Source organism: Elgaria multicarinata, chromosome 2 (assembly GCF_023053635.1).
Source record: "Elgaria multicarinata webbii isolate HBS135686 ecotype San Diego chromosome 2, rElgMul1.1.pri, whole genome shotgun sequence".
Classification (NCBI taxonomy): Eukaryota; Metazoa; Chordata; class Lepidosauria; order Squamata; family Anguidae; genus Elgaria; species Elgaria multicarinata.
The window spans coordinates 107,329,995-107,536,126 of record NC_086172.1 but is presented as its reverse complement, the minus strand read 5'-3'; the positions used below and the strand labels follow the sequence as shown (position 1 = coordinate 107,536,126).

The window sequence follows — 206,132 nt, the reverse complement described above, 5'->3', positions numbered from 1 at the left end:
CTGCCTAGATGTGGAGTGGTAGTTTGTTAAATAAATAAATACATTTCATTACATACATACATAAATTGAAAGGAATTGAAAGTAAATAGAGGCCAATAAGTCACTTTTCCAGACCTTTCTGCCAGTTTATGGCAGTATGTGCAAAAAAAGGCCACCCCTGCCCTCAGGTTTAGTAGTGGCTCCTTTTATTATGTTGACTTGGGATGATGGGAGTTGTAGTTCAAGACCAATCAGAGGGCACCAGGTTGTAAGAGGCTGTTCTAGACAGGATGAGCTGCTGTTGCTCACAAACCTTAGGGATGGCACAGTGTCAACCTGTTACCTGTGTCTGAACAAAAAAATCCCTGCATATTCTGGTTGTGTTCTTTCTTTGTTCTCTCTGGCATCAGCTTCAGTTGCAGAGTAGGAAAAAATCAGCTAATGCCAGAGAGAACAAGGAAGGAGCACAGCCAGAGCAAGGATTGTGTTGTTCCTATGGCAAACTGTAGTACTTGAAAACCAGTGAGAGACTTCACTACCATGAGATTGAATAGGGGTGCCTCTTTCCTTGCCTAGAATATGGACCAGAGAGAACAGGAAGAGAGATTACTAGGAGTAGCTGCCCTTAGTATCTTTGGGAAACAGCAGATACTACTTTAATATGACAGATTATACAAGCATAAGAAAAAAACCAAATCAATAATAGAGTGTCCTGAAAATTTTCAGATAGAATAGTACTGGACATATGTAGATTTTGATTCATTTTTAATATTCTCAAACACCTTTTTAAAATGTATGCCATTTCCCCAGGATTCCAGGAATATAAGAAATGATCTCCATAAATTGCATAATGTGTCCATTTCTTTAAATACATGCTAATGAAATTCAGTCAAAGACATGCAAGACCGCTAGGTGAAGTTGATGCACTTTAGAAGACATTGAATCAATATTACACAAATTAAAGTAATCATCCCCCAATTAGAGAAAGAGATTAAGTACATTGTGCTTAATGAGAACTGCAAATCCAATTTATAGCAAAACAGTGAAATTTTACATGGTTCTGTGACTGTCCTTTTAATAAGCCATTTCTAGACCAGATTCTCTCTATGTAAATTACACATCCTTTGATCTAACTCTGCTTACAGCTAAAGTTCGTAATACTGTAGGATGTCCATAATCAAGATTTTTCACATTGTCATTTCCTGGTTCCATTTTAGTCCCAAACCTCATCATTTTGTGCTGGATGATCCCTCATCCCACAAACCTGGCTTCCTGACCTGGAAAAGCAAGATCACAGGTCTCTATTCATATCTCCTTGTTACCTGCTGCCTGCCATTGTCTTCACTGCTCAATCCCAGCAGTTCATTCCCTCAAGGCTGCCTGTCACTGGCATAATTTCTTGTCCTACTTCATTCATGGTCAACAATGGGGACCACCTTGCCTCAAGCCTTTGAAAGAGAAGTTGGGGGGCAAGGGAGAGAGACATCTCACTGTTCCTCCATGGCATTTGAATTCCCCTACCATAAGAGGAGAGCTGGGAGAAGAAGATGGTCTTATGCGGTGCTTTTCCTGGAGCTGCTTTTTCACTTTCATTTGCAAAGGTCCCTGAACTTCAAGAAGCTCTTATTAGACTCTCTTCCCCAGCACATGTCCGTTGGATGCTCTGCAATTCTGCCCTTGATGTGTTTGCTGGACATCGCTAATTGCTGCTGGATCAACTGTGGAGCTGTTTTTGCTACTTCCTCACATGAATGCCTGTGTGTGTATACGAGAGTGTAGGGAAAGGAAGCATAAGCAGAGGAGGAAGTAGAAGTAGAAGTGGTAGGACAAAGCAAAAGTCCTTGAACCATATTTTGTTGCTACTTTAAACTTGGTTCAGTGAATACAATTCAAGGAAGCAGTTCCTTGCTCATGTCTCTTGCAGGATCACACATCTTTTCAAAGTCAAGTAAGCATCCTGGCTTGGACCCATATTTAATTATCTACAACTGAGATGGCAGAAATGGACTCCTCTGCACCCACCCTGCAGTAGCCCCTCCAGCCCCCTTAAAATGCTGCATAGGAGGTTGGGGGGGGGAACCCTATTGAAGGGGGTTAACTGTGCTGTGGTAGGAAGGGGTGGAATCCCTGAAAATTGGGTGCAGGCATCTTTCATGAGTGGAGCCCTTCTGTTCATGGAAGGTAGACCCTGGATCCAATCTCCTGTGTTTTGGGGGTCTTTTTAAAAAAAAAAACAACAGGTATTTTGACTGATTACATTGTATTATTGTTTGCAAATGATTCATGTTCTGCTTGCTTTGTGTTGTCTTATTAGTCCTTGCTGTGGGCTAAGTCCCTCTGAGAATGTACAGAGTTCCTTGACTTCAACCAAAGAAAAGACATTTTTCAAAGAAGTGCCTAAAAGCAAAGAACCCCTGATAGGGATGCTAGAGAAACCCATGACAGATTGAAAGAATTCAGCTTTCTATGAATCCAACCTGCAGATTCTGCAGTGGACTGGCTTTTTCCAAATCACATAGATTTGCACAAATGTGCACTTGTGCTAGTGAAGATTAGTGCAAATGGAATGAAATTCTTATATATACATCCCTAAAAAAATATCAATCTGATTCCATCAATGAATGGACAACAAAATGAAAGACAATCGGCAAAGACAGATGGAATGGATTTAAAACAAAAATCAGTACACTCCTATTCCCTGACCATTGGCCATCCTGGCTGGGGATGCTGGAAACTGTAGTCCACACCATTTGGGGGGCAGTGGGGAAGCTGCATGAGCCGATGTTGATGAATCCCTCTGCTACTCCGGGCTGCACTGTGAAGGGAGAATGCATTGGAAGGGAAGTCTGTAAACATGAGCTATTTTTATTCAGTTCTGCTGGAAAAGAATTAAGATTACACCCCCATTAGGGGAACATTAACAAGAAAGGTATATGAACAGGAGATAGCTCTCTGCTATGTTTCCACAGTTTTATGCCTTTATCAGTGTCCCTTGAATAAACATTTTATTTGATATTGGCCCATTAAGAAAAGATCAATAAACACTGTAGTGCTTTACCAAGACAGTGTTGGTTTCAAGTGTTGCTATCCGCATTGCAGGCTCCCTATGTATGACACAACTAGGAAGCCTGGATAAAAGGACAATAAGCAGGCAGCCTGGTATTCCTATACTGTGTAAATTTTCCAGTATGATAAAAGTAATAGGCAGATATTTGTTTACAGTAGGAAAAAAGGTTGGATTTTTATATATTTTTAAAATAATTCTACTTAATAAAACTCTGATTTTGTGTTCAGTTCATCTGCATATTGTACTCACGGGGACAATTTCATTCAAAATTGGGGGCCCAGTATCCCACAACCACCTGGCTTTGATTCAATTTGTTTGGTTTTCAAGACTGAAGAAATTGTTTGTTTGTTTGTTCACATGAACTCCAAAAAATGGAGACTGGGGGGTATGAAATAGAACTGACACCCTGTGTTTTGTCTGTTCACCCTGAGGAAGGACCCAAGGGTTTAAAAATGCATTTGTGTTTTTTAATAAACAACATCCTTTGTTCTACCCCTTTGTCTTTTGCTTTTTTGGCATCCATGTTTATTTATACATACATATCCTGGTCCCCCTGGCAAAAAAAAAAAAAAAAAGGAAAAAAAGAAAAAGAAAGAAATGAAATGAAAAGAAAGAGAGTTTCTCCAGGTGACTTACAAAATACAAAGCAACAATCTAAATCAATAAAACATATTTATGACAAGCTGAAGGAGCATCAGAAAGAAAAGGGCTATTTGTCTTCACATAATTACAGAATATTGTTGATTGTGTCCACTAAGATAGGGTACTTAACCATTTCCCCTTGGGCAGGACCTCAGGCAGCAGGAGAGCAGGGAGTGTTCGAGCAAAGACCACTGTTATTGGGCTATCACCAAGTTCCACACTTCAACTGGTGTCCCACTGCTGACCCTGGGGCTGCCTGCCTGTCTTCCTCCTTGCTGTTACCACCTGGGGCCCTCTCCAAACACACAAGCAGTGAGAGGACTGGAGGGAGGGAGCAGGAATGCCACTTTTGGCTCCTTGGAAAAAATGGTAGGATATAAACATTTCAAATAAATAAATATGTGCATCATATAAGTTTGGCCCACTCCTTGCCTCCTTGCCAGGCTTTCCTCACAATGAATAGGGAAACACAAAATAACTATCCAGGAAACAGATATATGATTTTTGAAATCCGCAATGGAAGCAGCTCAGAGATATTTTTCCCCTAGCCCTATAATGGCAAAGTGGTCCAAAGTTTTGTAGAAACAGATCCATTAAGTGCACAAAGCTGGATCCAGGTTTATTTATTTATTTTATTTTATTTTATTTATTACATTTTTATACCGCCCAATAGCCGAAGCTCTCTGGGCGGTTCACAAAAATTAAAACCATCATAAAACAACCAACAAGTTAAAAAACACAAATACAAAATACAATATAAAAAGCACAACCTGGATAAAACCACGCAGCAAAATTGATATAAGGTTAAAATACAGAGTTAAAACAGTATAATTTAAGTTAAAAATTAAGTGTTAAAATACTGAGTGAATAAAAAGGTCTTCAGCTGGCGACGAAAGGAGTACAGTGTAGGCGCCAGGCGGACCTCTCTGGGGAGCTCATTCCACAACCGGGGTGCCACAGTTTAATCATACTTAGGGTGACTATATGGAAAGGAGGACAGGGCTCCTGTATCTTTAACAGTTGTGTAGAATGACCAGAGACAAAAGAGGGCAGGGCTCCTGCAGCTTTAACTGTTGTGATGAAGAGGGGATTTCACCAGGTGCTGCATGCATACAAATGACACCTGCTGAAAATCTCCTTTCAATACAACTGTTAACGATACAGGAGCCCTATCCGCCTTTCCATGTGGTCACCCTAGAAGACACAATCCTATGTGTGTTTAGATGGGAAAAAAGTCCTACAACTCCCAGCACGTATGGCTGGGTGGGTAACGCTGGGACTTGTAAGACTTTTTTCTTTTTAAACATGCAAAATAATGTTCCCTTAGAATAGATCAATTGAAATTAATGGGACCTAGATTAGTCATAACTAAGCCACATCTCAATGATTTCAAGGGGTCTACTCTAAGTGTGACTAAACCTGGATGCAACCCACAATGCTTAGAAACCAAGTAGCTTAACGAAGAGCTGAGGGAGATACATAATGCATCTCTGGGTGATTCTCAGAAGGCAGAACTACATGTTACACATGACCCAGGAATGCTACCAAAAAGGAAACTGCCTCATCAACTTCCCTTCCATAGTGTGAAATAAGACCCAATTCCTCATTACACTATCACATATGTTTCCTAGAGCCCTCAGTTTACATCAAAGGCAAAGAAGAAGGCTATCTGTGGCTACTAGCCCTGATGGTTGTGTGCTATCTCCAGTATTCGAGGCAGTAAGCCTGTGTGCACCAGTTGCTGGGGGACATGGGTGGGAGGGTGCTGTTGCACCATGTCCTGCTTGTTCATCCCTGGCCAATGGCTAGTTGGCCACTGTGTGAACAGAGTGCTGGACTAGACAGACCCTTGGTCTGATCCAGCATGGCACTTTTTATGTTCTTTATGTTTATGTTAAGAAGACTGCAGATACAAAATTTTTCATGGCATCATGCATAGCCCCAAAGGAAATTATCCTCAACACGGTCTAGCTCCTTCCTATCTCTCCTCTCTCATCTCACACTATTGCCCCGCTCGTGCTCTTCGCTCCTCTGATGCCATGTTTCTCGCCTGCCCAAGGGCCTCTACTTCCCTTGCTCGGCTTCGTCCATTTTCGTCTGCTGCCCCTTACGCCTGGAACGCTCTTCCAGAACATTTGAGAACTACAAGTTCAACCACAGCTTTTAAAGCTCAACTAAAAACTTTTCTTTTTCCTAAAGCTTTTAAAACTTGATGTTGTGCAGACTTCTACTGTTAGTTTCTACTGTTAATTTTTCCCTACCCTGTGCCTGCTTACCCTACCCTGTACCTGTTTGCATTCTCTTCCCCTCCTTATTGTTTTACTATGATTTTATTAGATTGTAAGCCTATGCGGCAGGGTCTTGCTATTTACTGTTTTACTCTGTACAGCACCATGTACATTGATGGTGCTATATAAATAAATAAATAATAATAATAATAATAATAATAATAATAACAAACCATAAGGCAATAGGATTTTAGAAGGCACCATATCCTGCATGATATTGGAGATATGCCATTAGAGGTGGCCAGTTTTCTGTCAAATTAACGTACTAAAGAGGGAGTAATATTTGATCCAGTCATCAGTTTGACTGTACAGGTAGATAATGGTAATGCAGCTGAATTTTAAAATAAAAAGGAATACCCAGCTTGTTTATACCTTTTAATGTCACCAGGAAGCTGTCTGGTACTGTGTACTTTCCATCACTGTGCAATATCTTTTCTTAGTGACACATTTTTGTTGCTGTCCATTCATGAGTAAAACAGCAGATTATTATGCGACGTGGACAATTTCACCTGCAAACATTGCATCTTAATTAAAGGCTCCTTCCAAACAAAACAGTCAGCCTTGGAGTTGCTCAGATATTCCGCCTAGAGATGGACAAATCTGTTGATTTCAGTTTCTCTCCATTACTGTTTGTTTCCGTTTTAAAAAATGTTCTCATGAACATTCATATGCATTTTTGTGGACATCTCACCTAATAAATGGATTTATGTGCACACATTATTTTCATGAATATATTCTTTTTTTATTCAGCCTATTCATAATCCCCAAATATGTGCATTTTTTGTGGTCATTTTTCCATTGCTGAACTTTATTGCAAGCTGCATAGAAGTGTGAATTTCAAATGATAATTGAGTTTTGCTTCATGTATTGGTTCAAAAGAGAGAAATTAAGTAAATCCATATTAAAATAAAAACTGATTGAATTTCTCCTCCCTCCCACTTCCTCCTTCAGCAAATTCCCCACTTAGGAAAACAAATGAGCATGCTGATTTTATACATGCTGATGGTACTGTGATGCACCACAGTAAGGTGCATTCATGGACAATATGGAAAGGGGGGAAATAACCCCTAGTTTAATCTAGTTCTTGTGAAATTCACGGCAGCGATATTCTGTGCATTTCTATGTGCAGGAGAATCTGCGGCTGAGAAACCACCATTTCCTAAAACCTGATGCTTTGTGCTATCCAGGATAGCAAATATGTGTGGATGTTTTTCCTTCTTTCTCACATTTCTTTTTTTCAATCTTTCCCATTGACACCAATGGGAGGGGAAATCTCAACTCTAGCTCCAGGGCTAGCATAGTTATGCTCCCTGGTTGGGATCATGCCAGGGAAAAGGTGCAGCATTGGATCCTATGGATCCCAGGCCTTCTCTGATCCATCACTTTTCCTGGTATTCTCCTCCTCAACTGGTAAAACATCACCCCCAATGCATCTATGCCAGCAGAGCTTTGGACCTTTAGACCTAAAAGGAGACTGAAGGAGTATACATGTACCTCCTCCCTTCCATTTTATTTTCATAACAACCCTGTGAGTTATGTTAGGCTGAGAGTCTAACTGGCCCAAAGTCACCTAGTGAGCTTTCAACACTGATCTCCCATGTTCCAGCCCAACACATTAACCACTACACCACACTGACTCTCTATATTAAAGGTATCTGTTATCTTACATCCTAAAAGAGATTGTGAAGTCAAAGATGAGATTCTACGGGTGCTTCCAGATGAGATGATGATGTTGATGCAATCAATCCACCTGATTTATGGAATTTCATGGGGCATGGGTGTGGTCCAGACATCAACATCTTCCATTTGTATGCCTCCCTTGTTTTCCCATAGAAAATCTATTAAGGATGGGAAGACAACTTTTGCGGCCTTCTGCTTGGCAACACCCTAAAAGATTCTTGACTGCTGCAATGTAAGAGAAGCAACCCAGCCTATAAGCACTTAAAAGAAAAACCTGAATATGCAACTGGTTTCTTGTTTTAAAAGACTGTCTTTTTCTCTCCATTTTCTTTCCCTGTCTTATTTTGCATTAATCAAGCAGCAGCTGAAGAAATCTAGAGGAAAAACCAGAATTTGGAATTAGTGCTACCTTTTGGGAAACCAAAACAGCTCCAGATTTGCACACAGCATAATCAAACACTCCCCCTCCCTCTCTCCCGCATGCTCCTCACCAGGCACGGAGCCTTAATTGCGGCAACATTACTTGCACATCTGTCATTTCAGGATGTTGGCCAATCCTCCTGGTAAATGAATAATTTATGCTACAAACAGCAGCATCAAAACAGCATATTCCATGTAAGGAATATGGAACATACATCTGGCCAGGTAAGAATATTTTGGGGATGCTTTTGCCAGACTAGATTAAACGTAGATTTGGTGTTTTCAGTTATTATAGTAACGGAGAATTTGGGGATTAAAATCTATTTTAACTGTGTTTGACAGAATTTCTAGTTCAAGAGAAGGCAACTGGACACACTTTGGCTGCAATCCTATAACCTCTTTCCTGGGACTAGGGTTAAACCCCATTGAACTTAATGAGACTTACTTTTGAGTAAACATATTTGGGATTGCCCTGTTTATCATTTTAGCACTCTTTTCCATGGTATGGATTTATATTACTTATTTCAAAGTCTAGATCTCCTTGATCTTCCAGATCACCCCAGACCATATTATTACATTTAAGGTTGGCTGGTTTACATTTGCTTTATTATTATTATTATTATTATTATTATTATTATTATTATTATTATTAATTTATTTATTTATTTGTAAAGCACCATCAATGTACATGGTGCTGTACAGAGTAAAACAGTAAATAGCGAGACCCTGCCGCATAGGCTTACATTCTAATAAAACCATGATAAAACAATAAGGAGGGGAAGAGAAAGCAAACAGGCACAGGGTAGGGTAAACAGGCACTGGGTAGGGTAAAACTATCAGTATAAAGTCAGAACAAAATCATCATTTCATTTTTCTCCTCTTGATTACTCTAGTCTTGACTGCTTGTTGAATGTGTAAAACAACTCCACTGAAAAATTATTAAGTTTGAGTTGGATAATATGAAAGTTTGATGAGTGAAAATTCTTTCGCACATGCAAATCAGCACTTGACGCAACAGTCAACAGCTGAACATGAATGTTTGAACCAGCACTTACATATATGAAACTATTAAGATTTTGTTTAAATCTGGACTTCAGTGTTAGCTGCCAACTAACTAACTAAATCTCAAAAAAGTAGTATTTTTTCTGACAGTTTTGGATCATTCATTTGAGTAAAACTAGAGCCACATTTCCTATTTTTATCTTGGACAGAAAGCGGAAACAGACTTTTGTGGAAGTACTGACACCCTACTGGACACCATCCAAAAGACGCTGATCCCTGGGACATTTCTTTTCATCCTGGTCATGGGGCTGTTCCTGAACTTTCCCATCATCTGGATCCTTACTTTCCGTATGAAGCACTGGAACAGGAGCACTGTTTTCCTCTGCAACTTGGTGTTTGCTGATATAGCATGGATCTTAACCCTTCCCTTCCTGATCTACTACCATTTAAATGAGCTACAATGGACATTTGGAGAGAACTTTTGCAAGACAATACGGACTGCCTATCACCTGTGCTATTACTGTAGCATCTACTTTGTCACCTGCCTGAGTGTGGACCGATACTTGGCCATTGTCCATCCGCTCAGGTCCCTATGGGTATTAAACAAACAGCATGCCCTGTTGATTTCTTGTTGCATTTGGACCGTGACCGGATTGGTTAGCCTACCCGTTGCGTATGTCGCCAGCACCCAGATGTGCTCAAGCAACAAAACTATTTGCTCCCTCTATATATTCTCCAGATCTACCTATATAACCCTTCCTTTCTCTGTGAGCTGCTCCATTGCAGGATGCTTGCTGCCTTTCATGGCTATTTGTTACTGCTATTGCAGCAGTGTCAGGAAACTCCGAGACATTGGCCTCCAGCGCTTTCAGAAAAGAGTGAACCTTACCAAGCTCATGTACTCCACTTTGTTCAGTTTTGCTCTTCTGTACTTCCCTTACCACCTCTCAAGGAACACCTGCATCTTCTTAAGAGCTCTGTGGCCTGCTGCAACCCAGTCTATCCAGCATGCTGACACACTGTTCCTTGTAGAGATGGCTATCTGCAGCCTGAATACCTGTATCAACCCTATTTTCTGTTTCTTGGCTGGGGGAGACTTCCGAGAGGAGGTGTGCAAATTAATGTCCTCTTTTTGTATCTTCAAACGCTGGAGGAATCAACAGCAATTGGTATGTGTTTATCCCCTATAAACCATCTCCAAGCCAAGGTCCTCCATGATAGAAATGTTCACTGGTGGCAATTAGGGTTGACAAAGCCTAACAATTTTGGCTTCACTTACTTTCTCATTTTTCCAGTCTTAAGTTCACTTCATCCCAAAGTTCAAGATCCATTTTCATTTTCAGTTTGCATTGAAATTTGTATAAATTTTTGTGTGTGATCATTTCTCCTCATACATGCATTTTTGTATGCAAGTTTGCCTCACATACATTTTCGCAAGCAATTTTACTAATACAATGCTTTTTCATGAATATAGGGATTATCTGTGCATTTCCCTAATTACGTATGTTTGTATGCTTTTATTATTATTATTAGTAGTATTAATATTGTTAGAGTACTCCATTGCAAAATTCAGAGAAGTGAAAATTTGGAAAGATAAATGAGTTTTGGTTTGCATATTGTTTCAAAAGTGTGAAATTAAAATGTGAATCAAATGTGTTTCTCTCCCATCCCTACTTGCAATGAAATTAGACCAAAAAATGAGACAAGACTATGTGTTGCATGGAGTGCGTGTTTGATAGCCAGTAATTAAAGTGGTAACAAAAATGCAGAAGTCTATCAATCTGTATGAGCCATCACCAAAAAAACCAAGAATATCCAATGTAAATTGAAAATCCAGTCAGTTCGAAGGGTTCTCTATTGCAGTATAAGTATCATGAAGCATTTATTATTCAAAACTGTTGTCATGGTTGTTGTTTTAATTACAGTGTTTGAGTGATCATTGTACTAATGAACAACTGAAATTTCCACAAATCTCCATGTTTGCTCAGGTGATAGGAGATGAAAAAGCCACATGTGCAAAGGAATGTGTGTGTTTGTGCTTGCCATTGAAATGAATGGAAAGTCTATTTGTGAGGCGCTGGAGAAGAATGGTGGCAATGTCTGAATTTCATGTCTCATTTTCCTTTAAATTCTCCTTTAAAGTTAGGTCTATAAAATTCATGGACTTGGATCCAGAATAGTTCCAGATGGTTTCCAAAGGACTCAGGAGATTTCCAGTAGGGGTGTGCACGGACCCCCCGCTCCGCTTCACTTCCAGATCCGCGATTTTCAGATCGGGCCACTTCGCCCCGCCCCAGCTCCACCCATGTCCGCTCCGCTCCGCTCGGAGCTCCGGATCTGGATCGGAGCTCCGTTTCCCCCCCCATAGGCTTGCATTGAAAGCTAAAAAAGTAAACAACTTTTTTTCTGTTCAAGTTAGAAACCTCACGTTTGGCACCATGACACCTCATGGGGGTATACACATGCACGCCAAGTTTCAAGGGAATCCTATCATCCCCTGATTTTTGGGGAATTTTTGAAAACCGGGCACCCCATTCACACCCCTTTCCATAGCTCTGTCAATTTGCACGCTAAAAATCTCAAACTCGCCACCATGAGAGCTTATCCAGGGACACACATGCACACCCAGACTCAAGGCAGTCCCATCATCCCCTGATTTTTGGCGCGGCTCTAACCTCTAACGCACCACCCATAACCCTAATTCACACCCCTTTCGATAGCTCCGTCAATTTGCACATTAGAAACCTCAAACTTGGCACCATGATAGCTTATCCACATGTCCACATGGACGCCAAGTTTCAAGGCAATCCCATTATCCCCTGATTTTTGGGGAATTTTTGAAAATCGGGCACCCCATTCAGACCCCTTTCCATAGCTCCGTCAATTTGCATGTTAGAAACCTCAAACTCAGCACCATGATAGCTTATCCATGTGTCCACATGGAAGCCCAGACTCAAGGCAATCCCATCATCCCCTGATTTTTGGCACGGCTTAACTCACCCCAAATTGTCCCATTCTACAACTACGTCAATTTGCATGCTAGAAACCTCAAACTCGGCACCATGATAGCTTATCCATGTGTCCACATGGACGCCAAGTTTCAAGGCAATCCCATCATCCCCTGATTTTTGGGGAATTTATAAAATCGGGCACCCCATTCACACCCCTTTCCATAGCTCTGTCATTTTGCATGTTAGAAACCTCAAACTTGGCACCATGAAAGCTAATCCATGTGTCTAATCCTACTGTATGTAGGGAAATGGGACAAGAAGTGTGTGTATGCTTTGCCCAAACAGGATTTGAAATGCTCAATCAGTGGCTGTTGCACTTCACAAACATTGCACTGCACACACAGCATGCTCACACAGTCACACATAGAGTCCAAGTAACAGAGAGAAGAAATAGAGAATATTTTTTTTTTTTTTTGGTATTTTTTTGTATTTTTTGGTATATAGAAGGAAGGAAGATGAAACACAGTCAGGCTTTAAGAGAGGGGGGGGGGGACAACCAACCAAACAAACAAACAAACACACACTCCAAAGTTTAAAAATAAAGTTTATATTAAATCAAAGTAAGGGAAAAACACAGAGCAAACTAAGCTAAAAGTCAGAAAGAAGCAAACAAACACACACACACGCGCGCCAAGCTAAATCCTAATCTATCTCCAAAGTCCAAACACAGCAGCAGCACCTATAACTAACTCCTATCTCCACGAACGCCAACCCACAAAGAGACACAAAGCAGAAAGCTCTGAGGGTGCCTCTGCCTTAGTCCCCCCCTCCAACGCTGGGATTGGAGGACGCTTCATGAGGTGATCAATTCTCATCACGATTGGGAGTTGAATGTGCCTGTCATCGCTTCAAAACAAAAAATAAAAAAAACCCCAAACCGCCGGTTTACCGCGCTGTCCCTGTTTGTTGACCCGATTTTTAAAAAATTCTAGCACGCGAACCAAAGGACACAGAAAGTTGAGAGTAGTCTCAAAATAACCCCCATCCACGACTGTCTAAGCACAAGAATTTTCAGAACGATAGCTTAAAAAACAACCCAGTTATCCCCGATTCTTTTCAGCAATGCAATCCTATGGGCGAAAACCACCGTTTGACCCGCGCTGTCCGTTTGTTGACCCGATTTTTAAAAAAATATAGCACGCGACCCGCACGATGCAGAGAGGTGAGAATAGTCTCAAAATGACCCCCATCCACGACTGTCTAAGCACAAGAATTTTCAGAACGATAGCTTCAAAAACAACCCAGTTATCTATGGGCGAAATGTTTCAAGATGGCGATCGGAGCGCTCCGCGGAAAGAGAAGCGCTCCGAAAATGGGTGCTTCTCTTCGCCTTGCTTCTAGGGGTCCGTGGTCCGCTTCTACTCCGCCTCTGAGCAAGGCGGAGCAGGCCAATTCGCTCCTGCTTCTGCGCTTCTAATAGGAGCGGAGCACATGCCTAATTTCCAGCTGATAGGGCTGGTGTTCCTGTCGAAACCCTGGTTGAAATGTGGAATGCAGAAATGACCTGGATGGTTGATGTGATTGCTCCTGAGTGCCCTCTCCTGAGTAGAGCTTGTACAGCTCCATGGTATACCCCAGAGCTAAGAGCAATGAAACAAATTAGGAGATGGCTTGAGTGCATACAATCAAATACTGGTAAGTGCCTATGGTAAGGTATATTCAGGGGCAGTGAGGGCAGTAAAAAAATCCAAAACCTTGCTGCCAATATCAAATATCAATCTGCTGCCAAGCAGAGTTTTCCGGGGGCTATTACATGCTGGCCCCAAGGACATTGTAGAACCATTTGAGGCCTGCTGTAATATATTTGCCAGGACTTAGACTCCAATGTTATAGCAGGTGACTCAAGCAAGGTATCCCGAGCACAGCCTTGTCTTGTTTCCTTGAATGAGTTTCAGTTGATAAAGTGTGAGGACCTTGACAAGGTGCTTGAACACATTTGTGCAATCACCTCCATATTGGATCCTTACCCTCTTGGCTAATAAAAGCTAGCAGGGATGGAACAGCCAGGGAAATGATTAATGCCATGCTGTGAAAGGGAGTGGTCCCAGGCCATCTAAAAGAAGTGGTAGTGAGACCACTCCTGAAGAAATCTTCTACGGACTTAGAAAATCTTAATAATTATAGGCCAGTGGCAAATGTTCCATTCCTGGGCAAGGTCCTTGGGTGGGTGGTTGCGGGCCAGCTTCAGACACTCTTGGATGAGACCGATTATCTGGATCCAGTTCAGTTGAGTTTCAGGCCTGGTTTTGGCATCAAAACAGTCTTGGTAACCCTGTATGATGACCTATGTTGGGAGAAAGACAGGAGGAGTGTGACTCTGTTGATTCTCCTTGATCTCCCAGCAGCTTTTGATAACATCAACCATGGTATCCTGGAACGATTGTTTGAGTTAGTGGTTCTGCTCCGACTTGGCGGGTTGGTTCCAGAAGGTGGTGCTTGGGAACATTGCTTGGCTCTGTGGATTCTCCAGTATGTGGTTCTGCAGGGTTGAATCTTGTCCCCCAAGCTGTTCAACACCTATGTGAAACCATAGAGTGTGGTCCATCAGGAGTTTTGGAGTGTGTTGTCATCAGTATGCTGTTGGCACACAGCTCTACTTCTCCTTTTCATCTTCATCAGGTGAGGCTGTGGATGAGCTGAACCAGTGCCTGGCTGCAACAATGGATTGGATGAGGGCTAATAAACTGAAACTCAATCCAGACAAGACTGAGATGCTGTTAGTGGGTGGTTCTTCTGACCGGATGGAGGGTGTTCAATCTGTTCTAGATGGGGTTGCACTCCCCTTGAAGGAGCAAGTTCATAGCTTGGGGGTTCTCCTAGAACCATTTCTGTCACTTGAGGCTCTGTTGGTCTTGGTGGTGTGGAGTGCCTTCTACCTAGGGCTATGCTCCGCTTCACTTCAGAGAAGCAATAGCGGAATGGCCTGATTCGCCTCTGACAAAGGTGGAGACAAATCGGGTCAGGGGGTCTGTGGATCGAGGCGAAGTGGTTCGCCTCGATCCGGAGCTCTGGATGCAGGTAAGTGGGGGGGAGGGGGACTCACATGGTGGTGGCGCCACCACTGTCCGTGGTTCAGTCCGTGTGGTGATGGAGCCAAGTAAGGGGGGGAGGGGGGCTTACCTGGCTCCACTGCTGCCACCGTCCATGCAGTAATGGTGGAGCCAGGTAAGGGGGCAGGGGGAGGGGAGCTTACCCACCTTCATCGCAGGCTTCAACTGAGCCTCAGTTGAAGCCCATGACAGAGATGGGTAAGGGGGTGGGGGGGGGAGTTTCGCTTATCTGGCTCTGCTGCCGCCACAGTCCATGCGGCGGTGGCGGAGCCGGATAAGAGGGCAGGGGGGATGGGGCTTACCTGCCTCTGTCATGGGCTTCAACTGAGGGCCAGGCAGGTAAGGGGGTGGGGGGGGAGTTTCACTTACCTGGCTCCTTCCAGCTTCAACCGGGGCCTCAATTGAAGCCCATGACAGAAGCAGGTAAGGGGGCACGGGAGGGGTTGGCTTACCTGGCGACGCCGTCCATACGGCGACAGCGGCAGAGCCGAATCTTGCTCCATGGAGTGGAGCGGGGGATGGGCGGATCAACCTGAAGTGGTTCCGGATCAGGCCATGAAGCGGTTCGGCGGGAGTCCGTGCACAGCCCTACTTCTACCTACTTTGGTTGGTGGCCCAGCTATGCTCTTATCTGGACAGGGATAACTTGGCTTCAGTTGTCTATGCTATGGTAACCTCCAAGTTAGATTACTGCAATGCACTCTATGTGGGGCTGCCTTTGAAGATGGTTCAGAAGCTTGAGCAAAATGTGGCAGCCAGATTAATAACAAGGATCAGGAGGTTCGGACGTATAAGACTAACTCTGACCACTTGCATTGTCTGCCTGTATGTTTCTGAGCCCGATTCAAGGTGCTGGTTTTAACCTATAAAACTTTACATGGCTTGGGACGACAATACCTGATGGATAAACCTACCCATACACTATGTTCAACATCTAAGATCCTTCTCTGGGTGCCTACTCCGAGGGAAGCTCTGAGGACAGCAACAAGGGAGAGGGCCTTCTCACTGGTGACCCCCCCCAATTATGGAATGATCTCCCAGACAAGGCCCACCTGGCGTCAACTTTGTTATCTTGTCAGTAGGCATGTGCTCCGCTCCGATTAGAAGCATAGAAGCAGGAGCGAATTGGCCTGCTCTGCCTTGCCCAGAGGCGGAGTAGAAGCGGACCGCGGACCCCTAGAAGCAAGGCGAAGAGAAGCGCCCATTTTCGGAGCGCTTCTCTTTCCGCGGACCGATCCGATCGCCATTTTGAAACATTTCGCCCACATTGCGGAAAAGAAAAGGGGATAACTGTGTTGTTTTTGAAGCTATCTTTCTGAAACTTCTTGTGCTTATAGAGTCATGGCTGAGGGTCATTTTGAGCCTACTCTCAGCTCTCTGTGTGGTGCGGTTCGCTTGCTAGAATTTTTTAAAAAACCGGCGGGAAAAATACCTTTTCCGAAGGGCTGAGGGGCAGAGTCAACTCCCGGTCATGATCACATGATCCCAAAGATGGAGGAGGGGATAGGCAAAATGAGTAACTTGGGATTCTGGGAACTTCTCTTTCTTAGTCTGAACGGACTTTTCCCAGTGTTTTTTTTAAAACAGTAGACCCACCAAATGCACAAACACAACCTGAAATCATATACTAAGCCAATAACAAGAGAGCACTGCTACCCACCCTAACTTTGGGGAACAACTGAAAAGATGTGGTGCAAGGGGATGAGCTCCCCTAAGGCATGCCATGTGGACGTGCCCTCACTCTCTCCTGTACTTGGAGGGCTATCAGAGCCCTCCAAAGAGTTACCTGGTGGAGCAATGCCTTTCATGAGTTGAACTGAGAGCGTTGCTTCTTAAAAGACTGGTCACTAGGACCAGTCAAATTGGCAGATGCTTCCCCCTCCCCTGGGCATGTCCTCCTCTTACTGGTAAAAGACAGATATAGCCTTTTTTTAAAAGTTCTTCTTGTTGTTTATTCAGCAACACTGCTGCTTTTAATTCCACCCCTCCTTCGTTTATTTATTTATTTATTTATTCCATTTTATATGCATTACTGGCTTATCCTTGGCTCACTTCCTTGTTGTTGTTTATTCGTTCAGTCGTTTCCAACTCTTCGTGACTTCATGGACCAGCCCACGCCAGAGCTTTCTGTTGCCCATTGCCACCCCTAGCTCCCCCAAGGTCAAGTCTGTCACCTCCAGAATATCATCCATCCTTCTTGCCCTTGGTCGGCCCCTCTTCCTTTTGCCTTCCACTTTCCCTAGCATCAGCCTCTTCTCCAGGGTATCCTGTCTTCTCATTATGTGGCCAAAGTACTTCAGTTTTGCCTTTAATACCATTCCCTCAAGTGAGCAGTCTGGCTTTATTTCCTGGAGTATGGACTGGTTGGATCTTCTTGCAGTCCAAGGCACTCTCAGAATTTTCCTTCAGCACCACAGTTCAAAAGCATCTATCTTCCTTCGCTCAGCTTTCCTTATGGTCCAGCTCTCGCAGCCATAGGTTACTACAGGGAATACCATTGCTTTAACTATGCGGACCTTTGTTGTCAGTGTGGTGTCTCTGCTCTTAACTATTTTATCGAGATTTGTCTTTGCTCTCCTCCCAAGAAGTAAACGTCTTCTGGCTGCAGTCAGCGTCTGCAGTAATCTTTGCACCCAGAAATACCAAGTCTGTCACTGCCTCCAAGTTTTCTCCCTCTATTTGCCAGTTATCAATCAAGCTGGTTGCCATAATCTTGGTTTTTTTGAGGTTTAACTGCAACCCGGCTTTTGTCTGCTGCCTGCCTGCCTTCCCTCCCTCCTCCCCTGCCCGCCTCGCAGGGATGGTTTGTGTTTGGCTTTGACTCAGGGGAGAAGTCCTTCCTGCGCTCACTTGGAGTTTTGGAAGTTCCAAATCCATTTTTCAAGTGTGGAAGAAGATTCATATTAGGTTGATGATCTCTACTCCCCAATTCATGGCATCTTGGGATTTCCTTTGAAATGGCCCCATTGAGCTGTCTGCAGGTTTAAGCCCCGCCAAAAATCAGGGGATGATGGGATTGCCTTGTACCTTGGCATGATTGTGGGTCTAGATGGCATCTGTGAGTGTGCCCACTTCCCTTTTTTTATCTCTCCAAATGTCAGAGAACAGTCCACGTCTGCAAATGGGGTGCCCGATTTTCATAAATTCCCCAAAAATCAGGAGATGATGTGACTGCCTTGAGTCTTGGCGTGTGTGTGTATCCCTGGTGGTGAGTTTGAGGTTTCTAACATGCAAATTGACGGAGCTATCGAAAGGGGTGTGAATGGGGTGTTGGATTTTCATAAATTCCCCAAAAATCAGGGGATGATGGGACTGCCTTGAGTCTTGGCATGTGTGTGTATCCCTGGATAAGCTGTCATGGTGGCAAGTTTGAGGTTTCTAACATGCAAATTGACGGAGCTATCGAAAGGGGTGTGAATGGGGTGTTGGATTTTCATAAATTCCCCAAAAATCAGGGGATGATGGGACTGCCTTGAGTCTTGCCATGCGTGTGTATCCCTGGATAAGCTGTCATGGTGGCAAGTTTGAGGTTTCTAAAGTGCAAATTGACGGAGCTATCGAAAGGGGTGTGAATGGGGTGTTGGATTTTCATATATTCCCCAAAAATCAGGGGATGATGCGACTGCCTTGAGTCTTGGCATGCATGTGTATCCCTGGATAAGCTGTCATGGTGGTGAGTTTGAGGTTTCTAACTTGCAAATTGACTGAGCTATGGAAAGGGGTGTGAATGGGGTGCCCAATTTTCAAAAATTCCCCAAAAATCAGGGGATGATGGGATTGCCTTGAAACTTGGCATGCGTGTGGACACGTGGATAAGCTTTCATGGTGCCAAGTTTGAGGTTTCTAACGTGCAAATTGATGGAGCTATCCCAAGGGGTCTGAATGGGGTGCCCGATTTTCATAAATTCCCCCAAAATCAGGGGATGATGGGACTGCCTTGAGTCTTGGCGTGCATGTGTATACATCCATGAGGTGTCATTGTGCCAAACTTGAGGTTTCTAACTTTAATAGAAAAAAGTTGTATACTTTTTTAGCTTAATGCAAGCCTATGGGGGGGTGGAAACGGAGCTCCTATCCGGATCTGGAGCTCCGCAGCGGAGCGGAGCGGACATAGGCAGAGCGGGGGCGGAGCGTAGCGGCCCGATCCACAAATCGCGAATCTGGAAGAGAAGCGGAGCGGGGGTCCGTGCACACCCTTACTTGTCAGCACCAGGTCAAGACTTTTCTCTTCTCCCAGGCATTTAACAGCATATGTTGAGTTTTAATTGTCCCCAGATCTATCTTTGGCTGAGAGCTCAAAGGTTTTTTTAAATGGATAATCTTTGTATGTTATCTGTTTTTATGGTTTTAAATTTTGTATATTGATTTTTAATGGTTAATGTTTTAATCTTTTGTAAACTGCCCAGAGAGCTCCTGCTATGGAATGGTATAATAATAATAATAATAATAATAATAATAATAATAATAATAATAATAATAATAATAATAATAATAATATGACTCAAATCAATAGAATGCAATGTGTCATTGGTTGACAGTTGGCTGGCCACTGTGTGAAAACAGTGCTGGACTAGATAGACCCTTGATCTGATCCAGCATGGCTCTTATGTTCTTAATGGGTTTATTCTAAATATGACTAATTCTGGATCCAACCCCAGGTGTCGTAAGGTGAGATGCAATACATTATGAAGAGAACACATCTATTTTGGCATAATGTTTCATAATGAGTAGTACAATCTATTTTATGCCACCTCCTTATACTGAGCAGAAGGAGCAGTCTCACTTTTTCAGCATATGATATGGATGTTAATCATCCACATATTGCCATAAGTCTGAAATAATCCTCCTGAGGTCAGTGAAAATGCATACTGTGAAATGGTAATCAAAAGTGGTTTTTAAAAAATGCAAGGGAATGTTTCCTGCCGTTCAAGCCCCTATTTGGCAATGACAGCCCATTCATTGAGGAGAGCTTGTCACATTTGGCAGGCGGGGAAATGAATGAATTACTCATGTCAGGTAGGGCATCATTTCAGACTTCAGAGCGAAGAGGCTAAGAGACTTCAATGCAGGGGCAGGAAGAGAGCCAAATTCTCAGCAAGGTTTGAACTGGCTCTTGGAAATATTCAAGATGGAATTGCGAAAAAGTACGATCTATTGTAAGTGGATTTGTTTTGATTGCCATTTTTTTACACCTCTTGATATAATTTAGAATATAACTGCCACAAATCATATAGCCACCCTTCTCTCTCTCTCTCTCTCTCTCTCTCTCTCTCTCTCTCAATGGTACGCTTGAGAAATGACAAGATGTAGTCTAAAATATTATGGGATACCTTTTGACTTTCTTTAATGGTATCCTCTTGAGTCTTCCCCCAATCTCTAATAATCTCTAATCTCTAATAATCTCTAATAATCTCTAATTCTAATATCCTAATTGTTAGGAATAATCACATGTGATCTGAGAGAAGGGGAAAGAGAGGTGGGGGTGAGGAAGGAGTTTTAGCTGGTGTTAGCAAGCATCCTCATTGCCTGTATGCCTGAGCGTGCTTTCAGACATGCAACTTTGGCACTTGAAGGGATCTTTTAACATTGAGCACTGAGCATCCCAAAACTATGCACCTTAAGAAGAAGTTTAGAGATTGAAAACACCATGGCTTAACTCAGGAGTAATTAACTGAAAAGAATTAAAGACACACATTCGAGACATCAGATCATAGCAATAGGGGGTTTAAAGGATCACTATTCTTTTGTACAAAATTCCAGTTCTAATGATTAAGACAGACACATTGAAAGCAATGGTTTGGTGTAACTGACTAGCAGAGGGGAGGAGAAGAAGTTTTGGTGGTGGAGAGATGGGGAGTGGAATTCAGGACTGGCAGGGGAAGGAAATAGAGGCTGGTACTAGAGTTAGTGAACAGAGAAAGAGGCTGCTAGTAAGTTGCCTATCCCTGCAGAAAGATGTCGGGAAGGCTGACTGGGTGATGACAGAAGAGAAGAGAGGGGGAACCTGGTAAGATAGTAGACTTGTTCGGGGGTGGGGAAAGTTGATAAGAGGTTGGTTACCTCTCCATATCTGCACAGTCAGGGGTGCGATGAAGTTAGAGGCAATAGGGTGTCCCTTAGGGGAAGAAAAGGAGAGAGAAAGAAGAGGGAATTCCACAAAATTCCTAGTGAGAAAAAAATATTAGGCTTCTCTTGGTTCAAAGAGACAACCGCCCCCCCCCGTTTTGGGGGCTATCTAGGAGCTGGTTATATGCCCCCCCCCAAATTAGTTTAATCTTTAAAATTTAAACAGTGGCCATAATCCTTAAACAATGGCTTATTGAAATGCTATTTGGAAATCAAACTTTGGGCTCAGACAAACATGTAACCATTAACACCCGATGAATGGATTTCCTGGTAATTTCCTGGATTACATTTTGGAGACTTTATGTAAATTGAAGGTAGGATTAAAGGAGGGTAGGAGGTCAAGGAGTCAAATCCGAAGTCATGGTCATGGCAGAGGATGCGGGTGGGGATTAATGGCTTTGTATCACGTACACCATTCTGCTTTGAGTGTCAGGCCTGGCCCTTAGAATGGCAGATTTCTCCTATGCTTTGTCAAGTCGGAATGAAACCTACCTTTTTATGTCAAAATTAGCAGAATATTGGCTTGTCTGGCAACACTGGGGATAATTTGAATGGAGGGAACAGACTGTTTGGGGGCATTGTAAGAGAATTTTGGAGGAGGGGGGTTAGAGCAAAGGCAGGGGGTTTAGAGGAAAGCGGATGGAGAGACATAAAGAGCATACTAGGAAAAAGGGAGGGAAAGGGAATAATTGGAGCATGCAACGATTTACCTCTCCCTATCTGCTGACTTGTGAAGCTCTGTTAAGCTTCTTCTGGGGAAAAGAAGGGGAAACCAAATGGAAGAAAGAAGGCCTGGTTGCTCTTCCAAGCGGCAAGTATGGAGGGTCCCTCCTGGATGGGAAGATTCTATTGTCGTCTAAATCAGCTCCCTGTGAGTAGCCACGCCTGTTGACGAATGAAACACTCCCGCGGTGTTTTGAAAGAAACTGTACTTTAGGAATAAGTAGCTTTCCATCCTTGGGCAGGATAGCTCAGTTCAGCCATGTGGTTAGCAACCCATGAGGCAGAGAACAACAAGTAGAAGGAAGTAGAGGGGGGAGGCAGGAAAGGGAGAAAAACAAATATCCCAGCAATCCCCTCCCACCTTGTTCCGGTACACATTAACTCTTTTGCTCCAGGTTCAGTGACCTGTAACCCGAGTTCTGCTAACAGATTCTTCTCCCCGCCCCCCTCTGTAAAATCCTTGGATTTGGGCTATTCTTTTTATCCTTCCTCTCAAGGTTTAGTAATTGAAATAAACTAAACTAGTTCTTTCTTCGAGGTTGCTCATTGGTTGTTGGAAATGGATTTTTAGATGCCAGACATTAAGGGAAGAAAGAAGACAATGGGCTCTTCTTTCTTTCATGATACTAGGGGGTGTGGGGAGTTAATTGGTAGTATTGCATAAATATCTCTGGTTATCACAGGTCCAGGTGAGCAAGATAGCCAGAGGGATTTTGGTGACTGGGTTTTCAGGGTCTCACAGATTTAAAAAGATGTTGAATTCTCTTCCCCCACCCCACCCCTTCCATTTGGCTGAAACAAGAAGGCTAGAAATCCATGCAAAACATTTCATGGTGGGACTTCTGTGGTTATAAACCTGAGGCAAGATCAGAATTTTGCATGTGGCTGGCCGGAAAGTTGTTTGCAAGAAGTCTACAGCTTCTCTTTATTTATTTATTTTTATTTATTACATTTGTATACCGCCCCACAGCCGAAGCTCTCTGGGCGGTTCTACTCTTGATACATGCACTAGCTTCCTGTTGACCTAGCGGTCATTCCCACTGAGCTTCTCTAAGCAAGAAATTTATTGCACATCCATGGATGTTTGTGCATCCATTACATGATGTTGTTGATGTCCAAGATGTCTCCTGCACTATCCCCTGGAAATCACACTTTTAAAACATCAACAACAGTGATACTATGGTATTATATGGGGAATCATGGTATTTCCCAGTGTGTCAACTGGCTTTGTGCTATAATTTTGCCACTAGATAGCACTATCTCATTAAACTCAATGGAGCCTTTCCAAGAAGGGATGTTTTCAATTCAAAATCATGTGTTGACATGTAAAGGACTGCATTGTCATGGTAGGAAATCAAAAGTCCTGGTAAGGCTGCGGGACTTCCCCCTTTTGTAGAGAATACTACCCCAGACCTTTTAACAATACCTTTCATGTGTAGCATTGCCATAACAAACCTTTTCCCATCACCTGCATAAGGGAAAGGTAAAATCTAAACTTGCACTGGGATGGATTAAAAATACCACTCTTTCCCTAAAGAGGAGGAAGCAATCTTCGGATAACGTGGTTGATTTATAAGAAAGGGAAGGAGGAGCCGGGCTAAAGTAATACAACTAGAACAGGTGAATAATCATATTAGATCCCCTAGGATGTAATGCTTGGCAGCAGTTATGAAGGCAACTATATGTAATTTTTTCACATGCATTGGCAATGTGACCAAAAAAGTGTAGATGACAATTAATATTGTGGTCTTAAATAATATGCAAGGATAAAATAGATCACATTTCTGTGCACATGTAGATGGAAGCAGAACAAACAAGCGGATCTGATGGGTGACAACTTTAATCTAAGTGATTGCCCCGGGAACTAAATTCCAAGAAACATCAACTGTCTTCCTTCAAGCATCCCAGATCCTTGATACGGAAAAAGATCAAAAGACAGAAACCACTTGCTTCCCCACTCATTTCTTCTATTACAAAATCCTGATAAAACTCATCTCATAACAAAATGTTTAGATTACATATACACATTGTGTTTGGTGCTCAACTTACCCCATCATTCAATCCCACCACTCCACATTGGACACAGAAGTAAATGGTCACATAGTGAATGGGGCTAGCAATTACCTGACACCCTGATTTCTTGTGCTCTTATATAAGGCATTGGTGTGCTCATTATAGAGCAATGGCTTTTCTGCACCCAAATTTAACAATGTGCTGTTCAAGCATTTTCTGTAGGGATAGAAGAGAAATACTCCAGGTAGCTATATAACAAAGCAGCAGACAGAACCATTGTATCACCCAGGCTCTGTCCAAGGTCTATAAACATCATTTCTTGTTACTTTATATCTTGTGGAGAAGAAAGAATATTGGCTCATTTCTGTTACTTCAAATTTATGAATTTCTTTCTCCAGAGAAAAATGTGTGCTGGCACTGACCCAACAAGAAACAAAAAGGGTGTGTGTTGTGGGGGAGACCTTTTCCACAACACAGGGGAAAGATGAAAAAGAAAACTTCTGCTTGATCTGACATTCCCAGAGCAATCCTATGTCTACTCAGAAATAAATCCTATTGCGTTCAATGATGCTTATTCCCAAACAGGCATGCATAAGATTGTACCCTAAGGCTAAGAACAAATGGGAGAAAGAAGAAATGCTTTTATGAATAATGATCAATGCTGACCCCTTATAATCAGATACATTTTTTCATATACATTCCAGAATTGTTTTAAGCTTGAGTGATTTCTCTGAGATTTGCAAACAAGAAATCAAAAGGTGACGTATGTAGGAAGTGGTAGTGTATGCAGGGAGTCCTGAATGTAAGCAACATCATTTTTCTCCCTTAAATACTTCTCTAATTTTAGATTGCATCATGCAGTAATCATTTGCTGGCTGGCTTAGAACAATTTTTATCTTTTACCTGTTGTTCAGGATTTGATGTTTGTTGTCATTGTTCTTATTGTTGTAAAAACTATAATCATAATGATTAATTCAAACAACCCAACTCAAACAGCATAACTGAAATTTGAGGGAGGTCTGGAATAAGAATCTGACCACTGGAAGCATCTAGCAAGGGAGGCCAACATGTATCTTGTCAGCTTATCTGGTGAAGCTCCCTCACCACTGAAGAATCCTATGCATATTTAGACAGAATGTTTAGATGACATGCTGGGAGTTATAGGGATTTTTCTTTCTAAACATGCATTTGCCCCAAGTAACTTATCCTTGCCTACTTCTTTCTCTCCTATCTACAAGCTGACACCAAGTGCTAATTCACATGTACATGGTCCAACACTAGATCAGTTCTCCAATACTTCCTGAATTCCAGCTGAATGGATGAACAGCCTCCATTGAAAGGTATGACTAAGGTCAAATAGGAGAAAGGGTTCCACTCTTAAAGGTGGCCAATTTTTTTTCAAAATAAGTAAATAACAGCCAAGAAAAGGGTTTGCCCAACAGGGCCAATAGACGGAGAAACTAAGTTTTCCCCATCAATTTATCTTCATCTTTTATTGTCAGTGTCAATGTGCAAACCATCTTCCTGTTATTGGGAAGAGGATCAGCTTAAACCATTCTGTTCATCAGACACCAATGGAAAAGAGCAGCCTTGGTTGGGACCCTAGAAATATATATTGCTCCCAAAAAGCTATTGACAAATAATGACCACCAGACAAAGCCTCTTGAATCCCCTAGCCTTTATGAGCTCTGTCTCAATCGAGCACTACAAAGGAGTGAGTAAAACCAGAGAGATCATTGGGTCACTATTCTTTGGGATATGATCATATCCACCCAAAAAGCCATTTTCCTGGTGGACCAAATAAGAAGCATATGTGGCTGAGCCCACTAGACAGGTAGTTCCCACGACCATGAATTCTCCATGAATCTCCTTTCCTGACAGGCTGTGCCCTGCCTACATAGTGTTGCAACCTCCCATTTTTATTTTTATTGTTTTTACTGCTCCTCTTTTTTTTTTTTTTTTTTTTTTTAAAGAGCAGCCTGACATGGCTATATTAGGCAGATCCACCCTTGCTATCTCTGTCCCAGGGTGGGCTGGGCTGGGCTGGGCTGAAGGGCATCACATGCTAAATTTCTGCATATTGGGCTACTGTTAGATGTGCAAGAGCATGGCCAGTGGCAACTCTAAAACATGGAGTTTAGCCAGCCTCACCTAGGGGGAAAGTCTTTCCCAGCCCTTGTCTTTCCCATTCACCCAAACTTGTGCAGTGCAATCTTATACATGTCTACTTGGACCTAATTCCTACTACATTCAATGGTTTTTACTCCCTGTGTAGTGGACTGCAGCTGTAATTATTTCCAGCATTTATTCTTAAACTTGTAGAAATACCCTCATTCCGAAAGCACAAAAACAAGGGGCTGTGGAGCAAGTGGAATATATAAGCATAGCTTCATAGCAGATGAAATCCATATTCTTGCTAGGAATGGGGTTTCTTGCCTCATTGATCCTGCCATCAGAATCTGTCATGGATGTGAAGGTGTTCAGCTGGAAAGTGATGCCACCCATAGGACAAACTGCAGTGGTTTCCATCTCTTCATTGTTGTATCATTCTGCAGTAACTCTGAGGCTTCCTTGGGAACTGCGTTCCTGTTGGTTGCTTTTCAGGCAGATTTGTCAGTTTCCAACCAATAGCTGAAAGCTGTGGCAGCAATATCATAATTAGCAGCCATCGCATCACGACCTGATACAAAACTCTTGCTGCAGTAGAGACTTCTAAGGTGCCTCTCCCCACAAACCTGTTGGTGACTCTGTCAAAAGACACCATAGTATGTAAAAACACAGCCACTTTATTAAGCTACTGTGGACTTTTCAATTACATTGCTAGTGGGTTTTAACTGACTATGCCCTGTGGCTTTTTACAGCAGTTGGGCATAGGTGAAGTTTAAATAGATGAAGCTTGGTGTGGATTCACCTATTTAATTTCTCCATGTTAGGCAGCTGTAAAGCAGCATGTACACTGAGGTTATAGTACATCATCATCATCATCATCATCATCATCATCATCATCATCACAAGATATTGTTTACATTTACCAGGACTATAATGTATAATCAGTTAATCAACTAGATTAATCTGATAAATTCTTTTAATTGCTTAAAAGGGTGCTCTCAATGAATGATGCAGCAGATTTTAATATTTTAATTCTTAATATAAGTATGCACTACCACAAAAACTGCAGATGACATACACCATTTAGAAAAGATATTCCCCCTTTCCTGACACTTATTTCTCTAACTCATGTAATTTAAGAATTTATATCCCATTTTTTCCCAGGTACTTAGCCTCCATAATGTGGTTTACAGTATAACTAACTAATACTACATTTTGAAACAATGTCATAAACAATAATCATATGAACACATCAAATGTACATTAAATTTAGGATTCAGAAGATAATACATCTTCTATAACGTTGTTTATTGTGATGTGCTCATGTATTATCTAAAAACAAAGCATTTTCCCTTTAGAAGTTGTTATATTAATACATACATGAATGCAGATTAATAAATTCAAAGTATTCAATAAATAATTATAGATAGCCCTAAAATATAAATAAAGGATATGGCTAAGTTGAACAGAATTATGTACTATTCTTTTCAATGTCCAGATTGTGTGTGTGTGTGTGTGTGTGTGTGTGTACACATGCATGCACAAACGTGTGTATGTTTGAAATGGTACATTCAGAAACAATGAAATAATATGAAACAAGAGAACATTTAAAGCTAAAGAAATTTGTAGATGAATAAAGTCTAACAAAATCATATATGTAAAAGCCATAATGCATAATAGATAATGAGATATCTATTTTACATTGATGTAATTATATGTGGCATTTTACATAGTCATGGGATAAATATTGTGAATGGTCAAACTCAGTATCATAATAGTAAATTAATGGAAACGTGATCAAACATCATTGTCCTTCCACTAGGGGGCACCCTTAGTAAAATGTTTTAATCACAGGAACAACAATATATTGAGAACATAGCAACAGGGGCACATTTTTATTGAGTAATTATATTTCTTGATACCATGTTTTTGTTATGAACAAAATGTTCAACACCCAAATTCAGAATACTCATATTTGTATGTATATTCCTGCTTTTCATAAAGCTGCAATATAAATTCCATCAGAATAAATTAGAAAATAGTGTTTTTGAACAATATAAAATGTAAGTGTAAAATTATAAGACCTTCTCAAATCTTTTTACTCTTTTGTCCTCATCGCCTTCAGTCTCTCCAGGTTAACAGTCATCACTGCCTTTCTACCTAAAATAAATTGTACTATATTTTGAGTACTACCGGAAGCCAAATGTGACTATGACAGTTTGGGCATGCTGTGTATGAATATAAAGGATACAGAAACTAATCAATTATAAGTATTATGGAAACACACATATACCAAAGGGTAGTATAAGAGTTGTTCATATTGAATAAACTTTACAGGTTACCCCCAACATCATATGCGTGGATGTCTATTCCTTCCCTGCCCCCACCCCCAAATCTATTCCATAGGTCCCCACAACATTTTGGAGTAGATATGGGGGGGCAGTAGGGGGAATGGGAATCCATTTCACCAGAAGTGTCCATTTTGCTTGTGAATGAATGCCATTGGATATGACCCTGCATAATATTATGTTCATATGATAAATATCCCATCATATTTCCTAATTATATCAATAGGTAGAAAAGAAATAATCTAAGGTGTAGGTCCATTCCTTTTTGCATCACAGTTTTCACTAAAACTCAGGAGATCTGCTGCTTTGTTTGCCTATATGACCAATTTAACTGCTTTAAAGGGCATCTTTTCTAGGCAGGAAGTGTTCAATTAATTTTGCTATACTGCAGCAAACGCTGCTGAGATGCGCTGTGGTGCTTGCACTGCGCAACTGGGTCAGTCTATGCGTCAGGAAAGGGAGTCAGACACGGGAATCCGAAAGTTAATTGTCAGCGTCTGGTAAGCCCCCCGTTTTCTTTGAGAAGTACACTGCTCTCTGGAAAACCTGGAGCTGGAAAGACCTTGACTGGGCTCTTTGGTTTCCATGGCATCCAGTCTTCATTGACTCATTGTAATGAGTCCGCCCAATTCCCTAGAACATTGATGAGGAAGAAAAGCTTCCAATAGCGCTCTCCCTGGTGCTGAAAACAACCCGGAGCCCGCTGCTTTCATAAGACGCTGTCTATGGTGCTGAATCTCTCCAGAAGGCGCGGGAGCGAAGGAAAGGTGGACAAGAGCTGCCAACTCGCGCATCGTTTGACCTCCAAGTCTACTTGAGATTACTCTTTCCAGCAGTGTAGCAAGTGACTGATGTGTTGCACAAAAGTACTGAGATCCTAGCGCTGTCCCTGTCCAGAGTTTGTAGCACAATGATCAGGGATTCATCCAAAGTGATGTCAATTGAGCACTGGGAACGTTTGGTATGCATCCTCTTTTGAAATCTACTGTATTCGACGACTCTCTACCTTTACGTATTTCAAACGTAGGAAAATAATCATCATTAAACCAGGATTTTGTTTACACGCTGGGCTTTCAATTAAGGTGTTTCTCTTTTTCAAACGATCCATGGCTCCTCCTGCACCTTTTGCTAGTGGATGCTGCACTTCCAAGAAGACCTTCTAGTTGAGTCCCACAACTTCTGCTCTGTTAAGAAATCCGTGGGCTGCAGGTAGACACTCAGTCATTTCCTCTTGCTGGCACTGGGACTGGCTCTTTCTTTCCTCTTCACTCACAGTCACACATACACACGTACTCAGAATTAGTCTTCGTCTCTCCCTCTCTCTTCTCTCCCTCTCACATACTCTCGCACTGCACAAGCACACACACACACACACACACACCTCTGTATCTGGATGCACACCAATAGCCATTTTATGGAGGAAAGTTAAACATGGAACCAATATGAATCAGCATCACTGTTTGTAACAGTGCCCTAATCAACCGAGTGGACGCCAGTTAAAACCTTTACAGGAATGGAATCCGTAAAGCAAAAGGTTTTGACTCCTGGCAAGGAGGGGCTGAAAAATTTTGCTGGAAAATCGCTTGGTCAACTCTACAGGTAAGGAATGGAATTTTGGGTGGGCAAGAATTTTTATTGCAAATAATGTGAGGCTTCCTAAGCTGAGGCTCCTGACTTCACTTCTAATCACAAGATAATTTCATATATAGATTTGGCTGAATTAGAAGCTATGTGTAATTTTCTTTGTGCTCTTTGGATTTTGCTAACCAGGGATGTAGCTTCAACAGGGTGGTACAAAAACGTGTGTTGTTTCGTTTTAAAATTGGTTGGATCTTTGATTTAAACATTTAACACCCTTTTCCTAAACAGAGCTGTTCCTAAGTAGGTGCAATCGGTTTCAGTGGCATTTGCTTCCAAAGGTGTTCCCGGAACCACAGCCTTCAAAATCATGCCAGTGTTTGGTGATTTATTCTTTCATTCAGTCCTGTGTAGTTGGAGTTGAACATTAGATCAATGAAGTAAAAGTCTTCTTGTATTCGAAAAATAACTTGTTCAAATTTTATTTTCAGTTTCCTATGCATTCATAGGAAAGTCTTTTTCCATCCTCCCTCACCCACCCCCGCCCCCACCAGACACGATTTTCGATTTGGATTCCCCATCCCTCCTGTGTATTCGTCCTTCTCACGAAGAAAAACATGGAGAGGCATAAATAATTGATAATCCAATGTCTTCTCTCTGGCTATCTAGAACACGCACGGAGAAGAGAGACTTAAAGGAAAGAGACATTAAATTCAACTTGTGTCCTCTAGTTGAAAGACCACTTTATCGGTAGACAAAAATACACCACAAAGGGGAAAGTCTGAAAAATAACGCTGCAAAAACGTTTGAATTCATTTGAAGAGGATGCCGGAGGAATGTGATAACACTGCAGTCTTCCCTTTGAATTAAGCAAAACCCCAAATGAAAGTCTTTGGTAGTTATTTAGTTTTAAAACATCGTTTTAATGCTAACATCAACGAGGACGAAAACAACAATGAGGACAACCTTCCCCTGTGCTCGGAGTAGTAGGTTAACACCTGCACAGGAAGGTCACCCTTTGGCTTTTAATGAGTAAAGCTACTATTGCAGCAGTCTTAGCTCACTGAAAATATTAGGGTGCTTCAACGTTTTTATAATGAGTACAAAACGAGTTTTGTAGTGATTCATAATCCAAAAGGCATTTATAATCCAAAATGCAGTGATTTCTGTAGTTAGGGATGGATCTTATTCCCCCTCCTCTGCTCAAAAACAAGCAAACCCACCCACTCCCAACAAAAACCTAGCCCACATATTTACCATCATGCCTATCAATGTAAATGTTGCCTTCAATCGGATGCTTGGGCTGGGATGACATCTAATAAAAGCAAAATCTTGATTTCTACTACAATCGAGCATTACCGCTGTCTTCTCCAAGAACTTAAAAAATCTGTTTTCAACCATAACATGGTATGAACTTTACATTCCTTTAAAAAAGAGAAAAAGGAAGAAAGAAGTGTAGCATTAACATGTCAAATTTACACTGGGAATTCTTAATTTCACATTCGGTATAGAAAGTCGTTGATGGAAAAACAAGCATTATTCCCTCCCCTTAATTTTGCACTGGAGTTATCCCTTTAGCGATTAGGATGCCTTCCTTTGCTTTGCTTCCTAAATAAGCAGAATTAAGTAGTGGGAAAGCTTTTCTGCATCGTTTAAAACAGGCAAAGTAAACATCAAATATTGTCTATTATCTTTGATATTGCCAGGATGAAATTGGAAGTGGTTATTCAGTGTTTTGTTCTTGAAGTGAAGGGCGGATATGATCACTAGTGAAAAATGAATTGCGATCTCCATATTCGGTAGCAAAGGAATCTGGGAATTAGGATGCTGTTAGTTAGCTAAACTGGCACAAGATCTAACACAGCGTCCCATGATGGAGAGAAAAAGGGTACCTTTGCACATGATCCTGATCCTGAACAATCACTCAGTCCTGTTCCTGGATGAATCAGGATATCTTTATTGTCATTTGTCCCAGGAGTTAAGGTCACTAGTTCAAAAAGACGGGGAAATTCCTAGCAATGGGAGCTCTGGTAAACAAACCACAGGGGGAAGGGGGGGGGGGAGAGAAGAAATAAAGAAATGATTCAATCGAAGTTCCAACAGAATTATTATTATTATTATTATTATTATTATTATTATTATTATTATTATTATTATTATTATATTTTAAGGGGAACCTTTACCATGAAAGGACCAGCGAAAATGAATGGGGACACACAACTGAAGCACATCATTTGAACGCTAGAAATAGTAGTGCATTTTGATCAATAAGAGTTCAATCTGCTATGTAAATACGGGAAACCAACCGTTGAGTGTCACTTCAAACCCATCCATGCTTTCCTTAATATTAAACAGGCAAGACTAGTCGAAAGGGAGCTTCTTATCGGTGTATAAACATTTGCGTATTCCTGTCCGCTCGTTTGATTGTTAACATGAAGAGAACGGAGTCCATTTAAACTGCAATCCTATACACGCTTACCCGGCAGTAAGCCCCATTGAACCATTTTCAAGTAGACATGGATAGAATTGCGCTGCCCACTGTTCTTCAGGGCGTTTAAAACATCTAAGTACTCGAAACGCAAGGCATTGGCTTATAAACGTATTTGCCGAGATAGCTACGTGTAGCTGAAATGCAGGACAGGTTTATTTCACTGGAAACCTGGGAGACAGCCATTTTGAGTTCTGGAATGAATCCAGACACCTGCCATAGTTGAAAATAGATCGTCTTCCCCTTTCTCAGCAAGCCTCGCTGGGATTCACGGGCTTGCACACTTCCCTCTGGTGTTTGTCATGTAATTATAAGACACTTAAAGCCTTCCTTAAATTAAAGCCAAGGGTTTTGGGGGGTTGTTGTTTTTAAAATAGCTTCCAATATCTATTCAACTTGGAGCTAGCCAATATGGCGTCTCTGCAGCCGAAGAGCTACGTGATGCATAGCATCTTCTGTGCTTTTTAATATATCCATAAAGGATGGGAGATATACTTTGGGGGGGCATCTCCTGGAATTACTCTGTGAAACCCATGCAGGGGTTCATTTTAAGACAGGGGGCAGTGCCTGGACTCTGGCATGTCTAAATCACACCATTGAGAATTTAGGGTGGGGGGTGACTGTGGTCATCAGTGGGGAATGCATTCTGTACATGTTCAGATCCTCCCTGTCCTTTATTCATTTACATATTCCAGTAAGTCTTAAACCTGAAAATGTAGTTCAGGGCAGATGCCTGGTTCAGATTAAGCCCTGAACACAAACACAGACACAAACTCACACCTCAGAAAGGGGATTTGCAATAAACCCGCAGGCTGTAGCTGCATCAGTGGCTCTTTTCCTCGGAGCCCCTAGACTTAAATCTCCTCTTTTGGTTGGGCAGAGTCCTCGAGAGGAAACAGAAAACCGGCGACAACATCGAATTGACAGAGGATGGGAAGCCCTTGGAGGTCTCCGAGAAGAAAGCGCCCTTGTGCGACTGCACCTGCTTTGGGCTACCCCGGAGATACATCATTGCCATCATGAGTGGACTGGGCTTCTGCATCTCTTTCGGGATCCGCTGTAACCTGGGAGTAGCCATCGTGGACATGGTCAATAATAGCACGATCCACCGAGGAGGGAAAGTCATCAAAGAGGTGAGCGAGACCAGGGCAGAATCCCCCTCCTCCCCTTCAGTGCAGGAGCGCGCCAGCAATGACATCCAAACGCCCTTCATGCGCCCAGACAGCCATTTTAGGAAGCACAGTCTAGATATTGCGAGAATATTGTCGTCTCAGTCCCAGACTGGGAGAAAGGGGGCCAGCCTGCAGCTTGAATCAGAACAGAATGGAAATCATCACAGGGCAGAGAGGAAACACATTTTGTTGTTCTTGTTGCTGCTCTCCTTTCTTTTTCTTTGTCGCTCCTCTACCCCGTTTTCCCTGCCTTTCTTTTCCTTCCTTCGAATTTCCCATTTTTTAAATTTAAATTTTTTTCCCCCTCTGTTAACATATAGTGTACATGCCTTTGGCCCGGAAAAATGCATTTATTTATTTTCTTTATTTATTTATTGTTTTTGAATCCCAGCCTCCTTCCAAGGAGCTCAGGATAACATGGTTTCATCCCCCCCCCCCATGTTATCTTCACAACCACCCTGTAAGGTAGGTTAGGCTGAGAGCGAGTGACTGGCCCCAAGTCTACCTGGGGATTTCAACCTAAGTCCTCCAAATCCTAAGCAAAAGATGTACCCCCTCCTCCATCCCCAACATTCAGGCTAAGCCACATATTTCTATTTCAGAAGACAATGTTCCCATCAAATTAATGGGACTTAGATCCCACCCTCAACTCATTGACTTTGAAGTACCTTCCATTGATTTGAATTGAACTTCCATTCAAGTAGGTGTGGTGAGCAGGACTGCAACCTCAATCGATTTCAATCTAAGAGAGCCATTCCATTGTTTGTGAGTGAGGCTGAAAGCAATTCAAGACACACGCAGGCAGGCACACACACACACACACACACACACACACACACACACACACACACACCAGGAACTCCTTCTACGTTTTCTACCTTTGCCTCTTGAGTTCAGATCCAGAAGCAGTCCCAGGCACAAAACCAGAACCCAGCTGTTACGTGATGTTTGTGGTATCTAGTGCTTGCCAAACTCGACAAGGAACAGGACATAGAGGTTGTCTCTGTCCAACTGTTGTTTTAGGTCCTTACACGTACTTATTATTGATACATTATTGTTATAACACTAAAGCACCAAAACACCAGAAAAGGATGTGAAAACTGTGTTTGGAAAAACTGGAATGAAGGAGATATACAGGTGTTTTATTTATTTATTTATATTTATTTATTTATTTATTTCATTTATATACCGCCCCAGAGCCGAAGCTCTCTGTATACCTACATCGTCAATTTTCAAAAACCTAGTGGTGTGGTGGGGAAAGCACCTTACTTGGGAATACGAGGAAAGCCAGGTAAATGTATACCGAGGTGTCCCTAAGAGTGTGGTAGGAGAGATAAATCAGGGAGGAGAAGTAGCCAGGATAAATGTACATCATTGAAATATGCAGTCTCAGGTACCGGTTTGAAAAAGAAATAATTCCAATAGTGAGAAGAAGAAACATATTAAGATACTTATGCTGAGTGTAACAGAAACATTATCACTGAGGATGTAAAATAATCCACAAATTAACCCCTATCCCTCTAAACAACAACAACTCTTCATTCACTCATTCATTAATTCCAAGAGACATTCAGACTCAGCCGAGGAAGCAAGTGGCAAAGAACCTTATGTCTACCATGAAAGACATTGTGGGATGGACCTGGTCTACAGAACCTTTTGGGGATTATTTTTGGCCTAAACCAGGGGATTTTCCAAAAGATTGGTTACTCTTTGGGGGATCCTTCTTTAAACTGAAGGTGACAAGAAAGTTGATGGGGTGGTTTTTGGCAGCCTAGACGAGATTGGGGGTAACATAATGATTCCCCCCTCCCCTCCTAGGCTACTCCGGATTCATGAATCCGGAATACAGAATCTTTGCAAAGAGGAACAGCAATAATAATAGCAACCAAGAATATAGAGAGAGGAGATTGGTGTAAAACGCCATAACAGTAAAGCAACAAGGAGGGTCTGGGTCCACTGTGGATACAAAGTAAAATGTATAAGAAAGATAGAAAGCCCAACAACAGAAATACTCTATTGTTAGGCTTTCTATCTTTCACACACAACGTTCACAGAGTCCCTGACAACTTGACCCCCAACTTGCTCACTGTTTCTGCTGCAAGCTGTATCCATTCAAAAAAGAAGAAGAAAAGAACAGTTAATGGGATAATTGTTGGATTCAGTAGTTTCAAGTGAAAACACATCCATAGGTCGTGGATGACAAGGGGCAATTTACAGGTAATTTCCTGGGACTTCCGCCTAGCAGCGACCCTCCCTTTAGGAATGCTTCGCTCCCGCCTGCTTTGACAAACCGTCTTCCCTCTTTTCCTTCTCTTTGCTTGGTGGCTTTGGAAGAAAGCGAAGTTTAACTGGGACCCCGAAACAGTTGGATTGATCCACGGCTCTTTTTTCTGGGGGTATATAGTCACGCAGATCCCCGGGGGATATATTTCATCCAGGCTGGCAGCGAACAGGTAATGGAAACCTAATCTCTCTTCTCCACGTGCGGTTTGTAAGTAAACACAAGGGCAAGATGTCCACCTCTCCGCGCCGCGTTTTGGCGACGACTCGCGTTTCTAGACAGTGCGCCGAAGAGACAGACGGAACAAGAGAGGAGGCAGAGCCGCCCGGCGGACCTGTTGGCTCTGGGTTTCTTTCCCTGCTGTCGATCACAGCACGTTTGGAAAGAAACGGACTTGCTTCTTTGGGAAACTCAGAGGAGCAACACGGCAGAGCGCTCAGAAGAGGGCTGACCGAAACCCCCCTACAGAGTCAATGGATTCGGCTGCGAGGCAGAGCGAGCTCTCCGTCAGTGCCGGGGGCGGTCAGGTGCGCGCACCCGCACACAGGCCAGGATACTTTGGCTTGGCAAAGACAAGCAACGGAGAGAGGGCGCCGCGGAACGCTGCTGCCCCCGAATCCAAGTCCTACGACTCCCAGCATTCCCCAGCCAGCACATAAGGGGAATTCGCTGGCATTGGAAGGAAAGGCAGGCACCTCAGACCACTTCAGCTCTCGCCAATACCGGACCTTTCCCACCCCGTCCAGTGAAGGCTGAGGGCTTCCATGGCACTGGAGCTGTGAATCCACTCTGGGTTGAAGCCAGAACCAACCAGGCCTCTAAAGGAGCTATACAAGATGCTGAACCAAAGTGCCAAATCGGGTTCAGCACCTTGGGCAGCTCCTTTATCGTTCTGACTGAAACCCACAGCGGATTCCCAGCCGCACTGACATCCGAGCTGCCATCATCCAGTGATCCCAATCCAAAGGTTTTGCTGCATGCCTCCAAGAGAATTAGAGCGGCCAGAAGCAAAAGAGAACTGGGTTCGCCCACCGTTAATGGCTCTAGAGAATCTCAGTGTATCATGCAACCTACACCTGCTGAAATGTCTTAAATGGTGAAGGAGCCATGTCCTCTTTTGCATCTGTCCTCTCGTAAGACCGGAGTAAAATCTGCCTTTTCAAGTGCCTCTTCCTGGCACCCCGACCCTATGCATGTTTCCTCAGAACGAAGTCCCATTTACTTCAATGGAATCTACTTTCGAGGAAGCTTGTATAGGATTGCAGGCTCAACACATTGCTTCGGACTTCCCTTCCCTCTGAAATCACTCGTCTTGATTTTATTCTTCAAAGGACCCCATTTCGTTATTATTTCAGTTTTTCTGTATCATTCTACATATAGCTCCCAACACACCAAAGGCGTCTCACAACAGTGAGAGTAAAAATGAAGTTAAACCCCACCCACCCTTCACAGCCCAGTTTAGACTCAGTATTTTGATCGCAGAAGTAATAAAAAACGCAACATTGCCTTTGAGTCAAATGTTCCAACTTAACAAAATTGAAATTCGTAGTGCTGAAGAGTCCTACGTTATTATTATTATTATTATTATTATTATTATTATTATTATTATTTATTGTAGCAAGTTTACTATTGTATGTACCGCATGGACCAAATCCACACGTTTTGTGTTTGTGTGTTTCGTTGCTGTTACTGTTTTAACAACAAAAAGAAAAATACGAATCTTCTTACAATTCTGACATGATGATGACGATTGTTGCTATTGCCAAATCTTTTTGTATTATCGTTGTTGTTGTTTTTATTATTAGTATTATTATTCAGATATTATGATCTTATTCATATATGAAAGCCCTGATTTTTAAGAATAGCTCTAAACTTTGCATATCGCTGGTGTGCGTGAATCGGTGCCCCTGGAATGTATTTCTTCCTGTGCTTGTTTGCTTGACCGTTCGAAACCGGGTTCCTCTGCTCTGTTGGTTTTTTTCTTCACACTGGAGGCTTATAGTACAGAAAATCCACTCTTTTGCAGATGTTACCCCTGTAAGATTTTTTTTTTAATTGTTGGTGCAGAGACGAGTACTTCCATTAATTATCTCCCCCTCCGCCTTTCCCCCCCCCAAAGAACCCAACAAAACAGAGAGTCCCCATGTCTCTCCGATTAAAAGCAGTTATTATTAATGGACACACGAATGGACGTGAATGAGGCTCCCTCTGCATGAAAAGCCGGAGGAAGGGAAAGTAGCTTCTGAGAGCTTTGCACAATGAAAGGGAAGTGCAGATGGCGCAGGGTCTTAAGGCTCCGTTACTATGGTGTCTGGCAAGGAGGTTGCAGGCACCCAGGGGGCGAGTCTACCTGTTAATTAGATCCTCGGAGTATTCCGGGCGCAGGAGGCATTAGTGGCATCCTCGGCGGTAGCGTCGCCGCCTCCTCTTCGTGGGAAGGAAAGGGGGAAAGGTCCTAGTGCCGCTCTTGAGCGCAGCCCTCGGCTCGGTGCCAGCGGACGCGCGCGGCCCCGGAGTGGGGTGGGGGCGCGCTCCGAGCGGCTCCGCCTAGACGGCTCTGCAAGGGACTGGATGTTCTGAAGAACCACGTCTCCTCTCCTCCTCGCGTAGGCCTGCGGTGCGGTCCCCGGGAGAGTCCGGGGCGCTCCATTAAAGAGGAACCCGACCAATCCAGCAAATGTAGAGACGCGCTTAGGCGAGAGCGCTTCGTCCTCCTGCACTCGTCCCCCACGCCGAGGATTTGCCTTTTTGTTGTCCTTAAAGCTCTGGTTCAGAAATGCTTGGGCGCCGTGCTAAAACAACACGCGCACGCGTGCACACGCCAGGATCCCCACAGTTGTTAATGCAGGAAGAGCTATTCAACACACACACACACAAACACACACACACACACACACCTCAAGGACCGGTACGAACCTCAGTTCCTCATACTAGGCTTGAGTCCGTTCAATGGGTAGATAGGTGAGGGGAAATGGAAACCTCTGAAGGCATTTCTTGCCCCGGTCAGCCAAGACCTATTCTATTCTATTCTATTCTATTCTATTCTATTCTATTCTATTCTGCGGTATAGAAATGTTACAGATCAAATCTAATCAATCAGTCTCCCAGATGTTAACTGGTCTGTAGCTTAATTGAAAGGAAACGAAGCTTTTATTCGCGGAAGTCTGTCCTCAGTTCGCCCCCGTCCCCCGTGGAAACTCAACCACAGTCCTTCCAGTTACCCAGAATGTTTATTGGTACATATGGAGAAAGGGGTAATCCATCAAATAGACTGGCTTTTCAAGAGAAAGGGGGAGAATTAGGATTTATTTAAACTCCTTTTTAGGCCGCGTTTAAGAGCAGAAGTCTCTCAAGGCGGCGTACAAGTGTTTGTTTTTAAACAAAAGTATGCAAATAGGAGTGTGAGTAAAGTACTGCAGTAGGGGAGAAAGTGGGCTGTTTATTTTCCTTGGACATCAATGCACTTTTCTCTAGTTGCAGCTAAATCAGTGTCGTACTCTAGACCAGACAGCATCGTCTTGTTCAGGAACTGGGCTACTTTTATTTATTGATTTAGTACATTTCTAATCTGCCCAATAACAAATGTTCTCTGTGTGGATTGCAAATATTTTCAGCCCACTTACCTGGGATACTGAGTAGATACGTGTAGGATCGGAGTCTGATGGTCCTTGTTAACAGCGTAAGACTGCAGCTTCAGTCACGCTCAAGTCAATGTGAGTAATCCCACCTGAGCCCCAATTCTCCGATTTAACTGGGCTGGGGATTTCAATGCCTTTACTTCGTTTGAATTAAACCTCGCCTGCCCATCAAGGAAGTGGTGCTCGAGTTGGCTTAATCACAGTGGTGCAAAAGGATAGTTGTGGTGGGTAGTGGTGGCGGTGGGTGGAAGAAGAGTGACACAACCAACCTAGAATAGAGAAGGATAGACAGCTGCAGGGCGGAAACGGAGAAAATGCAGCTCACAATGATAACGTTTCCTGAGCAAATACGACAAGATAAACCTCTGTCGCTCCTAACATAAGCCAGTGTGGTGTAGTAACTAAAGTGTCAGACTGGGAGTCGGGAGATCCGGGTTCTAGTCCCCACCTGGCCAGGGAAGCTCACTGGGTGACTTTGGGCCAGTCACACACTCTCAGCGCAACCCACCTCACAGGGATGTTGTTATGAGGATAAAGATGAGGATTATGTATGCCGTCTTGGGTTCCTTGGAGGAAAAAGGCAGGATATAAATGCAATAATAAAATAAATAAGGGCTATTCTGTGAGCAAATAACATTCTCTTTTCCGTTCTAAATCGATGCAAGGTGTTTACTATGGGGTGTAACTTGTCTTGCATTCTACCTACGCACGAGGGGGGAAATTGGCTAGCTGTATCTCTGAGATGACTGCAACCCTTGGATGAATGAATGAATAACCTTAACATTTTAATTTCCAATGTGCTCACTCCTCTTGGTGAAGGGACTGAGGTTTTTGTAGCTGGTTCATGTTAAACCCTGCTCTTAGGTCTAGAACAGTACAGTCCTATATATATCTACCCAGAAGTAAGCTCCACTGAGTTCAGTGGCACTTAAGTGTGTATCCGAAAGGAGCTGAAGTGGCTTTCAAATAAGGTAACCCAACTCCCTCCTTCTATAGGCGAGAATATATTCGGTTTTTGAATGGCCGATACAGACTTAGGGGCAGGAGAGTTGAGGGTGGGGGCTAGCTTGCCCTTCCAGGCCCACTAGACGGACTCCACCCGCCAGTGTCATCCAGATGACAGCTGGGAAAGGTCGTTTACTGCTGTGAGCCCAAAGAGAAATTCATTTTGCTGCCCCCTCTCGGAAGCAGTTGGAGCGAAGAGAACTGGAAAACTCTCCCATTCTATTTTATTTTAGCGCCTTTGCGATCCTGAGCTCAATGGCAGAACGCGCCCTCTGTATGCATTAGCTCTCAGGATCAAAATCGGCCATTTCCAGCCAAAAGAATCCAGTAGTAGTAAGACTACTAGTAGTAATATGTGCTAGTAGTAGCACTGGAGTCTTTTGATTGTAGCAGATGACAGCCTCTCTGTTCCGTATTAATGAATGGAACGGACTAAAATTGGGAGAATACTGGAGCTTTCCCCAACCTGGCATCCTCAAGAGGTCTTGGACAACAACCCCCATCATCCCCAGCCAGCAGGATTGCTATGCTGGCTGGGGGAGCGTGATCGGAGGTGCAGTCAAAGGCATCTGGAGGGTGCCAGGTTGGGCCAAGGCGACCCTTGAGACAACGGAGTTTGGAGGGACGGGGGTTATTCTATTTCCTCCTTAAGCTTCCCCCGCCCCGTACAAACGAATGGATACTTTCTCTCCATCCCCTCATATAGAGAAGGGACAAGAGGTTTGCGACAGGAAAATGGAGCAGCGTGACCGGGGTGGGGGGACTACCTTCCTAATTTTGGTGGAGGAGCTGGCCAAAGAGTGGATTGGAAACTCTCGTTTTTACACTGAAAGTACATCTAGAACAAGGGTAGGCCACCCGGTGCCCTCCAGATATTTTGAACTACAACTCCCATAATCCTTGATCATTGGTTGTGCTGGCTGGGGCTTATGGGAGCTGTAGTCCCCCAAAATCTGGAGGGCACCAACTTGCTTACTCTGTTCTAATTTTTCAACAAGCCCAGAACGGTGGAGCTGAGCGACCCCTTTCGCTTGCGTTTTATGCTCCGCAGTACTTGTAGGGTGGACCCAAGTACAGTTTAACCTGGCCTAAGAAGAGTGAGTGAATCGAAGCAGGGAGACGCTGTAGTTGGGGAGACTGGGAGAGGGCAGCGGGATTCCAGGCTGCAGTGGCTGATTGGCGTATACATGGCTATTTGGTTGTGGCAAGGACGCTTGTAAGGGCTCGTTTGTCAGTGAACCTCAGCTATCGAGGTTTAACTAAGCTCTAATTGCAGCCATTTTCCTATAAAGCCATGCATTTACGCAACACAAAAGGGGAAAGAAAGGCCCAGTTAACACACAATCAGGTGCCCGCCAGAGACCTCTCCTTACAAGCCCATTAAGTCTTGGGTTAAACAGAAAATAATGATTACGTTTTTACGGAATCAAGATCTTATTAGTTGAACCTTTAAAGGCGCCTACGACGTAACGTCGTCAATCTTCACCGGTGCTTCTCCCTCGCCCACCCCACCGGCTTTATCTGCCAAGAGAAAATCCAGCCAGTTGAGCCTGGTTTCTCTCTCTCCTGTCTATTTTTAAGCCCTGCAATCAACGGAAAGTGTATTTGTTCTGTCTGTTCATAAGGAGCAGGGTGGAATAGTGTTAGCAGCACCATCAATCTATCCATCCATCAAGGATTTCAGCATTTATTTATTGTGGGGTTTTTTTTAATCAATTGAATGGATACATCAACTGATCAGATTGGTATCAGGTGATATTCTTAGCATTTTAAAATTCTATATAATAGGTGAATTTTTAAAAAAGTGAGAAAAATAATCAGAAATCCATGATACATATCTAAAATATTCTATAAATAAGCAAAGCAAGAAATACACATACATTGTCTGTGCCCTATTGTCAACAATGGACACTTTTATCACAAGGGTCAACTCCAATTAAAACCTGATTAAAAATCCCAACATTAGTAAGAGATTAATTAATACATCAATTACACCAATTTAAATCAATGACACCATTAATGAGCTGTTGCCACAAACATAATCGTGCTCTCATGACTCAGATTTAGTGAAAGTATGTACATTTGCAGTGATTTTAAGAAGAAAAAGACAATACTTGTATATGTGGATTTGTTATAGATAGCAGACCAGATGGCTGAACTAAAATAAGTGTGCATGGTAATGGGCCTGTTCAGACAACATGCTAAACCATGGTTAGACTGCTAACCCTTTTACAGCAAATGGTTAATGAACACGTTTAAACCATGCTTATGTAGCCACCATGGTTAGGAATGGTTCACAAGACACACTAAGCCATAATGTTTAGCTCAAGATACTCAATCACTGTGGCTTAGTGTGTCATCTGAACAGGGTCAGTAGCAATGTAGTAAACCCAGATTATGCTTTTAAATATTGACAATAACATAGTGATTGTTTAATTTTATATTAATGTTAATACACCTCTTATCCAAAACTCATTACTTGAATCAAGTTACACTGATTATGTCAGTGGCCTTTATTTTGACATAAGTACCCCTTGCTGACATGTTTGCCCCCATTTAATTCAAAGGAGAGATTATACTGACATGCACAAATGAATGTCTGTGGGAAGCTTTTGTGGGAGGAAGAGCGGGGATCCACTGCAGGCAGTAATTCACTGCATTGGAACTTGTGACAAGAGGTTATTAGTGCCATCTGTGAATGTTGGCAGAAAGTGAATAATAGGCTCAAGTTACAGGAAGCCAGATTCCACTTGGACATCAGGAAAAACTGCCTGGCTGTTAGAGCAGTATGACAATGGAACCCCATTACTTAGGGAGGTTGTGGGCTCTCCCACACTAGAGGTATTCAAGAGGCAGCTGGACAACCATCTGCCAGGTATGCTTTGATGATGATTCCTGCATTGAGCAGGGGGTTGGACGCGATGGCCTTATAGGCCCCTTCCAACTCTACTAGTCTAGGATTCTATGAAACCATTATCATACAGAATGTGTACTCATATACATGCAAGTTTTATATTCAAAGATAATGGAAAATACAAAGCTCAGCTGAAGCATCATTTGTGAAATTGTAGGTCATGGCAACGAACCCCACCCCCACCCCAGTGAAACTGGATCATGCACAACTCCAGTTTAAGACACACTGCTACATGTAAGATTTATTAATTTTGGTACAATATTGTAATTTTGTGATTCCAAGCATTTGGAACAGCTTGCATGGGGGCGGGGAGGCATTTATTTCTTTTACCTAATATTTGGGTTAATTTGTAAACTTTAACATTCAGCTTTACTGGACTGTGGCTTGAAATGCACAATAGGCAATGAAAATCATAGCTCTTTCCTAGTTCAACATTTTTACATTCCTATATGATTAATAGCTATTATTATTATTATTATTATTATTATTATTATTATTATTACTATTATTATTATTTATAAAGCACCATCAATGTTCATGGTGCTGTACAGAATAAAACAAAACAAGACAATCTGCCATATGCTTACAATCTAAAATCACAGTAACAGACAGGGCAGGGAGGGGAAAAACCAATTGGACTAGGGGGCATTAAAACTAAAATATAGACTAGTATGAAATTATAGACATTGTGTGGGTGGTGAAAAATTGCAGATACATTTTGTATTTCTTACACAACAGTGCTAAGGGTTTTTTATACACAAGGCATTTACTTTCCCCTTGCTTTTCCCCATTCATGGTTGATTATGAGTGCTTTAGACAATGTCGTGGCCCTTAAGTTTTGCCTCTGTTTTTACACAGCACTTTCAGTGAGCCTATTTAGAGCAGGAAAATGCAATATAATATGTGGAAGTGAAAGAAAATATTTTTCAACTTGTTTAATTGTGCTATTCGGCTATATTATTGTGCCACCTAGAGGTTATGTGGTGGAAAAGTAGGAAAGGAAACACTTCTTGTATGGTGCTTGGATTTCAATCCTGCGCTGAAACCGAAAGCAGATAGAGCAAATTAACAGCTGATTAATAGCCTTGTGTACCAGAGATGGGCACAACAGTGGGGGTGAATTTGTCTATCCAAATTCAAGGCACATGCTTCTGCAGCCTTCCTGACCTGCTCGAGATGTATTCCGAACTGAATAGATTGTGGAAGGACTTCTTAGCTTGTGAATGGTCTCTCCAGTCTGCTGGGCCTTGCTGGGCTTTTTGCTTTGCTCAACATAGCCATTTCCATTTACTGTGATTGTTCCACAGCCGTAGTTTCCTGTGTAGCACAATTTTGATTGCACGCCATATGGACAAATGTAATCAGAGGCATTGTCCAGGCTTTGGCCTTTACATTATGAAATGGGCCCTCTCTCTGATCCATACCCCACCCTTTCAGCTATTGGGCGGTACAGAAATGCAATAAATAAATAAATAAATAAAAATAAATAAATAAATAAATAAATAAATAAATAAGTCAGGCCTCTGGTTATCTAGCTCAGTATGGGCAGCAGCTCTTCAGAGGTTTCAGGCACGATCCTTTCCTAGCCCTACCTGGAGATGTTGAAGATTGAATCCAGGTCCATTTGCATGCAAAGCATTTGCTCTGCCATTAAACTACCAGGAGGGATGGATTCATTATGGGCACATTCTGAAACCTTTTCAGACATTTCTAGGACGGTTACAAAATGAGGCAGAGCTAGAGATGTGAAGGCTGGTGGGAGTGGGAGGGAACAGTGGGGGGTGATATGCCCCCTTCCCCAAATTAGATTTCCCCTCAGGGACTTTTTTATACTATGTGGGGGGGGGAGAGATGTTTGTTTGTTTATTTTAAAGTATCACTTTCCCCCATTTCCTTTCCTGGATCTCTAGGCAGGACCCACTGCATAAGCTTACAAGCCCCTCCCCACATACACACACCACAATTCCATGGCAGATTGTTCATCGACAGTATCCACGGGAACTTAGGATACTGTTTTATAATAGGTCAGACCACTGGTCTCTCTAGCCCTGTATTGTTGACACTGACTGGGAGTGGTTTTCCAGGTTTGCAGGCAGGATTCCTTCCTAGCCCTACCAGGAGATGCCTGGGATTGAACCTAACCCTAACCCTAATCTAACCTTCTGCACTCAGTGTTCTACCACTAGGCCACAAACCCTCCCCAGATCAAGTTCAAAATCTGTAATAATTCTGGTTGGAATTCACAATAATTCTAAAATGCATTAAATATGTTTACTTGAGAATAAGTTCCATAACGTTAAGGAAGTAGGCTTCTCTTCCATTACATCAGGAAGCTTATTTCCAAGTATATCTGCCCCAGATTGGAGTGCCTGAGTTACTGACGTCTGTAAGGGAGGAAGCTTCCAAGGATCCAATGCCCTGCCGAGCTGCTGCTAGCAAGGTGGGAGGAGTGACAGAGGCAACTTTCACCTCTCTGTCCTCCTTTTCTTTCCTTTTCTCTCTCTAGGTAGGCCCAGTAGAAGCTGGTGGCTCCAATGTCAGTGGGACTGTGAATCTGCTCTAGTTTCAAGTCAGAACCAGCCAGAACACTAAGGATCTCTCCAAGGTGCTGAAGCTAGTTGGGGAGGGTGGGAGGTTTCAGCACTTTGGAAAGCTCCTTTTGGACTTATGGCTGGTTTTGACTGAAACCCAGAGCAGATTCACAGCCCCACTGACATTGGAGCTGCCATCCTCCACTCAGGTTTCTGAGTCTGTGTAGTGAGGGCTGGGCTGGGGCTGAAGAGGCCATAGATAACATCACATCCTAGCCTCTTCCCTGCCCTCCTGTCTCTACTCCCCTCCCCACTCACCAAAACTCCCCCTTCCGGACCTGTTTGAGGTCTTTGGAGGCCACTTTTGCAAGCTGGGGAAGCAGCCGGCATGATTCTGTCTTCTGTGGCTATAAGGGGTTTTGGTGAAGGGTTGCATTCCAGAGTCCCACTTCTGAAATCATAGCAGTGTCTACAGAGGGAGGATTCTACAGAAACCTATAGTACCTGGGATGCTCTCTCTGGACCCTAAAATTGCTGTCCCCATGTCCGTAACGGTTCCAATATCATTTTAATTCAACAGACATACAATATATTATCTGACACACAGTAGCGACTTTGCATCGGAGGAAAGGATTCTATGTGAACAAAGCGGCACACCTGACTTTTGCTGATCTCTCCTACCCACTGCAGCTAAGTGACTTCTCTGCACCTAGAAATCAGAAGACCAGAACATGATCATTGTTGCAGAAGATATGGCTTTTGAACAGCATGCACAAAACAACATCTCTCTGTGGAATATCTAAAAATGGAATAAGGTTTCCTTTGCATATGTATTCTAGAGAGGCATCTGTTCTCCCACAAGGTGCAACAAGATCTGCCATTGGAACAGCTTAATTATGACATCACTATGAATGCACTAAGCGCAGAAAATAGGAACAAAGGGTTGTTCACAAGGGTGCAATTTAGGACAGTCACTTCTTTCAGGGACAATCTCAATGAAAAATTAGAAGCCTGGGATGAACTTTCCATTGATCAACCACTAACAAATTCATAGCACAAGGCTTGATTGCACTTCAATGGCTTTTCTTGGCATTTGATTGCATCATATAAACATAAGTTTATGTCTTTGGTCTCAAGGATACAAATTCTGGAAATATTGTGGGACTTAACCTTGTTTAATAATCTCATTTCCTAGATAAATTAAATTTGGGAGACCTCAGCAGCCTCTCTTCAATTGTTTGATATAGAAATTAGGGGTGTGCACGGACCCCCCGCTCCGCTTCACTTGCAGATCCGCCATTTTCCGGATCGGGCCGCTCCGCCCCGCCCCCGCTCTGCCCACTTCCGCTCCGCTCCGCCCGGAGCTCCGGATCCGGATCCGGAGCTCCGTTTCCCCCCCCCCATAGGCTTGCATTGAAAGCTAAAAAATTATACAACTTTTTTTCTGTTCAAGTTAGAAACCTCATGTTTGGCACCATGACACCTCATGGGGATATACACACGCATGCCAAGTTTCAAAGCAATCCCATCATCCCCTGATTTTTGGCGAATTTTTGAAAATCGGGCACCCCACACACAACATCCCTGCGAGGTGGGCAGGGGAGGAGGGAGGGAAGGCAGGCAGGCATGCAGCTGGCATTTCTGGGGGCATAAGGAAGTGAGCCAAGGATAAGCCAGTAATGCATATAAAATGGAATAAATCAATAAATAAACAAAGGAGGGGTGGAATTAAAAGCAGCAGTGTTGCTCAATAAACAGCAAGAAGAATTTTTTTAAAAAGGCTATATCTGTCTTTTACCAGCAATAGGGGGACGTGCCCGGGGGAGGGGGAAGTAGCTGCCAGTTCAAGACAGCCACCGACAGCTCTGAGAAGAAGTAAAACGCTCACTTCAACTCATAACAGGCATTGCTCCACCACTGAGAAGTAAACGCTCACTTCAACTCATAATAGGCATCGCTCCACCACTGAGAAGTAAACGCTCACTTCGACTCATGATAGGCATTGCTCCACCGTTTTACTCTCTTTGGAAGGCTCTAATGGCCTTCCAGTGCAGGAGAGAGTGGGGGCACGTCCACGATGAGATGCCCTAGGGGAGCTCATCCCCTTGCACCACATCGATTCAGTTGTTCACCAAGGTTAGGGTGGGGAGCAGTGCTGTGTTTCTATCTCTTATTCTTGGCTTAGTATATGATTTCAGGTTGTGTTTGTGCATTTGGTAGGGCTACTGTTTTAAAAAACACTGGGAAAAGCCCGTTCAGATGAAGAAAGAGAAGTTTCCCAGAATCCCAAGTTACCCGTTTTGCCTATCCCCTCCTCTAACTTTGGGATCATGTGATCATGACCGGGAGCTGACTCTGCCCCTCAGCCCTTTGAAAAAGGTATTTTCCCCGCCGATTTTTAAAAAACTTCTAGCGCGCGACCCGGACAACGCAGAAAGTTGAGAGTAGTCTCAAAATGACCCGCATCCACGACTCTCTGTGCACAAGAATTTTCAGAACGATAGCTTAAAAACCAACCCAGTTATGCCCGAGTCTTTCCCTCAATGCAATCCTATGGGCGAAAAGCCGAAAACGCCGTTTGAGCCGCGCGGTTGACCCGATTTTCACAAAAATATAGCACGCGACCCAGACAATGCAGAGAGGTGAGAGTGGTCTCAAAATGACCCCCATCCACGACTCTCTGAGCACAAGAAGTTCTAGAACGATAGCTTCAAAAAGAACGTAGTTATGCGCGATTATTTGCCGCAATGCAATCCTATGGTGAAATGTTTTCAAGATGGCGACCGGAGTGCTCCGCCTGAACTAGGAGCTCCGAAAAATGGCCGCTTCTCTTCGCCTTGCTTCTAGGGGGTCCGCGGTCCGCTCCTACTCCGCCTCTGGGTAAGGCGGAGCAGGCCAATCCGCTACTGCTTCTACGCTCCTAATCGGAGCGGATCACACCCCTAATAGAAATCCTAAGCAGGAAGTGCGGAACTATGCAGGGATACTGGCTATGGTGATGAGGGGAGATTTGTGTTCCAATAACCCAGAAAATATGACTACCTTCAAAAACACATCAAGTCCACTCAGTTTTCATGGCAAGACACCCACCCCAGGTATCCAAATTGTTTTTGATACAGATCAACACAGCAGTATCAAGTGGACTTAGAATCATAGAATCATAGAATAGCAGAGTTGGAAGGGGCCTACAAGGCCATCGAGTCCAAACCCCTCCTCAATGCAGGAATCCACCCTAAAGCATCCCTGACAGATGGTTGTCCAGCTGCTTCTTAAAGGCCTCTAGTGTGGGAGAGGCCACAACCTCACCAGGCAACTAATTCCATTGTCGTACTGCTCTAACGGTCAGGAAGTTTTTCCTGATGTCCAGCTGGAATCTGGCTTCCTTTAACTTGAGCCCGTTATTCCGTGTCCTGCACTCTGGGAGGATCGAGAAGAGATCCTGGCCCTCCTCTGTGTGACAACCTTTTAAGTATTTGAAGAGTGCTATCATGTCTCCCCTCAATCTTCTCTTCTCCAGGCTAAACATGCCCAGTTCTTTCAGTCTCTCTTCATAGTGCTTTGTTTCCAGACCCCTGATCATCCTGGTTGCCCTCCTCTGAACACGCTCCAGCTTGTCTGCATCCTTCTTGAATTGTGGAGCCCAGAACTGGATGCAATACTCTTCCAGGGTATTAGCTATCCCACCCAATTTGGTGTCGTCTGCAAATTTGATAAGCGTTCCCTGCACCTCCTTGTCCAAATCATTAATAAAAATGTTGAAGAGCACTGGGCCCAGGACTGAGCCCTGCGGTACCCCACTCGTTGCCTCTCCCCAGTTTGAGAAGGTTCCATTGATAAGTACTCTTTGAGTCCGATTCTGTAGCCAACTGTGAATCCACCTAATAGTTGTTCCATCTAGCCCACTTTTAGCTAGTTTGTTAATCAGAATATCATGGGGCACTTTGTCAAAAGCTTTGCTGAAGTCAAGATATATGACCTCCACAGCATTCCCACAGTCCACAAGGGAGGTTACTCGATCAAAAAATGAGATCAATTTAGTCTGACAGGCTTTATTCCTGACAAATTCATGTTGGCTTCTAGTGATCACCGCATTGATTTCAAGGTGTTTACAGATTGAGTTCTTTATAATCTGCTCCAGAATTTTCCCAGGGATGGATGTCAGACTGACTGGTCTGTAGTTCCCAGGTTCCTCCTTTTTGCCCTTTTTGAAGATAGGGACAATGTTAGCCCTCCTCCAGTCATCCGGCACCTCACCCGTCTTCCATGACTATTAAGCATCACCTCTCATCCAGGAAAGGGTGAATAAAGGCCTGCCCTTCTTTTATTCATTGTATTTGTATCTCAACCTTCCAATATTATACATGAGGTTGTCCTCACAGGAAGCCCATGAAATAGGATAGGCTGAGCGAGTGAATTTTCCAAGAGTCCCCACCCAGAGTTTTGAGGCCAAATCGTATCTGAACCAAAATTTCCACAGTCCAAGACAAAGTCTAACACTTTATCCATGCACCAGGTAAATTTGCACCTCTCTGGGATGCACAGGCTTGGTGTCCCACACCTACTCAGCAGATGATGATTATGATGAGTGTGCTTGTAGTCTTCTACCACCCCTGAAAGTCTCTGGATAGGAGGCATAGGGTTGGCATGTTATAATAAAAATATTATGGGTTGGATCCAGAGTTGCCCTTCTAAGAATGGAAGCACTCCTTCTGTTCATAGAATAAAGATCTTGTGTTGTCTCCTGCTGGAGATGGAGGGAAGGAAGAGGACAGAGCCTTTTGGCTAATTCCCCCTTCCCCCTGCAGCCTCCTATGCCACTTCCTACACTGTTCTGAAGGATTCGCCATCCCTCTGGAGCAGCTCTTCAGAGTGCAGGAAAAACTGGTGGAAATTCCTCTGGGGGAGTGAGCAGATGTCCACTCACAGGAACTCTGAATCCAGCCCTAGGACTGTAACTTTGATAAATATATTCAAAAACAAACAAACAAACTAACAACAAAAAACCCAAAGTCAGCAGTGCCGTATTTGAAGAAGCATTCCTGTTATGTCTCATGTAGGAGTACATTCTTCTTCTAAGTACTTTCTGCACCATTTAATTTATTAAATTTATTAAATGAATCAGAAATGAATTTATCTAGGAGTTATACAAAACATACATGGCCCGATCTACACCAAGCAGGATAACACTTTGAAAATGGTTTGAAAACTGTATATGGAGTGTGTCTTGGGCCCCAACAGGTATCACTACTGTTATAAACCATTTTAAAGCAGTAGTGTAGATCCTGCCCATGAACCTCATGCATCATCTAAAAACGAAGCATGCTTCCCCCCTTCAGAACCATTGTTATTTATGAAAATTAAGGCACAATCCTATGCATGTTTAGACAGAGAAAAGGCCTACAACTCTGAGCATGCCCCAGCTACATTGGCTGGGACATGCTGGGAGATGTAGGCCTTTTCTCTGTCTAAACATGCACAGGATTCCACCTTTAATCAATTCTTCTATAAAGAAAACTCACAGTGTACTCCAGGAGTGGGCCATGCTAGAGCCACAGATGGCCCGCAGCATAATTTTTGTGAACTGCCCAGAGAGCTCCGGCTATTGGGCGGTATAGAAATGTAATTAATAAATAAATAATAAATAAATAATACATGCACCCCTTGGCCTAATTTTAAAAGCCCTGTCCATGTGACCAGTTCAAACCTCTGTCCCTTCCCTGGCAGAGCTCTGGCTGGGAAGGAAGAGAGAAAGAGAAGGGGAAAGAGAAGCAGAAAGAGAAAAATAGTGATCCAGCCACTCTTGGCTCTGCTGGCTGTGGCCCCACCCACCACTTACAAACAATCCCCACCACCTGTTCACCCAACAGTTTTATTTATTTATTGCATTTTTATACCGCCCAATAGCCGAAGCTCTCTGGGCGGTTCACAAAAATTAGATTACCCATGTTTGATTGCAACCCACAACAGAATAAAGGTTGCCTGCCCCTATGGATTTCTACTCACACATATTTTATTTAAGGGTTTTTATGCCGCCATTCAGCCAAAAAAGGCTCTCACGGCGGCTTACAAAAGTATTTCTTGACAGTATTGACAGACTTACTCCCAATAGCTATGGCTAGCTGGGGTGATGGAAGTTCATTCATTGATTTCATTCATTGATTTCATTTCTATACTATCCAATAGCCGAAGCTCTCTGGATGGTTTACAAAGATTAATACCTTAGAAATACATTATAAAATATGTTACGTACAAACATATAAACAGACAGTCAACACAGAGACACACATATATCTAAAACAATTGTAATCAATCACTGATAAAAAAAATCCAGGACCTGATTAAAACCTCATCACATGCTGCTAAATGCCTGAGAGCAGAGAAAGGTCTTAACCACTACATTAGAGTTAATAATGTTGGTGCCAGGTGGGCCTTAGGTGATGAACATAGTGTCCAGGTAGATTCATGGCAGGAGAGGCGCTCCATCAGGTATTGCAGTCCTGAACAATGTAAGATTTTATAGGTCAAAACCACCACATTGAATCAGGCTCAAAAACATACAGGCAGTCAATGCAAGTGGGTCAGGATCAGTGTTGTATGTTCAAACCTTCTGGTCCCTTTCATCCACCTGGCTGCCACATTTTTCATGAGCTGCAGCTTCAAAGGCAGGCCCATAAAAACCACACTGCAGTAATCTAACTTGGAGGTTAGCAGAACACAGACAACTGAAGCCAAGTTATCCCTGTCCAAATAAGGACATAGCTGGGCCACCAACCAAAATTGGTAGAAGGCATTCCATGTCACTGATACCACCTGAGCCTCAAGTGAGAAAGATTGCTCCAAGAGAACTCCCAAACTACAAACCTGCTCCTTCAGGGAGAGTACTTGATTGAGTTTCAGTTTATTAGCCTTCATCCAATCCATTGTCACAGGCATCTAGTTGTAGCACAGCCCTTCTGGAGGACACTAGTTTTGGGAAGGTTGGTGTATAGGATCATAGAATCATAGAATCATAGAATAGCAGAGTTGGAAGGGGCCTACAAGGCCATCGAGTCCAACCCCCTGCTCAATGCAGGAATCCACCCTAAAGCATCCCTGACAGATGGTTGTCCAGCTGCCTCTTGAATGCCTCTAGTGTGGGAGAGCCCACAACCTCCCTAGGTAGCTGATTCCACCGTCGCACTGCTCTAACAGTCAGGAAGTTTTTCCTGATGTCCAGGATGGCAGACTAATTGATTACGGTTTCCTGTAATCATCACTGGATAATATCTACTTTTGTGAAATGATCATTGCCTACGAAAGGTAGGTACCATTGTTGAAGGAATAGAGTACAGGCAACATTTTTGTTCTGAGTTGTATGCAGAACATATTGATCAGATCTTTGCAAATAACTGTAGGAAAATCCACATGTAGGCTCATTAGTATTGCATTAGTATTATGTTTCTGCATTACTTAATCAGGTCAGACCTTAAAAACAAGATAAAACTGAGTGCTAATAGCAATTTAAGGCATCATACATCTCATTTGTCTGCTTTTAAGGTGCAGGCTCGAATGTCACTACTGTGGTTTCTCCTGCTAGAGTGCATAATGTTTAAGGAGGCCATGGCTTTGCATTCTATTATGTGAGTTGATGGCTCTCTATGAAGTTCCAACATTCTACTAAATCTCAATTTTAAAGTCATAATTGGGCTGGCTGATATGAATTTACCTTGGTTTGAAATCTAAAACATTTCCTTTTACATCATCATGGTGTTACACAGGAGTTTTACTTCCATTTTTCAGCCATCGCTCCCCACATCTATCTGCCTTTCATAGCAAAGGTGAGGGCCATGTGGAAAGCAGCGGATGGGGTGGGTGGGAGTTGATCTGATAGTGGTGTCCATTTCACTGGCAGAAGGACACTTTTGGCTACAACCTTTCTTTAAGAGAGGGCTGGCCCTACCATAAAGCAGTAGGAAGAGGATGCAGGAGGCAGTGGAGGATAGGAAGAGTGGTGCTCTCCCCATTCAGAGTGTCTGCTGCTGCTGCTTGGTCCTGCTGCCTGCCTGCATGGCCAGCTATGTAATTAGTGCCAGAACCAAGAAGCAGCAGTCATCCCCCCACTCCCCCCACCTCACTGCACCCTCCCACCTCACTGCTTGCTGCGTGCTGCTTTGCTGGCCAGCTGGCTTTCTGACTTCGGGAGCTGTGCTGTGCCTGCATGAGGTTGGGCAATCACGAGAAGTCCCAGAAGTTCAGGGATCTCTTGTGATACATTGTCAGATGCGTAGGCACTGTACAGCTTCTGGGAGTTGCATACATAGGGACTCCAGGCCTGATCTTGGCCATGGAAATGAGGCTGAAAATAGCTTCTTCATAGTGACTGATGCCCTTCTACTATAATGATTGGATGTACTCATCACATGGATTGGAGAGTCTGCAAATCCCTTCTCTACGTTGCTGGTGGTGATGGTCCCAAATTCATGTGGTAGAAAACAGCAAGGGGAAAACATTCACTGTAAGGAAGCTATTTTGGCCAGAATCTTATTGGCAATATTATATGTATTCTATTGCTTCACCTGCTACCCTGAAACTGGGGCTAGGTTGACATTGTAAAGTCCCATGCATATAGACTGGGCTGCTACCAGAGTCTTCAAGCTAATTTTACAGCTTTTTCCAAAGTGTGATGACTGGTAATGATGTGTAAATTTAATCCACAATAAGAAGAAAAAATAATATATAATCGGTATCCCTACACCCACTTAATCTCAGGAAGATTTTAAAGCCACTATTTCTGAAATGTGTTCAGAATAGTGTTTTGCTTTACTGCTAGGACAAGAGAGTTCCATAAATGTGGAGCATCGATCTCAGTGTGTCATTTTGATGTTCAAACTTGATGCTCAGATGGCATTATTCACAGGACCATCTTGTTTGATTCCACAGATTGGAGTGGTCCACAGAGAACCTTCAGACAATCTTGTTCTGCTCAATTCTTTACTGCAAGGTGACTGTAAAAGCAACTGCACAAAACTAAGTAGTTGTCTGAAAATTTTAAAAAAAACCCCACATAAACCAGATTCTCTATGGGAAGCCAGATTCTGTATTTCACAAAGTGATCATAGCCACATAGTAAACAAGTGTCCTTGAGTTATTTCCCCTTGGGCTTAGATTTGTGTCAGTAGAATTCAAGGGAACTTAATTTTTATTTTTCCAGTCTAGTGGTTGATAATGAGCCCTATTAAATCTCTGTTAAAATAGAGTAGTCATATGTGTGTAGGCTGATAATTGGAAGCAAAGACTCCTCAGTCACATTGGAATAATGAAGAGTGTAAATTGTTATTCTAGTACTACTGCTGCTTACTACTACTACAGCTACTACTACTATAGGTAGTATCAGCTCTTGTTTTTTTACAGCATTGTAAAATTCATTAAAAAGACTCTGTGTAACTTCAGGGGATTGCTTGAACTTACTGTAGATGCACATACTGCTTAATTAAGGTATTTTATGTCCTACTCTGCTAAAAAAATATTGCATTCACAGTAGGTAACATTTTTTAAAAATAAATACAGCTTCTAAAATATGGCAGTAGTAAAACCAACAAACATAATAGTGGGCTTAGAGTGTTGGCTAGGTCTGGGTAGATCTAACTGCAAATCCCCACTCAACCATAAAGCTCACAGGGTGACCTTCAGGCAGTCATTATCTCTCATCCTGAACAACCTTACAATAGGGAGAGGGAACAAGCCATGCCACCTCGAATTCCTTGGAGAAAAGGTGGGATAAAATGGAAAAGCAATATAAAGTTTAAAAGATAATTAAAATGCAAGAAATAACAATAGGTGGGATTCAAGTTCATCCTCCACAAATGGAAAGATTCTCTTGCTGGTGGAGGGAGCAGAGATCCAGCAGAGCCTTCTGCTGGAGTTAGGGGGCAGGGTGATTCCTCATTCCTGCTACAGCTCCTACCACCTTACACACTGTTCCAGAGGGTCCCTCAACCCTCCATAGCAGATATGAGGAACATAGGGAGCTGCAGAGGGAAGTGGAATCCATGAAACTCACTTCCCCTTCTGCATATGGGATCATCCAGTTCATGGAGTTCCATTCCATACAACTCTGGCTCTATAGCATGTTATTAAACTTACTGGGTTGGATCCATAGATACCTTCTCAGTGGATACTACCATTGGCAGAAGAGGGAGAGGCATTTTTTTGCCCATTCTTCTTTCCTCCTACAGTCTCCTGAAAAGCTGCTCCAAGAGAGCGCTGGACCTACCAAACAGAGTGGAAGAGGGTGGTGAGGGCAACAGGAAGGAGGGAATCTGCAAAAACTGCCTTCCCTTCATTCCTCCAGTGGCAACCTCCACCAGACTGTGTTCCCTTCTGCAAACAGAAAGAGCCTTTCCATTCGCAGAACGGCAACTCTGGATTCAACTGATTGCTAATTGTTATTGTGACCATTTTAAACCAGCTCCTACATACTTGTTCCAATTCCAGTATAATTTTATCAGCAGCCAAGAAATTCTATACTAATCTTATTTCTTTGATAGAAAAGCTCACTCGATGGACTCTTCGCCCTCACTCACTCGGGGTTTTCTACAGCTGGGATTCCCTGCACAGTGTCTGGTGTTTTTTCTTGTTTTCCTATAGCCTGGGGCCCACTGTCCTCCTTTTTACCCCTCTTGTTTTTTTGTTGATGTTTATTTGTTCTTGCAACAGCAGCAGTTGTGTAGTAAGGAGACACTGACAAGGACAAGTCCATGGTTGTTGCTGAAACAATGCGGCCCCCACTTTGTCCCTGCAAATGGCATCAGCCTTTACAAAGCACACTAGACTTTAATGGTAAAGTCTCTTCCCCAATGACATTGAGACATTGAGATTTTAGAATGAGTTTGTCAGCATGCGATACCCTTTACATTGTCTTTCTTGTGATGAAGTGGTGGTATTCATAAAGCTGTTGTCGCTGAACTGGTTTCTTTTTCTGGTTTGATATGTGTTGACTGGAGAAGCTGAATCTGAAAACACAGGAAGCGCTTTTTGTATGTGGGAAAACAATGGGGCAAGAGTAAATGACTTGCATACACTTTGACATATGCATATTTATGTGTGAGGAAGAGAAGAACTATAGCTAGAGTTTTGTTAATTAATTGTCTATCATTAGATTTTTAACCTAGGAAAATATGACACCTTGAGTGAATTAGTTTCATTACACACTTTCAGCATTACAGATATCTCATTTGATCAGGTGCACTCATGTAGCCATTGCAATGTTTATGCCTCATTCAAATAGACGTTCTCAGAACATTCTTGATTTTATACAAATGTAATAATAATATTCCTATTTTGGCCTTCCAGAATGAAAATCATACATATTCTGACATTTTAAAATGTTTAAATAGCTCTTGTTACTATAGATTATGCAGTAAGACTTGGGGTTGTATGTAAGTGTCTTTTGGCCAATGGAACAGATACCACCAGAGGATCAAATTCCCCCTTCTATTGCATCTTCCACATTCCTCCCAGGTAAAAGGAAGAACTGGTTTGTGTGTGTGTGTGTGTATGTGTGTGTGTGTGTGTGTGTGTGTGTGTGTGTGTGTGTGTGTGTATATATATATATATATATATATATATATATATATATATATATATACAATTTCTCCAAAATTCAGTTTTGTCAAATCAAGCCTAGACTTTCTGGGTGGGATACAGAGTTAGTCATAATTAGGATAGGCATGTTGAAATCAATAGAATGTAGGTAAGCCATTATGAAGTTAAGGCCTATTGATTTCAGTGGGTCAAGGTTATGAATGAATCCAAACCCATTTTTGTTATGTTTTGTTTTGCGCAATTATTTGTTTTAGAAATGCATACTTGTGAGAGTAATTGAAGACCCATGAAACACAGCCAGAGTGGACAAGAGGATTCTATATAACTACTGTAGGTAATCACTGCACACTACCAGGGGCACAAAGCTCTAGCAAAGGAACACAGATCACATATATAAAAATGTGTAATATGGCATTACATTACCTTGTCCCTGTATCTAGAGAACCAGGAACACATAAGTCTAGAACTTGGCTATAGAAAAGTTGCTAATGAGTCAGTTTGCAAAGGGAAAACTTTGCACAAATAATGAACACCCAACAGTCAAGGAGATAAAAATAAAGAAAAGAAACAAAGCACAGATGAACACTTGTCTTCTCAGAACCCTTACAGGTACCCTCAGGACTCTAGACACTGACACTCCCCAGGAACTCCACTGCTGCAACTACAAGGACAAAGCAATCCACAAAGGTAAGCCCTCCCTCTCCAGGTAGGAGAAGAGATAGATATGTAGAACACTCAATTATCCATGGCCATAGAATTCCTCCCTCTTGAATTAGGCCAAAATTCATAACCCATTTTTCTTGCAGGATAAGGGCCAGGATACATGTTACTGACCAACCTGAAGCCGCAGGGAGAATTCCAGTGCAACTCTCTCCTTTGCATGGGTGAGTTGCTGACCACATTATTTCCCCTTCATGCCCACCCATCCAATGACTCCCCAAACATAGACTGTCAACGGGAGAATGGGAACCAACATTCAACATTCACTCAACATTCTCTAATGAGCACCCAATCCCCAGAACTATTGGTTGCAGCTGCTACCCATTATATATTGTGATCCGCATGTTTCTCTTGTCTCTCTACAGACAACCAAGCAGCCATTTGATGCTCATAGAGGCAAGGATGTTTACCGCTCCCAGTGTCATGCATGCCAAAAGTGAGGCATAGAGCAACAGCAGTGACCAGAGGAAAGCCACCTCTTCCTCTACCGAGTTATCTTTTTGTTCTAGTGTGGTTCCTGTGGTTTCCAGAATGCACTACAGACAGTAACGTAACAGACGCAGTGTTGCCCAGCAGTGATATGCAGTGATGGGGGCTGCTGCTCTTCTTACTTTGTTGTGTCTGATACCACTTTTGTCTGCAGGGACAAAAACAAACACAATTTCTATTGTGCTATTCAATAAACACTGCTGACTGTTTCAGGTGTGTCTTTGTTCTTGTGATGCTTAGCAGTAAGGGGACCACAACCAACCTTTTTTTTTTTTTTTTGCTCACATCAGCTTTCTCCATGATGGGGTGCACACACTAGAATAGTGGGGCATCTCTCTCACAACATGCCACCAGGAGTAAGACTCCACATCTTAACCCTGGCTTTGCCACTGGAACAGTAGAAAGGAGGAGAGGGAGCTCTTAACAGTTCATTGTCTTCCTGGGCCCCCTCAGTTTCTGCTGGTGTGGTGCCCAAGTCAGCAAATGGCTATATAAAGTGGAGACTGGGAGGAGGGCTGGATAAGAAGGGCCAGATCTACACCTTGTGTCAAATCATTATGATTCCATCATGGTAACGTTATATCTCTTTTGCACATTTATGCCTCTTAGGTCACACAATGATATTTGTTGCAGTGTATGGAATGTGTAATATGCCCCAACAAATATCAGTGCACTTCAACACTGCTATAAAGCAATAGTGTAGATCTAGACAAGGTTAGTGGAAGAATAATCATCACATACTGGCAGTTAGCCAAATGAAGAGGAGCATGGCTGGATGGGATGAAGGGGACTGGGAAAAATGAAATGCATCTGGAGCTATAGGTCCATATGACCGCCACGCTTTTTAATACATTAATGTTTCTATTATCCACAAGTAGAGCATTAGAAAATACTTCTCAAAAACTACATGCATTATAAAGTGTAAATGGTAGGAGACTCAAGTCATCATATTGTACTGTTTCTACCAAATATTATGCCAACTTATAAAAAATTATTAATTTCTTATCTTTCCTTTTTCCATCTAAACTTATTGTGGATATTATTTAACAATCCATGGAAGGCAGGCCTTGCTTTTTGAAGCATACCTGTGCCTCTCTCCAAAGTCGGAATCAAGCTCGCATCTTGTTTCCCACGGCATTGCTCCTTGATCCAGCATTCTTGCTAGATATTCATTTACGAAGAGCACCTTTTTCCAGTATCAACTGGCCAGCTATGACCATTCTTGACAACGGTAGGCCTTTGTCACAGTCATTCATGCTCAAATTACCTCCTATGATAGACTACTATCATATACTCTGCATGGGGCAGTCCTGGAAAAGTGTCTGGAAACTGCCGTTGCTACAAAATACAGCCACTAGGTTGCACTGGAAGCTGAACATTTTGACATGTTATACCTACTTTAGTTAAATTGCACTGGCTGCTAGGTTGATTCCAGGTTCAGTTCAAGGTACGGAAGTCATGACAGGGACAGGGGGATTTTTTTTCATTTGGTTCATTGTTTTGTATGTGCTCAAATCCCCAAATTTCAGGACTGATCAGAGATAAGACAGTTCCCTGCTCCTCCACATTGCTGCATCAAGTCTTTAAAAAGCCTGGGCTGGAGCTTTTCTACATGTATCATGTGCTTGCGATTCCTCACCCACGTTAGTTTGCAGATGCTTTCAATGCCGTCCTCTTCCTCCTCCAGGGTGTTTTCAAAGCATTTTTCATGGGGTTTTTATTTGATTTAGGAAAGTCTGATAAATTGAAATGCTAGACTTGTCCTTGGGGGAGCTAGGGGTGGCGACAGCTGACAGAAAGCTCTGGCGTGGGCTGGTCCATGAAGTCACAAAGAGTTGGAAGCAACTGAACGAATAAACAACAACAACAACTTTAGTTGCACAATTCCACTATACCACAGTGCCACTGAGACATTATGTAGTGGAATGCATAGAAAAAGTGTGGATGTGTGTGTGGGGGGGGGGGAACCAAGAAAAAAAAAATATGTAGAGGGATCTGATCTTAATCCCCAAAAGAATCCAGAAGCAGAAGCCATGTAAAGTGGTGGGTTAAAAGCCCCATCTAGAAAAGCCATCCGTGTCAATGGAGGCATTAAAAAAGTTTAGGGTGCAATCCTATGCATATTTACACGGGGGGAGGGGATCCTACAAATCCCACAGTTCACAGCATTCCCCAGCCAGCACAGTTTGCTGGGGAATGGTGGGAGTTGCAGGAGTTTTTTTCTGCCTAATTGTGCACAGGATTGCACCTTTAATCACAGCGAGGGTGGTATTTGGGTGGGGTGGGGGTGCTGGGAAGGGAAAAGCTAGCCCTTCCTGCCCCAACATCGTGCCCCCTCCACAAAAATTGTCCCTCTGCATTAAGACTATATATTTTTTAAAAAAGCTTAATTGCAGCAGGAAGGGGGCAGCTTCAGGGCGAGTCACTCAATCCATATTTGGAGTCAATCAATCCACATTTGTGATTTTTTTATGTATATATATATTGCAATCTCAGAGGCACGTGAGAATGGAAGGCAGCTTATTTATTTATTTATTACATTTTTATACCGCCCAATAGCTGAAGCTCTCTGGGCGGTTCACAAAAATTAAAACCATGAGGAACATAATAAAACCACCAACGATGCTTACGCTGCCCCTGTCTTGCGTGTGCTGGTGTGAAGTGTAGCCCCCAGCTTGGCTTCATGCTGAAGCCCGAAATGAGGACATTTGGCTTGGAGTGTCGTCCCTGGCACAAGCCTGTGCTGCTTTGTTTTCTGTGCCAAGCAGCCAGTACAGTAGAAGCCACATGGAAAGGTCCTGGTCTCCCACCACCCCAGCGTGCCTTTTTACATCAGCTTCCCCCACAGAGGGGGCTAATAGAACGCCAAGTGAGTTCCCTCTGCCATATGGCTTGAGAGTCTTCCATTTTTCTGTCACAGGTGATGAAGTCATTTTCACAACTTAATGATGCACTAAGGGAGTGGGGTAGGGGAGGAGGGGGCTGGGGGGATTTGTTTGACAGACGTGGGCTCAGATGTGCAGCAAAAATTAATAATGTATTCAGGCCTTTATTAGATTAGAGGTGGTGGCACAGAGTCAGCTTATCCATATTAATCCTTCACTAAAGGTTTAAAATAGGATTTAGCCAGGGAAACACACACAGATGCCTCCACCCACATGTCACATAGAGAAGAATATATATTTTAAAAATGAATGGAAATAGCTTGTTTCATCACAGGTTTAATATAACAAGGGAAACTGCTAGTCCAATGCATCTGCCAGCATTCAGATACTGCATTATTTAACAGGCTACATACAGACATTCTAAAAAATAATAATATGGAGCTCAAAAATATGGAGTCGTTTAAAATTCTAGTTAAAAGTTCTTTCTGGATCAGGACTCTTGGTTTTATTGATGTTTTATTTATTCAGGGGTTTATCTGCCTCCCTTCTAGTGTGAACACACTGGTTATTTTATTTATTTGTTTTGATTTGTTATGATTTTTTTTAAAAAAAAAACGCACATAAAATATCATTAATCAACCACTAAAAGAGAAAGGGAAAGCACTTGACACTAAACCACAAAATATTCCATCTGTATTTCACGGATTGCCAGGTGTCTGTCATTCCATCGTCCACTTATTTACAGAATTGGAATCTTTTTTAGGGATGCATGAGCGTTTTGTTCCACTTGTGAAAATATGCACTTGTGCTAATGCACATCAGCCCAAGTGCAGAATTATACAAATCTCCCCCTCCCAAATTAAATAATAATAATAATAATAATAATAATAATAATAATAATAAAAACCTCTGCAAGTCCACAGAATCTGCGCCACTCAGAAAAAGCCCATTCGTTGCAGAATCCACAGGTTGGATACATAGAAATCCAAATTCATTTGAACTAGTTGTGGATTTCTCCAACATATTTATTTCCTTCAGCAGGACCCTTTGCTGGATCAAAGGCACTTCCCTGATTATAAGGAGCCATTCTAACCAAGCTTATGAATTCTGATGAGACTGGCAGAACTGAAGTCGATCAAACAATCCATGTAGGATTAATCTGGAAGAATAGAGGCTTGGAACTCCAAACATGCAGGATCTAATCTTTCTTTCTTTCTTTCTTTCTTTCTTTCTTTCTTTCTTTCTTTCTTTCTTTAAAATATTTATATACTTCTTATTATATAACACATTCAAAGCAGTTTACAACAGTATTAAAACTGCCAATGGAGCAATTCCTAACAAAGGCGAAAAGTGGAATGAGGAGTAAAACACTCTAAAAGCAGAAAAAATCCTATAAAACTGCAGGAAGTGAGTGATAAGGCATCATGAAAAGCAATAAGTGTGTGTGTGTGTCTGCGTGTGCATGTGTATGTGTGCACCTGCAGTACTTCACTTGCTGGTATCTTGTTTGTCTTCACAACAGTCCTGTGGGGTAAATTGCAGTTGTTTCCATTTTACAGATGGAAATAGAAGGGAGAGAAATGGAACTTGGCCAAATCGTACAGCTGAACAGGAACTTGTATATCTAGGGCTCTAATTCTAAGCACCCTTTCCTGTGAGTAAGCCCTATAGGCCACAAATATAGTAAGCATGCAAAGGTTGCATTGTAAGCCTCTCAAGATCCCATTCCATAGTTGAGATGGAATGTTCCATAGGTGAACATCAGGATGTGGTTAAGATAGAAGGGATCTTACAGGGCCCAAAGACTCAAGTTTTCTGCTCCTGGAAGTTCTTCTGAGCCTATTACTTTAGAAGGTGTCAGTAGATCAACTGCAGAGACAAAGCATTCCTAGAAAGGAGGATGGTAGAGGTGTCTGTAGTTTGCCCTCCAAATGCTTTGGTCTATACTTCCCATAGTCCCTGGTGGGTGTGCTGGCTGGGGTTTATGAAAGTTGAAGTCCAAAACATTAGGAGGGCACTCAATTGCCTAACCTTGAAAGGGCTATTCAGATGATACAAATATTTTCCTCTTACTATTCCAATGCCAGTAGTATTTTACATTGTTCTTCCATAATGGAAAAAGAGGTGATCTTGCTGTAGGGAGTTGGAAATTCCATTTTTATTTAACTAATAGCCCAATTTAAGATGTGATATACTGAAGAGAAGATAATCTGATTCTTAAAGTACAATTTAGTGAAGCAATTGCTCCATCTGCTGACAGATAATCACACAATGTTTTAATGTCCTTAATGATATTGGCTTATCTCAGGTGAATTTTATATGTCACAGAGCTACTTCTTTTTTTCACCACCACCACTCCAGCTCCTCCACTAAGGCTGCATTCCTATGCACATTTTCCTGGGAATAAACCCCATTGAAGGCAGTAGGACTTATTTCAGAGTAGACATTAATAGGACTGTGGAGTTATTTTGATACGGAAACATCCAGACATTTGTTTAAGAGTCGTGTTGCATTTTAAGGAGAATCCACTGTGTTAGTACAATGTTTGCAAATGTAAACGTGGTGATAGACAAATCTTTTTATTTTGCTTTCTCCCATACTTGAATTGTTTTAAATCTCAGGTTCTTTTTGTCCCATTTATGAAGGAAACTATAAATTTTAGCTCATTCTTATCCAAATATGAACGGAATGAAATTTTCAGCCATCTGCACCAGCCTAATTCAACAAGTACAGCTATTCCCAGCATGGGGAGGACCATGTTGTTCCTGCCTGACAGATAGCTGTTAAAGATGCAGAACCTGTCAGAAAGAAAGAGGTGGCAACCCTAGAGATGCTAAATTTTTGGAAATTTTGAAGCCAGGGGGTGGGGGGATGACAGTTCCCCCCCCCATTTTTTTGGAGGAGGGAATGGAAAATTTTGGAAAAATTGAAATTATGCAATATTAGCACTTTTTATCTATTATTGCATTTATATCCCCCTTTTTTACTCTTAAAGAACCCAAAGCGGCATATACAATCCTCCTCCTCTCCATTTTATCCTCACAACAGCCCTGTGAGGGAGGTTGAGCTGAGTCTGTCACTGGCCCAAAGTCACCCAGTGGGTTTCCATGGCCGAGTGAGGACTAGAACCTGAATCTCCTGACTCCCAGTCCAACACTTTAGCCACTACACCACACTGGCTCTTTTTATAGATTGAAAGTCACTTTGTTACTTTAGGAACATAAAATATAATTATGTCCAATTATGCACAAAATTATTACATTTGGTATATTAAAAGTACAGTGTATTCAAACAATTATTACAAATTTAATTTACTTTTTATTTTTCATTTTTTTAAAAAATCATAACAAATGGAGCTACAAGCTCCTGAACCGTTAGGAACCTCTGGTTTTGCCAGTTTATGAGGAGCAGGCAAAAAAAGAAAAAGAAAAAAAGAAAGAAAAGTAATACGACAACAACTGAAGAAACCACCAACATTAGTAACAAAGAAAATTATTTATGTCTCTGCTAGTCCTCCACAGTGTCAAGCAGATATAAAGCACCCATTCCCATAAAAAGAACTGAGAAAAAAAGGGGTCGACCAAGGTTCAATGAATATGCATGAAATTTAATCAGACTCATTTTCTGAGCTATAGCTTATCACTATCAGTTTCAATCTCTGTTTCAATGGTGGTGCCCCCTAGAGGCAGAAATGCATCTTGCTTTTGCATTTGAGAGTTGTAGTCTCAGTTTGCAACCTAGGACTTGCTTGTCCTTGGTGCACAGAAATTGTAATAATCTGATACTGTACATAGTCTTTAGAAATCATTTGGAGAAGTAAATATCTGAACAAGTTCTCTTAAACATTTTATTCATCTTGCTAAAATAAAACATCCCATAATCCATTTTTCTTTATTTTTTCCCAAAATTTTTTTTTGAGAGAGATGATGACAACCAAAAAAGGCTTCAGAAAAAAATGGGGAGAAAAGATTTTTTTCTAAATTTTTCCAGTTTTTTTTCCTGGCCTTCACATCTCTAGGCAACCGTCATTCAGCACCACAACATGGTTGAATTCACAGGGATTCAAGACTTAAGAGAGATTCTTAAGACTTTTAAGAGCAAAGCACTCAAAGCCCTGCGCCTGGATAGAGGAATCTGTCAGTTTTACTTTCTTCCATATTCAAATTGTTTTAATCTCAGGGTTTTCCCCATCCTGTTTATAAAGACATTTGCAATTTTTGCTACGTTTGTATCAAGACACAGAGAGAATAAGAGAGTGCAAAACTAATTTCTTACCCATCCCTATTTTTTAAAAAAATCATGCCCTACCTCCTCCTGGCCACACATGCTAGCAATTTAGGCCAGCATATCAGTGCAAATGTTTAGAAACTGGTACCAATGGACATGAAAAGGTTATTTTGGAAGCTGGGCCTTCATGTAGCAGACCTTCAGATGAGAGGTCAACACCTAGCATCTGTAGTTAAGTTTTATTTTAGCTCCATGTAGTTTGGCCATTGTATTTGCCCTTAGTTTGATGTGAACTATTCCTATATCATTTCAAGAAGCTGGATGGAAACCTTTGTATGCTGTAGAACAGTGGTTCAAAGAAAGCAGATGGAATGCTAGGATGTACCATTCAAGGGTCAGAAAAGGATAGATAATGATCAAATGCTTCTTCAGTGAAATACTTTCATTTCTGCTCTGCTTAATTCAGAGAGAAAATGACACCAGACACTGAAAGGTCCAGAGAAGGGCAGTGAAAATCAAGCAGTGGCATCCATACAAGGCACAATAAAAAAGATTAGCAACTCTTTCTTCTCTGATGGGAGCTTGAAGCATGCTGTTTCCCCAAAATGAGAAGCACAGGCACGGCCAGTTTCAGGTTTTGGAGGGCCCTTGGCAAGACACCTCAATGCCCCCCTCCCTCAATGAATCTGCCTTCTCATTTGCATTCTCCCCAGCTGCTGCTCCTGCTCCTCCTCTTCCTCATCATTGCTACCACCTGCTTGCTTGCCATGCAGAGAGCCAATGAGCAAGCAGGTTGTGGCATCAACTGCTCTGCCATCATGCAACCGTCATTGTCTGGAGTACGGAGTGAGTTAGAGAATGAGAGAGATGCCCTTTCTACACCAGCCATTTTTCCAGAGATCATCCTGGGATCATCCCTGTGTGTCCAAATGATGCACAGGGGATCCTGGGATCAAAGAGGGGTGATCCCTCCATTTCTCTGGGATAACTGAGACCTCAGTTATCCCAGTTTTATTTATATTTATTTTGTTATTTATTTATTATTTATTTATTACACTTATATACCGCTCCCATAGCCAGGGCTCTCTGGGCGGTTTACAGAAATTCTAAAATTGTGATAAAAACAAGTATACAAAATTTAAAATTCTAAAACACAGAACATACACACATAAAGCATTAAAAACTGTTAAAAAACTAAACATGTGGGTGATTAAGATGCAGTCCCAGGATGATCCTGAAGACCGCGGGCGGTGTGGGCACCCATCCCGGCTTCTTCCCTCTTCCCCATGAGTAGCGGGGGTTATCAGAACGAAGGAGCCAAGATGGGGGGAGTCCAGTGCCCTCGACGTGAAGTGGGGAGCGGGGTCAGGGCTTTTTGTTTTTGTTTTCTTACCTTTTAAGAAAAGGTAAGAAAACAAAAGAGCGCTCCAGCTCTGGCCCTTTAAAAAAAATGGTGGCCGTAATGCCCATGATGTTGCGCGGCCCGTTTAGACTGAGGGCAATGATCCAGGAAGCAGGTAAGTCTGGGATTGCCCCCTCTCCCTCCCTCTACACCTGTAGGTGTAGAAAGGGCGAAAGAGAGAGAGAGAGAGAGAGAGAGAGAGAGAGGGAGGGAGAGTGTGTTGGGTGAGCAAGGAGTATACAATGATAAAGAGGAGGAACAGATCTGTCAGTTGTCCCCCTGCCGGGTTGTGGGCTCTTGGCCATTGCCCAACCAAGCCAACCCTTGACACCTGTCCTGAGCACAAAGAATATGAAAAAATATGTTATTATAGGCTGTCTGCCATGTTTAACACAGTGGTTTACCAACAGTGCTCAGGGGATCCCTAGGGTTCCTTAGATATTTATTAGGGATTTCTCAGTGAGAAGGTCAGCAATGGTAGAAAACCAAAGCATCCCCAAAACAACAACCATTAGTTGTCTGCCACATGCAGCCATGGGTGAATATTGAATACGTTCTAAGCTGTACTGCTGGAGATAATGCCTAGCTGGCTTGACCACCAGCTTCTTATTCACACTGAAGACACTCCCTAGAATGTGCTCTCCAGAACGTTTCATCATGCACAGAAGACCTATGGCAGATGTGTCTGAGTTCTTCAGCAGGAAGTTTTAAAAACCACAGGTTTAACATCCTGGTGCCAGTAGAGCCTGGTGGCTCCAATTTTGGTGGGTCTGTGCATCTGAACCTATTTTGGGGATAAGGTTCAGCACCTTGGATAGTTCCTTTAGAGATCTGCCTGAAACCTAGAATGGATTCACACTCTCCACTGAAATCAGAGCCACCAGCCTCCACTGGCTGGTGCCTTCTAATTTATTCATTATTTGATATACCTATCAAACAGAAATGAACATTGTTAAAGGTCAAAAGTGCTGATGAAAGACATGTATAAAACTGCACTCTTGAATAGACCTGTATGGGATTGCAATGCAAATGTACTGGAGTGAGTGGATTAAAAATAAAAGACCAGGAAATGAGCCACTCATTCTTTTCCTATAGTTCATCATCCAGGAAATACAATCTATATGTTAAAGTAAACACTGAATTCAGGCCAGTACAGTTAACCCAGGGAGGAAAAAATTACAGGAAACTTGTGAGGAAAAGCTGTCAAACATAGGTATATGCACTCTGTCACACACACACAGGCATTCTCTCTCTCAAGAGAGAGAGAGAAAGAGAGATTGTTTATATAGAAAGAGGTTTGATGGGATGTATTAATAGTACAAGAGTGAGGCGGAGGCCCATCTCAGTGGAGCATCCTCCATGGACCAAGTGACCTTTTCCTGCACAGCTGCCTTAAACCATTTGTCTGTCTTTTCAAACAAAACCAATCCTATTTTCAGCTCAAGTTTTTCTCTCTCCTTGCGTGTATAAACAGATGCATAGAAAGCATTGGAAGTGTGCTCTACTCATTGTAATATGCCTATATTTCCTGCCTTGTCCTGAATGAATTCAAAACAAACCACATTTTTGTCTCAAGGTCACAACGACTGTTTGGTTGGTGTTCACCGTTATACTACTGTTTCCAGTTAAAGGCAACACATTTTCCTTATTTCATTTGTACTTAACAGCAGCTGGGAAAGTAGATGAAACTGTTCAAGGTCATATAGGAAGCTCATGGTAGGAAATTGATGTTAGATTCAGCCAAAGTAGTGCACAAGGCACACAACTACTATAGTATAAATATTAAAGTCAAAGACAGGGTGAACAGTTATAACAAACAGAAGGTTTTATAACAAGAACAAAAATTCAACATTATTGTAACAAAAACAATCTTTAACAGATAGCATAAAAGTTATAGACAATTGCAATGTTGTATGATTGTAATAATAATCAGTAGTATTGAGACATGGATAGGTCTCTTCAATATTTCAAAACCTAATGAACATACAATATAATGTAGTTACAACAGGAATCTACAGTGTAAAGTCACAAATTAGTCTCTTCAGTGTTTATGGACCTTTTTAACAGGCTACTGGTTTAAAAATGCCTGTTTTCGTGAGTTGCTTCATCAGAGACACAACATCTATAGGGCTAATGCCATGGGGGGAAAGGGGGTGCACTCAAACCTCCATTCCATGTGTAATCTCTTGAAAACCTGGCCAAATGCCTCAAACAGATTCTTAATGAGCAGCTGATGTATCAACTACTGCCTTCTCTATTTATACACAAGGAAATTAATGTTAGACATACAGCTTTCTGTTTCAAAATCAACTTTGTTCACAGGTCTTCCTTTGGGACAAATTTTGATGGTACTTTTCCTCTACCCATTTCTTTAAAAATATGTTCATACATGCCTTTTAACTACACAATGAATGCAACATCAATTCATTTCTTGCATGTTTGAATCCAATGTTAGACGTCAAACACGTTAGACAAAGCTTTTATATTACCAGCCATCACTGCCAACACAATACACCTTAGTTGGGTCAGTTCTCATGTTCAGCTACAAATGTTCAAGTGATAATTCATGTTGAGTGAAGATATATTGAGAAATTAAATACCATGGCAGTGGATGGTATTGTTATGACTGTTGAGTGACCATCCTTTGTTAAACAGAGGGCTTTGTAACAGACCAGGATAGTTGGCTGATATTTCATCAATGGGTTCTAGGGGTTAATAGACATTTTCCTGAATAAGCATTTTGTAGGTACAGTCACTCATATTCATGCCGACTTGGATGTCATTGTTTTGATATAGTCTGAGATGGACAGGGTTAGTGCACCATCTCATCATGTTATGGTTACCTTTAGGCTTGTGCAACCTGAGTATTTGGGCAGACTGCTTAGGGATTGAAGCCTACTACTTATTCTTTAGATCCTTGTCCAACCTGGATTGGGAAATCTGCCAGGGTTGGGCTGGGTACCTGGACCTTCAAGGTGGTCGATGCCTCTGTGAGGCGTGGTAAGGTGCCCACAGCTTTGAAAGAAGGAATGGTGAGTCCCTATGGTTTCAGATAATTGCCATCCTCTGCCAAATTTGTCATACTTGGACAAGATGCTGGAGCATGTGGTGCGGTGGCCTCACAACTCCAAGCAGCGTTGGATGATACTGATTATTTAGATGCATTCCAATCAGGTTTCAGCTTTTCTGTCCCTGGTTATGGGAGAGAAACAGTGCTGGTTGCCCTGGTTGATGGAATGTCAGGGAATGGATTGGGGGAGTGCAATCTTATTGGTCCTTCTGGACCCCTGGATAGAGCTTGGAAGGCATGGTTTTAAAGTGGTCCCAGTCCTTTCTTGAGGAACGATCTTAGTAGGTGGCACCAAGGGACTTTTTTTGCAACCCATGGCCATTAGCCTGTGGTGTGCAGCAAGGTTCCATTCTGTCCCCCATGCATTTTGACATTTCCATGAAACTGCTGGGGGAAGTCATCAGCAGGTTTGGACTGAAGTCTCATCAGTATGTGGATGATACTCAGTTCCAACACTGATTTTCATCTATACATCTCAGAGAGGCTACTGGAAGCTGTTTTGAGGTTGATGAGGTTAAACTAGCTGCAACTTAATTCAGACAAGACAGAGGTACTGTGGGTTGGGAAACCAATTACTCTGGATGGTGGTTTACAACTGGTCTTAGATAAGAACACACTCCCCCTAAAAGACCAAATGAATAGTTCTATCCAGAAGTGTTTTTACCCAGTTAAGCTGGTATACCAGCCATGGCCATATCTGAAGAGGGTGGAACTTGCCATGGATTAGTGATATCCAGCTGGACTACTGCATTATATGTGGGGATGCCTTTGAAGTTGGTCCAACAATTTTAGCTGGTACAGAATGTGGCTGCCAAACTGTTGGTGCAGTTGAGGCAATTTGTTCATATAATGCCTATCCTGTGCTTGCTGGACTGGCTACCAGTGTGTTTCTGAACCCAATTTAAAGTGCTGCTTTTGACCTTAAAATCTTTAAATGGTTTGGGACCAAACTACTTGAAGGACCGTTTTCACCAATATCACCCAGGCCATACTCCACATGAGGGCCTTTTCCACAGTGACCCCACAACTCTGGTATAAGTTGCCATCAGGGGCTCTACCAGGCCCCAAATGTCTTGAAAACTTACTTCTTTACTCTGGCCTTCCCTTGATCATGTGTTATCAGACTGGGTTGTAGCTGCAGTTATCTCTTTTATATTATGCTGATATACATATATGCTGTTTTTGTTTTTATTTTCCTGTTTCAATATTGTTTTTACATTTTCTATTGCCATATTGGTTTATATGTTTATTGTTGTATGCCACCGTAAAGGGCTCTTGCTCTGAAAGGCAACCAAGAAATAGTTTAAATAAATAAATCTGTTGCTTTGTTTTAGGAGTCTGATGGCTTCCAATAGTCTGTGCTTGAATATTTGTAAGGCTGCAATCCTAAACCCACTTACTAAGGAGTAAGCCCCACTGAACACAGTGGAACTCTTCTGAGTAGGCATGTATAAGGTTGCACTGAAATTAAAGTAAAAATTGCAATGGCACCAGAAGTCATTGGTGTGCTCTCTTGTCCAAAGGTGCTCTGTACAGCACCATGTACATTGATGGTGCTATATATATAAATAAATAATAATAATAATAAACCCTGCCACATTGTCCCTGAATGTATTTTCCCACAATGTGGATTCTGCAACAGTTTTCCTGGTGAAGAAATGTGTTTTCATATAGAGATGTGTGCAGAATTGTTTTAAAATAACTTTCTGTAACCCACATGGGCAACCTAGTACCCTCCAGATGTCTTGGATTACAACTCCTATAATCCCTGATCATTGACCATGCTGGCTAGGGATGATGGAACATGTAGTCCAAAATATCTGGAAGGCACAGGGTAGTGTACCCTGAAATCACAATTATCCCCTTAAAATAGACATCTTAGCAAGTATCGAACCTATTACATGAATGCAGAGTTTTATATTTAAGTCCTATTGCAGAGGACTTAGATATAAAACTACAAATCTTTGAGGGGGGGCCCTATTTTTGAGAACTTTCTCTCTCTATGATAGGGTGACCATATGAAAAGGAGGACAGGGCTCCTGTATCTTTAACAGTAATGTAGAAAAGGGAATTTCAGCAGGTGTCAATTGAAGAGGGTGAAATTCCCTTTTCATCACAACAGTTAAAGCTACACTAGCTATAGGAGAGTGACCAGATACAAAAGAGGGCAGGGCTCCTGCAGCTTTAACTGTTGTGATGAAGAAGGAATTTCACCCTCTTCAATTGACACCTGCTGAAATTCCCTTTTCTACATTACTGTTAAAGATACAGGAGCCCTGTCCTCCTTTTCATATGGTCACCCTACTCTATGAGAAACGGGCATTGTTTTTTCTGCCTCTTTCACAGGGAGGAGGGGAAATATTCTCCTTGGGGAGGTGGACAGGGTTTCCACATACCTTTTTTAAGTGTAGCTGGTTGCTGAGGGCCCTTCTTCCTATTTTTTTTTTTTAGTTTTCCAAAAAACAGCAACACCCCCCTTCCTCAAGCATTTGGATGAACCCAGCATTTCTAAGTTTATACCTATTGGAGACCATGTGGCCTCTCCCTCTCCAATAGGCATCTAATAAGCAATCCTGGGCTCCTGAAAATGTGGTGATGTTTTAAAATAAAATAAATAAAAAGAAAGAAAAAAGTCCCCTCAACAACTGGCTACATTTAAAAAGGTATGTGGAAAACCTTTTTTGGAGAAAAATTCTCCAAAATTCTCACTTCTCCCAACCTCTTTCACCTGAGTTTTCATTCCCCCACCCCCACCCACCCCCGCCGCCCCATGAAATGCCAAAAACAAATTGCCAAAATTTTTGGCACAGCACTACTTTGTACACTGTACACACGTGTGTGTTAGAATTCAGGCATAATTTTAAACAGTACCATATCCATGACCTTTTTCTCTTACAGGGTATTTGGTGCAGCTATACTCTTGACGTCCACACTCAATATGCTAATACCATCTGCAGCTCGAGTGCATTATGGATGTGTCATCTTCGTTAGAATCTTGCAAGGTCTTGTTGAGGTATGGAGAAGAAATGCAAACTTTTTAACATGATCAATGTATTCCCTTGACATTACATATTTTCTCTGTTCCAACATGTACTTTGCTGCTGCCCTTATTCCTCATGAATGAATTGCAAAATCTGCCTGGAGGAACACTCACCAGGGGTGCATGTGAATGTACCTGAGGAAATTCATTCTGAATCTAGGGAAGGCCTGGTCAGAAAACAAGATAATGCCAGGATAGGATGGCGAGAAAATACTTGCTATTCTCCCTTGGGAGAGGTACAAAGAAAGTGGCAGTAAAGCAGGAATGGGCAACTTGTAGGCCAAAACATCTGGAGGGCTGCAGGTTGTCTGCCCTTGCGATAAAGGAACAGCCTCACAAGGTTAGTCTTTAAAATAAGCCCATTTAGTTAAATGACAGGCAGCTGCTGATGGATGTTCCCAGTGCAAGGCAAGAAGTCTGCAGACAACCTAAAAAGACACATTTGCACCCACATCTATCTCCACTAGAAGCAGGACACACTAACACCCCCCATCCGAGATACAGATAGATAGATAGATAGATAGATAGATAGATAGATAGATAGATAGATAGATAGATAGATAGGGGATGTCAGAGAAATCGGCATTCCAATTCCACAGATGTCCAGACCAGTTTTTCTATTTGTTGATGGGAGGAATTTCCACAAATTCACACTTGTGCTGATGCATATTAGTGAAAGTGCACACTAGCACTTCTTGCACTGATGTGCATTAAAGTTAATGCATGCTTGTGCTAATGTCCACATGTGCAAGTGGAATAAAATTTGCAGTCCCAATTTTTTGCCATAATGGGAGGGAGGTGCTGCCATCTACTTCCCTGTCACTTTGGGACCCCAGAATGTGTGTGTGTGTGTGTGTGTGTGTGTGTGTGTGTGTTTTACAATGAATATCCAAAAATGTGCTGTCAAAGTTTACATGTGTTTGCTGACAATCCTAAATGAACAAAGTTTTTGTGAATGTTCATAAACTCAGAGATACATTGGTGAATGTTGATCATCATGTGAAATTTGATTGTTAGCATCCACCCTTCAAAAAGTGAATGATCAATATTGGTATGTGAATGTCGATGGTCACTAGATTTTAGGAATTCACTGCAACAATCATTCATGAAGAGATTATGACTGATGGAAAGGACACTGTGTAAAGTACACTTAACAAAAATAAAATAAAGTTCCCAGTGAACTTCATGTATCAATGTGGCATTGTAGTATGCCTGCTCAAAAGAATGTCATGCAAAAGAACCTTCTTTACTCCAGAATGCTTTTTTTAACAATTAACAGTGCAATCCTATACATGTCTACTCAGAAGTAAGTCCTACTGAGTTCAATGGGACTTGCTCCCAGGTAAGTATGTATAGGACAACAGCCTGCAATACATACATGTTGTTTGTTACATGTAACTAATGCTGTTATTATTACAGCTGAACTGAAACTAGTCACAGTTTTTGTGGTTAATGAAAATCTGTCCAACTCAGCTTTGTTGATGTTTGGCACTCTTGGCCCAACCATTTGCCTATCCCTTTAAATCACTTAAATCACAATTGCTTTTACTTTCTTTCAGTGGTATCATCATCACTTAGTCAATATGATGTCACTCAGTTCACTCCATAATCTTTGACTACGACTGATCGTTCATGTGACTAATTAGGGAAGGAGAAAAGAAAGCACAAGGCCAAGTGAAAAATGGTGCTAAAGCAGCCATTGCAAAGGGAAGCCATGGAGGGGATAGAATTCTGCTCCACCAATACAAATAAATACAAATAAATAAAGTGATATCACTTTCCTGCCTTGGTGCATGACATAACTTACAAACGTCCCCAAATTTTATGCACTCAGATTCATTCCATGTAGCTGATTACTCCTGATGCAATTTCATTTTATATTAGCTGTAGCAGATATAAACTGAATAACCTACTCCACAGGGTGTAACCTATCCAGCCTGCCATGGAATATGGAGCAAATGGGCACCTCCTTTAGAGAGAAGTAGACTAGCAACTACGTCTTTCTGTGGTAAGTGACATCTTAATATTTTGAATGCTTTCTGTTTGCCCTTTCCTAGCATTTTCTGTTCTTTTTCTCTTCCAATTCATCACCAATGTTCACACCTATTAATTGCAGTGGGATTTGCTTCCACAGAAGAGAGTTTACAATAGCAGTCTCACACCTCCCAATCTGTGAACAAAACTTTGGAACTTAAGAACTTCTCCCTGATATTAGAGGTCTGATTCAGAGAAGTACATTTGGATTTATTTGTCAGACTGCATTAAATACTGAAGTGGTGAAACAATAATTTAAGTATTTCTCCAGTATCCAAATACCAATTTACAGCTGCAAAGGAAATGGTGTTTTTAAGACATTTAAACTTTGGCACTAAATCAAGAGTGGAGCATTCAGATGGCCATTTTAATACATCTAATATATTCCAAACTGACAAAATAATCCAAATGGAACCAAAGAAGTCTCCTAAATATTTGTGCAAGTTTGTTGCATTATTTGATGGGTTTCTTCTTGAGTTGGGGAATGACATTATGTGACCTGATCATGTGGTAATATCAACCAATTATTCATTTATTTTATTTATTTAGAATATTTATATACCGCTCCCCATTGAAAAATTTCGGAGCGGTGTACAAGGTAAAATGAAAATAAAAACAGAATAAATCAGTTAAAACAAAATTTAAAAAGAAGCAAAAACAACAACAACAACAACACAGAAATTGTTTAATTAATAAATTAATTAAACACAATTAAGAATGGTGATATCATTCAGAGAGTCTCCAGAAAACATCAATGAAAAGTTTTTGTCAGTAACCTCCAAAAGTATAAATGCCTTCATACATTGAAGTGGTACTCACTGAACATTTGACAGAAACTGACTTCTTACGAAGTTCAGGCCTGATACCACCTAATTAAGACTTTCTATTTTATTAATAGTTATCTTCTCTTCCAGGTTCCTATGCAGGTGCAGTCATTGCAATGCCATTGGCTGGGATTTTAGTGCAATATACTGGATGGTCATCTGTGTTCTATGTGTATGGTATGATATACTCTGTTCACCTTACATCATGGCATTATATCTGTAGCCTTATTAGACATTTAGAAACTGTTTTTATTCATAAAAAAGTATTATTATTATTATTATTATTATTATTATTATTATTATTATTATTATTAATAATAATAAATCCTGGAAGATTTCTATGAGATGATTAAAACACAGCACAAGAGTGTTCTGGATAGAATATTGGATCTGGACTGGGGAAACCTGGATTTAACCCCCTTCCCCGTGAAGCTCACTGGGTAATGTTGGCTCAGTCTGTCCCTTTATCTTACTTACCCCACAAGAGTTCTTGCAAGGATAAATGAGGGGAAGTTAGGAGCCATAAATTCAGTCCAGCGTTCCTTGGAGAGGAAGCTTAAGGTAAACATGATAGATAGATGGATGGATGGATGGATGTCATTCCACTGTGAGTAGAACAAGGAGGGAGGCAATTATTGGCAAGCTCTCTTGTCCTGCAGACTCTGGTGCCGCCATCAGTGAACTGACACCAATTGGATACAACCCAAAGGGCCTGTTCAGACAGCACACTAAACCATGGTTAAGCTGCTAACCCTTTTGCAGCAAACGGTTACTGAGCGTGTTTAAATCGTGGTTATGTAGCCACCATGGTTAGGAATGGTTCACCCCATTCCATAATACTTAGCTCAAAATGCTTAACCACCATGGCTTAGTGTGTCGTCTGAACAGGGTCAGAATAAATAAGTAAGTAAATAAATAAAAAATAAATAAAACAAAATCAGTGTTACAATTATCGCTAAGGGTGATTCCAGATGAGCCTTTTATGGAGCTGTTGCCTTACCACATTCACGGAAGTTTATAGGAGGTCCAGATGGTGCTGTCTTCTACTTGTGGTGTACACATTTCTTTTTGCATATTTTCCTTTAATGCAGAAAATCCTTTAAGGAGAAATAAATAGAAAAACTGCTCCATGTCTTCTCTTTGCTAGTGCTAGGGGCCCTCTGGCTAGCAGTATCCTAAGACTATATATACTGTAGAGTAGGAAATGGTCTCTGTCTACAATGAATAATCATAATGCTGCCAAGATGGATTCCTTTAACATTCTATCGTGTGATTTTATTTCTTTCCTTTGTAAAGTAAGACACGTAGCTACCCTACACAAAGGTAATTCAAGATCATAATCAGACATAGTCTCTAGTTCCTTAATACAGGGGAAACACCATCAGTATAGAGGTGACCAAATATTTTAGTGGAGATATAATCTATGCCAGTGGTCAGGCCCGAGACCCACCTCAGACTCCCAACCTGCAACATGGGACTCACTTTCACAGTTTTCTCCATGCTCAACATGGTGCCAACAGCTTTGCCCCAACCCATCTGGACTAATCTCACAATCCACTTGGGTCACAACCCACCAGTTGAAGACCACTGATCTATGTAATAATGTATTTGAGTCCTTTGAAAAAGCTCAGTGTATGTAAAGCTCAATATTCCATTCTCCTGTGAAAAGGAAATAGTTCTGAATTCAGGGGCATGAGGGCTATTTTCTCTGTGAATATGAAAGAGCATTGCTTAAGGAACACAGAGCTGTGCAACCCCAGAATGTGGTTTGCAGCTTCTTTGATCTTGTACTGCATGTTGAAAGTAGGAGGCGAACAGCGCTGAGGGATTTTGAGGGAAATAATATTCCAAATGGGTTTTAAGCAGAAGAGAACTAGGTCACATGAAGACGCATTATAATTTCCGGAACAGCAGAATTGTTCAGGCTGCTAAATTAGACCTAAATGAGGACTGTGACACAGTCACATTGTGCTTACCTTAGTGTAAAACAGGACAAGCTGAAGCCCATGAACTAGCTCCCTAGCCAGAGTAGATCTTTATTGAAATGAATTTAATTACAGCGGGCAGTTTAGAGAGGTCTCAGTAACTGGATGTGCAAAATGAGACCTTTTTGAAATGTCCTTTTGATGTTTTCAGTGGAGTGGAGTTTCAATATATAACATTGGCGGCTTCATCTTTTTTTCTTTTTCCACCTGACAGATTTCCTGTACTTTTAATGGTTATATGCAGGCAGAAATTCAGCAAGGGTGGCATTTCCTGCATGTCGATGCAGTGATGGGAATGCTGCAGTGGAATTTTTACCTGTTTTACAGCTGTTAGAAGCAGAGAAGCCCTACCAGAGGGGCATGGGGTGGGTGCAGAATGGGATTGCCCCTTAGGAATATATAAGTGCCTCCATCCCTAAGTAATGAAACCTGAGATGAGTCTAGACATGCAGGATTCACACTGAGCAAGTGGGAAGTAATGAAGCTCACTCTATTTCAGCTATAAAGGAACTAAGTCCCCCACCAGACCAATAATTCCAACCACAGAACACTTCATGCAGATGTTAGGAGAAAGAAAATGAGTTATATTTCCACCACTCATCCACTGCCTGGCCACAAGACTCAACTCCCTCCTACTCAACTATAAGGATGGAAGCTAGAGGCAGATGGGAGGAGACAAGACAGGTCAAGTTGGAGTGCACCCCATCATCCTTTGCACCATCACAGAGGACTGTGGCGCACATTCATACTTTGTGCAGGGCAACCGCCAGGCTGGCCTGGAAGGTGTACGTGACTCTCTGGTGCAGTGCTTTTAGTCTAGCTGGTGCCACTAGTTCCTTGTGCAAAATTAGTTTGTGCCCTGGAGTCCTCTGAAATGGGACAGTCTTGCTCAGGAGAATGGCACTAAGGAGGCTGAAAGCATAAGAATGTTGGACTGGGGACAACCAAGTTCTAGTCTCTATTTTGTCATGAAGCTCACTGGATGGCATTGGGCCAGTCACAGACTCGAAGTCTAATCCCTCTCACAGGATTATTAGGATAAAATGGATAAAGTGAAGAGGAGGAGGCCCTGGAAGTGTTCTTTGCAGGAGGAAAAAAGGCAGGATATCAATGTAATAAATAAATAAAGCATATCAAGTGTCCCAAAAATAGATGCAGGTTTTTTTGTAGGGCTGTGCACTACCTCAGGCTGAAGCCCCAAATCTAAGTCAAGGTGGGCCATTTCGGCCTGCTCGGCCTGAATATGAGGCAGTACCGGGTTGGCCCAGGGCACCCCAAGGTGATGTGGATTAGTACCAAAGCCCTCGGGGTACCTTGGGCTGGTTTGGGGCAATGAACAGTTGCTTCCCCCACCTGCCCATGTGGGAAAGCTGCTGTAAGGCCAGCTGTGGGTCCCTTGGACTCATCAGATTCACCATCTACTTCCTCTTCCTCTGTGGTTTGCTTATTTATTTATTTATTACATTTTTATACCGCCCAATAGCCGAAGCTCTCTGGGCGGTTCACAAAAGTTAAAACCATAATAAAACAACCAACATGTTAAAAGCACAATTACAAAATACAGTATAAAAATACAGTAGGAAGCCCACTTTGCCTCAGGAAGCAACAAAACTACACTGAAATAGCTGATTATTCTTGGACTTTGGTCTTTCTCCAAAACCTATGCACACCCCTAATTGATAGCATTATCCTCTATGAATTTGTCTTCACCTTTTAAAGCCATCCAATTTGGCAGCCATCATTACATCTTGTGGTAGCAAATTCCATAGATTAACTATGAGTTGTGTGAAGAAGTCCTTCCTTTTGCCTGACCTGAATCTCCCACCACTCAATTTCATGGGATGACCTAGTGTTATGGGAGAGGAAGACAAATGTCTCCCAAGTATAGAAAAACTGCCTGCACACCATACATAATTTCATAAACATCTATTGTGTTCTTTCATGCTTTGTTTTCTGTAATAAAAAAGGGGGGGAGCCCCTTCATAAGGGAGTTAATTCAGCCCCTTGATCATTTCAGTTGCCCCTTTCTGCATGTTTTCCAGCTCTACAAAATCCTTTTTTCTGGTGCAGTGACTAGAAATGTACACTGTCTAAGGAAAGAGGTCCATATAAGAACATACGTAGATGGCATTTTGGACAGAGCAGTCAATATGCTTCATAGTTCTATTTTCAGTTCTTTTAAAAGTACTGATTAAAAAGGTTTTTCTTTATGCATTGTAAATCATAGTTAACAACAGAAAAAAATATCTACGATCGTCACACTGTACTAATTTACACTGCTCATTTTGCTTACCACCTGCTGCACAGCAGAGACTAAAACTCAGCAGAGACTAATGTTGCCTGGCTATTGTCAGTGAGACAAGATGTTAAGTGCACCTGTTCCTGCCTTGCCGTGTAACCTTCAAATTAGCACAAAACCTGCAAATTAACACCAAAGTCTGTGACGCTGTCAGACAGAGTGCCATGGTTCTGATGTGAGGAGATGAATATTTTTAGTACAGTGAAATCTCTTGAGGTTGTGACAATATTTAATTTATAGTAAGGGTGTGCTTCAGATTGGGCCAAATCCTGAACCAAATCAGGCTGATTCGACAGATTTGGGAGATGTTTGTATCAAGGTGGGGCTCCTCCGAAGAGGACCGAATCTGAACCTGAACACTCCTGAAGATTCAGGATTTGGAGGGACACACAGACAGGGTATTTCCAAAACTTGATACATTTCTCCTAAAGCTCTCCATATAAGGAAAACACGGAGGTGGGGAGAGAGTGGACAGAGAAAAGTGGGTTGTAGCATTGTGACTGGAAGCTCTAGCTTCTAATCACTGTATCTCCAGTCCCAGTGCATTGGGGAAGGGATGAAGTAGTAATATATCACAAGACTGATCCAGTTTTCAGTGCTAATTCTCTCTCCCAGGAGCAGGAACATTAAAAGAGTTTTGTGGAGTCTGTGGAGCCTACAAAAGTGTGGCATTGGCTGCTTGCTTGGAAAACATGGATGTTGAAGTCCTGCCTCTGCCACTGTGTATGCTCCATATCTGTCATCTACCCCTATCTCCTTGCACTTTCAGTGACTAGAGTATAAAAATGTCTTAAACTATTTTTCATTCTTCAAGACACCTTAGCCCATGCACCTATCCTTCTGAAAAGTTGCAGGCTTCCTGCCTAGGGACACCACTATGGCACATGACATTTTCAGATAAATTGCCCCCAAACCATGGAGGGAGTAGGGGAATCTTAATACTCCTCTTCCACACAAAAATGTTGCACCTATCCTTCTGATTGTTCCTGTTTCTTAACTAGAGCCATGGTATATGTCATTTTCATAACATCCCCCCCCCAAAAAAAGGGGCTGAGGACATAGAGGCTGAGGACATCAGTAGCAACTGTTCTTGCACACAAAAATCCTGACTCTATTAATCTGAAACTTGAACTACTATCCCTGCAAATTCCATCCATTTCTGCCAATGACAGTTCCTCGCTCTCTCTCTCTCTATTTTAAAGGGGTGTATTACCCCCACCGCAGCACCTATTCATCTGAAATTTGGCAGGCTTAAACTGGGCCAAGCCAATTCAGGCTGTTTTCAAAATTGCTGAAATGAGGTTTGAACTGGACTTTGTGGTTGGTGCATTCCCTTAGTTTGTGACGAAAATGAAGGCATAGTGTTTCAATGTATTTCAGATCATGCATTTCTGTTCAATGTGCAGTGACCCTTCCCCCACGCCACTGTGGGCCATCTCACACAGGACAAGAAGCATATTTGTAGCCCAGACCTGGTACTGGATGGAGTTGCCCATGGTATAGAACAATTCCTTCATGGAGTAGGAAGGGGAGGGGATACACATTGCAGTTTGCACAAGTAAAGCAGACATTTTTCAAAGAAGCCTAAGATGTCCACCCTTATGTAGAGGCATCAGCTTACTCAGCAGGGCTGCCACATGGTCCCAGAAGGGCTCTGGTACCTCTGGCCTCTGCATGCCCCTATGGGCAGCCACAAAGGACTAGGAAGCATGTTCTGAAGAACAGATTCTTCAAAGAGAACTTTATGATGTTCACAATCTTATAGACCGAGGTGGGCAACCTGTCCTCCACCCTACCCCCACCCCGATGTTTTGGCTTACAACTCTCAAGAGCCCTAGCCAACAGAGCCAACAGTGAGGAATGATGTTGGCCAAAACATCTGGAGGACCAGAAATTGCTCGCCCATTACAGACAATCACAACTAGTTTGTATGGACAATACAATTCTTTTAAGAGTGACTGTATAAGACAGGGGTGGGCAATACTCCAAATGTTGTGGGACTGCAGCTCCTATCATCCATCACCATTAGCTATGCTGACTAGGGCTGATGGGAGTTGTACTCCAACATCTGGAGGGCAACGAGTTACCTACCCTTACTATAAGACAAGCAACATAAAATGCCACATAACAAAGAGCTGCATTTTTTGCTTCTCCTGTGATATCTTTAAGAATGTTTCATTTGAAGTCCATCTTACCTTTATATATTCAACAGGAAGTTTTGGCATTTTCTGGTACATGTTTTGGCTTTTGGTCTCCTATGAGAGCCCTGCAACACATCCCACCATTACAGACGAAGAACGCAGATACATAGAAGAGAGCATTGGAGAGAGTGCCAATCTCTTAGGAGCAATGGAAGTAAGGACTCTACTACTGTGTGTATTTCTATCCTGACATCCACAGAAATGAGATTATAGCATGGCCAGGGGCTGAACTGAAAATGAATGTTGGACCTACCAAACACCGAAGCACATCTTAGGCTATGTAACTTCTTAATTCATTTTGGTCTTGAAAGCTTTTTCTTTCTTTTCTCTCTCTCTCTCTCTCTCTCTGTGTGTGTGTGTGTGTGTGTATGAATCCCAAGCAGCTCAGTGAACAACAGGAAGGCCAGTGTGGTAATGTCATATCATAAAACCATAAAACTCATTCCTTTAAAAAATGCTGGATGTGGTTTTATGATCACAACTTGTATAAGTAAAATAGAAAAGACATGGGGATTTTTTTGAACTTCTTTTCACAATGTGTCATAAGTATTTGTACATCACTTGTACATTTCTGTTGCCAATCCCTGGACTTTCAAATACTTCAGCACTTCCGTGTGGCTTTACATCTGCAAGGAGAACAACACCAGTGTGTGCCTAGACAGAACCCAAAGCCTGAGATGGCATACGTAATAAATAAAAGTGCAGGAAAACCAAAGAAATGCTGCTTTCTTTGTTTCAGAAATACAAGACTCCATGGAGAAAGTTTTTTACTTCTATGCCAGTCTATGCAATAATAGTTGCAAACTTCTGTAGAAGTTGGACATTTTACCTGCTGCTTATTAGTCAGCCTGCTTACTTTGAAGAGGTGTTTGGATTTGAAATAAGCAAGGTATGTACAGTATATTATTTTAAAACAACTGGAACTAGCCAATTGTATAGCTTTATGTGGGAGGTGGGGTAATTTTTTTAAGCAACTGGAATGGAGGATGCAATTCTTTTAATGACTGTATAAGACGGGGTGGCCAACTCTCCGGGGGGGATCTACACTATTGCTTTTAAAGCGCTTTAAAGCACTTTGAAAACATTTTGAAACCTGTATATGCAGTGTGTCCTGGGCCCCAACAGTTGTCAAAACTGTTATAAAGCGCTTTAAAGCGCTTTAAAGCAGTAGTGAAGATCCCCCACAGATGTTGTGAAATGGCAGCTCCTTTACATGGGAAGTCCCTGGGACTGCCTTAAAAATTATTCTGGGCTGGTAGCATAAGGGTGGATCTAGCCACCCTCTTCATTTCTCACAATGTCCCTCACCTAATGTTGCTCTAGGGCCTTGTGGGAAATGTAAGGGTTGGTTGGAGCCAACTGCTTAGTGCCGCTCAGAATGCCTCCACTGCAGTCAGATAAGCCTGCCTGGGCCGACTAACAGAGAACAGGGCTCACCATAGGACACTTTGCCCAGGACCTCCTCAAGCCTGGAGCTGGCCCTGCATGTGCATACACCACTGAATGAACTGTGCCTAAATCCAGCTGATGGCACACCGCCACTGATACACCTTTGGTGTGGTTTGTGGTGGCCACGCAGAATACCTAGGGAGGTTGTGGGCTCTCCCACACTAGAGGCATTCAAGAGGCAGCTGGACAACCATCAGTCAGGGATGCTTTAGGGTGGATTCCTGCATTGAGCAGGGGGGTGGACCCGATGGCCTTATAGGCCCCTTCCAACTCTACTATTCTATGATTTTATGGGGCAATGCATGCACATAATTGGTTAAGCATAACGGCACTGATGGAGGCAGAAGTTAGCACTCACTAGGATTGATGCTGAAGTTCCCACATGATGAAATCCTTCTGTTAACTGATCTTCAGGTGCTCTGTTATGATACATGAAGTGGCCAAATGAGATCTTATCCAAAGTGGACCACTTAGTTCAGTGGGAGCGAGATTCAGAACTGGTGAATCCTCATTCTAATCTATATTTGGTCTAGAAAGCTCAAAACGGGGCTGGCCCAAGATGTTTTCCTGCCTGAGGCAAAGGACAAAGTCGTGCCTCTTCCCATTCATAGAATCATAGAATCATAGAATAGCAGAGTTGGAAGGGGCCTACAAGGCCATCGAGTCCAACCCCCTGCTCAATGCCACATACAGAAACTGACCAGACTGGCAATTGAATTTTACTTCAACATTGGCAGTGAGCGAGCATTTTCCACTTTAACTGAGGACAGCAGGCTAGCTTAAGGATGCAGGCCAGGCCATACGGCACAAACAGTTCTGTCTTCCACGATCTTGCTAATGCTCCAATCCCCTGCCTTCACCACTTCTACCACCTGAGGCAGCTGCCTTACTGTGCCTAATGGTAGGGCCAGCCCTAGCTCAAAGTAGCTGTTATGTGCTGTGTATTCCCCATCAAGAAGATGTTTAAAGATGGAAATAAATGTTATAGTATTATGTGTTATTGTCAAATTTATTGTTAGGAATCATGAAACCAAATTCCTAACTTTTCACACTGGTGACATTCTTTAGGGCTTTTCTATAAGAGGCTTTTAGCCTGCACCTTTACCGAGGCTTCTGCTTCCAAATTCTTTGCGAGATTAAGATTGGCTCCTTTACACGTGTTTTTCCCCTGAGATTTTTCTTTCTCTGCCTTTCTATATGTTTCATTACAAAAACCACTAGATGGCTCTATGCTATAGCAGATTTGTGCCAATACACAACAGTCTCATTCTGCCATTTCTAATTGATTCCACGCTTTCCTCAAAAAAAAAAAAAAAAAAGGCCTGGCAAATGGTTGCATAGAGTGGGAGAGGTCCTGGAGGATGACAACATTGTGTAAAGGCCCACAAAATACCATGAGCACACAATAAAAGCCTCATGTAGAAAATCTCTGTTAATTTGCTCTCTCTGTAAAAGTTTTCTTGAGCTTCCAGACAACCATTAAATTGTTCATCTGCTCTTCATTCACCCCCTCCCCATGCCTCTATACACATACATCAAATGCTCAGTCAATACATTTGATTAGAACTCCATTTCTTATCCTAATCTTAGGTGGGAATGTTATCCGCTGTGCCACATTTAGTGATGACTATTATTGTGCCTATTGGGGGGCAAATTGCAGACTTTCTAAGAAGCAGGCAAATTCTTTCAACTACTACTGTCAGGAAAATAATGAACTGTGGAGGTAAGCCATTACTTTTTATTAAAGGGCTTTGAGCACACTACCTAGTGTAAAACACCCAGGTAACAACAGATTCACACAGTCAGGTAGACACCTGATGCTGATTTTACTATGATAGATGTCATTACAGAACGAAAGTGGTTCCCCTTGGCTTATTCTTATACTCACCCAGCTGTCAGCCCTGTGTGGCAGAACATTCTCTTATGCACACTTCAAGCACATGGCAGTGGAGGTTGGGAGGGGGTAAAGGACGATTGCACAAATTTGGCCTATCTGCATATGGCAGAATGTGGAGCCTTCTTGTCACACAACAGTCTCATTGTATGGTGGAACATAGGCCTCTGCTCCTGACACCATGCCAACAGGATTGATGGTTGGTCAACTGTATGAACTAGCTTTGAGCTCAGTTATTCTCCAGAGTAAGATTGAAGGTTCTATTCTCACGGATTTATGCATCTTTCATTAATATTGGGGGAAAATATATCCCATACCACCACTGTCCTTGTTGGAGGTCTTTGTTTTGTTGCACCGTGTCCTGCTTGTGGGTCCCTGGTCAACAGCTGGTTGGGCACTGTGTGAACAGAGTACTGGACTAGATGGACCCTTGGTCTGATCCAGCAGGGCTCTTATATTCTTATGAGCAAATCATAGCACTTAGGTTCCAGAAGTACTCTTTGACATTGCTAATGCATCACCCTGGAGAAGACTGTCCCCATTCACAATTCAGGTGACTAATTTTAACTTTTAAAGCCCCACACATGAAATTGGAGAGCATCCTCTTCCAGGTAAACCTTTCTGTTTACTCAGATAATCATCTGAAGCCCTACAACAAAAGACTATAAACTGGTTTGCACAACACAATAGCCCACTGTGGGTTAATTTACCTCCAAGTTCCATCCATCATACCATGCACCTGTGGGTGCCATTTTGGCACAGTGTTCATGGTTGCCCCACTTGCCATGGCTTGTTGTGTCATGCAGTAGGGTTTGACAACCCTCAAACAGCCCTAACACAAGCCATGCAAAGATGGCATCTGCCACAGTCCCGGCAGGTGAATTAAGCAACAGTGGGCTGTTGTGAATCAGGTCAATATCTTCTGTGGTTTGTTTGGCAGCTACACAGATTTAGAGTCTGTCTATGGTGGTGTCCATTCTGCGGAATACCCTGTCTAAGAAGACTGGTTAGCTCCCTTCAAATATAACAACATTGGCATGTGATCGAACCCTTCCATGTGAACACTCTTTTTAAATTACTAAAGTGATGGGGGAAGACAACACACTGCTGTGATAAATATATTTTGTCATTAATATGGGATTAGATTTGGATTCTGCCTTCCATACGACGAAGGGACCTTCCATGAGAGGAAGGGCTCTGCTCACAGAACATCCTTCCATGTTATATCTCCCCCATATCACAGCTCACCCCATTCAGCAGGGTCTCCTGCCTCCATGAAAAGCATTTTCTGGGGACTCCTATGGGAAGTCCATTTCTGCTGACATAGGCCTTAGCTAGACCTAAGGTTTATCCCGGGATTGTCCCGGGGTCATTCCTGTTCATGTAAATGACACACAGGGGATCCCGGGAGCAGGCAGGAACGACCCCGGGATGATCCCAGGATAAACCTTAGGTCTAGCTAAGGCCATAGTTAACCCAGCTGAAATTGGGATTCAACCATGATGTTTATTTTATATATTGTAGTTGTTTTTCCATCCCTTGACTGAGTAAACTATACTAATAATTTGTTGAAAGGCATGATATTGATTTCCAAATAAATCATAGAAAGAAAATGTGTTTGGCCCAATGGCAGTGGAAGGGGTGATAAATGGCACATGTTACCAGTTCCTGGGATTGGCATCTTTGTCAAACATTGTTCCATATTAATAGATCCTAAAATATACAAACTCTAAAGTTATATATTTCATCATTGCCTTTGTTAATATTATGGACACTGTAGTTTAAAATTATCTATCATCTATCTATCCATCTATCCTTTTCTTATAGTTTTAATAGACAGCCAGGGACAACAAATAGTGTAAATATTCTTTTAAAATTTTCCCCAAGGTTTTGGAATGGAAGCAACTCTTCTCTTGGTGGTTGGATATTCTCATAGTAGAGGTGTGGCCATTTCCTTTTTAGTGCTTGCTGTGGGATTCAGTGGATTTGCTATATCTGGTAAGTTAACTTTTTTTTTCAATAGATGGCATCCAATTAAGTTCTCTCACTGACAGAACTGCACAACCATAAACTATGTTCCAGAGGATTGGGGTACCCTCTAAAGCAGATTGGGTGGGGTGGAGGTTGCAGGAGGAAGCAGGGGAGAAAGATCTGTTATGTGAGAGGACTTGCATATAAACAAAAACAGGATTTAGATTAAGCATAGGATTGCAAGGTTTTCTGTGAATACAGTAAATGTATCAAATAATCAGTCAAATAAATAAAAAAAACTCAATTGGTGCAGTGTTTTCTCTACTGACCAGTTTACAAGCATGCTTTTATGTTACAGGATTCAATGTTAACCACTTAGATATTGCCCCAAGGTATGCCAGTATCTTAATGGGGATTTCAAATGGCGTTGGTACATTGTCTGGAATGGTGTGTCCTATAATAGTTGGAGCAATGACAAAGAACAAGGTAAGTTTCATTACAATGCAGTTTCCAAAATAATTATTGATAACTGCTTGAAAAAATTAGGAAATAATTAACCATCTCTTAAAACTTCATTGTCATTTAGTTGCACCAGTCTACAGAGTAGGCTCACATAATATGACATTTCCATGCCAAAAGTCAATTCATAGTGGCTTCCCCAACTCACAACGATAATATGAATCTATCCTGGGAAAAGAAGTGGGGATAAGTGGAACATGCATTGGCTATCACCTTTCAAAACATGACTTAAAGTCTTAGCATAATCTGCATTTTCCTTAACCTGAATGTTCATCTTGCTTTATCTCCCTTGGCCAGCCTTCCTCAATTTCATGTCATCCAGATGTTTTGGACTATGTCTTTATCATCCCTGACCATTGGCCATGCTTGGTGAGACTGAAGGGAGTTGTTCAAATCATCTGGACAGCACTCTCTTTGGGAAGGCTACTCTTGAATGTGAGAGCTTCCTTCAGAAAGTTCCAATAGTAGAAATAACAGTGGTTATTACTCTTTAGACTATTTTTGTTCTGTCTAAGGAGAATTGTGTGAAGTGTGAAGATATGCTTTACATGCAAAAGTTCCCAGATTAAATTCTTGGCATTTCTGGTTAAAAAGATATCCAGGCCAAAACAGACATTGCCTTAAATCTGTATCTAGCAGCTATGTCTTTTTTCATTTTTACTCTAGAGTCCCTATCCAACTTGAGCTCCCTGTACATACATTAGAGTAAGGGCTTCGTTAGACCTGCCGGGATAAGCCGGCAGGGAGGCGGGGCCAAGGTGCGCTAACGTTAGCACACGCCGCCTCAGCTTCCAGACGCCGGACGCGCAGGGACGACGCAAGCCCTGCAGCGTCCGCCATTTTTTTTTAGTTTAAAGGGGCCACGTGCGGCCCGAAGACTCCGGAGAAGGTAAGGTTTTTTTTTAGTTAACCCCCCCATCCGTCCCCCCTCGCCATCTCCTGTTCGTCGCCCCCTGCCCTCCCTTGCCATCTCCTGTTCGTCGCCCCCCGCCCTCCCTCGCCATCTCCTGTTCATCGCCCTCTGTCCCCCCTCGCCATCTCCTGTTCGTCACTCCCGCCCTCCCTTGCCATCTCCTGTTCGTCGCCCTCTGCCATCCCCTCTCCTGCCGGTCCAGCCTTCCCTCCCCCATCTCCCCCCCCAGATCACCACCCCCTGGCACGATGGGCACAGCGCTCGTATGAGCGCTGTGCCAGGTCCGTGGCTTTTTGCGGCTACTTGCGAGTAAGCGAGTAGCTGCAAAAAGCCAAGAACCTTCCTAGATGTTTCTCAGCCCCGGCCTGAGGCCGGGGCTGTGAAAAAGGCGCGCCATAAGCAACTTCACTTATGGCGCGTTAGAGGAGGCCTCAGTGCGGCCTGGTGCCGGATTCCCCTGTGCATCATCTGGACGCACAGCAGGGAAACCGGCCCACAAAGTGCGCTAAGGCCTCGTCTAGCAAGGCCCTGAGAATGAAAAAAGGACATAGTCGCAAGATGCAGTTATAAAGAAATGTTTGCTTTGACCCTCAAGTGTTAGCCTCAAAAAGACCTCTAGCTTGAGATCCAGGAGAGACACTTGATCTCACTCAAGTATAAGGTCTGTTCATGAGCTGCATGCAGAGCAGAAGGCAATATGTCTGCTCCTCATGCCAAGCATGGGAATCCCCTAACTGCTGCGGCAAGTGGAGCCAATCCACAGAATCTATAATGACCAACCATAAGCCAAGTTCCCGTCTTTAACGGGGAGTGATGAATTGTTGGGGTGAGCAGGCCAGCAGCGAAGTGAGGAAGGCTGGTAAAGAGCAGCTGCACAGCCCCAACAGCATGCATCATCTCCTTCCCAGCTGGGGACTGCTGAGCCAATCAACGCGATGATGGGGTGGAGCCAAAGAGGCAGACCCAGCAGAGTGAGAACTCTCCTTTGTTCTGCCTCCAGTTCAGCTTGAGGGTCCCAAAGGCAAACTCTTTATCAAAGCCTTTAAATGCAACATTCTCAATGGTTACACATAGTTTTAACTATTTTTAATTGTTTTTATTGCTTATAAAAAAATTCTACTCATTTTAATTTGTTAATGATTTAATACATTTTTAGCTGTATATATTATTTATCTTTATGTTGTTCTGGTTTTATCTGTACCCCACCCTGTGATATAGGGGGGGATACAAATGTTTTAATAAATAAATAAATAAATAAATAAATAATAAAACCTCCCATGCAGCTTCAGGATTGTAGTTGCTGACTTCCTCACCCACCCACTCCCAGTAGTAAGACATCTTGTAGTGGCAGAAGCAGTCGCCAGTTAATGGGACTGGGAAGGAATTTTACCATCACACCAATTGGCAACGACTGTGCAAGGTTTGTTTGTTTTTTGCCTTGCCATAATTCCTATAAAGAATAATTTAAGTTCTGAAGAGAGCCTGTCCACCCCACCCCCTGCCATTTTGATAATGCAGTCTTCTCTGCCATAGACACGCGAGGAGTGGCAGTATGTCTTCCTTATTGCGGCTTTGGTCCATTATGGGGGAGTCATATTCTACGGCATATTCGCTTCGGGGGAGAAACAACCATGGGCAGACCCAGAACAGACGAGCGAAGAGAAATGTGGCTTCATTCATGAAGATGAACTCGATGAAGAAACAGGAGACATTACTCAGAATTATGTAAATTATGGTACCACTAAATCATACGGTGCTACAACCCAGGTCAATGGTGGCTGGCCAAATGGGTGGGAGAAGAAAGAAGAATTTGTACAAGAAGAAGCACAAAACTCATATAGCTATAAGGACGGAGAAGACTATTCATAACAGGCCTATATTGGATATATTTTGTAGTGTTCGTGATTTATTCATTGTGGCTGTTTGCACCCACACAAAAATGTGATATAAACCATGTAAACACATATCAGACAAAGAAGGTCTTCTTGTAAAATGAAAAACAAAAAACAAAAAAAACCACATTCAAGTGCAATCTGTATGAGTTTGTGACATCTCATCACTTCCATTTGAATGTTTCCATTCTATAGAGTTTTAAGGGTTATCTGGTCAAAATTACAAAGGAAACTAGGTACTTGCAGTATAAATGAGCAGAATGCTCATTACTATGGATTAAAGCACAACCAACCAAGTTGGACATCAACTATTTGTAGAAGCCAAAACTACTTGATTGTTTAAAAATGCACTTACATATTTGTTACACTGTATTGAAAGAGATCATAATATTGATTGTGTAGAGTTATCCACCTGTTTACTTGGTACAATGTAAGAAATGTCCCTTTGGTTGAAGACAAGAATTACTTAGAGAATAAGGCTTCTGTTTTAGATTACCCTAAAGCCCCAATCCAGTTCCCTTTCCAGAGAGTTGAATCAGGACTTTCTAGAATAATCTAAGATACAATGTACATTTATTATGATTATATGCTGCAGACTACTCTGTGATAAAGGAATTAATTGGTTGTTTTCACTGAATGTTTAGGCACAAATATTTTATTTCTATTAATTGCAGATACATACAGTTACTGTATGTGTTGCATTTTGCCTTACATGTACCAACCAGTATAGAGTCACATTTAATCCGACATTCCATGCAGAATGTTAAAGAATTTAAGCAAGACAAAGGAGTATTGGGCATATTCATTGTCTGTAGTAAATTACTGGCCACAAGTCTCATTAGAAGGAAAGCATCACCCAAACAAATCCAAAGAAAAATGTACCGCAGACAAGTAGCCCTAGAAGAAAAACGGATGTATTTCTTTTGAAGACTGTTTTGAAGTAAATGCAAGAAAGGGGAAAGAAATTAGCTATTTGTTTAATCCTGGATAGTTTTTCATATTTTCAGATGCTGTGCCACAATTATATAAATAAAGTCATAGTTTATTGAAGATGCTGTATAATTATAGAAAATAGAACTATTTTAAAGATTTCTGAATTTTAAAAATAATAATGTATTTGTCTTTCAAATAGAATTATAATGGACACTGAATATGAGCAACAATCTTCATGGTGAGCCCGAAGTGGCATTTAACTGGGGTTGGGTTTAGGAAGAGTGTATTTTACCATGCTCAAGTGCAATTCAGATCCATCGAGATAAGGAAGGGTTGCCATTGGCTCCAGTGGGCTGCAGGTCTTTGCCTTGACTGAGAGTCCCCATACAATGCAGGAGCTGTAATTTGTACACAGAACTTCCATACGTGCAAGCTTCCATTTACTACAATGGAAGCTCAATCCAGAGAATGCCCCTCTGTGTGTGTGTGTGTACCTGCCATCCCTGTCGGAGTGAATAGGGAAACCTGAGAAAGTAGGAGCTCTGTGGGAGCTCCATGAACATGGAGCTCTTGATCAAGGCCTTGTGGGTTTTTTTAAGCGTTATTCAACAAGAATTGTAATGCTAGTGTACCAAGCAATAAGTGCCATGCACTGTTAAGTGCATGCTCTTTTAATCTCTTTGTTCAGCTTGTTGTAGATCCTTGAAACAGTTGGGATAATAAATTCCAATAAGCAAAACAGACAAGACCAATCAACAATGAACTTCATATAATACCAGACCACTTAATGCTCTACAAATATCCATTTCCCAACTCCAACGAAACAACTATCATTGTATGTTTAAAAGCCATTCTGGGGTTTTTGATCTGCTCCTTGTATCGTGCTAGTATTTTAAGGCCCTGCTACTGCAATATACAACTCGAGGATTGTTGTTTTTCTTCTTCTTTTCTTATTATACAACAATAAAATTAAGTGAACCATACTTTGATCTGGAGGGGGGGAAATCAATGATATATTTTGCTTTGTGCCTCAAAGTGATGTAAAATGTGGCCATAGCTTTTGCTGTGAAAAGATGTGGACTGTGTCACTTTTGTTGCTGCGAAAAAGTGTTAATAAATGCTCTATTTATCCTTTTATACATAAGGAAAACATTTTTGTGGTTTCTTCTGGTGTGATTTATGGACCACCTCTCTGCAATAATTATTCACTGTCTCTGTGGCAGCTCAGATGTGTTGAAGGCTGCCAGATTATATCTCTGTGGCCACAGCTACAAAACCCTTCATTAAAAGCTGTAGGGTAGGAAAGTGCTTGTGCTTCTCAAGCAAGCCCTGCACACAAACAACTAGAAATAGTGCAATGGTCAGGACCATTTTAATGCAAACATACAGTTTGCATTAAAACTGCATACAGTTGCATAACCTAGGATGCAATCCTATGCATGTTTAGACAGAAAAAAGTCCTGCAACACGCAGCATTCCCCAGCCAGCACTTCTTCCAAATTTGTATTATCCCCAAATTTTGAAATGGAGTTCTCCAATCAAAATATATATACAAAAATGCATAGATGAGGGGAAAGTTCATATACAAATGCATATATTAGTGAAAACAGCATTCAAAACTCCATTGGATTAAGAGGAATTTGTGGGGAAATGAATAGAAATTTTATGTGAACTTTTTAAAAAAATGTTCAAAGTTTAGGAGCTGTCAAACCTGCTCTGGCAGGACAAAGCAAGGAATTTATTAAGCCCTATGCTTTTACCGGAAAGCTTCATTTGGCTTGCTAGGTCACAAGTCATACAAGCCTATTTTAAGGATTTCAGAAGCCACCCTTTGTGGCTTATAGGTGTTATCCCTTGTGGTACCACAAATTGTCATAAGTATTAAACCTGGAGGACTGGCTAGTTTTGTAGTTAGGACTTAAGGAAGCCAAAAATACACACGGTGGCTTCAGTCCAGTAGACTGTGAACACAGAAGTTGGGGTTGCATGCAAATAGACTTGTAAAATCAGCTGCAAATATCTACTGTTTGACGTGTAGATATTTATTGTGGCGGAAGCTCAATAAATCTTGCTTTCACACATGTATGACCTATACCTGGTTTGAGATTAGTGGTTTGATAACTTCCTACAGCAGCCTTCCCAAACCCTTCAGATGTCTTAGATTACAATTCCCATCACCCCATCACCAATGGCCGTGCTGGCAGGGAGTGATAGGAATTGTAGTCCAACAATCTGCAGGGCACCAATTTCAGGAAGACTGTTGTATAGGTTTTTTCTTTCTTTGGGGAACTGGTTTCAGCTCCTGGTCATACCATAGAAAGAACACATGAGCAAGACAATATCTATATACCTTTAGACATCTATATTAATGAACTTGCCTTTTTAAAGATAATATATGTGATGGAATATATTATCTTACCTACGTACCCTTTTAAAAACTTTGATGGCTGGCTCTATGGAATTCCCAAAGTGTTTCATAAAGTTCTCAAATCCACCTCACAGTAAGAATGCTGTCTCAAAACTTGAACTGCTGCTACCAAAATAAATCCTCAGTGTCTTTATAGAAACTCAGTAGCTTACTTTCTGTGGTGCAGGCATGTGATTGACACCACTATTAGAGACAACAGGATGAAGAAATTAAGATGTTTATTAAGGGAATAATTTACACAAGGAAATAAAGTGTCTCTTTTGAAATTATATTTTTGAATTTGTTTAAATGAACTTAGGTTAAATATGCTTAGTTTCAGTTCCTAATACATCAGAGAATCTTGCATCTCTAAATAAGTTCTCAATAGCTTTTTCTTCAGGCCATAAACTCCAGCCCAACCAATCCCTCACAACCAGGAATAGATGCTGTACAGCAGTCTCCTTTTGACTCCAGCTTTTTCTTGCTGGTTCTGATTTCTAGGACTATTCTGTTCCGGGGACAACTTACTGAAGTTCCCTCTGGTCAGAACTCGGAATGAATCCTACTGGTGCTGGGCCTTCTGGAAGCTTCTTACCTCAGCAACAGCTCCAGTCTCCAGATCTTCTCTCAGCATGTCCACACACACACATACCACACGCACACCCTGGCTGGAGAGCTTGCTCCTTTCTCAGCTCTGAGCTCTGCCCCCCTTCAGCTCCACTAGCTCCATTGAAAAGCAAGTGTTCAAGGTGATATTGGATAGTACTATAAGGCGGTTCTGCTTGAGGTGCATTATCTGCAATGGCCTATGCATATTCTGAAGTCATTATTTGATGCTGCAGTGATGCATGTACAAACCAGGCCAAGGTCTGTAATAACGTCCAAGTATGTGTTTCTACAGTGTGTGTGTGTGTGTGTGTGTGAGAGAGAGAGAGAGAGAGAGAGAAATCATCATTACTGAAACCTAGCAATGGCTACTAGTCATGATGACTACATTCAGCCTCCAGGTTTCAGAAACAATATGCCTCTCAGTACCAGTGCCAGAGAGGGTAATTCACTTCATGTCCTGCTTGTGGGCTCTGCAGTTGACATCCAGATGACCTCTGCAATAGTATTATGTCTTTCATCTCATACAGCAGGACTCTTCTTATGTACCTAAGCAATGACAGAATTAAAGATTGATAGTCAGAACTTGGTTTAGTGCTGTGGAGATTTCTTACAGATGCAGTATACGATTTACTAATGAACCCAGCAGTGTGTGTGTGTGTGTGTGTGTGGTTTTTCTTCTGCATGTTCAAATGTTTGGGATCATGAATTGTACAAATATAGTAAATTCCAAGGGGAAAATCTTTTTATGAGATAAAAAAATATATCCTCAAAGGTAAAGACTGAATAACAGTCACAAAAGAATATCTCTGTATCAGAATGAAATTCTCTTTCAGTTGGAAATAAAGAATGGGAACAAATGCTGGATATGGAATAAATGTCACAGACCAAAGCTGTGTATTTGAAAGATCAAATCAACATATCAAGTCACTGTCACAGAGAGATAAAAAGCAGATTTATTCCTATTGGGTTAGCCCTGGAGCAATTTGAAAATCAGATTTTATATATAATCTATTTAATAACCAGTAAATAAACAATGTTGTTTACTTCAAGTCAGGATATAAAAATAAGTTAAAATCACATATTAAAACTGCATTGACATATATTTCATTATAGCTGAGTACATGGTCCTGTCCAAAGCATTTTAGAATTTTGTTGAGACTATAATTATACTAAGGCCATGAACTAATGTGGTACATGCATATCATCATTGACTACTGACTTTTTTGGTTTTGTTTCCTTCTTCCCCTGTTGCAGAACTACTAAATTGAGGGTTGTCTCCAATGTTAGCCCCACTTAGAATAGACACATTGAAATGAATGGGACTTAAATATAACCCATTGGAGAAATCGTTACTGAAATCTAGCAATGGCTACTAGTCATGATGACCCATTGGATATAACCCTAATAGTTAAACTTCCATTGGCATGAAAAGCTTCTTGTCTGTGGACTACAACTTGACCACTGTGGAGAGGAATTGAGAATCATAATACAGTGTTCCGTTGTACAACCTCTACTTGCTCCAGTACCATCCCTCAGGGAATGGTGCATTTGGAGACACATGTGCTATGTGTGAGACATGTAGCCTTTTGCCAGTTTGCATGGATCAAAATGATTCAGTGAAGCCTTAAGCTTCCGAAAGAGGACTGCAACATGCATAGGATCAACATGGAACAGCCAGACAGGTTGAAGCTTTCATCTTGGCTATGTTTTATACAAGATGATCACAGGGATTACTCTATGGCCTTAGCTAGACCTACCTCATAGTCCGCAATGGAGGAGAAAAGATCTTGCGTTGTGATTAACGCGACATCCCTCCTCCGTTTACATGTGATGTACGATGACCTCAGGAGGAGAGGCATCTCGGCCGCCATTTTTTAAAATTTTTAAAGACACAGGAGCACACAAACACTTGTGCACTAAAGGTAGGTGTTTTTTAAAAAAATTTAAGTACTTTTCCCGTTCTCCCCACCCTACCCTTCGATGAGCGCAGCTCCCAGCTCCACGTGAGGAATCACGTGGAGCCGGGTCAAACTTCGGCAATGGGTCACATGTTCTGCAAGACCATGGAAAAAGCGGGCCCAAAGGGGAGGGTGAGATCCCAGGGCAAGGGAGGGTCCCAGGATGTCCCAGGAGGGTCATGTGAACGCATAGGGACGATCCCGGGGTTAGCCCCGGGATTTCAACCAGTCTAGCTAAGGCCTATGACAGTGAAAGTGTGTGCTGTGTGAAAATGAGCCCTTGGTGCCATTTATTTCTCATTTTTAACTTTCCCGTTTGAGCTTTCCACTATACCATTGTTTAATTGAAGTACTGGAAATCTAGAAATGCTTTCATTTCTACTTGTATCTATTTCTATTTGTTTCTTTTTGTATCTACCCTGATCAAATCTTCCATGGCTCTCAGGTATGATCTTAAGAATGTAAAAAGAGCCATGCTAAATCAGAAGGCCTACCTAGTCCAACATTCTGTTCCTCACAGTAACCAAACAGATGTCCATGGAAAGCCCACAAGCAGGCCATGAGCACAACAGATCTCTCCTGCTTGTGTTCTCCAAGAACTGTTATTCAGAGGTGCCTTTGATACTGGAGATAGTATCTACCCATCATGATTAGTTGACTGTGACAGCTTATTCTCCATGAAGTTGTCTAATCCTCTTTTAAAGCAATCCAGGTTGATGGCCATCACTACATCTTGTAGCAGTGAATTCCACAGTTCAACTATGTGCTGTGTGAAGAAGTACTTCTTTTTATCTGTGCTGAATCTCCCACCACTTAGGGCTCATCTACACCAAGCAGGATATTCCACTATAAAAGTGGTATATAAAAGGCAGGAGCCACACTACTGCTTTATAGCAGCATTGAAGTGCACTGACAACTGTTGGGGCCCATTGAGACATACCACATACTGCTTTCATGCTGCTATATGCTGCTTGGTGTGGCTCCTGCCTTTTATATACCACTTTCATAGTGGAATATCCTGCTTGGTGTAGATGAGCCCAGAGTTTCATTGGGTAACCTCAGTTTCTAGTACTATGAGAGAGAGAGAGAGAGAGAGAGAGAGAGAGAGAGAGAGAGAGAGAGAGAGAGATATGCTGTGATCATCATTCTTTGATGTTCAGAAACCAAGCATTGTTGCTGGTTTTGAAGTTCCCACTGGAGATACCAGTCAATCCTTCTATGTAATGCAACACAACACCAGATACCTCTCACTTTTCTGAGCCAGTCCACCATTTCAGTGTTCCTTGTCTCTACAAACCTGATGACAGGATACTTTATTCCATCCAGTTCTTCACAACGAACTGACTCAGACCAGCATTGGCTGTTCTGTCCACATAATTGGCTTCCTGCAGTGAGTACTACAGTGAACGTTTTGTATTGTTATATATGTTCTTTCTTTTTGTTGCCTTTATTTTACCATGTTTTCAAAATAAAATTCAAAAGAATATATGAAAAGCCATGCTGGATCCGACCAAAGGCCTACCTAATCCAGCATTGTGTTCCCACAGTGGCCAACCAGATGCCTATGGGAAGCCCATGAGCAGGAGGCAAGCACAAAGCACCCTCCCACTCAAGTTCCCCAGCAACTGATACTGGAGGTAGTGTACAGCCATCATGACTAGTAGCCACTGCTTTCCTTATCCTCCATGCCAATATTTATGAAGATGTGTTCAGATGACAGTTCTGCCTCGCTGTACCCTATGCACATAGTGACAGCAAGTGGGGTGGTTCACTAGATTGAAAACTTCCAGAAGTTGTGGCATGGTAGTAGAGGAAGGGAGGATATCTCACCATCATAACCTCTCCCATCATACACTCAAGCTTCGAAATCCACAGGTGCGACTATCAACACAGCACACGATTTCCACCTCCACTGGTAAATCCCAGCACCAAAATTAAGGGTGGGATTTCTTCTCCCCATCCATTGACATCATGTGCCTTTCAGCTGTTTGGCCTAGCAAACTATTTCACCAGCCACCACTACATACACTGCTACAGTTTCATCTCATGCTGTTCTCTTGTGCTAATGCAAGCACAAACACAATCCACCAATGCTTGGGTTTGAGGAGCATCTTCTCATTCCCACCACCACCTGCAACTGCCCTCCCATAGTGAGGCAAGCTGAACAAGGAGTAGGGCATCAGTGTCTACCGTGTTTAATAAATAAATGAATACAAATAATGTCCTTTATGACTGAGTATTCAATAAATGTTCATCTTTTTAAAAAACAAACGAACCAACAAACCTGGGTGCACACCCTAATGAAATGTGCTGTGCTCATAAAGCAGCTTATGAATCAATGTGGTGTGTCTACTAAAAATAAATGTTCCAAGGTGAAAGGACGGTGAGTTCAAAGGTCCTTGTTTTTGGATGCAAGATTTATTTATTTATTTATTTACAACATTTTTATCCCACTTTTTAGCCAAAAAGGCTCAAAAGGAGGCTCACAAAGATAGGAAATAAGACACAGTCTTACAATCAAAAAATCACAACACACAAGGAGAGGGGATTTGGAGGGGGATGCCTCTATGCTTTGAAAGCCCCGAGGTGGGTGTGCGGTGATGCTGCATTAGTTATAGGATGCAGCAGTCACCTTGCAGCCATCACGGGGCTTTCCTGCAAAGCCGTGAATTAGAAAAGTCAGGGACTTTCCCCCAACTTTTTTGCTGGAGTGAGGCGAGTATGGTGCATCCGCTGTATAACCTCACTCAGGCATCATGGTGGAGGTGTTCCTGGGTGGATGGCAACACCTTATTGGTTGCCGTCCACTCAGGCAGAGAGCAGGGGGTGGGCCCAGCAAGCTGAATGGTTGCTGGAAACCCTGTGCCTTCCCTCTGCATTGGGATTAGCTGCTGCCACCCCGCAGCAGCGAAAGTGTGGGGTTTCCTTAAACCCGGTGGCTACCCAGCACCATCAAGATAGGGAGGAGGGAAAGAAGCAAGTTCAGATGTTGGATGCTTTCTTGCAAAATTCAAAAGGTTAATTTTGACTTTAATCAATATTGGAAATTGCCGTAGCCAGGGCATAAGCAAAATAAATTTGGTGTGGTGCTTTTCTTCAATATAAATCCAGTCAAGAAACAACACTTTCCACCTTAAAACCCAGTCTTATTTATGCTTAGTACTGCTGAAGTTTAGAGGAACTTACTCCTAATTAATCCCACATAAGAGGTAACCACAGCTCCATCTTCTAGCTGGTACATTACTTAATAGAATGAAATCTGCATTGAATCTTGATCCCAACCCAAAAATGTCTTATGAGGTTTTATTTATTAGTTGAATCCCCACCCACAAACGAACAGCCAAGTGAGTAGGCTATTACTCTAAAGCTGCTACGATTAAGCAAAGAGGTCTTTGCCTGATATTTGGGGAACACTGATCTCCTCCCGTTTCCAGAGCAGCATCCTTGGAATAGAGCTGAACTCATAAAAATTAAAGAATCATCCTGTTTACCACTCAAGCTTCATTGGTAAGCTTCCTATCTGACCTTGTACTGAATCAATACCCCAGCACGTCCAATTGAGTAATCATTTTCAGCGATTGATCACATCCCACAGAGATGGAAATTAAAATGTAAAATGAAGAGTTACTTCTTTTCAATCAATTCTTGTAACAAGGCAATGTGAGGTGTGTGTTTTTAGTTTTCAATATTCTGCCGTTTAGAGAAGTGAAAATACAAAGTCAAAGATAACAGCTTAAAATGTGTTTGTTTGCCTAGGCAGTGTATTTGCTCATAAAAATGTTGAATGTAGCTTTCTTCTGTCAATCAGATTCTGTGTCTTCCACCTAATTTAATTATGTCGTTCTTTATTTAGAACAAAATCCTTTGAGCCTTATATTAGTCATTTCTTCTTCAAAGAGCATTGAAGAGATATAAGACAATGCTCTTGAAGATCTACATTATTATTATTATTATTATTAATATTATTATTATTGACTTAAACTGAATAAGTTGCAGAAATGCAAGATAGGCATAAAATTAGACACACTGATACGTAAGTCCAGTGTTCATTAGTCTATGATCCAGTGCAGTAAGTCCCCTTATCAACAGGAATCCATGCACCAGAAATGAAGCCTGGCACACAGGTTCCAGGACTGATGCTCTGGTATGGCTTGGTTTAAGTGAAATCCTGAGTATTTGGCAGCCGTAGCTCAGTAGAGCACATGCTTCACATGTCGGAGGTTCCACGTTCAGTCCCTGGCATCTCCTGATAGAACTAGAAAAGCCCTAAAGAGCCATGGCCAGTATGTGTAGGCCAGGGGTAGACAAACGTTTGGAGCCTGTGAGCACATTTGACCCTTTGAGAAACTGTCTTGGGTACCAATACAAAATGGACACCATGCTGATGAAAGCATTGGTCAACAGTAGGGTGACCGTATGAAAAGGAGGACGGGGCTCCTGTATCTTTAACAGTTGTATTGAAAAGGGAATTTCAGCAGGTGTTATTTGTATGCATTCAGCACCTGTTGAAATACCCTCTTCATCACAACAGTTAAAGCTGCAGGAACTATACTAGAGTGACCAGATACAAAGGAGGGCAGGGCTCCTGCACCTTTAACTGTTACAACGAAGAGGGGATTTCACCAGGAGCTGCATGCATACAAATGACTCCTGCTGAAATTCCCTTTTCTATACAACTGTTATTCAGGAGCCCTGTCCTCCTTTCCATATGGTCACCCTAGTCAGCAGCCACCAGCATCTTCATTTCTTAAGAATGCCTCTGAGCCCCATCTGTGTCCCAGAGGCAGGAATGGGAAAAGGTGAGAAAAACTAGAGGCCTTCACCTTGCTTTGAAGCAATCCCAGCTGCCAGTAAGAGTTGTTATTAAAACAACAACAGCTAAAAAGTGAGAGAGGTAGGGCACCTTAGTGGTCACCCAGAAAGCTGCCTGGGGACACACTAGTGCCCAAGGCTGCCATGTTGCTTATCTCTGGTGTAGACAATGCTAAGCTAAATGGCCCAATATCTGACTCAGTATAAGGTAGCTTCCTCTTTAGATTTTAAAAGCACTCGTTGATTCATTTGCCGAAGGTGAGGATTTGCTTCTGTTCTGCAACTTGCATCATCTGAGCCGCTGGGATTTTATGTCATTTGTAGAGCAATGCAGCCCCTCTCCTAGGGGACTGCGGTGGAGTCGTTTTGTCATGTGCAGCCATTAATTTAGTCAGGGATTGTCAGCAAAGTGCAAGAAGATGCAGATGGATGAATTATTGATTTACACTTGGGGCACTGACTGGAATACATTTGCAGCTCAGCTTAAAAACAACAACATCCCAACCCTCGCTCCCTTATGAAAAAAGAACACACACACACTTGTCCAAAATTAAGGTGATGCAGGACTTTTGTTGTTTTTCTGCAACAGACTAATGCAGCTACCCCTCTGGAACACATTTTTGTGGTGGTGGTGTTGATGATGATGCCATAAGCACTTCATTAAAGGGTTTTTAAATGTTTCTCATTTACATTTTTTTTCATTTTTGTGTGAGAAACTAGGCTTCTAACAAACAACCCAGCCCAGCATCCATAATAGCTCCAAGGTTTTCAAATTCTCTTTTCCCCCTCCACTACAGAAGTAACAGTACATCTGATGAGAGAGACAGAGAGAGACAGAGAGAGACAGAGAGAGAGAGAGAGAGAGAGAGAGAGAGAGAGAGAGAGAGAGAGAGAGAGAGAGAGAGAGAGAGAGAGTCCCTAGAAAGGACCATCAGCTGTGGCAGAGATTGTAATGTGCATTCATTCTTGCAATTATGTGGATAGATGCATAATATGAAGCTTGCCATTCTTTTAGTTCAATATAGTAACATATTAACTGCAAATATAATACGTTCACATTATTCTTCCTCTTGATCTGTGGATAGTGGATGCCACATTCCCTGGTGTGCAGTAGCACATCTGCAGCACCAAGACCTGTCTTTGAGGCTGTGCTATTGTGAGCTGTTCCTTGGGGAAGCTGGTGTGAGCCTTTTCTTTCATCCTGTTGCTTGAGAAACAATGGGCTCCAAAGAGCAACCTTTAGAGCTCACACTTTCAAATAAGCTATCTTGCCACCTCTGTTTCAGTTCTAAATCTCATGAGTCATGTCACACTCCAGCATCAGGATTTGAGCAAATGGATAATAATTATGTAATGCTCTTTCACACCTGAAACCAGTCTCCATTGGAGCTAATAGGTCCACACTCTAGATATAAGATAATATAAGGACCCAACCCCATGCATGTTTAGGGAGAAAAAAGTCATAGGTGGCTGGGGCATGGTGGGAGTTGTAAGGATTTTATTTTTCCTTCTGTTTTAACCTGCATAGGATTGCACTTTAAGGAAATGGTGAGAAATGAAAGATACTAAAAGTTATTGGCTTCATATTTAACAGGCTTCCTTCTTCCAGTTTTAACACTACTGACTCATTGGTTTGGCTCCAGGCTTAAGATGGTGGAAGTGGATGTCCCCACCCCCTCCTTCGTACAACAGCCCCTCCAGCCACTTAAAAATGCTCCACAGAGAGTCAGGAGATTCTGCTGAACAAAGTATGGGGGAAAGTAGGATCCTCAAAAGTTGTGTGGGGCTCCACTTCTGCAAATGGAGCCCTTTCTTTCATGGAAGGTAGGTCCCTCTGGTAGGTCCCAGAGGGAACCATAGGGTTGGATCCAGCCATTTCATATTTAAAGTTATACTTAGGCCATGTCTTCACCAGCCATTTATTCCAGAATAATATTGCAGTCATCTCTACCAGGCCACATGACATTCACCTACTCCCGTGGTGATTTCGGGATAACCGTTCAGTTTTCCTGTGATATCGCTGACTGGATTTGTAGCAGCTTTTCCAGCTCTCTCGCTACAATCCCAAAGTCTGTGGCTGGTGTGTGTGTCCCCTTCGTGAAGCTGTTGCTGTTCAGTGCGATCACATGGCACAGCGAACAGCCAATCCGCAGTGAGGGGCATGTGCATGGGCATTGACGTGTTTCATCGCCAAGTGTTTCTTTTTCTTTTTTACACAAACTTATTGATGCTCAGGAGTGCATCTTCGACACAATACCTATTCCCCCACTGGGTTGCTATGTGTCTGCACTGGTGCACATCTTGGAAGAGTTACTTTAAAAAAATTCCATGCCCCCGTACCCATCTGTCCAGTCCTGCCCACTTCTCCCAATGCCAATTCAGAGCCACCATCACAGGGCACACATCCTCCCACAACGGCTCCCCTTCTCAGTAGTGAGAAAGCTCACAATTATCCCTCCTCTGTTGCATAAGGTGTAGATTAGCCCTAAGTCATACTTAAGCAATTTCAACTGTTGGAGAATGAAAATATGACAATATGGAGGTGGTATGAAGTTCCCAATTTCAAGGAAATCAAGAACTTGCAAAGAAATACAGCTCAGTATTAGCCACATTTTAAAACTCTTGATTTTATTAGAACAAAATCGAGAGCGTATGCCTCCACCCAAGGCATCAAAACACAGCTGGTCAACTGGCATCGTATTTTCCCTCTATTGCTTCTCAGTGAAGCAAAAGAAAACACAACAATATTGAGCTCTAAAGAAATGGTAGTTTCTGAGTAATACAACAATAATATAAGTAATATAAATAATAAAACAACAATACAGTTCTTTTTAGAACACTGAAAGAACAGGATATACAGGGCAGAACCCTATGGGCTTGCACAATGGCAATTTACCACTTCTAGGGCAGCCCAAAATAAGTGGAAACACTTGCTTCTGGAAGGAGGTAAGTTGATGGAGCTCCTTCATGCACAAGGAAGCTCCACCAACCTATCTTCTTCCAGAAACAAGTGTTTTCACTCATTTGGGGGCTTTCCCTTGGAAGCACTAAATCTCTTTTGCATAAGTAATGGGTCCCATTGGGAATTGTTTGGACCCACTGTGAAGTAAGTTCCCATTGGATTCTGTCCACACCTACACAAGCTGCCATCAAAGGGAAAAGGGGTGAAAAAATTGCTTGATCCTGGCATCTACATTCAGTGTCCGTAATACCTTATGAGCATGGTAGATGGAGGTGCTTCCATTTCCTCTACCATGAGAACATAATCTTTGGCCAAGTGAATGTCTTAACTGGGCCTATGAAGATTTGAGGTAAACCATAAATAATGTCATATTCACAAACCTAAAGGACATGCGTGCACACACACACACTCATAGTGGTGGTCCTCCATTGAAAGAATAAGTAAACCCTTTCAGGCTGGTGGCCTTATGCACCTGTAGGGAGATTTCTCAGGCAAAAGTTGCTATTTTAGACTATGTTTAAAACTTCATTCACACACACCCTACCACCACCACACACCCTCCCAGGTCTTGCAAATAGCATTGGATAATTTTCAACATCTTTTTCCTATTGTCACTGGGTGCACAACTACACAGAGAATGTGATCAGTATTCCATGCAGACATTCCATGCAGATGTGATTCCCTTTTCTAGTACAACTGGTGTCATGTCCCAAGAAGTGGCTGACACATATTTCCCATAATGCTTTTCTGACTGACAGGTCAGTGTCCTACTCCTAATATTTCCCTGTGTGCCTATTTGAAAGTCCTGGAGAAAGTATGTGTAGAGATGCATATCAACTCCCATTTCCAGCTCATTAGGGAAAGGGACATTAGGAACATTAAATATATGATGCCTAATGGTTGAGGCAAACCCTCCTTAATAGGACCAGCATGTGCCTTCTGACAGATGCAGCCAGTGCTGGTGTTGCCTCTAATTTGCTATCGGCTTGAGCCCACGAAATTCAGCTAATTGAGACCTTATGTAACAATTGATGCCAGAGTGTGTCTGTGAACGGAAAGCTAATGTAGCCTTCTGAGTTAGTCAGACTGGCCGCAGACAGCCTTCAGCAGAGATATTAAAAAATAATATATACTTAAAAAAAAGTAAGTCTGTTGGAGCATTATGGTTCTCTATGAATTACCTTATCATAGTTTTATGACCTCCCTCCTCCCCAAGTCCCTGGCATTTGGATAATGCCATAGCAGGAGGAGGAGGAGGAGGAGGAGGAGGAGGAGGAGGAGGAGGAGGAGAAGAAGAAGAAGAAGAAGAAGAAGAAGAAGAAGAAGAAGAAGAAGAAGAAGAAGAAGAAGAAGAAGAAGAAGAAGAAGAAGAAGAAGAAGAAGAAGAAGAAGATGATTTATATAGTAGATTGAGTGTCCATTGCTTGGCAATTGCTGTAGGTACATGTACTTAATGAGAAGGATAATGATGCTGCCCTCCGCACATTTATCTATGTATAAATTCAAATTGCACTAAAAAAATGTGCTTTAAAACATTTGACTGAATTGTCTTTGCTTTCAGGACAAACCACTGGCTTGAATCCAGCGAATGACATCCGAAGTGGCATAGTGAAAATGGCTTTCCCATCTCTTCATCTATGCAACAATCACTAATGCAGTGGAAGACAAACATGAGAGGTTGGGAGGACCCTACACATGCACGTGTACACATGCACACATGCGTGCGCGCACACACACACACACACCAGTGACCAATATGGCATGAGGAGCTGCAATGGGTGGAGATAGTTGATTCTGTTCATTCTTTCCCATGAACAGAATTACCTTCATCTCGTGCAAGGAGCTGTCTGGTTCCAAGATATTTTCATTGTGTAATGGACTTTATGTAATTGTTGCACTTGGTTAACAGCAGCCATGGCTTCCCTTGGCTTTTAACATGCTGCCTGTCAAAGGGATGGAAGAGAATTCTATATAAGCTTTAAGATTAAAGCTTATAGAATGGATCGTTTTGGCACTCAAGTTTTGGGAGTATTTCAGGCAATTACATTATTAACAGTGGTTAAGATTATAATTTCTGCATTTAAATTTCCTTCTGATGTCACTATTTACCATTTTCCCCAATCCCCCACCATATGTGAGGTTCTCCATAATACTCTATATTCTCCTGCTGTTGTTCCCCAGCAGCATATATAGCCATTATGACTTCGGCATCTAAGTTAACCATCACTATGCACTGTGAGAAAAAGGACTTCATTTCTCTATCAAAAGAAGGAAATGTAAAAGGGAAAATCTTTCCTTGCCTCAGTGGACCAAATCTATCCAACCAAAAATAAAAAAAACAAAAACAAATGGGTAAACACAGATACAACACACAGTGAGAGACAGAGGGCATTTCTACACCATGCAGTTATCCCCAGATCAGCTCAGGTGCATCCCTGTGCATCCATATGATGCACAGGGGATCCCAGAAGCAACCAGGGATGGGCAGAGACTTTCCCTAGTATGATTGAGACCTCAGTTATCCCAATTTTTCCTATGGTCTCAGGAAGTTCCTGAACTCCGTGGGGGTGTAGATGCATGTCCCGGTTTCTTCTCACCTCCTCCGGCTTTCAAAATGGACACAGAGCTCTGTGACTATCAGGGCAGTTTCACCATCCCTTGGATGGCTCTCAGTGTCTTTGGGTGCCAAGGTTTGAGGTGGTTCCCCCCCTTTTAAACTTACTGTGGTGCACAATCACACCCACATTGCTGAGCAAATACCTTGGTTTGGGGGGGGGGACACCTTGCTGCATTGGAACGTATCTCCTCACTTCTGGGATAATGCACAGGCATGTATCTGCATGCTGGGGGAATGATCCCAGAAATGGGAAAACTTGGGATCCTCCCCCCAGAAAGCCCATAGGTGTAGTAGACATGCCCAGAGAGAGAACCATCAGACGTGATGAATCTCATGGAATTGATGTTACTTTTTTCTAATTGGTTTAGGATTTTCTCTGGAAACAATATGAAGAGAGCATCACTGTTACTTGAGCTAAGATTCTATTGTTCTCCATTAACTGAAACAAATATTTCAGGGTACATCACTATGCCCCTTAGAGCTTGCTGCCAGATGTTGCATCCTTTGAATGAATGACAGTTTTTCCTTGATGTATCAAAATAATCACCCACAAATGAGATACTATCCAGCCTCCTGATGCAACAAGTCCCTTGTGTGAAGTATCCAAATTGTATAGCAGACCTCTTAAGAGTTTTATTATCACCACAAACACAAAGTTAATTTGAAATCCAGATCTTATTAAGGCCTTGGGCAATTCTGAGATGGATTTCAGTGGGATCAAAGTTCACTACTGATCTCTGGATATTTCTTCTGCAGTTCTTTTTTCTTCTTCTCTTTTTTAGTCCATTCAACATATAACATGATTAGAAAGAAGCATGGACAGAGTAATCCTAAAGGAAAGATTTAATTTCCCTTTACCAAGGTATTTCTGAATGCAATATAATGTCATTATTTTAAAAACCCCAAAGGGATGGCCTATTTCCCCCTTAAGAGTAGTATATTATTTCAACAGCCATTTTAAAAACACAGCCCTGCAAAATAGTTTAGTAATATAAGAACACAAGAAGAGCCATTCTGGATCACACCAAGGTACATCTGGTCCAGCATTCTGTTCACACAGTGGCCAACCAGATGCCCATGGGAAAACCACGAGCAGGACAAGAGTGCAACAGCATTCTCCTGTCCATGTTCTCCAGCAACTGGTGTACACAGACATATTGTCTCTGATATTGGAGGCAGCATATACCCAGCAGGACTAGTTGCCATTGATACCCTTCTTTTCCAGAAATTCGTCCAATTTCATTTTAAAGCCATCCAAATTGGTGGCCGTCACATCTTATGGTAGTAAGTTCCATAATTTAACTATGCACTGTGTGAAGAAGTACTTCCTTTTATCTGTCCTGGATCTCCCACCAATCAGCTTCATGGGGTGGACCCTGGTTCTAGTATTATGGGTGAGGGAGAAAAATGTCTCCCTATTCACATTCTCCACACCATGCATATTTTTGTATATCTCATATTTTTTACATCCCCTTAGCCTCCTTTTTCCAAACTAAACAATCCCAGCTGTTGTAACCTTCCCTCATAGGGGAGATACTCCAGTCTCTTGATCATTTTAGTCGCCCTTTTCTGCACTTTTTCCAGCTCTGTAATGAATGCGCGCCATAACTGTATGTAGTATTCTAAGTATGGTCCCACAATACATTGTATAAAAGCAGTATGATACTGGCAATTTTATTCTCAATTCCTTTTCTAATTGTGCCTAACGTGGAGTTTGCCTTTTTAAATAGCGGCCACACACTGGGTTGAAATTTTCATTGAGCTGTCCACCCAAGAACACTTTCTTAGTCACTGCTACCTCAGATCCCACCAGCTTATACTTGAAGTTGATTTTTTTTGCCCCAACGTGCATCACTTTACACTTGCTTACGTTGAACTGCATCTGCTGTTTGGATGCCCACACTCCCAGTTTGGAAAGATTCTTTTGGACCTCCTCCCAATCCCTTTTTCTTTTAACTACCCTAAATAATTTGGTGTCATCTGCAAACTTGGCCACTTGACTGCTCACTCCTAATTCTAGATCATTTATCCTGGCAATGTGAGGGTCATTGAAGTCACCATTTCTACAATTGAAGGTAAAACATTCTGAATTTGAAAGTTGAAAAATGGTGGGTGTTTTTTTTCCAAGAGAAGTGAAGTGGATCATCTCTACATAACTAGCTTCCTCCAAACAGTAATCTTCCTCCATAACTATCTTCCTCCAAACAATAAGAATAAGTGTAGGGTTGTTTTTCATTTTTATTTGTGCCTTTGAATGGTAAAGCCTGCAGAAGTTCTACTGGGAAAACGGCTTTTTAGAAAAGAAAGAGGGGCTCATTTAAAGCTTAAAAACATAGGTCCATGCATTTTTAAATAGTTTATTTTTAAGAGAAATCTTAACTTCGGATAATGACTAAAAGCTCTGGAACTTGGGGAGATTGTAATTTGTGCAGTAGCAATGGAGGTGGATCTTTCTGGCCTTGTCTCTGTGAGATCTGATCAAAATTCATACAGGTGGTTACCATGGCAATGCCTTAATCATCAGAGGATAGTCATGAACTATGGAGTGAGAAGCTGTATGTACTCCGTATGAACAACCTTCCTTCACTCCCTCCACCCATTCTTCACTAAGGAAACACAACAATTAATTTTTGTATCAATTCTAGCCAGTCTTTCCACTTTCGGGTTTTCATAGAATTTGGTTTCCATCCCCCCACATATATTGGGGGAAGTAGACAGGGAGGAAAAGGAAATGCAGTGACCCAAGATATGTTGCTGCCTGAGGCAGAATCACAAAAGATGTCCTCCCTCCTCAGCCCTGGCTGAAGTCACAGTCAAGTTATTTTGGCACTTAAGACTAGTTGATGAAAGCTTATTATGCTATATTTATTATAGCTTATTATGCTATGTTTTAATAATGCATACTATGTTTTTAATCAATTTTATGTATTTTATACTTATTGTTGTTCCCTGTCTCAATCCAAATGGAGAGGCGGGTAAGAAATAAATATTATTGTTATTATTATTAATTTGGAAGTCTTCAAGATGCCACAAGACACTTTGTGGCTTTTGAACATAAAAATACAAAAAAAGGTCACTATGCTTCTTCATATTTGTTCACCTTTCTCTAGCAAGTGCAAACCCCCACAGTCAAGGGGGACTGTGCACCAACTGCGCATCAACTAGAGCCTGGCCTCATGGGTCATGCGACTAGCAGGTGCAGGTGCAGGGGTAGCGTGGGGAGAGCAGTGCAATTCGCCGCTCTTTCCTGCTCCACTGCTTGATGTAGGCGCTTGACCCCACCTAATGGTGGGACCCACTGTGCCCTGCGGAATAGAAAGGAAGAGAGGCTAGAGCCCTGTTCAGGTGATAACTTCCCTCATACATGATTAGAATTCCATGAGGTAAGGCAGAGACCATTGTGCTAATTCTACCCCCTTGCTTATCACCCTCATTGCCCTCCATGAATAAGAGAATGCCTGTCTGCAGCAGGGAGTCTGCTCTCCTCATGTGGGCAGCCCTCACAAAATCAGGGCTCTAAACTGTGTGGGAAGTCTGCACAGAAACAGGAGGCTTCCTGCTTCAGACAATTACCCTCCAATTTATGGAGGGCAATGGGGGTGAGGATGGAGATGGGTGGTTGGAGCTAGTATTCATCCCTGCCCCTGCTTATTGTGTGAGATACATGGAGAACCTCTTTCAGTCTGAGGGCTGAATTAAATTTCAGAGACGCTCTCAAGGGCCAAATTCCAATGGTGGGTGGGGCTGGAGGCAAATGGCGTGAGGCCAAAAATACAAAAACAAAACAACCCCCAACCCAGCATATTTAAGCTTAAAGCAATTGCTACCAGTAGTGAAGCCTAAGGAGAGGCATTTTAACCTTTTAGAAAGGGGTGAGATCCATCCAGCAAATGTGGTGATCCTGCGAAAGAGTGGCAAGGTTTTGGACTGCAATCTTTGGCGAAATTGATAAGATACTTGGACAGCAATTGGAGAGAACACTGAAATGGCCCTTTTAGGACTGTTTCTGGGAAATAATAGAAGTTGCTCCTTCAAGCCATTGCCTAGATTTTTGTTGGCAGCAGCTAGACTGGTCATTGCTCAATTTTTGGAAAGACCTAAGAGGAGTTTCATTGGATGCTTGATGGACTCAGCTTTGGAAGATTGTCTTAACAGAAAAAATTAACAAATAAGCTACAACTGTCAAAAGGAAGTAGGAAACATGATCCATTGTCTGTGGATTGGTATACATTTATTATGTATGTTGGTAACACTCAACTTCATAACACTCTGCCAGTAGCATATGTGTCTCTCTGGTTCATGTCAACAATGTATTTTGTATTTTTTTCTGGCCTTGATTTATTTTAATTACTGATATGTCTTGACTATTATATGTAGGGCTGGCAGTGGGGATATGACAGAAAATTCCTAAATACATAAAATAAAATAATAATAATAATTATTATTATTAATAATAATAATAATAATAATAATAATAATAATAATAATAATGATAAAAAGAAAGGGCGGAGGGGGAATTACCCAAACTCCAGGAAACCACTGAACAATTAGTGGTCAGGGAAAGAGGTATGGCCTTCTGGGAAACCCCAGAGGGCTGGATTGGAACCCATAGGGGGTCTGTTTGGCCCCCAAGTCTGAGGTTTCCCACCTTAGTCTGGAGAATTTGGAATACCTGAATAGGCCGTAGGCTGTGGAAACCGAACAGATGAAGGAAAGGACAAGGTTATAAGCAGGGACAGTGGTTAAAGGAACCCCAGTTCAACCTTGCCTAGAAATGACTGTTTCTCACTTGGAAACCTTTACTTACTACTGTTCTCAGGACATTTATACACAAATAATTACTTTAGTTTCACAATCACGCTTTGAGTATTTAATACTAATTTAAGTTTGATTCTTTTCACACAAGGAACCTATTCAAACGTTCAGGTGGGCACACAAACCATACCCCCATTAAATTGTTATGACACAGAATGCTTGCGAGAAGGTTGTTTCTTAGAAAGTTGAGCTTAAATAATCTGTCCCTAAAACTTCTCCTCAAAGTTATTCTTTTTACATTTTGAAGTTGAATATTCTCTGAACTATTCAACAAAATTGTTGATCAATAATTGACATGGAATCATGCTTGATTTCAATATTTGACAATTGATATTTGAAAATATTCATTACTTCAGTATGTAATCCTATGGGGATGGCCATAAGCCTCAGAACTTACAGACATCCAATGCAGACCTGGAGAAGCAGCAGAACAATCTTCAACTCATGGTCCTCCCACTTTGTATTTTAGCTAGATGGGTGTTTTTACCCATCTAGCTGGGGCTTTGTGGAGGTTTGAGGATACAGCATAAGCTGGGCTTCCCAGTTCTCCCCCCTCCCTGCCCACTGGCATGCCCCCTTTTCCTCTTCTCCAAGGTTGCCTTTGCAACCTTGGAGAAGCAGCCAGCACAATTCTCTCTGCCCCAGCTGCAAGAGGAAGGGGGCAAGGAGCTCAGAGTCCTAACTCTGAGGGCGGAGCACTGACTCTGACCTTGGATCCAGGAGTCCAAACTATCCTATACCCCCCTAGATTCTGTCTAGGGGGTCATAGGATTGCTTATTTATTTATTTATTTATTTATTTATAATACTTGTATACCACTAAATATGATAAAATCTCTACGTATTTAAAAAAAATACTAAAATGCTAATTCAATAAACAACCAACGCTACATCAAATTCAGATAAATAAGTGAACAGAAGCAATAAAAAAGACTACAATAAAAACAATCAAATAGAGCCAAAATATGATAATCAGTTACAAGTGGGGGAAAGCTTGTATAAACAGATGTGCTTTGGGAGGTGTTGAAAACGCCACATTTTCTGCCTCCCAAACCCCATACAAGAGGGTGTTCAAGAGGGTGGGGGCCACTACTGAGAAGGCCCAATTTTGAGGTGTCACATGGCAACATTCCATTAGTCACTGAATGACCAGCAAGGCCTCCTCTGAGGATCTTAAAACTCACCTGGGCGTATAGGATTATGAAATATAATAATTGGTATGCAAAACAAATCAATTGATTTAATTTAATTGGGATGTGGAATATTTTCCCTCACACTGCATCCAGCATATGACAGAACAAGGAGGGGAATAATGAAGAGAGTGACCTTCAGAATCTTTCATTTGTTTTGAAGATCATCACAGAGGCTGATCCGACATTGTAGGGCTGATCCGACATTCTGCTTCCCCCCCACAACTCCACTAATAGCTTTCAGGAGCCTCATCTGCATTCTCTGCACATTAGAGGCCACACAGCGATTTTTCATTTCTTCCTCTACCATTAAGAACCTGCTGCAGTGATTACTTTTTTCGACATTTCCCCTTCTGCAAATTCAATACAGCCGGCAACAGGAGAAATAAACACAATCTTATGGCAAGCACTGCCAGTTAGGGCACGGTAATGTATCCTCCTGTACGAGGTTATATCAATCTTGGTGAAGGATCAACGAGATTAAAAGGGAAGTGGGAAGAGAAGTGAGAGTCACAGCAAAAAGTCTGCTCCTCGATATATGAAATGATCAACACCCGTGTTTTAAAAGCCTTTGTGGTGTTTGTTTTTATACCTCAGAATTTCAAGCTCCTCAGGTGCTCTTGTGTTTCAAGCAAGAAACTTGGAAAGGGACACTCCTCCTCCCCAAATGAGCCCCTTGTTTGTGGAACAGTCACAGCAGGGAGTTGACCACTAACAAGTACTGTCAGCTATGTTTCCTGTGTGGTTTGTTTGGGGGTTTATATTTTTGAAGTCTGAACATTTCAAGGCTAAAAAAAAAGGAAATAAAAATTACAGGCTAAATCCAATGGTATGTGGGACACTTGCACAATAGGAGTTTTCCATGTCTTCATCCCCCCTGCAGCCCCTCCCACATACCCCAAATCTGCTCTGGAGGGTCCCGCAACCTGTAGGTTTGCTTTAGGCAGGAGGGGGAATTTGATCCACCTGCAGTATCTGCTCCGCTGGTGGAAGGACAACATTGTATACAACCCTCTGGCTGCATTGCAATGAGAATGTAGAGTGAGACAATGCTGAGCCTCAGGGGGTTTCCACAGAAAAGGTGAAATTATTTCTGAAGGAGAAAGCAGGGTTGCTACTCTTCCTTCTTTCCTAGCAGGACCTTTTTTTTGCTAGCAGGAACAAGACAAGTCATACTTTCTCCATTTTGCAAAAAAAAAAAAAAAAAAGGTGCTTGCTGTCTAACCTGTGTGAAGGGATCTTGGAGAAATCTTCCATGGACCTAAATGAAACCGCATTCTTGGAAGTCCTCAATGGACCGCCTCACCCTGCTGACACATCCTCCAGATTTCACACAGCCTTTTTCCTCTTCAAGCAGGGGAAGATACTACAATTGTGGCAGGACCTACACTATTGCTTTAAAGTGCTTTAAAGTGCTTTATAACAGTAGTGACAACTGTTGGGCCCCAGGACACACTCATATAAAATTTTCAAAACGTTTTCAAAGTGCTTTAAAGTGCTTTAAAGCAGTAGTGTAGATCCCAATTGGTGCATCTTAGTGGATGCCTTGATGGCACTGGGTTGCCCCCACTTTTAGAGGACCCTCCCCCCACTTTTGCTGCTGTGGGATGGCATCAGGTAATCCCAATGCAGGAGGCAGCATGGGCTTTTCTGTGGCCATTCGGCTAACCGGTCCAGCCCCTCCTCCTTGCCTGGCTTCTGTTGCCTTCTGCCCAGGAACACCCCCAGCGTGGTGTCAGAGCAAGGACAGTGTTGCTCTTGGGCACTAGAGCATCCCAGAATTCTTTTCTTGCTGCCCACCAAGGTGCCCTAACCCTCCTACTTTTAATTTTTTTAAAAAAAAATAATACATTTTCTTATCAACAGCTGGGTTTTTATTTCTTGAGTTAATACCTTCTTTTTCCCTCTTCCTCTGACCTACTGTTGAACTTTATAATCTCCTGGCTTCCATAGCAAACTTCCTAACCTCTATATTCTAACTGAATTTTTGAACTCTAAATTATTAACCTTTTGGCTGAAGCCAACTAGTACAAATACATACACAAACACACAAAGATTTAACTCCACAATTTTGTAAAACCAACCGAAATACAAAAATGGAGGACAGTTCTTTACTTTCATACCCCAACTTTTCTTAGAAGCCAGGAATTTTAACCCTCAACTGGGACAATTGGGTGTTCTAACCACAGAATTCCCACACCTCAGTAGTTTGACTCTTAGGTCCCTTTAAGAAAGGGTGCGGGCAAGGCAGCATCAGGAGAACAACTGGAATATTTGTCACCTAAAATAAAATATTCATTGCTGTTAGCAGACAAAAGTGCATCCATTTTAACATGAAGAACAATACCACTGTTATTTGTTTGGCCAATAATTGGGCTAATCACTGCTGCAAGAATTAACTTACCCAACTGCATATAAGAAATATGTACTCTAGGTGGAGTGGGTGAGTATAATGCATATTTAGCCATTTCTGCAAGCAGTGAACCACCCTCTGTTTCCACAAGAATGTGTAGGCAACAAGGAGTCTTTAACTTCTGTACTTCATCATCCTGGCATAGATTCATCAATGACTTACCAGCCTTTGGAATGCAATTTTGAAAATGTAGTTTGCTCTGCAGCACACTGAAATCATACTTACCCATCTTATAAGCTACTTGCATTTTTTTAAGTCCCAGGAAAAACAACAACCCGTCAAACATAATCAAAACATGGAGAAAGCAATAAAGAGAGAGAAAGCTGGCAAGCGCATCTCCTCTGGGCCCTGTTCTCACAGGTTCTGCACGTTCTTCTGTTTCTTCCACTAAAAATCATGCTGCCATCTTAGCTGTTTCTGCTACTTGCCATGGTGCCTTGGCGTGGGCCACACAGAGGTATTATTCATCAAAAGCATGCTTTCTAAAGAACTGTAATGTCAAGCCTAATTGACAAGCTGGAAAAATAGCTATGGTATATCCAACCACCAGCAATACACTACTGGGATTTTGTTCCTTTCCTTTTCTTCACCTCCAAGAAGGCTGCTGAAATGAGCCAGAAAGACCTGCCACAGGAAATCACAAGTTTCATAGTTTAAACATAAGATCAGATATCCTAGTGGTATCCCAGTACCACACTGTAAATCATTAACATGTGCCCTATATCCAAACATTTTAGCTGAAATTGCTCAGAATGGGGAAAGCTGCTCTAAAAAATAATTCTGGACTTAATAGGCTGATTGATACAATATAGTGAATGCTGGTCAGGCTTCTAGAACAGGATCTGTAGTATACTAGTGCAGTAAGGCACAGCAAGGTGTTGAAAAGAAACACAGCACACATTTAAAAAGTGTTCTTGTCATTGTCCACTGTATATAAAATGAAATTCATTCTTAATGCAATTGCTCCTTGCCTAGCTATTAGAATTCTCTCTCTCTCTCTCTCTGGAGGAAAATGTAGTCTACAGGCACTACTGAAAAGTGTCAGGAACATGGATACTGTTGAATCAGTCTGCACAGGTCATGGGAAAACTAAAATCCTATTTTTTCTTTTTCTCTTTTTCTTTTTTGGGATTCTAACAATAACTAACACCTGGTTTAAGATCCACAGCCACCAAACCAGTTCAAATGCCTCACCACAAGTAGGGATGGATAAATCTGTGAGTTTCACTTTCTCCACTCGAATTTCAATTTTTTAAAAAATCTCAAATTCTTTCCACCCTGGATATAAAGAAATTTGTGAATGTTGGTATATTCTTATCAAAACTGAATGGATACAAAATTCTCACATATCTGCACCAGCCAGATTCAGTAGGCACAGCCATTCCCAGCATGGAGAGGACCATGCTGTAGCTGCCTGTCATACAGCTGTTAAAGTTGTGAAGCCTGTCTGAAAAAAAGAAGGGGCAACTCCAATTAAGCACCAGCATGGTTCAATAAATGGGAGTTCAAACACACAGTTTTAATACAAAGCCCTGGGTCTAGATGGATAAATCTGTCAGTTTCCATTTCCCACCCACCCCACTTTTGAATTGGTTAAATTCAGCTTATTTCCATCCTGAATATAAGGGATTTTGTGGGGTTTAGGTAAATTCTTATAAAAAATAAGCTAAAATGTAATGCCCTTCCATCCCTAGACACAGGGGGACATGTCTACACCACAAGGGCGTAGGGGGAGGATCGTGGATTTACCGGCTTCCACAATCCTTCCTGGGTGTTCAGGCGGCCACGCTATGTCCCGGAAGGATGTCACGGCTGCCATTTTTTTAAAAAAAATAACAAGGAAAGGAGTGCACATGCGCCCCTCCACCAAAGGTAAGAAAAGAAAGAAAACACCCAATCCCACTCCCGATGGTGTCTGTGCCCCATGCCCAGTCCCTGCCTCCTTGCGTTTATTTGCGAGGAGACAAGATGAAGCCACGACAGGCGCCCACACTTCCCGCAGTCTCGAGATGATCCCAAGACTGTGGGAAAAGCCAGGGAAAAAGGGCCTGCCGATATCCCGGGGAAATGGAGGGATCATCCCTCCCTGCTCCCAGGATCCCCTGTGTGTCATGTGGATACACAGAGATGACCCTGGGATGATCCTTGGGATACCGACTGGTGTAGACATGCCCAGGGTCATTTCTAGGTTTTGCCCATTTGTTCTTGGTAGCGCCCCTAATTAACTGGGTGCTGGCCGTTAACAGCCAACCATCTGCCGCCTTGCCCAGGGAGCTGCTAAAGAAGCAAGCAAAGAGGTGGTGGCAAGTGGCAGCAGCAACAGCCCTTGGTGGTTTGCTCATGTTCGATCTGCGCAATGGACTGGCCACTCCTTGTCCCTGCCCTAGCCAATTGCTTGGTTCTGCAAACATCAGTGGACTTCAAGATGTTTAAATGCTTTTCCGTATAACTATGCATGCACATGAAAACCCCATTTATGAAATTTGCCTTATTATGTTTGAGGTAAAAATATGCTCGGCTCATAAATTACACCTAATGCTGGCTTCAAACTGGAATGTAAAATATAATTAACCGAAGGGTGGTAATGGTTCAGAGAAACAGATTTTATTGAGTTTGTGTAATATACATCACTTATTATTCACAATGTCACTTGTCCAGGGGTAGTCATTAAAGAAAAATAGAAATAGCTTTAATTACACTGGATAAATTCCCTAAGGAATGGAAATAATTATCAGCTCTATTTGCTAGATTTGTCAACCTACAAATGAGTTTTAGAAACCTGTTAAGTTGCAAAAGAAGTATGTTGATAAAATGTTGTCAAAGATTATTTTATTTTCCCCAGTTATAAGTACCATCATACTGGACCAGAGCTGTATTCAAGCTACCTCAGCATCCTGACTTGGATCCAAAGATGCTCTTTTACATCCTTAAAGGTATTTTTAGCTCATAGAAGTTAAAAATAAATTCTTATTGAATGTAAAAGTGAAATTAAATCAAAATATGTTCTTCCATTTGCACAAGATGAAGTATGAGAACTGAAAGAGAAGTTCCCTTTCAAATGAAATGTACTGGATTGAGACCAGTAGCCACACAGGAAACAATAGGGCCCTCCAGAATACCAACCTGAGTATCCCCAAACCTCCTAGAGGCCTCTATTGTGATGACCTCCCATGACTCATCCAAAGGAATGACCTGTCCTTCCAAATGGCCATAGGAAACAACTGTCCTCCTAAGAAGCAGAGGAATTCAGGAAATAGCAGGAGTGCCAGGATTGGGGCTTTTTTACATGAGACTTTTAATCCACCACTTTAACAAGGCTTCTGCTTCTAGATTCTTTGTGGGATTAAGATCGGCTCCTTTGCATATGTTTCCCACCTCCCAGGACATTCTTTCTCTGCTTGTCTATATGTTCCATTACACAACCACTAGGTGGGGCTGTGGTATAGAGGAATTGTGCAAATGCACCAGGGTCTTATGCAGCTATTCACAGAAATACTAGACTTTCCTCATTGGTGGTAGTGGTGGTGTACTATGATGGTTGCCAAGCATAGGTGATGCCCTGGAGGAGGAGGATAACATCATGTAAAGCACCCACAAACTTCCATGAGTATGGTATCATGAGCACACAATAATACAAATGACACCTGCTGAAATTCCCTTTTCAATACAACTGTTAAAGATACAGGAGCCCTGTCCTCCTTTTCATATGGTCATCCAATTCCTAATGCCTACAACAGTTCATTGGAATAAGCTGGGGTGATTGCAAGAAGGTAACATCTCAAGACTACAGTATTAACCACCGTCAGAAGTAGGAGACCCTGCAAATATTGCAGAGTACTTTCATGCTTAAGCAGGGAGGGAAATCAAGGAAATTGGGAAGTTGCAGTGGTATCTTCCTACATTCTTCCCTTACTCTCCTGTTGTGTGTTAAATTACTATCTGAATATGACACTACAGCATTCCAGTAGCTCAAACAACTTTAAATAAGCATCCTTAAGTGTGACCAACAATCAAGCCCCATCCTTTCCTTGGACATGGGTAAAATATCTGCCCCACAAACACATGTTGCCCCTGCTTTTACCCTATCTTTAGATACCTTGAAGAATTGGCCCACAGGAACCCACCTTGCCTTTCTGCCTTTCAAAGACTGCATAGAGGACTCTGTCTCACAGCATACATAAAACAGCTAGTTGTATGCAAAGAGGTGTAACAGCAGCTAGGTGACTACTGACTCTCCGCAACTCTAAATCAGAAGCAGTGGATTCACCTGTAACCCATAAGACAAATACACAATAGTGCAACATGATTTCCCCTACAGATGATTAGGCTGAATATTGCCTCTTCTCACCTAGGCATTGACATGCCTTCAAGCTTACCTCCAAGTTTCATCACATTCTTGCATCCCTGGCTTTCCACCACTAGTTCCTGGAGTCTTCCCTGAATTGAATTGCTTGCCAGGTTTTATGCCGGCAGACAGGCTTTCAATAATTTATATTTTAATCACAGTTCATCAATTTGATTTGAGGTTTTTTTTTAAAAGACAGAGTGGAAGAAACCCTAGCAATCTCAATTGCATTTGCACACACCCACAAATAATGGGATTCACATGAAGAAGATTCCCCCCCACCAAAGAATCTATCTATCTATCTATCTATCTATCTATCTATCTATCTATCTATCTATCTATCTATACACACACACACACACACACACACACACACACACGTGTGTGTATGTGTGCATGCTCTGGGTGAAGGGACAGGAATGGGATGTCCAGTTGCACAAGCGGATATTAGACAGAACCAATTTGATATGCTAATATGTTGGGGGTGGGGATTGCCTAGTGAGAAAGGCTATTTTTTTCTTAGACCCATAAATCAGTGCAAATACAAGTTATTTTAGCATAGCCAGAAGGAATTCTGTTCATGCGCAAAATGTAACGCAGAGAGTAAGGCACCAGATGGTGAGGGGCAGACAGAGCTATGTGTGCCATGCAGCCTGCTCTGTGCCCCCTAAACTTGTCTTTTGTCCACAGGTGCAGTGGAGGTTAGCATACTCTGGCCAGCAGTGAAGTAAGATGAAACTTCTAATCCAGAGGGCTTTTGTATATGAAATGGGGAAGGTACATCTTCTTGTCCTTTGCCTCAGGCAGCAAAATGTCATGGGCCAGCCCTTGTAACCCATTCAGTTTCTCTGAGAATGCCCTTATTGATCCATCTTTTCAACAGTATCACTCAATTTACAATTTATATTCCATCCCTGTAGACATCAAGACTGAGCTCAACTGATGTTTCAATCAATCTCTACCAACACAGCTTCAAGCCAATCCGAGGTATTTATAGTAACACAGAGAATAACCCTGCTATGTCTTTTAGTCCACCCTCCAAAATGACATAGGGGCCAGGATTGTTGCTCCCCGCCCCCATTTCATCTTAAAAAAATCCCTCTACTCATCCAGGTGCTGCCATCTCTTAAGACATCTAACATGATTTCAGATTTCTTACCATTCTAAGGTTTTGAAAAGGAGCAACGCTTTTCAGGAGTTTAGCATTTTCTCAATGCTAAGGAGTCTTGACAGTTGATAACTGCCTATTAGGTAGCATACCCAGTTCCCTTTGTTTTGGAAGCCTGGGAGGAGTATTGTCCACATGCAGGTTCTGATTCATTGCTATAATAATTGAGGCCCACAGAGGTTCCCCAAGCCTTGCCCCCCTAATCTGAAGGCTACTGGGGGCCGGGCTTGGAGAAGAGGCAGGGAGAAGAATCCTCCTGTTCTCTCCAATCTGCACTGCAAGCCACTCCCCCTCAAAATAGCTGAAAGCTCTGGTGGATTTTTCTGCTCTTTTGTAGGGTGTGGTTTGGTTCATTTGTTTAAGTCATCAGAACCAATTTATTTTACTGTTGCCTATCTGCAGTGCACACCTCTCTGGTTTATTTTATTTTATTTTAAATATTTATATCCCATCTTTCGAATAAGGCATATTTCAATACCATTTCAAACAGCAACATCATCAAACATTCAAAAGCACTTGGACAACATAAACAGAATAAATCACTGCCAAAAATTGTCATCAGTACACCTCCTCAAAAACCAGAGTAAAATGAAAAGTTTTCAGTAAGGGACTATAAGACAATATTGGTAGAAATTGACTAATGTGCACTTGGGGAGTGCTCTACAATCTGAGCACCACCACGGAGAAGACCCAGGCCTTAGCTAGACCAGGCTTTATCAAATGTGAACCCCGTGATCATCCCAGTGCGTCCACATGACACACAGGGGATCCTGGGATCAGGGAGGGATGATCCCTCCCTTGCCCCAGTTTAGAGCCCTCCCCTTTGGACCTGCTTTTTCCGCAGTCCCGGGCTGAGCCCGAGACCGTATAATGTGTGGCCCATTGCAGCAATTACTCGCGCGGAGCTGGGAGCTGCACCCATTGGGGTTAGGGTGGGGAGAGCAGGAAAAGTAGTTAATTTTTTTTAAAAAAACTTACCTTTAGTGCACAACCGTTCGTGCGCTCCTTCCTCTTTAAAAATTAAAAAATGGTGGGCATGACGCCTCTCTTCCTGAGGTCATCATGCTTGATGTGTAAACGGAGGAGGGATCTCGCGTTAATCACAACGTGAGTTCTTCCCTCCTCCATCGCAGACTATAAGGTAGGTCTAGCTAAGGCCCCAGTCCATGGTATAGCCACCCAACTCACCTCAGGCATGTGTACAATCTGTGTAATACATTAATTGCTCTGGGCAGAGCTGTGTATAGTTTGCCTTTAGGAGAAGGTGCCTTGGGTTTGGTCAAATTTAGCAACTCCAGGTTTGTGATTCCATTCTGGTTCCATCTCATGGAACCGGAATGACCAACGAATGTCATCCGGGCCATGATTTTGCACATGAACAGTGGAGGCTACGTAGATATAAACACACAGAGACAAACACACTCACACATACATACACCAGAGCTTTGCAATATACAAGTGCTCTCTCCACACATACTCTGCCCATGATAATAAGTAGCATTTCACTTTTTCTGTAAACGTGAGTGCTTTTTTTACACCCCCTATTTCAATGATGTATACAAACAAGAGAGGCAGGCAGGCATCTACGGCAACTTCATCCCCTTTTGTTCTGTTCTTTCTACTCCATGTCAGCCTGCTTCCCTATCAATAAAGAAAACAACATATTTTTTCTTGAAGCATATGGGGAAAAACAGAAAAATAATTAGGAGGATATATCATGTGGTGCCATATTCAAGTGCAAGTACAGGGAGGGGGGAATGATCAGAGGGAATGAAATCCTAAAAATACAAATAAACCCTGCTGTTGTTTGGAAGGAGACATTATCCACTCAGTAAATCATTTTTGAAGGAATATGTCTCCTGTCTCTCAACTTTTTTTGTTATTTGTCTTTAATGTTTACTAAGGGGAAGTTACTTATCATGCTACATTTCCTCCTCTTTATGCCACCCAGTGGGAGCTATGTAAAAATTGGAATTTGTTAGGAAAATTTAAAATACTTTGTAAAAGTAAATCCTTACTTATACAGCATTGTTGCTTAAGCACTATGAGGCCATGGCCACAAACCAAAGCCAAATTACTCCAGAGCAATCCTACTGAATTAGGGAATATCTACATAGTAAAATAGAGCCTTCCGGGTTCAATATTTTAGCACCCAATTAGAAGTTAAGGATTTTGTTCTAGTAGTAGTAGTATAGACTCTGTCACTTCACTGATTCCGTGATTCCCCTGGTTTATCATGTAGATGTAGGGGATTGGTGCAGAATCAGGAAGAAATTCCTCTGCCTTGCGGGGATCAGATATCTCACATTGACTAGCATGGGGATACTCCTTGCAATAAATCATTTGTGAATGGCAGCCAATTCATCATACCCAGATTTAGAAACCTGGATGTTAGGGAGCTGATGCCTTCTACAGAAACTGGCCTGTTTGGGAATTATTGTACTCAGATAGATCTCAGCCCAGGATGAATCTTGGGCACACTTGTTCTTGCCAAAATTAGGAGCATTGAGCTATGCCATGTTTGGTATAGTATGTCTCTGTCCACTCAATTGAAAATTGTGTCTTTTCTGGATCTACAGCAGGTGGTCAAGAAGATACCACATTCAAATAAACAAGATACAAAGCCATTATTGTGTTACTTTCTTCCTCCAACAAGTAAAAGAAACACATTAGGCCTTGGGACACACCAGATTGTGGTGACCAACAGAACAAAATGTTTGAACTGTCCTAAAGTTCTGAAAATAGTCGGGGTTTCTCAACAATTTAACATTTCCCCCCAAAACAATAATTTTGCTCAATAAATTATATTTTCCTTTAACAACAACAACAACAATGTTTAAACATATTTCAAGATAATATCACACCAAAATGAATTGCATTATATATTATATTTCCTTTTCTCTAATGGACTCAAGCCCCTCCGCCACACTTTTAGCCTCACTTTAACCCTGTAAGGGAGGTCCATGGTCATCTAATGAACTCCATAGCCAAGTGGGGATTTGAACAGGATCTCCCTTCTTCTAATCTAATGCTCTAACTGCTACACAACACTGCCTCTCATTAGAATATCCAAGATAGTTAGACAAGTGCATTTGCAGAACTCTCTGGAGCTTATGCTTTTTGAGTATTTTACAAGATTACCAATACAAGACTGGTGGTCTATGCCTTCCTGCACCAATCTAAATATTTATGCCTTTATCATCATTGCTACCACTTCTCTGAAAAGGATGAAATTTCCAATTAAAGAAAGTGGATTTGGTTTTCTGGATCTTGCTTTATATTACTGGGCTCATCTTTTGACTCATACTAAATTTGAGTCTTTGCCATCTGCATTGGATCTTCCGCCTGTGTCAATTTCGGAATCTTTCCTCTCTCTCAATAGTTCTAGACATACTAGAATGCACAGGTCTCCTCCCACTGTTTCTACAGTTAAAGATGTGTGGTGCATAATGTCACATCAATTACACTTTGATCCGTTTTCTCATTATAAGTTGACTCCATGGGGCAATCCAGATCTAAACATTGATAAGAAAATGTTTTTTATGGCAGACATGAACAAATAATGTGATTTTTACTTTGGATCAACTGGTGGGTGCCAGTGCTGACTTCTTGTTGTTTTCTATCCTGTGTACTTAATATTACTTGTCAGCTATGGCTAAATGGCAATACTTGGAACTGCAGCACTTGTTAGTATCTAGGTTTGGCCCAGCCACTTTTACAGCACCAAAGGCACAGGAGAAGCAACAGGTTGCAATGGTAGAGAGGATGATGAGCATCTCCAAGGAGCTCTTGCCTGTGGGCCCCTGCCGGGGGGGGGGGGCAAGGGGGCGAAGGCCATCAGTAGGTGTCCACCCATGCCTTCCCTGAATGCCAGTCCTGCTAAACCATGTCAGCTTTTGCACTAAATGGCTCAGTTCTGCAGTAAAAATGCAGTGATGAAATCTTCTCATCCACTACCATTTTGGTCTCTGCACAAGCAAAGACAATTGAATGAAAAGTGCCCTTAGACCCCCAATGATTTCTTGCATTGCTGTCACAATAATATGCATGGTTGCTCCTACACAGAGAAAAGCAGTTCTTAGTTTCAACTCTCACATGAGCAGCTGTTCCAGAATTCTGTTCTAAATGGAGGGAGAAATTTGGAAACAAGGAAATAATAAAAAAAACCTATAGAAGTGTTTTTTTCTTTTTTGAGTTTTTTTTAAATATGCATAGATTTGTATATATATACATTGCAATGAAAACACATGAAATGCATATATATGAAAATACAATTTACTAGCAATTATACATAGGCTTCAACAAAAACGGACCAGCTATACTAGCCTACCTTGATGTCTGCAGGACTATTTCGACTATGGATTACAAAAAGAACTCAACCCAAGTATCTGTTTTCAATTCTGAGGGCACTGCAAAGCCATACTGGAAGGATGTGGGTTGGAGAAGAAAGTATATTATCAGCATAAATTGTGGTTTTATGGTAAAAATAAATGAGCAAAATCTGGGGAGAAAAAAAAGAAGGTACAACATGATTCAAAGGGAAACATTTCTATTTTATGGGTGTGCTCTCATTTAATCAGATGGTATTCTCTTTGCTGGTAATGCTCTGCTCAAATGTGACTTAATTGGGCTAAGAAAGATGAGTCAAAGCTTTCATTTCTATAATTTATTTTCATTAAATCAGGCCACGTTTGCTTAGAACTTGCATTGCAGAGTAATGAATTTTGCCTAAAAATAAGACCCATGTAGACAATGGCCAGGAACCAGGGTCCATGGGCCCATTAATGGTTTGGATTATCAGGAATACATATGTAAGCAAATAACTTCCAGGGGAAAGGCCCTGCATGAAAGCACCTACAGAGTGCATCACAGTGGTGTAGTGGAGCCAGAGCTCAGAGGGATGTAAGAATACTGCCACCATCTGCCACCTCCTTCCACCTCACAGAATTCCTTGCTCCCTCTGGATTTAGTTGTGATCCTCACAATACTTGCCGGGGGGGGGGGGAAGGTAAGAGATTTTCCCAGCAGCAATATATTATTCCCTGTTGTATTGCAAAGTCTTTTCAGGTGGCTTGGTCTTGAGTGAGGAATTAAGACTCATTAATTACAGAAGTCCTGCTCCTGGTGAGATAAAACTGCTAGAACAGGTTTGTTGATCTGGATCCACACAGCTGCCTGAATGTTTGGGCTCTCCTTGCAGATGCACGTTTGGGAGCTATCATGATGCATGCTAAAGTGGCTGCAATGCTAATCACTTTAGGATTTATCTATCTAGCTCCAATATTTATGTTCTCTGTGTCATGAGTCCTCCCTAGTCACATCCTAAGGCGCATGCCAAGTACACAAGAATTGTCCAACAGAAAGAGAAGAGGAACGTTTCCTCAGGTTTACACCTTCTATTTCTAAAGCTACTTCCATGGGCTAAAAATGAACCTGCAGCATAAAAATGAAGGCTTTTCATTATGTCTTTGTCTCCAACCACCTCCACCCAAACATCTATGGGGAGCTCTTTGTTGCCATACTGTGGAGAATGCAAAATGGGGACTAGGCTACCAACACAGTTCATGCTGTTTCCACTTAAATTGGAAGTGCAAATAAACAAAAGCCCTTAGGAAAGAAGAAAGAAGCTGTGCTATATACCTTTGCCAGTGGTGAGCCCTACGTGATAAATTGTTGGAGAATTTCTCCACCCACTGAAGAATCTTGGTGAAATTGTCTTTCCCGTCCATCCCCCTAATTTCTCTGCTCAGAAGTAGGGTGGAGAATTTCAAGAGGTCATTTGTGCACAGCTCTATATGTCTCCTGTTGAGGGTTTTGTGGTGTGGTGTCTGCTGCTCATTTGATGAACTTTAGTGCCCTATACAGAGCCTGTGTTGTAGGACTTCTCCTAAGGTGGCCATCTGTCCTCTTTTACAGAAGATAGTTCTCTATTCAAAAGGCTGCAAGAGAACCAACTTGTATTTGAAGGCATATTTGAATACAAGATATTCAAGCGTCATCCTGTCCAATTCCAGTTCATGTCAAAGAACCATAAGAACTGTTGCTCATCAACTAAATAGCAAACCAAACAGGCAAGCAGACAGGTCACCTAGTCCCAAGCATCCGCACTATGGTGAGATCAACTCTATTTCTATTTAAATTATTCCTAAATTTGCATCTATACAGATACATCAGCATATGTAAATGTTATGTAAATTGCTGTCCCCTTTTGTCCTCCTTTTTGGTGATTCATAGGTGACCATCCTAGACTTCCAATACAATTTTGTAGAAGCCTCCACAAGCTTGGCTGCAAGGAGGCTTCACACACAATGGGCTGATGTTACCATGGTATACAATGTGTGTGCAAAATGTTGGTCAATGTGTCACATACATGGGTCACCTCTGTTGTGTTGATTACATCCAATTAAATTCATTATGGTAAAGAAAATAGAATGTTTCTAAGAAAGCAGAGAAGACTTGGATTGTACATTAATTTCTGTCATGCCTCGCTAGGTAACTTGGGGAAAACTGAAACACTGGAGGAGAATTACTTTCACCAGCTGTAATGGGAGTTGACTAATGCTTCATTTCCTATGTAAAATGGTTGGGTGACTATGAATGATGGATGCTAAAGAAAATTCCAGACATCTTCCCAACAGAAAATGACCCTTCCATTAGAAAACAAATGGTTCCTAAGGTAATTTCCTACTGGGAAATTTCCTGCTTGTTGGAGCTATTGAGGGCTATGTCATACACAAGAAGCTAAGCACCTTAGAAATTCTGATGGACAGACATTGATCAGACTTCATCAGAGATAAAATGGAAGAGCTTGCAGACTTTCCTTTGGCCTTGGTCGGTAGGATGGCCACTTCTGACTTGCCCCCCTTCCAAAAGAGAAAGTTATCACCAAAAGAGGACACTGGATTGCCTAGAATTTGCCTATGCTATTATATTCATTCATATATGGATAGGTGCAAATTTAAACATTACTAGTACACCAAATAGAAATATAGCACATTTCACCAGTGTTGGGAAGACTGTGGCTAAGTGCTTTGTGTACCTGCACAGTTTACTGTCCAGGTGCTCACTGTTGATGGGCAAATTCAAGCCACCTGATCTCCCTTCTGACGGTTCTTTATCTTTTAACCAGATTTGGCCTGGGCAGCCCTTCAAATAAAGGAGAACTTCAAAGAGAGGGCTGTCTTCTGTAAAAGAGGACACATGGCCACTCTATATCATACAGATTCCCATGAAAGGCCTGAGTGAAATAGATCAGTGTGGTTGCTGTTGGTTAAGTGTGCCAATGTTAACATCTGCAGTTGATAGTATGTACATCCTTAGTCTAAAGAACAACTTGGCATTGCTGGCTTTGTTAGTTTGTGAATCAGTATATCCCTCAGTGTGTGTGTGTGTGTGTGTGTGTGTGTGTGTGTGTGTGAGAGAGAGAGAGAGAGAGAGAGAGAGAGAGAGAGAGAGAGAGAGAGAGTTTCATCAGATTTAAAATGAAGTCCCACTTTTTTTCTTTTACAATTATATTTCCAGCATTTCATTTATATGATAAGTTTCCTGGGAAGGTTCCAACATTCCCATCCACTGGCATGATCATATTGTGAGCTGTTACAGAACACAGAATAATGATCTGGCCAACTTTGTTTGCAAAAACATATCAAAGCGCCATTGACAAGCCTTGTGTCTTTCCTTAGGCTATGCTTTCTGCTGAACCATGTTAATGTGAAAATTTATTACAGTGAAAAATGGTAATGACTATTTGGAGACCCCTTTCCAAGTAAAATATTAAAATCTACAAATAAGCAGCTGCATAAATGTTGGAGCTTTTCTGGGTGAACTTGCGGCCTGGTGGCATGGTGATTGCAAATCTTGCACCAATTGGAATGAGAGTAAATCTGTAATTGAAATGGCTGCACACTTTTGCTGGTTCTTAAGGCTGCCTTTGTTTACAGGCCTAATATATATAACTCAACACCAGCTGTCTGCTCTGATGTTTTGTTTTGTTTTTTGCTCTAAGAGGGGTCCTGATTTTCCTTGGTGGGGATATTTATAGCTCAGCAACATCAGAAGTCAAGCCATTGCTTATTTTATATTCAGAACATTGCCTGTATTTCCCTTGTGACTAATTCTGCATTCGCTCAGGTTCCTCCCTCTCGCCCTCTGCAGAGTTCTCATGAATCCTTAATTCCATTGTAGCCCCGTGATGCCAAAGTCACTTTTCATCAGAACACCCACACATCAATCTTGGGAGACTCCCCACCGCAAAATATCGAGCTAAGGCTGGTTGACTGAGAAACAGGGAGGTACAGTATAAGGAGGCCAAATTCTGTTAATCAAAAATGTGAAGTAAGAAGTCATGTTCTTTGGCCGTTATAGAGGACATTCAATGACAAAGCCAATCAAAAAAATGTTGAAATGATTTTCCAGTTTAAAATGACCTTTTTATTTTATTTTATTTTATTTTTAAAAATCAATACTTTCTAGCCAAAGCTGTTTTATTTTATAGATATATATACCATCCTTCAATGTAGAACGTTGCCAAGATGGCCTTTAAAAAACCAAGCTTTTTCTATGGATTTCATAGAATCATAGATTTGGAAGGGATCTTAGAGGTTATATAGCCCAACTCATTTGGAGAAGGATGGTTCTGGTTTTGGTCAGCCTATGAATCCATTCTGGGTTAGTTAGAACTAGCCAGACCTATAAAGTAACCATCCAAGGTGCTGAACCTATTTTGGGATTAGGGTTTAGAACCTTGGAGAGCTCCTTTAGAGTTCTGGCTGGTTCAGACTGAGGCTTTATCTAAACCTAAGGATTATCCCAGACAAATGGAGGGGTCGTCCCTGCCTGCTCCCAGGATCCCCTGTGTGACATTTAGATGTACAGGGATGATCCCAAGATGATCTTGGGATATAGGTCTGGTCTAGCCATGGCCTGAAACCCAGAATGGAACCACAGCCCCACCAAATTCAGAGTCACCAGCCACTATTGTCCAACCCTTTTGATCAACATTGGATCTGCAATGCAGGATGCAGCTACAGCATCCTTGCCAGCTGGCCATCTAGCCTCTGCTTTAATTCCTCCAGTTAAGGAGAGCTTAACATCTCCCAAGGCTGCTGTCAAATATCTCTTACCATTAGGACGTTTCATTAGGATGTTTCTCTACCCGGTGGGAGAGAGATACACATGTTTATTCTAATGAAATTGATGAGTCTTAAAAGTATGTAACTCTGGTTGGAGTGTGTCCAGTGTTTTAACATTGGGATGGCATCCTCATAGGTCTCCTTTCAATTCTGCTCCCCACTGGTCCTCTTGATTTGCATGTGCAGGGGTGCAATTAGATATTTTAAACTCTGAGCTTAATGGTCTACCCACTTTAGAAGGCAATATGTGTTACTTCATTGACTTCAAAAGGTGTTTAGTCAGCCCTGCTGAATCTTGCGGTCCTCTGCTCATTCTGCTGAGTACAGGGAGTCTACATACTCATCACCATTGCCACCAGCTGCAATTGCTCCTCCTTTTTTGCAACATTGCTACCACTTGCTTGCTCGATGGGCAGAGAGTGAGTTAGCAAGTGGATGGTGGCATCTACTACCACCACCATTGTCTGGGCCAGAGGAAGAGCCAAGAGAACAAGCAGGTTGCAATGAGGAGGAGGAGGAACAACTCCAAGGGGGGGTCTTCTCAGAGGGCCCCTTCTGGGGTCTGGGCCCTTGACTGATGCCCAGCCATTCTAACCCTTGATGCTGGCCCTGGGCCAATCTCCCATAATCTATTGAAACTCTCTACTGCACTACAGTTCCACTACACCACCGATCAAACATAAAAACAGAATGAAAATATATGGTGCCAATATGCCAGTTCACAAGTTACACCTAAAATATCACATATGACTGTGATAAACACATGCTTGCACAATCATTTATCATACAAGTACAGTAGTCAGAGAGGCAAGATTGGCTATGGCACCTAGTTGACTATACTTTAGCAGCAAAGCTGGGTAATGTATGATATGAACTCTAAATATTGGGCATGAGACAATTTCTTTAACAATTATATATGCAGATGTGACAATCTGGATTTAATGAAAATAAAACCACTATTGATTTCAGTGAAGTAGTGTTTTCTTCTTTTTTCCTAACTTTATCAGGATGTGTTTGGTTCTTACTCTGGTCAACAAAAACCTTTCCATCATCCTACATTTTCAGATCACTGCTTTTATTTCTACTTTAAAATAATAATTATTGTACAAATTTGTTCCCACTCCCAGCTGATTTTCACCTCTCTCAGATTAATGTGAGAAATACATCTCTCATACATTCTAATAGGTTGATTAAAGCTTCCTGTTGGGACCATACTAGCAATCACTCTGAAATTTTATTACAGCTGCCGATTGTAAGCTGTTTATTGGATCTGTAGGGCAGCGAACCTTCACCAGCATTGTCTGGCCAGATGGGTGCATGAATATTTGCAACCGATAAATAATTCAGGATAAATGAGGTCTCCCTTCCCCTTCAGGAAGTGAGTGACAGATCCAGTGCTCAAAGTATTAACATGACAGGTAGTCAAATGGCTGCAGATTGATAGGCAACATCCACGCTGCACACATGTGCAGAAAACACATGCCCATTTCTTAATCAGCCTTGATTCTGCTTTCATAGACCAGCACTGGGTCAGGAAGGGTGAATGATTCCAATCAATATCCAGTTGTTAGAGTAACAGCCATGTCCGTTCTGGATGGCTGAGTGGGTGAAAACATGTTTGTTCTACTTAATGTGACACAGTCCTGTCAAATTAACAACCACGATGGCAGGAGCCAGCTTGCTTAATAGGTTGAAGTCAATTCCGCAGAGAATTTATTATCAGTACTCAACCAATAGATCTAAAAACCTCATTACTAAGGTTTATTTGCAGATAATAACTAACGGTACACTTTGTATTAGGCTAGGGCTTGTCCAATTTTAAACATACTACCATATACTCTTTCACCTAGTAAACAGTGGAATAAGCTTTGGATACAGAACTGCAGTTACTTAATTGAGTTACTGTTGGTTTGAGTGACTGTATGTTCTGTTCCGATCGTAAATGAATAGGCATGTAGAACACAAAATACATTATTTTCTGATGGTGAGATCAACTATGTTCCAGCCAACACTCCTTTATTCACCATATGGGTTCTCACCAGAGTTCTCAATCCCATGGCAGCAGCAACTACCACTTATACCAACCGACTATGCCAACTTTAATGGTACTTCTGTGGTCCCTGACCAAAGTTCGAAGGGTGCACTGGCACAAACACTCAACAAGCGAGCAGAGTCAGGGACAACATAAAGGGTAGCTGTATAACGCACTCTCAATAGAATTGTGGCAGAACACAATCGTTATCATAATGGGTCCCCAGATTTATGGTCCACCAATCATCTACAACCCAGACCACTGTCCGATGGCCAAATGATGCCAAGGGAGTGAGGGCTCTTGATGTCATTTGTCCTGCAGAGGCTTGAGGGCATGTGTGTGCCATCCAACCCCTCCCTTTGAACTTGCCCACCACTATTCTATAACATAGACCTTTTTGTAGACACAACTGGGTTCCTATCTCCTAAGGGCCAAACTAAATGTTCTGGTAATCATACTAATGTAGAGGTTATTTTCTTTCTTTTTTTTTAACACCCCACCCACTCTATGGGATGCTGGAATTTCAGGGGGAAATGGATATGGGGAGAAGATATAAGCCCTCCTGGATCACCAGAGTCCTAACCCAAATCAGGATCACACATGCTCACACCTACAAAGGGAAACCTACCACACATACATAGCTAGATTATGTGTGATTACCAGAATGCTTAGTTTGGCTCTAAAAAGTCCTGGAATAGTGATAATGCATTGTACTTGCATAGAACTTGGAAAGTAATAAACAATCCCTTTAAGATAAACATGAAGCATGGGGAAGATAATATTCATGAGCCCCTAACTTCAAATACTCTTACACCCCGGAATCTTTTTGATGAAAGGTGACATACAAATTGTGTTGGGCTGCAGTCTTATACCTGGGAGTATGCCCTATTCTATGGAACTTACTTCTGAGTAAGACATGTATAAGACTGCACTGTACTTCGCTAAAACAAATACATGTTCTGGTTCCATTGGTCTCTTCTGCAGGAGAAATATTCTAAAAGTTTGTTGTTTGCTCATTACTATCAAGAGGACATTGCCCTGGTCCTGAATGTTCAGCATAGTGATAGTACCGTTTTCCTTGTTCTGCAATAGATGCCTCTTGAAATCAAAAGACTTTGTTCCATTTATTTGCTATATATGTTCCAATGAACATTTGGACAGAGTGAGAACAACAGGTACCCAGGGAGTTGTGTGTGTTGTCAAGAGAAAGTCATTAGGAAAGTCATTAGGTTGTGTGGAGGTTAGGGTGACCATATGAAAAGGAGGACAGGGCTCCTGTATCTTTAACAGTTGCATTGAAAAGGGAATTTCAGCAGGTGTAATTTGGATATATGGAGAACCTGGTGAAATTCCCTCTTCATCACCACAGTTAAAGCTGCAGGTACCCTGCCCTCTTTTAAATCTGGTCACAGTATAGCTACAATATAGCTCCTGCACCTTGAATTGTTGTGATGAAGAGGAAATTTCACCAGGTGCAACATGCATACAAATGACACCTGCTGAAATTTCCTTTTCCATGCAACTGTTAAAGATACAGGAGCCCTGTCCTCCTTTTCATATGGTCACCCTAGTGGAGGTGGTGGTGGTGGTTGGGTTACCTTTAGTTAAAGGCACCTTCTCCAGAAGAGCAGCAACATATCTGTCTGTTGGAAGGGGCTGGAGATGAGCATATGATTAATAGCCAGGCCCCCAACTTCATCTCACCAAAGCTGTAAAATTTGTTCTTGTTAGGAATGCAGCTTTACTGAGGTCACATCCAGCCCACAAGCCATCTCACATAATCCCTACAAAGATGACTGCAGTGAAATATCTCTTTGCCTTCAGCAATAACAGAAATTTATGACTAACATCCACAACTCTATTTTTACTCCTGAGATGACGATGTGCGCTACCTGTGAGATTCCGTGCACTGACTGCATGACAAACTGCTCGGGGAGGGTAGCGAAAGTCCCATTTCTCTTCATTCTGACACTGCCTTTCCCTCAGACCTGCAGAGGCCATTAATAAATCTCCTTTCCTTTATACATATCGTGCGGATTACTGGTAGAATTGGGGGTGGGGGATGGGGGGATGGAATTATAATAAATTATAGTTTTGGCAAAGAAAAGCAATGGGGACACAAGCTGAATGCATCATTCCCTGCCTTTGTACTGTTTAGACAAAAATTGGAACAGGTGACCTAAATCTTATAAAGACATGTGCCTCTGAAGATACTGGAACCTGAACACTTACGACAGAGTTTAACCTAGTTTGTTAACTGACATCACACCATAATTCCCAGTTCAGATTCAACAGGGAACTCTGGCTTAAAATGAGCCAGGATTGAAGCACCAAAGCCTGCACACGAGTGTCCTCTTCTGACCTAGGGCCAAAGCAGCATGAGGGTTTGGGCCCAATGGGAAGCTCATGACAATAGGTCAGGTTCTGGCAAAGCAGAGTCACAGGTAAAGCCAGCAGGGCAAAATCCACATTTTAGCAAGGCAAAGCAGGTTCAAGCAAGGCAAGATAAAGCTGTGAGAAAACGGTAGATAGTCCACCACTGTGTAGCCTCATTCCTGATGAACGCAAAGGTTCTATATTCCCTTGAGCAGGCAACAGCTCAAGGGAGAGCAGGAAACAAAACAACCATGATCTGTCTACTAGATGGAGAGAAGATTTGTACAAGACAACATTTCAAAACTCCTGAAGCTCCTGGTAACTTCAGAAAAAGGGAAGTGCCATAACTCAGTGCTAGAGCACATGCTTTGCATGCAGGAGGTTCCAATCAATACCATCTCCACTCCAGGTAGGGCTGGGAAAACCCCTGCCTCAAACCATGTAGAGCTGCTGCCATTCAGTGTTGACAATACTGGCTTAGGTAGACTAGTGGTCTGACTCAGTATGAGACAATGTCATATATTCTTTCGTTTGGGGGCAAAGACACCAGTGATTTCAAAATTACTCCGTGAAGCCTTTGGGAAGAAAACATTGAACTGGAGTCCAGGAAATATAACCTTAAAGGTCTGTTCTAAACAGCCAACGTATGACTTGAGCCAAGGCTCAGAAACAAGGGGTTCTCACCTAGCAGATGCATCAGATGCATCTTTGGCTTTCTCCGCTGTGGCACCGCGGTTGTGGAATGAGCTCCCCAGAGAGGTCCGCCTGGCGCCTACACTGTACTGCTTTCGTCGCCAGCTGAAGACCTTTTTATTCTCTCAGTATTTTAACACTTAATTTTAACTTCAATTTAAATTTTACTGTTTTAACTCTGTATTTTAATCTTATATCAATTTTGCTGCGTGGTTTTATCCTGGTTGTGCTTTGTATACTGTATTTTGTAATTGTGCTTTTAACCTGTTGGTTGTTTTATTGTGGTTTTAATTTTTGTGAACCGCCCAGAGAGCTTCGGCTATTGGGCGGAATAAAAATGTAATAAATAAATAAATAAATAAATCAGAGGACATTAAGGCTGGAATGACTCATGCATGGTCTCAAAATCCTCCTCAGAATCAGTTATCAAAGAGATTTATTATTTTTAGCATTTGGCGTATGTGTTTGAAATCCCTGCAGGATTAATTAGTCACCTGTAATTCAGAAGAAGAAATGCCCATTTCTCTTTCCAGAGTGTACAGTGCATCTCCGGGCACCCATGCAACTGAAAGGTTATTCAGCTTGTTAGCATTTTTTCTGCCTCACTTGTGGACTATTATACAAAGGTGTGAAAATTACTAATCCACATCCTTTCAAGGGGTGGAACAGATGGTGCTGCATTGCCATCAGGTATCTGCATAAGAAACAATTTATAAAGCTACAAAGATTTGGGAGAATAGTTGTAGCATTCCAGAGGCAGTCACTTTCCCTTGTACATAATAGAATCAGAAAAAGCATGTATATACCTGCCCCCTATGCATAGTTAATGATGGTCAGGGTAATAAGAATATTCCTTGTCATGTGCACAGGGCATTAAAAGTCTCCATAGTTCAGGTGAATTCACACCTTCCTAGTTGCTAGCATCAGTCATCATAGAATGAGTCACAACAATATATATATATATATATATATATATATATATATATATATATATATATCACCTCCTAGCTTGATTCCATTTTGCTGTGTTTACCTAAGCTGGTAAGTGCTAATGATCTGTGCTAACTTGCTATGCAATGCCTGAGGCCCACCTCACTCATGTCAGCAGCTTTTCCCCTCTGTCCATGACAGCTTCCTAATCACAGCAAATGGACATGTCTGACATGTTTGCCATGAGCAGCGCCCCTAGTTTGGATCAACTCCGTGTGATGTGTTTGGCAGTGATATGCAGCCTCTGCTTGCAGTGAGTGAGTCAGATGCCCCATCTGCTGCAAACAGGTTGCTGCTATAAGCTTTTTACAAACGGTTGCCAGCAGTAAGCTGGGCACGGCCATAACTATTTCACCTGTATATGGGAGGGGGCATAGCTCAATGTGACAGAGCACCTGCTTTGCAGCCAGAGCGACCCCAGGCTCAATCTTTGGCACCTCCAGGTAGGGCTAGGAAAGCATCCTGACTGAAACCCTGGAGAACTGCTGCCGGTGAATGTAGGCAATAGTGGGGAAGATGGACCCAAGGTCTGACTCAGTATTAAGCAGCTTCCTATGTTCCTATGAAGCTTACCACAATTACCGAACACCAGGCAAGCTAGACCTGATATATTCCGGACTCTACATTTGGTGAAGTGTGTGGAAAATAACGTGTGACTGACACACAGGGCAGACCAAGCACTAGGCAGAGTGAAGCAACAGAGTGAGGCTGCAGTTGCAGCCTTCCAGCCATTCTTCCTGAGCCACCAGTCCATTCCCATGTATTGGAGGACAGAGCTTGTGTGTGCCACACATCCTGTCTGGCATCCCATAAACTAGCTTGCTGCCTTCATGTGTGGAGGAGGACCCTATTCCATTGCCAGTGTTAAAGTAAGATTCAACTGCCAGTCGAGTTGGCTTCCATCCATACATGAAATGGAAAGGAAGCCATCTTGTCTTCTGCCTCAGGCTGATCACACATGATTACATAGAGAAGGGAAGTATTGTCGATTCCTTCCTTCCTTCCTTCCTTCCTTCCTTCCTTCCTTCCTTCCTTCTTTCCACAGAGGAATACAGTATATGGGGCAATCATTATGGATATTGGAGAAGCATGCAATGGATTCAAATGAGTTTGGATTTCTATGAATCTGACCAGCAGATTCTGCAGGGGACCAGCTCTTTCCAGGTTGTACTGATTCCACAGATTTATGGGCTGGGGTTTGTTTGTTTTTTGACTGTTTGGGGAGATTTGCACAAATTCACACTTGAACTTCCTTCCTTGAACACTTGGATTGATGCATACTTGCATCAATTCTTGTGCATCCCTAAAAAAATTCTGATCTGGGCAATGAGAGGACAATAGAACGAAAGGCAGCTGACGCAATTCATGAAAATATTCACGATTGCCTAAGATTAGGCAATTCTTTACCCCATCCCCACCTGCATCCCATGTCACATGCTATTCCCCTCACTTACCTTCTCCTTCTCCTCATGCCCTCTGGCTCTCTCTCAGGGAGATCCCAAAAGCAGGCAGGCTCTCTGAAGAGCTGCTTCAGCTGGAAAATGTAGGCCTGACGTTTTCCCTCAGAGCCAGGCATTTGGGCTTGGCTGGCACTCTGAAGAGCCACACTGGCCATTTTTCCTGGCCAAAGCAGCTCTGCAAAGAGACTGCCTGCCCATTGGATTGCCCTGAAAGCCCTGATGGTTCTGATTCCCCTGCTGCATTTGCCTCAGCAAGGGCAGCAGGGCCCTCTAGAGCACCCAGTGCCATGTCACATTACTGAAGTAAGATACCAGTTTGAGGGGGGGGGGCTCTTCAATGGGAGGGGGAGCACACAATTCTCTACTCCTCCTGTTCTGCCACCTGAGGCAGAGGATTCAGCTGTCTCATGGAAGGGCCCACCCAGGCCTAAGTGCTTTGAATCTAGTAGGACTTAAGTGGAACTTAACAGTGAACAGTACTCTTGTTGCCGTTCCTTGTGGCCTCCAGTTTTTTGCCCTCCATCCACACATAGCTGTTGCCTTCTAAGATCCATATTTCCCTTTCCCAATTCTAGTGCTTGCCAAAACATTTTGCACAACCCTCCCAATAGGATATTATGAATTTAATAAGCTCAAGTCACAGTATACAAATGGTTCTGATTTACACAGCTCATTTTCATCAAACTGAATTGGGAGTTTTTCGCTCCAGGATTTGGAGTGTTCCATGAAAAATCTAAACTTGTCATTTTCTTAACCATTATCCTCAATTAAACGTGGAGTCTTGGCAGTTTCATAAATGTTTAAGCATGCTCTTTACTGAGCTTCTCCATAAGCAATAGACTTTGCATTTCCTGACTGAAGATGCTCACCCATATGAGATGCAGGTCCCTGTATACAAGCAACATTCTGCAGAGATCCTGATCTGTTGAGATATTGATTTATTGAGTGAATGTCCGACAAAACCCATCATCCCATTATTCATATTAGGATGGGCATCAAGTGGTTGTCCTAGATGTATTCCATGGAGAAATCAGCCATTAGTTTCTCTCAACTTTACATTTAGAATCGATCACTCTCAATTGTTACTGCCACCTTCCAGTGCATGGGGGAAAGCCTCCCCCAGGTTCCTCATTGGCAACTGGAGATATTTATGTATTTATTTATTACATCTCTATACCATCCAATAGCCAATAGCCAGGCTATGTTAAGGCTGAGACACTAATATGAGTTAATGACAACAGGCTAGAGTTATTTCTGAACTAATGACAATATTAATATGTATTTGAGCGCTTCAGCTATGGGGTGGTATATAAATGCAATAAATAAATAAAATTAATATATGTTGTATACATCTGACCATTGCCAGAGATGGAATATGGGCATTGACTGACTTATTCATCTCCTCTAGCCAAACCCAGTAAGTTGGATCCAGACTTAGGTGTAAGCTGGTGATTTCTCCACCCCTTCCTCTCCATGGCAGACCGTCCAGCCTTCTGAAAATGCTGGCTGTTAGCAGTGGCAATGCATTTATTGGACTGGACAACTTTCCCAGGACTGAAAAAAATAAAGAGAGTTCCCCCTCCCTCCACTTTTTGCATGTCCTCACTCATCCTTTGCCAAGAAGAGCATGAGAAGGAAGGCAAGGACACGCATATCCACACCAATTTCAGAAAAGTCAGCCGTCCATATTGCAGACTACAAGACATCTGTATAAAATTGCCAGAGGCAGATGTAATGAGAACTAGATGCTATATCGGTTGTGTAGGGGAACAGCACCAGAAAGTGTAGCAATAGCTGCTGGAAATGCAGTAGAGAGCGGGCTGCCTACCAAGAATATGAGTAACCTTGAGGCCAACATACTTAACATAATCCTTGGGGGGAGACAAATTATAGTTCTCTCTGGGAAACCAAATTTTAGCTAGACCTGTTACATTTGTGAGCACTTTTGTTATAGCATTCTTTGGTCTGTAACAGACATGTTATTTTTATAGTTCCTGATGCAATGCAAAACCTATTCAGTTGCACTTTATGTGCATTTTATAGTTATTCACATTACAGTTGCCTGTTCAAAGCAGTTTTAAATAGGGCTGTGCATGCCCTTCCTGAATTGCTTTGGATCCCAAACTGGACCTTTTGGATTGGGGCCAATTGGTTCGGGTCGATCCGGACGTCCTCGATCCGCTCCAGAACCGGATCATGGATGGCAGCAGACAGGGGAGCCAGGTAAGCTCCGCTCCCCACTTACCTGGCTCTGAAGCTTCAGACCATTCTGAAACGCTATGGGTCAATCCGGACCTCCCCTGATCTGCTCCAGAACTGGGTTTAGGAGGTCCAGATCAGCCCGCTCCACTTTGGATTTGGGGATCCGTAATGGAGCGGAGCACACCTCTAGTTTTAAACTCCTAACATTTGAGAGGGCTTTTCTGTCTGACTGTGTGTTTGTCCAGCTTTAACTGTTGCAATGAAGAGGGAAATTCATTAGGTGCTGCATGCATACAAATCCCCTTGCTGAAATCCCCTTTTCTATTCATTTGTTAAAGATACAGGAGCCTTGTCCTCCTTTCCATATTATCACTCTATTCTAGCCTAGACAGACACACATTTCAGTGCTGTAGGCCTACCAAAGTTTTTATAACTTGAAGTCATTTTTGCACAGGATGTGGAGGACCATCTTTGTCCATAAAATCATGTATGTGTGCGGGTGCATTGTTCAGAATTGACATTCCATTTAAAAATGGATCCCTCTTGCTTTCTGTTTCATATTAACCACATTCAGAAGTGAGACATCATAGATACCAAAAGAACCATCTGTGAAAATGCCTTTAGGCCCTGCTAGAAGTTAGTACTGCAGTTAAAGAAAGAAGAACATGAAGGAAACACTTGGTTTTCAAAGTGCCAAGTTGGAATGTTTATGTCTGCTTTTCTCCCTATTCCCTAAATGCATTGTGGTTAGGGGGAGAAACCATCAAAAAGGTTTCCCTCAAAAACGTTAGTTTTTAGGATTATCATCTGTCCGCAAACATGTTTTTCAGGTGTTTGAAAGACTGGAAAAAACCCTGGCAAACCGGTTTTGCTAGAGAAAATAGTTAAAAGTACAAAATCATGAGTTGCACCAAATAAAGGCAATGATGAAGCTATCATTCTTCAGTCAAATACTCAAAAATCAAGTATTGTCCATCCCCAGCCTGAGCTTCTTCATCCTTTAGAACACCCCCTCCCCTACAAAAAAAAGTAATATACCAAATTGACAAGGACCATTTATTGGTCTTTCACCCATGCCAAAGTAAGTTGTCTTGTTGGCAGTGAAGATTTATGAATGAGCAGAAATTCAAATTGTGTAGTACAAAGGACACTTGATCTGATAGAAGCAAGAGCTGAACTGTAAATGCACTGAATTGTACGCAATGTTGGTCTAACTTAAGTCCCATTCATTTCAATAGATCTACTATCCATTGTAGAACTAACATTGGATACAAGCCATGAAATTGAAAGTTATGTGGTCAAAGCTAACAAGTTCATATATGCAAGCCTGGTGTAGTTTTTGATACTTCTTCTCCTTGAAGGAGGAGAATGAAATAATTTGTTCCAATGGCTACTACTGAGTTGGGCGATTGATCCATTAGCCTCAGGTACTGACTCTGTATCAAGCAGCTCCTTTGTTGTCCTCTCTGACCTCACTCTTATAGAAAAAATATTGTTTCCATTCTCATACCATTCATGAACCTGGATCTAGCTAGAAAATCCAAATGTAGAAAGTTATTGTGATACAAATACCCTACTATAAACTGTGCACTGTGGTACAGTTAACAGCCAATAATTCAACCATTTTGCCAGAAAAAAAACAACTTTCCATTTTGAATTGGATTTTTAGCTGCATTTACTTTTGCTGATGGTGCTTGTATATCATCTATTCAGAAGAGGGCTTCCATTTTTTATTTTTGTTCCTGTAATCTTTACAGTCCCTTTAAAAATATGAAAAGGGAATAAAGTACAGTGAAGACATCTGTGTTTGCCATGTATAATTAAATCCATACTTGAGGTCAAAGTTGAACTTATTAAGCTCCAAAAAGAACTCACTGAGTAGGACCCAAGGCATAATATTGCCATTTTCAAAATGAAGTCATTATTTGACATTGGAAAGAACAGTTGCACTTCTATGATAATTGCTTCATTTATTCTACATTTTCCAAGAGTTGCTCTCTGTGTTGTGTGTGCTAATTACTATTTCATTTGACTGCTGAAGCTGTAGTCAGGTGCGAACGGTCCTAAATTTATGAGAGGTAATAAGAAAAAAAAGTCTGTTTATCTGAATGCTCAATTTTAAAATCTCGCCATTCTGAGTCTGCAGCATATCACTGCCAGGCCTTAAGTAAGAGTATAAGTAAAAGCCAGATCTTTAACATCTACATGCCAGCTGAGCATTTATAGAGATGCTTGTGAAGAAGATCCACTTGCAAGAATTTTTCCCTTTGAAAAAAAATCTCAGCACTTTTATTTCCCTGCCTACAAAATGGAGGTAGTTCAATTCCCCACATAGCATGGGAATGGTGAAAATGCATAGACTGAGGGAGAGATTATCAGACAAAATCTGAAATACAGGCCATGTTCAGATATAACACTAAACCATAGTTTAGCACCACATGGTCAAGCCTTGAGCTCATGCACTCTGTCCTCCTTTCTCCAGTGCAGACACAAGCAGGAAACCCCTCAGTTTGTCATTCTGTCCAAACCATGACAAACTGTGGTTAGCTTAAACCAAGGCTAGGCAACCTGCTACCCTCAAGGTCTTTTGTATTGTACTATAATTTGCATAAGTCCAAAACATCTGCAGGGCTCCAGGTTGACTAACCTGTGGTTTAAACTATGGTCAGGGGGGGGGGGGGGGGGACAAGCCAAGTTCAAACCTGGCTTGTTTGGATAAACCAGTTAAAACCGTCCACAATTTCATCCCCAGTTTGGGATTGGATGAAGCAACTAACTGCAGCTAGCTGAAAATGGTGGTGGATGCTTCCTATCTCCTCCTCATAGCCACAGTGGAAGAAGAGGGGTAAGTAAATGAATCCAAGGTTTGATCATGTAGCACTAAACGATGGTTCAATGTTATGACCAAACACATCCATAATCAGGTATTACCCCAGGGGGAGGGGAAAGAGGGAACAAACTTTGTGAACAAGGATGGTGGGAGCTTCAAGTAATGCAGTTACCCAATCTCTTGAACACTAGAAGCACCAGTCAGATCAATTTATGTCTTTGAATTTTAGCAATTTATCATTATTCATTTTTCCTTGTTTCTGTCTTTTTACTTAAACCCCCCCCCTGATCCTATCTATTTTAAAAACAACAACAACAACAACAACAACAACAACAACAACAACAACAACCATGAAGGTTTACCCTTGGTCTGATCCAGCATAGCTCTTCTTACATTCTTAAGGTTTTAAAGCTACAGATTACAATTCTGGTTTCTGTTCTCAGGCATGTTCTACATAGGCCTTAGCTAGACCAGGCTATATCCCGGGGCGAACCCTGGGATCATCCCTGTGCGTCCAGATGATGCACTGGGGATCCTGGGATCAGGGAGGGATCATCCCTCCCTTGCCCTGGGATACAGCCCGAGACTGCGGAGCATGGCCCATTTTCATGGGTTTACTCGGCTCCACGCGATTACTCTCATGGAGCTGGGAGCTGCGCAAATCGGAGGTAGGGTGGGGGGGGGAGCGGGGAAAGTAGTTAATTAAAAAAAACCTTACTTTTGCGCACGACTGTTTGTGCGCTCCATCTCCTTTAAAAAATAAAAATGGCGGGCGCGACGCCTCTCTTCCTGAGGTCGTCGCATCTTACGTGTAAATGGGGGCAAGATCTCGCATTAATCTCAACGCGAGGTCTCCCCTCCTCTCCCCCAGAACAAAAAGTAGGTCTAGCTAAGGCCATAGACTATTTACTATTTTGAGGGTAAGAGGACCCAGACTGGATTGCTGAAGTTGTTCATTTGCCAGAATCATAGTAGTCTCTGGTATAGCTGTGGGGAAAGGGATTATTGTAACTAGGGGTGTGCATTGGATCCAGCCTAATACTGAATCCAGAACATATTTGGGCTGAATTGAACAGATTTGGGAGCTGTCTGAATTGAAATAGGATTCGTTCTAACCAGACAATCTGAAACTCCTGAAGATTTGGGATATGGAAGGTCACAGAGACACTATCCAATCCATCCCAAGCAACAGCGGGAACAGTTACTAGTGAAATGGGAAGCTAGCCGTTCCAGGAGCAGCCATAACACAAGCAGAAGTGCTCATTTCAACAATGGGGCAGGTCAGCAGGAGTTGCTGAAGGAAACTCTTTTGATGTGTCCTGATCTGGAAACAAGCATTTCCACTTGTTTCCAAGGTTTCTTTTTGAACCAATTCTTTCTGTTGCCTGAGTGGTAGGTCCTGTTTGTGCAACAGATCGAGTGGGGGCATAGGGTGGTGTAGCGGCTAGAGTGTTGGACTGAGAGTTGGGAGATCTGGGGTTGAATCCCCAGTCAGCCATGGAAGCTGACTGGGTGACTTTGGGCCAGTCACAGACTCTCAGCCCAACCTGTCTCACAGGGTTGTTATCCTAAAGATAAAATGGAGAGGAGGAGGATTATATATGCCACCTTGAGTTCCTTGGAGGGAAAAAGGTGGGATATATCAATCCAATAAATAAATAAATAGTGACAGTATTAGATACTGCCCAGAGATTCCCCCAAAATTGTTACATTTCTTCCCAAGCTCTTTAAAATACCAAGATGGGGAGAAAGTGGAGGGGGAGGGACCAATGCAGTTTTGTGACTGGCAGCTCTAGCTACTTATCACAGTGAATGGTTTACCAGGGCTCTCCAATCCTAGCACTTTGAGGAACGGATGATGAGTGGTAGGAAGAGGAAGAGAGAGAGAGAGAGAGAGAGAGAGAGAGAGAGAGAGAGAGAGAAAGATGAAACGGGAAAAGAGAAAAGGGGTGACAGAGATATAAAACGGGCTGGCTCCACCCACTTTGGGCTCCAGCTCCACCAAATGCGGGCTTTGGCTCCATCCCCTGTCAACATGAAGTTCCAATAGATTACTCTCAAGGGAACAAGATCCTTGACAGACAAAGAGTTCCCTAACTCTGCATTGGAGAAAAGTCTCTACCCATCTCAGCAGAGATGCAGCTGGAAACTTCCAATATAAGGTTTCTCTCTTTTCCTGCCCATCATAATGATGGACATTTTGTTAGTCAAGTATAATGGTCAGAAGAGGGAGCAGGCTGGTTTCATATATTATTGAGTGGGAAAGAGTGTGATTTCTTTCAGTGCCTTTTGTATGTGCTGAAGGACTATTATGGGTTAGCACCTCAAAAGGCTTTTTATCTGACTGTAGATAGAAGATGTAAGCCAAAATAATGTAACTTCAAGCATTTCTTCTTCTTCTTCTTCTTCTTCTTCTTCTTCTTCTTCTTCTTCTTCTTCTTCTTCTTCTTCTTCTTTCCTCCTCCTCCTCCTCCTCCTCCTCCTCCTCCTCAACTCTCTCTCTCTTTATGAGTGATTTGGAAAATACTAAACAAAAACAGGTTTTACATTTGTTTTTCTAATGAAAGGTATTACTGCATTTGAAACACATTTTTTCATGCTGCCCAGGTTTATTATATTGGGAAAGTATATTTAAGAAATTGGTCAAACTCAATCTCTCCCTGCTCACCTACAATTTTTTAAAAAGCAGCCCATGACTGTATTTAAAATAATAAAGCAATTGGATGTAAAATTAAAAATTAAACAAATGGTGTAAGTCTAGCCTCAGGCTGACTAGCCTTGTCATATTTCATCCCTTCATTTTAATTCCATGCTAACCAAAGCATAGGAGTGTTTACCTTTGTCTGATCTTTAATTCCCTAAATTTATGTGGAATCATGTACAGATGCTCTGGAAACAAGCCTGGAAAAGCATGGCATTTTAATTGATCCCAGAACCTCTTCCCTCACAGGCCCCTGCTGTTCTGAAGTCTGCCACTTGTTCCAAAGACTCTCGCTTGGTTGCTTAGCCACCGGCAAAGGGCCAATCAAGGTGCAGAAATGCTAGGAAGGGAAATAACCAATCATTTAAAGAAAAGGAAAAAAACCTCTTTGTAAACATCAGCAAATCAGAATGTACTATGATAGCTCATTAGAGGAGAACATCATGCATAGCCTGCATTTTAACATATGAATTAACTGAGTGAAGTGGTTTACATCAAAAAATTATAAGCCATTGGGCACATTCTAAAGGAACAATGTCAAGGTCTCATTGAATATACTCTGATCTGAAAATAACATTTATCTCATTTGCACTCATTTATTTCTTATCAACTATTAACACTTTCCATATTCCCTTATGATCTAAGTACTCAGTCCTGAGCCACACAAGGTATTAAAAAAAACTGTGGAGAGAAGAATTGAGACCGTTCTTGATTATCGAGAGTGTAATGTATTTCTTAACCCCCTTTCAAGACCATGGTCTTCCCAATACAAAACAGTAAAAATACAATACTGTTTGATATGTGAAATGAGAGATATTGTTCACAGGTTTCTAAGAAATCTGAACTTTGGAGGGGTCACCCAACAAAAATTAAAAGCTTACTGAACTCCCCACCACTCAGGCTTCCTTTTACATCAAAGCCAAATCTACACCTTGTGACATATCATTACGATTCCATCATGGTAAAACTATATCCCTCTTGCAAATTTATATATTGTAGGACACACAGTGACAGTTATTGTGGTATTTTGGATAATATGTAATAAAAAGCAGGAAATAGCACTATGAAAAACCACTTTCGAAGGCACAGAGGTCTGCAAGGACAAAATCAAACAAGCACAATTTCTTATGTGCTATTCAATAAACACTGCTGGCTGTTTCAGGTGTATCTTTGTTCTCGTGATGCTTAGCAGTAAAGGCACCACAACCACCGCCTTTTTTACTCACCTCAGCTTTTTCTATGATGGGGTACACTCACTTGAATAGGGGGGTATCTCCCTCACATCATACCACCAGGAATAAGGCTCCACTTCTTAACCCTGGCTTTGCCACTGGAACAATAGAAACAGTTCACTGTCTTCCTGGAGCCCCTCAATTTCTGCTGGTGTGGTGCCCAACTCAGCAAATGTCTGCATGTCTCAATAACAAGAGGCAGATCTACACCTTGTGTCAAATCATTATGACCCCATCATGGTATCATTATCCCTCTTGTGCATTTATACCTCGTAGGTCATACAATGACATCTGTTGCGGTATTTTTGATAATGTGTAGTATATAGAATGTGTAATGTGCCCTAACAGTTATCAGTGCACTGCAATAATGCTATTGGGTAGATGTAGCCCAGGAATGGAGAACCTCAAGCACAGGAGTCAAATTCAGCTCTCCAGGGTTTCCCAATTCAACCCTCAGGGAGTCTTCAGAAGACCCTCATTCTAGCCGTTCCCTCAAATGTTGGGTGGTTTCTCAGTTTCTATGCAGTTTCCCCATCCCCACCCTAAAATGTTGAATACAACAGAAAAAGAAAGAAAAACAGGAAAAAGGAAGCAACTGAGAAGGGAAAACGTCTTGGGAGTGAGATGGTGGGGAAAGTTCTCAACAGCTACTGAAATGTGCTTCTCTTCACCAACAAAACAGTTTTAAAGCCCTAGAGCTCCTAATAACTTCTAAATCTCCATAAGTAACTAGGAGCCATATCCAATGGATGCCCATTATGCTTGCTCAGCCAGTTATGTAATGAGTTGAGCAATCACTTGTACAAGTAGTTGCACAACCGGTGGCACAAGAGTTATGGACAACTCATTGTACAATGGGTTGCACAAGCATAATGCACACCTGCGCAAATGTAACTAGTTGGATTTTTCTCTTGCACATATTTCAGAAGAGCCTAGTTCCCACTAGCACAATGTCATTTGCACTAATGGAATAACACAGTTGGATATTGCCCCAAATCTGTTCATCAGCCATGACTGTCCTAAGAAAATCTGGTGACCAATACCCTACCCATGATTTCTGAAATATCACACTGTAAGGTTGCAATTCTAATTGCACTTACTTGGAAGTAGGCCCCATTGAATATAGTGGGACTTACTTCCAAGTAAACATGCACCCAGTTGCCTTTGCACATGACTTGGCTTAGCGGATCCCAATTAAATAGTAGAATCCAATAAGAATGCGGAGTTGCTCAGACTTGATTGACGGGTCTCAGATTCTTAACCACTGCACAAGAGCAGAACCTGGCCTGTGGACACCATCACTCATTTAGGTTAGAAATAAAGTGTTAAAAATTCCTTGGAAAATCATGAGTCCAGTGCATTGTACAGCCTATTAGTTTATGGAACTTATCTAATGGCTAATTAAAGAACGTGAGTTACAAGCAATAAGATATTTCAGTGCTTTGGAGTCTACAAATAAAAAATTATGTGCAATTGATTTTACTGAGGAGAAGGATGCTTTTTTTTCCCCAAAGTGTAAAATGAAACAGTTTTTGTTATTGGCTTAGTTCTGAAAATAGACATTTTTGCATTTAATACATAGTCAAGAAAACTTGGAAGGGGTAAGTATATCTCTGTAAATATTCCAAAATGCATGTGCTCATAGATTTATGTGCAGTCTTATTCCTTACTGGGCAGACACCAATACTTGGCACTAGAGAAGTTAAGTTAGTGGTATTATCCCATTCCTATACCAAATTCAGTTTCCAGGCCCTAAAAGAGGAATCTCGGGGATGAAATTTCTTTCTATTCAAAGTTTAAAAGTTTTGACAAGTGGAAACAGTCAAATAAATAAGCCGGCAGCCGGCAGCCCAAAATGTTCTGAGCTGCTGGCTGTTTCTCAATGTCTCTTTGGGGTATTATGAATACTTCTCATATGGATATGTGCTCTTACTGTTAAAACTGTAAGGCCTCTCAAAAGGATTAGCTATTGGGCCAGCAATGTTTTCTCCAACATCTAACTGCTTTCACATTCAGATTCTTTTTGAAACCTTTTCTTATGATTTGGTTGGTACGTGGATATGGTTAGCTTGAGTACAAAACACAATATGCTTAACCACGGTGCACTTTTGTATAAATTGCCTATTCCATTTTGACAAACGCAAGAGCTAGGGTGGCCAAGTGTCCTACTTTACAGAGGACAGGGTTGTCAGGGGACTGTCCTCTATTTGCAAGACCATCCAGTCCAATTCAGTTTAAAGATAAAGGACACAGCTAGCATCAAGGGTAGACATGATAGGGCACCCACTGAGGTCCACACCCTACCAGTGAGCCAATCACAAGACCTCCCCTGGATCCCCTTCAGCATTGCTTGTTCACTTGCCTCTTGCTCTGGTCCAGACAACAGTGATGGGGAGGAGGAGGAGCAGTAGATGCTACTTCCATTTGGCTCCTCCACTCCTGGAACTGTTTCCAGTCCTGACTCACTGCCCGTTAAGCAAGCAAGTGGTAACCATAATGAGAGACAATGAGATGCAATAGCAGCTGGTGATAATGGTAGGGAAGGGGGCATTGAGGGTGTCTTTCCCAAGGGGCTTCAAAGCCCTGGAACTGGCACTGATAAGGAACCATAAGGAGAGCAGGGCCGTTGCTATTGCCCATTAACATCTAGAACCTTAACAGAAGAGACATTCCGCATGGAGCACCTTGTCAAGTCTTCTCTACAATGGTGAGATGCACTGTATTTCTCTTTAAATTATATCCGTCATTTCTAAATTTGCACCTTTACATATAAAGTAGAGTATGCACATGTGTATTCTCTTTTGTCCTCTTTTTTGATGATGTATTTCCTCATTTTGGGAGATGTGTAAATGGCTGTCCTAACAGCAGCAGTGATTTGATCCTTTTCTGGTTGTGATAGATGTATTCTAAAGAGGATTGCCAGGGCCAGATCTACACCAAGCAGTGCTATGAAAGTGGTTTGAAAATGGTATATGGAATGTGTCTTGGGCCCCAGAAGTTGTCAGTGCACCTCAATACTGTTCTGAAGTGGTAGTGTAGATCCTGCCCAGGTCTTCAGAGTCCAAGGCCAATCTAAATAGTCTTCTAATAGCGCATAGTGGGAGGAGGAGGAGGAGGAGGAGGAGGAGGAGGATTTCATTTCTATACCACCCAGTAGCCAAAGCCCGCTGGGCAGTTTACAAAAAAGTATGTGTGATAAGTTTATTTACTCCAGTCTAAACATATGAGGCCCCAATTCAGATCAGGACTGTGGTGCTCTGGGGGGTTAAATCTTCATCCCAAAAACACACACACACACACACAGTTGGAGGTGTGTGTGTTAACCACCTCCATGATTCCAATGGATAGTTTCTCTCTTTTTTAATCCCCACTTGTGGGGTTTGGTTTTTTGGGAATTTGGGGACAAAGCAGGTATGCATAAGGTTTAACACACCCTCCCTCCCAAAGTGTCATGATCCTAATCAAACCAGGGCTACACACATTTACACAGGAGTAAAGAAATGTACCATACACAGCTTCACTATGTAATTAGAAGTATGTTTAATTTGGTCCTAAAATACACAGTGTGCAATGGAATAATTGCACTTTTTAGACTTTTTTCTGTCTAAATGTGCATATGATTGTGCCTTAAAACACTGTAACCTGGGGACAAATCCCCTTGGAAACCCCAAGGGTCAAACTAAATATGGCTATTTTCAGCATACATTTTTTCAAATGCAAGCAGTGAAAATTAACGTTTAAAACAGCCGGTGCTTGTATCCCACTAAAGCAGGGATGGTGAATGTGTGGCTCTTCAGATGTTGACTGAACCTCTCATCTGGCCTTGCCACCATAACTAATGGTAAAAGATGCTGGCATTTACAATCCAACATCTGGAGAGATACATGTAACCCATTCATGTGCTAAAGCAAAATATCTGACCTATAAAGAGAATTACTATTGTTCATAATCAATCATAATTACTCAGATGTCCCATTTGTGTACCCCTCTTGTGTAAATTCTTAAATATGTTCCCACTCATTATTGGTTCTTGCTAGCATCCTGCATTCCTAAATGGCTTCAATAAGGGCTTTTCTAGATGAGGCGTTAACACACCACTTTACTATGACCTACTTCCAGATTCTTTGAGGTATTAAGATCAGATCCTCCACAGGCATTTTCTTCCATTTCCCCCCCCCTTTTCTGCCTTTCTATATGTTCTGCTGATAACCTCTAGGTGGTGGTGTGGTATAGCAGAATTGTGCAATTACATTCGTATTTTATTCTGCCATTCACCCAAATACTTGTCTTTCCCCAATAAAAAAAACAAACCATGAAAATTCTTCGGAAGCATGGGAGAGGCCCTGGATGATGACATTGTCTAAAGCTTCCAAAACTACTGGGAGTAAGGAATCATGAGAGCACAATAAATGCCTCTTGTAGAAAGGTTCTAAGCCTCCCTCTTGATGTCTCTTCCATCAGAGTTGGGCAGCTCAAGTTAGCATGATCACATTTTTTACGAATCACCCAGCTTCCACCCAAACCATTCAGCCGAGGTTTCTTAACTCTGTCTTAAATGTTAAGATATGTATTTTGGAAACTAAGCCAACAAGAAATATTTTGCGTTATGAATGCTTTGAGGAAAAACATCACCACTATTTTGCTGTAATATGTTCTTCCTAGTAAAAAGCAATTACATATACTTTTTTAAAAAACTTTGTAGACATCAATACCTTGTTAAGTGCCAATCTGGATAGTACATCCATCAGCAGCACTCCAGCAAACAAAGAAAACCTGGCGTTTCAAGGCTGGTTTTTTTTTTTTTTTTAACATCATAGCATGGGAAGCCGACTTATTTGAACCATACTATTGTGATTCCTTTTCTGTAACCAAGGTCTTACTCAGGATAAATTAAAAGCTGTTGCTGTTCTCTCTTGCTTCAAATGTGCATAACATTTGCATATATTATGCTAGATAGAAGGTATATCTACATTATTATCCAACAAATTTTGAAGTGTCTCCTCTTAGACTCCTCTCCACCCGAAATGTACATTTTTACTATGTACATAAAGACCTTTTCTGTCTAAACATGCACAGGATTGGGCCCTAAATAGAGGATTGTATTGAAGAACAATATGGGGGAAAGCTGCTAGAATAGAATATGTTCTATTCCCACCAAGCATTGCTCTGCTTTTGGAAAATAACAGTCAAAAGATCATTTTCTTCCAGCAATGGCAAATATAAGGTTGAATGTCTCCCATTGCACTACTCTTTCTGATGCCTGATGAAAACAGGCATGACATGTTTGTGGACACAAATGAGGTATGGTAGTCATTCATTCATTCATTCATTCATTCATTCATCTGAAGCGTTTTTACCCCACTGTTCAGGCAAAAAGGGCTCCCATACTGGCTTACAAAAATTAGTAATAACACAGTCCCTGCCCTCAGGTTTATAATCTCAGAGACACAACAAAAAGGAGAAGGGTTTAGAGGGAGGTGGGAAGAAGCAAACTCAGGCACGAGTACTTAGTTAGAAATTGTTCTTATAACAACCAGGTAGAACAGGAAGAGTCCAAGGAGAGGGAGAACCAAATGCTGCTGGTCTCTCAGCAGAAGCAATGGGATGGCTCTGTTGCCTCCCTTCTCTATTGTGTCAGCCTGATAGTATAGCTGCTGCTGCCAGGTGACACTTGATGGAGCCAGCCAGGGACCTGACTTCCCTGCAGAGGTGATGGTGGTCCAGCTTCCCTTCTCTTCTGCACCACAACCTGACGGAATAGAAATACCAGACCTGCTTGAAGAAGACCACCTCACTCGCTTGTGAGTGTTCAGAAGAGAGAGTTAGGTGTTGTGCTGTTCCTGGAGAATGAAAAATATGATGCGTAGAGGCAATCAATTTATTACATTACACTCTGACATTTGTCAAAAATAACACTAAGTATTATGAGAAATGCAAAAGATGGGTAAAGATTTGCATAATCTCTGCTTTCCTTCCATTTTATTTTTCATGGGGTGGGAAGAACTAAGGATAATGCCAATCAGGTGAATCGTATATACATATTTTCATACATATATCCGCATGGGTCTGAAAGTAATGCCGCTCAACATAGGCATTTACTGAGGTTTTCAGTGTTCCAACCAGGTCTAAAGTTGCAATGATATATGCACACTTATATAAAACAAGTCTCACACAAACTTACTGGGACTCTTACATCTGAGGAATTATGCAAAGGACTGCGTTGGAAGGCTCATTGGCTTTCAAACGAGTTTGCTTCTAACAAGTATGTCTAGGGTCCCAATCAATACCTTTTATTAAACTGGGCTAGACTTTAAAAGAATTGAGAGTTACTTTTTGAAGTACATTTTCTTTGACAGGCTTAAGTTATCGGATGAAAAATGGAGGTGGAGGCTGCTGGTAACCTAGCTACATCAAGTTCTCTCTAGACAAAGGAGCAGGAAGATTGTAATTGAAATAAGGTCAATTTGATTGAAACGTGCAAAGCTTTAAAAACACTGAGTAAGAATTTTTTAAACGGGCTAGATTGCAAGATATTTTTTCTATAGACAGTACCATTTGGTCCTTGATGTTGCTGACTGACATGTATCAGATGTATGAATACTAATGCAGCTCTATGTCTCAGATTCAAGTTGACTTTGGAAAACTGAGTGCATCTAGCATATGTCTCATAGTAGCAGATCCCTAGGAAACAGAGATTATATGAATGAACTTGCTTTTAGTTATTCCATTTTTTCCAGTGGTTTCTGAATCAACAGTTTCATAGGTAAATTTAAAAAATCTTTTTTGAGAATGAAATGTAGTTAATCCATAATAATAATTTCCATTCGAATTAGAGAGCTATGCAAAGCTTCCCTAGGCCCTCTGCCTTATGCCAGAGTTCCCAGTGGTTTGTTCACTTGCTTTCCTCTTTGTCTCTATTAAACAGTATGTCTCCAGCTTGTTCATTGTGAACAGGCAGAGAGGTGAAATAATGGTGGATAACCTGATCTTTTCTTTGTGGTTTAAAAATAAACGTGAGGGGAGAAGGGCTTTTTCACGCTGACACAATATTCTCCAAGGATGGGCTTTACTTGTTTTACCAGACATTTTCTTTCTGAAATCCTCCAAGGGCCTTGACCATATGTTCAGCTTACATTTATACTGCCTGGTTAATTTAACCCATTAGAGTCTCATAACTGCCTTGAGAAAATATTTCATATGTATCCCTGGCTGGCAGACTGAATTCTATCAAAGCATTCATAAATTCTTACAGCTGAGACACAGAAATGTCGGCTCGCTGTTACATTTTTAAAAGCACCATATTCCAAAGCCTGGAACAATAATAAATCCACACTTCATCACTCTTGTTTAGGTCTCAGAATCAACAAAGCCTGAGTCCGCGGTTCATTAGAGTCTCTATGACTTCAGGTGTCTCACCAGGCTTTCTTCAATTAATCATCTTCTTTAGCCCCAGAACTTAATTTGAACCTGAGCTCAGTTGACTAAATCCCAGAACCTGTTTGGAATGCCAGTTTTGTTCTGGAGAATTAATTAATAATATTAACTGCCTGTGGGCAAAATGCCTTTCCCTCCTCACCAATGGCTAAGCATAGCCTACTCCCATGCAGTGGGAATAAAGGTTGGAGCTTTTAGACTTATTTCAGTTCAATACATCTTTCTCTCTCTTTTTTTTTTAATGTCCCAGATAAGCTATATATGTATGAAACATTTTTCCTTCCAGGACCTGGCATTCTGGGCAACTACAGAAGCCTGAGCCCAGCAGGAGACCAACTCCCAAATCCCAGAATCTCCCAATCCTTATCCTCCTTGACTTTGTTGTTGCTGGCTACTTACCTGCCCTGCACCATGTGACTGAGCAGTGAGAGGAGCAAGGAAAAGGATGAGCAGCCTCAACTCATCTCAGCCTCTCCCTCTTGGCATAGCACAGATTGGGGTCCCAGAGGGAGAGGAAATGTAAACAAGCAACTGAGATGAGGAGGTGGGGCTATGCAGAGGTGGGGGCAAGAACCATCTTCTTCCATATGTTCCTCCCTGAATGCTCTGGTCATCATCTGAGGCACTACTTCAAATTCCCCAGCAACATGAAGTTTAGATCCTAAGCCCTATGAGGAAATGAAAGCTTCAATCCAGATTCTTTTCCATCTACAAGAGTTTTGTCCGACTGAGTTCTGCTTAGAATGATCCCACTGTGGAAAGGCTGTGTGTGAGAGGTGATCTTTAGCAACATCTCCCCCACACTGTGGAGGAGATTTTCAGGGAGACAGCAGGGGGAGAAGGGAATCAACAAAGATTGCCACCTCTCCTGTTCCATCAGTGGAAATGCTCCACTGCATTGGAAGCTTTGTGTCTATGGAAGGAACGCTTCCATTCATGGAAAGATAACTGAAGGTCCAACCCCCTATGTCCATGACAGTGGAGTTATTTCAGACTCCCCCATCTGGGGATCTTAATCCTCCTGAGCAGCAAAATTAAATCCAGAGAGTATTTTTTTTTAATCCAAAATTAAATCCAGAGAGTATCCTGCAATACTGGTGGGACAAATACATATATTTTATGGTTCGTTTGCTACCCAGGGTGGAATTTAAATTCCAAATGGCAGGTTACAAAATGTTGTAGATTTGTTTGTAGGCCTCCAACACTGGAACAAATATTTATGTTAATTTATGTTAATGACAGTGTTCTAAAATCTTTTGGTTCCATTTCATAGATAAAATGCTTCATCTATGGATGCCCACAGTACATTTACTGGTTTTAATTTTTAATGCTTTTAAAATTCTCATAGCAATTCATAAAACAGACGTCAGAGTACTTGGAACCAGAAGAGTGTCATTAATATCAATGAGACCAAAGAGCCATCATTTGAACTGCTCTAGCTTAACAGGTGTGTGGTTCTTTGGAGCATTGATAACTCAATCCTCAAAATGTGTCCTATTGTATTAATTGTATTGTCTAGGCTCTACTGAAATTCAGATGTTAGATAAATTTTTACTGTAATACTTGAAACAAACATAATTCTCCTAAATTAAAATGGCTAATATTTTAGAAGCAAAAATGTCTAAAAACATCATCAATAAATAAGTTTGGGGAAAACTGCCTAGAATAAGAGAAATGAAAGGATGAAAGCTACTGGTTCATTTCAAGTAACTATTTGTTATTCTGTTTACTACAGTTCAGGCTTGCCAGCATTTGAGACTTCATATTTAAAGTGAGTATTTTCTATGTCCAGCTCATCTCACTTGTTTTATGACATCAAGATCAAGACGAAATAAATTATATGTTATATGTGTGTATGCATTTAGTGGGTTGGTTCCAGATTTAGGCCTTAGTTAGACCTAAGGTTTATCCCGGGATCATCCCAGGATCGTTCCTGCCTGCTCCCGGGATCCCCTGTGTGTTATTTACTAGGGATGTGCTCCGCTTCTAATCGGACTGGTGAATTAGAAGCGGAGCGGGGGGCTTCGCCTGCCCTTAAGGCGGAGGCGAAGAGGATTGGGGGGCCAGCGGAGCTTGGCGAAGAGGATCGAGGTGAAGGCGGATCCTTCGCCTCGATCCGGAGCTCCACCGGAAAGGTAAGTGGGGTTTACCGGGCCCTGCCGCTGTCGCCCATGCGGCGACAGCGGCAGGGCCCGGTAACCCCCCCTCCTCTCCCTTACCTGCCTCCGTCCGCGGTCCGTCAGCGTCTTCAATTGAGCCCGCGGTTCAACCAGGAAGTCTGGGCCGCTTGTGGCCCAGACTTCCTGGTTGAACTGCGGGCTCAATTGAAGACGCCGACGGACCGCGAACGGAGGCAGGTAAGCCCCCCCTCCCCCTTGGTCCAGGTCCATGTTGCATGGGCGGCGATGGCGGCAGGGCCCGGTAAACCTCCCGCCCTCCTCTCCCGGCCTTACCTGGCGCCACTCCCCTTCACTGCGGAGCTCCCATTCGGAGCTGGAGCTCCGCGGCGAAGAGCAGCGGAGTATGGGCGGAGAGGCGCGGAGTGGAGCGGGCCGATCTGAAATTTTCGGATCGGCCCGCGGGGCGGAGCGGGGGGTCCGTGCACACCCCTATTATTTACATGAACAGGGATAATGCTTGGACGATCCCAGGATAAACTTTAGATCTAGCTAAGGCCTCTATCACATTCATGAGCAGACTCATTAAAATCAATGGGACTTGAGTTAGTCATTACTAATTTAAGCCCTATTGATATCAATGGGTTCAAGTCTAAGAGCTTTTCTACATGAGGCTATTAATCGGATTTTAATCTGATGTATCTACTTTCACTTTCATGACACAATTCAGATCCAAGCACTACACAAGAGCATTTCCTTTCCTTCTTTTCCACCACATATCCCCTAGGTGGCACTGTGGTATAGTGGAATAGCACAAATTCATTCCTGAAGAAAGTGGTTTCTTTCACTTTCACAATTAAATGCCACATTTTCCCTGCTCTAAAAAGGGGGGGGGATTCGCCAGAAGTGCTTCTGAGACACAGAAGAGAAATTGGAGGGTCACAATGTCACCCTAAGAACCCATAAACAACCTCGAGTAGGGAATGACACGTGCACAATAAATGCCTAGTGTAGAAAAGCCCTAATTATGACTAAATTTGAATCCAGCCCATTATGTCTTGAGTTGAACCAGCAACTTCAGGGCTATGATTACAGTAGATGCATTTTCTGGGGCAAGAGCCATAGTTTCCTATCAACTCATTTTAGAAGATACGCGAAAGTAATACCACCCATTCCTGAACAGGAAGTTGATAACTGTTGAGGAGTTCAGCATAGTTTGGGAAAGGCCAAAATCAACTGAAGATAACTAACTGACATTGGAAAGACTGCCCCCCCATTAAACAATTATAGTCAATTCAATAAAATGTACAACCTATTATATCTCTAATGTTGTGGGACCAACACAAGAGTGTGCCCCCTGCCCGGTTTTACAGCCCTAATAAAGCATTGAGAGCTGATTTGGCATTTCCTACAAAATATTCTGCCCAGCTACATCAAGGTCAAGTTTTAGCAACATTAACATGCTGTAATGTCTAATCACAGTCCTTCTCCCCATGGAAAAGGACTCTGCAGAAATAATTACTTGGCAATCGCATGTACTTTATCACTTCTAAATTAGATTTCAGTAATTTAGCGCTTTATTTCCAGAGTAATCTCATTACCACAATGGAGTTTCCTTCACTATTTTTCTCCATGCATTTGATATTTATTGCCACAGATGTGAGACATTAACACACAGCCAAGAGACATATTGGATTTGGGTAGGGGGCTTGGATAATATGATTCAGGGCACAGAAAGTGGTTGTCTTCCCTTCCTCAGTTTGGTGCCCATAACGCTATCCATATTAGCAAAAAAATTAAGAAGTCACCAGTCTTGTACTGGAAAGAATAAAAATGAAGCTTTTAATGAATTAGTAATAATATTATATGATATATTGAATCTACTTTCCCGAGTAGCAGTGTCTTTGACCTCTATTTATTTTGTGTGAAATCTTCAGGTCCATGTTGTTGTTATGCTATAAAGAGCCAGTAAGGAGGATCCATGTGCACAGTTGATGTGGTGCATCTGGGTGTACATCTGCATTTGCATCATGGTGCTTATCTCTGGAACCCACTGAATCGTCTGGATGTGTATTTTGGATATGTGTGCAGGTGGGCATTCATGGTGGATCACTACTGGTTGTGATCAATGCGAATGGGCATTCCCATCCAAGACCAATTACTACTATATGATATTAGTCACATGTGACCAGAGCTTGATCAAGGCCCAATGCAATCATTTCTACTCTTTACCTATAAAGCGGAAAGTATGTGTGTGCAGTGTATGTCTGGAAATGTTTACCCGTTTCCAGATGACTTAGAAACTTGAAATTTGGCATGCTGATAGTCTGGTTGTACAATGTACCAGAAAAATCTAAAAATACAGAATTTTGGGTTTTAAGTATTTTTAAAGAATTTAATAAAAACCAAGGCTTATGCCTATAACTCCCAGTGTGCCTTAGGCGGGAGGCCAGATTTACTGACCTTTGGCAGCCATTGTGAGTGCATGGGCAGGTTGCCGCTGCATGTCTTTCACAACCCTGACTCTGAAGTTTGGTCTTGAGCAGTCAACCCAATTCCACATAAAAGGAAACAACCTACATAAATGGGCTGTGTCCATTTGGGGTGCCTCCTCCCACCCTCTGTGTGGTTTTAAAATCATAATTAGATACAACAGTGTGACTTTGAGAGGCCAAACATGCTCAAAGGCACTCTGTCCTGATATTGCTGTTTTCGTAGAACCTAGGAGAGAAGCAAGCACACAGCCTTCACCCTTCAGAGGGAAGGAAGGAGGGGAGGCACTCTGCACATGTCCAGGAACGGGTTTAATGAAGGGGGGAAGTGCCTGCCCCAGCCCTTCAGTACAGTCTCCTGATGGAACACTTGGTAGGTGAGAAGTGCAGGCTGAGGTAGTCCCAGCAGGATTGGCCAGAGCTGGATATATCCACTGACAGCTGCTTATCTCCTCTCCTTGGTGAAGCTACTACTCAACACTCTATCAAGGAGCAGCATCGGCAACAAGACGATGTCTCAGAGGATGTGGGTACCTGCAGGCTGCCAAAAGCATCCTGGGAGGTGTAGTCCTGGCATGTAGAGTGGCTGATTTAAAATAAAGTATAGGTTAGCAAAGCAGGTCACTATCTCTCAATCCTAACTCCAATCCCACTTTCCTGACCTCTCACTAACTGTCTTTGTTATCCTTCTACCTGATTTTCTCCAACTGCTACTCGCCCCACCCACCATCCATTTTAGCCTCAGCTATCAGTCATTCCTCCATTCACTCTTCTGTTTCAATGATATAGTCAGGCTTTTATATCATATTCATAAACTTTCTTCAGGAATTCTTGCATCTGTCTTGGAATGTTGTGGTTTAGTTAAAACCAGGGGACAGGGATGGGGGACAGACGCACCATAAAAAAATCTCATCAAGTTAAAAGGCCTTGGAAAATTCACTTGGCACTGGAAAGCCTTTAATGCAGTCACTAGGCAAGTCTGCCTGGGGAAACGAAATCCATAATCAGGGTGTCACAACAAAGAAGGCCCCACTCCCCAGTTGTCTCTCACCACACCTCAGATGATATCCAAAGATTAACATGTTATTCAGAGACCTAGGCTTACACCTACAACTCCCAGCATGCCTTGGGTGGGAGGAAAGACTTATTGGGCTTTGAGAGCCATCATTCCAGCCATCATCTGGAAATAGCTCTCCATTCTTGGTCACATGCTGCTAGGCACCATCGGAAGCAGTAGTGGGGAGGGTGCAACTCTAGGCCTGTCACTGATGGCAACAACTGAATTAACTATCAGTCAGTCAGCTGGCTGCCTCCCTCATGGCCTACTTACAGGCACTGATTGCACAGTGCAGCTTGCACTGGCTCGACCAGACTTTATTTCCTGTGATCCTCAGTGGCAGGACTGCCATTGGGCAAGTTGTCACCATGGCAAAACACATCCTGGGAGTTGTAGTTTTTCTTTTCTGTGGGGACAAGTAAAATCATGGTGACACCCCTAACACCCCCATGTGTTGGAGGTGAGAGGGGGAAAATGAATTTAAAGTTATATCACAGGTCTCGTACCAGCCTACCTTGCAGAGTTGTTGTGAGGGTGAGAGAGGTAAAAAAAAAAAAGATTCAAATGTAATTCATTTAAAAGTTAACTCACAGGCATAGCACCGGCCTACTACTTTAATATGTTTACCTTGCAGACATATATATTAGGGGCCCTGAGCAATGCTGGGTATATTAGCTAGTTCAGAATAAATTATGCTGGAAACAGACTGCCTATGTTCTCTCTGTTTTCAAGGAATAAAGTAACGTGTGTGCTTTGCCCATTTCTGACATGTTTGATTTTATATTTTCTGTCTTACTTGGCCCCAGCAGCCCTAGGGCAGCTCCAGGAGCTCCAGGTGAAACCATCACATCACTTTCTAGAGAGAGGTGGGCAACTTCAGAAGTTTAGGGGGTCGCATTGGACCTCTTGGAAACCTTCAGGGGCCACATCCCTCCTGTATTACCACCTGGCTGGTGCAGGTGAAATCCCAGTGATTCTGCTGCGAAACAAGGCGTGCAGGTGTGCAAATCCTGTTTCCCATCAGAATCACGCTCCCAACAGCCTGTTACTTGGCAAGTTGGCAGATGCCCAATTCTATTGGGAAATAGGGTGAGCATTTCCCTGACACCCTGGGCTCATCTACACCATGCAGGATATTCCACTATGAAAGAGGTATGAAAACGATATATAAAAGGCAGGAGCCACACTACTGCTTTATAGCGGTATTGAAATGCACTGACAACAGTTGGGGCCCATTGACACATTGACCGCTTTCATGCCACTTTCATAGTGGAATGTCCTGCTTGGTGTAGATGAGCCCCTTGCCTCCCAGAAGAATCATTAGAATTTAGGGAGGCAGTGGAGACCGTGGAGTGCACTTCAACAGCTACAGACCCGACCTCCCTCATTCCATCTCAAGCTTAGGGTGGATTCCTGCATTGAGCGGGGGGTTGGACTCGATGGCCTTATAGGCCCCTTCCAACTCTACTATTCTATGATTCTATGATTCTATGCTGACTTCAACATCAAATCTGCCTTTTATTTCCTTCCTTCCCCCACCTGCATTTTTGTAATATCTTGCCTGATGACGAGAAGTAGAGATCTCAAAAGTCTGTACATTTTTTGTGACTTTTGGGTTGTCCTAAGAAAGGTATTTCACTATTTATTTATTTTTTAGTGTTTTCAATATCTCTTTTTCCATCTGATATATTCCATATGATACATTACATCTGCTACATTAGGGGCACAATCCTATGCCCTATGAAGGAACACTCCTGCACAGGAGCGCTCTGAATATCTGATGCTCTGCGATGGAGACAATTTTTGCCTCTCCACCCTCCTTGTTGTTGTTTCCCCTAGACAGGTTTCTGGGCCTGTCTAGAGCGGTCATGCTGCCAATAGCAGTATCAGGGCTGAAGAGGCCTCAGGACACTTTGTATCCTGGCCTCTCCTCTCCCCTTCCTTCCCCACCCACTGAAATACCCTTCCTTCCTCTTGCATTTGCAACCTCAGGAAGCAACTGCCAAGAATCTCAGAGTCCCTCTTCCAAGGTTGTAGCAGTGCTTACTGCCTTGAGAGGGTGACTCCAAACAATCCTATGGTCCCTAGGATGCTCTCCAAGGACCACAGGATTGAGTCCTAAGCCTCATATATTATTGGAAGCTTGTTATTCCATATGATACATGTGATTATATAGCACTGTAGTACCAAGAACAAAACATTTCTGTTTATTATTATGAAGTGTAATTGGTTGAATAATATTTAACTAAAAAACTTTTGAAATTCTGTTCCTTGCATCTGTTGACATATGGGTGCAGCCTGCATTCTAACGCAGGTTAAATTTCAATTTAATTGATGCTCCTTTTAATTGTTGTTGTTTGAAAGAGGTGACAAAAGAATTCAATCTTCATCACTGTATATGAGTTGCCAATAGTTTTTCACTTCTCTGACACTTTGATTCTATAGTCTGCACCAGCTATTATGTTGTACCTATTTTAATTTGGTTTGGCCCCTGTTATCCTCTGAACTTGCTCCATTTTCAGTCCAACTTCTTCCATTTTCTCTCTCCAGCCATGGATTTTTTTAAATGTTGTAAACCGCCCAGAGAGCTTCGGCTGTGGGGCGGTATATAAATGTAATTAAATAAATAAATAAATAAATAAATTGTTCATTCTGAATTTGAACAAAGATAGTTGTGCATGCTTACACACATTCACACACACACCTTTGTTGGGAGTACAGACAGAATGAGGAAACCTCCATCCGGGGAGTTTTGGAAGGAGCTCAGACTGGGTAAAGTGGTGGGAGAAATGACTGAAAAAAAATAAAATGAGGTGTCAGTGGAAATATGGATTTTGTGGTATATACTGATACCATCTGAAAACAACTGGGTTCCGTGAATAAAATGCATGTGTGGAACCATATTAGCCGAACCAGGTATTTTCTTCATAACTTGGCCAGAAGGTATTTAACATCTTGGCATGTCATCTTCCTAATTTCTAAGGGTGCAGTTCAAAGACCTATGCATGTGGGATGAATCATGTATAAAACTGGGGCTTCATTTGAGGTTTATTGGCAGCAGTTCCCAGTGCCTGAGGGGGAGAAACACTTTAAAATGGAACAGTGGGAAATGCTGTTGTGAAAACATCAAATAAAGTGTGTGTGTGTGTGTGTGTGTGTGTGTTTCTCCTCAACATGTGTATGATATTACTTTTCAGAATAATCCCATGATATATTTTCATATTCATATTTTCAATAATGAAATAAGAAATGCAGTTAGTTTAAGGCAAGAAAGCTTTTAATATTATAGTGCTCTCTAGTGGTAGAAATTATGAGCTGTTTCAAAATCACGTTAAGCCCAATGATTTTGCAATGTTCCAAAAAGTGAATTTCCTAAAGGAGTGAATTTCCTAAAGGAGTGAATTTCAGAAAGATAGCTGGAAGTAGTAATTGAAAATGTGGTGATAATCTATTAGTGCATATGACGAAAACCAATATATATTTTAAAAATAGTCTGTGCACAGTGACATACAATTATCACAACTATAGCTACAATATCAAATTAGGACCTAGGTTTTCAATCTTAAGGCTGTTACAATTAAAGGGTTCTGATTAGATCAATAGTTAGCTGCAACTATAAGGATTGGATTATCATTTTTTTGTTCGTCATCTCCACAATAATAGTTATGGAGTGTTTAATACTTAAAACTCTCTCTCTTATTCACAGGTATTAATTTTTATACACGATGTAGTTTTTATTGGTCTAAATAGTGGCCAGGAAGATATGCATATGATTGCAGAATGTGAGGTACATTTACTTGTGTGTGTGTGTGTGTGAGTGTGTGTCTGTCTGTCTCACATACGCACAAATCATTCTTAAAGGAATAACAACTGAAAAGGAAAAGAGAAAATGTGCAGAGTGACTATAAGCTACTTTCTCTAAATATCCAGAGATTTAAAAAAACACAAAAATGGGGGGGGGGGGGCGGGGAATATAGAGGAAGCCAAAAACTGCATTCATTATAAATCCCGCTGCATCTGTTTGAAGAGCAACAAAGAGCTGGCTGTAAAAACAATTGTGGCAGGAAAAAGAACTGCCAAATGAGTACTAAAATAACATATGTGATTTTGCATTGTTACTTCAAAAATAAATAGCATCCAGATAAGAAGGTCAGGCTGTTTGTTTAGCTCTGGGGATACTTCAATATGGAAGCACAGTCATGAAGTCTTGTAAAATTAGAATCTAGCCTTATAAGATTCCATTATTATAAATCACCTAATAAAAATGAAGCCTTTCTTGTTTTTTTTTTTCTTTACTTACTGTGAAGTGGATGGGCAATTATAAAATTGATTTAATGTTAGAAATTAAAATCCCTGATCTGAATTACTTATTTTGTATTGTTTACCAAGAAATGATATGAAGGACAGCTTACAGTCAATAATGAAAACCAATAATGAAAACCAAACCAATAGAAACAAAAATCCAGTAATCAAGACATTAAACTATTTATTTATTTATTTATTTATTTATTTATTACATTTTTATACCGCCCAATAGCCGAAGCTCTCTGGGCGGTTCACAAAAACAATGCAAATAATCCAGCAGGAACATCGTAAGATAACATTAATGGCCAAAGCAAATCAGACAGCAATTCCATAGAATGCACACTATTTTGATCTGCTGCCAAAATGTGGCCAATGAGTTGGATAGCCAGATTTCCTGAGGCAAGGAGTTCCACAGGGCATCTCCACATAACTGCAATGTGCAGACAGGTTCATGCAGAGGAGACAGTCCTTTAGACATCCTGGTCCCAAACCATGTAGGAGAGCTTTCCCCAGCCTGGTGCTCAGCTCTCCAGATGTCTTGCATTTCCAAATCCTACCATAGACCGTTTGTAGCCCCAGCTAGCATAGTCAATGGTCAGGAATGCTGGGAGTTGTAGTCCAAAACATCTGGGGGACACCAGGTTGAGGAAGGCTGATGTAGAGCTTGAAAGTTAAGAAGAAGCACCTTGAATTGGGTCCAGAAACAAACAGAGACTTGGGAGCGAGGGCAGCTCTTATGATATAATGTGATGAAATACCCAAGCTCCTTTCAACAAGTCTTCCTGCTGCATCTTTTACCAAATGAAGTTTCTGGACATTGCTCATGGACAGCCTCATGTCAACCAGTAGTCTAATCTTGAAGTAAACAGGGCTTGTGCAGCTATGCCCAGAACAGCTTTCCCCAGGAAAAGACCCTAGTCAGCACACATCTGAAGCTGAGCAAAAGGGCTCCTAGCCGTAGCCACTACCTGATCATCCAGGATAAAAAGTTGGGTCCAGGAGCACTCTTCAACTATGTACCTGCTCCCAGGAAAAATAAAACATGGGACATCTCTTGCCAGGTCAGCCCTCCCTCCAGCCTGTCATCAGTATTTCAGTCTTGTCTAGATGCTTTATCACACCAGTGTTATACTGTGCAATCACTGCGAATTGCGTGCAAAGGACTCCAAAGTTTTCCAGTTTATAATCTGCTTTTATTGTGAAGTACTCCCATGCATCTTGCTTTAATTGTGCTTCTTAATCAAAAGAAGTGCAATATTTTGCTACTAGTTTTCAAGCGTATCATTTGTTGTTTTTTGAGCTGCCACTGGGGTGCAGGAGCAGGATTTGAGGAAAAATTAAACAAATGCTAACATCTGTGTAAGCTTTAAAGATAAAGACATCAAAATTGGTGCAGTAATAGATATTAAGGAGAGCTTTCAGCATACCAAATTTGAATTGGATTGGTCATCCATTGATTTTTTTAAGATTTTTTTTTACATTTCCCCCCTTAAACCCATTTCCTGGTATGCAAAGGATCTAGCCGCCCGGTAGCAACAACAACAACAATGACGACAGCTTCACGCTGTAGAGGATAATTCAAGGGAAACAGGTATGTGGGATGAAGCTCAAAGCTTCAGTTTGTTAGCCTGCATTCATCCATTCAATGCTTTTGGATATTGATGCAGGACTTCAATATCTTCACTGGAATCAGATGGAAAGAAGAGATAGAGCTGGATGTCATCAGTATACATCACAGCTCAAAACCTTGAGATCACATTTCCCATTGGAGAATTAAGAACATACGAAATGAATGTAAATGTGATTGAAAAGGAGATCTGAAGCCTGTCCCATCCCAGCAGTTTAGGATAATTCATGAACCTTTAAAATCCTAACAATGGGGTTACAGAAGATCTTTGGAAAGGAAGAAAAGACGATTTTCATATTGTATCAGGGATCACAACTGCAAATGAGAAAGCGAGTGACTTAAAACTAGTTGTCAATCTGATTTATGAAAAGCACTGAGGTGATGAAATTCATATTCTCATGCTATATTATTCTTGTGCAATTAGTGCTATATTAGAGCTGAGACAGGTTATATAGTTGTGCAAAAATATATTTATCTTGCTCTTTCAAAACTTTGATAGTTATCAATTTCAAAGGCAGGCTTTGTATTGCTTTCTGGCGACTTGAAACGCATTTTATTAGAATTATTTGTAGCCAATTATGTGTGTTAATTTGTCTAACTTAACAATGATTAAACTTCAAAATTGAAAATGGTCAAGCCGTCTCACTATATCTCATTAGTGCACAGTAGGAGCCTACCGTCCATTTCATTTTTAGCTTTTTATTCAACATCCACTGAAATAAAATACCAAGGGAATACAGCAGTAACTAGAGTAATCCTGTCTCCACAAGCAGCTCACCTCAAGCAGCTAGACATCAGCCTGTTATCATTCACACCCCTGTTGTAAATGCCTATAAAAATAAATGAGTAAAATGATCAGACATTTAATGAAGATTAGCAAGCACATGGGCGTGCACACAGAGAGGAGGGGGGAAAAGCTTGCAAATGCCAAAGTAAGGTCTGGTGTTGCTGTTGTTTTAAGGTTGTAAAAAGTGAACAAGCTAAATGCACTAGACTGAACCATTGTAAGCAAGTAACAGATGGTATCTCGTTCTTAGCTAAAGGCAACATGCCAAATGACATGACTAAATAGGGGGGAAATCCCCACAGGGTTGCATTGTTGTGCCTAGCAAGTCCCAATAGCGAAAGGCAGCAGCATTTCAATAACCTCTTTTTGACACACTTCAGCTAAGGCTGAAGCCAGTCTTACACCTAACGCCAGGAGAAATGGCCACCAGGGAAAAAAACCCAAACCTCTGCACAGCTTTCCTGCCTAGCAGATCACTATGCAGCAAAACTGTATAATATCTTCCAATTAACCAGGGGAGAAAAATCCAGATTGCCTATTAAAGCAGTGGCTGCCAGTCTAGGTCGCCCCCATTTCCCTAGTATATCGTAACAAAAAGAAGGGGGCAGGAGTGTGCATGGAATGATGGTTTCGCATTTCAGACAATGTAAAAAAAATTTAAAATCCCCCACCCCACTCTTGTAATCCTGATGAAAAAGAAAGGCGCGCTGATGCATCCCAAGGCAGCATCACAAATGCTTGAGATTGACATTACTAAAATGTTTTTGCGTTACAGTCTCTGAAAACGATGTATAAAAACGAGGGCCAACCATTCATTTGAGGCGTGCCTCAAAATGTTCATCTCAAACTATGCAGCCAATTTGCATTGTCTAGATGTATCCATTCCGTGGGTCTGTAATTCACAGTAGTCAGATTATGGGGAGAAATGTAAGACAGGCCTTAATAAATCCACAAACACCACCTGTTGTCTCTCACATTTTAACCAAATCATAGCTCTCCTGTAGCCTTCGAAAAACAGTAGCTGAAGGGGTCATCACAAAAGGATAGGAGCCAGCACACCCCATCTTCCACCCCTGGTATTTTGAGCACTGTTGCAGGACATGGTGCAGCAAGCCCTGTAGCAGACCAAACTGTATGTCTGATATATCACTAGGGGCATGTCTGCACAAAGGTTCTGCCCCGGGGGGGCTTCACGGTACCGGCACAACAACTACATGACGCAGTCGCCATTGCAAGGCCCTTCTTCTTCTTCTTCTTCTTCTTCTTCTTCTTCTTCTTCTTCTTCTTTATTTATTTATATAGCACCATCAATGTACATGGTGCTGTACAGAGTAAAACAGTAAATAGCAAGACCCTGCCGCATAGGCTTACATTCTAATAAAATCATAATAAAACAATAAGGAGGGGAAGAGAATGCAAACAGGCACAGGGTAGGGTAAACAGGCACTGGGTAGGGTAAAACTAACAGTATAACCCTGGAAACTCCACTCCAAAAAAGTCGGTTGGCAAAACAAACAAACAAACAAACAAAAATAGTGGGGAGGAGGGGAATGGGGCTGTTCCTCCCTTTTTTATTTTATTATCTGTATCTCCACAGCTGCGCAGATACAGATAATAAAAATAAAAAGAAATGGTGGGGGAGGAATGGGCAGCCAAGGGAGGAGAGGTGGTTCATCCCGAGTTCCTGCCCCTCTCCTCTGGCTGCCTCATTCCTTCCCCTCCTTTTTTATTTTTATTACCTGTATCTGCACAGCCGTGCATATACAATAAAATTAAAAACTGCCCCGTTCCTCTCCTCCCCCCGTTTTTGTTTTACTTTTAAAGAGCAGGAAAGTTTGCACACGCGTTCCTTCCCATGCAGATGCCAAGAAGGAACGCAAGTGCAGGAGCAAGGCACCTTGAGGCGCCAAAGCGGTACTATAAAGATGGGGGCTTAGATAGAATGATGAGGTTTATTCAAATCTTATGAATAGAATGTGAACTGAGCATATCCAGCTACATTAGCCTCCCCCCTCTCTCTGTTACTGTTGTATAAATTACACAATCAATACTTCAAAAGTCAAGCTCATTTTTTCATAGGATGGGAGGAATCAAATAATCCGTTTAGAATGCACTTAACAACAGAGTCATTGCTAGCTGGCTAGCATGTATTGTTCTACCAAGTTGAGGGCATACTGGAAAAAATGCAGCTGATCTGGTTTCTCCACCCCTCAGTTTAATGCTGCAGTTGACAGGTGGTCCTAAGGGATCATACTGCAGACATATTAGAACAGCCCCAAGATAACTTCATTCTACATGAAGGCTAGAGCTGGAATAGGAAAATTCCAAATTGGTGGAAGAGCCCTGTATGCCTGCCACGGCTACTGTAGCAGCTCGCAAAGATGCAAACCACCTACCCTTCAACCGGGGGGGGGGGAGGGGGAAGGGGGTATGGCATCTTCAATTTTGCTTAAGTTAAGTCCTAGAAATTGCTTCTACACTGACTTCCTTCTTATTAGGGGTGTGCACGGACCCCCTGCTCCGCTTCTCTTCCAGATCCGCGATTTGCAGATCAGGCCGCTCCGCCCTGCCCCCGCTCCGCCTATGTCCGCTCCGCTCCGCTCAGAGCTCCAGATCCAGATCGGAGCTCCGTTTCCCCCCCCCCCCCCATAGGCTTGCATTAAGCTAAAAAAGTATACAACTTTTTTCTGTTAAAGTTAGAAACCTCAAGTTTGGCACCATGACACCTCATGGATGTATACACACGCACGCCAAGACTCAAGGCAATCCCATCATCCCCTGATTTTGGGGGAATTTATGAAAATCGGGCACCCCATTCACAACCCTTTTGATAGCTCCGTCAATTTGCACGTTAAAAACCTCAAACTCACCACCATGACAGCTTATCCAGGGATACACACACACACCAAGACTCAAGGCAGTCCCATCATCCTCTGATTTTTGGGGAATTTATGAAAATCGGGCACCCCATTCACACCCCTTTCGATAGCTCCGTCAATTTGCATGTTAAAAACCTCAAACTCAACACCATGATAGCTTATCCAGGGATACACATGCACGCCAAGACTCAAGGCAGTCCCATCATCCCCTGATTTTTGGGGAATTTATGAAAATCGGGCACCCCATTCACACCCCTTTCGATAGCTCCGTCAATTTGCACTTTAGAAACCTCAAACTCGCCACCATGATAGCTTATCCAGGGATACACATGCACGCCAAGGTACAAGCCGACGGCGACGGCGGCAGAGCCCGGTAAGGGACCAAGGGGGAGGGGGGCCTTACCTGCCTCCGTCCGCGGTCCGTCAGCTTCTTCAATTGAGCTTGCGGTCCAGACTTCCTGGTTGAACCGCGGGCTCAATTGAAGAAGCCGACGGACCGCGGACAGAGGAAGGTAAGGGAGAGGAGGGCGGGGGGGTTACCGGGCCCTGCCGCCGTCGCCGCATGGGCGACAGCGACAGTAGCAGGGCCCGGTAAACCCCACTTACCTTTCCGGCGGAGCTCCGGATCGTGGCGAAGGAACCACCTTCACCTCGATCTCTTCGCCATGCTCCGCCGGCCCCCCAATCCTCTTTGCCTCCGCCTTAAGGGCAGGCGAAGCCCCCCACTCCGCTTCTAATTCGCCAATCCGATTAGAAGCGGAGCACATCCCTACTTCTTATTGATGTTAGTACTGTTTTTTTTTGGAGGGGGGGGAGAGAAAGGGCTTTACTGAGTATCAGTTATTCTTACAGAAATTTTTTAAAAGATAATTTTCGACCTGAGAAACAAAGCACAAACACGCTTGCCATTTACTACTCATTAGTATTCATCTCATTCCATACTGTATTTTATTCCCTATTTAGCTGATCTCTTTTCCAAAGGCTCCGCTACCTAGAAAATTCATCTGCCTCTTTGAGTTGAGAGCTTCCTCTTGCTTCAGCCTTTTCATTTTCTTCTCATTAGTCCACATTGTTTCCATTGTAATAACACTGCACTCCCTGCTTCTTTTCTCTTCTCCTTTAAGGACACAGTATGCTCGAAAGCTGCTTTTGTTCCAGAATGTTTTTGCCTTCATCCCCCACCCCACCCGTCCTTGTAACCCTTTCATTGATCTGCAGCCTATATTAGAAATAAAGTAATGCACTGGGTTGGGGGTGGATTTTTCTTTCTTTCTGGCAGCTTTTTAATAGTTCCAGAAAAAATTGTTCTCATAAAATCATCTGTGTCAGCTTAAGACTTTTTGTATAGTGCTCAAATGGTCTCCCTCACCTGCAAAGGTCAACACTTTGGCTGGGTTCACACACCACACTAACCCGTGGTGGATGACAAGCTACACAGCAAACAACTTACTGTGTTCCCTCAGCCAATCAGGCAAATAAGCTACACAGAGTGGTTTATTTCACCACCCCTTGCCCTTCCTTCTCCCGTAGTCCTCCTGCCCTCCAGGCAGGTATCCCGACCTCCTTTGTGGCGGGAATAGAGGTTGTTTGAGAGGAGCAGAGCCACAGCAGTGTTTTTGGCCAGTCCTTGCTGAGCAGCTCTGTAGGCAATCTCCATAACGCAGGCTGTGCAACAGACAACATGCTAACCCACCACAGAAGAACACACACCAATAAACCCCCCTTACTGTAGACCTTGGGTTCTTAGGGTGGCTTTTTTTGGGGGGGGGGGAAATAACCCACCATGGGAGGAGGGAAACATCCCAAAGACAACATGTTAACCCATCATGGGTTGTTCTGTAAAATAAACCATCATGGATTAGCGTGTTGTGTGAACGCAGCCTTTGTCTTGCTGCAACATTTTGACACTAATTCTTGCTTTTATCTAACCTGCCCACCTTCCTTTATGGTACAATCCATCATCCATTTGGCCAGAGGTGGCAGCAGATCTCTAAAATTTCAGATGGAGTCTTTACCAGCCTTGATACCAAAGTTCCTTTAACTTAGGAGTGGGGAACATTTCTTTCCCCCAAGGGCTCTATTGGTAGTTCTGAAGCATACCAAGGGGCTTCATGCCAGCAGTGAGCAGGGCCACACCCCAGAGTGGTTGGGGCTACTCCTACTCACTCTCAGGCATATCCACAATTCATGCACACTCACACACCACTCATACACTTCCCCATTCACACATACACTCCATTCATAAACACACACCATCTATCCCATTCACCCTCACACCCATTCCTACACACACCATTCATATATATGCTTCTCTGCGCATGGAGAAAAGGGCTGCTCCTTCCTTTGTGCCCAGAGAGAAAGACAGAAAGATCAGACCATGGAGAAAGAGACCGGGTTTTGTCCTCCATGGCCAGGTTGTTCTGTTATGTCTCTGTACAGACAAGGGCACCGTCCCTTTCTCAATGCACACAGAGAGCATCACCAGATCTGAGGACCTTTATCTGAGGGGCAGGGCTCTAGGAAGATGCACAACACTCAGCAGGCCCAATGAGGAGACCTCGCAGGCCTAATCTGGCCTGCTGGCCAGAAGTTCCCCGTGACTGCTTTAACTGAAAGTATCAGACACTGAATTCAGGACTTCATCCATGCAAAGCATATATTTCCCCGCCTTGCAAACCAATTAAAGTTTGCAGCCCCATGGGAAATTTATGCTAATATTCACTGGGCAAACACTAGCATCATCCTGGCATTTTCTCCCCAGATTCTGTCTAATGTGGGGACTGGCCTCCAGACCTTTCCAAAGCAGCAAGAAACATTGGGAACTACATGGACTTAGATTTTACTCTTTATAAATGGACCCCCAGTCCATTCCCTTCAACATTATGCACTTCAAAATACAGGCTTTACAAAAATCGGGGGGGGGGGGATCAAGTTTCTCATCTGTTTTTTTGGGGGGGGGGTGTTTCTTGTGGGTTTTTTAAAAACCTTTCTTGTACAATTATGAAGTTCAGTGTTGGTTCTCTCTATATACACTGCTCTGTTTTCATATGATTCATTTGCAAAGTTCACTGGCCATGCATCTGGAATGAGAATGAAGAGTTCTTACCAGGAAATTGCATAAATCTTTTCCATTATTCCTATCTTTTACTAGTCCTCAAGCAAGTTACATATTAATTTGAAAGAGGGGGATGCGATGAGTCTGTGCATTGCATTTAAGCATCAAAGCAGTGAAAAGAAATCTGTGAAGGCAGCTCCCTAGTAAGCATAACTTGTAAGAGGCTTTTATACATCCCATTAAAGAAAGCAATGTTTGTGAAGCATCCTCCAGATTTGAAATTCACAATTGACGTGTCCTGGAGATTGCTAGGTATTGGTGGGCTTTCTGTATCCTCTCCAGTTCAGCAATCTCTGCTTTCTTGCATAGCAGAGACAATCAGATCTAGCGTGCACTGGCTCAGTACTCCACCTGAGTGCCCACAATGAAAGAGTATTTGGAATACAAAAGTTCTAAATTAAGACTGCCAAATTTTGAATCCTTCGGTATGCTTTGATGCATAGACATTCCATGTCCAGGCATTTGTTTCAAGTCTATCACTACCAAAGGGCACTTTAAATTCCCACTGTTCTTTGTTATATAAACAAGAGGTAAGTCGTATAAAGCTTATATGAGAGACCCATGCAATGGGGTCAGATCTCACCACAGGGAAGGGGCTGCCACACTGCTGAAGTCATGTGAAAAGGGGTGGGGTGAGAGATAACCTTAAACACCAGCAAAATAGGAAGCATTTTAATGCAATTCACCCTTGCTATAAAATTCTCATGATTCACAATCTTGACATGGTCATACCACAAAATAGCATGAATAGTTTTTTTTTGTTAAAATGACTAGATTTTGTCAGAATTTTTTCATATGTTGTCCCTTTAGTGAAATAAAACAAGTTTGCTCTCTGGAAGACAAAGGTAATATATCTGCCCAATAGGCAGAAATCAGTCAATAACCCTTCATAACAGAGCTCTCAGATTTTTGCTAACATTCTTTTCTTTATCAGAATAAAATAACCCATATTATCAAAGTATTCACTTGCAGCATCTGTTTTGTTTTAGGGATATAGGGGAAGGTAGCAAAAATATGAATTATATCCCATAAGTATAAAGAGAAGACATACAGGTGCCCCAAACAGACACTGTTTCCCATCACCAAACAAAAAGTTTTCCCCCAAGAAATGTCTTCATACAATATATGAAGAGTGCAATATGTTTTGTGAAACCCCTATTCCCATATCAATTTCCCCATGCCCTAAGATCAATTGGGGATTCATACTTTGGCAGGCAGAAGGTAGGTCAGGATCTCCTGGAAGATCTCCAGGTGATTTGCAATAGATCAGTACAGGTTCCAACTTCCAGTCATTTAATGATAAAAGCATGGATGCACATGCACACACACACACACACACACACACACACACACACACACACACACACACACTCCCTAAACTAGCCTTCTGAAAATAGAAGTAGATTTGTTTGTGGGGGAAAATTGTTTGTGACCTCCAGTTCTAGTATTGAAATCAAACTCCTGTGCAGAGCATGTGTTCAGAGGCACCTTTTTCTCAATTCTATGTCCACCTCTGTGAGCCACTGTTTTGCACCTGTGTCTGATTGGTGGACTTCAGGATTCCAGTGAAAAACAAAGCAGATCTTGTAAGCCTAAAACCTACCATCCTTATCTTAAGTTATTTGGCACCTAGAGGAGGGTGTTCCCAATATTGGTTCCACACTATTATAGTGGTTCCTCCCTAAGGAAAATTTTCTTTTCATTTAGCTGCTAGGCTAAAACTTGGAATGTTTCCATACTTCGGAATGTTGCACATAATTTGTTCTCTCCATTTTTACAGTGAATCTAGATGACATCATAACTAACCCACTGCATTCCAGAGTTTTCCCTGTGTTCTTCCAATGTCAACGCAGCTGCAGAACCAGCCTGTCCAGTGTGGACTGGGAAAATGCTATTGAATTGTCTCCCTGCAACTGAGCACTTAATAAGTAGCTTCCTTTTTGCCTCTTACTTTGAATGCAGGTCTGGTTTCTCACCTTCTGTCTTCTTAATGCCTACTTCTGCCTACTTTTTACTTGGGTGCTCACTTTGAATGGGAAACCAATGGGTGGCCAGAGACAAGAACACTAATGTTTCTTGATTGCTGTGAATCTCTTGCATGCACTCTTCAAATAATGAGCCATTGTGACAATTTCCAGGTAGGTAGTAGTGGCAAAGTAACAGGTTTAGAGGTGGTTTTACAATTTCAATTTAGACTTGGGAGGGGGGGCTATCTAAACACCATTTTTGCTTTGTGGTGGCTGTGACTCAGCGCTGTGTTGGTTATATGGTGCAGCTGATGATTAGCTCCCACTTCAGGGCAAAGAGACAAAGATGCATAGCAGAAAAGTTGGGGACTTTCCCTGAATTTCCCTGCCAGAGCAAGGTCAACACAGCTCTTCCGCCACAGCTCTTTGGCGCATGCCAAAGGCATTTCCAGGCAGAAGGCGACCTCCCATTTGTTGCTGGAAGCTGAGAGAGAGGACAGGCCTGGCAAGCTGAATGGCTGCACTGCCTCCTGCATTGGGATTACCCAACACCACCCTGCAGCAGCAAAAGCATAGGTTCTTTTCAAAAAGCAGGGGCAACCCAGCGTCATCGAGGCAGCCCCTTGAAGAGAGACGGGCAGAGTTTTTGCTTCTAATAGGCTCTGTCTACATATTTGTAAATATTATTACAGAGAACTGTGGGAATATTACAAAGAATATTACCAGAACTCAGTAGTACTCTCTCATCCAAAGGAAGCTAAACCTTCTAGTGTGAGCCCTGGACTTCTCCCTGCTTGGGGACATGAGGGCACATAGAAGAAGATTTCAGTTTCTGATGTCTTGGATATAACTTGACTTTTTGGTTGTTGAGCTGATACATGTTTTCTTTTAGTGTACACATTAATCACAAACATTGTGTTTGGTACAATATGGCATCGTGCCAACCACAAAGATTCAAACATTAATAATGATTTAAATAATATTACATAAAACATTTACTACAATATACATGGGGGTTAATATTGCAGACATAGTGAGAAGGTACTTGCTTCCTTCCCAGCACATTGGCGGTACAAATTAAGTGTAAGAAGTAGCATTTCAGAATCTGCAATACACAAGAGACCATCCTGAATTGTATTTTTGACCTAGGAGGACCTTGTTAGTAAAATTCTAGAAGAGCATAAGACTACAAAAGCTATTGGAATTGGGTAATCATGAGCAACCTTCACAGGGGTTTATGATTTTCAGTCATAAGGGTATTATACAAATTCTCAGAAATGCTACCCTTCATGAGAAGAAACCCTTCAACAGATGGGTCCTCTATTCTCTAGTCTAAAACATATTACCACTGAAAAACCCCAATCAGTCATATCAAGATTGAACAGAATTGTCCTTCATTATGTTTCAGGTGAAGCACTATCTTGAATATTTTAGGGAAACAAGCAATTTGGAAGTGCTGAGGCTTTCTGCGACTAGATCTAATCTGAGCATATGTTATTAAATATGTTCAAAAAGCAATCAGATGTGTTTTTGTATGTGCATGAGAGTATGCCTGCTTAAGCCAAAGAAAGCACCAATACAAAACTATTCACTGTAATATCTAGTAGTCTTCTAATAAGGACAAGCACATGGAAAGGAGAAATAAGGGGCTGTGCGCATACAAAAACTGTGCCACTGTAGCCATGTCAGCCTGAATTGTGTGAGCTGAATTGTGGTAGTAGGAAGTCCCCTGTGCCCCCAAATAAGAGAGGGTGTCCAGTGCTGTGACTCTGGCCAGCCCACGTTGTTCTCAGCCAGGCCACATGGGAGATAAAGCTTCAGTGGTAGCACCCAGTTAGAGAACATGCCTAAGAAGAACACGTATAGTCTGTATTAATGATACCGTGTCAGGTGGCTGGATGGGTAACAGTGTGGCCTTTCGGGAAACCTCATTGGCAGAAGACCAAAAAAGAATCGAGGCTTTCACCACCTTCACAAGCATGGAATCTGGCAGCAAGGCATATTCCTTATTCTCCCCCTATTTCATAGTCCAGAGCACTCACAATCTAAACACAAACATGGTATCAAGAATAGGGAAAGGGGGTGTGTGTGCAATGTGCATCTTCTACTGATCACAGCCACAGGTGTGAATTGATGCCATAAATGAAAGTGTTCAAAGCTTGGGAAATTGCATGGAATAATGATTTTATCCTGGTTTTTTGCTATTGTATGACTAGTAGACTTCCAAAATTGGAACTTTAAAATACGCCATCCGTGAGGAAAGCCATATGTGGATTAGTGGATGGGTCGACATTTAGGTATGTGCAAACTAAGGCAACAGAGACATCTTTTAAATGTGCCCATGTAGTTGAAGTCTGCAGTAACACCTTCAGCCATAAGGTGCAGAGCTCCTTAACCAGCACATAACTTTGGAGTCAATACAGTTTGAAGCCAGGGGAGATTAATAGACCAAGGGAAAGCTACCCTCTAACCACTACTGTGGGATAGGCGTCTTCTGGGGAATGGAGTGAACAGACACCTCCCTCATGGCTATAGGTGTGCACTATGGCACCCCACATCCTAGGGGTGCCAATGGGCATGGCTTCTCTCAGATGAGGTAGGCACAATCTGTCCAACTCTGACTGCTGTGTAAATTTCCTTGAAGGCTTTGTTGTATCAAGCTAGTTCCCCCCCCCTTCCAACCCATGTGAAGCTTGGTCCATTGGCTAGTGTATAATAAAACTTAAATCCACAGACCTGTAATTTAAAAGGAAACATGCTATCCGGCCTTCTGGGACAACATACCTTTCCCTGAACTTTTCACTCAAAAGACAGCACATGAGCATTTTTGGAGGCAGCTGAGGCCTGTGTTATCCCTAGAGCTCCCACAAGCAATTACATTTCTTCCATTTCAAGCTCCAGACATTATGATAAAGTAAGCCTCTGCCACTGCAATCTATAACCATCCATTAGAGTAAATGTCTTTGTAACAGTTCAAATATATCAAAGGCCAAATTCCAGCTTTTTAATCGGAAGGTAATCAACTTAGAAAGACATGGTCAAATAAGTACCAAAGGAAACATCTTAATTAGTGAACACACCAATGAAATATCTATATTTTTCTTTTTAAAAAAAAGAAAAGCAAGAAAAGACCAATTGCCTTCTCAACACAACATTTTTTTTAAAAAAAAGACTGCTTCTTGACATTCAATACTGAATATTAAAATACTAATTAAGTGTTATGCAATTTATTTACTGATTTATGACAATCAGTAATTGGGAACTGTATTGGGAACCCTAGAGGCAATTGAAGGTACACTCAGCCTCTACACACACACACACACACACACACACACGTTCAAGAAGATGCATACAAAATTTCATAAGAATACCAAAAGAGGATGTGTTGCTATCCCCAAAGGTGACACCGCCATGATCTAGTAGGAGCACATAAACCCCACCCAAAGCAGGGGAATTGCTAGGCCAGAGCCAAATCTACTTCCCAGGGGGCCTGGATTTATTCTCAGAGCCCTGAGTGTTTATCAGTGCCAAAAGAAGGGTTTTTTCTCAGGTTAATTGCCATGCATGGAATGATTCAAGGGGGATTTCAGCTGGGAAGGGAAGAGTTAACTCTCCCCATACTACATGTTGCAACCCAGAAAAATGCCATTTGATTATTTCTTTATCTGAGGTGGTCTTGATGAAAAATTAGTTGACTGGCAATACCTTTTGTGAAATTTAAATGAATCTTATAAATTCTTTCTAAATTTTCATAGGTAGATATAAATAAACATATGGAAATTTATGTAGCTTTGTGTACTATGGGTCTGGATCCCAAATCTTTTAAGCACCCCTGACCCCAACAATAGCACCTGATAAACTGAGCAGAATAAACAGAAAACCAATGGGACATGGCAATAATTGTATTATGAGTTCTGTTATGTTAATGCTTGGATTACAAATCCAAGATCAGATACAATGTAACAAAGCCTAACCACACACTATAAAGAGCAACCCCTTCAAATTAATAAAATACAACAACTTGTAACAAAACAGTAATCAATAAAGTTGGATCAACCATTCAGCTATTTGATTACTTTTTTAAATAACAGAATATATGATTCAACTGTTGTATATTACAAAGGGAGGCTGGTCAGCTAGCCCAGCCTTTCCCAACTTATTATTATTATTATTATTATTATTATTATTATTATTATTATTATTATTATTTTATTTATATAGCACCTGGCATCCTTCAAATGTTTTGGACTATAACTCCCAGAATTCCTGACCGTTGGCCATGCTGGCTGGGATTGATGGGCATTGAAGGCCAAAAGATGTAAAGGGCACAAGGTTTGAAAAGGCTGAGCTAACCCATTTCAGAAAAACTAAAATCATAAACATGCAAGTCAATATTTGAATAAAGCCTTTAGTCAGGGTAAAGGATAATGAAGAGGATGATTGGTGCTTCCAAAAGCTCAAAGTATGCTAATCTCCAATGTATTAAGTGGCATCCAATTGGTGTCCCTCCAACTGATGAACAGCATCCATCAGTGGAATGGAGAGGGGATAATATTTGATCATTCTCCCCCACCTCGCAGCACCTCCCACAAGGGTCCCCAGCCCACTAGAAGAGATAGATGTAGCAGAGGCACTGCAGGAGGGAGAAGAAATTGCAAAATATCACCCATCCTACTCCACTGATGGGTGCCTTCAGTTAGTGGAGGGCTATCTTGTTGGCTGTCTCAATGCAGGTGTGGTTAAAATAAAAACTCTGTGAAAGAATCAGAGAAAGTCAAGTTCTATGTGAATGTGTTTGAGCCTGGTATCTACTACAGCAGAAGTTGAACTCTGCTTGAAATGGAACTCAGCCTGGCATGAAGTATTCAGTTGTAGTTCTCATGTCTTCCTGACTCTTCTTCATACTACTACTATGACTCTGGTGCAGCAAAGAATTGAAGGCATAATTACAACTCATGGCCCTCCAGATGGCTTGGCCTACAAGTTCCACCAATCTGTCACCACTGGCTCTGCAGGCTAGAGCTGTTAAGAGTTGCAGGCCAACACATCTGGAGCACTACAAGTTGCCCACTCCTGACGGTGAGAACTACCATGACCTTGGAAGTTCTTTCAGTGCCAAACTCAGCAGTATAGCATACAATCATATTATTTCAAAACCCAGAATGAATTGTGGAATCCATTCCTGATTCCACATTCTCTCTCTCTCTCTCTCTGTATTTTCTCTTCTTATGACAGTCTTCCACAATTCATAAAAGCTACTCCAGAGGGCACCCTGATCTTTGGAGGGAGCCATAGGGACTGCATCTGGGAAGAAGATTGTTCTGGGCTATGTGTCTATCCAGATACCTGAACTTGTTGGAAATATCACCTGCAAGTTACAGTAAGGCGGCAGTGTTGCAGTTACTTCATGGGAATTTGGGCATAACTAGCCTTGGGATCTCTATAGCTTTCAGTGTGGTTTCCTGTGATTTGCTCCTCAACCCCCTCCCCAATTTCCTCTTTTGGTAGGAATATGTGTGCTTGCTCTTTCTCCTGCCAATGTTATAGAACACAAAGAAATGGACTCAACAAACTTTGTTTGAAATTCTACACTGCAACTGCATATTATATGGAAGGATATTGTGAGCAAAGCTGTGTGTTATTTTTCCTTCACTAAAGAAAGGTATGAACTTTTTTTAGCCTTATGTGCATGTGAGACTGGTAAACGCTCATTCTATTTTGCCTTTTTGTTTTTTCTCTACCTGCCTTTCTAACAGGAGGCAGCAATACCAAATAATCCAGTCCACAGTTCCATTGTAAATCAAATCTGCAACTTTATTGAAAACACAACTCAAACAGCAAGCAACTAATAAATGCAGAGTATCAGTATTTAACAGTAGAAGGAGCATGAATGGAAGCTGAAGCAGATGAAATCAAAGAAATGGTACAGATGATGTGAAAAGACAATGCAAGGCCAAGCCTTCCAAGCTGTGACTTGGGATAGGAATTGATAAACCAGGTTAGAAGGAAGCTTATTTCTACTGAAGAATAAATTGGTTTGAACTGGACTAAAGGTTCTCCCTAGGAACAACCAATCAATGCATGATAGCAAATCATAAGATCTGATCAGTTGCTGATGGATTAAAGCAGTCCTAAATGCAAAATATAGGGAGAAATATGACTAACGACAGACAGAACCGAGACTTGGCACCCCAGGCATGTACTGAAGATTGCATGTGGCCCTTTGGATTCCAGCTACGGTTGTTTGTATTGCCAGGAATGCATTGGTTGCATCTTACCTGCCCTCTCTATATGGCTGTGCTCTAATTTTCAGTGCTGCAAATATGGCAGCAGAAAGAATCCCGGTGGGTCTTTAATAATTCATAGACCCTAGCTTTCTCAATCAATGTAAAGCATCCCACAGAGCAAAAACCTATTAGATTTTAAAGTGAATGAAACTGAAGTGGACTTGTTCAGAGGAACAGAAGTATACAGAAACTGTGTATAAAAAACCATCTAGTGCTATAGGTATTAAACTATTCTAACCAGAAAGGCCTCCCCAAGCCCTCTAGAGCGGTCTAAGCAGCAGCAATAAACATATTCTAAAAGAGAGTTTTAATTTCTAGAAGTGCTTTGATATTATATCGACCTTTAACAATAAGACGTCAATATTTAAATTTTCTCTTTTACATAAATGTTATGCTATTCATAGTCAATGATCAAGGGGTTGGAACAACTCCCCTATGAGGAAAGTTTACAGCAGCTGGGATTGTTTCGCTTAGGAAAATGGTAAGGCAGACATGATATAGTTGGAAGAAAAGGCAGTATGCCTATGTACACTAGTTGCTCAGGAACGTGGGTAGGAGGGTGCTGTTGCACTCATGCCTTGCTTGTGGGCTTCCCGTGGCAGCTGGTTAGCCACTATGTGAACAGAATGCTGGATAGATAGACCCCTGATCTAATCCAGCATGGCTCTTCTTATGTTCTTATTTTGTGCATTTGTAAAAGATTCTATGATCTCTCAGCAGCAACAGCAGCAAACTTGTAGGAAAGTGCCAGGACTGTGAAAAACAAATGAGTAACAAATGCATCTTGGTGAAATCATGTGGAAAGGCCTAAAGTATTGTCATCATCTGTGTTCAAGGCAGCAAATGATGCAGGTGTGTTGTCTGATGCTGTAGTTTCAATGCTAAATTGGATTTGATCAATGCCTGGATGGGAGACCTCCAGAAGCTCCATCATCATCATCATCATCATCATCATCACCATCCAAATTTATATTTTGCTCTAAACCAGAGCACATTCCAATTAACCAAAACATACAAAACACAACAATATAAACAAAAATCAATAAATACACATTGGATGAACTACTAACCAGAAATTCAACTGATTCACACACACAACCAATCAATTAAAACAACCAAACCATTCCTTCGGTCTCAGCGGATGAACTGTCTACAATACTGCGCTCTTCGAAGCCTTCCACTTGTTCTCATGATCCGATTCCTTCTCGTGGCTTTATTAATCTTATTCCTGCTATCCTCCCTTCACTGGCTTCATATTATTAATCTTTCTCTGTCCTCTGGTTCATTTCCTTCTGCTTTTAAACATGCTACAGTCTCTCCCATTCTCAAGAAACCTACTCTTGATAGGCTATCTCTGTCTAACTACCGACCTGTCTCTTTGTTGCCGTTTGTTTCAAAGATCCTGGAGCGGGCGGTCTACTCTCGCTGTCTTGACTTTCTTTCTAGTAACTCTGCTTTGGATCCACTTCAATCTGGATTCCGTCCTCTGCATTCCACCGAAACAGCCCTTACTAAGATCACCAATGATCTCCTTACTGCCAAGTCTAAAGGCCGTTATTCCGTTCTTATTCTCCTTGATCTAACTGCAGCCTTTGACACGGTTGATCATGATCTTCTCTTAGATTCCCTTCATGACCTTGGATTTTGTGGCTCTGTCTATAACTGGTTTGCCTCCTATCTAGCGGGTCGCTCTTTCAGCGTGTTGGCTAATGGCAGCTCGTCTTCCTCCTTTCCTCTTTCAGTAGGGGTTCCGCAAGGCTCGGTGCTTGGCCCGTTGTTGTTTTCCTTATACATGTTGCCCTTGGGCAAGCTTATTCAATCTCATGGCCTCCAATATCATCTGTACGCCGATGATACACAACTATATCTGTCATCTCTGGAACTTTCTCCTGATGTTCACAATCGTATCTCGGCATGTCTTTCAGATATCTCAGCTTGGCTGCTTCATCGTCGTTTGAAACTCAATATGGCAAAGACTGAATTGCTCGTTTTTCCTCCTAAACCTTCTCCTCATCTCTCATTCTCTCTTACTGTCAATGATGTTACGCTTACTCCGGTCAAGGAAGCTCGTAGCCTTGGCTTTATATTTGACTCCTCGCTCTCCTTTATTCCTCATATTGAGGCAGTAGCTAAATCTTGTCGATTTTTCCTGTATAATATTGCCAGGATTCGATCATTTTTGTCTGTCTCTTCCACCAAGACGCTTGTTCATGCACTGGTTATTTCACGGTTGGACTACTGCAACCTTCTTCTCTCTGGCCTTCCTTCTTCTCACATCAGTCCGTTGGTTTCTGTTCACCACTCTGCCGCAAAGATCATCTTCTTGGCTCGCCACTCTGACCATGTTACTCCGCTTCTGAAATCTCTTCATTGGCTTCCAATTCACTTCAGAATCCAATATAAACTTCTCCTGTTAACCTTCAAAGCTTTTCACGGTCTAGCTCCTTCCTATCTCTCCTCTCTCCTCTCACACTATTGCCCCGCTCGTGCTCTTCGCTCCTCTGATGCCATGTTTCTTGCCTGCCCAAGGGCCTCTACTTCCCTTGCTCGGCTCCGTCCATTTTCTTCTGCTGCCCCTTACGCCTGGAACGCTCTTCCAGAACATTTGAGAACTACAACTTCAATCGCAGCTTTTAAAGCTCAACTAAAAACTTTTCTTTTTCCTAAAGCTTTTAAAACTTGATGTTGTGCAGACTTTATACTGTTAGTTTTACCCTACCCTGTGCCTGCTTACCCTACCCTGTGCCTGTTTGCATTCTCTTCCCCTCCTTATTGTTTTACTATGATTTTATTAGATTGTAAGCCTATGTGGCAGAGTCTTGCTATTTACTGTTTTACTCTGTACAGCACCATGTACATTGATGGTGCTATATAAATAATAATAATAATAATAATAATAATAATAATAATAATAATAATAATAAAAACCAAGAACAAATGGATTGTTCCTCACTTCATACTCCAACACCTATGGTTCCAATTCGAACAAGTAGATTTTCAGGCCTCGTCTAAATCTGCCCAACTCTGGTTCCATAGAGTGAGAGAGTTCCACAATCGTAGGGCAAAATAGGAAAATGTCCAGAGCCTAGAATTTGCCACCTTAGTCCAGAGAACCACCAGCAGTCTGGAATCTGTGGACAGAGTTCTCCTAAGAGGAGAATGCCATACAAGGCAAGACAAGGCAAGACAAGTTTAAAATGTGTCCTTGACCTGACAGGCAACCAATGCAATGCACTGTGATAATGAGAAACATGGGGATAACAGGAAAAATCTAATACAGCATGTTCAGCTCTGTTCTGTACCAGAGTAAGAGGGAAGAAGGAAGAAGGAAGAAGACCAGCCAGGAAGCTGTTACAGTAATCCAGGTGGGAAACAACCAGGGCATGAAAAAGAAGCCCCACAGTCTTGGGGGTCAGGAAACAGCAGATCCAGTGGATGTTAGTCACATGAAAATTATAAGTCAAATGCTTTGATTTTTCCAAGGTAGAACAGTATATACACATAACAAAGTATAAATTACAATGACAGCCAACAACTTGGACAGCTTTAAAAGGGGATTAGACAGAATCATGGAGGATAATGCTATCAATGGCTACTAGAAATTATAGCTGTATACAGCCTCTAGGATCGGAGGCTGTAAGCCTCTCAATAGCAGTTGCTGGGAAGATGAATAGGAAGGTGCTCATGGGCTTCCCATAGGCATCTGATTGGCCATTATGGGAATAGAGTGCAGGGGGTTGGACTCGATGGCCTTGTAGGCCCCTTCCAACTCTGCTATTCTATGATTCTATGACTAGATGGGCCTTTGGTTTCTAATCCACCATGGCTCTACTAATGTTATTCCACAGAGGGAAGAGAAATTCTGGAATTGACAAAATCTTCTGGATTATGCATTGCCAAAAAATATGACTGAATTAAGGGCAGAATGAATACGTTTCTGGAGACACACGTTTTCCACCAAAAACAACAGCTCTTTTTCTCTCACCGAAATGTTTTACTTACTAAACCTGCAATCCTATGCCCTTTGGCCTGAATATTTGGAATTTTATTTCTGAGTAGACATGTGTAGGATTGTGCTGCTAATGCATGATGCGATGTTATGGCACTTCACACAAGTGGTAGCCAACAAAGCGAAGCAGGGATAAGAAAAGGCCAAGCACAGTGTCACTTCAAGTGCTTTTACTGATTCGACATTATGAGGGAGAAAAGTGCAGAGCTTCTGCTTTTAGCAACAGGCACTGATCTCTTGTAACCTCTAGCTCTGTTCTTACAGAAGCATGTCCAACTTTCTTTGATCTAAGCTACACCTTTGTATCGTAACATTTGCAGTTTCTTTCTCCAATACTGCCATGTATTATTGAAGATGGGGGTGAGCAGAGAGTGTTTCAACATGCTTTCCCTTTGAAAATGCAGGTTAAAACCTCATCTGTACATTTTAGATTTTTGAAAAGCTATTATGAGGTTACTTAATCCAAATAAATGGTTCTGAACATAAATGTGTAATTATCCAGTGGGGAAATATAATCTGTAGGTTTAGAATAATGATGCTGTAAATAAATTATGCTAGGTATTTGTAATCCCTTCAAAATTCGAAGAATGGAGACAGCCTTTGGGTAAAAAGAAATGTCTGCTACACTTCTTTGACAGATGAGACCTGAACATTATTACTTCTCTATGTTCCTTCAGGGCAGGTCACCTCTTTAGTTCACCACCATAATGTGTCACTAATTCCCAGGGCCTCATAACTCTTTCAGATTTAAACATTTCATTGTAGTGAAAAGCGACTATTTTCTACTATGGTGATGTAGAGTTAATTACTTTTCTACAAAAGTGAGCCATAGCAGCCTGGGTGAGATAAGATTTACAGGACTGTGCAAGATTCCCCACAATTTTAATAAAGCATATGCATTATGTACCTAATCATTTACCTCTAAATCGTTCTAGCCTGCCATAACTTCACATGCAACAATGAACAACAGTCTTGGGCTCAAGGCAGTAAACAGGGATTGAGATATGGGCTTAATTTTCAATTCTGTAAAACATGTTTCTGGAAACATGGGACCTTTTGGGTCGAACCCTGCCAGACCTTATGGGAGAGCTTCTAGAGAGATTGCAAACCTATGAGATGTGGAAACACATGAAATTGGCCCAACAAATTCTGTTAGAATCACAATAGTTTTAACAAAACCTAAGGACATAGAACAGTCTTCCCCAACTTTCCAGATGTGTTAGACTATAACTCCCCATCATCCCCAGCCAACATGACCATTACGGGTGTTGTAGTCCAACACTTTTTAAGAGCACCAGACTGGAAAAAGCTGATGTAGAAGTATAAAAGAATGTTGAATGAACCAACGGGGTGAAAAGGATAATTTTCCCTGTTGGCCGTTGGGTGTACAATATTAGCCATAGATACATGTTTCAGGGATTGTATCAAAACATTGCTTAACACCCTATAAGACCTACTGGTGACACAGATCTATACCTTTAAAAGTAATTATCTAACCATGATAGCACTATCTTCTGTCCCTATCATAATTAAACCATTTGTTTCCAGCCTAGTGCAGAAGAAAACCATCAAATGCTCTGCCTGACTTTTGGACTGTTGGGTTGCATCCAGTGTTAGTTTTACTTAGAGCCATGTAACCACTCACTGCTCTCCAACACCCTGATAATTTTGTGCAGTCTCTTGTTAAAGCACCCAAGGGTTCTAGCTTTCATTTAAATAACATTTCTAGGCTGTATGGATTCAGAGACAAACTTGAATCACTACAATCAAGATCTGAGGGCCTCCTCCAAGTGCCACTTCTGAAGGAGGCTCGGAGGATGGCAACAAGAGAGAGGGACTTTTCTGTGGTAGCCCCTTTTTTGTGCAATGCTATACCCACTGATTCCAACATTGCTATCTTTTCGGCACTAGTTTAAGACTTTACTCTACTCCCAGACATTTGATGGCATATGACGGGGAGTTTAATACCAGTTGTTTTAACAGGGGCTGGTATTGTATTGTTAAATGTTTATAGCTGTTTTGTTTTAAAAATTTGTATGTTAAAGTTTTCATATTATGTTTTTATTATGTTGTATTCTGAGTTTTAATTTTTGTGAACCACTGAGAGAGCTTTGGCTTCTGGGCAGAATAGAAATGAAATAAAATGAAAGTGACATAATGAAAACAATGTTACTTTCAGTAGTAAACAACCTGCCCATCTGTATTCTAAACATTGGACACAGAGTTGTGAATACAAAGTTGATAAAAACATGCATGTCATCCAAGCTCCTTGGTGTTAATGTGGGTTTGAATTTGCACACCAGTGGGTAAAGCTGAACAGAGACAAGGATCACAGACTCAAGATCTTGATGATCAAGATGAAGAAGAGAGCAATAGAGACAATGCAATAGAGACTTAACAGTACTTTTAGATTTGATCAAGAGTGGGAAACTTTTGGCCCTACAGATAGTGTTGGATTGCAACTTCCACCTTTACCATTGCCTAAGCTGGCTAGGGCTGATGGGACTTGCAACCCAACATCATCTGGAGGGGCAAAAGTTGCCCAGCCCTGTAGATGGATAAATTAGTGGGGTTGTAACTTTGTCATGCCACACATCATCCTTAAGCTGGAGTATTCATATTCCATGGCACATGGTTCACTGAGATATTAAACTAAAATATTTTAAGGGAAAGACTTGTGGCTTTGCGTGCATTTTATATCAATCCATCATAACAAGGGAGTAGCTGGGGGGGACGGGACTCTTAGATTTAAATTGCATTGTAGTAGATGGTCAGACTTCACATAATGGGTTTAATACTCCACTGCTTGAAAAGCCAAGATTCTTAAAAGCATCACACACAACTAGAAATATATGCAAGCATTAGGAGATTATGTACTGCACATATATTAATAGATTACACATTGTAAATCTAAATTCAATTCTTTTTGGTGCTGAAAGATCAAGTTGTATAGGATGAACGGAAAGGTTAATGTAGAAAAAAAATCATTTCTCTAATCATTTTTCTCCCCACCCCCACCCCACAGCTGGCTCATAAACCAAAAGTAATTGCACATAAAAAAAAAGCTATGTTCCAAAGTTTCTGCAGTAAACGATCTTCTGCTGGAGAAGTCTATTCATGGAACTAAACTATAAAATAAGGGTACAGCATCTTTAATAGGTTGCAGATACCATGCTCTGCTCAAATATAGTGACTTTGCTAGAGGCTATAATGACAGAGTAAAATAACAGATACTACTGGGACCAATTTGCTGGTGTGGTATACAAAGTTCAATGTGTCCCTCTTCTTGTAATTAGTAAAAGGGGCATGCATCCCATTTGCTTTGGTTATTATAGTAAATCCAGATGCAGCCCTATCTCTGCTGACTTGCAAGATATTTCGTATTCTTCCAGCAAATTGGCCATTGCTGAACATAAATCTAATTCATAATTCTAACAACAAATTGGTTTGTGCCAGTTCCCTTTTTTCCTAATACAGTATTTCTTCAATTCTAAGACACTTTTTCCCCCATATAAACATCTCTAAAAACGGGGTGCGTCTTAGAATCGCGGGTGTCTTAGGTGTTTTTTTTTCTGTTTGTGGTACTGAAATTAGTGTGCGTCTTAAATACGGTATTGTAGGCACAAAATGCCATTGTGTTTCTTTTGGCCCCTGGAGAAGTCAATGCCAGGCTTTACTATAGCATAGTTGCAGCCTTACAGAACAATCCTGTATAGGTCTACTCAAAAGTAAGTCCCAATGAGTTCATACCATTTCCATAACATCTTTCCTTATGGCATGCAATGACATAAATACTTTTAAGATGTTAAATTCACCAACTGAATTTAGTGGAACTTAGGGCCTTCCTAGACGACGGTTTAGCCCAGTGCGAGGCCCGGGCTCCCTGCTGTGCATGCAGATGACGCACAGGGGATTCCAAGGTCAGGCCAGGCTAGATCCTCCCTTGACCCAGGATAACCAGATCCACTTGTGGCCCGGTTTTTCCGCAGCCCTGGGCTCAGCCCGGGGCTGCGGAAAGTCTAGCTGGTTCCACGGCTTTTCCCAGCTGCTCGCTTACTCGTGAGTAGCTGGGAGAAGCCGCACTCTGCCCATCGGGGCGGGGGCGAGGGAATCGCAGGGGGAGTGATGGGGGCCAGGGGGGGAAGAGCGGACCCGGCAGGAGAAATGGGGGGGAAGAGCGGAGCCAGGGTAGGCAGATCGCGGCCAGGGTGGTGGTGGAGGGGGCATTGGACATGGCGAATGGAGGCGAGCGAGCGGACGGGCGAGCGAGGGGGCATCAGACATTGGGGGGGAATTGGGGGCAGGGGGAATGGGGAACCCTTTTTTAAAAAAACAAAACAAAAACCAACCTTTGCGTTGGTGTGCTCCTGCGCACATGGCCCCTTTAACTTTTTTGGGGGGAAATGGAGGACGCAACGGGGCTTTCCTTTCCCCGTCACGTCTGATGTCTGGATAGGCGCGACGGCCTGTCCTAATTGTAGCACAGACTCGCCGCGCCTGAAGGCCGGATTCAAAGGTAGGTCTAGCAAGGCCCTTTGTCCCAGGCATACAACCAGAGAATAGAAATGATGGGTCTGCAGTCTTGCCTACAGTTATTCACTTTAAACCTTATCTTTGTAGTGATGAGTAACTTGAGATTCTTCAGATATTTTAGTCGACAACTCCCATTTAGTCTACAACGCCCTAGCCAGCATAGCCAATGGTGAAGAAGTCATAGGCCAAAACATCTGGAGGGCCAACTAATATATTTATTTATTTATCATATTTATACCCCACTCCTCAGCCAAAAAAGGCTCTCGGAGCGGCTTACACTTAGCAAAAAAGACAGTCCCTGCCCTCAGGCTTACAGTCCAATAAAGACATGACACACAAGGAAAAGGAGTTCAGGAGGGAAGAGGTAAAGAGAGAGAGAAATTAAGTGGACTGGGGAAAGGGCTGATGGGATTGTCCTGCTTCCGAAGGAGGGGAGTCCAACTGGAACAGGCCCCGACGTTTCCTCGGCCTGCTCCTGTCCCTTCGGTCCTTCTTCTTCCCCACAGGACCAAGATGGCAGTTTGCCCTGTGGGGGTGGGGGAAGAGTCCAACAGGAGCAGGCCCCAAAGTTTCCTCGGCCTGCTCCTGTCCCCTTGGTCCTTCTTCTTCCCCACAGGACCAAGATGGCAGTTTGCCCTGTGGGGGTGGGGGAAGAGTCCAACAGGAGCAGGCCCCAATGTTTCCTCGGCCTGCTCCTGTCCCCTTGGTCCTTCTTCTTCCCCACAGGACCAAGATGGCAGTTTGCCCTGTGGGGGTGGGAGAAGAGTCCCAACAGGAGCAGGCCGCGATGTTTCCTCGGCCTGCTCCTGTCCCCTCGATAATAGCCTACCTCTGTGTTATAGGGCCTGTTCAGAAGATACTTCAGGCTCTGTGGTTAGTGAAATGGTGGTTCGCTGGGGTTAGCACAAACCACAAGCCATGCTGTCGCACAAAACACTTTTAAGTCATTATTATTTATTTATTTATTTATTTATTTATTACATTTTTATACCGCCCAATAGCCGAAGCTCTCTGGGCGGTTCACAAAAATTAAAACCACAGTAAAACACCCAACAGGTTAAAACACAATTACGAAATACAGTATAAAAAGCGCAACCAGGATAAAACCACACAGCAAAGTTGATATAGGATTAAAATACAGAGTTAAAACAGTAAAATTTAAATTTAAGTTAAAATTAAGTGTTAAAATACTGAGTGAATAAAAAGGTTTTCAACTGGCGACGAAAGGAGTACAGTGTAGGCGCCAGGCGGACCTCTCTGGGGAGCTCGTTCCACAACCGGGGTGCCACAGCGGAGAAAGCCCTCCTCCTAGTCATGGCTAGAGCCGCTAACCCCATGGCAGACGGTCCAACTGTGGTTAAGAGAGTGAGCACAGTTTAGCAAAATGCATCACACAAGACACTTTAAACCCTGCTGCTTAACCAAAAGCCTTAACCAGCAGGGTTTAAGGTGTCTTCTGAAGAGTCCCACTGTTGCTCAGAATGGATAAAAAATTTACAATTTTTTTAAAGTCATCCTCACATGCCGGCCGTAAGGAAAGAAGTTATGGAAATGCTATGCATACTAGAATAATTCCTTGGCCAGGAAATCTTTTCTCCGAACAATGTGTCTTAGAAAATAAACCACAGAATTCAAACTGCATATTGTTCCGTAAAACTGAGTCAGCTGTAGGCATCAGTTAACACCCAGGGTTGTTTGCATATCATAAATTTGTTGTTCACCTTCCTTATAGTTCTGTTACATAATGACCACTGGGGAGATTCAAGTTCTAAGAGCACAAAGGACAAAATTACAAACCTCTCATAACATATTATAGAACCCCTTCTGAACTCAGCAGCTTTCACCCCAGTATTAAGAATAATGAGGCTGTAACAGACAGCAGTACACACATTTAATTGTCAGCAGCACAATGATTTAAATCTCATTCCCTTAGGGCATTCCATCTTTTCTCAGCTGAAAGGGCAAGCACAGCCTATTACAACATTAAGCAGCTGATGAATGACCTTGTTGTTCCACTTGTGATTCACAATTGATCATGTCCAATTAAAGCATAAGAGAAATCAATTGTTTCTACCTAAACCATTTACATTAATAAGAAATTAATGAATTTACTAACATATAAAATCCATGCATATGTATTTTACACACAGTCTGTACATAAGTATTTGGTGGTATTATTTTTCAGTTTGCTTCCAATACAAATTCCGGAAAAAGATTTTATAGCTTCCGTCATGGGAGATGGGGGAAGAGGGCAGAATAAATAAAAACGTTTAGGCAGCAATCCTATGCACACGTACCTGAAAATAAGTCCCATTGAAATTAGTGGAACTTACTTCTGAATAAATATTAATAGGCTTGTACTTTACATTTTAACATTCAGCACTCAAGGCTAGAAAACTATTCTTGTATTCTTATGTGTATTGATACACTATTTATTGAAAGCATTTCTACCTTGCTCTTTAGCTAGAGAGGCTCCCAGAGCAATTTACAAAAAACAAGACAGTCCCTGCCTGCAGGCTTGGCTTGCAATCTAAAAGACACAACACAAAAGGGAAAGGGATTAGGAAGGAGGAGAAAAGCAAACCCATGCAGTAAATTCTTAGTTACAAAGTTCAGCAAGCAGTAACTCAGGACACAAAACTGGATTTATGCACAGTGGATGGATTGCTATTTCTTCTCCCTCAGGCGGCCCCAATGATGCCATTGGTAACTAGAAGGAGATATATATGGCATGGAGGGTGCCTGACTACTGCTGCTTCTTCTCCCTCTGACGGCATCAACAGTAGTGCTATGGAAAGGTTACATAGTTTTTTTCAAAGGTTCACTATACCGGACAACACCATATGCAGAACACGAAGAAATTAAGTTGCCAACAGAAAAGACAAAACAAGCTTTAAGTCTGCAAATTGTACTGGAGAAAACAAATGGGCTAACTCTAAAGGAAGGAAAGGAAAGGAACCTCTCGTGCAAGCACTGAGTCATTACTGACTCTTGGAGGGACGCCAGCTTTCGCTGACGTTTTCTTGGCAGGCCTTATAGCGGGGTGGTTTGCTGTTGCCTTCCCCGGCTGTTATTACCTTTCCCCCAGCTAACTGGGTACTCATTTTACCGACCTCGGGAGGATGGAAGCCTGAGTCGACCCGAGCCGGCTGCCTAAAACCAGCTTCTTAACCAGGGATTAAGGCTACAGTCCTATCCCCAGTTATGTGGGAGTAAAGCCCACTGAACCTAGGGGGAATTGCTTCGGAGTACATATGTAGAGGATTTCATTGTGGGTGCCAGATGGAAGTTACTTTTAAATAAACGTGTTTAGGATTGCTGTGGAGACCTAGTGTGAAGCATTCGCTATACTGGGGCATCATGATATAAATCCAACAGCTCATAGGTATGTTCATTCAGAAGTAAGCCTCACTGGGTCCACTGGAATTTACTGTCATCTGAACATTGATAGTATTGCAGCCTAAGTCCATCTTTGTGTTTGATCTTGGCAAAAAAGGAGCAGTGTTTTCTGGATCATATGTCACAGCAAATTATGATTTACTGAGTACAAGAAAGTAAGTGGAGCACAAAAGAAGGAAAGACACTGTGGGAGCTGAAGAGTAAAACTAAGTCTTGGCGTTACATGTGAACTGGGACAGTTCACAGAACACATACAGCAGGAAGATGGCCATAGATATATATGTGTGGCTTGAAAACAATTGAAGCAGAACATGTGCATAAAATAGATATGAGGCCTTACCTCTTTGCACTGTACTTCTCTTTGAAGAAAAGCAGGGTCAAAGCTTTTTTAAATAGATAAACAATAAGTGCTATTGGGTAATATCAACGCACCAGACTTTTATTTCATCAACTATTAGCAAATATTTTAATGCACAATGGGGAACAATTTAGTTCTGGAGAGTAGCACCAGGCAAGCCAGAAATATCTGCTGGCCTGCCCATCAAAAAGGGGTTATCCTCCAACATTGCAATTGCAAATCTTGTGCTGTTCTACTAGAGGTAACAAAAAACATTCAGTCAGCAATGAAAGCAAAAGAACGCACAAAGAACACTTCCATTTAGACAATAAGCATCACTGTGTGCTAATCACATCCACACTTATGTTACTTTACTGAAGTTCTTGACTCAATCAGCCATTGGTTCCCCATATGTAGGACAACAGAAAGCTCTGGCGTGGGCTGGTCCATGAAGTCACGAAGAGTCAGAAGCGACTGAACCAATAAACAACAACAATGTGACTATGCAGTGAAATGGAAATGTCACAGAAAAACTTTTGTTGATTTTTATCGGCAATATGTTTTTAGGGACTTTTACTGAACATATTTTTATTTATCATTATTGTATCCGCTTTGTGTAGTTTTTTATCAAACATGTAGAGGCCTATATGCACATAAGAAATTTGTGTCAGGTGGGCCAAGAAAATAAGTGTTTAATTGCATTAAAGCATTATGACAAGACAGACAAGGCAAGCTTCACACTACTGCATGTAACCTACAAGAAGTTCATCACCTATGTCACTGATAGCAACAAAATTGAGATGATTCTGTTAAAGCCATGAATAGGGCCAGATCTACACCAAGCACGATATAGCACTATGAAAGTGGTATGAAAGCAGTATATGGCACCAACAGTTGCTGGTGCACTTCAATATCATTATAAAGCAGTAGTGTAGATCCTGCCTAGTAATCACATTACTGGTAACTGACTAAAAAAGTATAAACACATCCGATTCTTATGGTGTCTCACTATAGCAGATCCACTTCAATTTATATAATTAGGGCTACAGTGTGGGAATTCACTGATTACACGTTTAGTATGATTTTTCAATTAATACCCAACAACAGGTATTTTGGGTGCAATTTACAACTGTACCAAATGAAAGCAGCCCCAGAATCCAGAATTCAATTCTTCCTTCTTCTTTTGGATTTATGCTGCAGATTCACCTACATTAAAGAGACACACAAGCATTATAGGATACATTATCGATCAAAAATCCAGTCAGGATGATTGGTCCTAACAAAACTGTCACAAGAGTAACCAAGCTATTGAATTCTCACTATTTCCTGACTTTCCTTGCTAGTTTGTTTCCAATGACGCTGAGAGAGATACTCAGAACACTAGTACTGCATCCACAATACTGTGATTTTCAACATACAGGTTTGAACACAAAAAAGGTGCAACCAGTAGCTTTACATTAGGATTTTTATTTTTACACTCTTGTGATTTCTTGTTTTATAATAAAGGTCCAATGAAGACAACAAAGTAGGTGTTAAGCAAGTATAGGAAGACAAACCACTGTGAGGGCAGGCAGGCAGAAGAGAGCCTGCAATGCAGTTCAGTCCCATCTAGCACTCAGGATTAAAAAAACCATGTTGTTCTCAATTTAGAAAAAGTTAGACACTGGGAACACTACAGTTTAAAGGTGTCTATCTTAAAGTAGTAATAGCAAATATAAAATGATCAAGAGGACTGCAGATATTTGGTTTTCGTTCTAGATTTTCTAATGCTCGATCCTCACAGTACAGGGGTTTGAGGGGAGAACTCTCCCGGGTTTCTTTGGAGTAGATTTCTCCAAGTCCAGCAGAAGGTCAGTCCAAACACTCAGACCTCGGACTTCAAAGTCTCCATCCTGGGCTTTCAAGCTTCTTATCTGGGCCCGTACTGCGCTGCCGACGGGCTCTGGTTCCTGGCAGAGGCAGCTGAGGCGTTCCAGCATTTCTTGCCAAGGTATTTCGCCCTCTTCCAGGGCGCTGGTCTTCCACTCCCCGTGCAGGGGGTCGTAAGTGAGGCGGCTTCCCCAAGCGGTCAGGAGATTCAAATAGGGGGTACGCAGTTCAGGGTGACGGCCGCAAAGCGAGGCCACCCAGGGGGCGGGCAGGAGGCGGCAGAAAGCAGCCAAGCGAGCCGGGTCTCCCTGCAGCAGCCAAGGGAGCAGCGCGGCCTTGGCTTCCGCTTCCGCGTCGGGCTCCAGCAGCGCCGCCGCCACCGCCCTGTAGAGCGTGGGGCCATGAGGCAGCTGCTCCAGCAGGGCAGAGGAAGAAGACGCGCCGCGGCCTCCGCCCTCGTCGCCTTCCTCCCGCAGCCGTGACAGCAGCAGCTGAGCCTGAGCTCTCACCGCCGGCGCTTCCCGCTGCCCGGCGGCGGATGATGCCCCTGGAAGAGGCGCCAGGTGGACAAGGAGAAGCTGGCAGGCGGCCCTGCGCCTCGCCAGGAGGTGGACGAAGGGCTCCTCCTCCCCTCCGGCACCCGGGAGCAAGAGGCCACGCAAGAGGCGGCGGCGGGCGGCGGAGGGCAGCGCCCGGTTCTCCAGCAGCGCCAAGCCCAGCAACTCCGGGCAGCGCCTTAAATGGCCAAGGCCGAGCAGGCCTCCCCGGCTTAGGCGTCGCTCCCAAGCCGCTCGGAGGCCGGGCTGGGTGTGGAGGCGGCTGTGGAGCTGCTGGAAGAAGCGGCCCCAGCTCAGAGCTCGCTTCAGGGCCGCCGGGTCCCAGCCCCTCACCAGTCCCGAGCGGGACGCCGCCAAAAGGCTGGGCAGCTGCTCGGCTTGCGAGAGCAGCGTCTCCATGGCGACGGGCCTAGCGCGCGACGAGCTGCTTTTCTTGGCGCCTCCGGTTTGAGCGACGCAAAGTCCGCCTTCCGGACGATGACTCCCACCAATCACAGGATAGCTTTTCACCTGAACTGCTATTGGGCAGTGGAAATGCCACTCTCTCCTTTTTTTTAAAGTCCTGAACATATCGCAAACATAGGCTTAAGATCAACAACGCCTCAGGACTCCGTGGTTTTTGCTGCAAGTCTAGCACAGGTTAGACAGAGATGAGAAAGTACTCTAAGGCCAGATCTACATATAGCACTATGAAAGCAGTATATAAAAGGCAGGAGCCACACTACTGCTTTATAGCGGTATTGAAGTGCATTGACAACTGTTGGGACCCATAACACACATACCATATACTGCTTTCATAGTGCTATATCCTGCTTGGTGTGGCTCCTGCCTCTTATGCACCGCCTTCATACCGCTACCATAGTGCTATATCCTACTAGGTGTAGATCTGGCCCATGACGACAATCCTATAGTTATTTTCCTGAGAATAAATACTATTTAATTCAGTGGCATTTACTTCTGAGTAGACCCATATAGGATTGCACTGTTAAGACAGCTGATGGTAGCATCCCTTTCGCCACGGTTCATTTTCTAAGATACTCCCTGTGCAGTGCAATTTTAGATATACTTATTTCATGCTTATATCCCAATGACACCGAGCTGAGATCCCTACTCACACGCAAGTACCTCAAAATGTAGGGTAACTGTGCAAAAAAGGGTGACAAGGAAATAACAGGAGATTCACTCTAAAATTCTCTCTACATATGCACAATCCAGCCATTTAAATGTTTGCATCATTCCTAGTTGAGGTCTCTATGCGTGCGTCTTTTGCCATTTGATTTTAGGTACTTTTTGTACTCAAATTTACAGAGTCAGCTGAAAATGCCTTCAGTAAGTTACATCCAATGGTTTGTATCCAATGTTAGTTTAAGTCCCATTCTTTTCAATGGGTCTACTCTAAGTAAGACTAACACTGGATACAATCCAGTATTTGATTTGGAATCCTTCTTTGTCCTGGATTCTGTTTTAGGAGTTGTATCCTGCTGCACGACCTGTCAGTCAGTAAAGAGGCCATGATATAGACCTCTTTTTTCTTAAGTTTCATTAGCAGTTTTCTAATAGGAAAAAAAAATAAGGTTACAATCTTATGCAAACTAGGAGTAAGCGCCATTGTATACGTAGTACTTACTTCTGAGCAAGCATGTCTTGGACTGCTCTGCAAAAACCTGTTGGGCTTATCAGAACTGCTTGAATGCCTGCCAACTGTGTGAAATTTGATCAATGTGGGGAGGAAAGCTTTTGTTAGATAATGTGTGTCCCTCAAGAGAGCCATTGAATGAGAGACTGCTGTCAGTTAGAAGCCTAGAAAAGCCAATTCCAAAGCCATAAAGACTAAGCAGCTCAGTTCTAGCGAACTATGTCAGCCGTAGGTTCATTTGCACGGCTTCATGGTTTCAGAATAGGTTTGAGTTCTGCTTTATGTTACCCATAGGATTAAAACTAAATAGTCACATCCCACCCCCACCCGACATTTATTTATTTATTGCATTTTTATACCGCCCAATAGCTGAAGCTCCCTGGGCGGTTCACAAAAACCTGTATATTTTTTGTCACTTTTGTTCAAATGCCAACAGAATTCACCCAAGAATTTAAACTTGTCTGAGGGGTTCTTCATACAGTCCTGTGGAACTTCTTCTCTGTGGTATGTTCCCACACAGCTATGGTGACTTTTGGAAACTGGAATTATGTGTCTAGATACATAGGGCTTTTCTGCTCTTTTATTGTTCCTTGGCCAAACAACAACTGGATTGTAGTGGACCCATGTGATTAGCCTTCCCGCTATCTTCCAAACATTTTCAAGGTGATCTGAAACAAAATCATGGGAAAGCAAACTCTGTGCTGCTATGGTACCATACGAAGGAGCCTCCAGTTTGATGCTTATTCCCTCCCCACCCAGCACATTCATATCTACTATGAAGAGAGGGTATACTTTTTCTATTAAAATAGCAAGAAGGAAATTCTCCATATACATATCCCATTGCTATACAAGCTGCTGTTTGCTGTCTTTTCAAATATCTTCAACTTCTAAATAGAAAAATATGTATGTAGTGAGCCTATAACATTTACTTGGATATAAGTCCCACCATGTTCAGTATATTACAAATGCAATTTAGTATTGTTTAGTCAAGTCTATTGCAAGAGCAGCCTATGCTTGGTCATAATGAAGATACCACCTCAAAGCTCTCTGCTTTGCTGCAGTGCGATGCATGTTGTACTTTTAAAACTGAATATAACAAATATTTTAAGTTGAAATGACAAAATACGTGGTTGGAGTATTCTAAACAGTCATCAACATGTCTAAAGATACAGGAAAATATGATGACAAGAATCTTCCTAACTTGGAAAACCACATAATGCAGCCACCGAAGCTTATGAGAAATTAAGATGTGGCATTTAAAAAGGGTCAATAGTTGCTAAAGAGTTTTGAGCTCTATTCTGGCATTCCCCTCCATGTGATTGCTGATGATGGACCACCTGGCAGCCACGCCCTCATGTGCATATTTGGACCATGCCTGGAACATAAGTTCTTGCATATAGTGCTCCATGCAAGGGATAACCCCAGCCCAATCAGCATTACATGTGTGCTTAGTATGCTTGTGGAGCTCCTTCCGATGCGCTCTGACTACACAGATGTTGGGAGGGCATGACTGCTAGATGTGATGGTGCAGTCCTGCAATCCCCCTCACATGTTATTTCAATGCAGGAGGAGGCAGTAATAGGTGGTATTCTGCAGAGAAGGAGCCAGGGGAGCCCATCCCCCTCCCCACATTCCTTTGGTGGTGGTGAGTTTTTCACTGTGTCCTAACAAAGAAAGAGGTCCATCATATCTAGTGGAGCGATCAACATGGTTACTGCCCAGACTTCCTGCCAATCTTTATGAGGTTAAGAACATTTCTACCGACTCGAGAAAAAATGCTGCTGTTTTGGATGGAAGAAGTGTTATTGAGAAAACTAATGTAGCATATTGGCTAAGAAACAAGCTATGAACCAGTAAATATCCTGTTTGAATCTTGCCTTTGAAACCCAGGACACTGCCTTATATGCAGCCCAGTACTGACGATGGACTAGCAGCAGCTCCCCACGGTTCCACGTAGAAAAGATCTTTCACACCTGAACCTGATTCTGCTGAAGTGGTGAGGACAGAGACTGAGCCTGGGATGTTCCGCATACAAAGCAGGTCCCTTACCACTGAATTATAGTCCCTCCTAGCTCCAGGTAGCCTGAGGAAAATCACTCTCTCTTTCAGGCCTATTTCCATCAGAAAGATCAGCTGCAGGGTGGTCTTGAATCCTGAGAGCAGCATTGACTGGGAGTGACTTTGCCCAGTTTTGTCTGGTTCACCAGCTGCGTCCTTTCTTGGGGAAGGAACACCTGGCCACAGCGATTCATGCGTTAATCACCTCTCATCTAGATTACTCTAACGTGTTTTAACAAGTGTGCTTTGTAGGCCACATTACACCAAGCTTGGATCAACTTCACTGGTTTTCAGGTTTTTTTTCCCCCAGGCTTAACTCAATATGCTGGTTTTGACCTATAAAGCTCTAAATAGTCTGGGGGCAGGATATCTGAATGACTTTCCCTGTCCATACCCACCTGTGATTTCTGATGATTGTCAGCAACAATGTTATACGTTCCACCAGGGAGGCTAGATTGGTGGGTGCTCAAGACAAGGCCTTTCTGATTATGGAACTCCCTTTAGAGGGAGGTGTGGTTAGCTCCTTCTTTATTTTGCTTTAGATGGGCTTTTAATGTTGGGAAATGTTTTGTTGCTGCTCAGTTTTAATTGTCATGCAGCTCTTATTGTATTTTTGTTGTTATTCCTGTGTTTCTTCTTTTTATGTGAAGTTTTAATGCTTTTAAATTGCCCTGCACATCTGACAGGCAGTGGGTGTGATTTATAAATCTAATAACTAACTATATAATATAGGCTAATAATACTGGCCTACTTTACAAAGTTGTTGTAAGGATGACAAATATTTGTTAAGTACTTGGAGCACTTTAAATTCCTATTTAAATGAGAAGTATTGTTATTTAAACTCCAGAAGAATTTCCAGGATTTGCATGGCTTTCAGACATTTTCTGAAGCATGGAACTCTGAAACACTTCCTGGAGTTGCCCCTCCTGATAGTACCTTCCATAAGCAACATAAGACATATTTCAAAGTCATTGGGTCATTTTTTTAAACAATTTAAGAGAAAAGGTGCACCTATATCTGGTGAGTTACTTCTGATATGTCAGCCAAAGAATAATTTGTTCAGAATGGTTTTGAAAGAAAGCTATAGATTGGAAGAATGAGGTGCAGATCTTTACTGGTGTGAATGTGAGTGTGTGTGTGTGTGTGTGAGTGAGTGAGTGAGTGAGTGAGTGAGTGAGTGAGCGAGTGTGTGTGTGTGTGAGAGAGAGAGAGAGAGAGAGAGTCAGACAGAAAAGGAGATTTCAGTTGGTTAAATTATATTTTAAAATTGGAATTGCTTTTTTCTGATATAAAACACAATGCAGGGCAACTGTGAATAAAGTGGTTAGGTGACCATCCTTTGTTAAACTGATTGCTTCATAATAGTCAGGGAAGATCAGTTCAAGTTTCCTTCAATGGCAGCTAATGGTTTAATTTTTTTCCTGAATGGACAATTTAGCCGCAGGGATGAGCATTGAAACCAATTCTCTGTGGGCAGGTGGGGTGGAAAGCAATTGGCAGCTCGAATTTCAAAGACCCGCAGGCAGAGAGCACAGAATTTAAAGCTGTGATTTTAACTGGTCTGGAGGCCAGTTAAAACCTATAGTGTTGTCCTACAGAGCTTAGTCAGGATGCTGGGCTCTGGTAGTCCACAGTGTTGGTTTGGGAATTGGACAGCACAATCAGGATCTGAAGTTTTGCTGCCCAGTAACTGCTTGCTTCCCGTGTTCTCTGCTTGTGCATTGGTATGAAAAATACACATTTCAAAGATACCATAAGTCTCCAGTATTCTGTTCCAAAAGAAGTTAAATACTTTAGCATTGCCCCTGGACTTGTCACCACTCAAGGGAGAGGGGGAGCGCATAACACTATTTATAGGATGTCTGGAGAGTCTTATGGTACAGGCTACTTGGATTATATTCTGAATCTACTCATACACTTTGATTGTCTCATGAGCTAAATGTCCTGATAGCTCACTGCTACCTTAATAGCATCTGTAGTTATGCATGTGCTTATGCACTCTCATACACCCCACCCACAGACACAAAAAGACAGATTCTTTTATTAATGTGCAATAAGTTTCTAAGTGTCTGTTGTTTCCATTTCCATTTCTCCAAAGCTTTTTATATGCATTCTTCCAGCACATTTCTCATTATTCTCTCAGTCTTTCCTCTGCTGAATAGCTAAGCTTTCCAGACATATAACCTGAAATGTCCTGGGAGAATTTACATAAAAACAATAAAGCCAAGGAAATGGAAACCACAGAATATATACATCAGTTTTTCAGTCTTTGCTATGGAGCTCATTGGTCCTTGTTTGCTGGGGAATTCAACTTTCCATATTAACGTCCATTCACTGTGGGGCAAACGTACAGAGCCAGGGATGGTTGAAATCTTTTGAGTTGGCGTATGTTTCATGGCTTAAGTGAATACTCTGAATTTGGTGGCAGGGGTTGTATGTTAATCTCGTTAACCATAAAGGGTATTATTTGCACAAATCCTCACACATCAAGACGAGCGCTCTGTGCAAAATCATTCAAATGATCACGCTAATGCACGGTTTGAAAAAAAGCTTTTATCTATTTAAGGAAGTTGAAAGGTGATTTTAATGTCATTTTCAAAACTGAATGGTGTATTTGATCATTCTGAAACCATGTGTTTTAGAAACAAAGTAGACTGTGTGAACCACTATAACAAAATAGGGATTGGTAATTGGATAAACAGTTTCTGAGGCCTACTTTGCATTTAAGGGCAGTGATCCCATGTTTTCAACTGTGGGTCTTCCTCAGGGTCTTCTAAGGCTGGGGCATGATTTTAAATGGGCTGGTTTGCTGTTGAAACTTCCCCCATATGCTGCTTTCCCTTCCATGTCCTCTGCCCCCTTCTCCCACCCTGGATCACTTCCAGTCTTGGAGTTTGGCTGGGGAGAAAAGAACTTTGAGGTTGAACTGAGAAGATAAGAGCAGTGGGCAAATTTTGCAACCCCATCTGGCCTGTGCTTTGTCACTTTAAAAATTGCACTTCCAGGTAGAACTGGGTTCTTTTAAAAACAAAACAAAACAGGAAAAAAGTATGGATCTGCCCCCATCATGTGTCGTTGGAGCTTTAGTGGTCAATCTATTGGCCTATTTCCCAGAGGAAGTTAAACTTGATAAACTGAGGGCTCCTAGCACTACCAGTGAGAAGCCTTTTATAACATCATTACCCTGCCTCATTCACAGAATGTTATGAGGGGGTCCAGATAACATCGTCTTCCACTTATAATCCTCCCATGTTTTCCCACCACTTCTTCTGTGTTGTTGTTGTTTGTTTGTTTGTTTGTTTGTTTGTTTTCCTTACTGCAGAAAAGTCCCTAAGGGCGCAGTCCTATGTAGGTTTAGACAGAAAGAAGTCCTACAACTCCAGCATTCCCCAGCCAGCCATTTCATTGTAGGACTTTATTTTGTCTAAACATGCATAGGATTGGAGATTTTTTTTCCTTCTCTACAATGTACAATATTGAAGAAGACTCAAAAATTTCTCTTTCAAATCTCTTTGGAAGTTTTGCCCCAAATCTTCTTGATTCTACTGTGTTTCACTATTTTGTTCATTTATATTCAGCCTTTCATGCATCATGGCACTGAAAGCAGTGGACATGGAGTTTCTATGTGATGCCCCAGTGTCAGTAAGAAGTTTTCATCCTAAACCCTTAGTCCAGCTTTCCCTAGCCTGATGCCTTCTAGATAGTTTAGACCACAACTGCCATTATTCCTGACCACTGGCCATGCTGAAACATGTAGAGAGCTCCCCGTTTGTGGGGAGGCAGCCTGAGACACGCAGGGGCTATGCAGGATACACACAGGACGATGCTTATTCTAGACAAGACAGAAGTGATCTTGGTGATAATCTGAAAGTCAGATTAGAGAATAGCGATTCAACCTCTGTTGAATGGGGTTACACTTCCCTTGAAAACTAAGGTTCGCAGTTTGGGTGTGAATTCCTGAATTCAGCCTTGAACTTGGATACCTAGGTTTTAATGGTGGCCAGGAGTGGTATTTGCACAGCTAAGGCTAGTGTGCCAAATGTACCCTTTCCTGGAAATGTCAGATCCCCATATGTTGGTGACATATTCCTTGGTTCCACCCTGTTGAACTCCATGTGAGGCTGCATTTAAAGACTCTTTGGAAATGTCAGCTTGTCTAGATTATTGTGGCCAGACTGTTGACAAGGCCCAATTATAGGGAGCATGTAATTCCCTTGTTAAAACAGCTTCACCAGTTATTGGTCTGTTTTCAGACACAGTTCAAAGTGGTAGTTATGCCCTACACAATTTCAGCCCAAGCTATTTGAAAGATAGCATTCTCCCTCAGTTAAGATCCTCAGGAGAGCCCCTTTTCTCTGTCCTGCCACCATAGGAGTCACCTTTGACAGAAACCTGAGAGAGGTCAATTCCTACTCTCAGGCCTTGGGACTCCCTTTTTTCTTCAGGTAGGCTTTTGGCTGCTAAAGCTTTTTACTTTGCTAAACTGTAGGATGGTGTCCACGTCTTATTTTTATTTATTTATTTAGCAGTTCACATTAAAATGCAATGTAACTATGTAGAAACAACTTTAAAATAATTAAAATATTAGAATTTTAAACTGATGTATATTAATTGATGTGGTTATGTTTTAATTACGCTATATTTTATCTGTATGTTATTGGTAGTTGCCTTGAGCACTATTTTTAGTGGTAAGGTGGTGTGTATGTGTGTGTGTATAATTTCAAGATAAGCAGTTCTTCAAGTCTCACTGATTTCAGTGGTAAAGATTTAAGACTTATTCCTGGAATAAGTCCCATTGAACTCACTGGGCCTGTTCCCATGTAATGGCAGCAAATTGTGCTTTAATTACCCCACAATTTGCCACCATTATGTGAGAACTGGGTCAGTGGGGCTTACTTTTGAGTACACATTGCACTGTTGAGCATGCCTAATCATTGGGACTTGAAGATACTTAATTTCAACTGGATTGTGCCTGTAATTTTACTCACATTCACTTGATTATTCCTTGCTCTAGTGATATATCGTCACATCATTTGAATTCATGATAACTTAAGAACAAAGTAATCGTTTTAATTAAAGGATTTCAGTGCATGTTTTCTAATGTGGGAGCATAGTTTCTCATTTTCAAACCTTCTTATTATAGTCAAGATTTAAATGAATAGCTTGTGTTCCAGTTTAGTTCTCATTATTGGTTTCTTTGGACATCTGCTTTTAAGGTTGGTCTGAAATGTGAAACTGCTATATTCAGTAGCACATGCTATTCATATACATTGAGAAACCAGCATGTCCATGGTTTGTAAAGCAGCATATGATTAAGACTAATATCTCAGACACTAACAAATAAGAAAACCTGCTTAAAGCGCAGGCTCTACTATAAAGAAAAAGAATCTCATTTAGCAGAAAGGAAGGATAGAGAGGGATAGCTTGTATTTGGCAAAGATGCTTTGCATTCATCCCTAAATACAGACATAGCTTGGGGCCAGTTCTTGTGACTGCTGATCAGAAAAGGCATGTGGTCTGTACGTTTCTCCATATAAACAAGAAAACAACCACATGAAGGCAGAAAGTGAGGATGTCAAGGAATGGGCTATGCTGAAGTGTGAGCTTTCTATATTCAAGGAGTTTGATATGGGGAGCTTGCAAATACACAGTCACACATGTGTGCTTAAGCGGCCTAGTATCCTATACTTTTGCAATACATATCCTAGGTTAGGCATAGGTTATGTTTGTAGGTCTGTAGGAACATATAGAAGCTTGAGAAACTGTCCTGGGCACCACTATAAAATGGTTGCTATGGGAGGCATGGCAGTCACAAAGGCTAGTCACCATGTAGCCCAGAGACATTCATAGGAAATGAAGATGGCAGCTGCTGGAGGTCTTCACTTTGCTTTGAAGTGATGCCAGCTGCAGGTAAAAAAAATGTGTTTGTTATTTTTTCTTTTTTAAAAAAAGGTGGGAGGGGTAGGGCATCTTGGCAGGCACCAAAAAAGTTGTCCAGGGGTGCCGGGGTGCTCATGGGTGCCATGTTGCCTATCCCTGCCCTAGGCTCATGGCTTGGGTCCATCACATAGTCCCCCTCAGATGTTATGCATGTGACCTAGCTCCCCTCCCGGTCTATGGTTCCTGATGCTGCAAATGCATGTCAGTACTACACCATTTTATGAGTCATACTTGGTTAAGCACATATGAGCCCCCAGCATAGCAGCTTTTCTTCAAGCATTGTGCTTTTTATTGGCGCACACAGCTCCAAAGTCTTCAGTAGGAGCTCTGGGGCTAGAGGAGGCAGACCTGCCTGCACTGGCTGTAGCTCTGTAATGTTTAAATGGACGA

General features: G+C 42.1%; 2 protein-coding genes across 2 annotated transcripts; one reads left to right on the top strand and one right to left on the bottom strand.

Moving 5' to 3' along the window:
* Positions 1-29,027: 29,027 nt before the first annotated feature.
* On the top strand, positions 29,028-92,756 carry SLC17A6 (solute carrier family 17 member 6). Its single transcript, XM_063117355.1, has 12 exons — positions 29,028-30,057; positions 33,405-33,657; positions 36,031-36,149; positions 73,340-73,454; positions 75,402-75,489; positions 76,430-76,516; positions 82,836-82,978; positions 83,564-83,713; positions 85,864-85,996; positions 88,055-88,165; positions 88,497-88,624; positions 91,104-92,756. The coding sequence occupies exons 1-12, from the start codon at positions 29,972-29,974 to the stop codon at positions 91,437-91,439; spliced, it is 1,749 nt and encodes a 582-aa protein (XP_062973425.1). The 5' UTR covers positions 29,028-29,971; the 3' UTR covers positions 91,440-92,756.
* Positions 92,757-101,595: 8,839 nt separating this feature from the next.
* On the bottom strand, positions 101,596-196,678 carry FANCF (FA complementation group F). The gene is made up of 2 exons (XM_063118423.1): positions 195,139-196,678; positions 101,596-101,605 (listed from the first exon to the last, which is right to left on the bottom strand). Exon 1 carries the CDS (start codon positions 196,676-196,678, stop codon positions 195,446-195,448), a length of 1,233 nt encoding a protein of 410 aa, XP_062974493.1. The 3' UTR covers positions 101,596-101,605; positions 195,139-195,445.
* Between the last annotated feature and the right edge of the window lie 9,454 nt (positions 196,679-206,132).

Bases quoted from the DNA above. Each gene is read 5' to 3' on its own strand.
- FANCF (XM_063118423.1), bottom strand. From the start codon at position 196,678: ATGTTCAGGACTTTAAAAAAAAGGAGAGAGTGGCATTTCCACTGCCCA.
- SLC17A6 (XM_063117355.1), top strand. From the start codon at position 29,972: ATGGAATCCGTAAAGCAAAAGGTTTTGACTCCTGGCAAGGAGGGGCTG. The intron at 33,658-36,030 runs GTGAGCGAGACC...TGGCTTTGGAAG, and splicing joins GAGGGAAAGTCATCAAAGAG to AAAGCGAAGTTTAACTGGGA. The intron at 85,997-88,054 runs GTAAGCCATTAC...ATTTTCCCCAAG, and splicing joins GAAAATAATGAACTGTGGAG to GTTTTGGAATGGAAGCAACT.